The 288,358-nt window shown below is 35.8% G+C and overlaps 2 protein-coding genes across 2 annotated transcripts; one reads left to right on the top strand and one right to left on the bottom strand.

Moving 5' to 3' along the window:
- Positions 1 to 88,116: 88,116 nt before the first annotated feature.
- Positions 88,117 to 241,123, top strand: LOC145672926 (very long chain fatty acid elongase AAEL008004-like). Its single transcript, XM_081742142.1, has 9 exons — positions 88,117 to 88,367; positions 157,041 to 157,181; positions 162,857 to 163,047; positions 193,469 to 193,549; positions 217,201 to 217,257; positions 218,588 to 218,693; positions 225,889 to 226,025; positions 231,637 to 231,812; positions 238,096 to 241,123. The coding sequence occupies exons 2-8, from the start codon at positions 157,121 to 157,123 to the stop codon at positions 231,796 to 231,798; spliced, it is 795 nt and encodes a 264-aa protein (XP_081598268.1). The 5' UTR covers positions 88,117 to 88,367; positions 157,041 to 157,120; the 3' UTR covers positions 231,799 to 231,812; positions 238,096 to 241,123.
- Positions 241,124 to 248,786: 7,663 nt separating this feature from the next.
- ND-B18 (NADH dehydrogenase (ubiquinone) B18 subunit) lies at positions 248,787 to 275,367 on the bottom strand. Its single transcript, XM_081742141.1, has 3 exons — positions 275,095 to 275,367; positions 262,633 to 262,801; positions 248,787 to 249,091 (listed from the first exon to the last, which is right to left on the bottom strand). Exons 1-3 carry the CDS (start codon positions 275,204 to 275,206, stop codon positions 249,001 to 249,003), a joined length of 372 nt encoding a protein of 123 aa, XP_081598267.1. The 5' UTR covers positions 275,207 to 275,367; the 3' UTR covers positions 248,787 to 249,000.
- Positions 275,368 to 288,358: the final 12,991 nt, after the last annotated feature.

Raw genomic sequence — 288,358 nt, 5'->3', positions numbered from 1 at the left:
ATACCTGAACAACGATTAAATCAACCTGAGATTACACTTTGGGGGTGCCTTTGTCATAAAGGTATCATTGGGCCTACCTTTTAAAATAGAACTGTTAACCCACGACCTGTATCTTAACATGATACGGGACACTTTTGTTCTACAATTATGGGGATAACATGAGAATGACGACTTCTATTTAAGCAAGATGGAGCTCCTTCCCACTATGCTGTAACAGTGCGTGAGTTTTTTGACAATGAATTTTCTTATCGTTGGATTGATCGACGAGGGCCAGTTGAATAGCCACCACAATTACCAGACCTCATTGCAATGAACTTTTTTCTTTTGGGGTGTCGTCAAAGATAAAGTATTTTCCAGGAAATCACACATTTTTTACGACACGGCTAATTTCATAAGAGGAGCGTGCCAAGAAATTATTAACAATAAAAACCTCTGTGTCAAAGTGTGCCTGAGTGTAGAAACTAGACTGCAGAAACGTGTAAATGCTGAAGGCCGGCACTTTTAGAACCTCAGAGATTGTACTTAGTTGTAATTCCAATTTCATTCTGATTGTGACCGTTCATAATCAAGAACCCTGTAAAGAAAACAAGAACTCTTGTAACTGTATAAATACTTTGGCACCCTTTCCCCAATATACATAAAAAGACAGGAAATCTTGTTTCTATAATTTGTTTTACATTATCCATCTTATCGTTTACGTTTCCCTTGCATCAAACGCCCATAACTAGTTTATCGCCCCTTTTTGTTCCAACTCCCCTGGGAGGCGTTGTATTAGATGATGATGACAGAATGAAACGATATGCCACATGTGAGCGATTGTTCAATGTTTTCCAGATAGTCGCTTTGCGTGGAAAAGTAATTTTTTTCGGATGTGTGTGTGTTTGTGTGTGTGTGTGTGTGTGTGTGTGTGTGTGTGTACGTGTGTGGTCTACTGATGTAGAAAATCTCCCCGACGTTATAATTCAGGCTGGAATATTAACAACACCCCAGTTCGGGCTATATTTCTTTGACGGTGCTGTTATCCATGTAACCTAACTAAGCCTGTTGCAGGACTGGCTTGTCCCTCAAGTGCAAGTTCTAGGATTTTCCAATCAAATATTGTTTCAGCAAGATAAAGTACCGACACATTATTCGCTTACCTTGGCAGAATATCTCTAAATGAAGTGTTTTCCAACACATGGATGGACCGAGGTTCTTCACAGTTACCAGCACCTCTGAACTGGTCTCTACGAAGTCTCAATCTGTCGTTGTGTGATAATGCATTGTAGCGGTACCAAGCAAAAAGTTACCAGCACTCAGTAACACACAACTGACGAACTTGCAGAAGCCATTCGAAATACATTTGCACAATCACTCCAGAAATGCTGCTGAGAATTTCACATTATACCCGGAAACGATTAATTCTGTTTTGAAAATGGTGACGCTTTGGAATACAGTGCTGTTAATAGCTTCATCAGATAACATATATTTCCTAACTTGAAAACCGTCAAAATTCGAAACATGCATAGGGGTCAGAGATACAGTGAGTCAGTGGATCGTGGATTAAGCTAGACAAGATTTATGAGTGGGTCAGTGGGTCGAGGATCACAGGAAGTGACCCACTGCGACCCACCACCCACCGTGACGCACTCTGACCCACCGGTCCACCATGACGCACTTACCCATTCTGACCCAAGGACCTACTACGACCCACTCTGTTCAGTGTATTGTACACAGCATCTTCTGAACATTGGTGAATTTGTCTATATTTTACTTTCAAGGCGTTCATTTTTCTTCCTTTCCCATTTGTTTCTATTTACTTACCTGAGATGAATATATCTATGTGAAAAAAAAAAAAAAAACTTCAGGCACTTTTGGATATTGAAATCTGTAATTATAATAACAATAAGAATTACTACTTGGTTATTGAGAGACAGTCGAATTTCACACTGTTTTATCCCCTTTACATTGATCTACTTTACCTTGATTTGAGACTTAAATTTCATCCTATCTCCCACGGAAAAGTATCTGTAATTCAAAAAGGAAAAATTATATACGATAACTAAATTTAAATTCGTCGTAATATGACCCATAACAAACACTTTACCATTTTATATCGTAAATGTCAGATCCACCGGTATTGTAACAGAGCGGTTCTTGAGCGATTGACCGTAGAAATTCAAACTCCGATTAATGATGATTTCACAGCCTTGTTTTATTACAAATGTAAATTCTTAGTCAGTGGAGAGGAGGGCGTGAATCATGGGTCAGAGTTGGTGACGATGGGGTTTTGTGGGTAGTGAGACAGAATAGGTTATTGTGGGTAGTGGGTCGAAGTGGGTCACAGTGGGTTATGATGGATGGTGGGTCATGAGTCAGAGTGAGTCACGGTGGGTGGTGGGCCAAGTTTTCATTGACCCACGCCATCTTTGATAGGGGTTACCGGTACTTTCGGGTTTCAGCTCAACATGTAAACTGGAATGTTGATTTAATTATGGCTCTATTAAATTCTTGTAATATATAAAACGTAGTAATTATTCTTTTTTTCTAAAAAAAAACAATCTGGTAAAGAAGAGGAAAATATACGTATTAAGAGGCCTAATCACTGCGAAATTAAAATACCGCTAATTTTACAGTAATTATGTGATATCTTCAAATAGATAAAAGATAATCGAAATATGGAACAAAAGCACCCTAGACAATATTATTTTGCATGAGGTACCGTTATCACGAGTCACCTAGTAATTTTCCGTTTGCAGCCATTTAGAAACGCGAAAATAAATGCAGATTTTTTAAATGGCTTGAAATCGAAAGCAGATAAGTGAGTCATGATAACGATATCTCATGTAAAATAATGTTGTCTAGGGAGCTCTTGTTCCACTTTTCAATTATCTTTATCTGTTTGAAGATATCACATAATTAGGCCTACTGTAAAATGAACGGTATTTTAATTTCGCCGTGATGAGGCCTCTTAAGAACTAAATTCTGCCTGCTAATCAAAAGTAATTTGATCAAATTTATCTCAGTTTAATAGATGGCACTTAAATAATATACACAATATCAGAGAAGAAAGAAGAAAAATAATATGGAATTAATAGAATGGAGACAGTTCTATTCTTTCCTAGCATGTTCGCCATTTTCCCTTCTACCAAAGCACCTTCTCTTCTCCTTAATTCAGTTCAGCATGGAAAGAAAAGAAAGATGATGAAATTGGCTAACCCATACCAGATTTCTTAAACGGCGTGGCATGGCTTCTTTAAAATGGAAGATCCACTGCTAAATGCTGTTATATAACAAGCCTTCTACTTTACAGATGGCTCTTCGTCTTGCTATTATTCTTCTCGGAGTCACAACACGACTGGTACTAAAATATTCAGCGTAACAATGTAACAAGTTAAAGAATAAAATGCAATCAAAGCAGCAAAAGCGGACGTAGGCGTTAAAAGGAGAAAATCACTGTAACATAAAATTCATGTAAGGTCATTTAACGGATTCTTTTTTTAAAAATTGCAATATACGAGGGCCATCAGAAAAGTTTCCTAATGGAAGTACAAGGCAAAATTACTGTTACTGTTTGTGACAGTTAAGGAGAAAATAAGCTTGCAATCTTGCTCATTTACTGACTTCCCGGATTCATGGGATTTCAAGATTCAAAGTCAAACAATTTTGAGATAACAGAATACTATATGAATATAGCAAAGGTGATTTATTGTAGCAAAAATACTAGACTGTGTAAAACAAAACATTCCCCATCAGTGGCGTATTTAGAGGGGGCTTCCGGGCTTAAGCCCCCCGAAATCTTACTTACTATAGTAAAGTATATGAAATATCTTGCAGAATTTTCACATTTTCAGGCAAAGCGCCCCCCCCCCGAAAAGTTAGCAAAGCCCTCCCCGAAACAAAATCGTAAATACGCCACTGTTCCCCATGCATATTAAGGATTATAAAACCTAATAAAGTATATAACTGTAGCTACTTCTGGAGTACTTTCTCCAAATGTACCCACTTTGATTTAGCCTCAACTATACTTCACGTTTATTCTAACTCACATTCACATCGCTCAGCTATTACGCTTACCTGGCCTCATGCTTACATTCTTAGACTGCCATTATGCTCACTCAACCTCACACTCACAAAACGTTTTTGATATCACACCCATTCGACCTCACTACGCTCACATTATGACTTGGAACTTGTTCATTCACTTCATGCTCACTTCATGAGGTTGATGGTGAGAATAAGTTACCATCTCTTTAGCGCCGTATACCTATGACTTTTTCCGAGTCTTTTCATTTGCTGACCCCATACATCATCATCATCATCATAGGTATTCTGCCATTATTGGCAGGTCATTTGCCGTAACTGAGCTAGCAGCTTCCATGCTCGACGGTCTTTCGCTAACCTCTTCGTCTTCACGTACGATTTGTTTCTTTTGATATCGTCTATTAATTGTAGTCTTCTTCGCCCACTTCCTCTCTTTCCTGCCACTATACCCTCTAGCACGTCCCTCATGATACAGTTCCTTCTTAGCAAATCTCCTAGCCAGTTTGTCTTCCTCTTCTTAATAATATCTAAAATTGTTCTTTTCTCCCCCACCATTTCTAACACTCCCTTATTCGTTTTCCACTTGATTCAGCTAATTCTCTTCATTCTTCGCCATACCCACATTTCGAAAGCTTACAGTCGTTTTTCGTCATTTTTGCGTAATGTCCATGTTTCTGACACCTACAACACGAAGCGTTTTATGAATCTTTTTCTCAACTCTTTAATCAAGATTCCATAAAACAATATTTTCTTCCTCCTAAAGGCTTCTTTCGTCATTCTTATGCTTGCTTTTATTTCAGGTTCACACTTCATATGATCACTAGTGTCAAACACAGGTATCAAAGGCTAGTAACCTGTTCTATCCCCCCCCCCTACTACTTCCATGTTTGATATCAATCACTTCGTCCCAATCACTATGGCTTTTGTCTTTCTATCATTTATTTTCATCCTATATTCCCCACAGCCCTTCCTAAAGTTTTGTAGCATATTATTGGTTTTCTCTTCAGATTCCACTACAAGCGCCGTATCATCTGCGACCCCATACAAAGTGTCAATTATTTACATTGGTTCGTTTAAATTTACCAGCACAGCATTTACAGTCCGCCTTCTTGAATGATATGTGACGTCATCTCACTATCACTCTTGAAATTATGACGAACCTATCGACATTTCATTCACGAAACTCTTATCAAACAATTTAGATCAGGCTGAAGGTTGAAGCTTTGCTTTTGATAATAACATAATTATTCTCTAAAATTTTAGACTTTCTTTCTCATGAAATTTGACGAAAGATGTATAAGAGAAGTTTACTTTCTCTTTGAAGTTAATGTTTAGCATTAAGAAGTGATAGAGTGCAGGCGACTACCCGCATGCTCGCCAGTGTTTACTGAAGCAGTTTGAGTATCGCCATAGTTCGAAATTGGTAGCGTAGCTAGGATATTTTTAAAGGGGGAGATAGTTAAAGGCAGAGATGGCGTGGATCAATGAAAACTTGACCCATGAACCACTGATCTGCCACTCACTGTGCCTCACTCTGACCCACGATCCACTCTGGCCCACTACCTACTAAAAACCATCACAATCAATTCTACCCATGGTCCACGCCCTCCTCTCCACTGACTAAAAAGTTTACAATTGTAATAAAACAAGGCTGTGAAATTATTAGTAATCGGAGTTTGAATTTCTACCGTCAATCGCTCAAGCATCGTTCTGTTACAATACTGGTGGATCTGACATCAGGGACGGATCCAGAGGGGGGCGATCGGGGGCAGGAGAGGAAACTTTCTTATTTTATATATAAATAAAACCCATCCCAAAGTTTGGAGCCCTTAAAAGTAGCAGTATGACAACCCACCGCCCCCCCCCCAGAAATCAGTCCTGGATCCGCACCTGTCTGACATTTACAATATAAAACGGAAAACGGTAAAGCGTTTGTCATGAGCCGTATTACGATGAATTACAATTTCATTATCGTATATAATTAATTCCTTGTTGAATTACAGGGGCCATTCGTGTTTAACATGCTTTGAGAAAACTAAAAAATAACATCAAACTATGTCATAGTGTGACACACAGTGGCAGTTGGTTCGATTGGCACATCGTTCCAGCATTAGGGAGGTCCTGGGTTCTAATTGCGGCCATCATTCTGATTGACATTTTCTAAGGCGATTCAGGTAGAGTGATGAAATGTCATTGAAGCTATTATGGTTTTTCTTTCTTTCTTGAAACGTAAAATCTGACATGATCGCTGCTTAATTTTACTTAGAGTGAAAATACTTTTCAGCAGAAAAGAACAAAAACCAAATGTGAACTACATTAATTAGTTCGATTTCTCGAAGCGGCTGTTGATTTTCCTGAAATTCCAAGACGGTTCAAAAACCATGTGTACACCGGTAAGTCTTTCTTAAAACTCTGTAGAACTTGTGTATACAGCAATCACTTATAAAGTTCCCACCGTAATCCTTACTCATCCAATGATGAATTACGTCTGTATTATGTCCTTCCGAATGAAGAAATCGAATTGCATCACGTACTTCACACTTGGCGGGCGCTTCGATTGTACTCGATAAGATTTTATGCTCCTTGCTCTACAATGATTAAACGGTAGAACCTTTCTATTGGTGTGCAGGAGTCCACCGAGCAGCTTTGACTTATCCTCGTTTCGTCATCTGACATGACTCTTCTCTGTTGGCTTAACGTAACTCTTGGTTGAAAAAATATATTCCTCATATTATAACCCTCTTTATATCGACAACCCCATCAAAATTATTGTCAGAAAATATTATAGTTACCATATTTAAGAAGACCCCTATACAAATATGAGTTTAAGTAAGTGGGTGAATTGTGGGAATGAAGTGCATCACTAAGAGAAGGAAAAATACAATTCGAGACATTTTCAGCAACTATTTGACACAAAGCTTTAAATTAAAAGATTTTGTGGTTAAAAAAAATAAAACACTGCGGAGACCATACGTTTTTCAACTAGTGACAAGTGGTTCGACAGAGAAGGCACCCTCTATTGATGAAGTTAATACAGTAAATTCGAAACGATAAAAGATAAGGAAATTTTATTTTAATTCTGGAAAATACACAAAATATCAAGAAACATCATTTAAGTTGTGGTCTTCTTATTGATACGCGAAGCGGGTGCAAAATGCACGCTGCGGTACTAGTTTTGACCTACCATTTTTTAAAGCTTCTAAAGAAAAAAACATAATAGACTATACCTTGTTCTCCTGACCATATCATGATGTATATTGACCACTACGTCGCTGTTTGACAGTACGCTCCTCACTCGACCTAAAGGTATGCCCTTGCCAACTTGGAAGCAGTAGAATGACAGAACGACTTTTGAACAGCGAACATCCGAATGTCCGAGGGCATAACTGGAACAACAGAGCGTGTACAGGACTGGAATGTGTTATCTAACAGTAGTGTACGACAATACGTGACTCTTTTCAGTGTACACCATGACGTAATCAAAAGAACATCGAGCATTTTATGTTGTTGAGGTTTAAAAAATGGCGAGTTGCCGGTATCAACGCAGTGTGCAATTAACATCTGCTTCGCGCTTTATATCAATAATAGAGACAGCCCCCATTTGATTGATGCGTTGATTTAAAGCGTTATTATCCAGAAATAATAATAATAATAATAATAATAATAATAATAATAATAATAATAATAATAATAATAATAATAATAATAATAATAATAATAATAATATTTGGTCTAGGAATTAATTCGTGCGGGTGGACAAGAGATGGCGCAACGAACGGAGCGTCCCACAGTTCCGTGTATCCACACATGTGTTGCAAACCCCTGTCATCGCGTATCGTTCGTAGTATAGGGCAGTGGATTAAAGCGTCAACAACACCAGTTTGTAGTTAAGTGAACATGGCGCAATTTGTGCCTGATAAAGTGTTTTTGCGGGGTGTCCTGCTGCATTACTTTAACATGCAGAAAAGTGCGACTGAAAGTCATCGTATTTTGGTGGAAGTGTATGGTGACCATGCTCTAGCTGAGCGAACGTGTCAGAAGTGGTTTGCACGGTTTAGAAGTGGTGATTTCGGCTTGGCAGACCAAGAGCGAGCTGGACAGCCAAAAAAATTTCAAGACGAAGAATTGACAGCATTGCTCGAGCAGGATTCGTGTCAAACGCAGGAACAACTTGCAGCAGCATTAGGCGTTGATCAAACAACAGTCTCCAAACGCTTGAAAGCCATGGGAATGATTCAAAAGATGTCACATTGGGTTCCACATGAATTGAAAGACAGAGACGTTGAAAGACGAAAAACCATTTGCGAATTGCTGCTTCAACGACAGAGCAGAAAGGGGTTTCTGCATCGAATTATTACGGGTGATGAGAAGTGGATCCATTACGAGAACCCTAAACGAAAAAAGGCCTGGGTGAAACCAGGTGAACCAGGTCCATCACAACCAAAACGAGATATTTACTGTGCACTGTGCATATGGTGGGATATTAAAGGTGTGGTGTACTATGAGCTGCTGCAACCGGGTGAAACTATGAATGGAGAACGTTATCGACGACAATTAATGCGTTTGAAGCAAGCTCTGGCCAGAACACGACCAGAATGGGAGAACAGACATGATAAACTTATTGTTCAACATGATAACGCTCGCCCACATGTCGCAAAACCAGTCAAAACCTATTTAGAAAATGTCGGATGGGAAGTTTTACCCCACCCGCCGTATTCACCAGACGTTGCTCCTTCGGACTACTACTTGTTCGATTGCATGAACAACGATTTGATTGGACAGCGGTTTACTTCTTCAGAAGATATCGAAACATGGGTCTCTGACTGGATCGCTTCCAAGGATGAGGACTTCTTTCGCCACGGAATCCGTACATTGCCTGACAGATGGGCGAAAGTGGTGGCTAGCGATGGACAATATTTTTCTTAAGGTATTTATGTATTTTGTGTTTGTACTACAGCTTCAATGTGTGCGTACCAACCGCACGAATTAATTCCTAGACCAAATAATAATAATAATAAACCAGTGCAGTATACAGTATATGGTTTTGAATTTACCATTTACTATGAAATGTTTGGTGTGGAGTATTATATGGGGTAGAAACATGGATATTACGCAATAATGATGAAAAACAACTGGAAGCTTTGGAAATGTGGGTGTGGAGAAGAATCGAGAGAATTAGCTGAATCGAGCGGAAAATGGGTGAGAGGGAGTTAGAAATGGTGGGGGAGAAAAGGACACTTTTAGATATTATTAAGAAGAGGAAGAGAACACTGGTTAAGAAGGAACTGTATCATGACGGACATACTAGAGGATATGGTGGCAGGAAATAGATGGAGGGGACGAAGGAGATTACAATTAATGGACGATATCAAGATAGAAAAATCGACGAAGAGGTTAGCAGGAGACCGTGAAGCGTGGTAGATTCTCTCAGTTGTAGTAAGTGACCTGCCAATAATGGCAGAATACCTATGATAATGATAATGATCTCTTACAAGGTCATGAAGCCAGCGCCATCTCCTTGACTGATATATTTCAAGACAAAATGACTTATTCAACAGTCCATTCATTAAAAAGAATTGGTTTTACGCACACTAACTATACCATTGAGTTTTATGTGAATAGTGATTATAGCTTATAAGAATACAACAAAGCTGTAAAATCATATAATAAGTGGTAAGATGTATTTTTTATTAAGTCATTTCATAAACACAAGCATAATTGCTTTTCCTTCTTTTGAATGCAAATTCGTACACAATAACCCGACTTAAAGAACTAACTGCCTCGTAAACAAGTACTAATTCCATATAAAATATGTTATTCAGATGATTCAAAAGCAATTATTATTTTGTTCTTTCTAGTTATAAAATACTTATACATGCAATTCACCTATTGGTCCGCGGCATATCTCCTAATTTCGCGTGGCTAAGTGCGTGCCCATTTAGCCTAAGTGCTGACGAAGGGTGTTAAAATCAAAACAAAAGAAATATAAAAAGCTTGCATTTACCTTCTTCCAGAAAGCAATATCTAATTCTAAATTTATTCTACAGGGTGTTTCAAAAGAACACCGACAACGCTTGGGAGGTGATTCCGGACACCAAGATAAGACAAAAAGTATAGACGACCTGGGTGCACAAATGCTTCCTTTCGGAGTTATAGGCTGCCGAAAACATGAAAAAAAAATGAAGTTTAAAGGTCCATAGCTCAAAAAGTATGGGACCTACCGTAGTCGGGTCAAGACTTCAGTTAGGAACTAATATATGCGCTATCCAAAAATGCATGTTTTAGAATCCTAAGGTATTCACGCAACAATTTTTCTAGAGAAAATTTGGCTACGGGTGTATAATTTGAAGTACTTACCAATTTCCTCTATAAAAAATGTTGCGGAAGTAGCACATGATTCTAAAACATGGGTATTTGGATAGGGCACATACTAGTTTCTAAGTGAAGTGTTGACCCGACTACGACAGGTCCCATAGTATTGGAGCTATAGATCTTTAAACTTCATTTTTCAAGTTTTGGGCAGCCTATAACTCCGAAAGGAAGCATTTGTGCACCCAGGTTGGTCTATACTTTTCGTCTAATCTTGGTGTCAGGAATCACCTCCCAAACGTTGTTGGTGTTGCTTTAAAACACCCTGTATATTCATTCTTCCCCTGGATACATTCACACCGACGCTTCTACCATGTAATGTTCTATCTTTTAAGGTAGAGCTAAAAGATGGTACACGGGAGTTTGGACCTTTCCATCATCTATTGTTATAAAACTTTTTTTGAATAAAAAATATTACAAATGAGTAAAAGTTTTCGCTTTTTAAATATTTAAAGGTTTGTTGAAATTATAGGAGCCTAATGACCATGCGTTTCAGGGCGTGTTGGATTGGGGACTATCAATGACCATGCGTCTTACAAGGGACATGTTTCGGTTCGAACGCGAGGATCAACATAAAACTTGGTAGACATATACAGGACTAAGTCCTGTATGGTAAGTCATTCCCGTGTAAAACTCGTTTTCCGCCGATAGCGCCACCTATCCTTCGAAACGTTAGCAGTTAGATTCCGCGTTGTAGGCGTTGAGTGAAGATCAGTCAGGTGCGTCAGTGTGTGGTAGTAAGCTCGAATTAATGTTAGGTGTGATAGTCAGTGTAAAAAAAAAAAAAATGGGGCGCACTGTTAGCATTAACCCCCTTCATATAGTTGAGCTGTTAAAAGACAAAGTAAGGCGCATATTTAAGAATCAAACATTAGTTGGAGCAGAAGATGAATCATTTGCGACATTTTGGTGCAATTTAATTATCAATGAGTACGATAGTGAATTAGAAATGATACTCACATCGACACTCGCCAGAGATGATTAAAAAAAAAATGACACGGCACAGCAAGATATCTATGATAGCAGTTCAGAGCGGGAAGAAGACAGCAGTCCAGAGTGGGAACCGGTAATTGGGAAATGAAACTTCAAACAGTGAAATGTGAAATCATCAGATTATTTGATGAAGGTCGCACTCATTCGTGAAATAATACCTGCTTGTTTCTAAAGATTTTTATTTTGCCGCTTGGAAAGCCCAGCACTGTAAATACCAGTAATGCACTGATATTCCATGCTCTTGCGCCTCGTCAAATAATCTGATGACTTCACACTTCATTGTTTGGAGTTTCATTTTCGCATTCCCTTTAAATGAAGCGAAGTTGGTAGACAGCGCGTGCCCATAATCGAAAATAGGTTTGCAGTTACTTAAAGAAATAATTTACTTGTGTCGTGCCAGAAGCTTCCTATACGAGTTGTATTCTCCTTCATGATAATCTTTATATATACTCCGGACTTCCTCGTCCGTAAACTGCGATAAAATGTCTGTTCTTTTCAGTTTTCACGCTGAAGATACGTCATATTTGCTTTGACTAATGCCTTGTTCCCGCTCTGGACTGCTGTCTTCTTCCCGTTCTGAACTGCTATCATAGATATCTTGCTATGCCGTGCCATTTTCTTTATCATCTCTGTCGAGTGTCGATGTGTGTATCATTTCTAATTCGTTTTCGTACTCATTGATGCTTAAATTGCACCAAAATGTCGCAAATGATTCATCTTCTGCTCCAACTGATGTTTGATTCTTAAATATGCGAATTAGTTTGTCTTTTAACAGCTCAACTATATGAAGGGGGTTAATGCCAACAGCCCGCCCCATTTTTTCCACACTGACTACCACACCTAACACTAATTCGAGCTTACTACAACACACTGACGCACCTGACTGATCTTCACTCAGCGCCTAACGCGGAATCTAACTGCTAGTGTTTCGAAGGATAGGTGGCGCTGTCGGCGGAAAACGAGTTTTACACGGGAATGACTTACCATACAGTGATCAGTACTTAGTCCTGTATATATCTACCAAGTTTTATGTTGATCCTCGCGTGCTAACCGAAACATGTCCCTTGTTAGTGTACTGCTATACGAGAATGCGTTTCCGATGTGTTAACCCCGGCAGCGAACGCGATCCAAGTGGCTATCAGTAATTTTACTTTCGCCAGAGTTATAAATTTTACTGCGAGCCAGTCAGGGTTTCCAGGCCTTACTGCCACACCCTTGTTTCCTCTCATTCATGCGAATCACGAGAAATAATCCTATTGAGTTATATAGATTTTTCTGTGATTAGCTAATTTTTCGGAATTTCCTTGTAGTTTTGTGAATTTTATTTTGTTATACACGCACATTTTCATAAAGTGGATACTTTCAAATATCTAGGATCAATATTAACAGACGAAAATCATATTCACGAAGAAATTAAATGTCGACTAAAAGCAGGGAATTCGTGTTACTATTCGGTTCAAAATCTCTTGTCGTCGCGAATTCTGTCGAGAAATTTGAAACTTAAAATATACAAAACGATAATCATGCCCGTTGTTCTGTATGGTTGTGAAACATGGTCGCTTACTCTGAGGAAAGAACATAGACTGAAAGTATTTGAGAACAAGATCCTTAGATGAATATTCGGACCCAAGAGGAACGGGAATGGGGAATGTCAGAAACTTAGTAACGAGGAACTATATAATTTATACGGTTTACCCAACATTGTTAGGGTCGTCAAGTCTAGGAGGCTTAGGTGGGCAGGTCATGTAGCTAGAATGGGAGAAAGTAGAAACGCTTTCAAAGTCTTCACTGGAAGACCAATCGGAAAACGACCATTAGGAAGACCTAGGCGCAGATGGGAGGACAATATTAAGATGGATCTCGCAGAAATAGGAATACAAAGTAGAAACTGGATCCAATTGGCTAAGGATAGAAGTCAGTGGAGAGCTTTTTGTGAACGCGGCATTGAACCTCCGGGTTCCATAGGCCATAGAGTTAGTTAGTTAGTTAGTTATACACGCACATACTTTATAATAGCAGAGTTCCAATACTATGCACAAAGCATCTTTCAAACAGCTGTTTCGTGCTAAAATAAGGGATGGCCAGAACCGGTTCCTGCTGGAACCGGATTTCGGCTCTGAACGGATTCGGTTCTAGAATATCCGGTTCCAGAAACAGATTTTCGGACCCAGGACTGAAACGGTTTTTCGGATCCCGGTCTGGAACCGGTTCCCAAAATCCGTTCCGGAACCGGGTTTTCGGATCCAGGTCTGGGACCGGTTCTGGAAACCGGATCTCCAAGAACTGCTTCCTCGCGGGACCGGAACTTTGTAGCCATCCCTACGGTAAACCCTAGCTGCTAGCAGGCTGTGAAGAGTGTGTTAGATGAAATGGTGGAAGCGACAGTCATGCTCCCAGGCGGCGGCCGCTTCTCTCATTTGTCTAAACAAACTGAGTAATGGCAAACTCATTGACTAAACAGTCAAACTGACACTCATTTGGCTACACACCCACTGGTGGACCAAAAGTTTTTTTTCTGGGAGGCACAAGCGGGTCTGAGCGGGAAGGGGATAAGCGCGTGGTCCTCTTTACAGTGTTTTGAAGGTGAACTTTGTGCCTCCTTTACGGGTCTTTGCGTGCTTTCGGATCCAGATCTGGAACCGGTTCCTAAGATCTGGTTCTTAAACTAAGTTTTCGGATTCAGGTCTGGAACCAGTTCCGGAACCGGTTCTGGAAACCGGATCCCCAAGAACCGGTTCCTCGCGGATTTACTGATTCCGAAACATCAGGCGATCTATTGTTCCGAACCGCACCAAATACACTCGAGCCGACGTATTCTGCGCGTTTTTATTGCTTTCACGTTTGCAGCGCATGTGATTAGCCATCCATACATGATCAGCGGATTCCAAGCGTGCACATGAGCCACAAAAACGCGTTGCGAACGCATCGAATAGCCGTCCACTTAGAGCGTGTAGGAAAAGTATTTTTTTTAATGACCGTCCGTCTGAGAGAGGGTGTTATGGTTCTCTCAATGAGAGTTAATGATTTGATCAACCGGGCGAGATTAAGCTCTTTTGTTGTGTTTAGTTTCCTTTTATGTAGAAATATTGCTGACTGCTTGCATCTGCGTCGTTTGCTCACTTGCCGATCGTTGGCGATGGTGGACGACGTCTTCGTGGTTGTAGTCTGTGGAATGGTTACTTATTTATTTAACAATCACCAGATACAGCTCAGAGGCCATTTTATACTGGAAATCTAACAAGAATAGCGATGGAAAGGAGTTGGGAAGGTATCGGCCAGAGCCTGTTTAGCAGGTACCATCCCGACATTTGCCTAGTAGGACTGAGGAAAACACTGGAAAACCTCAGTCAGGATGGTCGGCATCGGGAATCGAACCCACGACCTCCCCAATGAGAAACCAACGCTCTATCACTTGAGCCATTACAAGCACATGATATAGAAATACGTGGTTACAATTTAACACGTGGTATAAAAACACGTGAAAACTACACTATTCTTATGAGGGGTAGGAAAGTGAGAGTGATCGCCACTTTGGCACTTCAGAACTTCTTACTTAAGAGGCATAATCACCGCGAAATTAAAATACCGCTAATTTTACAATAATTATGTGATATCTTCAAATAGATAAAAGATAATCGAAATGTGGAACAAGAGCGCCCTAGACAATTTTATTTTACATGGGATACTGTTATCACGAGCCACCTAGTAGCTTTCCGTTTGCAACCTTTTAGAAACACGGAAATAAATACAGATTTTCTGAATGGCTGGAAATCGAAAGCAGATAAGTGAGTCGTGAAACGGTATATCATGTAAAGTAATATTGTCTAGGGTGCATTGATTATTTATAATAGTTTCGAGACTTTACACAGAAGTAAACACATTTTCTCACCGTATGACAATATAACAAAAAGAATCTGAACTGCAGTTCCGGTTTTTGTTAAAGTGTTATCATTGACAATGTTTTGCAACTGTAATTTTCTTAATTTATTTTATTAATAGTCAACGTGAATTATATTTATTTGTTATAATAATATGAGGATAAGTCAAAACTAATCCGAAATTTTGACATAAGTCTTCTCACATTGTTCATATTGATTTCTGCCCTCGTTTATTTTATTGTTTTGCTGTTGTGGTCATGCTATGAAAGTTTGATCCTAATTTTCCCATTTGTGCTCCTTTTCTTGCAGATAGATCATGGCCACTCCATTAGAAGTTAACAACAAAGAGGAACAACGAACATTGACCGGGATTCCGTGGTTGGAAGGTGTATTAGGGACCGCAATCCATCAAAGACTTTCGGCACTATACTGACCTCTGTCCTTGTGTATTTTATTGTTTTGCTGTTGTGGTCATGCTATGAAAGTTTGATCCTAATCCCTCCATTTGTCTTCCTTTTATTGTTATGCTCTTGTGGTCATGCTATGAAAGTTTGATCCTAATTTTCCCATTTGTGTTCCTTTTCTTGCAGATAGATCATGGCCACTCCATTAGAAGTTAACACCAAAGAGGAACAACGAACATTGACCGGGATTCCGTGGTTGGAAGGTGTATTAGGGACCGCAATCCATCAAAGACTTTCGGCACTATACTGACCTCTGTCCTTGTGTATTTTATTGTTTTGCTGTTGTGGTCATGCTATGAAAGTTTGATCCTAATTTTCCCATTTGTGCTCCTTTTCTTTCAGATGGATCATGGCCACTCCATTAGAAATTTGCACCAAAGAGGAACAACGAGCAGTGATCCGGTTTTTTTGGTCGGAAGGTGTATCAAGAACCATGACTAATTTCTAGGCGATGTGCCAGTTCATCATAGTCACTTGTCTGTCTGACAGAGCGAGTGCTAGACTGGCCGCGTTGGCTACTTGGCGATCGCCAAGGGCCCGAGAGGCCCCTCAGGGATCACGAGGCGCAGGATCTGTAGGCCTTAGTCGAAATTTCGCGATCGGAAATGCTTTTTTTGAGACTTCCTACCAAAAAGGTTGCGGAAGCGTTAAGTTTGTCTTTCCGAAATAAATCTTCTCGGATCCCTGTGGACTTTGTGGTGGACAAACACCGTGCTCGTGGGTTTTCTCGGGGTTCTCCCGTTTCCTCTCACTTTCTTCATTCCACCATATCACTCATTTCTCTTCATCACCGTCTCCTTTAGCCTAACCGGCATAAGCGTGGGACGTAAAACTTAAAGATTTCATTTTTTTCTCTGATCCCCCTTGCTTATATCAGTATGGCTCCGTGAACCAGTAAAACTTCATACTTAGAAAAGGTCCCCTCTAATCCTCTAATCTTCTTCGCTTTCACCTGTTGTCTCATGCGTACACCGTTCATATATACACTATGTGATCAAAAGTATCGGGACACCTGGCTGAAAATTACTTACAAGTTCGTGGCGCCCTCCATCGGTACTGCTGGAATTCAATATGGTGTTGGCCCATCCTTAGCCTTGATGACAGCTTCCACTCTCGCATGCATACTTTCAATCAGGTGCTGGAATGTTTCTTGGGGATGGGCAGCCCATTCTTCACAGAGTCCTGAACTGAGGAGAGGTATCGATGTAGGGGCGGTGAGGCCTGGCATGAAGCCGGCGTTCCAAAATATCCCAAAGGTGTTCTATAGGATTCAAGTCAGGACTGTGTGCAGGCCAGTCCATTACATGCTATGGTCGTGTAACAACTCCTCCACAGGCCGTGCAGTATGAACAGGCGCTCGATCGTGTTGAAAGATTGTAACGTACATACATTAGCTTATTTAAATGTATTAAAATCGTGATATGCATATAATTAATTTTTCCTATAATTTACATATTCACATACACTTTCCGTATATTAATTTGCATTTAAGATAGAATAAGTAAAGGATTAGTTGTGGAAGTAATTGTGTATAGTTTATTTCATTTTTGTGTTTTTTATTATTATTATTATTATTATTATTATTATTATTATTATTATTATTATTATTATTATTATTATTATTATTATTATTATTATTATTATTATTATTATGTGTGTTATATAAATGTAAGGGTAAGGATTAAATCAAGATAGAAGTTGAATTAAACACCTCGATTGAGAATAATATGTGCAGAAAGCAATGCTTTGGAAATCTTAGGAAGCTAGACGGTACATCGCATGAACCCAGCACACAGAAAAAAAAAAGAAGCAAAGTTGGGAGATTCGTTGTCTCAAGGAAAAGAACACCCAAGACTTAAGTGCAGCTGGTCCAGGGTTGCTAACTAAAAATTTTAGAAAGAAGAGAATATGGATGAATCTTCAGTGTGCATAAACCTGTGATAGATACATATGGGAAAATTACTATGGTCAGAGACGATGTGTACCTGTAGACTCCAAGTCGGGAGCAGCCATTGTTTAAGTTTGCTGGCTGGAGTTCGTAAGTACATGCGAAACTTCGACTACAAAGAGGTGTGATAATTTTAGAAGTTAACCAGAAGTAACACCTTTTTAGCAGCTAGCGTCACTTCCAACGAAAATTCGGCCAGCTAGAATCCAACCTCGAATTTCGCAGCTCCCCTCACCTCACCAGAGAAAACCGAGGAACGGAGCATTCCATGTAGAATCCTTCACCCCTGTAGATAATTTTACTTCCACAAGTAATTCTTTCAATATTGTAAAGATTTTCTTGGTATTTCGTTAGTGTAGAATATAGCTTAGGTTAGTCACTGTATTGTGTTATTTTTGTGTCGTATCAAAAAAGGCTTATTTCAGTACAGGACGGCAAGTCCGGCAGTACTTCATGGAAGGAATGCATGATAGATGTAAGAGCATAAACATCCGGTATCTTAGCAGGCGACGTCCTGAGGGGAAAAACTGCACCAACATGGGAGAAAATGTAAAATTTCTATGTTTTAAAGATATGACAGCATGTCACACTTACAAATAAGCTGTCTTATTGTATATAGGTGTTAATTCTCGTGTGTGGTATGTTGACAAATATTTTAACTTAACAAAAACAATGAAAATATGACAACTTCACATAGCAACCCCTCACAGAGGTGAGTGGTCGCGGAGGAATCCCGCTAGGTGTCAGGACTGTCAGGTCTGCATGAGAGCAGCGTGTCCTCTCAGCCGAAAATTAAGCGATCTTTGTGAGAAAAACATAAAATACATGGTTAATAAGAACATGATTAGTGAAGTGCTATACATCATTTTAAAGCTAGACATCTCAGCTATACTGTGGACACATCAGTTTGCGAGTATCTATTAACAATTTCAAATGATGTACATTAGAAACAGTGAAAGTGTAAATTCAGGTCAGAGGGGACAATGACCTCTGTAGGCAACCCCTTTTCTTCCCCACTTCACCCCGTCATAAGACTCGCAAAAGCTATGAGGCGAGCCCAGTTTTTTTGGGTGGAAGGTGGTTTTGACAAAACCAAGGAGGCAGGGAGAAGAGGGGTAACTCGTGTCTGGATATCGGAAGAGAGGGACACTCTTCGTGTGCTCGCATAGAAAAACTCGGTTTTGACGGACAGAGAAATTGGTGTCTCTGTTATACTAAGAGACAGTGTTAGCTACAAACATTTAAGCTCATGATATGAGCTATGTACTCAAACATTTTGTAAATACTTATACTATTAATCATACATATAGTCAATATTTATCTTAGTTCAGATATTCATCGTCAAATGTGTATATAAAGTATTTCTTGTTCATAATCCTGCGTGACGAACTTCGCAACTGTGTACTTTTAGTACAGTACAGTGGTGTACGAACATATTTTTTTATGAGCAGGATATTATAATCTGCTAAGCGAACCCGATAGTGTCATCTTCCCTTTCTCTATAAGGGTGATGAAGTTAGCTAGTCGAGAAATAGCCACCTAACAGGCTGGATCGCGTTAGGTTAGGCGAAACAACCTGTGCCAAGATCCACTGCAGACACAAGATCCAGAGAATTGCTAATTGTTCTCTGAATATTCGACTGGAGGCGAACCAGGAGGGAAGCAGAGTATCGTCATGTTTTAATGTGGAAGAGAAACATGACCTCCGTGGGACCTACGTTCTGCTAAGCGGAAGATAGCAGAGCCAACGGCAAGGATCAAGAAGAAGACCGGGAGACATCCAGGAGAAGAGGAGAACCACCGAAGATGCATCGAATCGTGCACGAACATTTAATCTAAATAAATCAGGCCTTAAAGTGAAAATTAACATTTCGGCGAAACAATCCTGAAAATTTCAATTTTTTTTTTATTGTAAGTCACAGTGTATAGTGTTGTTGCGTGTGTTATTACACCTAATTAAAAGCTTATCCAATGAATTTCGTGTGCACATCATTCTCCACAGGAAGTCTTACAAGGTATGTGATCAGTGTGATATTATCGTGTCTTTCCTTTCAGCTGCCCTGGAGTTGTCAATGTCCGGTAAAAATGCGGTCTCCCAACAACCAAGTGTTGTTGTGGAAGTGAGAATTAGTACTGCCTCTAACCACCTGGAGAAACACGTAGACCTGGAACCTAGAGTCTCTCTTTTGAGTTGAAATGCTATCCTAAATTACTCTCATTTTGTTCATTAAATTACTTTATCTTTTTGCTCGACCGACATTTTAAACTTAAAAGCTCTACCGACTTAGCTAGTTATTTACATATTTTTCAGAACACTAGCATTTCAAGATTAGCATATTCAAATTTATTTAAATTTTGATTTAATTTGCATAATAATTAATTTATTTTTCACGCTACGGCCCTTCCCCTTAACAAGATGCAATTGCCATCCCCGAATTGCTCTTCAACAGTGGGATGCAAGAAGGTGCTTAAAACATCAATGTAGGCCTGCGCTGTGAAAGTGCCACACAAAACAACAAGGGGTGCAAGTCCCCTCCAAGAAAAACACGACCACACCATAACACCACCACCTCAAAACTTTACTGTTGGCACTACACACGCTGAGAGATGCCGTTCACAGGGCATTCGCCATTCCCACACCCTGCCATCGGATCACCACATTGTGTACCGTGATTCGTCACTCCACACAACGTTTTTCCACTGTTCAATCGTCCAATGTTTACGCTCCTTACACCAAGCGAGGCGTCGTTTAACATTTACCTGTGTGATGTGTGGCTTATGAGTAGCCACTCGACCATGAAATCCAAGTTTTCTCACCTCACGCCTAAGTGTCTTAGTACTTGGAGTGGATCCTTATGCAGTTTGGAATTCGTGTGTGATAGTCTGGATAGATGTCTGCCTATTACACTTTACGACCCTCTTCAACTGTCGGTGGTCTCTGTCAGTCAACAGATGAGATCGCCTTGTTCGCTTTTGTGCTGTACGTGTCCCTTCACGTTTCCACTTCACTATCACATCAGACACAGGGGACCTAGGGATGTTTAGGAGTGTGGAAATCTCGCGTACAGACTTCTGACACAAGTAACACCTAATCACCTGTCCACGTTCGAAGTCCGTGAGTTCCGCGGAACGCCCAATTCTGCTTTTTCACGATGTCTAATAACTACTAAGGTCGCTAATAATGAGCACCTGGCAGTAGGTGGCAGCACAATGCACCTGATATGAAAAACGTATGTTTTTTTGGGGGGGGTCCGGATATTTTTGATCAAATAGTGTACTACCCAACTACCCTCTCCAGGCTCTCCTTTGGATACGATTACGTCTGATTGTCTCAGTATTATTGTAACTTCTTTTGCTATCTGTTTCCTACTGTATATTTATTCAATACAGAAATTACGATACTGTCACTTACAGGGTTGACTGGTTTAAACAAGGTGATTTAAACCATGACTTACACCAAAAAAAAAAAAAAAGAAAAAAAGAAAAAGAAAAATATACATAATAGTGTAAGTGTTCGTAAAATCTTGATGAGCACACATTTGTGGGCTATCACGTTTCACTCACATATAGGCTAATATTCTTATTATACTCAGACTTAAATTCCCCATTCATTACTATCTACAAAAACAGCTCTTGCTTTTCTAGAAGTTTATGAATGTTTCTTTTGTCATTTTTTAATTGTTTGTTATTATTGTTATGCAATTGCAATAAAAATTCTAAATATTGTTTTGTTTTAATAATGTTTACTATTGATAAAATACATCAAAATGCCGTACTTTTGTGGGGGAAGGGGGCTCATACAAACTCCAAGAGAGGCATTTATTGAAATTAGAAGTATCTTTGGTATCTATTCTTGTATAAATGGGACAGAGCCAAAGTGGACTCAAATAATTCGTATCTATATTTACAAGGGAGGTCTTTAATGATCGCGCCATGGGCCCTCAACTTGGCTGGTCCGACACTGAACAGAGCCATGTCACGTGTGCGCTCAATCCCCATCGGGACCCTGCCGCCTATAGTGGGACAATTTGTCCATGCCGACCAAATGCCAAGGTCGGATTGCCGGTGCCGGCGCCGGACACCGACGTCTTTCCGCGCGATTTTCGACCGCGACTAATAGTTGCCTTGCCTAGCAGTCGGCAACCAGCCGTAAAGGCGCAGCAAATGCGCCGGCGCCGCCGTCGAAAAGAGGCCGGCAGAAGGAGTTGGCAGAGGATCGGAAAGAAGCCTTTCCGACTCTTTTGCCGACTCTGACGGTCGGTAACTGTCGGCAAAGGGCATTTTATTTTACGATTTTCGAACGCTTGCCGCCTCGGCAGAAGGTCGGCAACTTTGAACAAGAAAATCGTCGTGCCGCCGCGGACGGGTGCTATCCCCGATTACGGCAATCCCTCTTTCAGACCTCGACTTCCTGATGGAGATGCTGTCATTATTTGTGGCCGTGCATGGTTGTTCGGATCCTTCCTCGTAAGTAACACTTATGCAGCAATTTCTGAATTGTCCATTCGTAGACACTTCGTTGCAGCAAAATAATGTTCCCGTATTGTGCCAAAAGTCTTTGACGGATTATGGTCCCTGATACACCTTCCGACCACAAAAACCGCATCACTACTCGTTGTTCTTCTTTGATGCAAACTTCTAATGAAGCGGCCATGATCTATCTGCAACAAAAGGAAGACAAATGGAAGAATTAGGATCAAACTTTCATAGCATGACCACAAGAGCATAACAATAAAAGGAAGACAAATGGAGGAATTAGGATCAAACTTTCATAGCATGACCACAACAGCATCACAATAAAAGAAAGACAAATGGAGGAATTAGGATCAAACTTTCATAGCATGACCACAAGAGCATAACAATAAAAGGAAGACAAATGTAGGAATTAGGATCAAACTTTCATAGCATGACCACAACAGCATAACAATAAAAGAAAGACAAATGGAGGAATTAGGATCAAACATTCATAGCATGACCACAACAGCATAACAATAAAAGAAAGACAAATGGAGAAATTAAAATCAAACTTTCATAGCATGACCACAACAGCATAACAATAAAACAAACGAGGACAGAGGTCATTGTAAACAATGTAAGAGAAGTTACAACCACATTGTGGAGGAAGACAAATGGAGGAATTAGGATCAAACTTTCATAGCATGACCACAACAGCATAATAATAAATGGAAGACAAATGGAGGAATTAGGATCAAACTTTCATAGCATGACCACAACAGCATAACAATAAAAGGAAGACAAATGGAGCGATTATGATCAAACTTTCATAGCATAACCACAACAGCATAACAATAAAAGGAAGACAAATTGAGGAATTAGGATCAAACTTTCATACCATGACCACAACAGCATATCAATAAAAGAAAGACACATGGAGGAATTAGGATCAAACTTTCATAGCATGACCACAACAGCATAACAATAAAAGGAAGACAAATGGAGGAATTAGGATCAAACTTTCATAGCATGACCACAACAGCATCACAATAAAAGAAAGACAAATGGAGGAATTAGGATCAAACTTTCATAGCATGACCACAACAGCATAATAATAAATGGAAGACAAATGGAGGAATTAGGATCAAACTTTCATAGCATGACCACAACAGCATAACAATAAAAGGAAGACAAATGGAGGGATTAGGATCAAACTTTCATAGCATAACCACAACAGCATAACAATAAAAGGAAGACAAATGGAGGAATTAGGATCAAACTTTCATAGCATGACCACAACAGCATCACAATAAAAGAAAGACAAATGGAAGAATTAGGATCAAACTTTCATAGCATGACCACAACAGCATAACAATAAATGGAAGACAAATGGAGGAATTAGGATCAAACTTTCATAGCATGACCACAACAGCATAACAATAAAAGGAAGACAAATGGAGGAAATAGGATCAAACTTTGATAGCATGACCACAACAGCATAACAATAAAAGAAAGACAAATGGAGGAATTAGGATCAAACTTTCATAGCATGACCACAACAACATAACAATAAAATAGACGAGAACAGAGGTCAGTATAAACAATGTAAGAAAAGTTATAGCTACATTGTGGAGGAAGACAAATGGAGGAATTAGGATCAAACTTTCATAGCATGACCACAACAGCATAACAATAAAAGGAAGACAAATGGAGGAATTATAAATAGGATCAAACTTTCATAGCATGACCACAACAGCATAACAATGAAATAGACGAGAACAGAGGTCAGTATATACAATGTAAGAAAAGTTAAAGCTACATTGTGGAGGAAGACAAATGGAGGAATTAGGATCAAACTTTCATAGCATGACCACAACAGCATAACAATAAAAGGAAGACAAATGGAGGAATTATAAATAGGATCAAACTTTCATAGCATGACCACAACAGCATAACAATGAAATAGACGAGAACAGAGGTCAGTATAAACAATGTAAGAAAAGTTATAGCTACATTGTGGAGGAAGACAAATGGATGAATTAGGATCAAACTTTCATAGCATGACCACAACAGTATAACAATAAAATAAACGAGGACAGAGGTCATTGCAAACAATGTAAGAGAAGTTACAGCTACATTGTGGAGGAAGACAAATGGAGGAATTAGGATCAAACTTTCATAGCATGACCACAACAGCTAAAACTAACGAGGAAAGAGGTCATTGTAAACAATGTAAGAGAAGTTACAGCTACATTGTGAAGGAAGACAAATGGAGGAATTAGGATCAAACTTTCATAGCATGACCACAACAGCATAACAATAAAACAAACGAGTACAGAGGTCATTGTAAACAATGTAAGAGAAGTTACAGCTACATTGTGGAGGAAGACAAATGGAGGAATTAGGATCAAACTTTCATAGCATGACCACAACAGCATAACAATAAAAGGAAGACAAATGGAGGAATTAGGATCAAACTTTCATAGCAAGACCACAACAGCATATCAATAAAAGAAAGACAAATGGAGGATTTAGGACCAAACTTTCATAGCAAGACCACAACAGCATAACAATAAAAGCAAGACAAATGGAGGAATTAGGATCAAACTTTCATAGCATGACCACAACAGCATAACAATAAAAGAAAGACAAATGGAGGAATTAGGATCAAACATTCATAGCATGACCACAACAGCATAACAATAAAAGAATGACAAATGGAGGAATTAGGAACTTTCATAGCATGACCACAACAGCATAACAATAAAATAAACGAGGACAGAGGTCATTGTAAACAATGTAAGAGAAGTTACAACTACATTGTGGAGGAAGACAAATGGAGGAATTAGGATCAAACTTTCATAGCATGACCACAACAGCATAACAATAAATGGAAGACAAATGGAGGAATTAGGATCAAACTTTCATAGCATGACCACAACAGCATAACAATAAAAGGAAGACAAATGGAGGGATTAGGATCAAACTTTCATAGCATGACCACAACAGCATAACAATAAAAGAAAGACAAATGGAGGAATTAGAATCAAACTTTCATAGCATGACTACAATAGCATAACAATAAAAGAAAGACAAATGGAGGAATTAGGATCAAACTTTCATAGCATGACCACAACAGCATAACGATAAAAGAAAGACAAATGGAGGAATTAGGATCAAACTTTCATACCATGACCACAACAGCATAGCAATAAAATAGACGAGAACAGAGGTCAGTATAAACAATGTAAGAAAAGTTATAGCTACATTGTGGAGGAAGACAAATGGAGGAATTAGGATCAAACTTTCATAGCATGACCACAACAGCATAACAATAAAACAAACGATGACAGAGGTCATTGTAAACAGTGTAAGAGAAGTTACAGCTACATTGTGGAGGAAGACAAATGGAGGAATTAGGATCAAACTTTCATAGCATGACCACAACAGCATAACAATAAAATAAACGAGGACAGAGGTCATTGTAAACAATGTAGGAGAAATTACAGCTACATTGTGGAGGAAGACAAATGGAGGAATTAGGATCAAACTTTCATAGCATGACCACAACAGCATAACAATAAAAGGAAGACAAATGGAGGAATTAGGATCAAACTTTCATAGCATGACCACAACAGCATAACAATAAAAGGAAGACAAATGGAGGAATTAGGATCAAACTTTCATAGCATGACCAGAACAGCATAACAATAAAAGGAAGACAAATGGAGGAATTAGGATCAAACTTTCATAGCATGACCACAACAGTATAACAATAAAAGAAAGACAAATGGATTAATTAGGATCAAACTTTCATAGCATGACCACAACAGCATAAGAATAAAAGGAAGACAAATGGAGGAATTAGGATCAAACTTTCATAGCATGACCACAACAGCATAACAATAAAAGGAAGACAAATGGAGGAATTAGGATCAAACTTTCATAGCATGACCACAACAGCATATCAATAAAAGAAAGACACATGGAGGAATTAGGATCAAACTTTCATAGCATGACCACAACAGCATAACAAAAAAAGGAAGACAAATGGAGGAATTAAGATCAAACTTTCATAGCATGACCACAACAGCATAACAATAAAAGAAAGACAAATGGAGGAATTAGGATCAAACTTTCATAGCATGACCACAACAGCATAACAATAAAAGAAAAACAAATGGAAGAATTAGGATCAAACTTTCATAGCATGACCACAACAGCATAACAATAAAAGAAAGACAAATGGAAGAATTAGGATCAAAATTTCATAGCATGACCACAACAACATAACAATAAAATAGACGAGTACAGAGGTCATTGTAAACAATGTAAGAGAAGTTACAGCTACATTGTGGAGGAAGACAAATGGAAGAATTAGGATCAAACTTTCATAGCATGACCACAACAGCATAAGGATCAAACTTTCATAGCATGACCACAACAGCATAACAATAAAAGAAAGACAAATGGAGGAATTAGGATCAAACTTTCATAGCATGACCACAACAGCATAACAATAAAAGAAAAACAAATGGAAGAATTAGGATCAATCTTTCATAGCATGACCACAACAGCATAAGGATCAAACTTTCATAGCATGACCACAACAGCATAAGAATAAAAGAATGACAAATGGAGGAATTAGGAACTTTCATAGCATGACCACAACAGCATAGCAATAAAATAGACGAGAAGAGAGGTCAGTATAAACAATGTAAGAAAAGTTATAGCTACATTGTGGAGGAAGACAAATGGAGGAATTAGGATCAAACTTTCATAGCATGACCACAACAGCATAACAATAAAACAAACGAGGACAGAGGTCATTGTAAACAGTGTAAGAGAAGTTACAGCTACATTGTGGAGGAAGACAAATGGAGGAATTAGGATCAAACTTTCATAGCATGACCACAACAGCATAACAATAAAATAAACGAGGACAGAGGTCATTGTAAACAATGTAGGAGAAATTACAGCTACATTGTGGAGGAAGACAAATGGAGGAATTAGGATCAAACTTTCATAGCATGACCACAACAGCATAACAATAAAAGGAAGACAAATGGAGGAATTAGGATCAAACTTTCATAGCATGACCACAACAGCATAACAATAAAAGGAAGACAAATGGAGGAATTAGGATCAAACTTTCATAGCATGACCAGAACAGCATAACAATAAAAGGAAGACAAATGGAGGAATTAGGATCAAACTTTCATAGCATGACCACAACAGTATAACAATAAAAGAAAGACAAATGGATTAATTAGGATCAAACTTTCATAGCATGACCACAACAGCATAAGAATAAAAGGAAGACAAATGGAGGAATTAGGATCAAACTTTCATAGCATGACCACAACAGCATAACAATAAAAGGAAGACAAATGGAGGAATTAGGATCAAACTTTCATAGCATGACCACAACAGCATAACAATAAAAGGAAGACAAATGGAGGAATTAGGATCAAACTTTCATAGCATGACCACAACAGCATATCAATAAAAGAAAGACACATGGATGAATTAGGATCAAACTTTCATAGCATGACCACAACAGCATAACAATAAAAGGAAGACAAATGGAGGAATTAAGATCAAACTTTCATAGCATGACCACAACAGCATAACAATAAAAGAAAGACAAATGGAGGAATTAGGATCAAACTTTCATAGCATGACCACAACAGCATAACAATAAAAGAAAAACAAATGGAAGAATTAGGATCAAACTTTCATAGCATGACCACAACAGCATAAGGATCAAACTTTCATAGCATGACCACAACAGCATAACAATAAAAGAAAGACAAATGGAAGAATTAGGATCAAACTTTCATAGCATGACCACAACAACATAACAATAAAATAGACGAGTACAGAGGTCATTGTAAACAATGTAAGAGAAGTTACAGCTACATTGTGGAGGAAGACAAATGGAAGAATTAGGATCAAACTTTCATAGCATGACCACAACAGCATAACAATAAAAGGAAGACAAATGGAGGAATTAGGATCAAACTTTCATAGCATGACCACAACAGCATAACAATAAAAGGAAGACAAATGGAGGAATTAGGATCAAACTTTCATAGCATGACCACAACAGCATATCAATAAAAGAAAGACACATGGAGGAATTAGGATCATACTTTCATAGCATGACCACAACAGCATAACAATAAAAGGAAGACAAATGGAGGAATTAAGATCAAACTTTCATAGCATGACCACAACAGCATAACAATAAAAGAAAGACAAATGGAGGAATTAGGATCAAACTTTCATAGCATGACCACAACAGCATAACAATAAAAGAAAAACAAATGGAAGAATTAGGATCAAACTTTCATAGCATAACCGCAACAGCATAAGGATCAAACTTTCATAGCATGACCACAACAGCATAACAATAAAAGAAAGACAAATGGAAGAATTAGGATCAAACTTTCATAGCATGACCACAACAACATAACAATAAAATAGACGAGTACAGAGGTCATTGTAAACAATGTAAGAGAAGTTACAGCTACATTGTGGAGGAAGACAAATGGAGGAATTAGGATCAAACTTTCATAGCAAGACCACAACAGCATAACAATAAAAGCAAGACAAATGGAGGAATTAGGATCAAACTTTCATAGCATGACCACAACAGCATAACAATAAAAGAAAGACAAATGGAGGAATTAGGATCAAACATTCATAGCATGACCACAACAGCCTAACAATAAAAGAATGACAAATGGAGGAATTAGGAACTTTCATAGCATGACCACAACAGCATAACAATAAAATAAACGAGGACAGAGGTCATTTAAACAATGTAAGAGAAGTTACAACTACATTGTGGAGGAAGACAAATGGAGGAATTAGGATCAAACTTTCATAGCATGACCACAACAGCATAACAATAAATGGAAGACAAATGGAGGAATTAGGATCAAACTTTCATAGCATGACCACAACAGCATAACAATAAAAGGAAGACAAATGGAGGGATTAGGATCAAACTTTCATAGCATGACCACAACAGCATAACAATAAAAGAAAGACAAATGGAGGAATTAGAATCAAACTTTCATAGCATGACTACAATAGCATAACAATAAAAGAAAGACAAATGGAGGAATTAGGATCAAACTTTCATAGCATGACCACAACAGCATAACGATAAAAGAAAGACAAATGGAGGAATTAGGATCAAACTTTCATACCATGACCACAACAGCATAGCAATAAAATAGACGAGAACAGAGGTCAGTATAAACAATGTAAGAAAAGTTATAGCTACATTGTGGAGGAAGACAAATGGAGGAATTAGGATCAAACTTTCATAGCATGACCACAACAGCATAACAATAAAACAAACGAGGACAGAGGTAATTGTAAACAGTGTAAGAGAAGTTACAGCTACATTGTGGAGGAAGACAAATGGAGGAATTAGGATCAAACTTTCATAGCATGACCACAACAGCACAACAATAAAATAAACGAGGACAGAGGTCATTGTAAACAATGTAGGAGAAATTACAGCTACATTGTGGAGGAAGACAAATGGAGGAATTAGGATCAAACTTTCATAGCATGACCACAACAGCATAACAATAAAAGGAAGACAAATGGAGGAATTAGGATCAAACTTTCATAGCATGACCACAACAGCATAACAATAAAACAAACGAGGACAGAGGTCATTGTAAACAGTGTAAGAGAAGTTACAGCTACATTGTGGAGGAAGACAAATGGAAGAATTAGGATCAAACTTTCATAGCATGACCACAACAGCATAACAATAAAAGAAAGACAAATGGAAGAATTAGGATCAAACTTTCATAGCATGACCACAACAGCATAAGAATAAAATAAACGAAGACAGATATCAATATGAACAACGTAAGAGGAGTTATGTCAAAATTGTGCATAATTTTCGACTTATTCTGGTAGGTTGTAAGTGGCAGGCAAAAGTTGATGAAATGTAATTTTCCTTTTGGCATAGCAGATACGATACCTAGTATTTGTTTTTTTTTATTATAAATTTAATCGTAATTTTTTCACAAATTTTAGGTCATCTCTCCATGTTTTCAAGGCATTTTATATATAGGCTTGCCATAACTTTTTGTTGACTAACCGGGACACTAAAAGGGGAGGAATAAAATACACCACAATATTTGCTACTTTCTTTCTATTACAGTATTGGATACGTCTATACAATATGATCTCTAATTAAAGTTAATTTCCAAAAGCTTGCCAGCCATTTGGGCAAATTCAAGCAAGCTTGCAGTAGACTATCCTGTCTGTCGGCTTAATGCTATTGTTTTTTAAACCACTCATATATTTCACTTGACTGCACCTTTCACAATATCTTCTTTTTATTTTTATTTTGTTATAAAATTTAGTGATGTACCGATACCACTTTTTCACCGATACCCGATAACGATATTTATGGACACACTTCTTATATATTACCAGAAATTTTCAGAATAATGAAATGCTCCACAGTGTAATAGGGTATGTCAGATATAAGGCCAATGTATTTCCTCTAAATTTAACCCAGCTCACATAAGATGAACTAAATAGCAGCAAATACTTATATAGTGTAAAATTAATTCTAAGAGTCAGTGATTGATATTTAGAGTGATAATGTACTTTGATAGTTACATTGTATTTAGTAGTCTCTATTACATACATATAATACAAACAGATACTACTGTTACAAATTTTTATTCTTTACAAAATTATGCGTGCTGAACCAGGTGTTGCTGTGTATACCATTAAAAAAATAAGAGGGTTGTTTAAGAGAAGTCAAAATGATAAAACTATTTATTAACTTTAGAACTAGTTGTTTTTAACCAGTAAGTAATAGAAAATAATGACAAAGTGAGCGTCTTGTGGGTTTCTTCCTTAGCATTTTCTTCTGAATCGAAACCTCTGTCTCGTTTGGGATTCAAATTACGGGTCTGCTATCCTGTCCATGATCATCCGAAGGAGGAGGGCAGGGTGGAAGCCTCCCTGGCTCACGAAAATGTATACGTAATATAGCAAACCCCATATGAAGGGTAAGGGTAAAAAAACAAGGAATGTCCACGTGTGTGTTTTATCGGGTGCTCTGTCCTATTTGTTGGTGACCCTTGGTACTATTTGACTGTATATGCCGACAAAACAGTCATTTGATGCCTTTGATAAATCACAAAAAAGCCAAAGGGAAAGAAGGGTATGTACCATAAATGGCACGGCATGCGGGAAGGGGTTAAACACTAATTCTGTAGCCCTACATATATGCAATGTAATGTATGATACTGATGGTACTAAATAAAGATTTTCCAGAATTATTTGAGTTTAATATCCGATAATAAACAAGTTAAGTATTTTGACACTTAATGTAACCTCCAAATATATAGATAAATACACAAAATTTACGGTAACAAAGGAAACATTTCAGTTTGCTTTTCCTATCTTTTCGTAGTTTCATTCATTGAAAATCATTTTTACCTATACAAGTTTTCCTTTCAATCTAATGTTTGCAATCCAGAAGTTAATACGTCACTGTTTTTGTTTTGCACTTAGGTTCTTAGGCCATGTTGTTTAGAAAATAAAACTGCGATCACCATGGCAACGAGAAGGATGTGACGTCACACTATTTCAGTCTATTCGTGAGTTAAAAATGTGATACTTCTTTTAGATATTAAAACCTGTTACATTATCGCAAAGTTGCATGAGGAAATTAACTTTTGCTCTCATCAAACATTATCTCGATTGCATTTCCGATCCAGAAACTTTTAAGGAATTAAATTAACCCAGTATCAATAAAACACAATACTCTAATTCCTTAATACCCTTAGGTATGATATTCTACATGATATTGTAATTATTGTCTTCACATTTTCCTGCCAATATAAATCCAAATAGCCATTTTTGCAACATACATTAGCACCATTTTTGTCTGCCTAGGTCACACATTACTATGTTATCCTTGTTTACTTTCCATTTTAGATTTAAAAAAAAAATTTTTTAATAATAATAAGTTTGTTCTAGATATGTTGAAACATTGTTTTCTTTCCTTCACTAACGAAGAAAAATGACTCCATTCTCTTGATCAAAATCTCTTACAAACGCACACGCAGTAGACTGTTGTACCCTATTATTACTACGTATATTCTTACGAAATTATTGTTTCAATCAAGAGGAAAACAATATTCTTACGAAACTCTTCCGTCATCTTTTACTAACAAGACAACTCAGTATTTTTTTTTCTTTTTGCTTGTTTGCAGACTATATATATATATATATATATATATATATATATATATATATATATATATATATATATATATATATATATATATATATATATATATATATATATATATATATATATATATATATATATATATGCATAAAATCAGCAAAACGATTTTAAACTCAGAAGAGGAAGTTGGTAATTATAGTTAAGAAACATAAACCAACAAAGTTTTAATTCAATTAGGTCATTGTTATTGCTCCAGTACATGCTCACTTTCTGCATCACAATCTGTACACTTAATGATAACCTTTCTTCTTTCTTACATTTTTTCGCTCTTTAATAATCAATTTCATAATATTTTTGTGCCTTAAATCATATATATGTTAAATTAAGAATATATGATAGAAACGTGGTGAGCATTACAAGGCCACACCTGTTTTGAACGTGGAAGGAAACGTGCATCGCCACTTGTCCAATTGTCTGGTTTGCAGAAGCACGGAAAGGAGGAAAAAAGTGCTAATGACGTGACAATTTGGATCAATAAAAAAATGAGTTCGCGTAGTCATCAAGTGTCTTGCGCAAAAAAGGATTAAATGCAGCAGTTATTCCAAGTAGAATTGAAGACAATGTTGGGTGACACCATTATTTGCCACCGTTTGAAAGTGGACAACGCTGTTCGAGCTTGGATGCGACAATCTTGAAGATTGACTCCTGTAGTGGGCGTCCGTCAACCGCCATCACACCAGAAAGAATCGGAAAAATCTGTGACATGATGCTGGCTGACTGACGATTGAAAGTACGTGAGATAGCTGGTACAGTGGGCATCTTAAGGAACCGAGTACTCACTCGAGAGTTGAGCATGAGGAAGCTATCGGCGCGATGGGTGCATTGGTCACAGGTCAGAAACTGGGCAACTTTGCTTCCAAGTAATATCTTCCCTCCCGCGTATGTACTCGTTTCATCTTGCCCTCGGTGACTTCCACCTGTTCCAAAATCTTAAGAAATTCTTGCTGGCAAGAAATTTTAGTCCAATGAGGAAGTAATCTCCACAGGATATTTTCAGTCCTGGACGAATCGACATATTCTGCTGGTGTCAGACATTGGAAGGTTGCAGATAGAAGTGTATTAACTTTCGAACTTTCGGTTGAAAATTGAAATGTCGATCATTCTGATATCGAATAGCATCCTATCCGATTGTTAGAACTTTCCAAACAGTCCACATAGTCACCCAGTAAGTCACGATGAAGTAGTCCAAATCAGAAACAACTTTATTATTGACAATTGTTCCGCCGAAGCCTCCGGTTCGCTAGAGCATCGAAGAACGAGACATGAAAATAAGTGCGAGTCAAAATAACGCATTAAAAATATTACTTTTGTCCGGCATTTATGAACAAACTGACAGTGTACTTGTAATAACTAAACCATACATATATCATGTGATTAGGCTATTAGGTGGGTAACCATGAAATTACTCAGATGTTAATGTTTGAATCTAAATCTGGTTAGGTCTTTTATTCTATTTTGAAATACTTGAATTGAAGCAATACAGTTTCTAAGTTGCAATTAAGTCGTCGCGTCTTCGAATCCCGGCGAGAGCTCATGTGTGGTTCTGATTCCATGTTAATCAGTAGGTCCACGCCTCATATAGCCTCGCTGCTGAAAGGGATGTTAAACTTAAAACTTAACTCAACTTAAGTACGTACACGTGACACTGCTAGTTGTTTGTAATACAAAATAAAAATTGAATATAAACCATAACAACATGTTCGTCGTGAACCACAATATAATTTGGATGTAACTATCTTGAGTATTAACCTAATAGAAATCAACAAAGACCCTTAAAACAGTTTGTGTGTTTTGGCATTTTGGCGGCAACCTAAGTCGGCAGTCTTAAAAGAGTATTAGCCTTAAATTTGAGGTCTATTTTATCAGTACTACAAGAAATATCATAGTAGCTACATTTTAAGGCCATTTGAATTATCAAAAACCATCAATACTAATACTCAGTACGCAGTTCTTTCATTGTAAAAGAAACAAAGAACTCAAGCTACTTGTATTAGTACTGTATTTTGTTTGAGAAGACCAAGACCATTTCGCAAACAAGGTAACTTCATAAATATGTCAGAGATTCTTAAAACGTCAAATAGTCTCAGTTTAGTGATTCCTGACTACATAAGAAGGAAAATAAAACAATCTTTATTATTTTTTTTTTCATGCGTCGTTATATGAATACAATGATTCATGTACTCTTCGCCTTTTCCTGATTTCGCCTTGCGACCTTCAGCAATGAAATTTTAACGTTAAATCTGTTATTACTTTTCATTTTAATATAAGGTGAAACGGGAAATCTCGTTTTTCATTTTCCCGTTTCGCCTTACGTTCTTCCTGTCGGTAGATTTGCAAATACTTTCATAGACTCAGTGGGCAGTATTCAGAGATAATTCGTTAATCAAGCGTTAGTCATGTGATTAGTTAGTATCGTATTATCTCCGTACTAAGGAGGGTATACTTATTTGTATTCAGATTCTGCTTGGAGTTCAGCTAACAAGTTGACTTGGGTATGATTAACTAATATAACCCCAATAAATTGGGTGAGAAAAATTAATGTGGTAACTATTTACGGAAATCTAGACGAGCGCATGCGTAGTCTGTAAAAAATGAAAATGTATGAAATACGAAATTCGAGGTCTTTCATTTGTGGTCTGACATCACAACAACTTATAAATATTAACGATAACTTATTAATGATTTGTATACACTGGCGTCGCCAGCTTTTTAAATTTTGGGCAGGGTAGGATGAATCAAAATCAAAATCCTCTTTCCGACAAAGGTTATACTGTATATACAAAGTAGTATAGTTTCTTTAAATATATTTGATTAAAATCTGGGGGGACGTGTCCCCCCGACTCCCGCTAACAACGCCCGGGTTGTATGTATCCTTCAGAAAACTGGACATTTTCTACTCATCTCTCACTTTTTAACAAACAGTTCCGCTATTGTAGAGGACTGGACTTAATAGCTGCCTCATAGTTAACTCACCCGGTGAGGTGAAAGGAAAGAAAGAAAGAAAGAAAGACAGGTAATTAATTGCCTTTGTATTCTCATAATGTAAGTTTATTGTTGTTAAACCAGGGTATCCTCTGCTTCTAAATTAATTAGTCATATGTGACTAACTTAGTCAACTACTGAGTGCTAATCAGAGGTTCTGAATACACTTCTAATAACCATGCGTTAGTCAAACCCTTTGTGTGTCGCTAATTATACGTCAAAACGACTCTGGGTAAGGCCCAGAATTTCATTAATTACAGCGACATCTATTACAAATCGAAAAAAAAATGTGTCGAATAAAATTTACTTTTTTTCTCTCCGTAGAGTCCAAGTTTACAATAAGAAATGGGGACTTACATTTAAGTTTCAAAAGTTGCCCCCAACTCATTCACAGAGGAGATGACAGGGGGCTAATTTTATCACAGATGAATTTCTGCTTTCAAAATATTGATATTTTCTTTTTTTCCGTCTGATGGTTATTTCCATAAATATTTTGCAGTTTCAAGACCTTCCCACCAGTTTTTACCTTCCAGATCTGCCACTGATCTTAAACAAAGGAGCTCATCCAATGTAATGCAAATTCATCTTGAGAAAGCAAGAAAGATTTAGCTAGATTCAAAAAATAAATAAATAAATAAATAAAATAAAATAAAAATGAAATAAATCAGCAAAGTACGTAATTGAAATTTCAGTTTATTTCATAGAAAACAGGAAAATAATTCTCTATATAAATCAGTGGGTTTAAAAAAATCAGTCAAATTTATTAATAGCAAAATTCCCGTAGTAAATAGTAGTAAAACTGTTTAATACCACCACCACTTGGGGTAACAGCCCATTTGAGAGTCTGAGCCGCTCCAACGCCATCTGTCAGCGACTGGCTGAACTACGCCCAGCTAGTGAGGAGCACGTGTTCAGCACGCTGTGTCGCCCTGTCACTAACCGGCATATCGGGAGCTTTCTAGACCTAATGGCCGTCTGACTCCCCAGTTTGCCTCACGACGTTCGGTGGACGCCGAAAATTGGAAAGCACCGACCGGGAATCGAACCGTGAGTCCAATGCTCTAACCCAGCGTTTCCCAACCTTTTTCAACTTGCGACACACTACAGGTATAACTTTTAATTCTTGCGGCACACTCATATAGATATTATTATTATTTGTAAATATAAAATACAGTGGTATTTTTTATCTGTGATTACTTATCTCCTCACAGCAGGGGCGGATCCAGGACCGACTTCTGGGGGGGGGCGGTGGGTTGTCATACTGCTACTTTTAAGGGCTCCAAACTTTGGAATGGGTTTTATTTATATATATAAAATAAGAAAGTTTCCTCTTCTGGAGGGGGGCGATCGCCCCGATCGCCCCCCCCCTGGATCCGCCCCTGCCTCACAGAGAAGAAAGCTCGATCACTGGTTTCCCCCCGTGATAAATCATTATGCATATTTTCCATTCTAATTTAAAAGTAGAAAACAATTGCAATGAAATATAGGACTCAGGTTTCTAAAAATACAATTCCTTTTTCGAAAACTGTATCCAACCTTTCACAAAGAAGGGAGATCACTAAATAATGAACGAACAAACAAATTTCTTACTTTTAAAACACAAATGTAGGTAATTTGTATGCACGTTTGCTTTGTCGAAAGGATTGAATGATATTTTAAAATTTCAAGTTACGAAATTGTCTGCAACAATAAAGAAGCAATAATGGTCATAACAATGATAACAAATTTTTTTCAACATTAAAAATGTACAGAAAAGTAAGTCAGTATGAAACTTAAAATCGTAGATTCATAGTAGAGGTTCATAGTAATGTGAAATACAAATATACATTTTTCCCTATGTCTTGCAATTTGATTGTTATAGAATTAATAATTTTGTTTCAATTCCCTCGCGGCACACCGGTTGGGAAACGCTGCTCTAACCCCTAGACTATCTTGTCTCCATTGAAGCAATAGTATTGAAGTAAGTGTTGAAACTTCAATACTACTTAATAAAATAGTATTGAAGCAAGCGTAGCTCTCGTGTGTTAATAAATAAACTAAAATCAAAAAGTAATATAAATGCTTATACAATATTTTACATTCAACTGTTACATAAACAGACAAAATACAAAAAATAAATAAATAAATAATAATAATAATTATGAATCGGTGTGAATAACACTCTCTTTCTCACGCAAGCACAACAGCATCAATTAAACGACACCACATCTCTGATAGACCTGATTTCGTAATAATACATATGAAGTTCAAGGGTAAATACCTGAAAAAAAAAAAAGAAGAAACCCAGTAAAAATTAAAGTTCACGTTCAAAGATATAATCAAGTATGACATAAATTGCTTTTATTAAATGGATATATAATTATCAGAAAATTAAAAATGATTACAGCTTCTGTAAGACATGAATAATTGACTTCGTGATTAACTGTGTTACATTGAATCTTTTTTTTTTTTAACAGTACATATTGTGTTGTAATAGACAAGAAAAATGACTTAAATATTATGAGATTATAATGAATGATTACATTTCACGAACATTTTTTTTTTTTTTTTAACAGGGGCTTCCAAAACCTCTAGACAGAACGGATATCAGCAGTCATCATAATTTATTTAGAAAAAAAAAAAAAAAAACTATATGAAACACGCGTTTTTCTCACACAGAGAATAAGTTTATGGAAATATTTGAACCACCCTTAAGATAGGCATTTCGAGCAGAGGCGCATCTACGGGGGTGTCCAACGAGTCCGGGCCAGTTCGGACTGCCCAAAACTTCCTAACTCAACATATACTTTCTCAATAAAACTCTACTTGTTTAACAGGGAAATGATTGATGGAGCATGAAAATTTGATTTTACATTTCATCGGCACTCTTTCTCTTATAAAAACGATCTAATTCTATCGCTTTTTTCATGAAAATATAGGTGCAAGTTCTCTACATTACTTATCGTCTTTTCAATACCGTTAGACGTAGTGTCTTGTACTATTGGATCCCTCCCCCCCCCCAACAAAAATTACTGGGTGCGAGCCTGATTTCGAGGTAAGTATAATGATAAAAATAAAACCATCAGATACTCTATTTTCGATATAAATTTTGAACCCTCTATCCTCTTAGGATATACCCTTTAAGCAAAGTAACATGAGAAAGAAAAACAGGTTGAGGTAGGTACTAATTATGTTCCAAATTTACAGCCGTTTTACTATGATCCGATCGCAAACAACGGACAATGTCGCTTTGAATTGGGGTGAAGACAATATGTAGAAGATGGCCCTTTTAAATAAGAATGTTTAAAACCGCTGGGACGCATTTTTCCACTTATTTAATGAACAATTTATATACCCAGTTTCATGGTCTAAAACTGCGGTACAGTAGAGTCTTCATCCCGGCGAAATTAAATTACCACTAATTTTACAGTAATTATGTGATATCTTCAAATAGATAAAAGATAATCGAAATATAGAACAAGAGCGCCCTAGACAATATTATTTTACATAAGAAACCGTCATCACGACTCACTTATCTGCTTTCGATTTCGAGCCATTTTGAAAATCGGCATTTATTTTCGCGTTTCTAAACAGCTGAAAATGGAAAGCCACTAGGTGACTTGTGATAAAGGTACCTCATGCAAAATAATATTGTCTAGGGCGCTCTTGTTCCATATTTCAATTATCTTTTATCTATTTGAAGATATCACATAATTACTGTAAAATTAGCGGTATTTTAATTTCGCCGGGATGAAGACTCTTAAGCGGTTCAGACGTTTTGCTGTGATACGATCACAAACAAGCAGATAGGGTATGATTAAGGCAAGTGAATGATGATGGAAAAATGGTCGAATGATAATGTGGGAGGAAACGAAAGTACCCTGAGAAAACCCACAGAGACAATGTTGTCCACCACAAACTCACTTGGGGGCAGGGATCGAATCAGAGACTCCACATATCAGAGATAAGCAATCTACCACTGAGCCACAGTGCAAAATATAGAAATTGACTACGCTCCCCTTAAAAGCGGAATTTTTCGAAAACGCTGATATACGTGTTTGCTTACGTTTGATGAGGAGTTTATATACCAAGTATCATACTCATAATTTGAGGGGTTTGTCAGTACTCTAATTTTAGCAGAAGTGTTCAACCTCCTTTCCCCAATTAAGATACGCATTTTAATCGAAATGTTATCATAAATAGGTCTACTAAGGATGAGCAAAACCGGTTTTCATAAAAACCGGAAACCGGGTTCTAGATAAGCCAAAATACGAAAAGCCAACATTTCGGTTTTCTCCAAAAACCAGTTTCGGTTTTCTTCAAAACCGGTTTCGGTGAAAACTTTTGGAAAACACATAAAACTATTTCTGTGGAAACGGAATCGGTTTCCGGAGAACAACGAAACAAAATTCAGGTCAGAAATAGAACCAATTTTGTGAAAAAACGGAACCGGTTTTGAAGGAAACCGATAACCGGTTTCGGTGAAAACCGAGCCGGTTTTAGAGAAAACCGAAACCGGTTTCGGTGAAAAACAGTGTTTTTTAGTTTTCAAAAAGCGGTTTCGGTTTTCCGAAAACCGAAAAACCGGTTTTTGACCTCACCACTCATAAAAACTCAGTAAGAAGTAAGTACAAACAATCTTGAAAAATTAATTTCAAACAGTGGAACCGAACTTCCCCTCGTAACTATATGGCTAGCGTATGTGCCCTTGAGGTTGGGGACTCTGATTCTATTTTTAGTGGAAGCTCGTGTGGTTCGGATTCCACGTTGAACTGTACCACCAAGTCTCATATAACCTGGGATTTGAAAGGGATTCCGAACTTCAATCTAACTAATCAAACAGTTCAGCCATTTTCCCGTAATACAATCCCACTTACAATCATTTTCATTTTCATTAATAAAATTTTTATCTTTGTTGAACTCTACGGAATATTGTTTAATATTAACTAATAAGGTAGACACATGTTAACCCATACATCCCCGATCTAGATCCATTTAACCCCAACTACCAAATTATCCCGATCTAGATCTGAGATAGACGAGAAAGTTTAAGTTTACAGTTTATTCAATATTTCCAGAAGTTCTAGACTAATATCCAATACTTGAAAAATAGAGGACGAAGTTGATGGCATGTTAGAATCGACCACAAAGAAAAAAAAAAAAAAATCAGAGTATTACATATTCGTAGAAGATTTTGACTTTCACAGTTCTCCCATGCTGATCATTCGTTCAGGCTACTTCAGTCCTTTTTACTTCCTTCATAGAGCCAACTTAAGTTAGTATTAACATTCAATGAGTTTAATTGATAACTACCATTAATTATAATAAATCACACATATATGTCAAAATAATGGATGCACTTAATACTAAACCTACATTTCACTCACACACACATTCATACAGGACAATGTATACTTCGGGTTGTATTTAGTTAAATTAAACTAACCTAACTACATTACTATATACATTTATTACATTTCAATAGAAGAAGATTTAGTTTAACATAACAAAAAATTTAATACATGAAAAGAATGTTTCATAAACATGCACAAAAATTCGCTACTTGCAACAAGATCAAATAACACATTTCCCTTTTTATATATATATTAAAAGTTGAATTACATGAAAAAGAATTAAACCAAAGACGAAACAAGAAAAAAGAAGAAAAAAAAAAAACTTCAAGGGTCAAGATATATTTAAAATTCAGTGCAATGAATACATATCGTTGCAGGCAGAAGAGAAAAAATAATTGGTTAATCATTCAAAAAAAAAAAACTTTAGTAATATTTTATTGAGTCTTTGTCTCAATAGGAGACATATCGACAGTTTTATGAGTCTTTGTTTTTACGTCGATAATAGCTCTTTTTTTTTTTTTTTTTTTTTAACTCTCTTTACGCACTGTGGTTTGTCTTGTGTCCATGAGAGTATTCAATTGGTTTTGTTTTAACTATAGACAACTAATTGCTTCATATCACATATATGTTTATATTTTTCATTTTGTCACTCGACACACTTGATCTAAAATTTCAAAGTTTGTTAATATTAGAGAAAAAATTATCAAATCCAGTCACAGATATTGGGAACATATTTCCATATTCCGGTATTCATATTAACTTATTAAACAGATTTCAGTTCGTTGAATTTAAGATCACTAATTTTTTTCCTAATATAGATCTTATAGTCAAAAGATTCTAAATATTGAATAGTTTGGTTTCCGATCGTAGGGGAAGGATTTGTTTCATGGTTCACTAATGGAAAGATTCGTTGGAGGGGCGCACTGTTTCGTAGGTTGCTAATTTCACTCGCAAAGTAAATTTGGGTAAGGATTAGGGTTATTCTTATTTATCTTACGACCCGCTACTTGTTTTATTCACATGCAGTAGTTAACATTATATTCCACTTTAATAGTTACAGAAATTAATAACAACTCAACAAAAAGTAATTTATGACAATTTACGCGGTAATACTATATATCACAAATAGTTAGTTAATACCGGGTGTCTAAAATCTATGGCAACCTAACAAGACCAGGGTAAATATCGAGCCCATTACATACATACTCGTATATATATATATATATATATATATGTATTCATATTAATCAATACAATAAATTTCACTTTAATATCTATCTTAATATTTCATCGACGTTTAAATTCTACATCACCGTTCATATTCGACAAGTATTCATATTTTATAAATATTTATATTTATTTGGCTCAAAGACAAAACAAAAACCCTGACTATCAACATTCACCTTTTTCCTTCATAAGGTTGCAACATTGTATTTCATATGAATAAACCCGATAATCAATAATCATTTTCAGTTTACCAAAGATCCGCGTATATATACAAAAAACAAAATAGCTGGTGTTATTTAATGAGTTGACATAAGAGGTGGAAAATGCAACAAATAGAGCAGGCACGTAACTTTTAACACTATGTAAGTACATATATAGATGTATATACAGGAAAAAAAAATCAATGTTATTCGAAACTAGTGGGCCCAAACTATTAATACATACACACTATATGACCAATCAATAGAAATAAAAACCAGAAATCAGTAATCAATTGATATAAGTTGTATGATCAATGAATAACGAAGGTTTCTAGGAATCTGAAAGCATAGTGTACCTTCTCGTCAATTTCTCCCATGGTGGATTGAATATCGCGAAAATGGTCCTGAGTTGTGCTGCAATACCTCCACGAATTGCATCCCTCGATGTCTCAGTTAGTACATACGATCGAAATAAGTGAAATGAATATTGTATGTTTTATGAGTTTCAGAAACCGGGGGGGGGAAGGTTGAAAAAGTAAAAAAAAAAATCTCGAAGTAATGAAGACAGAGAGAGATAGAGAAGAAGGAAGACGAAGAAATAGTGGCGCCAAAGACTTAAGTGGGAAATAACTAACGCTACAAAGACAGAAATCGAATTTCGCTCTCAACAAAATCCATAGCCAAAATATTCTTAACATGCCAAAAGGGTGGTCTACTCAAATACGTAGACTCAAGGAACGCCCTGCTGCCAAGGATGCAAGTTCTGTGTCCATCAGATCCCAATCCCACAAGAATTTGGTTGTAAGATTGAAATCCGATCCCCGTATCCGGCCCAAACCAGCAGGTTCCCGGAAATCGTCCGGAAGGTTAGAGAAGGCGCTAATTTAGAATTTCAAGAAAAAAAAAAAATCATCCGACCTCTTGGAAACTAGAAGATTCCAGAATAGGGATGAAATTAGAGTAATAGCTAAGGTATCCCTAATTAGTAATTCGCCAAAATTAAAAAAAATTAAATAAATAAACTGAATTTTGGATCGGTGATTTCAATTACCGAAACATCACCGATGGCTACCCAGCGCAGACATGCCACCGTCTGGGACGTCGTTAATTTCCCTCATCTAATTAAACTAAGAAAAGACATGAAAAATACTTAAGGGGACTAGGGGTCGACGTCCGGGTACGCTATCCATGAATATTAATTTAGTAGCAGTTAATTTAATCGGATAGTCCGAACTGAGTTATATGAACACTGCACAATAAATAAATAAGGTAAGCAACAAAAAAAAAATCTCGGAGAGGCAATGAATGCTAAAGGTACAAATGACCGAAACCTGTACTTTTCGATGATCACAGGATATAGCAGTTGGTTTTCTTAATTATCATTTCTGTCAACCTTCAGAAGTAATTCCCACATGATGCTACTCTATCTATTGAAAGGCTTAAGATCTGGGGCTGTTGTTAGGAGGTACATAAATGCAAAGTAACACACAATTCCCAACTATAATTTACTATCCAAGTAGCAAACTCGGTTGGATGAATGCACTGGTGTGGAAGTCAAAACGCGAGAGATTTTTTTTTCTTCGTAAACATATTCATATTTTCACTATATAAAATTCACTAGGCCTATCCATTTAAATATAGGGGTCATCATCTCATTCGTATTATATATCATATTATTAACATATCATTACATTCATTCATTATCTACTAATTTTCGCACGAAGTAATATTTTATAAACACCCTATTTCGTACATTTTACACGCAGGCCATACACATATTTACGTTACGCAGTAATAAATATATATATATATAACTATCACAATCTATCACGCTCAAACCACCACACGATCACATTCATCGAACCACGTACTCTTTATTTCGAAGCACCCAAATTGTATTTACCTTGCAGGTTTAAAAAAAAAATCATACATGTATTTACGGAAAGTTAAATTGTCAATGATTAATCTATTTCTGATTTGTTGATAAAACTGAAGCAACAATGGAATTTTCTACAGCCACGGGAAAAGAGAATTTAATATTACATTTTCAAACAAACAGTAACAGCATATGGGCTTTACTTCTATTAAGAAAATAGGTGTTCTTTATTTCAGCGGATTATTCATTAACTACTGGACCTAGCAAGCTGAAATTTTCAGTACAGTAAGATCTCATGCTATTTTATATGAAGGTATACTCATCCGAACCGAAAACCATGTCCACGGGAAGTAATTTGAGAATAAATGTCCAAAATCAAACAATCTAAATCACTAAGTCATGCGATGTCGTAATGTCAACAAACAATTGACTACCGAAAACTGACGCTATGGCGCTGTAGTGGAGGCATAATTTACCGTGTACTGAAATATATACTTGTACTCATTAATCAGAAATTTAATATTTACTTTGGTTTATTTATGTTAGAAAAATGGTACTAAATTAAAGCATATTTATACACTGTCCAAATCGAAAATTCACACACTCACACAAACCTACTAACTACATACACCACTGTTAGTACTATACATAAAACAACTAACTAAACCAAACATGCACCATTTAGTTACATGCATGTTGACAAAATAAATACTCCCTTCTGATATATACCGTCGGCTCTATTTAATTTAGAGGGGCAAAATGAGAAAGGTAAACACTAGGTCCAATTGACCTGACCAATTGTTTACATAATGACTACCAAAAGTTGATGCCCTGGGGGCACCTTAACGAGGTTTATGGAGGGACCCTTCCCCTGAAAGGGGAAAAGGCCCTAAAACGAACAATAACTAACCCATTCCCCCGCTAGAACTGGTTCAATTTGGAAAAGGGGATAGGAGCCCTTTTGAACTAACTTAAGCTGCCATTATGATTATTTACAGTACTATCAAACCTACTACATACATGCAATTACGAAATAAATAATGATAAATCACATTTACTGTATACACGACCAACATGCACTAATCAGGTCGTAATGTCCCTAATCCCTAATTGAATTTGGAATAACAAAAAAAAATAAAGTCACTCTTTCACTTCTGCTATTATAGCTGGGCAGCAAACATGGCTTCCTAGAAAAACAGAACTGGATGCTTCACTAACTTATTGTTTCTTTACGGAAAATGTAGCTTTTTTCACTGTTTTGGGGGCTCCTACACAGCCTTCAGTGTTCAATTATGAAATTAAATCATATTTTTACCTGAATTCTATTAAAATCCTATTCCTTTTAACGCAGATAGGTAGGCGAAAATATAAGCTGCGTCTCGTAAGGTGTCTTCTATTATTCTGATAATATTGCGCCGAAAAAGCCAGAGGTAGGAGAATTCCTCCAATCAGAACGAAACTCTAGCCGCGGAAATTACAAAGCAAATAGAAATTTGGCAAATCCAGATATAACCGGATCTGAAAGCGACTATGGACTAGTGAGAGGGGGTGAGGGAAAAGGTTAGGTACCTGACTAAATTCTACATTGGTCTGAAATTAAGAAAATTTATATCCAATGACAGAACTATGTTTCGGTATGACGTCAGAATGGTAAACCTTGAAACTTTTCAACTTATATATCAGAAAATGGGATTTACACTTAATCAAAATATAAATAAATATATTATACAGTGGGAAATATGGTTATTAATGAAACCTTTCGATTCATTATATTTAATTCGAAGTAAAGGGAGTAAATAAATTGTGTAGCTAAACCGAAATTGAAGAAAAGAAAAAAAAAATTACTAGGTACAGGGTGCGTAAAAAAAAATTGCCATTACTTTCAACTGTAATGGTATATTACAGTTTTCCCCGGCCCATTAACAAAATTTTGTTAGAATAACAAAATTTTGCTAATTGGGAATACTAACTAATGATGCTTGTTAAATTAACACACTCATTCATCCCATTCAAACGTTACCAGTCACTCTAGGACAGTGTATTATATCTACTTGGGGTATTGCGCAAGTAATTCACTACGTTTATCTTCTGTACAATTGAAAATCTTTAAATTTCGAAAATTGTGAGTTCCGATACTTTCACCTTTGAGATTATACAAAACAGCGCAGTTTTTTAATAATTTTTTCACGATAAACGGGCCAGTGAAAATTTTCATCCATTTGGCGGATTCCTGCTTTATTATTGACGATAAGTTGTGTAATTTCAGCATTACTAGTTGACCTTCCTCCAGAGTAACAGAATGTGTTGACCGTTTACTAGAATTTCGTGAATTTATATCTATCTCCGTAAATTTAAACCTATTTTCAACGGAATCTAATTGTTTTGGCCATGGGAACACCTTCCGGTAATTGTCAACAGCAGAGTAACTCAGAAAGCGTTCCGCCGGCGTGCAACCAATACTTGAGCAATAAGAATTATTAAGAAGGTCCTGTATTTTTACAAGATATCTATACCAGGTGGTTTGATCTTCATTACACCATAACCGAACTAACCTATTGAGCTCTTTATGGCTGCGCTCTGTTATGCTGTTACCCTGAGGAGAATAGCTAGCTGTTTTCTTGTGTTTAATTTTATACTTAGCACAGAAATCCTGCCACAGTTTGGACTGGAACTGTGGGCCCCTGTCGCTTAAGAATTCTTGAGGATATGGTAAAAGGTGAAAATATCTTCTCTCTAGTACCGTTATTATTTCTTTGGTATGAGCTTTTCTGAGCGGAAGAAAAGTAACAAAACGAGAGTAAATATCTATTAATGATAAAATATAATAGTATCCCTGGCTAGGTGGTAATTTCCCAATAAGGTCCACCCCCAGAGTCTCATGGGGTACATTTGCTCTTATGTGATATTCTTGCTGAGCTATGGTTCGGTTTGCGAACTTTGTTTCCGCACATTGGATACAGTTTCGGATGAAATTTTTTATGGTAGCTTTTTGATTTTTCCAATAAAAGATTGCGCGACAAAAGCGATAACATTTTTGAACTCCAAAATGACCTGTGGAGTGAACAATACTGATAATTTGGTGAATACAAGCCTGAGGTATTACTAAAAGCCATTTTTGAACTCGCAACGGTTTTATGTACATTAACCCACAATGCATTGCGATTCTACTCTGATTACCACTATTTTCATATTGCCTTAAGAACGTTTGACATAATTCGTCAGTTTCTTGATTTTTCTTGATATGATGTAAATCAATGTCAGCATATTGTGTTTTCGTTAGGAAATGCACATAATGGGTTTCGGGTTCAAGCAATACCTCGGGCGGATACCTACTAAGTGTATCGGCGATAAAGTTCTCGCGGCCTGGACAGTGCTGAAATGTTAAGTCAAATTTTTGTAATTTAAGTAAGATCCTGGTGGTTCTTGGTTCAAGGTTCTTCTGAGTGAAAGCATGAGTAACTGCTGCATTGTCGGTATGAACATACGTGATACGACCCATAATATATTGTTCAAAGTGCTCACATAGGAACAGAACGGACAGTAGTTCTAACTGAGAGATCGACAGAGACAACTCGTAAGGCTTTACCCGTCGACTAGCATATCCGATGACATTAGGATCTTCTTGACCTGCTGGATATTGTGCAAGATAGCCAGCCAGATTTTCCATACACGCATCACTGTGTATGTGAAATGGCAGGGAGAAATCTGGCTGACTTAGAGCAGGCGGATTGCTAATAAGCTCTTTTAACTTATGGAAAGTTTCCAATGTTTCATCGTTCCATGTGAATTTTTGATCCTTTTTTAGTAGTTGATATAATTTAGCGGTAAGTCCAGAAAAGTTTGGTACGAACTTTCTCCTCCACCCTATGAGGCCTAGGAACTTTTGTAATGCCTTCTTTGATTTCGGAACCGGAAAACAACGAATGGGTTCGTTTAATTTAGGGTCGACCCTTATCGTTTTGCCACTAATGATATGACCTAAAAATTTTATCTCCCGTGCGAAGAACTTACATTTTTGAAAATTTAAGGAAAAATTTGCCCTCTTGAAAATTTCAAAGGTTCTTTCTAAATGAGATAAGTGTTCTTCTTCCGTGACCGATTTTACCATAACATCATCAAGGTATAAAACTACAAAAGAACGAGTTGAGTCGTTGAAAAAATTAGTCATAACGGATTGAAAAACAGCAGGACTGCTCTTCAATCCCTGTGGCAAAACGGTAAGACAATATTGCCTTCCTTTATACACAAAGCTAGTACATTGATATGATTCTTTGTGTAAACTGATCCCATAATAGGCACTAGACGCATCAAAAGATGAGAACCAAGTGGCTTGTGAAACACGATGTAATAAATCGTCTATTGGTTCAACCTGTGCTTGTGGAGAAATAATTTTTGAGTTGGTAGCCCTGAGGTCCAAAACGGGACGTACGCCCCCAGAGGCCTTTCTGACAACATGAATAGGATTTCTGTATGGGGACATCTGTTCTATAGCAATTCCTAACCGTAACCACTTATTTAATTCGGCCTCAAACTCGGGTTGCATTGCTTGTGGGACAGAATAGCAAGGTCCCACAATTGGTTCGTTATCTTTTAGTTGAATTTTGTATGGAGGCGCATTAACACGACGTGGGTACTCGGAGAAGAGAGATCTGTACTGTAATAATAGTTTACGGAGACCTGATCTAATTGGTGGTGGTAAGTCATCCCGAGTAGTAATGTAAGTATCGATGTCTTGTGGAGAGACATTGCATTCGGCGTTCAGGAATGGATCCAGCTGATCGTCCCTGTTAACCTCTCCCCCATTGAGAGGTGTCACTGCACAGGCAGCTTGACAGATAAACCTGGGGTCAAGCATGGGCTGATCCATCACTGGCCGCCCTGACTCACCGATTGCAATCTCTCTTTCCGGTATTCCCACTAACATTACATTTGGTTTATTAGTTGAAACAATAACTGCATTCCCGAGACTATCTTTCATACGAATTTCTTTCTTTTCACGGTCGATGATACAATGAAACTTATCTAAGAATGGGCAACCCAAGATTAAATCCGTTCGCAAGTATTTAATAACAAAAATAGCTATTTCAAAAATATGGTTTTGAATATTAAGATTGAAATTTTGAACCCCTTGAACTGAAAAACTTTCCTTCCCAGCAAATGCACCCAGTGTAAGACCCGTGTACGGCCTTAATTTTGCAGAAGGGAAGCGCTGTTTCAATCTTCTCCACACCTCCCAGTCCATTAGGCAGAGCTCCGAACCACTATCGATGGTAGCAACAAGTTCAACGCCACCGATACTTCCTTTTAGGCTGGGAGATGCCGAGAAATAACGTTCTTCCCCCACCGCAAATGGCTCTTCATCGATTACGAATTTTATTATAAATTCTAAGGAATTTGGTGAGGGGTATTCTTGTATCTGAAACTCGGATTTACTATTATTAGAATATTGCATTTTGTAGTTAATGGGGTGTATGTACCCGCAGTTATCCTCCCCCATTTCATCAGGTAACTGCGGCGTTAGTTTGTCGACTTTACCGCAGTTTCGCGACTATCACTCCCATTTAATATTGTTCTAGGCTCACCGTTACCACGCACTTGCGAATGGATTGAATTCTGGGGTCGATTTACATTATTGTTACTATTATTGTTATTATTATTGCCCTGACTATTACCGTTCTCCCTTCTTCCGTAAGTCCTGTTAAAATTCCTCCTGATGTTATCGCCCCTATCCGGGTTTGATTCCATGTTGGTACGGTCATAGGGACGATAACTCCGGCGATTGTTGAACATGGGCCGATTCCTAAATAGTCGCCGGCCATTATTGTTGTTTTCTGAGCCATACCCACTAGGATAACGAGATCCAGCTTGGGTATAACTCAGGAAATCTGTCTGGCAACTTGCCGTTACCTTCGTCTTCGTCGGTTTTAGAATTTTTGCCTGTCGGGCGAAGTATCGTTTTGGTGGACCACCAACTTCCTTGCCGCACAAGGCAGCTAAACGTGAGGTGACTTCTCGCACCGTTTGGCACAAGTGGGACGCTATGGCCCGGGACTCATCGGGTGGAAGAGCGTTAACTATAATATCTACAAGTTCAGCCTGAGAGGGATGTTCAGCTATCTGATAATATAGTTCGATAATTTTCCAAGCATAGTCCAAGAGGGACCCGTACTTGGAGCGATCATACCGGAGTGATTGTAAGTTTCTCTTTTGGAGCCGTTCGATGTGCTCATTACAATATTCTTCTTTAAAAAGAATCAAAAAATCACTAAACGTCCGGATTTGGTATTTAACCGAAGCAAACCATGCGCCCGAAGCGGCGATCAAACATTTTTCAACTATCTGTAGGCGTTCCCCATCTGTAAGTTTATACATGTCTAAATATTGCTGCAGTCTCCGCAGGAAAACTCGAGGTAACCCGTTAGTAATGTTCCCATCGAAAGTGGGAAAACGTTCAATATCCCGGAGGGAAACTTTAGAGCTCATACTATGCGGGGCAGGAAAAGAATCCAGTGGAATCAACGCGTTATCCTGAGCAGTTGGGGTTGTCACCGGATTTGCCACCGACGGAGTGGTCACTGAACTGAACGCTCCCATATGACCAAGAGAGGTTTTGTAATTTGTGTTGACCATGTAAGGTTCAAACTTAGGACCCACCACGGTAGTAACCGACGGTCCGGCACATCTCCTTTCCCCTCCTGGCAGCACGCTGTAAGATTGTACCATTCCAAAGGTAGAGTGAGCATTTACGCTAGTGACTGTTGTAGTCACAACACTCGACTGCATCGGTACATCGAAATTACTCAACCATGATTTCAAGGTTGGCTGATGCGGGGAGCAATACATTGCTGTGTCCCGTGCATCAGGCAACACTTGACTCTTACCCGGGAGGACATTACTTGTTTCTGGGAAAATTTTCCCTGGAGAATCGCCATCAGGAAAAGGATAGGAGATATCAGACTTGGCGATTTGCAATTTAGTAATATTCCCCTTAATACTGTCTACTTCGGTTTGAATTCGACTAATTCTTTGATCAACCGACTCTAGTTTAGTTTCTATTGATAGGTCGGATATTACAACATTCAATCTACTTATTTCAGCCTGCTGCTGTTCAACTTTTTGTTCGATGTCACCAAATCTTTTATTCGTACTCTCAAACCTTACATCTATTTCGTTTAATTTTTTATTTGTTTCGTCTCTGAGCTGCTCGGTAGACTGTTGGGCCCGGTATCTAACCTGCTCTAGTTCAGTAAACGTTTGCTCTTTAAATTTGCTCATCGAAGAAGCAAAGTCTAAACAAACCTGGTCAAATTTATTGTTTAATACCTCGAATCGCGCGTCGGTCTCTCGTTTCGAGGTATCAAACTTCTCATTTATTTCACGTCTCATTTCTGCATTCTCACGCCTCAGATCTGCACTATTCTGATCTATTTTAACTTCCATGTTAGTGAATTTTTCGTTCATCATCTCCATCATCTGGCGAATTAATGCAGACGTGTCAGACCCTCCAGATGACATTCCTTCCTTCGGGTTTGCCGTCTGATCCCGAGAATCACTTTGATTTCCACTCTTTTCCTCATCGTCGAGGTCAGATATCTCCGCTGGAGATATTTGGCCTCGGTCCCTTTCACACTCCTCACAATATTTTTCTATTTCGCCGGTTTGCACCTTTTCTGCATTTTCCGCAGTATCATCTAAATTGGAACAAGCAAAGTGGATCCATTTTAGTCCACAACCGGTACATCTTATAAGTCTCCGCGGGGCGCGAGATCTTTTCTCTTTTTCGTTTAATGTGCATTGAGTGCACGTGACATCACACTCGTCCTGTGACACAACAACCTTTTTTGTTGCCATAGTTTTGAGACACTTTACACTTTACAAAAGACAAGATATATATCAGAAATACACATATACTATAAGATACTTATTCGCTATCCAAACAAGTATTATTCATAAATTAAAGGACTCCCATTCTCTTTCCTTCCTTGAAACCCTTCTAGCGTTTAGTTCTATTTTAGAAAAATTTTGACACTCCTTCTCTTTTTCCCCCTTAGAAAAGGAAACAAAAATGACAAAGTAGCCAACTACTCTACTTGTTTCACTTGACTATAAAATTTCTCGTATTAATTTCAATGTTGTAATCAATTCAACATGCCTTCAACCTCACTCTTTAACATTCTTAAAAAAAATTCAAATCTATCGGTCGCCATTTAAACGGAGATCCGTTGCCATGGGAACAAACGTTGCCATGACAAACATTCTTGTCGCGGTTCACCAATCAAAAACTGATTGGCATGATAACTGGTATTATTCAATAAGCATTTTCAGATCCGTTACCACAGTAAACATGGTTACCATGGCAACAGTCTTGTCACGTGTCGCCACTCTAAAACTGGGAAAAAGGGGGGCCGTTGCCACAGCAACCACTGTCACTGCTTGTCAGTCTAAAACTGTTTGAAGAAAAGAATAAGTCGCAAGTGGGAATCCTTCACCCCTGGTGGGGATGTTCATGAAGCTATCAGCTTATGTCTAATTACGTTGGAATATATTAGCCGTTTCTTAATTTTGAACATACTAGATTCGATCGAAACGAAAAAACTTTTTATCGGACTTCTAAAGAGAATGAAATAAAATAACTAAATACATGACCGTGTTTATTATCTCTAGGATTCCCAGTCACGACCCCCCTTTTCAGTTTTATTAAAAAAAATAAAAATATAGAAGAAGAAGATGAAAAAAAAAAGGAAAAGGAAAATAGAAGAGGAAAGAGGTAAAGTAAGAAGGTAATAAAAAGGAAACTGTTACTGCATATTTTGAAAAATATGGTAAAGAAAGTGAATAATTATCGAATTCCAATAGCTATTGGGTTAATATTTGGTATTCAGGTGATTAAGGTAGACACATGTTAACCCATACATCCCCGATCTAGATCCATTTAACCCCAACTATCAAATTATCCCGATCTAGATCTGAGATAGACGAGAAAGTTTAAGTTTACAGTTTATTCAATATTTCCAGAAGTTCTAGACTAATATCCAATACTTGAAAAATAGAGGACGAAGTTGATGGCATGTTAGAATCGACCACAAAGAAAAAAAAAATCAGAGTATTACATATTCGTAGAAGATTTTGACTTTCACAGTTCTCCCATGCTGATCATTCGTTCAGGCTACTTCAGTCCTTTTTACTTCCTTCATAGAGCCAACTTAAGTTAGTATTAACATTCAATGAGTTTAATTGATAACTACCATTAATTATAATAAATCACACATATATGTCAAAATAATGGATGCACTTAATACTAAACCTACATTTCACTCACACACACATTCATACAGGACAATGTATACTTCGGGTTGTATTTAGTTAAATTAAACTAACCTAACTACATTACTATATACATTTATTACATTTCAATAGAAGAAGATTTAGTTTAACATAACAAAAAATTTAATACATGAAAAGAATGTTTCATAAACATGCACAAAAATTCGCTACTTGCAACAAGATCAAATAACACATTTCCCTTTTTATATATATATTAAAAGTTGAATTACATGAAAAAGAATTAAACCAAAGACGAAACAAGAAAAAAGAAGAAAAAAAAAACTTCAAGGGTCAAGATATATTTAAAATTCAGTGCAATGAATACATATCGTTGCAGGCAGAAGAGAAAAAATAATTGGTTAATCATTCAAAAAAAAAAACTTTAGTAATATTTTATTGAGTCTTTGTCTCAATAGGAGACATATCGACAGTTTTATGAGTCTTTGTTTTTACGTCGATAATAGCTCTTTTTTTTTTTTTTTTTTTTAACTCTCTTTACGCACTGTGGTTTGTGTCCATGAGAGTATTCAATTGGTTTTGTTTTAACTATAGACAACTAATTGCTTCATATCACATATATGTTTATATTTTTCATTTTGTCACTCGACACACTTGATCTAAAATTTCAAAGTTTGTTAATATTAGAGAAAAAATTATCAAATCCAGTCACAGATATTGGGAACATATTTCCATATTCCGGTATTCATATTAACTTATTAAACAGATTTCAGTTCGTTGAATTTAAGATCACTAATTTTTTTCCTAATATAGATCTTATAGTCAAAAGATTCTAAATATTGAATAGTTTGGTTTCCGATCGTAGGGGAAGGATTTGTTTCATGGTTCACTAATGGAAAGATTCGTTGGAGGGGCGCACTGTTTCGTAGGTTGCTAATTTCACTCGCAAAGTAAATTTGGGTAAGGATTAGGGTTATTCTTATTTATCTTACGACCCGCTACTTGTTTTATTCACATGCAGTAGTTAACATTATATTCCACTTTAATAGTTACAGAAATTAATAACAACTCAACAAAAAGTAATTTATGACAATTTACGCGGTAATACTATATATCACAAATAGTTAGTTAATACCGGGTGTCTAAAATCTATGGCAACCTAACAAGACCAGGGTAAATATCGAGCCCATTACATACATACTCGTATATATATATATATATATATGTATTCATATTAATCAATACAATAAATTTCACTTTAATATCTATCTTAATATTTCATCGACGTTTAAATTCTACATCACCGTTCATATTCGACAAGTATTCATATTTTATAAATATTTATATTTATTTGGCTCAAAGACAAAACAAAAACCCTGACTATCAACATTCACCTTTTTCCTTCATAAGGTTGCAACATTGTATTTCATATGAATAAACCCGATAATCAATAATCATTTTCAGTTTACCAAAGATCCGCGTATATATACAAAAAACAAAATAGCTGGTGTTATTTAATGAGTTGACATAAGAGGTGGAAAATGCAACAAATAGAGCAGGCACGTAACTTTTAACACTATGTAAGTACATATATAGATGTATATACAGGAAAAAAAAATCAATGTTATTCGAAACTAGTGGGCCCAAACTATTAATACATACACACTATATGACCAATCAATAGAAATAAAAACCAGAAATCAGTAATCAATTGATATAAGTTGTATGATCAATGAATAACGAAGGTTTCTAGGAATCTGAAAGCATAGTGTACCTTCTCGTCAATTTCTCCCATGGTGGATTGAATATCGCGAAAATGGTCCTGAGTTGTGCTGCAATACCTCCACGAATTGCATCCCTCGATGTCTCAGTTAGTACATACGATCGAAATAAGTGAAATGAATATTGTATGTTTTATGAGTTTCAGAAACCGGGGGGGGGGGAAGGTTGAAAAAGTAAAAAAAAAAATCTCGAAGTAATGAAGACAGAGAGAGATAGAGAAGAAGGAAGACGAAGAAATAGTGGCGCCAAAGACTTAAGTGGGAAATAACTAACGCTACAAAGACAGAAATCGAATTTCGCTCTCAACAAAATCCATAGCCAAAATATTCTTAACATGCCAAAAGGGTGGTCTACTCAAATACGTAGACTCAAGGAACGCCCTGCTGCCAAGGATGCAAGTTCTGTGTCCATCAGATCCCAATCCCACAAGAATTTGGTTGTAAGATTGAAATCCGATCCCCGTATCCGGCCCAAACCAGCAGGTTCCCGGAAATCGTCCGGAAGGTTAGAGAAGGCGCTAATTTAGAATTTCAAGAAAAAAAAAATCATCCGACCTCTTGGAAACTAGAAGATTCCAGAATAGGGATGAAATTAGAGTAATAGCTAAGGTATCCCTAATTAGTAATTCGCCAAAATTAAAAAAAATTAAATAAATAAACTGAATTTTGGATCGGTGATTTCAATTACCGAAACATCACCGATGGCTACCCAGCGCAGACATGCCACCGTCTGGGACGTCGTTAATTTCCCTCATCTAATTAAACTAAGAAAAGACATGAAAAATACTTAAGGGGACTAGGGGTCGACGTCCGGGTACGCTATCCATGAATATTAATTTAGTAGCAGTTAATTTAATCGGATAGTCCGAACTGAGTTATATGAACACTGCACAATAAATAAATAAGGTAAGCAACAAAAAAAAAATCTCGGAGAGGCAATGAATGCTAAAGGTACAAATGACCGAAACCTGTACTTTTCGATGATCACAGGATATAGCAGTTGGTTTTCTTAATTATCATTTCTGTCAACCTTCAGAAGTAATTCCCACATGATGCTACTCTATCTATTGAAAGGCTTAAGATCTGGGGCTGTTGTTAGGAGGTACATAAATGCAAAGTAACACACAATTCCCAACTATAATTTACTATCCAAGTAGCAAACTCGGTTGGATGAATGCACTGGTGTGGAAGTCAAAACGCGAGAGATTTTTTTTTCTTCGTAAACATATTCATATTTTCACTATATAAAATTCACTAGGCCTATCCATTTAAATATAGGGGTCATCATCTCATTCGTATTATATATCATATTATTAACATATCATTACATTCATTCATTATCTACTAATTTTCGCACGAAGTAATATTTTATAAACACCCTATTTCGTACATTTTACACGCAGGCCATACACATATTTACGTTACGCAGTAATAAATATATATATATATATAACTATCACAATCTATCACGCTCAAACCACCACACGATCACATTCATCGAACCACGTACTCTTTATTTCGAAGCACCCAAATTGTATTTACCTTGCAGGTTTAAAAAAAAAATCATACATGTATTTACGGAAAGTTAAATTGTCAATGATTAATCTATTTCTGATTTGTTGATAAAACTGAAGCAACAATGGAATTTTCTACAGCCACGGGAAAAGAGAATTTAATATTACATTTTCAAACAAACAGTAACAGCATATGGGCTTTACTTCTATTAAGAAAATAGGTGTTCTTTATTTCAGCGGATTATTCATTAACTACTGGACCTAGCAAGCTGAAATTTTCAGTACAGTAAGATCTCATGCTATTTTATATGAAGGTATACTCATCCGAACCGAAAACCATGTCCACGGGAAGTAATTTGAGAATAAATGTCCAAAATCAAACAATCTAAATCACTAAGTCATGCGATGTCGTAATGTCAACAAACAATTGACTACCGAAAACTGACGCTATGGCGCTGTAGTGGAGGCATAATTTACCGTGTACTGAAATATATACTTGTACTCATTAATCAGAAATTTAATATTTACTTTGGTTTATTTATGTTAGAAAAATGGTACTAAATTAAAGCATATTTATACACTGTCCAAATCGAAAATTCACACACTCACACAAACCTACTAACTACATACACCACTGTTAGTACTATACATAAAACAACTAACTAAACCAAACATGCACCATTTAGTTACATGCATGTTGACAAAATAAATACTCCCTTCTGATATATACCGTCGGCTCTATTTAATTTAGAGGGGCAAAATGAGAAAGGTAAACACTAGGTCCAATTGACCTGACCAATTGTTTACATAATGACTACCAAAAGTTGATGCCCTGGGGGCACCTTAACGAGGTTTATGGAGGGACCCTTCCCCTTAAAGGGGAAAAGGCCCTAAAACGAACAATAACTAACCCATTCCCCCGCTAGAACTGGTTCAATTTGGAAAAGGGGATAGGAGCCCTTTTGAACTAACTTAAGCTGCCATTATGATTATTTACAGTACTATCAAACCTACTACATACATGCAATTACGAAATAAATAATGATAAATCACATTTACTGTATACACGACCAACATGCACTAATCAGGTCGTAATGTCCCTAATCCCTAATTGAATTTGGAATAACAAAAAAAAAATAAAGTCACTCTTTCACTTCTGCTATTATAGCTGGGCAGCAAACATGGCTTCCTAGAAAAACAGAACTGGATGCTTCACTAACTTATTGTTTCTTTACGGAAAATGTAGCTTTTTTCACTGTTTTGGGGGCTCCTACACAGCCTTCAGTGTTCAATTATGAAATTAAATCATATTTTTACCTGAATTCTATTAAAATCCTATTCCTTTTAACGCAGATAGGTAGGCGAAAATATAAGCTGCGTCTCGTAAGGTGTCTTCTATTATTCTGATAATATTGCGCCGAAAAAGCCAGAGGTAGGAGAATTCCTCCAATCAGAACGAAACTCTAGCCGCGGAAATTACAAAGCAAATAGAAATTTGGCAAATCCAGATATAACCGGATCTGAAAGCGACTATGGACTAGTGAGAGGGGGTGAGGGAAAAGGTTAGGTACCTGACTAAATTCTACATTGGTCTGAAATTAAGAAAATTTATATCCAATGACAGAACTATGTTTCGGTATGACGTCAGAATGGTAAACCTTGAAACTTTTCAACTTATATATCAGAAAATGGGATTTACACTTAATCAAAATATAAATAAATATATTATACAGTGGGAAATATGGTTATTAATGAAACCTTTCGATTCATTATATTTAATTCGAAGTAAAGGGAGTAAATAAATTGTGTAGCTAAACCGAAATTGAAGAAAAGAAAAAAAAAATTACTAGGTACAGGGTGCGTAAAAAAAAAATTGCCATTACTTTCAACTGTAATGGTATATTACACTAAGCAAAGCTTTATCTTTGTTGAACTCAACGGAATATTGTTTAATATTAACTAAGCAAAGCTTTATCTTTGTTGAACTCGACGGAATATTGTTTAGTATTAACTAAGCAAAGTTTTATCTTTGTTGAACTCGACGGAATATTGTTTAACATTAACTAAGCAAAGTTTTATCTTTGTTAAACTCGACGGAATATTGTATAATACTAAGTAAGCAAAGTTTTATCTTTGTTGAACTCGACGGAATATTGTTTAATATTAACTAAGCAAAGTTTTATCTTTGTTGAATTCGACGGAATATTGTTAAATATTAACTAAGCAAAGCTTTATCTTTGTTGAATTCGACGTAACGTAGCTTAATGTTACCTAAACAAATAGATAGATATGTATTTACATCCTTTGTTAACAGGCAGACTATATAGAACAAAGCTTTAAAGTGCGATCTGAACCTCTGTAGTTTGTTCTATGCTCTGTAGTGGTTGGATGGGAATCGAACCAAGGACGTCATGCATCAGAGTTAAGCGCGCTATCCACTGGACCAGAATGGAGAGCCCAAGTAGATAGAGAAGACATGTTACATAAAATCATGCAATGAAAAAAAAAGGAATTCTTTGGGTATTTTCAAATTCCTTGTGTTCGTCTTTGTTTGGTCCGCCTTGATTAGTTGTGAACTCTGCTTTGTCTATAATTTGAAGCTCCAGATTGTACAGCAGAAGTTAGGGAAGCCGCCTTCTGCAAAATAAAAACTTGCTCACATTATTATAGGAAGGTATTTTACATTAATAATTTTATATCCATTTGTTAAATTGACAAATGAACGTACCAACATTTTAATTCAAGTTAACAATTAATTTTTTTGTTTAATAGTAGATTGAGATAGGTCCTGGCTATATCCGTACGCACATTAAGCGGTTGTTATATTTATAAGTCGTTAGTTATGAGTACATATTCATGATCAAAAAGCTTAAGGCGTGTGGTCTTGGGTTCAGTGCTTGATGTACTTGTTTCGGAAACTAATTCGATTAGTGGTTCTGATCCCACTTTAAAGAATAGTTTCTGCCTCTCGTAGCCTTTGTGCTGAAAAATCTCGCTTATTCTACAAATTACTAGTCTATGTGTACTACTTAATCGATTTATTCAAAATTATAATATTTTAATTAACCAAATATGATAAAAAAATCTGTTCTATTGCGTCAAGAAGTTAAAAGGAGAATTACTTTTCAAAGGTGAAATATTTAATCCTTTCTCTCTGAGCGTGATTTTAAAATTTCCGTCTTCAGCTCGTATTTTATATGACTGCTTTTGACATTTTGGCTCTCTTCAAGTTGCTACCTACATGTCACGAAGCAATCTTCTCCATTTGATTCAAAGAGCATTTATAAATACTTTTGTCCTTCTTTATGTCCACGATAACTCTCGAAAGTTTATTCGATTTCGATAGATCTGAATTGAGTTTAGCGACTCTTTCAGCAGCATGGCTATATAAGACGTAAACATACAGCTTTACATGTGATCCGAACCATATGAGCTCAAGCCGAAAATCGAACCCAAGTCTCAAACACAGAGGATCAAGTTTGATGGAATATATTGAGTTTCCTCGTGACTAATCGGTTAGCGTACACGCCTTTAGCGTGGGAGACCCGGGTTCGATTCCTGATGGGAGCTCATGTGGTTCGAATCCCACGTTAAGCTGTAGGTCCACGTCTCATATAGCCTCGCTGCTGAAAGGGACGCTAAAATCAAATCAAATCAATTGAGATATCATATATATGTGTTCTTGAGCCTTCCTACAATCCTCAGTGCTCGAGGTAAAAATGATTCAACAATGAAAGTGATTTTACCCCTCCCTCATCCAATTTTAAATAAATATTCCAGGAGTAATTTCTAAAAATTCTCGTATTTGTGAGAAGCATAGTGAAATTGGTAAAGGAGAAGGTGCTGAAAATTTCCAATTACATAATAATAATAATAATAATAATGATGATGATGATGATGATGAAATCCGAGCTTCTACACCTATAATGGACAGCGTCAATAATATAGCATGACTTGAAACCGGGACCATGTACTCTGAAGGCGAGTAAGATAACCAGTAGGCGAAGTGGGACCTCGTAAGCCTACAAATGCAAATTTAAACAATTTTCCATATTTCATCTCTAGTTTACACTGTATTTCTTTGTAATTCTAAACCATAGATGTCCGTCATCCTTCAGTATTACATAACATTGCATTCTGTCGAAGAAGAAATCAACTTTAAAAATGTTGATATTAACCACATTTACTGTATATCTTGACTGTTTATTTAATTCAGAAACAAAGAAAAAGATGGAATCCAATATTTGTGAAATCAGACATTAATAACGTCATTTGTGTTTGCTTATTATGCAACGTTATAATAATAATATGTCATTTCCTTTGAAAACACTTTCCGCTTCAAAGACAATGCATATAGCACAAAAGACTGAAAGCTACCCAAACACACAGATAAAGGCTAGTGGACATACATTTTCGTAAGAACAGTTTTTCATGTAAATGCACGTAAAAGACACTGTTCGTAGATGCAAGCTAACGGAACACTTGGATTACTTTCTCCCAATTTTGTATCCGCCTTGGATGCCTTGGTGTTTCCTGTTTGAACTCAACGCCACCTAGCCTTGTCTTTCCTGTTTCCTTCCAAGAATACTGGTTTTTCTCCCCTCCTCGCGTCTAATTTCCCTCTCTCCTTACCTTTAGAACTAACCTCCTTCCGCTTCCTATTCGATTGCAGCAAAATTCATGATATCTAGTCAAACGGCCATTTTGTGTCTTTTCTGCCCTTATCAACATATTTTATAAATGGTGTTTGAATACCTTCACCGTCTTTTGTTCTTTAGTCATTGATTCATATGGAAAAGTATTCTTCTTGTTTCTGTGATATGAACTGCTATTTTAATGGTTTTATTTTACTGATTTTTTCTTTTGTTTAAATGCTCTTTGTTTCGTGAAAATTGTCTTTTATGTCTGTATACAAAAGAAGAAATCCTGACTGACTCATTATCTTACTATAAAAGTTTGAAATTTGGACAGTTCTAGGATTTTTGACGCAAGAACCGGGAAAATTGTTCAGCCAAAGTAATTTTATATTTTGTTTTATTGAAATGCGTATATTTGTGCAAGGTTAAATTTTAAAGACTGTACTGTATATTCCTAATAAGTGACAGTGATGTAAATTCAACTTGGTTGAAGTAGTAAAATGCTATGCTTAACTTCTTGCAATAAACAATTACTAAATTGTATTAGCTATAATTACAACTGAATCTTTTATTGTATTCGCAGAACTCTCTCTTAAATCGAACGTAAATTATTCTGTCTTCTTATCATAGCTCCTAACTTCTTAACTTATTAACCATTACAGTTTCACAACATGTTAACAATGGCAGGCACGTAGCCAGGATTTCGTGAAGCGGGGGGGGGGGGGCGGTCCGTGACATGAAATACTGTGGTCATCACAACAGGGGCTCGATCATTCTAAACTATTTTACTGGAACATATATTGGTTCCTTCAACCAGGATTTCCTAACGGGAGGGGGGGGGGAGGAGTGACATGAAATTCAGAAGGCCTAGGAGCTCGATCAATCTAAACTACTTTACTATCAACATATGTTGGTTTGTTAGGGCAATAAAATGAGGATATGTTGGTAAGTATTTTAATAACAAACTATGAGAAATCTCGAGTAAAATAATAATAATAAAAAAACGTGCTGAAAAAGGTTTTACAATTTACATCCTTCCTCTGTTCATTCAAATATAACAATTTTCCTTTCAATATGATCCCAACTATTATAAAAAGTACATATTCACTATTATAAAAAGTACATACTCAATAATGTCTTGTAAAATATTTTACAATATCTGTGTTCCTTTCTCTGTTGAATCAAATGTTAACAGAACTTTCTTTCCATGTAAATTTCTGTTTTTATTACTCCGTCAACTACTGTCTGTTCCAATGACAGGTTAAAGGAGTAGTAGAAAATTGTTTTTGAAATAACATGTTTGATACTTCAAGGATGGGATGACGAAAATTTATGGTAAAAAATGTCCACGCTGTTACACAACGGTACTATACTTTCGGAAGCTTGAAATCTCCCTTGAAATCCCCCTGACTAGTAGCAGAAATTCTGAGAATTCCATAACTCTTCTAGAAATTCTGAGAATTGCGTAACTTTTCTAGAAATTTCAAATTCCCTGACTCTTCCAGGATATCTCGCTCACCTCTCCATGTATTTCAGGTAATACAAATCTCCTCATAAGAAAGAGTGACCAAAAGATATCTGATTTTTTTTTTTAATTTTTAACGCGATTATTCTTTTTCTCATTTCATTTTTCATCCTTTCTTATTTTTTTTAAATTCTGGTCTCGAAGGGGGGGAGTCCGGACCCCCCTTGGCTATGTGCCTGAAAATAGTCGCATAAGTGTTACGGGTGAGGAATGAGCTGTAGATGGTCGTAAACAGTGTACAACCATTTCTGAATTTTTCAATCCATTTGTAGACATTCCGTTGCGGCAAGACATCGTTCCCTTATTGTGCCTGAAGTCTTTGATGGATTGCGGCCCCTGATACACTTTAAGACACCACAAAAACCGGATCACTGTTCATTGTTCCTCTTTGGTGCAAACTTCTAATGGAGCGGCCATGATCTATCTGCAACAAAAGGAAGACAAATACAGGAATTAGGATAAAACTTTCATAGCATGACCACAAGAGCATAACAATAAAATACAGAAGGAAAGATCAGTACGAACAATATTAGGCAAGTTATAATTTTCGACTTATCCTTATACAAGTTGATTGAATTTTGCACGAACTATCTTCACTAGACCTTATATCAAATACGTAATAATTTCATGATATGTTCCATATTTTAAATTTTGTACGGGTGTGAGTTATTTTGCTTTGAATAGTTGTCAATTGTTTTACATGGATATGTTAAAAGCTTCACTTCATAAATAGTTAATAAAGTAATTATATGTCTGTGACAAATTTGCAAGTAATATGTGCGTTAAGAGTATACATGTTGCCGTTAAGAAAAGGCAATAGATAAGTGTATTTTGGTAAGTATACAGTACATAAATAAATAATGTACTGGCAACGAACCAGAGCTGGATTTAGGTTTGGTGGGGCCATAAGCTACTGAAGATAATGGGACCCTTTATATATACAGATGAACGTAGGACCCTATATACAGAAATGAAGAAACTAGTGATATTTTAGAAAGCAGATTAGCAGAAGGGGCCCCATTACTTACATCATAGGGCCTACATAAACTAAGCACTGTTGCTATATGTAGATTTTACTTTACTTATTGTTTTTCTCATACTTCGGAAATGTGCATTCACATTTTTCTTTAAATTTTGGGGCCCCAAAAGCGTGGGGTCCTAAGCTATAGCTTGTTTAGCTTATGCGTAAATCCGGCATTGCAACGTACAACCGTATTTAGCGCTATAAAAAGCGATTTTTAGACTTTGTCGAAAACTACATATGAAAATTTACCCTCAAGTATGTTATTTTGTGCACGTTGATATAAGCTATCAACTGATATATGTCTTATATGTGGACAATGCTTTAGCAAGTGGAAAATTAAATTAAACGCTAAAGAATATCCCAGAATTTCCTTTCTTTCTTTGGTGATTTCGAGCTCCCTTCTAGCTATGTGGATAACGTACTTACCTTCGGCGAGGAAGACCCTGATTCGATTCCCCTCGGAAGCTCATGTGAAGCTCATGTGGTTGGTGTCCTCGGTGTTGAAAGAGACGTACAACTTAAATCTTTGGTGATTTCAATGAGTGTATGGAAAAGTAAATCTGTTAACTCTATAGTACACTAAAATTAAAAAATAAAAACAAGCAAGCAAGCAAGCAAGAAAGAAAGAAAGAAAGAAAGCGAAAAAGCAAGGAAGCAAGAAAGAAAGAAAGCAAGGAAGCAAGCAAGCAAGAAAGAAAGCAAGAAAGAAAGAAAGAAAGAAAGCCAGCAAGCAAGGAAGTAAGAAAGTAAGCAAGCAAGGAAGAACGAAAGGATGCAAGAAAGAAAGAAAGCAAGGAAGAAAGAAAAAAGCAAGGAAGGAATAAAGTAAGTAAGAAAGCAAGCAAAAAATAAGAAAGGAAGCAAGAAAGTAATAAATTAGGCAAGAAAGTAAGCAAGAAAGCAAACAAGGAAGCAAGAAAGAAAGAAAGCAAGGAAGGAATCAAGCAAGAAAGGAAGTAAGAAAGCAAGCAAAAAATCAAGAAAGGAAGGAAGAAAGTAAGAAATTAGGCAATAAAGTAAGCAAGAAAGCAAGCAAGCAAGCAAGAAATAAATAAGTAAATAAATAAATAAATAAATAAATAAATAAATAAAGAAAGAAAGAAAGAAAGAAAGAAAGAAGGGAAGGAAGGAAGAAAGTAAGCAAGAAAGCAACAAAGAAACCAAGCATCCACGCAAGCAAGCAAGAAATATTTTCTTATCGTTTCCTTTGAAAACGTAACTCATTTTCCAACTTTGCTCACGCAGGAGATTTGTTGAAATGTTTTGAATTTTATTTGGTAATTTTTAAAATCAAATAGATATCTTACTTTCTCTTACAAGTGAAGATTCTACAAGTTACCTCTCAAATCTGACCGCTACATAGCACATCTGAGAGAGTATTATGAGAAATTAATATGAGCAAAATTTAAGGTACTATGGACCAGAAGGATAGACCTACGGGGCTTCAACATTTGAATATCCAAAAATTATATCATGGAATTATGTACGTTTAATGTAAATATCTTGAAAACCGCTGAAACAATCAAACCGAAAGGTGCACAATATAATGAGAACAAAATGCCGTAGCGAAAATCATAAACAGTGTTGCCATAGATGAAGCAATGTTGCCAAGTCAGCATAAAAGTATTTTGTTTGAAATAGTACCATATATAAATGTGCACAGACTTAAACTGCACTATTATCACTAAACATAACAGTGAAATGTAGTAGTAGTACAGTGTTGCACACTGTTAGAGCTACGTGTGCTGAAAATGTACAATGGAAATGTTTGATATTTGGCAACAGATGATAATAAAGGAATCTGGGTCTCATATTATGAATTTAATTCAAATGCAGAATAACACCGATAGTATAACATAGCAAAATGTCAACAGTGTCGCAAAAGATTTGAAAAACGAAATTGAATGATGCTATTTTTAAGTCCTGTGTCAGCACCAAAGCTATATAGGACGGGACCTACAGCGTAAAGTTGGATTCGAACCACTATGAAAGACGAAAGATGACAATGAAATGCAAGGTGAAAAGTACAAAAAAAAACATTCGAGGCGGGATTGGAACCCACGATCCGTAATAAGTCGGTGACCTATCCTTCTAGACCATACGACTATTTGGAGCGACTAAAAACGAAATGAGGTAGTAATAAAATAATTATATTTCCAATGTGAATCATATGTTGTGTAAGAGAGGAAATAAAAGAATATGTCATTTAACACGAAAGACATAAACCAAGAAAGTACTCTAACAAATCTGGATAATATAATCTGGAAAAGCAGTTTACGGAACTAGTAAACACGGGTTTCTTTGCTCGCGTATAGCAATTTTTTTCCGCAAGTTATCTGCTTATTCACCGGGGCTACGGAAGTGTAATTCAGAGTTCAGACCCCTCACTTTTTTCTAATGCATTCTTTTATTACCCGCTATTGCTACATATCAGACTTCTCCATTGTACATTTACAGCACACGTAACTCTAATAGTGTGCAACACTGTACTACTACACTTCACTGTTATGTTTAGTGATAATAGCGCATTTTAAATCTGTGCCCATTTGATATTTCAAACAAAAAACTTTTATGCTGAGTTGGCAACACTGCTTCGTCTATGACAACACTGTTTATGGTTTTCGATACGGCATTTTGTTCTTATATTGCGCACCTTTTGTTTTCATTACGCCAACGGTTTTCAAGATATTTACATTAAACGTACATAATTACATAATATAATTTTTTGGATATTCAAATATTGAAGCCCCGTAGGTCGTATCCTTCTGCTCCATAGCACCTTAAATTTTACTCATATTAATTTCTCATGATGCTCCATCAGATGTGTTATGTGACAATCATATTTAAACGAGAACTTGTGGAACCTTCCCTTGTTAGTAGCGCATGCACTCATGTCTTTAATGCTATTTATTACATGAAATTGACATTATTAGGTTGCCTACTCAATCCAATATAGAAGGTGGCCACGACTAAGGAGTTATCTTTGGTCACTCTGTAACTTTCTTCTTAATTGAGTTAGTAATTTGTTTTCTTTATTGTCTTTCGTTGCAGGCATGTAGAAGCTGACCGACGTCCCTGAGGAAATGAATGGCATTTAGAATGGCAGCAAATCGCCTAAGTATTAAGCACCGTTTTGTAGCAAAAATGAAATGAAATGCAATCCTTCAGTCTAACGTCTCACATTTATGCCCTTTAGGCCAAGGGACACGATGATAAAAGCAATTGAATGATAGTGGAAGAATTGGTGGAATGAGAAAGTGGAAGGAAATAAGAGTGTCCCAGAAAGTCAACGGACACGATGTTGGTCACCACAAACTTAATTAGCCGGGGATCGAACCAAGGGCGCCGATTTCTCTGTAAATTTTTTTTTGGGGGGGGGCATTCAGATGCAGAAGGTATATATATGAAGATTTTAAGACAAATTGCACTCAAATTATGCCAAATATTGTATATTCAAATATACAATAGAGGGGCCCACATGAGCTTTGGGGGGCCCGAGCCCCGTCGACCCCTCAGGATCGGCGCCCTCCGATCGAACCAGGGATCCCACGCACCAGAGGTAAGAGTTCTATCACGGAACCACCGTGCCTATTTGGTGCAGTGCGTACGATATCATTTTCTATAGTCTGTATCGTATGATATCATTCCTTTTGACCAAACATCTGTGTTCGTAGTTTCAGGGAAATTTCCCTAATCTAGGGAAATTTCATAATTAACTTTAGCAAAAAGGGAAAAGGGGATTTTTTGATAAAACGTGGAAAATCCAGGGAAATTCTCTAGCTGACTGATTGACCAATATCAATACTTAAATTCTTTGTTCTATGGAAATAAACCAAATAGAATAACAGTAATTTGTGTGTGGTGAAAGTAACATAATTTTCACCCAGTGTTGGCTGGATGGGAGGCACGGTGGCTCAGTGGTAGAGCGCTTACCTCTGTTGTGTGGGGTCCCTGGTTCGATTCCCAGCCAAGTATGCTTGTGGTAAAGAACATCGTGTCCGTAGATTTTCTAGAAGTACTCCCGTTTCCTCCCACATTCCCATTCTTCCATCATCATTGCACTTGCTTTAATCATCGTCTCATTTAGCCTAAAGGCATAATTGTGAGACAGCAAAAAGCAAATGAACAAAACAAATGTAGGTGACACTTTCTTTCATATAGCTAAATTAATCTTATCACATAACTTCTGTCATAAGAAATGGACACTCAGCAAACTAGGGAAAATTTGATAACAAAAGGGAAAATTTTGTGTCAGTCGAGGGAAATTTGATAAGAAAAGTGAAAATTTTGTGTCAGTCGAGGGAAATTTGATAAGAAAAGGGAAAATTTTGTGTCAGTCAAGGGAAATTTAATAAGAAAAGGGAAAATTTTGTGTCAGTAGAGGGAAATTTTCTCAGAGAAATCTACAAACACTACCAAACATGTAAAATCTTGTTCTTTCTGGATAGTTCTATATGTAGTAGGAGAGGAAGCCATAGTGGATGGATGTAAGTTCATTTATAAAGAAGATTAATTATAAAAATAATAAATTAAATGCAGAAAAACCACGAAAAATACAGTTCAAATAAATTTGATTTCTTGTGTTATCATTAGAGCAGTTGTTATATTAATTATTTTTGAAATATTTCCATAATTTTAATATAACGAACTCAGGGCTATTGACATTTATTCCTCATGGATGCGTAGCTGAATGGTAAGAGTTTATACTTTACGTCTGAGAGATTTTGGATTCAAGTCTTTGGGTTGCTGTTTTCCTTCAGTCCTACAAGGTTAATGATGACTAATTAGTATTCATTTATTACGAAAGTTTCAGATAATTGTAACTGTGAAGCTAGAGTACGTTGGAAACAACAATACATTACGATGAGATTGTTTCGGAAAGAAGAATAGGGCTTACATTTAAAATACCATTCCAGTATTTATCTGGTGGGAGCAGTGGCATAGGGAAGGGGGGACCCAGAGGGGCCGGGCCCCCGCAAAGAGGTCCTACAATGTACTTTGGTACTTTGATGTTTGTAATTTTTTAATATTTTTTATGTTTATATATTTTGTTGTTTGTAATGTCTCTATATGTACCTACAACAGTACTTGCCCCCCCCCCCAAACACACATCCTGGCTACGCTACTGGGTGGGAGTGAGGAGAAACAATATAAACTCCAAAGGATCACGTATTGATTACTTACGTTCATTCAAACAATTGCTGTACAGTCTTGTTCAGAAACTGGTCATTATCTCTCTTTGGAAGACCGTATCCCTACCTTTAAATGAAGGTCTCCCAAGAGCACAAAAAAAAAAAAAAAAAGAAAAAAAAAAGAAAGAAAAAGAAAAATCAAAAGTGTTAAATATAAGCATGCTTAATTTCTTCTCTGCAGTTACTTTGTGCGATTTCTCTTCCAGCCACACTGTAGATAGGTATCCTTCCCTGGAGCTAGGATAAATCAAATTACAATTATATGCCTTTTGTATAGGGCACATCCTTTACCAAATATTGTCTCAATGCAAACCCTTAACATTTTGATTTTGCCCCGCCCCCCCGCTTCTTCTCTCCGAACAAATTTTCTGGAAGAAAGTCTGATTCAGCGTAATAATAGTGTGCTTTACTACATTATGTACACATGAAGCAGATAGGTACTTTTCAGCATTATTCATTATTTCTGCAATTAAAACTGCAACCATACACAACAAAAACATAATAATATATATTTTATTGCGGATTTTATGTTGCTCCCTACCATGGACTCACCCATGCAGGAGTCCACCAAGTCTGTACTCCCACCCCCGCAAAAAAAAAAAAAAAGTTCGTAGCTTTACTTACATTTGTACAGGATTAGCGATTAGATTTCTGGGCTTTCGGCATCTATAGCCATATTAGCCCGTCGCTAGGATTAGTATTAGGAATTAGATTTCTGGGCTTTCGCCATCTAAGGCCATATTAGCCCGTCACTAGGATTAGTATTAGGAATTAGATTTCTGGGCTTTCGGCATCTATGACCATGTTAGCCCGTCACTAGGATTAGGATTAGGAATTAGATTTCTGGGCTTTCGCCATCTATGGCCATATTAGCCCGTCACTAGGATTAGGATTAGGAATTAGATTTCTGGGCTTTCGGCATCTGTAGCCATGTTAGTCTGTTACGTTTGAGGGATGACGTCCCTAAGCGATTACACTATTCGACGAAAGGATTGGAAAAGATAGGAAGCAACATGGGACCTGTACGTTAGGTACTAATCCGGCATTTGCCTGGTGTGAATTAGGAAAATCTCGCTCGGAATAGCTGGCCTGAAAAAGCTCTTGCACTTTTTCGACCGTGTGCCCCCACCGGGAGTCGAACCCAGTACTACTTGCATCAAAATCGAGAGTGTTAGCAACTACACTAAGCTAGGCCACCATGCTTTCTTAATAAAACTATATTTATTTACGTAAGAAATCATTGATATAGTCTAAAGATTGGTATCTTACACTTCATCTGTACTTCTCTTATAAAAGCAATATAATTTCATATTTTTTCTGAGAATATAGATGGCAGTACTTAACCATTACATATCGCTGTTTCCGAAGAAGAATAACACCGGTTCAATATTATATTGACGTAGCGTCTTGCACTATTGGATCCCCCCAAAGTTTGGACTCCTCCGAACAAAAATTTGTGAATGCTCGCCTGCTCCCTTTAGAATATATTGGAAATATAAGGGACACGTGGTGACATCTATTGGTGACAGTGGAGCCGTTACAATTTCCTTATACAGTCAAAGCTGATTATCTTTTGTTTGACTTAATTTCGCTTGTAGATAAAGTGCACAGGTCTTTTGAAAGAGGGGAAACTCTGTCAGGTTTTCTTTTAACCTAGTGCATATTCGAGCAAAACCTGCATACTATCAGACTAATAAAGAGCAATAAAACAGTTCTGTTATGAAATCTTACACTAAAAAATCACTTTGCAGTTGCAACATGGAGCAGAGGAAGAAAATCGACAAGCATGTTGCAGAAGAGCAACTGACAGTGGTCATGAAAACGCAATCAAGATAGTTTGTATTGGTCATGGTTACTTTTATAAACTAGTTCTAAACTACTCGATCATTCCGGAAAATGCCTTAGTAGCTAAAGTTTTGATTAAAAAAAAAAAAAACAAATTACCAAAAAAAAATATACCTAAATGGATAAAACTAGTTTTGATATTGACTTGTTTCTCAATGCATCTCTTGAGCTTGTATATAAACTGTTTCATGTCTGCAAAGCTGCTTGTAATTGTGTCAGTGGAACGAATTCGCAAGAAGAGATAATTGCGAGATGCAAAAATTTCCACGTGTAAACACAGGTGGAAATTAACTTATACCACAAGCAGTGCAATCATAAATCCAGCGTGTGAATTCTTAACACGTGGGATGTAATGTAATGTAATATATGTAATGTAATTCTTTGTAATATTCCTAAACTGGATACGTTCTCTACTTCACTTAAAGAGAAGCTTTTCGACAGAACCGGCCCGTACAATGGCATCGTTTGCCGACCCTTTTCTCCAGAAAGAACAAATCTTAAAAGCCATGATGTTAAGTGTGCTACCTCATCATGAACAACGCTGGAGAAGGAAAGTGTATTCGCACTCAGAAAGGCCTAAACACTACAAATACAATCTCGTTGTGTCTGTTTTTCTTTTTTAAATAATAATCTGTTATGTTAGTGAAAGATAAAGCAAACACACCTGTAGAGGAAATATGATAATTCTTTTTATATAATTCAATATTGAGCTTCAATCTCAATATATGTTTGCAATTCCAGTGCAACTAGCTCTTTCATCTTGATTTTCCTTCTATATCTGTTATTTTTTTTAAAAAAAAGAAAACTTGTTTCCACCTTCAATGATAAGGAAGTTGTTTGTTTAAAAAAAACAAGGCTAGTTTTCATATCAAAAAATGTGGTAACTAACCAAATGGAACAGGTGTTCGCTATTGTTCGAGAAATGAGTTCTTGTATTTGACAACAATCAAGCAATTCCTGTTCAGATTTGCTTGATCATTTGCTTTGGCAATGTCTATGTGACCTAACATTAATGCGACCTAAACCAGATTAATAAATTCAGTATTCAAATAGAAGATCAGCTTAGTACATTTAACTACCATCATCATGAAGTATGTTTCCAAAAAGAAATATTTATTTTAAATAATATAGTTATGACAGATTTGGCCGCCCGGTGGTGTGTTGTACGTATGGTAAAGTCGGCCCTGCTTTTAGAATTCTAATTATCAGAAGTTGTAGGTCTACGACATAACATATTCTATTGCATACGTACATACCCACACCAAAAACATCAGTGGCTCAGTGCCAGAGCGTTCACTTCTGATGCAAACGGTCTCTAGTTCAACCCCAGGCCATGTGAGTTTGTGCATGGATACCATCATGGTCATGGGTTTTCGCGAGGTTCCTCCGTTTCCTCCTATATTTTCATTCGATCTATTTGTTTCATAACCATTCACTTTTGTTAATCATCTATCTATAAGGCGTGATCATAGGACGCAACACTGAAATATATTATTTCATTTAAATACCTATATTGCTGGTCTAGTGGCGCGCTTGTCTTTGGTGCATGAGGTATCGGGTTCAATACCCATCGAATGCACCACAGTTCTTCAGATTCCACTGTAAATTAAATAACTCGTCTTATATAGCGTTGTTGATGAAAGAAGCTAAACCAAATCAATCAACAAATCAAAATTGAATACACGGACTTTAATATAAATTCATTCTTAGATTTTATTTATAAAGGTGGCCAAGAAAGCTCTGTCACTTTTTCACCCACCATCTTCGAACATCGATATGTCACCTAAGACATACCTGGAAGATTAAAAAATAGTCACCATCAGCATCGACGACTTTCTGTCAACGTTGTGGAAGGGCATGGATTCGATTGCGGTAGAGCTTGGTGGGCCGTGAAGCGAAGAAAGTATCAAGTGCATTTTGCGCTTCTACTAGGGATTTGAACTGACGTCCTCTAAGATGATTGTCCAAGGAATGGAACAGATGATAATCGGACGAAGCAACGTCCGGGAAGTATGGCGGATGCAATAATGTTTCCCATCCAAGGCGTAGAATGATGTACCGGATCATCCTAGTCACTTGGGGTTTAGCGTTGTCCTGTAACAGGAGGACCTCTTTGCGATTCAGAAGTACTGGCTCCGAAGTTTTGAGCTTTTCTTGAGCACGGTTTAACTGCTTACAGTACACAGTTGCGTTGATGCTCTGACCTGCTGGTAGCAGTTCCCGATGCCGCGAGTAGTCCACCAAACACACAGGAGGACCTTCTTCTGGTGCAGTGCTAGTTTCTGCTGCTTTGAAACCGGTTCATGGGATGCTAACCAATGAACAGCAAAGAAACACAAGTATCGGCTCGCTTGCCTTCTGGCCCGGAGTCAAATCATGTGGGACTCATCGACCCAACTTGTAGTGCTTCCCATGTTGATAGAGGTGCTGCCGAATGTTTTCTCACTCACATTGAACTGTAGACCCTGTTCTTCACATGTCTAACCTCTGTTCGCCTCAATTCCTACCTGAAGATATTCATTTTGTACATGAGTTGGTCTTCCGGCATGTGATGCGTCTTCGAGTATTTCGTCACCGTCCTTAAACTAGTTAAACCACCGCTGTATTGTTCGCGTAGTCACGACACCCTCATCAAAGGCTTGGCATATCTCTCGCCCTGCTGCAGCGGCGTTTGACTCCAGTTTGAATTCGTACAGCATACACATCCTTATGACGCTATGTGGAGGTCCCATGTCCGCTCTGTCCTTACGCAAGTTTACGGTGTAGTTGAATTGCCACAACAGGTAATATATTGGATATATCCACACAAACAATGGCGGGGTTATGTAAAGTATGTTAAGTCAAAAATCAGAGTTCTACAGAGATTGCATTTGAAAACTGAGACATAAATCCCAAAAACAGTCTTATTAACATGAAGAGTTACAGCAGCTAATAATTTTCTAATAATTTATAAGATCTGAGTGATCAGTGAAACTGGATTTTGGACTTAGGTCTGAACCCTCAATGCGACTTCTTCCAAAACTAATTTTTGACTTAACGCACTTTACACTCCCACCCGCCAATTGACCTATGCCTCATCTCCATTCGCATTAAGTTCACGGTGAGAGGGCCGATTGAACATGGAGCTCCACAAAAAGCGACAGAACTTTCTTGGTTACCTTTACATTAAGAGTTATATGTACGGAATGATATATTCAAACAAGATTCTAAACAGGAAAACTATTACGTCATCAATGAATTCAGTCATTGAAAATTCTATAGAATGAAGGATTCTATTAATAGAAAAAAAAACTTCTTAATGAATATGTGATGAAAATAAAGGTTAAAAACAAAGGAAAAAGTAATGATTGGAATAATGCAAATTGTTGGTAATGAAAGGAAGAAAATAGAACACGTGCCTAGTTTTATTTACCTAAGAAACTTCATTAGTGAGTTTCTGAAATGCGGGCGGGAAATAAAACAAGGATAAGAACAGTGAAAGAAATCTTTAGGAAGAAGAAAAGAATTATTAGTGAAGATGTGAACAGGGAAATAAAAGCAAGGATAGGAGTGGCAAAAGAAGCCTTTAGGAAGAAGAAAATAATTATTAGTGAAGGTCTGTAGTGTGAATAGGTAAATAAAGGCAAGGATAGGAATGGCAAAATAAGCCTTTAGAAAGAAGAAAATAACTATCAGTGTAGATCTGAGATGTGAATAAGAAATAAAAGCAAGGATAGGAATGGCAAAATAAGCCTCTAGGAAGAAGAAAATAACTATCAGTGAAGATCTGAAATGTGAATAAGAAATTAAAGGCAAGGATAGGAATGGCAAAATAAGCCTTTAGGAAAAAGAAAATAACTATCTGAAATGTGAATAAGAAATAAAGGCAAGGATACGAATGGCTAAAGAAATCTTTAGAAAGAAGAAAAGTATTATTAGTGAAGATGTGAAAAGTGAAGGGAGGATAGGAAAAGCAAGGATAGGAATGGCGAAAGAAGCCTTTAGAAAGGAGAAGAGTGTTGACCTGAAAATTGAATGAGAGGTAAAATTAGGAATAAGAAAATGAAATGAAATCTTTAAGTTTTACGTCCCACGGTTAAATTAGGAATAAGAGTGGGTAAATAACCCCGTAGTATAGGTACCACGAAGATGGAGTAGAATTCATAACATGAATTATTTTAGTTTGTGAATTAAAATATTGTGGTTATCAGTGTCAAGCGCTCCGCTATAAATAAATATAAATAGCATTCACTTGCTTCCTTTCTACATCAAATTTATTCACTATAAAATATATTACTATCGAAAATTGAATGGTAGTTGAGCGACAACGTATAAATCTTTACGTTCTACTTTTATACCCTGTAGATTAAAACACTCAGGTAATTAAACTAAGTTGATGGTTAGGAATTGATTGGTAGAATGAAATTTTGGGAGAAGACGTGAGAATCCTGAAATTCCGAAAAAGTCCACAAACACGCTGTTGCCCACAGTGTTGTCAAGGGCTCGAGTGGCTCACGCCTCAGTCACCACCAAGCCGAACTGCAAAGTAAGCCTTGCCGATGGCTCATCCAAACGAGTCGGCTTGAGCCAATGGCTCGCCGAGCCGAACCGTGCCAGTGGCTCATCGCAACCGAGCCGAACCGAGCCAATGGCTCGTTCCAATTGAGCCAGCTCAAGCAGTTGGCTCAGTTGAACCAAGCCGAGCCGAGCCGAGCCGGTTGACATCACTAGTTGTCCACCATAAACTTACATAGCTTGAGATCGATCTGGAAACCCCTCGAAAAAGATTTGAGCGCTCTACCACTGAACCACTTTATCCCTCATTTGCTAAAAGTATTTTAAGTATAATATTTGTCATAAATTTCAGCAAGAACTTGAGAGAACAGCAATGGGCATCATGTTTGCTAAAAGTTTCAGAGCTTTTGTAACAACTTCCTTACATAAACGTGAACTTTGATGCTTATTTCGCTAAAGTTCTTTGGACATCTTCAAACATTGTTTGTCCTACCTGGCCAGAGGCCAATTTTTTTCTTTTTATTAAAGAAAAAAAGAAGAAAAGGAACTGAAGAAGCCACATACATTTGCTAAGCCTTGATAAGAAAAGTGCTGTGCGAATGGGATATGTTAAAGAGGGGTCATCGAGTGAATACCAAGAAAGGTCAAAAGGTGATCAACACTCAGCGAAGAGTTACAAGGAAAATACGTAAGACTACTCGCAGAAACAGCTTTTTGGCTCTTTGTGTTGTGGACATTGTTACGTACGCATTTACGTCGTCGTCTTCTCTTTCTAATGGTTAATGGCTGTTATATTAATATAATGTTCAAAGTATGCCGAAAGTAATGGCATTTGTTTGTCATATATAATTTATGTATGCCTTTGTCTTTGTAGTAATTAATAATCTCTCATTGTAATGTTCGTCTGTTCCGCAAATTACATGAATGAATGGCCAATTGCAGCATAAAACAATATTTTACATATTGTTTCATAATATTAACAATTATGTATACCTCTTTAAGGTTGCTAAATGTGAACCTAAGTGCTTTATTTAGTCAAGTGACTATTAAAATGACCACTTGACCAGCCAGTTTCCATAGTCAAGTGATCAGAGGCGTTTGGCTGCAGATCGCCAGAAGGAAACTATTGTCGATTCAAACTACCTTCATAATAATACTTTATGTTTTCACTGAGTAATTATGGTTTCACTATAAACCTAGCCACTTCCAAACATTAATTGAATCAGTAGTTCTGAAAAGGCCATGAGTTAGAAAAGTTAAAGTTACGAGAACTTCGAAAAAATGGTTTAATTTTTGGAACTTCTGATAGATATGAAATGATCGACCTCTGTTTGATAAAGTAGGGTTTTCTTGTCATTGTACAAAATGAATAACTTGTTGTGAGGAATTGGTGTTACAGAACAAATAAATAAAAAGTTGGACTAAAGCAAAATTGTCATGTTCTGACTCATGATTTTCTAAAAACTACTGATTCAATTACTGTTTCTTCAATAAAACCAACCCTTCGTATGTTGTTGATAAATATTTCTTGTGAGTATGTATTTAGAAATAATTTTATATGATGCAGAACAGCAAATCCTCTTCTTTCTTAGCTCATAGGTTGGTGGGCATCATGGAAATTTTAAAACTTTTCTCTCCGATGGGAAAGCTCTTTTATACTTTAATAAGGACTCTTCTCCATAACTGCATCTAGATATTCTATCCTTGGTCTTCCTCTTCATGGTTTTCCTTCTGCCTTTCCCTCTATCAACACGGTGATCCAATCGGAGTGCCGGGTAAGATGGCAAAGCATGATGTTTCTTCTTTTTTCTATTATTGTCATGATCTGTCGTTCTTCATTAGCTTCTTTTAGTACGTCTTCCTTCCTTTTCTTTTCGGCCCATGATATGCGCAGCACTTTGCGCCAACACAACATTTCAAATGCTTCCAACTTGGATATTTCAGCTTTTCTCAATGTCCACATCTTTGCTCCGTAAGGCGCCACGCTCCACGTCCAACGACATCTTTCTTGATGCTAGTAGTCCTCTTTTCCTATTGAATACTTGTTTGGAATGCGCTATTCTGGAACTTATGTCTTTTTCATTTCTTCCATCCGAGGATATTAGACTTTCTAATGTCTTCGATTTTCTCTCCCTCTCGACATACGTTTGCCCCTTCCTGTCCTGCTCTTGTGCACTTTATCACTTTGGTTTTCTTCTTATTTATTTTCATTTTGCATGTTTTTTCCAGTTGGTCGTTCAAGTTTGAAAGTGCTTCCTGCAAGTCCTTTTCGTTCTCCGCTATCAGTGCTATGTCATCTGCAAACCTTATTGCGCTGAGGACTTTTTATTCAAGTCGAAACTGTAACGAAAATAAAAAAAATTTCTGATACCTCAATGATGTCCAAGTTCATACCCTAAAATAAAGTCCATCTGGTATCTCCTTAAAAATTGTATTTAAGGATGGAAAGAAATTTCAATTTTGAATTTGAAGCAGAAAAACAATAAAACAAATAAATTTTTCAAACATATTTTAGATGATAATATAATTAATATATTACTTTCGCTATTTTCATCAAATTTTGGAAGAAATTTTATTAAAGTAGTATAAAAATTTATCCATAGAAGAATGACATAATTAATCCATTTTTCACATTGTTTTATTTAAATTTTCGCGGAAGTTTTGTTAAAATACCAAAAATGTAATTATCGGACGATGACAATTAATCCATTCTCTTACATTGTTTTCCTGAAATATTAAGAATAAATTCTATTAAAATGTATTAGAGTCTTGCTTTAGCCGAATTCGATGGAACTGGTGTGGTCCTTCTGTTACAGCTGAATATTTTTTTAAAAAATATACAATACAATATTGTATACAGATCTCAACTGGCAAGTGTTTTTTGACTTTTACAGTACAGCACAGTATGTGTCCTAAAAATAACGGGGATAGAGGAGTTGGCGAGTATAACCAACGCATCGTAACAACGAACTTATACATTGATAAATAACTGTTCGATCAAAACAAATACTGTACTCAATCTTGATACATTTAAATAAACGTCATGGGCGAGTACAGGCATTTTTCTTTAGCGATTTGATTAATCCGGAAATTCGGTTCATCGGGATTCGGTGAAATTGGGATGTAGTGTACGATAAGCATCTGTCCATAGGAAGAAAACATAATAAATCCAATACATTGTTTATTTTTCTTACTTCTGGAAGAGCTTGTATTAAAATATCATAGAATTTTATTCACAGGATAATTACATAATTCGTCCCTCTCGAGACAAAGGAGTGATTATCTCACTTTTTCAACTTTTCCAGGAAACAAGTTTAAAGATCTTATAATAATTTATTATATCATGTTCTGTTAAGATTTAATTTTGATTTTGTAATTTATATATCTGAAGAGAAGGAAATCAAACTGAATTTTGAAAGAAGGCGATAGAATAAATAATGAGAAATGGCTGAACCTTGTCTCCTGGAAAAGTTAAGAAAATGAGATACGCCCTTTTCTCTCGAGAGGGGCGAATTAATCCAATATTTAACATTGTTCTCTTTAAATATTAGAATAAATTTTACTAAAAACTATACGATTTTATCCATAAAGTGAACCATGAAATTAACACTTTGATTTACAATGTTTTCTCCAAATAGAAGAAATTTAATTAAAATCCCATAAGAATTTATCCATCAGATGATGATATAATTACTACATTATTTTACGTTGCTTTACTCAAATTTTAGAATATCATTTATCAAAATATTTTTTAAAAATTCCATAGAAAAATTTAATAAAAAATACATACGTAATTAATCTACTTTTTACATTCTTTTGTTCAAATATGTGAAACTATTTTATTAAATATTGTAACAATTTGTGCCTCTTATGGTGACAGAGTTTATCCATGATTTATAACATCTATATATTAGTCCTAAGTTCGTTATATTATAATTTCAGGAACTAATTTAAACGTAATTTACTCACTAAATGTTCAATAACAACACTCAAGATAAAATATATTTAAACTTATGTATTTTCCGAAGACTTTCTGCGTTTATCTTTTTTTTTATTTTTCACAAAATTCCTTCTTTATAGTTGAGAATGCATCTACTATTAATGGCTTCTTTTCGTATTATATCAGAACTGTCAAGAAAAACATGTCTATACATGTCTGGCCTCAAAACTTAACAACTTAAATGTTCAGGTCTGGTCATAGAAGAAATTGTTATCATACGATACAGACTGTTGTCCATATCAACATGTACATATTTATAAATGTTATCGTTATAGGTTTTACATTGTTTTACTGAAAATTTTGAAAAAGTTTTACTAAAATGTTATCACAAATTATCAATCGGATGATCCATTATTTTACATTGTTTTTCAAGAGTATTAAAATACATTTTATTATAGTATCACAAGAATTTATCCGCAGAATGTTGACATAATTAATCAACTATTTTTACATCGTTTTCTTCAAATACGAATAAATTTTATTAGAATACCACATGAAGAATTTTTCCATAGAATGATATCAAGAATACAATATTTATACATTATTTTCTTCAAACATTGAAAGGAAATTTATCTACAGAACGATGATATAATTTATCCATTATTTTACCTTGTTTTCTTCAAATATTGGAAGAAAATTTTATTAAAACTCAATTAGAATTTATTCATGGGATGATGACATAAGTAATCCAGTAATCCATTTTTTTACACTGATTTCTTCAAATTTTGGAAGAAATTTTATTAAAGCACCATACGAACTTATGCATAGGATGATGGCATAATTTAGCCATTATTTTACAAAATTTCTGCAAGAAGTTTTGTTAAAACACAATAAGAATTTATCCATTAGGTGACGACACAATCAGTCCATTATTTCATATTGCTTTGTTCGAAAATATAGGAAGAAATTTTATTAAAGGACAATAATAATTTGCCAAAAGATATGAAATAATTGATCCACTATTTTACATTGTTTTCTTTTAATATTGTATAAAATGTTATTGAAATGTCATATGAATTTGTCCATAGTATAATGACAATGTTTACATATTGTTATCTTCAAATATTAGAATAAATGCGCTGCAATTCGTGTATACCAAGATACCTAAGAACCTGTTTTCCTAATTTCTGAAAGGCCCGTATGTTAATTTTTCCATTTGTTAGAGCCTTCTTGAACTGTACCCATCTGGGTCCAGGTGGTAACATTGCAGAAGGAGAGCCTAGACTAAATGAAGAGATCTGTGGTAGGACGCTAAAAAGGTAGGAATTATATTAAAATACTGTAAGAATTCATCCAAATACAATATTTATATATATATTTTAAAATATTGGAAGAAATTTTGTAAAAATTCTGCACAAATTTATTTATCGAATGATTTCATGATTAATTGATTATCTTACATTGTTTTCGTGAAGTTTTGGAAGAGATTTTATTACAATGTTATAAGAATTACTCATAAATTATACATTATACGACATTGTATTACTAAAGTATTGGAAGTAATGTTGTGTAAATATTAAGAACTTATCCATCAAATGATGACATATTTTATGCATTATTTTGTATTGTTTTCTTCAAATTTTGGTAGAAATTTCATTAAAATCCCATAAGGCTTTATCCATCGAATAACGAGATTGTTAATTTATTATTTTGCATTGTTTCTTTTAATTTTAGAAAGTTTTATTAAAATCTCACAAAGGTGATTTATATAATTAATACATTATTTTTCATTGTTTTATTCAAATTTTGAAATAAATTTTAATAAAATTACAGAAAACTTTATCCATTGGATAATAACATAATTAACCCATTATTTTATATATATTTTTTTTCAAATTCTTGGAAGAAATTCTATTAAAATATCACAAGAATTTATCCACCGGATGATGACATAATTAATCCATTGTTTTAGATTGTTTTACTCGTTATTTTTTAAGAAATTATACGTCTGTGTAAGTAAAAAAAAATCCGCGACTGTAGGTTATTGAGGTTGTCTGATACACATTTTATTTCTGTGTTGTATGTTCTAGAATAGTTTTTTTTTTAAATCTTTGTTTTATTGAATGAAACGTAGTTCATATCTTTGGTAGAAAAATTCCGTTCGTTACTGCAATTCACTCAGAATATTGCACAGTCTTAAGATGAGAATTATGCAAAAGGATTTCTTTTCCTCTGCATCTGGTGTCTTGACCTGAATAATCACGTAGCATAGCGGGAAAAGCTGTGGTCAGCAATTTGACTCTTATAGGCCTTTGGAATCTGGGTGGACCACGCTGCACCACACTGGTACAAAGAAATATTCTGAGAGCACGTAAATTATATCATAATAGGATCAAATCTTTCGTTTCAGCTATATACATATAAACAAACTAATAGTACCATCATCCAACAATCATTTCAATGCATTTTATGTGCAATTTTTATATAATAACGAATATTCTTTTCTCTCATATAAATTGCATCAGTATTCATATTAATCCAAAATTGCAGTTGTCAATTTTCATCGCCATACTGGTGGTGTTCTATTGCTATGAATCAAATTATTACATAAAATAAAAATTTCCCAAGAAATCAGAATAATGAACAATGTTGTGTGTAATATCAACCGTAACGAGGAATATTCAGAGAGAAGTTTCACTTTCCGCGGCAAGACTGAACCATACAACTCTTGCCACTCAACCTCTATTCCTGAAGGATATGCCCGGTCAGAATCATTTAGCTTGAAAACAATCTATACCATAATCATTAACACTTTGAAAACTTTACTTTATGCGGCTCATATAGTCTTGGGTCAATATAGTGAGGTGGCAATAATTACCGGTATGTTTTTAATATAGTACCGCGATGCATATGGGATAGCTTTTGACCACAAGGACATTGATCGATCATAACCATGTTGCTTTAAAAACTATCTATCGTTTAGAGGCTACCACTGGAAGTTAATCAAACATTAGTCTCTCTATAAGGCAGGATGAGCCTGAAAGTAAGATAGAATCTTAAAATAGAAGTAAACACCAAAATTAATTTTGGCTAAAGTTAATTACCAGATAAACCATAAAAGTATTGTTCAGGTAAATATTGAATGAGGCTAATATATCTCAGAAAAGGCTATGTATACCTCATAAAAGGCTATATGATATGGGGTTATACATATCATTAAATAATTGACAAGGTAACCTTTTGATGAGGAAAAGGAAAGATCTAGACCCTAATATAACTGCCCATGTAATTTTTTAGTAAAGTAAAAAAATTAAAAATCAATCCTAAATTATCGTAATTTCCAAGATAAATTCTGATGAGGCTAGAAAAGAGATAGAAATCCAAAAATAACTGCCCATTTAAATTTTGAATTAAGCTTTCAAGAGAAAAGATATATAAGATCCTTAAAAAAATTGTCTAGAGAAAAAACTTCATGAGGCTACTGAATGACATTGGCCCTAAAATAATTGTCAAGGTGAGTTTTGGGTGAAGCTCAAGGAAGACATAAACGAAGTAATTATCAGCGTGAATTTCGCCTGAGGCTAAGGAAATAATATGAACCCTAAAAATGTAGGTAGATGATTATGCAGTAATTGATGGGATGCGAAAATTAAAGAAAATGGGGAAAAAAATAAAATGAAACGAAATCTTTAAGTTTTACGTCCCACGATTATGCCCTTTAAGCTAAGGGAAACGGTGATTAAGGCACGTGAATGACGGTGGAAGAATTGGTGGAATGAGAATATGGGAGGAAACTGGAATATCCCGAGAAAACCGACGGATACGATGTTTTCCACTACAAACTTACTTAGTCAGGGATCGAACCAAGAACCTTATGTACTAGAGATAGCCATTCTTCCATTGAATTACTGTGACTCCAAAAGGAAATGGGAGAGTCATCATGACACACCCCACGGATACGATGATGTCCAAAAGAAACCAACATAGTCTGAAATCGAACCAAGAGTCTTTCCCACAAAAGATAGGAAACCTACCATTGAGTAGTCATTTCTCTCTTAAGATAATTCAATTAATTAAGCATAATTATTATCATAATTGAAAAGCTGAAATATCCAAGCTGGAAGCATTTGAAATGTGATGTTGGCGCAGAATGATGCGCATATCATGGACCGAAAGGAAAGCTAATGAAGGACGACAGATCATGAAGATAATAGGAAAAAGAAGAAACAGCCATTTTATTCAGCACTCCGACTGGATCATCATGTTCATAGAAGGAAAGGCAGAAGGAAAACCAGGAAGAGGAAGACCAAGGATAGAATATCTAGATGCAGTTACGAAGAAGAGGCGTTATCAAAATATAAAACAGCTCTCCCAAACGAGAGAAAAGTTTTATAATTTCCATGTTGCCCACCAACCTATGGTTGAGGTGAACAAGAAGATGATGACCATAATTAATCTAATCAGTGTAAAATACAATAATATTAAAATTAGTTATAATTTTGTGTATGCTATCATGTGAAAAGATCAACTAGTTCTAAATAAGATTGAAATAAATTCTGGATGACAAATATTGTATTTTAATTTTCGTGCACGATTATGTTAGCATAGCCTAATACCCAGACCCATAATTACATAAAATATCAATAATATTGTACTCTTTATGTTGAAACCCTTTTATTACCTTCGTATTTAGGCATTTCTGTCATTCCAGTCTCCACACTAAGTAAAAATAAGCTTTTAGATATATCCTAACGATTTAAAGTACACTGTTAGATTGTTCCATGCAACACTTCACAAATAACGTATATCAGAGTCTTCTGACAATGTGAACAAAAGTCTTTTTTCTTTTATAGTTGTTCAAGGGTAACTGGTTCAATTCTTAGTGGAGGTGGCAGTATCATTGACCCTACCTCCCGCTGAAATCTGCACGTGCGGCTTCTTCTTCTTCTTCTTCTTTTACTTCTTAAATATTTGACCTACCCCAAAGGAGAACTCGAGAAAGCAATGGCGTTGAGAGCAACTTCGAGAAAGGTGTTAACCCTGAAAAACAGTCAACAAAGAACTTTTTTAGGCAGAAGAACAACGGTCCTTGTCAGTTTTACCTGAAGGGGAAACAAAGGAAAAGTATTTTAAAAATATTATAAAACTAAAATTTTGATGATTTGTAAAAATAAATTATCTATTTTAATTTTTTTTAAAAAATACTAGCCAAAATGTCCGTTCTTTGCACGGAAAAATATAGGTCTATTCAATATGTTTAAAAGGTACATTTCAATACTCTTCCCCGCTAATTTTTTTAAGATATGCATTTTAATTAGTGTGTTAAAAATTATCCGAATATACGTTATTTAAATATTAGATTTTGTTTTTTCTGTTATTAGAATATCTAAATACAGTAAAACCTGTCTTCAACGGACCTTTTATCAAACGGAAACTTGTGTTAAACGGAAATATTTCACGTTCCCATGAATTTACTAATGAAAATCGTGTTAAATCCACTTCATTAAATGGAAACTGTATTACGCGGACAACGGAAATGGAAATAAGTCTCTTCACGGAAAATTTCAAGTTTCGGAGTGCGGCATTTAGAAACTTTTTAGACATCTTATTTTATCTCAACATGTCCATTATATGCATGCATTTTTTTCTGTAGAGATCTACCTTCGTTAACTGGAAACTTATCTTTGACGGAAACTGTTACAAGTCCTGTTCAATTCCTCTAAAGACAGGTTTTACTGTATTTGTTGTCAATATACGAAGAATTATTCAAACAATTCTACGTTATCCGAATATTTTTTTTCAAAGAAACTATTCTGAACTATTCTAATATGAATTGAAATGAAATAATTAAAAAAAAATCCAGATAGACCCAAATGCCAACCATTTTCCAAAATTAATTTTAAACTGTTCAAACGTTTCCTCACCTTTGCCATTTTATGAATACAAAATGGGGAAATTAAAATTGGCCCCTTCTCTCCTTAGAGGTGAAAAATTTTGCAGACGAAATAGCGTTACCAGGTCTATTTATACGGAGCTTAATCCACTGTAAACAAACGTAAAGATCTCTACTTGTCATAAGAGAAATGAGAAGTTTAATGAACATACTGTGTGTTTTAATAGTATCTGTCATAATTTATTAGTGACAGGAAAAATCTAAGACAGGCGTAATGTTCAGACTTCCAGTAAGTACGTATAATACAATATACATACAAGATAAGGGGCTAATTCTGAAATTACTTAAGTTTTAATTTATAACGAGCAGAATACCCGTTCTTCGCACGGGGAGAATAAGTTTCATTTTGGACATAAAGGACTGAATTTGGATTTAAACGGCATCGGAAGTGTCAATATAGCGACCCCGAAAACTATGGATTCGGCACTAATATTGGTCAGTTTTGAACATTTTGAAATATCTCCCCGTCTTCTCTCCTAAGTTGCACCGTCTAAGTGAAATAATAAAAACTATCTTAGACCCGAACGTCATCTATGTTGAAAATTTGATTGAGATTGGTCGGGTGGTTCAAAAGGTATGAGGTCACAAAGTCACCTTCATTTATATATATATTGTCCGAATATTGTTGGCTACATGGGTAGGGTATGTGCCTTCTGTTAGAAGACCCAGAATCGAATCCCAGTGGGAGCTCATATGCTTTGGATAACCCGTTAAGCTGTCTATGCCTCATATAGTATCAGTATTGAAAAGGAAGTTAATCTTCAAGGCAATCAATCTTAAGTTCTGATTTGAGTGCTTTATTCTAATTAAGTTTGCATGTAACGTCTTGTCCTCAATAAACATGTCTAACAAGTTATGATGATTTATCCTAGTTATGTTTTGGAACAAGGTGGAAATGTTAGTTGCTAAGTCCAAGTGATTTCTAAGTCATAACAAATATGTATCAATGTATTACGCAATGTGAAGAACCTGACCTCTACGAAATAAGTCCTAAAATAACTGTCCAGATAAATTGTGAAAGAGGTTGAAGAGAGATATAAACACTAAAATAATCGGTTAGGTAAAGTTTGCCTGACACTAAGGAAAAATATAAACCCAAAATGCAAGTAAATGATAATCGTGGAATAAGAATGCGAGCGCGAAACGGGAAATCCGTGAAGTACGGATACGACATTGTTTACCATATTACCGTGGGCTGATATCGAATCAGTGTCCTCCTACAGCAGATATGGGATACCTATCATTAAGAGGCTCCGCCACGGTGAAATTAAAATGCCGCTAATTTTACAGTAATTGTGTGATATCTTCAAATAGATAAAATATAATCGAAAAGTGGAACAAGAGCTCACTAGATAATATTATTTTATATGTGATACCGTTATCACGACTCATTTATCTGCTTTCGATTTTCAACCATTTAGAAAATCATCATCCGTCTAAATGGCTGCAAACGGAAAGCTACTAGATGACTCGTGATAACGGTACCTCATGCAAAATAATATTGTCTAGGGCGCTCTTGTTCCATATTTCGGTTATCTTTTATCTATTGAACATATCATATAATTACTGTTAAATTAGCGGTATTTTAATTTCGCAGTGATTAGGCCTCTTAAGTAGCCGTTTTATTCTTAAAGTTTATCAATTAGTGAAACTTAATTATTATCATAATTTATCTACAATTCAATCAGAATGCTTCTTACGGAGGAATACTAATTGACGAGTTTAATGAAGTCATAATTTCTTAGTTCCTGAACACATGGTATCCCTAATCCTAACACCAAACTTCGCCTTCCACACCAATTTCTTAATTTCGAGTTTTAAATACATAATTTATGAACAATGGTAAGAAAGATACTGGTCACCCTACTCTTGCCCTATTGGCTTAGTGGTACTATCTAACTTCGTTATGGTAAGTGCTTTAGAACCTGCCTCTCTAGAAAGTCTCTTGACTAAGCACCTACGTCAACATGAATACCAGACTCCTCTATTTGGTATACGTGGTATCCCTAATCTTAATATCAAATCTCTCGTTCCCCTCCAGTTTCTTAATTTCGAATTTCAAAAATAATTCATGAAGAACGGTAAGGAAGATATTAAGCATCCTATACCTGCCCTATTGGCTTAGTGGCGCCGTTTAATTTCTTTAGGGTAAGTAGTCTAGAATCTGCCTTTGTGAATACCAGGCTACTCTACTTCATGGACGAAACCCTGAATGTGAAAGGAATATTCTTAGACATGAAATCATTACCCTTAGTAAGACCAGACATAGAAACCACACACGTTTCATAAAGCGCAAAACAAGTACTTGTCAAGTCCAAATATATACGAAGTATCCTTTTGTAGTGATAGAAATGAAGTCGAAAATCTACGAACCATCTCGTGGATGTAACATTCACAAACGATCAAAAGGAATTCCTTTAAAAAGTCTGAAGATCTCACAGATGCATCATAAACATGGATGAACTGTTGGGTGTTGTTGGGTTTACGGATAACTTCAACGACAGGTATTTGCTATGGCAGAAGATTGTAGGTGTCATATATTCGTATGCAATTGAAACCTCAATATCTGTATGCTAAAAGCCTCTTTTTGAGTTGTCCGACCACATTGCAAAAACACTGGGAGGCAGCGAAAACCGTTGGTGGCTGTCGACTGCGTAATCAAATCGCGTTTGGACAACGTCGGCCACTCAGAAGAAAGTGCAAGTTTTTTTCTGTTATGTAACTGCTTCTGCACAAGAGTCTAGTGACCCCTCCTTTTTCTTAGATCATTTCCCCTACTCCTCTCAAAGGGGATTTTCTCCGTTCCACACACCGAGAATCATATGCGATTCAAGGTTATACTCTCACCAGCCGCTCTTTCAAGCAGCAACCTCACCTCTTGTCTTAGAAAGATAGTGTCCTACTTTCTCGAATGGACCGTGTGTTTATACTACAAGTGCTTTGTTGGTTATGGTACAGTGATTGGTTGGGACTCATTCGTATGCACAATCATCTTGAAGCAAGGTTGGCCTAGTGTTGTTTTTGTTGATTTGCAAGAGGTCTTTTGCCTGTTGTGGTGGAACCATAATATCGTGTGCTACTACTCCAATTACGTGAAGATAAATCCCAGAAGAGAAAACGGTATTGTTATATATCTCTTCTTTTACTTTTAAAGACATTATTAATTAAATTTATTAATCTAACCTTAACCTAACCCACGATTTTAAAAATATATTTTTTGTAAAATATTTATGTTTAAGTAAAACTATGATTTTCTTATCAAAATTAATACTATTCATCACTTATTCTCAGAGTAGAAAGTTATGGACTCTCTTCTTTATCTTACTCTATTTGCAATATTATACCAGAAATTTATTCGTAAAATGAGAAGTAGATATTCCCATTTTAGTTTGTGCTACTCGTATTCTACAAGAGATTTGTTTGAAAGCCGGAAATTCAGGAAATATACCTTCTATCTTGATTTGAGTATATTATACCAGAAATTTACTTGTAGAGATGGAAATCTAGAAGAATTTTCCTTCTTTCTTACACTATTCATGATGTTATACTACGAATTTATTTGTAAGGATGAAAAACCAGGTCATTTCCTTTCTATCTATATTATACCAGAAATTTACTTCTAGAGAAATTTATTTTCATATATATGTTCTACTTCGCTCTTTTCATTATACTGGGCCAAATTAATCGTATCGCCCTTCACTAAAATGCTTTAGTCATATTACAATATATTTCGAAGACGAAAATCTAGATAAAATTTATCAATTCTGACTAGCGCTATTCAGACTGTTACACTAGGGATTTATTTCTAGAGTTGATAGCTTCGAGATTTTTTCTTCTATCTTAATCCTATATCGTATACTATACGTTAAATAGAAAGTTAGTGAGATAAAATACAAATCCAAAGAATACCAATACCATTTCGCAGAAACGTATTTTAGAGAAGGTTATCGCCTAAAGTCAACAATAAATTTATGTTTCCTCAATGTGCTTTAAATAAAATCACATAAAAAGCTTACATTCGAATATCCTTGTACCATTGTTTTTTCTCATGTATGTGGTCGTAACATGCTATATGTATAGGGTGGTCTGAAATTCTTGTCATCACGTGTAGAACATATTGTAACAAAGTAAAACAACGGAAACAAAGAAAAATTAAAATAATAATAAAAAAACTGTAGGTATATTACGGTATTTTCAGTAGATAGGACCCACAAGCACCCTTCTTTCATAACGACAGTGGGCGTGTTCCAAATCTACAGGTGTTCGTGTAGCTGAAAGCAGAGATTAAACAAATTAATTCCATTGCCGTTACCATTGGTAGGGCAACACTTTCAAACATTCATTATCATGCATATCAAATCCATAAATTTCAAATTTTACTATATTCGTAAGAGTGCTTGTGAATGTAGATAAAAATAAATGAAAGTGATATTTCTAGTTTCTTCATGATTTGTATATTCACAAAACATTCTTGCTATGAACAACACAACACGGGTTGCCAAGTTTGTCTCATTATGTTATGTTCTTTTGTCTTTTCATAAGTTAATACTAATCTCCAAATCTTCATGTTACGAAAAATCACAAATAAAATATATAATTGCATACCTTCTCCGATCTAGGGTGATTTGGGGGTAGAAAACTTTTTAGTTTCTGATTACAACTTTTGCAATAATTTTCGGGCATTGTAATTTGCATTGTCTGCAAGGAAGTAGATGTTGCGTTATAGTCGATTGGTCTCGGAAGTCCAGATTCGATTACCAGGTTCGATTTTACATTTTGCTATAAAATATTCCATATACAGTCATCATAGCGCGGCAATTAAGGAGTCACTTGAACTAAACCAACTCAAGGAACCAACAAGCTGGCGTCACCTAAAATTATGTTTAAAAAGGTTTCCTCCTCGTATGGAAACAATATAACTAAGTCAAAATCGGACATTGCATTATGTACAAGATACACATATTTAAGTAAGCAGAAAACGGTATCTCACTGATCCGAATTAATAACTAAATATCAACAAAATAGACGAACAGTATACTTTCGAAATGCATAATGTAAGCTTAACTTATAATTTAATTTGATAATTTCGGTATTTAGAAATGTAGTAAATATGTTACTTTACGTAGAGCTTGTTGTAGAAACACAATATAATAAGAGAGAATACGATACATAAACACTTTTAAGAATATAGTACAATAAGACAGAGCACGATACATAGAGCCTTCTTTAGACATACAGCACGACAAACACGAACAATATATAAAATTTTGTTTTTTAGAGATACAATAAACACAATACGATATAGTTCATAGGATTTCTGTTAGAGATACAGCATAACGAACGTAAACAATACATAGAGTTTTGTTTTTAGAGACACAATAAATAGAGCTTTCTGTTAGAGATACAGTATAATAAACATAACAAGATATACACCCATATCTTTCTTTTAGAGATACTACAGTAAAACACAATACAATACGCAGAGTTTTCTTTTATAGGTAGAATACAATAAAACACAATATGATATATTTAGCTCTTTTAGAGATACAGCACAAAGGCAAAGGAGTCATAGAGTTTTGTTTAGAGATACAATAAACAGAATACGATACACAGGGCCTTTTTTTTAAGACATACAGTATAATAACATAATCAGATATACTGTACAGCAAAATATAATACGACATATAGAGTTTTCTTTTATAGATAAAATACAATACATGGTAATGCGATGCATTTGGTTATTTTAGAGATACAGCTCAAAAACAAACGATACATAGAGTTTTCTTTTAGAGACACAATAAGACAATACAATACGAAGAACTTTCTTTTAGAGATATAAACATATTAAGATATAATATATGTTACTAGTGTAATATACATAATAAATTAATTTTCTTTTATAGGTAGAGCACAGTAAAACATAATACGATATATAGAACTTTCTTTGAGAGATACAGTACAATAAGATATAATATGATACATAGAGACTTTTAAAGATGCAAAACAATAAGCACAACACGATGTAGAGCTTTATGTTTTTTTTGTTATTCAACAAAACAACAAGAACAACGGGAAAAGAAGTTGGTCAATACATGTAAAGATACTACCTCAATATTCGCGGTGTAGGTCTGAAGAAAAATCATGGAAAATTCAGGATGGCAGGCTTAAGATTTGAACTCAGGACCTCTCGAATATAAGGCAGCAACATTTACCATTAGTTTACGCTTCCCTTTACAATGAATTGGAATGGGGGTGTTATCATTTTCTACCATGGTAATTGGCATGTTTCAACTCTATTTTTGTTCAGACGTCCTTCTTGCTGTCGTTTGCCTTGAGATACAACAGATCATACTTTTGTAGACAAAAGCTTATTTCTTTTCCAAATGTTCTTTGTTTCAACCTCTTCGCACATCTAAACGAATTAGTTTGGTTTGACAATGTGAAATTACGATAGATTTCCGAAGTACATCAATTCAATATTGGAAACGGAAATATTATATCTACCACTCCCTATGCCAATAGAGGGATAAACGCGTGGAATCTCTTCTTGGGACGCTGAATCCATTTTTAAAAAAACTAATTCTCTCTTTCAGTTTTTGCTTATGTACTGATCAATTACTGAAAGCAGTAGTATATAGTTTCAACAGGGTGATTCGGGGATGTAAAACTTTAGCTTCAGATTACAACTTCTGAAATAATTTTCGGGCATTATAATTTGCATTGTCTGCAACGAAATAGATGTTTCGTTGTAGCCAATTGGTCTCGGAAGTCCAAGTTCGATTACCAGGTTTGATTTTATATGTTGATTTTAAGTATTTCATATTGAGTCATAGTTGTATATTGAACATAATAGCATATCCGAGATAATTTATCGCTACCTACCTTTGAAAGTTTCTGTTCTAATGTTTCTCGGCAGCAGATGGACGGTCAGATTAGTTCTATAAAGACTTCCAATACTTATTCATAGCACCCTTTGGAAGTCTAAAAAAATAACGTTAACCCTGTCATTGTAATGCTTATAATCGGAAATGTAATATGAGCACTGTTTCCACTATATTTTTTTTAACGGCTTCACACATATGTTCGTCATATGTGCAATGGTTTACACGATTCTATTCTTGTTTCAAAGAATATCTTTTCATGATGGTCCCATGTAAATTTTCTTAGGATCTCATGATAGATTCTGGAGATAGATCATAAAATAGATTCTGGAGATAGATCATAAAACTTCCCAACGGCTGACAGTGTTAATACCTTAACTACATGTAAGATATTCACGTATAACTCCGTAATGCACAAAGCAATTTGAAACATATATTCACATGCTGATCTATTTCATTAGTGCCTTTGGCTTAGATACATACCTAAGTTATTGCGGTTAGTGTCCTGCCTTTAATTTAGATACGTACCTAAGCTATTGGGGTTAGTGTCCTGCCTTTGGTTTAGATATGTACTTAAGCTGTTTGGGTTAGTGTCCTGCCTGTAGTTTAGATACGTACCTAAGCTATTACGGTTAATGTCCTGCCTTTAGTTTCGATACGTACCTAAGCTATTGGGATTAGTGTCCTGCCTTTAATTTAGATACGTACCTAAGCTATTGGGGTTAGTGTCCTACCTTTAGATTAGATATGTACCTAAGCTATTGAGGTTAGTGTCCTGCCTTTAATTTAGATACGTACCTAAGCTATTGGGGTTAGTGTCCTGCGTTTAGTTTAGATACATACCTAAATTATTGCGGTTAGTGTCCTGCCTTTAATCTAGATACGTCCCTAAGCTATTGGGTTAGTGCCTTGCCTTTAGTTTAGATACGCATCTAAGCTACTGGGATAACAAAAAAAATTGTTAAAAAACAAGCAGATTTAAAAATGTACTAATCAACTTAATAAAATTATTATTAAGAATTGCAATTTTTAGTATAATAGACAATAATTTGTTAGACTTGGTACAAACTTCAAACTTTTTTGTTGATAATAGTAACTTTACAGCGTTTTAAAAAATTATATTGAGCTTCTTGGCATCCCTTTTATTACTTCTGCTTTTAGAGCTTTTCAGTTATTTGTTTTGTTTTTTCTAGAACTTTTAATTTTTTGCTCTTTTTATTCTTTTCCACCTTTTAGCAAGTTTTTAAAAGTCGGTTAACTTTTTGTTTGTTTTATTTTCCCACTGTTTAGTATTCTTAGCTGTGTTATACATATGACAAAAAGATCACCTTCACAACGAACAAGAAGATGTGACATCAGACTGTTCCAGTCTGTTAGAAAGAAAAAAAAAATAATGGAAACGTAGAATCGAATTTTATTAATAAAAATAGCCATATTGTCGTTCCAGTAGTTCTCTCTAATAACGGTACAGAGAATCTCAAGGGTGAATTTGAGCTCTCTCGTGGCTAAGCGGTTAGCGTAGACGCCTTTGGCATGGGAGATCCGGGTTCGACTCCTGGCTGGAGCTCATATGGTTTGGTTTCCACACGAATCAGTAGGTCCACGTCTCATATAGCCTCGCTGCTAAAAAGGTTGCTAAAGTCAAATCAGACCAAATCAAATCAAGGGTAAATTTATTAGATTAGAGGGATGAGACATTCCCAAGGAGCAAATTTGGTAGAATCGCTGATCATGTAAATAACTCGCTTATTAAAGTAATGTAAATACCAAAAGATGGATGCAAAAATACAAAAGTTTATCATAAAATACGATTCATGTTTCTTTTATCTTTCCTTTATGCTCATAGTCTTGTTGAATACTTAACCTTCAACTCGAAGGTTACTTACCCACGCTGTAGTGCAAAAATTTCACATATGGCACATTACATCAAGGCTCATCTCCAGAAAATGATTAATACTATATCTGGTCAAGGTTAACAGAAAAAGTCACGTAAATTGAGTCTATGTATTCGAAAACACGTCTTACTTTGTGTCCAATGATATAATCAAAACTAATAGGTTTAAGATGAATACATTAAATTCTACCGTTATTACAATCAATTTACAAGATGCTACCATAAATTTATAAGAAAAACGAATTTTGTGAAGAATTGACGGGAGTCCACTGAATATTCCCCGACGAAGAAAATTAGTTCTCAAATAAAAACTACAAAGCTGTGCCTTTGTTAAATATACTAAGGACGAGTCTAGGAAAATTCGGTGTAAGAAAAATTGGTGTAGGAAAATTAGGTGCACAGAAAATTCACTGTACGGAAAACTCGGTGTGGGGTAAGTTAGGAGTAAGGTGGATTCCGTGTAATACATATTACATATTACCGCTTACAATAACTTATAAAACTTCATGTTGTGAAAACGAAAATATCATAGGCCTAAAATGCATTGAATAAAATGTTATTACGTATTTCAATAAAAGAAAATTTATTTCTTGCGTTGAGTCCAATATCTCTTATATGTCTTTTGTGGGGAATTACTACAATTAGTTTTCATCTCACAATCCATCTGACATAAAAATAAAACAATCACAACTGAAAGTTCAAAATATTTAACTAACCTAACCCTAATGGTTCCTTATTGACTTTTCCTCCAATCAAACATAGACACTTCAGTTGAGGCATTTATTTTTACACATTTAAGTAACATTTGATAAATAAAGAAACTATGTCGTTTTTGAAATTTTAGATTTAAATATTTATTTATAAAATAGAAATAAAATCATTAGAACTGTTTTCGAAAATTCTGCAATTTTCAACTTTACACCTCCAGTAACCTACATTTAATTTTGGAAGTAGAAAAATCTAGAAGACACCTTCTAAAACAGCATAAAAACTTCAGTTTCATATTAAATACAGTAAACCCTCGTTAACACGAATTCCAAGGGACTGAAAAATCAGGAGTTCGTGTTAAAAGAATTCGTGTTAACCGGGGACCCAAATTTTATTATTCGAATACATTTTCTCCATACATACGCACTACAGTATACAGACTATACATACCACTACAGTATAGTATTATGTATGTCATAGAAAACACTAGAGATGGTATCGAGACGAGACTGAGTAGTCTCGTCTCGGTTCCAAATTCGAGACGAGACCAAGACTATTCTCTGTCTTGATAACATTCACAGAATTATATCGAGACGAGACTGAGAGTCTCGTCTCGGTTTCGGAAAGCACTCCTCGGTCTCAAATTCGAGTTAAGATCGAGATCGAGACTAGTTTCGGTCTCGATACCATCCTCTGAAAAGTAAAAACACTACAGTAAGTTTATTATCCTATCTTCGAATATTTAAAAAAAAAAAAGTTTCCACGCAGAAAATCCAGGTCATGTTATAAAATTGATAACTCCGCTAGCAGGGTGAGTACCGCTAGTAACGGAAAGGTATTTATGATTGCTGTCACCAGTTTGGAGTTACAGAGGAGAGATGTTTTGTCTCGAGCTGACGCCAGCTCGCCTGCCAAGCACCTGCATGTTCAGCGCTTGACGGAGGACAGAATCAACACCTCATAAGAGAGGAAAGATACCTGTTTCTGTTTTTTCTCTTATTTACAAGGCAATTTTCGTCTGTATAAATACTGTATGACAAAAACTGATCTGGAGTGAAATCTGAAATTAGAAAAATGATCTGAAAAAAACAACAAAGGATTGAAAGTTCGTGTTATATGAAAACCTTTACTGACTCAAGGGACTAAAAATTAGTTCGTAATTCGTGCTAACCGAAATTCGTGTTAACCGATAAAACTTCCTATAAGATAACGTACAGCGATGCCGGGACCGAAATTTTGTTCGTCCTAACCGAGTGTTCGGCTTAAGCGAGTTCGTGTTAACGAGGTTATACTGTATTGATATTTTGAACGGGATATTCTCTATGCTTCGCTAAATTACACGGACGGACATCGAAAAACTAATTTCTCGTCATGTAAGGGTCATGAAATGTTAAAATCCGTCGAAATCTCGAATTCAAATGATCTCACGACCATATTTTTTTAATAAAAAATAAATTCCTTGTAGTAGACAATAAAAGTACGTCCTACACAAAGTTTCAACTTAAAACTAATGCGCTACTTTATCCTTAAGAGTCTTCATCCCGGCGAAATTAAAATACCGCTAATTTTACAGTAATTATGTGATATCTTCAAATAGATAAAAGATAATTGAAATATGGAACAAGAGCGCCCTAGACAATATCATTTTGCGTGAGGTACCGTTATCACAAGTCACCTAGTGGCTTTATGTTTTCAGCTGTTTAGAAACGTGAAAATAAATGCCGATTTTCAAAATGGCTCGAAATCGAAAGCAGATAAGTGAGTCGTGATAACGGTTTCTCATGTAAAATGATATTGTCTAGGGCGCTCTTGTTCCACATTTCGATTATCTTTTATCTATTTGAAAATATCACAGAATTAATGTAAAATTAGCGGTATTTTAATTTCGCCGGGATGAAGACTCTTAAAGTTAACTTCCTAGTGGATCCTGCGGTCTTCTTGAATGAATCTTTCTTTACACCTAGCATTCCCCACACTGTTTTTTTCGTAAACCAAATTTTCCGTGCACCAAATTTTCTTACACCAAATTTTCCTACACCGAATCTTCCTGCTCCTACTAAGAACTACTGCAAATCAACAAAAGAAATTTTTTCAAGAAGAAGAATAAGAAGAAGAAAAAAAGTAGGTTTAAGTGCGAAATGCATGTTAATATCCTGAACAAAACTTCTAAACTCGCGGAAAAAACTTAGAGTAAACGTAGTTACTAATTAGTAAATTATTTTAAACTATTTATATTAACCTTCCTAAAGGCAAGGTCTAGTCAGTTTTAAAGCAATTATATTTCTCGTACTAAATGAGGTTGTATCTTAAAACTACAAATTCATGTACGAATATTGTTATTATTACAGAAGTTACGTGAAGAATAAATAAACAGAACTTCAATCTTTGTGTAAGGGGCCGTCCACATATTACGTAACGCTATTTTTGACAAATTTTTATCCCCTCTCTCCTCCTGATCACACTTCGTAATTCAAGGCCGGACCCCTTCCCTTTGTTACGTAACACTTTTTGATTTTTGTTTTCACCAATCTTTGCTTATTGTGGGAGTCATTACAAAAAAAAAAAAAAAAACTATTTCTAATGATAGAACTTTTTGTTATAAAATGCTTCTATTCTGAATATAGACCTATTTATAGTTTTTTCCGCCAATATCAAAGTATTAGAAAATGGTAAAACCGTAATAATATTTTAACCCAATAAGATTGTTCAATTAACTGGTCTTAATTCTTCAGAATTGCATACTGTCGTTTTTCCAAGGACATCGCATTCATCCTGTTAGGTCACAAATGACGGTAAGGAGGAAGTACTGCCGGAAGATGAAGATGAAATAGGAGCTAAAGAACTGACAATCTGACATCGACCTATTTTCCAGGAATCCAGGATGCTTCGTGCATTTGAAGTTTTCCAATGTCGACAATGCAAAGTTCCCTTCCTCGTCGACTACAGATTCGAAGTGACTGCACACGTGAAGAAGCGGAGACATCTCGTTTGTAAACAAATTTTCAAGCATCTTCTTTGAACTTTGGACTTCCGTTTACCTCTTTTTAAACTCTTCTTGTCCTAAATCTGTGCGAAAATGCTAATAAACTCGATTTCTTCAGAAATATTTAAATTTAAAAAAAAGTATTTACTAGGACTTAGGATTTTAATATATTATTTTTGGTCTGCAAATCGTGCATTGTTCCATCGTGGAAAATACTATTTCACGAAAAAGAGTTTCTTCTGCTTCACATCCAAAACCCCTTAGAAGAAAAGAGTGGATAATTGTTCAAATCAAAAATTGTTCAAATCAATCTCAGAAATAGCGATACGAGTGGGAAAGCGAGAGCATTTTCAAGCGGTGGTTACGATCACTAACAGCTAACTCGAGAAAAGTGTGTGCCATAAATGCAATGCTGCGATAGCCACAAAACGGAGTTCTATTATAATGTAACACACGAAGGATTCGTCACCAGTCATGAAAGTTACTATGTTTGTAACTTAATAACCCTTGAACCACTCGATCAATCTCGATCAAATTTTCAACTTAGATGAGGTTCCGGCCTGAGGTGGTTTTTATCATTTCGCTTTGAAGGTGCAACTTGGGGGATTGGGATATATATATATATATATATATATATATATATATATATATATATATATATATATATATATATATATATATAAATGATCGGAAATGGCCGATATTAGTGTCGAATTCAGAGTTTTTGAGGTATCTAAGTTGATTGGTGACAGTTTTGGTGTCCTTTATCTCCAAAATGAAGCGTATTCTCCCTGTGCAAAGAACGGGTATTCTGCTAGTTTATTTATAAAATAGACTGTAAATATAAAATAGACTTTTTGTTTTGTACTGATCAGCTTTAGAAACGCAATTGTTTATGTCTATCACCTCGGTCGATGGATCACCTTTATCAATGGACTCAAATCTTAACTGTCGACCCTGGACATCTTGGTCAAAATTTATGATGATTCATCAAGTATTTTTTGAGAATTTTCGTCTTACAGGGACACGTACATACACATACACACACATAAGAAGAGACTGTGATTTTCACCCTATTTTAGCATCGCGACGATCAATTTATTCAAATTTCAAGTTTGTGCGCTTCTCTACATAAACACTAACCTGTGACGTAGTGGGAATGTCGTCGTAAGCTCAAGTAAAACTCAAAGTTTTACAGCTGCGCCGCATAGTGTCGCTGTTCGATAGTAAAACGTAGATGGCCCAGAGTTATAGTTTCCATTTTATTCCAATAGACATTCTGGTTTATCTCCTTATATCAAAGGATAGCTATGTTCGTAATAAATAACTTAAACACACGTCATTCAAAAATTTTTGTCACAATTAAGTTATAACTGATTGCATGATTTATACCATAGAATTATTTGAAGGGTTAGATTCTTCAGAAAATCAGGGGCTTTACTAATATACTAGGCCTATTTATTTTTTATAAACAGCAGGAACGTCTCGTTATGTTACTCTAATTCTTAATAGTAAGTAGTTACGATATGTCCGTTATTTCCGTTATCGCCAGCTTGGATGTTAGTAGATGTCAGCACCTAGCTCTCGCTTTAATCCTTGGATGCATACTATTGGGTCTCTTGGCCCCCGAGCCGTTTCTCTTGCTTCACATTTCCCTTGTTATATGGCACAGGAAATTTAAATTTGATGACTTTTATTACTACAATAATTTCTTCTTTCGTGTAAAGGCATTTTTCAAATTTCTTTCAAATTTCTGAAAAATAATCGTTTTTAATCGATACCCTCATTTTCCATGTATCTAAGGGTTAAACCAGCACAATGTTGTGTATAACCAACTTGAATAATTGCCTAAATACTGTATGAAATTTGGGTGGTTAGTGGATTAAAAAAAAAAGATTAAATGTAGATAATTAGAACTTTTAATTAAAGCACGGTCTTAACCACGAACACTCAGGCAGTACAATTAACAATTTAAATAAGGTAAAAAGTTTAGTCATACTTAGTGGAAAGGATCGCAAAGATCTTTAAGTCTTTGCAATTTATAATTATAATTATAAAATACAATAAACATCCCTTAGACGTGCTCTCAATCCCTCATTACATCAGTACATTAACTACTCTTCCCTAAGAGAGGGCGTAACCCTTTAACAGGGTAAGCCCTTCACGACTAGCCACAAAAAGTTTTGCTATATAACGATTGGGTTATTTAATGTTTAATTTGCATTACATATGTTTTGCTTTTAAGTGTCTGTATTTTTTAAACAGAAAACACAAAAAAGGGAAATCATTTTATATGCGATCTTCAGAAAATAGGTTGGGAACAGGAATCGGAAAATTTTTATATCAGAAGAGTCAGAGAGAAAAGTTTCAAAAATTGAAGTTGTATTTTTACTGATATTAGCTGTGACTTTCTTTCAAACGGAAATAAACAAATGCAGTATTGTTTCCTGATTTTTTTTTTTTCGCTTTAAGTCATATAATTAAAAAGTGTCTTCGTGATTTATGGTTGTCACAATATTCGATACGTTCTTGAGTCGTGGTTTGATCTCAGACGATTCTCATCTGAGAAGCAAAAGTACCGAAGTTAAGATTCTCTGGTTATCAGAGGAAGTTTCTTCATATGCAGAGGAGGAAAAAGAGACGGAGAAAAAGACAGGTAAAAAAAAGGAAGTGAAGTCAAACAAGATTCCATCCAGTTTCCAGTCGTCTTAACTAAAGCTCTTTTGCGTGCTGGCATCACAGTCACTTTCTCGGCAACTGACCCAGAGGGGAATTTTCTTGGATGGAAAAGAAAAAAAAAGGAAGAAAAATTCGTGAATGAGACGAAAAAGGAAGGGCAAATATGTCTGGTCTGGTTGCCTCTCCGGAAGAGGATAAACGACGAGTTCCGTTGGGTGGATCAAATCGGCCAATCAGAAAAATTTCTTACGTCAGCCATTTTATGTGTATGTGTCTACCAGTGTATAAATACACTTTATCTTTCGTATGTACAGAAGTGAAATATGTTAAATATAAACCAAGTGAATGCAATATATTGGATTCACTTCCGGATTTTGGATTATTTTATTCTTACCACTTTATCATAAATCTTCCTTTAAACTACTGCACATAGAGGACATTCCGTGTGCGTGCGTAGAATGTAAACTTTCAATTCGGAATTTGCCAGCAGACAAAAAGCGAACAATGACATTCTTATGGTGTGAAGTTGTTAATAATAACTACCTGGTTCGATTTCCGGTATTAGCTGAACAATTGTAAGAAAATTGAGAAATTATTTGTAATAAGAATTAACACACTCTGATCTAAAATTGTAGAAATAATGATATCATGAACGACAGGGACGTACGCACGAATTTATTTCGGGAGGGGTCTAAAGCGTTTCGGTGGGGGTCCAAATACAATTTGAGGCTAAATTATATGAAAATTTCTAAAATTGACCCCCCATTTACAAAAAAGTCGGGATTTCGGGGGGTTTCGGACCCCCAGGACCCACCCCCTGCGTACGCCCATGATGAATGATGTACTAACCTAGGGGTTCTCAACCTTCTTTGACTGACGGCACAATTTACTGAACATTCAGGACGTCGCGACACATTTGTTTGATATTTTTATTATAAATAATAATATGTATTATAATAGTGAAACCAATTAGTTTTTATAATGACTCTATATAGCACTGAGCATTATTGCTGCCGCTGGAAGTGTTGATTGGTACAGTCTGTCTCGATTTTAACTAATTATTATTAAATTCTTCATAATTTTTAAGTTCGAAAATTTCGCAACACAATTTAGGGGACTGCGTGACACATCAGTGTGTCGCGACATATCAGTTGAGAACCACTGAACTAACCAATCACTTTAAGGCGTGTCATCTCGATTCCCACAATTCCTTGTGAACTGTAGCGAAATTAATAAGTTTCATTATAAATTTTATTCCATCGAAGCACCACGTACTGTTTTGTGCATGGCTCCAGGTTCGATTCCGATGACAACGCATGCGATTCGTTCCCCTCTTAAATCGTACCCAGGTTAGTAATCTAACTTCAGAACTCGAGCTCGAAGCGATAGCTTTATCTATGCTTTTACGTAATTGTCACTGTTGCTAATGTGTGCTGTAACTGTGTTTTACTCGTGTCTAGCATTTTATTTTTACTAGTCATCTTGTTTAATTTAAGGAACTTTCACAACTTCGAGGTATAGACAATGAACGGATAAAACTTCGAGTTATAGAGGATGAATGAATAAAACTTCGAGTTATACAGGTTGAATGAATAAAACTTCGAATTATAGAGGTTGAATGAATAAAACTTCGAGTTATAGAGGTTGAATGAATAAAATTTTGAGTTATAGAGGTTGAATGAATAAAACTTCGAGTTATAGAGGTTGAACGAATAAAACTTTGAGTTATAGAGGACGAATGAATAAAACTTCCAGTTATAGAGGTTGAACGAATAAAACTTCGAGTTATAGAGGATGAATGAATAAAACTTCGAGTTATAGAAGATGAATGAATAAAACTTCCAGTTATAGAGGTTGAATGAATAAAATTTCAAGTTATAGAGGTTATATAATCACTTTTAATGAGGAACGCGGAACCTCGGTATCTCGAAATTTTGTATAAAATAACAGACAAATTCTGACCAAAGCATATATTAACTAATAACTAATAGCGTTACAGTTTCGGCAAATTAACTTTGCCTTCATCAGACACATTATCTGATGAAGGCAAAGTGTCTGATGAAGGCAAAGTTAATTTGCCGAAACTGTAACGGTATTATTTATTAGTTAATATATGCTTTGGTCAGAATTTGTCTGTTATTTTATATACGAAATTTTGTTGTCGCCACCTTTATAACTCGATCGTTGATTACTCGAAAAACTCGATAACTCGAATTTTTGTCTATTCCTTTCAACTTCGACTTATCGGTGTACTACTGTATATAATTACTAGAGACTGTATATTATTATTACTAGAGACAGGATGTTTAGGCATTAAAAACCTTGGAAATAGGCAGGCAAGTAGGCACTTAAAATTTTAAAAAAATAGGCACTAAAATGAAACTGGAAATAATGAAGATGAATACTCAACATAATTAAACAAAATAAATTCAAGTCATAATGTTCGAAGAATATAGAAACACATCTGTTTGTCAATATCTTCTTCTACTGTAGGGCCTATATATAAAAACGATGCTTGACATGTATTCTATGTACATTTGATAAATACATTCCCTACAGCACTTTATTATTAGGGCTACATATAACACTCCAAATTTTGTACACATACCAGTGCACATAGCAAGCCATTGTTTTATGGCATCTTATCACTACAAGCAGCACTTATATTTCTCGGAAGAGGCAGAATCCTTTCTTGAAGTACTAAATTATATGTTTTCCTCAATAAAGTCTTATTTAGAAGAAAATACATAGAATAGGCAACGTTAGGCACTAAAGCAATTATTTAGGCAGGAATGTGCAAAATAGGCAAAATAAAATTGGCTTAAATTGGAACTATAACCCCAGATATAAACTTCAAAACGTTATTTTTATCATATCTTGAGAGTATTTTATTTGGTCCGCCAGCTACAAAAAATCTTGAAATTCGGTTAGGGAATTTTTGTAAATTTCCCCCAATAATTCTCCCGTTGGCAACACTGCAATGTAACTTACACCAAAAAAATAGCCACACCTCTCTTCTAAAGAAAAAAAAAAGACCTTAACCTTATCAATCGGGTAAATAGTTTTTGAGCAATAAATCACTAACTTAAAATGTAGGAAAATGCCAAAAATGACCTGGGTCCGAAAGGGTTAAGAGAAAAAAGTAATTAGCAAAATTGAAAAATAGATCATCGTAGTTCATTCTTTTAGTTCCGAGTAACTTTCTACCCGTTCAGCGACAATAAATTTAATTTTAAATTACAAGAACGTTGTACTGAGTTAGCCCGATTACGAAATAGCAAGTTGAAATGATTTGTTAAAAAGAAGACGTTGGTTGATCAAAGATTGCGCTAACCGATATCTCGTTACGAAATCAATGACACCTAAATGATAAACCTTTTTTCTACAGGCTTTTTAATATGAGAAAGTTAATAAAATGTAATGTTCGTTTGTTTATGCCTTTAAGCCAAGCTAATCTAATATGTACATTGAAAGCGTAAGTAATATCTTGCATGTATGTTAAAATACATTTCTGTGACTCGTTATGTCCTAAGGTTAGTTTAATGAAAACAACGTCTTCCGGGCTAGATATTTGTGAATTCTTATCCATTGCGTTCCATATTAATTACACCAGAACACTTGCAGTTACGTTACTTTCATCTTGATTTGTGTGTATGTGTTTTCTTTTTTTTTTTTATCTCGGCTTTTCCTGATTCGTTTTACTCAAAGGTACGCTACTGGCATTTCGCCCAAATGCATCCATATAGCACAACATAAAGCTCCTCTACCCCTTCACGAGCCCCATTACTGTCCCGGGACATTCAACCTTGCCGTACAAACTTTAAGAAACCTACAGTGTTATTAGCTTCTAACGAAAAAAAGTTTCCAGACCGTGGTCGTTCCAGATTTTTTTTCTCAAGATATTACGTTGGGTGTGGACAAACCAGGTGTTAGTCCGCCGAAACTGTAGTCTCTAGTAAGAATTCCTATATCCTCTGTTTGTACTCCACCAATATGTTTTACTATAAACCAATGGGGGTGGGGGGTGCATTTTGTTTGCGTTAAATCTAGTACAGTAGATTCTCAGTAAACCGGTCTAATGTTGCGGAAGGGCGGGGCGGATAATTAAAAAAAGGCGAATAGGCCGGACATAATTATTCAGTTCTTGCCCCGCCCATACCACTAAAACACACTTTTTTATACAAAAACTTGCTCTCACTGATATTTTCTGACGTCTTAGCATGTCAGTACTTTATAGATGTTACTATGTAGGCCAATTGCACTACGTTATTTTAAAAAAATACTACAGAAAAAAGAAAAGCAAGAATTAAAAATATTGTACATGCTTTAAGACAAATTCAATGTCTAATTTAATTGGAGGAAACATACTGCATATTACATGTAATTTTAAAATACACATTAAAAATCATTAACGTAAAAGGCACGTCTAATTCTTAATATATATATATATATACAGGAGCGGATCCAGGATATGATCAAGGGAGGGGCTAAACCATATTTTGTCGTTTTATCCAGTGTAAAGCAGGATTGAAGCCCATTTTATCCAGTGTATACGTGAGCGTCAAGGGGAGGGGCTATAGCCCCTATAGCCCCCCTTAGATCCGCCACTGTATATATATATGTGTTTGTGACTTCATAACTTTTGAACCACTTGATTGATCTCGATCAAATTTGCCACATAGATGAGGTTCGAGCCTGAGATGGTTCCTATCATTTCACTTTGGGTACAACTAGGGGAGGGGGAGATATATAAAAATAAATAAAACATAATAACTCTTGAGCCACGCTACCGCCCTCGATTAAAGTTTCAACATAGATGAGATTCGGGCTTGGTACGTTTTTTATCATTTTATTTTGACAGTGAAGTTAAGCGGGAATATATATATATATATATATATATATATATATATATATATATATATATATATATATATATATATATATATATATATAATCGAAAATGAGCGATATTAGTATCGAATCCATAGTTTTCGGGATCGCTGAGATGAACAGTGATATTTCCGATACCGTTTAAAATCCACATTCAGCCCCGTAACCTGGGGGAAGGGAAATATATATAAATGATCGAAAATGACTGATATTAGAGAGCGCCTCGGTAATAGTAAAACGTGACTGACAACTGGAACATATTACTCATTTCTTTGATCAAAAGATCCAATATATAATGTTTCAATCAAAACTTTTCTTGTAGGTCTTACATCTGGAGAACTACATATAGTGTGGCCAAACTCAAACTCTCACTTAAGAGTCCTCATCCCGGCGAAATTAAAATACCGTCAATTTTACAGTAATTATGTGATATCTTCAAATAGATAAAAGATAATCGAAATGTGGAACAAGAGCACCGTAGACAATATTATTTTACATAAGAAACCGTTATCACGACTCACTTATCTGCTTTCGATTTCGACCCATTTTGAAAACCGGCATTTATTTTCCCGTTTCTAAACAGCTGAAAACGGAAAGCCACTAGGTGACTTGTGATAACGGTACCTCACGCAAAATAACATTGTCTAGGGAGCTCTTGTTCCACATTTCAATTATCTTTGATCTATTTGAAGATATCACATAATTACTGTAAAATTAGCGGTATTTTAATTTCGCTGGGATGAAGACTCTTAACTCAGTATGATATGCTTATTCCGTAGAAAATACGAAAACTCGATTTAGGGGCCGTTCAAAAATATTGTAGCCCCTGATTTAAAAACTAATTATTGGCCAAGATTGCAATCTTTTCATTTATTTTTAGTTTTCGTAAATTCTTGTTTTTCTTATTTTAACCCAACGAAGCGGGTAATTGACATTAGTTAATAAATAAACTTGATTTATTATTCATTAATAAACAATTACTAAAATGTAATGTAGTGTATATTTTAATGTTTCTGCATTTTGCTTGCTTCTTGTTGCGTTTATAGCAGAAGTGCCCCTGAGCAAATACTTCACCGATTATTATGAGCTGAAATATATTATTAAAACATACCTGATCTGAAGTTGTCTTAAAATAATGAATAAGAGCGAATGTGAGTTTCTGTCTGATCGCTTTACGTAATAACTATTAAACCAATTAAAATTAAACTTGACATGGTTTATCAACATTTGCCCCCTCAAGGATATTATGATATTGAACTTATTAAAATATATATCCTTAGGGGAGGAGGAGGTTCATAGTTTATGCGAAAAATTGAGTACATTACAGGTTTGTCATGTTAGGAAGGTAGAAGTCGGTACATAAAATGCTCATGAGAAATAAGGGAACATGTTTATTATATAAAAGCGAATGTGAATTTCTTCCTGATCGCATCACATAATAACTACTAAAGCAAATGAAATGATTCTTGGCAAGATTAGAACCTTAAGCATCCCAAGGATCATATTATAGTAAATTGATTAAAATTCATATCCTGAGGAGGGAGGAAGCCTCACAATCTATGTGAAAAAATGTAGTGATATCATGCAAAAATAATCGAAAACGACTTCTATTAGTGTCCAATAGTGTTCACAGTCATTGAGATGAATAGTGACACTTCCAACAGCATTTTAACCTAAATTTATCCGCATTGGCATTCAAAAGTTAGGGGTTGGGGTGGCAATGGGATGACATATAAAAATAATCAAAAATGACTTATATTAATGTCCAATCCATAATTTTTGAGGTCGCTAAGATCAGAGATGGAGTTAGTCAGTGGGTTGTGGGTCACGATTTGTGAGTGAGTCAGTGAATCGTGGGTCAACAGGACGTGACCCACTGCTACCCACCACCAACCACGGTCTACTCTGATGCACCGATCTACCATGACTCACTACGTCCTACTGATCCACCCTGTTCAGTATATTGCAGGACTGAACACTGGTGAATTAGTATATGTTTATTTTCAAGGCCTCAATTTTTCTTCCTTTTTCATTTGTTTCTATTTACTTACCTGAGATTAGTATGTCTAAGTGAAAAAAGAACTTCAGACACTTTTGGATATTGATATTTGTAATTGTAATAATAGCAATAGGACTTACTACTTGGCTTTCGAGACACAGTCGAATTTTACACTGTTTTCTTTTCCTTTACGTTGGCCTATTTCCTTTACCATTATTTGAGACTTTCAAATTTCATCCTATTTTCTACTCAACAACGAAATAGATATACTATATAGAGTATTTGTATTTGAATAAGTATATGTAATTAAATTGAAATTAATCGTAATATGGCACATGACAAACACTTTACCATTTTATATCGTAAAGGTTAGATCCACCGATATTGTAACAGAGCGGTGCTTCAGCGACTGACCGTAGAAATTCAAACTCCGATTAGTGATAATTTCACTGCCTTGTTATATAACTAGTGTAAACTTTTGGTTCAGTTGAGAGGAGAGCGTGTATCATGGGTCAGAGTTGATGGCAATGAGTTTTAGTGGATTAGAGTGTGTCACAGTGAGTGGCGGGTCATGTTTTCGTTGACCCACGCCATCTCTGGTAGAAGTTGTCTCAAAATTGATTTTAACTTAATATTAAAGGCTTTATAAGAAAAAAGTCGTACAAATCTTGACTTCTACAGAGCATTCAACTTATTTTTAAATTCTACAATATCCCGACACACTGCATTGGGCTGTGTGGAATACCGGTTAAGGAAGCTTGTAGTATGGTGTGAATTGAAAGTCGTATACCACCTTTTTGGTTGTGGGAAAAGAATGGCAATCAACAGAGACAATTTGATTATAAAAGTGGAAAGGAAACTTAAATTTCTTTCTTGCAGGACAATTACACACTTCATTTAATAAAACAATTTTATATGAGCATATGCTGTGCACTCCTTGCATTGTAGAGACCTGCACGGGCCGAATTTTCTGCCCGAGCCCAATCCAGCCCGAATGTAGGGTCTACCTAGGCCCGGCCCAGCCCGGGCCAGAAATGTTTTGGAGATTTTCTTCCCAAACCCGGCCCGGCCCGGCCCGATAAGTTTTTTTAAAAATTATTGGCCCAAGCCCGATAAATTTTAAAAGTTTCATTTTGTAACATTTTTCACGGGCACACTTATTCAAAATTTGCCTTTATATATTCTAATTGTCGTTTAACGAAAATCAATAATTATTAAAGAATTGCAATTAATCGGCCCCAGCCCGGCCCGACCTGAAGAGAACTCAATGTCAGCCCGCCCAAGCCCGGCCCGGCCCAAAGAAATAACAGAGTCGGTCCGCCCAAGCCCGGCCCTTGCAGGTCTCTATTGCATTGAGCTCATGGACTTTATTTTGAGATCCACTATATTACTTCATAGATTAGAGGTTATATAGGGACTATCAAACTTAGAAAATTCGGGAACACTTATTTATGATAATTCACTTGACTTTTGTAAAAATCAACAACAGTTTTTGCTTATTTTCTCTAATGTAAATGTGATTGAAATTTAAAATTCTAGTACATATACTTCTTCTGCTCTCTGCAGATTATCGTCCAGTGGGAGAAAACACTCCCTACCCTCTTTCCGGCGTTCGCAACCACTATTCTCCAGTGATACGTGACCTAAAAATTATGCACCAAACATTCCAATGTAATACACTCAAGAGATGTATCAAAATACGTTTTATGCCATATTTTCCTTACTTCGACATCCTGTTCTATGCAATGAAATTGTTTCCATTTCTGTTTTATGCATTTAGCTATTTCACTTAAATACATTAGTGTGATTTTATTTTTTCATGATTCTATGCAATCAGTTGTGTCATTGGAATAAAATGTTTTTTTTTTTTTTTTTTAAAGATAGTTCGTTTTCCTTAGAGAATAGGGAAACTTGATGCACATCGGTGCTCTCAAGTCTCAGTTCCATAAAACAAACAAACAAACAAACAAAAAGTCCTTTAGCGTATATACATAGTGACTTTCTTACGTAAGGGACATGAAATGAAATGAAATTTTTGATTAACGATCCACAGCCATTTATTTTAGAGTAAAAGCATTTTTCTGTGTCTGAGTTTTCTCTCCGAGTGCAGGTTTTAGCCACTTACCCTAACGTTGCCAATTGGACAGGGGAAGAATTCCCAGTTTCTTCCCCGGTGGTTCAAAGAGGGCTATGACAAACTAGAACTTAAGAGCTGGAGTAGAATAACAGGTTGAATACAGGGATAACACGTACACAAGAACTGTGTAATTATGGATTCATTAAACAGGTATTCGTTTGCAAGTCAATCAATATTCCTTTGATACAGAGCTCTCCTATTGTGTGCAATAAACTAAAGCATCCACAGAGGGAATAACCCACATAGGATAGATATATGCTTTAAACATCCAAAGGAGTTCTAGGATGTCGGCAGGACATCCCCTGGAAGTCGAGATGTCCATTTATGTCTGCAGGATTCGTGTGGAACATTTCTAGAATTTGAGAGACGACATTTCTGGGAAGAATGACTTTCGGATGTCCAAATAGATTTTCCCGATGGTCTAGATAGTAGTACACGCGCCTCTGATGCGTGGGATCCCGAGTTCGATTCCCGGTAAGAGAACCTTGATATTTTAACGAATTATAGTGTTTCGGATTCCACACTAAACTGTAGTTCTACGTCTTACATAGTCTCAGTAATGAAAAGGGAGGCAAAATTTCAATAAACTAAACCAAATTTGATTTCTGAATATTATCCCGTGACAGACACATCCCACTAAAATCCAAGGAATGTCTCGTAGATATTCCTATTATCCTTAAAGTTTCTACTGAGACAGGCACATTCTATTAAAATCCAAGGGAAATCCCGTGAATATTTCCATTATCCGTAAAGTTTTGACTATGATAGGCACATCCCATTTAAATTCAAGAGAAATCCAGAGGATATTTCCATTATCCTTAAAGTTTTGACTATGACAGGCACATCCCATTGAAATTCAAGAGAAATCCAGAGGATATTTCCATTGTCCTTAAAGTTTTGACTATGACAGGCACATCCCATTGAAATTCAAGAGAAATCCAGAGGATATTTCCATTATCCTTAAAGTTTTGACTATGACAGGCACATCCCATTGAAATTCAAGAGAAATCCAGAGGATATTTCCATTGTCCTTAAAGTTTTGATTATGATAGGCACATCCCATTGAAATTAAAGGGAATCCCGTGAATATATCCATTATTTTTAGGGCTTCTACTTTGAGTCTTAATACCGTAGGATATGTATGGGACATGTAAGGCGTTTAAAAGACGTTCCGTTGACATTTTGTGCTGTATGGGAAAGGTATAAAGTAAATGAAACTGAGTGATGTGAAACAATTAATGGATAAGACCGTACATACGAGGAAGTTGGAGAACTCTAAGCAAATCAAAGAAAACAATTCTATTCAGCTACAAAATCATAACTTGGGATCGAACCAGATCCCCAGACAACAGATGAGAGCTGCACTACTAAGCTTCCGTACTATATTGCGACTAGGAGATAAACGCTCTTCCATTCGTCCACACAGTTATCGTATTATACGAGTAGATGAATTAATTATAAATATTTGGGCGTTCGCTAAATTTATCATTATGTAATTAGAGGTTATTCACCATGTTATGTCGTTAACGAAAAGGGAAAAAAACTATTATATACACACGCCGTCAAGGACGTTTCTGCCTCATTGCAGGAAGCATATATGTTCACTAACACACGCGTATGATACTGCAACTCACAAAACATAACGTTACATAAATAAAAGAAGAAAAACTTGTCAGTATATCTCTTTCATAGTCAAGCAGAGTTAGAAACGTTAGATTGTCATGAATATATATTCTGGTTATATGGTCTTGTGGTTACCATTCGTTTATATCTACGACGTATTTCATTATTACTACTATTAGTAGTAGTAGTAGTAATAATAATAATAGTAGTAAAGAATGTGGTTAAATCTTATTACACAAAACTGCCGTGAGTGGTAAAAACACTTTATGAATATGAAATTAGCAGTGCTTGCGTTATTTTTTAGGCACAGCCAAATACTATATGGGTGCAGGTCATTCAGAAAATGTCAGACTATAAAACACTCTCTAGGTAGAAGAAAAAGGACAAAAAAACATTCTCTCACGTTCTCTGAGACCATCGCCTGACACGTAACAACGTATCGGACCGTTTCTTAAATTGTGATCCGCGAACCACAAGTGGCCTTCGAAAATGAAAATGAAATCCTTTTATTTAACGTCTCATGATTACGCACTTTAGACTAAAGGAGACGATGATGATTAAGGCAAGTGGATGTTAATGGAAGGATTGGTGAAATGAGAAAGTGGAAGGAAACGGGAGTACCCCGAGAAAATCCATGGACACGATGTTGTCCAACACAAACTAACTTAGTCGGGGATTGAACCAGAGACCCCAAACAACAGAGGTAAGCCCTCTATCTCTGAGACCGTGCCCCTATAAGTGGCGTTCGAGTAATAAAGATAACCAAGAAAGTTCTGTCCCTTTTTTACCCATCTCCTTCGCACATCGATATGTCACGTAAGGCCTACCTGGTAGGTCAAAAATAGTCCCCATCAGCATGGACGACCTTCTAACAACGTTCTGGAAGGTCATGAATTTCATCGCGGTAGAACTTGGTGGGCCGTGAAACGAAGAATGTATCAAGTGCATTTTGCATCTCTACTAGGGATTTGAACTGGCGTCCTCTAAGGTGGTTGTCCAAGGAATGGAACAGGTGATAATCGGACGGTGCTATGTCCGGGAAGTATGGCAGATGCAATAGTGTTTCCCATCCAAGGCGTACCGGGTCATACTAGACACGTGGAACTTAGCGTTGTCCTATAACAGGATGACCCCTTTCCGATTCAAAAGTGTTGGCTCCAGAGTTTTGAGTTTTTCTTGAACACGGTTCAACTGCTGACAGTACACAGTTGCATTGATGCTCTGATCAGCTGGTAGCAGTTCCCGATGCACGATGCCACGAGCAGTCCACCAAACACCTTTTCCTGGTGCAGTGCTGGTTTCGATTGTTTTGGAACCGGTTCATGGCAGGGGCGGATCCAGGACCGACTTCTGGGGGGCGGTGGGTTGTCATACTGCTACTAAGAGCTACTTTTAACAGCATCAAACTCCGGGATGGATATTATTTATATATATATAAAATAAGAAAGTTTCCCCTTCTAGGCCCCGATCGCCCCCTGGATGCGCCACTGGTTCATGGGATCCTAACGAATGATAACGGCGCCGTGAAGCTTCGTACAGGACCCATTTCTCATCATATGTCAACGCCCTGTCCTGAAATGGCTCTTTCCTCCGGCGAAACAGCAAAGAAACACAGGTGTCTGCTCGCGTTGCCTTCTTGCCCCGTCAAATCATGTGGACTCATCCACCCAATTTGTAGTGCTTTCCAAGTTGATAGAGGTATTGCCGAGTGGTTTTGCTGTCTGAAGATCTTAATTTTGTACCGGTAAATGTGTTGGTCTTCCGGCACGTGGTGTGTCTTCGAGTGTTTCGTCACAGTCCTTAAACTTGTTAAACCACCGCTGCACTGTCAGTGTAGTCACGACACCCTCGCCAAAGGCCTGGCATATCTTCCGCCCCGCTGCAGTGGCATTTGACCCCAGTTTGAACTCGTAGGGGGTATACCCGCCCTTATGACGCTCTGTGGAGGTCCAATGTCCTTACGCAAGTTCACGGTGTAACTGAACTGCCACAACCAGGTAGTACGTTGGATATACCCCCACCAATAACTGACCTTCGCCTTATCTCCATTCGCATTCAACTCACGGTGTGAGGGTCATTTGAACACAGACATCCAGAAAAAGCGAAAGAACTTTCTTGGTTACCTTTATAGATTGAACATTAGTCTTAAAAATATAGAAAAAAATAAATTTCAAGTGAATTGAGTATTACGCACTATAGTTAAGAATCTGATACAACTGTGAATGAAAAATATGAACGTGAACATAGACTACGAATTTATCTTCAATTAATCCTTCGGCTCTGATTTCAGTCATATACTTATATGCTAGGGGTATGTTAAAGGAGCAGTTCGAGTTAAAAACAAGTTTGGTGCAATAGAAAGAGAAACAAAAAATAAGAGACCCGTATTTTTTTATATCTTGATAGGCCGTCTCGTTCAGCTTCTACAGGCATTTGTTTTTGATGAATCGTAAATGATGACGTCATTGGTGGGACGCGAGAAACTCAATTTGAGTCAGCAACCACTCACTCCCTTGTACGCAGGTGATAAACCTTTAATAGTGCATTGGATTTAATAGATTGTGTTTTGGATTTGTTAGTAGTCTTGCTCTGTGTTGAATTTTTGAGGGAAGTTTTTGTTAGTTGTTTTTCCTATAGCATTAGTATAAAAAAAGAGTAGAGAGAGAGAGAGCAGAAATTACGTTTGTTGTGCGAAACAGTGTTTCTTCCAGACATGTTTTTAGGGTGGCACTGTCTTCCGGAGCTCTGAGAGATTCCCCCGGAGGAGACCAAAATAATACGTCTATAATATAATAAATATAATAGTACTGTGTAAAAATAATGATTTTTTTTTCTGAAAGAAACACTAGTGTGAAGTAGAAAACACATGTTAGTACAGCGCGTGCTGTGTCTGTGAAGTGAAGTAGAAATGCCTAACACCTGCTGTGTTTTCGATTGTAATTCTTGTGCAATTGAAGCTGAGGACGTAAAGTATCTTTTCTTACGTTTCTAAGTCGTGAGAAATCACCAGATCGATATAAATTATGGCCCAAGAAAATCAATGGGGAAAAAATGTACCAAATAAAATCACTCGTGTTCCAAACATCTTGAAGAGCCTGCCTTCGAGAAGTCAAGTTTACTGAAAGAAAAGTTAATGCCAGTGGCGGGTCTAGGCTGAGGCCGGGGACCTAGGCCCCCCCAGTTTTTGAGTGACAAATTTGATTTAAGCTATTATTTAGATATTTTTGAAAGTTTTTAGTAAAAATGATATACATATCATAGTCTGGGTTCTGACCCCCCCCCCCCTGAGTTTTTACCGTCTAGATCCACTTCTGGCAAATGCCAGAATTATTTACACGCAAACTGAGAAAGAATGCTGTTCCAAGTATATTATTGAAAGGTTTAAAATCCGAGCCATTAAACAAGCACCGATCTATGTCCAGTTACCAACGTACAAATATCGTGCAAGACGCAATTGATGGTTGTAGTCAAGACGAGGCATTAGAGGGTAATAAAGACGATGTCACTCATGATTCTGAAGATGCTGCTTTAGAAATAAGCTATACAATGTGAATTAGGGAGTGAAATATACCGGCTTGTAGAAGGAATCAGTGACGATGACTGTTCCTCAAGACATTGGTCCATCGTTTAATTTCTCTGTATCATGTGACAATGATGATGAAACGGGTGATGAGAGTTGTTCCGCGGACAGCTATGAGAATAAAAGAAATTTAACCGGTGAAGTGTTTTTCGTATTCTGGCAAACTTTACAGATGTTATTTCATTTTTGCCTCATATGTTACGCTCCTGTACATACCTTGAAGCACAAAATTATAGGGTCAGCGTTAAAAATTGCAACAAAACGTGAAAATGAACATACTTATGTTTGGGAATCGGAAGAATGATTAAAGAAAAGGTACTTAGGTGTTGCAGCAATCTCGTCCGCCATCTATTTACATATTGGTTTCAGGTTTTTTTTTTTTTTTTTTTTTGTTTTGTTTTGGAAACGCTAAACTCATGCTTTATAGGATACGTTTTATAATATTATAAAAACGGTTGTACAGACCACCATTAGATATCATTTTCTACTTGCAGATGATATTTGTAAGTCTTTGCAATCAGTTCTGGAAAAGGAAACCGCACTTAAAACGTGCCACCGCACCTCTCACAAACGAAATGCATGGCACTGTGTAGTATGTAAGCCTGCTCTCGCTCCTTGCCCACCTATGACGTCATAACAAAATCTTTCTTCCTCTTTTACTCGCTAACGACTGAACGTATCGCGATAAAACAAACACCATTTCTTTTAGAATTTTCAACTCTACAAGTGGAAATAAATTGTAAAAAATGCATTTCTAAGTCGAACTGCTCCTTTAACTAAATCTTCTCACAACTTCCGAGTTCAGGGATTTTTTTTATTTTAAATTACGAAATATCATTTATTCTCTGTATATTTTCTTTAAAAAAAAAAATAGATATCTGGCGAAGGGAGAAAAAATTTGATAATACGAAAATGATGCTCTAAATAAAAAAAAAATAGCCAAAGTTTTCGCTTAAAACTGTGAAGGTTCGAGCTCGGAGCCAATCACTTCCTAATTAAATTCACTAATAGAACAAGAAATGCTCTAAGTTTAAGGGGTCCTGTGACATAAGTTTCTGTGCCCATAAGATTGGAACAGCTCCACTTCGCCTTCACTTTAAAATCACTTCTTTCACTTAAAAGAAAATGTTTGGCCTATCTATACAGGACTCCAGAAAACAAGAAAACTGTGATAAGGATGCCTATCTAATAACATTACCAGGAGAGATGAAAAATTACAGTCTCTCTTTCTAAACCTATAAACTGGCCCATAAGATAGGCCTTTTCCTAAAAAACATTCTCTCTCTACGAGACAATAAACTGACCTCAATTGCCCTAATAAACGGTCTCGCTCTAAAAAGAGACCAGAAACTTATCTCTTTTCCAAGAGATAATCACTAACATTGGTTTGGATAAGGGAAAATAAAAGGAAAAAGCAAATAACTTAGAACCGAAAAACCAAGCTCTCGGACATGAGGGGACTCGAACCAAGGTTAAAATATATTACTACGGTAAAATTCAATCCTACTAAATTCATGTCCCTATGTTTTCAGTAGGAGAAAAATCAAAAACCTAACAAACAAACAAACAAAATCTCCCTTAAAAAATTATTGCGTTAACATATCTACAAATTGTCCTATTTCCTATCCGTGGTTTTCACGACTGACATCCTAACCTACCAGCCTTAACAGCATAGCCAAAAAGATAAATCTGGTTGATTCAACCACACTTAGGACCGTTGGTCATACATAACCATGTGGTCCAGAGTGTCAGAAGAACAAACTTCTGACGCTGTTAGATTGTTAAAGAAAAACTCATTTTATCACGGATTTTTCTTTATTATTCTTTTCTTTCTTAGAATTAGGCCGTATAGTCAAAGTCTACTGTATATGTTATGCAAATTCATTTTGAAAATGCAAGGAAATCTTCACCTACACTTGAAGAAAAAATAGTTAAAATTATATCATTAAAAATTCAATTAATTTCAAAGAAAATAGGCAAGATAATTGTGCAAATAAATCAATGGATTGCAAAACAACAACAACAACAACAACAAAAATCGTAGAAACCCAAACACACTGTTAATCGAGAGAATTCGCATGTTGCGACCAACCATTCACAATGACAGATTTTTAGGATATTTCTTCAGTTCTACTAGAAGAATATTAAAATGGTGCTTTTCACTGACTTCCTTCTAAAATTCCATAATCATCTTGAATAATTTGACTGATTTCATTGTAAAACGTGTATATTACAAAGCTCGAACTGTGATATACAAACAAAACATAACATTGCAGAACAAAACAGAACCTAATAAACAGGGCTGGCCCTAGGGAATTTGCTGCCCCATTCAATAGCATTATTTGCCGCCCCCCTTTCTCCAGTAACCACGATTTTGATTATGGTACCCCATCATGAACAACGAAGTGGAGGGAAAATGCACTCACACTCAGAAAGGCCTATACACTACGAATACAATCTTTTTGTGTCTGCTTTTTTCTTTAAATAATAATGCATTATGTTAGTAAAAGATAAAGCAGACACACCTGCAGAGGAAAGATGGTAATCATTTTTATAAAATTCTATATCAAGCTCCAATCACAATCACAATTCTATTCCAACTAGCTCTTTTGTCTTTATTTTTTGATTTTCCTTCTACCTCTGTTTAAAAAATTTAAAAGAAAGTTATTTCCACCTTCAATGATAAGGAACTTGTTTGTGACAAAGACAAGATTAAGTTTTCATATCAAAACAGTGATAACTAACTAAATGGAACAGGTGTTCGCTACTGTTTGAGAACTGAGTTCTTGTATTTGACAACAATCAAGCAATTCATGCTGGGATTTGTTTCACTATTTAATTTACCACTGTCTATATGACCTTAAACTCATGTGACCTAAACATGATTTACTATGAATGTAGATTCAAATAGAAGGCCAGCTTAGTAAATTTAACCCTTTACCGCATGCCGTGCCATATATGGCACATACCCTTTTTTTCACTTTAGCTTTTTTTGTGATTTATCAGACACCAAATGACTGTTCTGTCTGCTGTGTGAGATATTGACGTGTATGAATAAGAGATTTCGGTGTCATCTGGCATGTTTTTTGTGAATTGTAAGTGTGTCATATATGGCACTTACTTATTTCTCGTCGGAATTAAGTGGAAAATCTAAAATTCAAGTTTTAATTCATTTTTCAAGTTCCCATATGAGGATTTCGAATACTGATTATTATTTTTTCGCTAAAAGAAAAAAAAAATCATGCAGAAAGGGGTTAACTACCATCATCATGAAGTTTGTTTCCAATACGATATCATTATTTTAAATAATATGGTTATGATAGATTTTGCTGCTGCTCAAAACTTATTGCTCCGTGCAAATGCATGTGTTGCACATACGGTAGAGCCGGCCCTGCTAATAAAAAAGAAATATATTTTTGTTTTAAACTTGAGATTAGCTTTCCAAGACGAGTAGCTGATTTACCAGTGTTATTTCACGTGGGAAATACATAAAGCAATCCTGGATTTATTTCGTAATTAATGGGAAAAAATGAAAGGTACAGCTAATCACACGGAAAGAAACTGAAAAGAAACAAAGAAAATAAGTGGAAAAGGAGAGAAATAAAACGTTAGTATATACGTTTATACAATGTGCAAAAAGCAGCAGATACGTAAGATATTATAGCGTGTAGTGTTTCATACATTGCATTCTTACGTCGCTTGTCTTGTCGTGCTTGTCATTTTTTTTTCAATCAAAAATCTTGTTTCCACTACTTCATATATTTTAAGTACACGAGTTTCAATATAGTCACGCAACTTGTATTCGGAAGCATGTGAGTCAGAAAATTATATGACGAAAAAAAGAAAGTGATTGTATAGCGAATTAAACCTGGTTTATTGAGAAAATTTTGCAACATCAAAGAAACTCAAAGCATCGCCCATAATTTAATGATACGAGTTTCTTCTTCTTTTAATCCTGCTACGTACGGTTGCATTTTTTTTTATTTATTTAAGTGTATTTTCTTTTATACAGAACTCTTTTAAGATGGTGACAGAAACATTGCTCTATAACGCGTGTTGCCAAGTATTAGTGACAGATGTACTCCAGTTCTGGATACACCTAATTCTACAAATATATAAATACATCTAATTATTCCACATTCTCATTCCACCAATATTTCAGCATCATTCACTTATGCCTTAATCATCCGTCTCCCTTAGCCTAGCGGGCATAATCGTGGGACGTTAAACTGAAAGATTTCATTTCATAGTTTAGGGCTGACGTTTTCTTAGGGTCAAAACAAAATACTTTGATGAGAATGTACAGGGTGATCACGAAGTCCCGTTACCACATAAACATAAATGGTCGCATTGTATTTATGTGTTATCATGGAAGAGGACAACATTGAGGTAGTATGGCTATTCTGCACCTTTTATTCCAGAGTGTCTGTATGTACACCATCGTTTTCAAAACAGAGTATGATTCTCCTCTATGTACGATGTGAAATTCTCGTCAACATTGCTGGTCTGTTGGCAGTAAATGCACATCGAACAGCATCCTTAAGTTCGTCAACTGTCTCGTAACGTAACTTTTGTTTAATGAACCCCATAATGTATTGTCGCAAGATGACAGATCAGGACTTCGGGATGGCCACTCCAAAGCTACAGGCAAATGGACGGAACCACGTCCAATCCATTTATCAGGAAATAACTCATTGAGATATTCTCTAGCACAATGGGCTGGTGCTCCATTCTGCTGGAACCATACACAACCGAGTAGCCTATGATCTTGCAAGATATGGAATAAGCCAATTACGTAACATGGTGAGATACGCAATGTGATTCACAGCACCGTCAAAAAAATATGGAACTACCAAGTGGGTTGCAGACATTGTGGATCAGATCATGACATGTGGTGGGTTGTGTTCAAGTTCTTCATTTAAAAAATAAATGTGGGTTTTCTTTACTCCAGAAACAAACGTTTCTGGCGTTTGCACTGCAATATACTGCACACTCGTCCGAGAAAAACATTTTCTCCTTGAAGGAAAAGTTGTAAAGACATCGAGCGTTCGGCAGACGCTGCATCCTCCACACACGTGTCCAGTCGTGATGGTACTCGTCCTGACCGAGGCTAATCTTTTATGCAACCAATTACAAAGAGCTTTTTCTCCCAACGTAAAATTGTTAGTTTTGGAAAGGGAAGGTTTCTGAAATCTTACAGTGAAATGATGCCGAATATCTCTCATTGACTTTCCTGTATGTGATCGTTGGGGCCTCCATGGTGTAAGTGGACTCATCAGCCATGATTTAGATATATATTAACACCTGCAACAATAAGATAAACAATTCATTAACATATATGTAATATATAGGGGATAACAGGACTTTGTGATCACTCTGTACTTTAATATGTTTCAGCTCAAGAGAGGGCATGGTTATTATTCAGAATCAATTGTTAGTTTAGAAAACAATGTTTTTTTTTGTTTTGTTTTGAAAACTACACAATGAGACATAGTAGCTCAGTGGTAAAACTCTTACCTCTGGTCAAGGGCGCCGATTTCTCTGTAAATTTGGGAGGCATTCAGATGCAGAAAGCATATATGAGGATTTTAAAACAAATTGCATTCAAATTATGCCAAATATTGTAAATTTACAAATACAGTAAGTGGGCTCACATGAGATTTGGGGGGGCGGGCTCTTCGTCAGACAAGGTACGAGCGGTTCCGCGTTCGATTCCCGGTGGGGGCACTCGGTCGAAAAAGTGTAAAACGCTTTTTCAGGCCAGCTACCCTGAATGAGGTTTTCCTCATTCATACCAGGTGAATACCGGGGTGGTACTTAACTTATAGGTCCCAGGCCGCTTCCCTCCTTCCCCAATCCTTTCTTCCTTCACTTTCATCGGATAGTGTGCTCGCCGGGGGACATCATCCCTCAAACGTGACGGGCTAAATGGCCATAGATGCCTTAAGCCCAGAAATCTAATATCCTAAATCATAATTTCCTTCGAGCATTTTCGTCTCAACTCTCAAGCTACAAGTATTGTAGAACTTTTCGTGGATCCAACTTTCGTAACATATTAAAAGCCCCATTTTCGAGAAAAGTAAACTATTGAGGTAGTCAAAGCTGAATGAGAAAGAGTTTATTTGTTAATTCCCTTTCGGTAGTTCATTAATTTAAGTATGTGCTTCTTGGCAACCTGTTATCGGATTGCCAACTCAACGGAGATACAATCAAAGAAATTTACATGCGTTCTTTCTCTTGTGACCCACATTATGAAACCGAAACCACATCATTCATCATTACGTACGAGAGTTCGGTGGCCGAGTTAATGCATGATGTTTGGTAATTTTTGGCCGAATTTCTTCTCACGTATGTACGTATGTATGACCCACAAAAATTAAAAACGATATAGGAGTATAGGTGCTTACGATGGGCTTTTAGTTACCTCTATTAGTCTTGTATTAATGAAGTCAATTACAATAAAGCCCTGATTATCCGCGAGCGGATGATCTGCGGTGTGGATTATCCGCGAGTGCTGCGAAAATATTTTTTTTTTCCTACTACAGTCGCATTCAATTATTTTTCGTAAGTAGTCACTGCGGACTGACATTCTACATGCAAATAAGTACTGTATGTTCTGAATCGTAAAAATAAATTGCATTATAAAACTCAATATTTCCAACAATAGTGCACACTTCGAGGTTCAACTCTACTTCGATGAGAGGGCCACGGTGCCTCAGTGGTAGAGCGTTCACCTCTGTTGCATGGGGTCCTTGGGGCATCCCAGCTCGCGTTAAGTAAGCGAGCTTTGTAGTGGACAAACACCGTGTGCGTGGATTTTCTTGGGGTTCTCCCGTTTCCTTCCACTTTCTTCATTCCACCATCTCATTCATTTCTCATCATCACCGTCTACTTTAGCCTAACTGGCATAACCGTGGGACGTAAAACAAAGATTTCATTTAATTTCATCCTAAGATATAGTCCCCATGTATTCCCAAAGGAGGCTATTTCAGAAACTCTCGATAATATGCAATGAACTACATTTAGAAGTTAAATTGGTTACATAACATTCAGTTATTTTCAAAATTGCTAACAAAACTTCTTCATGTCGTGGATAAACACCGTGTGCGTGGGTTTTCTCGGGGTTCTCCCGTTTCCTCCCACTTCATCAATTCCACCAATTCGTTAATTTCTCATGATCACCGTCTCCTTCAGGCTAGCTGGCATAATCGTGACACTTGAAACTGAAATATTTCATTTCATTTAAATTTTTCTAACCAAACTTCTTCACGTGGTGTACAAATTACATTTTTATTTTATTTTTTGTCGATATATTTCAATATTGAATCCGTATTGTTGAAAGTCTACCTAATCCTCAATGTACAACGAATCCCCTCTAATTTTGTTTTCATTGAGGTAGTGAGTGGTGAGGTACCGGTATTTATTATAGATGTGGAACTTGGAAAGTATAAACATATACTTTTTAACGACCCTATAAATTACTAAACTGAACGTAATTATAAATAAAGCAGAAAACATAAATCACCGAATTCAATCGATAATTGAAATAAATGTTGGATATGTATGATAAGATCATGTAAGTCATAAGAACAAAATAATGTTGCCGGTAAATTTATAAAACGAAAGAACACAAAAGCAACAAAAACTGCAATGTTATATAAGTATGAAAGAAAAATGCGGAAGACTATTAAAAACCAGTTGAAGTAGTTGTTTTTTAATTAATTTCGTCCTTTTTTCTTATTTCTTCATATACGTTGCTGTATGTAATACGTGCACGAGTACGGTACGTTTACGTTTAATACTGCAAACTAGTTGGTCGATTTGATTAAATAACCAAACGCGTGAAATATTCTCGTTTGCAGTTTGATGGGTCATACACGGTCAAGTCCAACTTACAAGTTCAAAAAGAAGGAAATCACAGAATCAACGTCTTTTTTTGTTCTTTTCTTAAAGTATTGAAAAGAAAAGAAAAATATAGGTTGTATCGATTATATAATATATAATCTTTGATCTTTTCTTCGCATGTGCTTGGGATTTATTCTGTGCGGTAGCTTTTGACACCCGCCATATATTTTATACGCATTTTGCAGATCGTAATCAAACAGATTATTACATAAAAGATGTAAATTCTGAGCCTTATGAATGACGTACAAGGAAGCAATCAGAAAGTTTGTTCTCAAAATTTATGCACCCAAGTTTTCTAATAATTATAAGTGTTCTATCTATTTAGCATTTTACATAATTTCTAATGCGTATAATGCGATTCGCGGTCCGAAGCGTGAGACGAAGTAATGTACGTAGTAGAGAACGCGGCATAATACAGGGCTGACATAAATGATTCATACATTTTTAAAAGGCTATACTTTCAAAAGTATTCAAAAGTATATATTATGAAAGATATATGAAAAGAACCAAAAACTCACCAAGTTTATACACCCTCTACAAATGTTGACCAATATTTGCACCTTTGGTGACACGACACATGTCTAGATATACCACATTGACTTGATACCTAATCTTGCGTCACAAGCGCTGCTATCGGCTGAAGGAATTCCACTCTCTTTCGCTAAGGCTCTCTAGCTTAGCAACAGCCGAACCCTTATTCGCTCAACGCGTGGGTGTGAGGTTTAGTTCGCATTTTTGCCACGGATCAAGACATTTTGGCAGCACTATAGACGACGTCTTTTTTCTTGCTTTCACTCCATTTTCGACAGGTGTTAACCTCCTACTGCCACACCCGATCGGAAAGATATTGGACTCGTGCTGCTACACAGTACAAATTTGGTGTATGTGTAATACTTTTGAAAATATAGCCTTTTCGAAACGAATGAAACGTTTATGCTAACCCTATACATTGTGAGGTTTAATCTTGTATGATGATCTCTGAACCCGCTAACCTCAGATTCAAGGCCCGTCGTGGTTTGAAACCCACATTAATAGTCGTACGTTCTTTATACTCTTGATGTGGCGCAAAGACTCAAGATAGAATCTCAGACTCTAATATTATACAGTACTTTTAAGTAACTAAGTACCTAACGCCTACCGTTTATGTAAGTGGTATTAGATTCGATCTCTTGAAGAAATATTTTCACTAGGAATGGGCCGATTCCGATTCTTCGATACCTTCGATACTGGCGGTATCGAGGAATCGTCTATTCTCGATTCTTTGCACTACCGGGTTCGATACCGATTCCGACGAAAAAATAGTGAAAACTCTCAAAACCATGTATTTTGATGATGGTTGGTTACGAAATGTACAGTGCATAACATTCTTCAAGCGCATATGGATTTCCTTAGGTGGACAGCCTTCTTTCGCCAAAAAATTCGATGACGACTCTTTCTTTTCGCTTCAGATCCATGGTTCTAATAACTCAATCTAAAAAAGAAAAGACTACATTAGTGGAGGAATGCTACCTCTATAACGTCATGCATAGATAAATCAGTAGCTGTAATAGAAAAAAATATATAATGAGGGAGGCATTACTTTTTGATCCTTCCTCGTATTTCTAGTTATTCCGAATTTTCAGACACCAAGCCATTGTATATGGACTAGAGCAGTGGTTCTCAATCGATGTGCCGTGACATACTGGTGTGTCACACAGTCCCCTAAAGTGTCTTGCGATATTTTAGAATTTAAAAATCATGAAGAATTTAATAATATAATTAGTTAAAATCGAGACTGACTACCAATCAACACCTCCAGCGGTAGCAATAATGTGCTACATAAATTCATTATAAAAATTAATAGGTTTTACTATTATGATAGATATTATTATTATTATTATTATTATTATTATTATTATTATTATTATTATTATTATTATTATTATTTATAATAAAAATATCAAAAACATGTGTCGCGATGTCCTTGACGTTCAGTAAAATGTACCATCAGTTAAAAAAGGTTGAGAACCATTGGGCTAAAGTATAATGTAGATTAAAAATCTATGTATCTAGTTTGTACGAATCTAAGAATTTTATAGCCCCTCTACCAAAGAAAGGGCGAAACTCTTTACTCAATGTGATAGAATAATAATAATAATATCCAATGCCTTTGAAACACAGACAAATAAACCAATATACTTAATAGCACTAACCTTTTCTTTTCTAAAAACCAGTAGGTATTATATTTTTGTTGTACTAATGTGGACTTGGAGAAAGCACTTGATAGTGTATAATAGAACAAAATGTTAAAGATTTTGAAAGAATCAGAATTATAATCTATGAAGAGCGGAGAATAATATATAACCTACACAAAGAACAAAAGACTTGGTTTATTTGGGGTTTATCAGTGACGTGCTGTGCGGGGGGAGGGCGAGCGGGGCAACGGCCCTGCGACCTAAGTAAGTTCGGGAGGGAAGAGAAGGAACGAAAAAAGAGAAAGGAAAAATTACTTAGAATATTACTAGTATGTGCTTAAATCCTCTTCCTGCTTTAGGAAGTAGTCCTTCAATGTTCCTCATGTTAGGAAAATTAAAAAAGTGCTCAAAATCAAGGAAAAGCAGAATTTACTTTCGAACATTTTCCTACGCTTTGCTCAAACCATGGGGGCGCTTTGCGGCTGGTCTGTCGACCTCACTCATTATTTACGGGGGCGCCGTCGTATACTCTCGCCCTGGGCGCTGATTTTTTACGGTACACCACTGGATTTTACGTCTCTACTAGCAGCGACAAGGCTATGTGAGACTTGGACCTACTGCTTAAAGTGAGATCCGAACCACATAAGCTACCACCGAGAATCAGAATCCAGTCTTCTGCGTCCAAGACGCGTACTCTAACCATACATCCAAGAAGAATCTTAAATATATTAGTTTAATCTCTATGGACAGAAAGTACACACGCTTAGATTTGCGGACAATTTTCTGATCTTGACAGCAGTGAGAAAAAGAAAAGTGCAGAAAGGATAAGGTATCAAAACGAAAGAGAATTGAAAATGGTAGAGGAAACGATCCTGAAGAAAAGGTAGTGAAGAATAAATCGAACAGAAGAGGCAGGATCAAGGGCGCCCATGTTGTGACTACCAGGGGAGCAAGTGTAAGTGACATTTCAAATATAGTTTCAAATTTTGCGGCAACTATCCTAAAAATTCTATTGGAATTTCGATTTTCCTAGATACAATTCCTCTAGGGGGCGAGCACTCCCTTGCCACCCCCCCTGATAGGCATTCTTGGGCGGGATGATTGCCCTCATTATGAGACATGAAAGAATCATGCTATTAACTATGGAGTGACTACCAAACAGTGACGTAACTAGGAGGGGCAAACGGGTCTTGTGCCCCGGGCGCCGGATTGGGAGGGCACAAAATTGGACAAATATTTGGGGGAGCGTTTTGGTTTGGTTGGTCAAGGGGGCGATAAGGCGAGTTTTTGCCCCTGGAGACAACTAGCCTATTTGAGTCGCTACTACCAGAAGGAAAAATACGTAGAGGAAAAGAGCAATTGTAGTATATATACTACATCACGTATTATATATACGTATACGAATCAAATTATACCAAACTTAGGGAAGAAAAAGTACAGTGTTGACCTGAGAAGGAAGTCAACCAAAACTAATTTTATGTGTCAATCAATAACCAAAATAAAAAAGTAAAAGATAACTATATTAAAATTAACCTTTTCAATTTCTATTAGAAGAATGATTGACTGTTATTCTTACATGTGGTTAATGTGGAACAAATTAGATGACAAAAATGAAGGCGTCAAAAAAAAAAAAAAAAAAAAAAAAAAAAAAAAACGAAAGAGCCCGAGGCAATTTACAAAAATCGAAAGTAAATTGCTTGACATAGACAGCTTAGCCTCATTTTCACATTGTTTTTTTCCCCCTTTTAACAGCAGAAAAACGAAGCTATTTCATTACTAGTACCTTTGTTATTCCGAAGAAAGTCAAGGCCGTTTGGTCAACTGACATCAATAAAAGAAATGTATAATGTGCGGAAGAAATTGACTTCCACATTCACAAAAAGATAAATGGGTAAAATGGGGACATTGTCAATTTCGTCCTTAGGCAAGAACTATTGAGAGTATTACAAACTGTAAGTTGGCATAATCAACTGTGGTAATAACATACCAGATGAAGAAGCTTTTTTCCCCTTCAACCTTTTCTCTAAATCAAAAAAAGCAATTGTTCCAATTTACACTTTTACGCCCCTTTGACAGGCTGATATTGTGACAACAATTTGCCCATGGATATGTTTCTACTATTTTAAGCAATATAATACTGTATAACAATATTAGATAGTGCTGTGCCGCGATTAGTATTCCGATTGGATATCTTTTGGTGACGTAATGTGGGGAATTGTGACAAAAGAAATTGGAGTACTGAAGTAAGAAGCCTTTAGGAGGAAGAAAATACTATTTTGTCGTACCTTGAATAAAGAGTTGAGAAAAAGACATAAAATACCTCGTGTGGAGTGTTCTACTGTGTGGGGCGGAAATATGGGCATTACGTAAAAGTGATGAAAAAAGACTGGAAGCTTTCGAAATGTGGGTGTGGAAAAGAATGGAGCGAATTACTGAGTAGAGCGAAAAACGAATGAAAGAGTGTTAGAAATTGTGGGGGAGAAGAGAACAATTTTAGATAAGAAAAGGAAGAGAAACTGCTTGGGACACTGGATAAGAAGAAACTGTATCATGAGGAACCTGTTAGAAGGTATAATGGCAAGAAAGAGAGGGAGGGGGCGAATGAGACTATAATTAATGGACGGTATCAGAACAGGAAAATCATACGTGAAGACGAAGAGGTTAGCGGAAGACCGTCGAGCATGAAAGGCTTCCCAGTTACAGCAAGTGACCTGCCAATAATGGCAGAAAACCTATGATAATGATGATGAAGACAAAACTACTTAGCAAAATAATGTAGTCTGATGTTTCAGCTTTGTCCCACCTAGGTTTCATTTTAGTTACCCTGATTCAAAACTGTAATTTGCTGTATTTTTATTTACAAAGTGTATTATTTATTGATGTATGAGCTTCACGTCTCATGTCAATGCCTTTTATGCCAAAGGACATGGCGGGAAAAGAGTTATGATAATGAAATGAATGGTTAATGTACAATATATATAACATCCACAATATGAGCGGAATTCAAACCTGTGACAGTAAGGTCTTGTGATCAACAAGATTTCAATTATGTTTTAACCATCATAAACTTGTTCTTGCATAAAAAATGTAAAGCGTAACTTATGTAAAATTAATTGCTAGCGATACAATTTGGGCTATTGACAAACAACGTAAACCATAATCTATGTAAATTTAATTATTAGCGCTTCAATTCACGTAAGCTATAGACAAAGGACGTAAAGCATAATCTATGTAAAGTTGACTGCTAGCGTTACAGTTCACTGGAGTGGGCTATAGACAAAGGACGTGAAACATAATTGATATATATTTATACTTAACTGTTAGAGGCACAATTCACATGAGCTACATAAAAGAACATATAGCATAATCTATGTAAACTTAACTGCTAGAGCTACACTTCAAATAGGCTGTAGATAAAGAACGTAAAGCATAATTTATGTAAACTTAAATGCTAACGTTATAATTTATGTGAGCTATAGATAAAGAATGTAAAGCATATTCTAATATGTAAACTTAACTCCTAGCGCTACAGTTCATGTAAAGTGGGCTATATAGACGAAGAATGCAAAGCATAATCTGTATAAACTTAACTGCTAATGCTATAATTCGTGTGAGCTAACGTAAAGCATAATCTATGTAAACTTAACTGCTAACGCTACAGTCACCGTGGAGTAAGCTATAGACAAAGAACGTAAAGTGTACCGGTAACCTATGTAAACTTACCTACTAACGCCATAATTCACGTGTGATATAGACAAAGAATGTAAAACATAATCTAATATGTAAACTTAACTGCTAGAGCTACAGTCCAAATGGATTATAGATTAAGAACAAAGCAGTATCTTTGTAAACTTAACTTCTACCGCTGCAGTAAAAGTGGGCTATAGACAAAGAACGTAAAGCCTAATCTATGTGAGTCTAATTGTTATCTCTACAGTCTGCGTATGTTAAAAAGCTTTCCTGGTTTTTACATTCCTTCTTTCAACAATATATTTTGGAAAAATAAACATTTGACTGTATGTATATGACAATCACGAATGTCATGAAACGAATTTGGATGTTTAACCCCGCACCCCTTTAAGGGAATTCTGCGTTCCCCACTCATGAGAAGACTTTTATCCAGCAGTGGATTGATAATGGTTAATTTTTATATATATTACTGAATCTGTATAATTGAATTTAACAAGAAAATAGTGTGTAGTCAGTTAATTCTAGAAAAACGTTTGTGTGTGGGTGCTCAAAATGATCATCTTTAATAATTCTCGAGTGACATAACTATAGCTTCAAGAAATTAGTAATAAATAAATAAATAAACAAATAAACAAATGACCTTTATAAGCGATTCTTGATTCACGTGTTTTGCCTGCATTTCTTTAGCTTTCTCTTCGGATGAAATAAGAAAAAGAACGCAGGACTAAGCAGGTCTTCTCTTGTGCTTCAAGCCATTACGTGTTTGTCCAAGAGATTTTTCAAGAGGTTGAACAAACATATGAATAGCGTAGGTTATGGCGTTACATAACGAATCATTTCAAAACTGGATGCAATGGAAATATCCTTTGACTCATCAGCTATGTAACTTTTTATATCAGTTTCAAAGCTAATAGGACAGTAAAATATTTGTTTATTTTATTATGCTATTCTTTTTTAAGAAGAAAATAAAAGAGAAAAGAAAAAAAATAACCTGAAACTGACGAAACAACGCTAGAGGGACTTTAACGTGTTAAAGCTTTATCACAGTGTAGCCAGATTTTTTCTTTATATAATTCGAAGTAGGTGAACTGGTAAAATTTACTGAAGTTGGTGCCTGGGGCCAGTGGTGTCTTGAACTTATTTCCTAACTTTGATTAAACAAAAGGATGTCTAAAAGTGAAGATAATTAAATTTGATAAATCAGCCTTTATTAATTTCATTAGAAATAAAATCTTTTCGAAGAAGTAACATGTAGGACTAAACAGATGACTAACAACGGGGCTTATAAGTCAAGAAAATGGTTAATGTTACGTTTGTAATGTTTCTTTACTAATGAACAAAGCGAAAATTAAAAAGCTTGTATCTTATTTTTCTTTTTTTTAAAAAAAAAAAAGAAAAAGAAAATTACGCTTATTTCCAAGTCGAAATTAGAATTCCATGTTTTTTGAACTTTTTACTAAAATCGCCATTTTATTATTTACACTGTATTTCTTCGTATTTATTCACCAATTTGTGAAAGAAAAACTACTGTGTTTGGTCACAATTGTAAATTTAAAAATGGCAACAAAGAAGGTAAGAATAGGACACTTCATGATGATTATTATATTACAGGTTTACTTTTGGCTCACTACTAGAAAGAAGTGTTGAAAAATTATAATTCTTTCGCTAATTTCCTTTTTATTGTTCCCTAAAATGTTTCTGCTGGGCGACATGACAATATCTCACTTGGCACAGATAAAATTCAAGAGGGGCCAGCAGAATTAATTGTTGAAAATGTACAATTCTTTTATGATTTGAGTATAAATACGGCTTCCGGATGTGTAGCTTAAAAACGACAGTTCAAGAAACACACATTAACCTGTGCTAAGTGACCAGCAAAAAGCACGAATGCTATCTAACAGAATCAGAACAGAGTGAAACTCGTGGGCCCGTGCGGTAGCGCGTTCCGAAGGGAGCAGAAGCGTCAAGAATGGTAAGTATGCATGTAAGCGAGGGTAGTGAAAACAGCTGGGTTTTGGCAATGATATGAGTTTAAATAGCACTTGTGATGGTTTCATACCAGTAACGCTCCACTTGTAAACATAAAATACAGGTTCTGTACACTGTGGAGAAATATACCGCAGGTGGAAAATAGTATCTAATAGAGTCATCTTTCAAGTGCACTCACTTATTTTATCCGTCGTAAAGCACTTATAATGATTTTACACTAGTAACCTTACACTTGGAAACCTAAAATACAGCTGTCATACTTTGTATTTAATTCTTTCGTTAAGAAATTTGTTCCTTATAAACATGTCTTTTCATGCAACAATCAGAAGCGTCATTTAGGGAGGCAGGGAGTGGCATTTCCCTCCTGAGTTTGAGATTTGTATAGATTTTATCAATAGGATAGTTGTAAGTCAGTGAAAACCGCGAAATTTTACTTATATCAAGGGGTCTTGCTCCCCCCAAGCTAAATCTGAAATCACGCTACTGCATGCAATGTATTGAATTTTACCTGTAAATCTTCCAAAATGTGCTGCGCCAATACTACATCAGCACCGATTATTATATATGGTATATACAGTGGGGGGTTCCTGGTTCGATCTCAGGCGATGTGAATTCGTGGTGGACAGAATTGTGTTTGTGAGTTATCCCATTACTTTCCACATCCTCCAATTGTTTAATAATCGTTCAGTTTTATTAAACTTCTGCGTTTCTTAGACTTAAAGGGTATAAGCGTGAAATATTAAATCAAAATTTTATTATATGAAAGTCGTTAAGAATAAAGGGCATTATATGGCAAAATTTGATTGTGTGTCACTTAACTCAAATGTGAGACCTTAACCGTAAAGGTCAGAAGCAAAGTAATTCCTTACAATGAACAAAGATTAAGTTACGGAAATGTGCTTGCTTACAATATATATACCTTTTACGTTACTAATGTGTGGCATATTTTTAATTCATGAAATAATGTATTTATACGGTATAATAGAAAGATACTGTACTTATTAATAAACGTGTTGTGGAGAATAATGGAAAAGAACGAACTCAGTTCATTGGCATTACTCACGCGAAAGGTAATAAAACGCTTAAAGGATCATTGTCCAGTTGTTTCCGAACGGAATCGCTATAACCTTCCGGTTGAAAAGAAGACGTCCTTGCATACTGACGTAGTGACGTATATTACTGTAGTTTAGCATATAAGAAGGTGTAGTGGATTCTTTACGGAGCAACATAGTTGTTCTCAAGGCCAAGTTCGCAGACAGACGGAAAACAAAGAGAGGAAAGATAAAAGCGAAGATACACGTATAGTTTAAAACCTCAGATGACAATTTTGTGATTGGGGAATTATTTTAGAAAATTTTGTTGGAAGATCATCATCATATATATTTGGCTATTATTGGCAATTCACTTACCGCAACCGAGAAGCTTCCATGCTCCACGGCCTTCCACGAACCTCTTCGTGTTCACGTACGACTTTTCTGTTTTGTTATCGTCCATTAATTGTAGTCTCCTTCGCCCCCTCCCTCTCTTTCCTGCCACCATACCATCTAACACGTCCTTCATGATACAGTTGCTTCTTAGCTAATGTCCCAATTAGTTTATCTTCCTCTTCTGAATAACATTTAAAATTGTTCTTTGTTCATCACCATTTCTAACACCTTGTCATTCATTTTCCACTCGACCCAGCTAATTTTCTCCATTGTTCTCCACACCCACATTTCGAAAGTTTCCAGTCGTTTTTCATCATTTTTGCGTAATGTCCATGCTTCTGACCTATACAATGCAACACTCCACACAAAGCATTTTATGAATCTTTTTCTCAACTCATTATTAAAGACTCACAAAATAGTATTTTCTTCCTCCTGAAGACTTCTTTCGCTATTCCCATCCTTGCTTTTATTTCACGTTCACATTTCATATCATCACTAATAATGCTATTCAGGTACCAAACACTAGTCACCTGTTCTATTCTATTCCCTCTTTCCTCTTATATTTGACACTGACGCCTTCGTTTCAATCACCATGGCTTTTGTCTTTCTAACATTTATTTTTATCCCGTATTCTTCACAGCCGTTCCTTAAGTTTTCTAAGATCGTTTTGATTTTCTCCTCAGTTTTCGCAACAAGTACCACATCATCTCCAAACCGTGTACACCTAATCATTCTACCTCCTTCTGAAATGGTGTCTTTATGGTTGGTTAGGTTGCATTGGATTGGTTCTTAGTGTTCTTTTTAGTACCGAGGCTATATGAGATGTGGACCTGCAGTTCTAATTGGGGATCAGAATCGCATTTGCTCTAACCGGGAATCAAATCTGGGTCTCCCGTTCTCACTAACTCAGGCTCGCACAATCATTCTCAGTATTCTTAATGAGGATTGCGCTCACTAATCCCATATGCTCACGCTCGAGCGATTTAGATACGTAGTTCATAATAATTCAGGGAAAACACATTTTGGAAATACGGAAAGATCCCATTAACACAGTGAAGCTCGGTCTTCATTAGGATGTATATGATATGCCTTCGAAAAGCAAGATTTGAATGTCAGATCTTTCAATAATTTTGGGGGACTGGTTTGGAATTTCTTGCTTCTACAGTGATAGAAATTCCTTTTCACTGACCGAAATTTTTCCTAGCTTGAAATATCCACCGTTCTTCGAGTATTTTCACAAATTCCAAGGAATGTTTCTAAATCCTCGCTTAGCTCGACTTTGTCTCAAAATACCATTGCCCAAACATTACGATTATCAAAGTATGAGCAGTTGTGTAACAACAAAAATACAATATACAGTTGTACAGTGATAGAACGTTCATTTCTGGAACAAAGGATCCCTGGTTTGATCCAATTCCATGTGAGTTTGCGGTGGACAGTATCGTGATGGTGAATTTTCTGTTTTGCCGGTTTCCTCCCATTTTTCATTCATTCCATTAATTTTTCATAATAATTTACTTTTGTTAATCATCCCTCTCCTTTAGCCTACAGCACGTATGCGTGGGACGTTAAATCTGAATTTTAATTTCATTTCAACAATACAGTATCAGACAAGGGCGTCGATCCTGGGGGGATCGCCCCCCAAAGTTCATGTCGGTTCCCTATTGTACTTATGAATATACAATATTTGGCATAATTTGAATGCAATTTGTCTTAAAATCCTCATATATATATACCTTCTGCATCTGAATGTGCCCCAGAGAAATCGGCGCCCTTGGTATCAGAAGATTAATTCTGGTTCAAATAAAATAAACTAAAATATTGTTTATTATTATTATTATTATTATTATTATTATTATTATTATTATTATTATTATTATTACAGTAATAATAATAATAGTGTAATAATAATTATTACAGTGATCAGTCTTTGGCGGAATCGAATGGGTCCTGCAAGTATTTCCATTAAAGATAAGTTTCCAGTTAACAAAAGTATATATATATATGCTTAAAAAACATCTATAAACTTATGCATATAATGGACATACTTTGATAAAATAAGACACTGTACGTGCCTTATTCAATTTGCAATATAATATTACTACTACGAATTAATACACACAAAACTTATAATGAACAGAGAAAAGTAGTGTATACACAGTGGCGTATTTAGGGGGGCTTCCGGGCTTAAGCCCCCCCCCCGAAGTCTTACTTACTATAGTAAAGTATATGAAATATCTTGCTGAATTTTCACATTTTCAGGCAAAGCCTCCCCGAAAGTTAGCAAAGTCCCCTCCGAAACAAAATCGTAAATACGCCACTGTGTATACACATTAACTTTATAATAGTCTAGGAGGGATTTCAGAACCAATTACTGCTTGACTGCTCGACTTTTCACAAACATTTTAGCCTAAGAAGCCACACGAAGCACAACGTTAATATTCTTCATTTCAACGTAAGACAAATTGTTGCAGTTCCTTCAAACATTAGTAACTTGATAACTTTTTTTATTTAACCTACACTCTTCTTCCAACTCAATGCCATATTCCTCTTCTTTCTCCATCTCATTTTCTCCTTTCAGACTTTCTGTACAACTCTCGATTAAAGCATGTATATCTGTTGTATTTGCACATCACTGTTTGCTAACAACGTATCCCTGTTCGGTAATACAATGTTCTGAAGGTCTCTAAATGCTCCTTTCCGGAACTTGAATTTTTCCGTTAAGAAGTTAAGTTTGATTTCCGTTGTCCACGAAACAATAGTTTCCGTTTAACAAAGGAAATTTACCACATGTTTTATCCCTAATTTCATGAGACCGAGAAATGTTTCCGTTAAAGACAAATTTCCGTTTAATAAGTTCTTTAAAGGCAGCTCTCACTGTATTATCATAAAAGCTATTCCAAATGATTACAAATAGATAACCGGTACAAATTTAGATTTTCATATAATACTGAACTTAACTTGCTCTCATCTTTACTTTTACCTAAATAATAATAATAATAATAATAATAATAATAATAATAATAATAATAATAATAATAATAATAATAATAATAATAATAATAATAATAATAATAATAATAATAATAATAATAGGATTGCTACATAACTAATCAAATGATTAATGACTTTCATGAAATCCTGTTCACGAAAAAAACCCTGCGTCACCACCAACTCTACAATGGGAACGGAAACAGCGCCATAGCGTAGCAGTGAAACTGAAGGAGCGGTTTCAGTGCCCTCAGGGGTCTGATTCTTCAGAGAGTTCAGTTAGTCTTTGGCACAATTTTTTATGATGTAATATTTACGTCCTCCTTTCACGTACAAAAGACTTATTTTTAGTATATTCTGCAGCAGCTGCAATCTCTTTCTTCTTCATCTTCTATACTTTTGCTTGTGTTTCTTTTAATTTTCGTAGAAATAAAGCAATCAAAGCGCCCAATGACATTTTAATAAGTAAACATTAATGTATGTAATATTTAATTACTGTAATTTTCGTGATAGTACTGCGCGTGTGTAAATACGTACTGTACTAAGCTGCACAACGAGTGAAAACAAATTGGTAAGTTGTCTTCAGTTACTTAAAGACAAAAAATAAATTGTTATTCTTAATCCAATAACACTTACACAAAATCAAATATTTACTTTGTTTTAGTGTTGAGAGGACATATACCTCTTTTTAAAAGTATATTTCAAGTGTTTATGTATGGTTAGAACATTCATTCTTCAAAACCTTGAACGCAAGACGCAAGAGCTCTTACACTAAATAAACATGCCGACTGTGGGCAAGTGTTAATACAATTACTGCTGAAATGCAAGTGCTCGTATACTGTACCTAAACAGGTCAAGAGTACAGTATTGAGTTTGCATTGTTTGTGTGGTTATATAAGGAGAATATTTCACATTAATTAATGCTAAAAAAATTTTACTCATCAATCTTATGGATACAGCAAAACCTGTTAACTTGGTCATTTTTCTCCCTAACTTGGCCTCTTTTTGTAAAACCTATTGAACTAAATGATATACGATTTAACAGAGCGTTGTTTATTCTATAATAAAATAACAATGAAATAGACAACAACTGAACATTGCCAATAAAATTAAGCACATGTCTTTAGGCAGCCACACTTCCATTTTGTGTTTCTTTATTAGTAGCTTTCTTACTTAAAATTACTACCTCTTTTATCCAGTTTGTTGTAATGCTCACTGCAGGAGCTGCAATCGCCAGAACCTCTTAACAAAATGCACACTTCTTTTTAATTTACCCACAACAAAACTAATAACCAGGGCAATCTAAAAGCATAAAAAGCATAACAGCAGTTTACACATATAGTTGGTACCTTCAACATGGTTGTGTTTGTCTAAGGGTCTAGAAGAAATTAATTTTAAAAGCATAATTTAAAATATATAGCGCAATTCTTGGTAAATTCTATTATAACAATTCTTGGAAAATTCTATTAGAACAACTGCAAGTTTAACATGCTGTATTAATATTTTTTAAAAACCAATATTTACAGTGCAAAACCTTAGAGAACATAATGCAACAATGAAAAGCTAATTTTTATTTCTGTAAAATTATTGGTGTAATTCTTTCAAGTGGAGAAAAGGAAAAAGGAAAAGAAGAAGAAAACTTTCCGCCAACAATAAGTATATAATAGTTTTATTCTAAGTGTAACCAGTGTTCGTAGTTTGAGGGAAATTTCCCTCATCTAGGGGAATTTCGTAGGTAAATTTAGCAAAAGGGGAAAAGAGAATTTTTTCAATAAAGCTTGAAAATCCAGGTAAATTCTTGCTCTGATTAATTGGCTAATATAAATGCTTAAATATTCCTTTGTTCTTTAGAAATAAACCAATACAATAGCAATTGTGTGACTACTTGTGTGTGTGTGTGTGTGTGCGTCTGTTCAAAGCTGCATAATTTCCACCCATTTTTGGCTGGGTGTATTTGTGTGTATTTTTGTAAAAAAAAAAAAAAAAAAAAAAAAAAAAGAAAGAAAGAAAGAAAAAAAGAAAAGAAAAAATTAAATGAAATCTTTAAGTTTTACCCCATCAGGAATCTGCCGCCTATAGCCGGACAATTTGTCCATGCCTACCAGATGCCGCGATCGGGTTGCCGGCTCTGGCGTCTTTTTGCGTGATTTTCGACCGCGACGAATAGTTGCCTTGCCAAGCAGTCGGTAAGTAACCAAAAATGAGCATTAAATGCACCGGCGCCGCCGTCGTAACGTTGCCTTGCCAAGCAGTCGGCAAACAGTCGTAAAGGCGCAGTAAATATGCCGCCGTCGAAAAGAGGCCGGCATAAGGAGTCGGCAGAGGGTCGGAAAGAGGCCTTTCCGACTGTTTTGCCGATTCTGACGGTCGGCAAAGAGTTGGCAAAGGGCATTTTATTTTATGATTTTCGACCGCTTGCAGCCTCAGCAAAAGGTCGGCAGCTTTGAACAAGTAGATTGTCGTGCCGCAGCGGACGGGTGCCGGCTGCCTCCGGCGGCCCGCCACCGTCGACGGCGTCAATCCCTCTTTCCGACTGCGACTTCCTGATGGGGTACGTCCCACGTTTATGCGGGCTAGGTTAAGAAGACGGTGATGAGGGGAAATGGTGGGATGAAGAAAGTGGAAGAAAACGGAAGAACCCCGAGGAAACCCACGCACATGGTGTTTGTCCAGCACAAAGTTCACTTGCCGCAAACTGAGACCAAACGAATGACCCCCATGCACCAGAGGTAAACGCTCTACCACTGACTGAGCCACCGCGGCCCCTAAGAAAAAGTGAAGGAAAAAATAAAAGCAAAAAATAAATATGGTAGACACTTCCTTTGATATAGCTAAAATAATCGTACCGGTATCACATAATTTTTGTCATAGGAATTGGACACTTAACGAACTGGGGAAAATTTAATAATAAAAGAGAAAAAAATTGGGTCAGTCGAGGAAAATTTTCTTAACGAAACCTACACACACTGAATGTAACTGCACAGTTATGTATAATGATTCGAACTGTACAAAAAGTTTACAAGAACTCCACATGTGTACCTCTTGAACTTGAGCACTTTAGGTGACATCTTTTACTTTCCCTTTCTGTATATATGCACCTCTAAAGCGCACACAAGTGATAGAAAAAACTGACTCGACTAAAGCATATCTTTTGACAAGTGCATTAAGTATAGGGTGACCAACCATCCCGTAAAAACGCGATTGTCCCGTTTTTCACTACCATTCTCGGTGTCCCAAAAAAATTTTCCGGGATCCCAAAATGTCCCGTATTTACATACATTGGGTACAAAAAAAATTCCAATCTAAATATTCCTAATTTATATTATTATTTTCTAAGCTATGTGATTATATTGGAAAATGTCTAATTACTGAGCAACGTCATTACGACGTTTGCGATAATGGATGGGTTGGCTGCACTGTTTTCCCTCCTAAGCCTCCCCTCCAAGACTCCCACTCCACAGATGACAGTGCAAGGGGCTGAAAGTCTTATGAAAAACAGTTTTTACTCTGTTTCGGGCGGTGGAAGACTGAGACGCTGTCAGCAGTACAGTACAGTGTTTTCTTATTTTACTAAGATGTAACACACTGTCATTTACAAAAGGGAACAAAAGTATAGAACTATAAAATGAAAGTAAAAAAGAAAACTAGCTGTAAGTGAAATAATGTTTAAAAGTAAGAAAAAGCAAATACAGGGAGTTGGAATCCGACGCTGAGAGTAGTTCGTTATAAATTCTGCCGGTGACAGATTTTGTTGATTACAGATATTGATGAATGTTTCATATATTTTTTAGTCATGTTTTCAAAATTTCATTTTTTCTTAGTTGCTGATAGTTACTTGCTATTTAATCAATTCCATAACCTTTTTAATGGGTTTTATAACGAAAAAGTGTAAATTTGCAATTTTTATGAGAGATACGGAGAGATAGAGAACGGAAAGGCAAAAATTTATATTTAGGGGAGCAACTTATCCAAAAGTAAAAAGTTGTCCCGTTTTTTCTAGTTGACGATTTGGTCACTCTAATTAAGTAGGAAGTTCATTAAATATGAACGAAACTGGTTGCATAAAATATTAATAAATAGATCAATATATTTAGAATATTTAATGTATAATAAATATTACACGTTATATAGGATTAATGTAAAACAATGATTGAAATTTACAATAAAGCATAATTTGGAAAAAATAAAACATAATTAAACAAAAATAAAGCATAATGTGGGTTGCTCTACTAATAAGGCATTAGCCACCTGCCGCTCTTGGAGTTTAGTCGCTATGGAGCAATGCTATTCCTATATTTCTATTGTTAATTGACGTAGATAAAAAAAATGTTTTTTTTTACACCTATAATGATAAATGCGTAACCATTTCATCAAATACTGATTTCTTACCCTCCCTAAAATGGGTACTCCCAAAATCACCCTGGGGAGAGATGGAATTTACCTCAATTGCTTTCTCGTACCTGAAAACAATAGACAAATAACGCCATTTCTTCAAATTACTTAAACATACAGGGCAGTATTCAGAGAGAATTCGTTAATCACACGATTAGTTAATGTTGTATTTAGCGCTGTATTCTCCAAAGGAACGTAGAGATTACTTGCCAGGTTATAGGAGATCCCTACGTTCCTTTGCGGAATCCCTCACATCACTGCAGGAGTTACGTATAAGCTAAACAAACTACAGCTTAGGGCCCCACTCTCTTGGGGGCCCCAAAACTTAAAGAAAACGTTTTGATTTGTATTTCCAAAATATAAGAAAAATAATAAATAAAATAAAATCTACATATAGCAACAGTACTTCGTTTTGTGTAGCTTCCTATGATGTAAGTAATGGGGTCCCTTCTGCTAGCTTGCTTCCTAAAATATAACTAGTTTTTTCATTTCTGTATATAGGGTGCCTACGTTCATCTTGATACTTAAAGGGCCCAATTATCTTCAATAGCTTAGGGCCTCACCAAACCTAAATCCGACTTTGCCTCACACACATTTTGCGGAGGTTTGAAGCATACATTTTGCAATCGAGCAGGTATGACTTCGAGTGTTATATTCTAAACCGCACTCTCTACGTTGCGTTGTTTTTAAATTACAGCCCTCTTAAGTTCATTTTCCCATGCTTTCGGCACCTTATATCACCGAAACTATCCCTCAGTAACCAAAGTTCCACAGGACTTTTTTGCTTGTTTCGGTGTCAGCAATCAGCTCCCGGAGTTTGTGCAAATACTCGTAGTTTCTTATCACCCTGTATTCATTGTTCCCAATTACTAAGGGAATGAGACGGAAATCCCCATTTGTAAAGAAGCAAAAGTATCCCTGGTAGGTGTGTTTATATGGGCGTCTGCTGCAAAATTCAATGGTGTGGTAATTTTCTTATTAAGCGCAAGCCATACTTCTATAAATGTTCCTAAAATTCCTCTACTGACTGTATATTAAAAGTAAAAGTAACCCACTAAGAACATACAACATTATTATTAGTAAGTACTGAAAATGCAGACAACTAATTCTCGTGGAAAGTCTGCAATAGTTAATCTGGTATATAAGCCTGAGGATACTAGTTTTAGACTGCAATTTGGTTGTAATTACTGGTTCAGTTGAAGAAATCAACTGAATACCTATTTCCAGATTGCAGAAACAATTTCCTGTGTTAAAAACGTATGAGCTGAGAAAATTCCTGTCCGTTACGAAGAGTGTAGTGTTTAATATTTTGTAAAGATCAGTTGAATTATTTTGTATGCATAAAAAAAGGAAAAAAAATGAATTAGTGGTATTATATTGTAGTTGGATACACTAAGTGTGAAAAGTTAGTCCAATAAGTTAGTTCAAGAGGTACGATCCTAGTGTTAAGACGTCCGTGCGACATTGTAACAATTGTAATATCTAACGCCAAAATATAATTATATAATATATTAATGAACACTAATTTAACATACAAACGAATTAACCCGTCCATGCGAGCTTTTATTATAGTGTGCTATCGAAAGAGATTTATATAAAAGAAGTTTAGTGCAGTCAGATTACAGAAGACATTATCCTTTCGATAAAGAAGAAAAAAGAGGTTAGTAAAAATACGTTGGGAGTAAAAGAAGACTGCCCATGTTCGTAGAAGAGATGATTCTTTCCCTTAATAATACACATAGTTTTGCCAGTACAAAGAAGTTTGTCCTATTATGAATCCCCTATGTCAACTATTGAGAGGTGCCCGTTAAAGGAGATTTCGCTATATAATTTTTTCATTTCTTGTGTATAATAATGGATTTTTGTATCGTCATTATGTACACATAATGGTGCAAAAAGTTCTAAGTTGATTGGAGAATACGATGTGGATAAACATTGATTAAAAGATATGATCAAGATGGGCATAGCAAACTAAAGTGTGTTTAAAAATGTGTTGGTAGATTAATAAGTTATAAGCATAAAAATAAAGTATCCCAATAATTGCAGGTAACTTCAAATGCAGCGGAGAATCTCTCTTCCAAACGATTTGCCTCAAATCAATCTGAGCGACATACTTAAATTATACTAGGCTAATCGCACTTGCCAAAACATTTAGAGCGATATTCAGAGATAATTCGTTAATCAAGCTTTAGTCACGTAATTAATTAGAGTCGTATTAGCTCTGTACTAAGGATGGTGTACCTTTTGGTAATCAAAGTCTGCATAGAGTTCAGCTAATAAGTTGATTTGGATATAATTAACTAATATAACTCCAATACCTCGAGTGAGAAAGATAAATATGGCAACAACGAAAATCTGTGCATCGTAGTCTGTAAAAATGAAAATATATGAAATACGAAATTTGAAATGTTTTCTTTGTGGTTTGACATCAGAACAACTTATAAACAGTTACGAAATCGAACTGTAATTAATATATTCATTACTGAAGGGGGGATAAGTAGAAGTCAATTAATATTAGCGAGAATAGAATGATTATGTTGCAACTAAAAGGGAAAATAATTTATCGATCACTTGTGTACCCCTAAGAAAACTGAAAATTTTCTACTCATCTCTCACTGCTTAACAAACAGTTCTGCTATTGTAGAGAACTCGGCTTAATAGCTGCTTCATAGATATTTCACCCGATGAAGTGAAAGGAAATTAGAAAGAAACACAAGTGATTAAGCCTTTGTATTCTCATAATATAAGTTTATTGTGGCTAAACCATGGCACCACTTGCTCTAAGTTAATTAGTCACATGCGATAAACTTAGTCAACTACTACGCACTAATCAGAAATTCTGAATACTTCTGATAACCATGTGTTACTCAAACCGATAGTATGGCGCTAATCATACGTCGAAATGACTCTGCATAAGGCCCATATAGGCTAAAATAAATTTGTTTAAAAGTATAAAATAGTATCAAAGATGAGTATGAAACTTTGTTACTTGTCTGTCCGCTATCTTACCAGGATGCCCCCTCACCGGTTAGTTCTGACTTCTCTCTTTTTTTTTTTTTTTTTTTTTTTTTTTGTTCTGTCAAAACTCCATTTTTTCGTAGCCTCGATTGAGAATTTATATCTTCAGATTCAGACCTAAGTCCCAGCCACCTATATTACGGAATTATTTTCTAACATATTAAATTCAATTTAAAAATTTATTAAAATTATTGATAAAGATTAAAAATGAAGTACCTACTCCTGAATACATTTATAAGTGCACTTTTATACTATAAATAATTTGAGGATGCTGTATCCAATATAGTTAATCTTGCTAATGGCACTTTCTAATGGTTATTAATGGCATAAGCAATATTCAAAGGTCCCAAGTTTGAGCTCATTTTTCTCGTGACCTCATGGATGGATAAGTTTAAAACCAGTTCCATTAGAATCAGCATTTTCAAACTAGTAGAGCATTTAGAAATTTATTCACATGTGGGCACTTCTCATTAGTAACATGATTATTAAAATTATTGATAATGTTGAAAGATGGCGGGTGAATCTTAACTTTTTCATAATCTAAATCAAGATTTGATATCTTCAGATTCTGACTTAGGTCCCAGTTGCCTATAGTAGTGAGTTTTGTTATAAATGTTTTGTAATGCAACAATTTAAAAAAAAATGTAAAAATAGATGAAAATAATGAATGATTATGAAAGATGGCGGATGAATCAGATCCCTCCTTTTCCTTCTCTAACATAACTGTAAACGCCAAGCGAAGCAATCCGTAAACAACAAACTACAAACTAACGTCAAAAATAAACATGCCCGATAGTTACATATGCTTTAAGTACCCCCAAAAATGTATTTAAAAATGATAGCATAATAGGTAGTTCCAATAATAGTAATATTATGACTATAACCAAATAGACGACAAGGTTTATCCATAAACTATTCAGAACAACTTCAATTGCAGAATTATAGTCGTGTTATGGTTAACGAAAATAGAAAAAAAAAGTTGATACAATTCATGAAGACAGACTTCAGAATATTCACTTACTCTCCCCTTGTAATTTTCAACGAACTTAAACAGTTAGTTACTGAATTATCTACGTCTCTGTATGTGTATGTGTGTCAGTTATTTGCGAAATTTTCAATTTTGAGCCCTCCGTTCGACAGAGCATCAATGAATTTTTCGCGTCACTCTTACCGTTCCCGAGATATTGACCAAAAAAAGTTCTGATTTCGGGAGATTTAGGGGGCCATATCTCGAGAGCCGTAAGTCATAGAGAGATCATATTGGTGTTAATCAGTACTTAAGAGGATGGTAAACATTTTGCTAACAAAGAATAACAGGTGGCCACTGGCCAATTGGCCACCGTTACCCAGATATTAGCCCCCCAAAAAAGTTCGGATTTCGAGAGTTATGGAGCCATATCTCGGGAATCGTAAGTCACAGAGAGAAGTCTGTAAAACAATAAATCGTAGCACGTTTTAAGAGAACTTTTAAACAAAATACGTGGAAAAAATTTGATACTTAAGAAAATTATAAATGGATACCTATATTACAAGAATTGTTTAATGGGTATAATAATAAAGTGCATAGAACTATTGGTATAAAGCCTATAGAAGTTAATAAGAAAATTGATTATTTCTGGCAATGCTCTTGGAGTATTCATAACTGGTTTAATAATTTATTAAAAAGACAATATAGAGACAATGTATTCAAAGGTTTCCTGTCTAAAGTTGTATCAACAATTTATTTAGCTTTCTTGATTTTAAATCTTAATTCTTACTTTATCGCCCTTCCCCATATATATTCTTTACTGAAAGCACAAAATAAATTAATTGACTTTCCTACTACCTCTTCTGACCACCTACCTATGCTATGATAAATAGGCCGGAATCTGCTTTCAGGCAGAAAACCCAGACAAGACAAAAATTCCGAACACCTACTCTCTCACTACGTTTTATTAATTTCTTATTTTAAACCCATACAACATGAATTCGGAGTAAAAGAAACAAAATCGTGCTTTATAACTGATTTCAAAACGTGTGTTGCAAAATTTACCGCACGTATCAATTGGTCAACTTTTGTAGTAATAGCTTCATAGAATTAGTGAAAGCTACAGAAGTAAAGAAATAACCAGAGAATGTGTGTGTACAAAATATGACACAGATGCCCATTATCTCACGCTTCGGAATGAAAATGTGTGTCAGACATATTAGTGAAGAAGGGTATGTGAACCATTGAGAATATCTTAAGCCCTGGAGGCAGAATTTCGTGTCCTTGGCAAGTGTTTGCGTTCCTCTTCCTTAGCGAACTTTTTTTTTTGCATTGTTTTTTTTGTTTTGTTTTGTTTTTAGACATAGAAGACCTTTGTATTGTTGCCTTTTCATCTCGTCGTATTAAAATTGTTAGCTTGCTCGTCACCGAAAATTTTAATCATAGAAAATTACAGTGATAGACACTGAAGGACATCTGAAGTAAATAATCTTTGACTTAACGACAAACGTCATTCAATCACATCATATTCTACATCAGTGGTTCCCAACTTGTTTATCTGACGCCCTCCTTTATAAACCTTGCATACTTTGCGTCCTCTTCCCCTCTCTTTTAGCTCGTTGGTCATACGTCGTTTTTAACTGACCCATTATGCGACTTCAGATACAGCTTTGAATTCTCAAATATTCAATAATAATAATAATAATAATAATAATAATAATAATAATAATAATAATAATAATAATAATAATAATAATAATAATAATAATACATTTTCACAAGTTTATATTTGATTCCAGCAAGACTTCTACAACCATTGTAGTGTATTATTATTATTATTATTGGGGATCGCGGTGGATCAGTGGTAGAACGTTCACTTCTGGTGTGTGAGGTCCCTGGTTTGATCCTAGCTCGCGCCAAGTGGACTTTATGGTGCACAAACACCGTATGCGTGTGTTTTCTCGAGGTTCTCCCACTTTCTTCGTTCCACTATTTCATTCATGTTTCATTTTCCCGTTTCCTTTAGCCCACACGGCATACACATGGGACGCAAAACTCCATGATGATGATTATTATTATTTCCAAATATGGTCTTCATAAAACCACAGCTCTTACTCAATAGTTATTTTACGCTTGTTCAATATTTAACTTAACACCGCTTTGTTATTACATTTAAAATTTTTGTAAGTTAAATAATCACAAAAAAATCTGTTTTCTTGGCTTCTTGTAAATCAGTTATGAATTGTTTAATTGTCGCTATTAAATTTTTAAGTAAACAGCACTACATTATGTGATTTTAAAGTTCTTAAGTGCAAGCGACTTTATTATTCATGCAATTTTACTACGACGGAATATCTCTTGAGATTTTTCTCCTTGTTTTTACATCATAGATTTATTGCATGCAATCGCTAAAGCTTACTTTATATTATGCGATTTCAAAATTTTTAATCGCAAGGGATTTTATTGTATTATCCAGCCAGTTTTACTATGGAAAATCTCATGCGATTTTTTCTCCTTGCTTAACACTATGATATAAATTAGTAAAATCTATGTATATTAAAATAAAATAAAGTAAAGGAGACAGCAACTGATAACCAATGACTTTCATAAAGCACTTGGCTTCAATTTTTTCTCGAAGAGGGAATGTGATATAAATTACTAAAATTTATGTATATTATTTTTATTTATTTATTGTAAATATGATGCAAAGGTATTAGTTTCCAGGAAAATAATTAAGTCCACTTTCGCCTTCTGTTTATCGTTTATTTGAAAGTGAACTTGATCATTTTATTCTGAAAACTAATTAATACCTTTGTATTATACTTACAATAAATCTAAAAATTTTAATATACATAGATTTTAGTAATTTATATCACAACACTATAGGTTTGTTTCATCACAAGTTCTTAATCGTAAACGATTTTATTATCCATGCAGTTTACTACGGGGACTATCATACGATTTTTTAATTCTTGCTTTAAATTGTAGACCCGTTGTATGCAATCGCTAAAGCTCATTTTATATTATGCGATTTCAAAGTTCTTCTTAATCGCAAGCGATTTTATTATCCATGTAATTTTACTACGGAAGACGCTATGCGTTTTTTCTCCCTGTTTTACGTTGATGATTCGTTGTATGCAATCGCTAAAACACTTTATGGTTTATGTGATTTCAAGATTCGTAATCAAAAACGATAAGCATGATTTTACTACGGATAATTGTAAGCAATATTTTTCTCAGTTTATGTTATATATTCATTTACATTCCCTTTAAAACTAAAAAAAAAAAAAAGAGTAATCAAAATCGGTACATCTACTTTGAAGTTATGCGTGAACATGCACAAAATGAAATTGGTTAATTATGATATTAACACTCTCACCAGTTGACGATTTTTCATAGTTTAACTCCAAAGACTATCATCAGATCTTAATGAAATTTTTATTAAACCACTGCGGAAACATGGCTACCTTTTTAAAGAAAGAAAAAAAAAACGAATCAACAAAATTGGTGTATGTATGTCGAACTAATGCATGACCACACACACAATTATGGTATCAGTCATTGAGGAGTTTTGTGGTCTAGTTCTGAAGACTGTTGTTAAATCATCATGAAATTTATGCGGGGTCACTGGAAAGTATACTATTTCAAGTAAAAATAATGAAAATAGATGCATCTATGTTGGAGTTATGTATAAACATACACACATATTGAAATCGGTTAATTACTGCTTTTAACACTGCATTCTTTGAGGTGTTTCATAGTCTAAGTTCGAAGATTCTCTTGATGAAATTTATATGAGGCTACTACGAAAGTACACTCTTTCAAACAAACAAAGAATAATCCAAATTGTCGCACCTATTCGAAAGATATGCGTGAACATAGACAGAACATTATATTTGATTTAAATTAGAATCACTAGATACATTATAAACGGGTTGAATTGAGAAACACTTCCTTTTTTAAAAAATCAGTTAAAAATAGTTGAATTCTGTAGAAAGTGTTCCCTGTTTCTATTATTAATAAAGGAAAAAAATTGAATCGTGTAAGAATTGTTCTTTGTTTTACTGTCATCAATGGAAAATAATTGAATCGGGTAGAAATTGTTTTGTTTATTATCAATAAAAAATCGTTAAATTCTCTAGAAGCTGTTCTTTGTTTTATTGTTATCAATGCAAAATTGTTGAATTCTATAGAAATTGTTCTTTGTTTTATTGTTATTAAAGCAAAATTGTTCAATTATACAGAAATTACTGTCATTTTTTTGTCGTTCATGGAAAAGAGTAAGCGGGAACGGAAGATGGCATATTTGTATGTAGGAGTGTTTATTAGTGTGTTTGATTTTGGAATCTCTTACAAGTGTTTTATGGATCTTTATTTCTCACATTTTGCTCAAATGCGTATAGAATTTAGTTTATTTGTGAAAGACATTCAATTTTGATGTGAACAGTTAAAAATATGCGCATAGTTCACTAAAATACGATGTCTAAATAAATTGCTAATCACTCATTATCATGCTCAAAACTATGTTACAATTTACAATTCAACTTATTACTATTTAAGGACTCGTTAATACTTCAGGCAATACGACTATTTTTCCTGCCAAAACTAAATATAATGTACAAAAGAAATGTGGTGAAATTACAACTTTGAATTAATTTCAACAGATGAACTTGTTTATGCAAATGGCAGCGATCAATACATCAAACTTCATAGAAAGACAATATAATAACATAGACTATGAAATAATTATAGTTTATAGCAATATTGAGAGCAAAAACAATTAACACCACGCTTATTTCTGCTTCTACAAGACTAACATTTGCATGTAATTTACATTTGTAGCACACCGGAACAATATGTCTGGTGCACCTATATATAACACCAATAAAGGTCACAGTGAATGTGAGAAATAGAATTCTGCAGAAGGTTTTCTTTGTTTTATTGTTATCAGTAAAAAAAGTTGAATACTGTATGAACTGTTGTTTATTTTATTATTATCACTAGAAAATAGTAACCCTATGTTAAAAATTAAGCTACTTTCTATTGCTTTTTCTTTTGCAAAGGAGTTATTGGCAGTTTAGAGATGAATACATTTCTAAATACTGTACTTTGTACTTGATTTAATTACAAGGCTATTAAGCAAAGCCTAATTAATTATTCTAGTAATAATAACTTACAATACTTTTAATTATAATAATTTTCGTAGAACATTTAACCTATACAGTTATTACTTCTTGAATAACTCGCATTTAACACAGATATTAGATTGAGCCAGCGTATTGTATAATAGCATTTTGTAAATATTATAAGGTCAATCCAAGGCAACTTTCACCTCCGGATTTCCATGTGGACGTTATGATGCCATCGCTAATCCTTTTTCTTTTCCCGTTTCCATGCTTACTTCCATACCAGTTTCATTCAAAGAACCAGTTTTTACTTCCTATGGCATGTCTATCTTTCTCTCTCTTAACTACCATGTGTAAACCCATAATACAAGAAAATATAGTATAGTCTGTGTATTATTGCTAATCATGAGTGAATTTATTGTAATTATAGGTGTAATATTTTACGTTTGCAATTTTTAGAAGCTCCGATTAGGAAAATTGAGAAATAGTTTTCATGTTGCAAAATGCACGTTTATGGTTGTGGTGAACGCAAAATTCACAAACATCATGTCATAACTTGTTTCCTGTTGTTCCTAATTTTAGTTTGAAATATCTTGATATTGCGCCAACTTTCTATAGTTGATGGTTAGTTGATTAGAATTGAGGTTATCTACCCTTTTCAGCATCTACGCTGTGAATCGGGGACCTACAGTTTAAGGTTAAAATTCGAAACACCGTATTAAGAAGAGCCTGTCACTAAAAATGATTCAAAATTTACCACTTTTCTTTTGCTTGTTTATTCATAAGTGAAAGGAGACAATGAAATGCAACTTACCACAATCATAGATAATGTTATTCTACAAAGAAAATATGAACCTGAAGAATTTTCAATGTTGCTATCCATAAAAATACAGTGTTGCCAGAATAACAATTCCCCCAAAATCTAAGTTAAGGCAGCGACTAGAGGAACGAACTCAACTGCATTTGATTTGCGTATCATGTTATCTTGGAATCCTGTGAACTATTTTTTTTAAATAACATTATTACTTAATTTTAATAACTGTATGTTAAAACTATTTTGTTTATTACAAACTAAATACAACTATTATTTAATAGGTAGTTCACAGGATACCAAAACATGATACGTAACCAAATGCAGTTGAGTTCGTTTCTCTAGTCGCTGCTTTAACTTAGATTTTGTGGGAAATGTTATTCTGACAACACTGTGGTTTCTATGGATGGCAACACTGAAAGTTCTTCAGGTTCATATTTTTTTTTGTTGTAGAATAACATTATCTATGATTGTGGTAAGTTGCATTTCATTATCTCCTTTCACTTATGAATAAACAAGCAAGAGAAAAATGGTAAATATTGTATAATTTTTAGTATGTCAGGCTCTTAAGTTCAAATTTTAAGGCTGCTACACTGGGAATGATGTTTCCCACGAAGCGAGAAATAAGGATTCCTTATAATTTTTTTGTAGAAAAAGCTCGTCTCGTTTCTATTCCCGAAGAATTCTTCCTCAGCTCGTCTCAATTCTCGAAGAAAATCTTTTCTTGTCTCGTCTCGAAATTGTTCTTGACTCGTTCTGTAAATTATGTCCTCGGTTTTCCATATTTTCATCTAGAAGCTATCAAAATTCATGAGTAGCCCAATGGCATGACATAACATTTAAACCATATTTATTAATCGAGTATATTATATAATAACGTGCTTATCTTTTAATGTTGATATAACTAAATGCTCTTTATTGTGGTCGTACTATCACTTCATCTATTTATAGCTTTTACTTTTAATTATGTAATATAAGAACAGTGTTAGATATTTAAGGCTTGGGAGAAATAGTATTGCCCACTGTTGCCGCCCTCTCTCTGCATTCAGATCTCTATAAAAGGTACAACCGGAATAGAACAAGACAGTTCCAGTATTAAAAAATGAAAATGAAATATTTAAGTTTTACGTCCCCACGGTTATGCCGGCTAGGCTAAAGGAAACGATGTTGATAAATGAAAGAAATGGTGGGATGAGAAAAATGGCAGGAAACGGGAGAATATCGAGGAAACCCATGCACATGGTGTTTGCCCACCACAAAGTTCGCTTGACGCGAGCTGGAACCGAATCAGGAACCCCATGCACCAGAGGTGAACACTTTACAACTTAAAAAAAAAAAAAAAACTTCCTGAGATTATCTATTTCAACCACTTTTCAGGACTACTAGACTCGACAGGGGAACACAGAAACATCGAGGACAGTTAAAATTACACCCTTGCTCTTCAGAGGGACTCGAATCCCCAATGGGCTTCACCTCATGATCGTCAGCCTAACGCCTCAGACCGCTCGGTTACACCCACCGGCTATACCACTGAGCCACCGCGGTCTTTTCTGCCATGAATGTTCGCTCAAACCATTACGATCTTATTGGGCGGAGCACGAAGAGTAAAGATGAAGAAACTGTGACGTATGGCTTTACGATTTTGTTGTATAGGCAGATCCTCTATTTTATAATATCCTTGGTAAGAACAGAAAATTACATGTAAAGTATGTAGCTACTTCAAGAGTTGTCAATACGACACAACTGTGAATGGCTTTAATTTATCTATAATACTGACAAATGCAGCTGTGACGGATTGGTCTGAAAAACACAAGACTTGTGAAATTTCTCATCTCCTCTCAAAAACGAGACGAGAATTGTCATGTTTTGTTTGTCTCGTCTCACATTTAAAAAGGTGCTTCTCACCTCGACCTCGTCTTGTAGCCAAAATTATTTGCCATGTAAATGTGTGGTGGATATTATCCATAGATTTTCTCGAGGGGCCGCGGTGGCTTAATGGTAGAGCGTTCATCTCTGGTGCTTGAGGGCCCGGGTTCGACCCCAACCCCCACCAAGTGAACTTTCTGGTGGACAAATACTGTGTGCTTAGCTTTCCTCAGGATTCTCCCGTTTCTTCCCACTTTCTGAGCTCTTTAGTGGCTAAGTGGTTAGCATACGCGCCTTCGGCGCGGGAGACCCGGGTTCTATTCCCGGCGGGAGTTAATGTGGTTCGGATTCAACGTTAATCAGTAGGTCCATGTCTCATATAGCCTCGCTGCTGAAAAGGAACGTTAAACTCAAAATCAACTCAACTCCTCCCCTTTCTTCATTCCACCATTTTCATTCATTATTCATCATCACCGTCTCCTTTAGCTTGACCGGCATAAGCGTGGGACGTAAAACTCAAAGATTTCATTTCATTTTTTCCATAGATTTTCTCGGGATTCAACCGTTACCTTCCACATTCTGATTTCACTAATTCTTTCATTATCGTTCATTTTTACTTTTATTCGTCTCCTTGAGCCTAAGAGGCATAATCATGGGACATTAAAAATTTAATATCTTTCCATTTTCAAAAAAATCATGAGACATGATTCTACAACTTAACGTGGGATCTGAATAACACGTGCTCTTAATGTGTATCGAACCCGGGTCTCCTGCACCATAAAACAAAATGATGTTCACAACAAAGAAGCGTTTATTTATTATTCGAAAGTACTGAATGACAGGTTTTCTATAAACAGAATCATAGTCATTTATGCGGAAATATGGCGAAAAGAAGGAACCAGCAAGGCAGGTGATTGTAAATTTGGTGAAGTCTCTAAAGACGACAGGTTAATTTCGAAAACATGAAGCCTTGCGTTAACGTCTTTCAGGACGGTGTCGGCCAAAAGTGGACTTTTCTTGTGACCTTAACTCATCCCCACCCTCAGAAGTAGCGAGTTTGGCTCTTTAGAGAAAATTGAAAATTTGAATTTTTGAGTTGAGTTGATTTTGAGTTTAACGTCCCGTTCAGCAGCGAGGCTATATGAGACGTGGACCTACTGATTAACGTGGAATCCGAAGCACATGAGCTCCCGCCGGGAATCGAACCCGGGCCTCCCACGCCAAAGGCGCGTACGAATTTGAATTTTTGTACCTCTCCTCATTCTTTATTCCTCACTCGAAAACTTCAGTAAGACAAGTGAATGTCTGAAAATAGAAAATATTTTAAGTGTTCCGATTTGTCGAGTGGAAAGTCAATTATCTTTTCATTTTAACGTTCTATTTAACGGACAAACTTGGATATTTTCATCCTGAGCATTGTACTAACCCGCTAATCTCAACAACACTACGGGTAATCTACCAAGCAAGGATAATACCTTAAATTACTCTCATAGTACAGTAATACATGGGGTATCGATTTTTTGATTGTCCATGTCATTTCTTTGGACCAAGGAATCTATTTCCTAAATTTTGACTCCACATTCAGAGGCGGATCTAGTAGGTAAAAACTGGGTGGATCAGCCAGAACCCAGAGTATGAAAGGTATCTCATGAGTTTACTATAAACATTCAAAAATATATAAATATTAGCTTAAATTATTTTTGTCACTTGGAAAACTGAGGGCCCTAGGCATCTCCGGCCCCGGGCTAGATCCGCCACTGTCCACATTCGTGATATTTTTGCGTCTCCCGCACAAATACGTGGTCAAACAAAGTGAATATACTCGTAGAAAGAAGTTTTTGTATTAGTAAGCCAAATTCTTCAATTATAAGTTTTATATCCGAAACAACAAAAACAAAATACAACTACGAACTCAGTCCCGCCACTATAAGAGAGAAAGTGTGCGTAATTATAATGAAATTCTTTATATTGTAATCCTTCTGAATCATACATTGAAATTCCCTTGAACAGTAAATGATAGCTTACATACAATAAGATAATTACTTGTAAAGAAGCCGATGAAGAAAGAAAGAACTTTCACAATGTAGTTAGTAACTTTCAATTACATTCTTGATTTGTTCCGACATAATTCTGAGTGTGACTCACCCAACAAGAAGAAACGTAAGAAAGGTGTAAATTTCAGAATTAAACATTTCCTATTCCTTCTTTGGTGGTTTTTTCTTCTTCTTCTTTTTGTCTGACGTAGAAAACTTGTTCCTTTATCAACTCCAGGGTAAGGGAAAGATTAGATAATACGTCAGTTCACAAAAAAAGTCTAATATTTTGTAAACACTAGTACTAACTAGTGCAACTAACTAGTACTAGATTCCTTAACGGTGTTGAATACTCGGACCCAGGCTAGCTCTAGGCAACTTGCTAGCTCATATAATGGCAAATTTTACCGCGCCTTTTTTCTCTAGAAAGAACAAATCTCAAACAAACAAACAAACAAAAAGATTTTAAGTATGCGACCCATCATGAACAACGAAGGAAAGCGAAAATCCTTCGCATGGTGTACCTTAGGAGTAGGCCTACTTACTTTTATTGAACCTGTTTTCTGTACTCATTACTGGATCAAAAGGTCCAATATATTTCAACCAAAAATTTTGTTGTACATCGTTTATCTGGAGAACCACATACAGTATAGTGTAGCCAAACCCAAACTATCAGTTAACTCAGTATGATGTCCTTATTCCGTAGAAAATACGAAAGCTCGATTTAGGGGCATTCAAAAATTTTGTGGCCCCTGATCCAAAAACTAATTATTGGCCAAGATCACAATCTTTTTAAGCATTTTTTGAGCATTCCTAAAATTATTGTTTTTATTGTCCTTGAGGCAAAGCTAGATAAGAATTATGTTTTTTTTTTTTAGTATATGTATTGTATATACGTTTTTTAATGAAATATTTAATCCAATTTAGCTACTATATTTCTTTGATAAAACTTGATTAATTAGTTCGTCATAATCTCAAAAGTAACACTGGATATGTGCTGTTACATAAAATTCAATATGGTTCACGCCATACTGTTAAAATACAAGTCAATTATCAGTGAAACATTTTGTGTGGGTATTATGAGTAAACGGCCTTAGCAACAGGATTTAAAAAAAAAAAAAATTGAATATAATGCTAAGCGATACCTCTGGTCAAATTGAGTTATGAGGTGGAATGGGCTATGATCGAACCATAGAATATTATGCAGATGGTTTAATTTCGGAAATGTAACTATAGATGGCAGGGTAAGCTTGTTTGGTATGTGTCATTGCATTGAATTTTAAGGGAATGGTCAACCTTGTGTGTTGGGAAACAGATTCTTTTTCAGCTAAGTTTTACTAATAGGAAGTGATCTTACATGAGTGTGTGGAATCCTCTCACCCACATGGCTGAATAACTTCTCCACTTGTTATGGCTGCCTCCGTCCCCATAGCCAGCCTGGATTCTCCTTATATTCCCCACTTTATCACGCTTTAAACAATTAAGAGGCCTTGTTCATTTGTTTATCTTGTCCCTTAGGCCAAGTTATTTGAACAAAACATTTTAATAGTTCGTCTTCTTAAAATTCTCTTAACCACAGATTATCTTATCCATTTTTTTTTTTTTAAATCTGTTTCCCAACACACTTGTTTTCCAGTTTATTCGAAAGTTAGAAGATGTGACATACCATTATGTTCACCCGAACCGCGTGCGGTGATGTTATCATCTATAATAAGAACATTTACAGTAAATGAGTACGTATTTGAAAGGGAGAATCAAAAACTAAGGTTACAAGGTTAATATTTCTGGAATTTCGTCTATTATAGAGGAATGGGGAGTGTGTGCTAATTTTAATACATGTTGTTGGCAACTGTGCAGTTTCAGCCACCTTTCACCTACGGCACTAGTTGTATGGAAACACAAATTGCGACTAGGTCTGTGAAGCTGGTCTACCCAAATTAGTTTACCCACTTTGATCTGCATGAGCCGTTAGTTCCTCGTTAGTTCTTATTAAAGTTACGTTAGCTCCGCGATTTAAAAGAAATTATACATAATAAACAATGGGTATTCAAACTTTACATGTGAAGTTGGAATACCCAAGAAGCTTTCCCAAATTTTTCGGCATAAATTGTTAGTTCCTCGTTAGTTCTTACGAAAGTTCCGTTAGTTCTGCAATTTTATACAAATTAGAGGATAAACAAAAATGTGTGGGTAGGTGAACTTCACATGTGAAGTTGGAGCACACTACAAGCTTTCCCACATTTTTCGACATTAATCGTTAGTTCACAGTTAATTCCCGTTAGTTCTTACAAAAGTTCCGTTAGTTCCCATTGGTTTTTGTGTATAATTTCTTTAAAATCGCGGAACTAACGTAACTTTAGTAAGAACTAACGGGAACTAACGAGGAACTAACGGCTCATGTAGATAAAAGTGGGTAGGCCAACTTCACAGACCTCAAGCGACTCGTTTCGCGAAGAAGTCCGCTCAGTTATTCGATTTCTGTGGGCGAAACATGTAACCGCGGCTGAAATTCACCAGTAGCTGGTAGAGGTTTACAGAGAGACTGTAATGTCTTGTCAGCATGTCCCAGAATGGTGTCGAAAGCTTGCGGCTGGTAGAGAAAACGTCACCGACGGAGAACACAGTGGTCTACCCAGCACGCCATCAACATATTTGAACACAGCTGGGATATCATCGACCACCTTCCCTAAAGCCAAGACCTCGCTCCAAGCCGACTTTTACCTGTTTCCAACATACTTGAACACAGCTGGGACATCATCGACCACCTCCCCTAAAGCCAAGGCCTCGCTCCAAGCCGACTTTTACCTGTTCCCAACATATTTGAACACAGCTGGGACATCATCGACCACCGTCCCTAAAGCCAAGACCTCGCTCCAAGCCGACTTTTACCTGTTCCCGCACTTGAAGGAGCATCTAGGAGTCGATACTTCACTTCAGACGAGGAGGTGGAACACCTGATAAAGTGACTGAACACGCAAGGACAGGATTTTAACAAGAGCGAATATTCAAACTATCCCACGATGCGACAGGTGCCTCAACCAATACGGAAACTATGTCCGAAAATGACCCAATATATGTACTATCCGTTGGTTGTATTGGTTGTATGAAATAATATACGAGGGGGAGTCAAATGAAAACCATAATTATTTTTTTAAATATTATTTATTGGTCACACAGGGTACAGAAGTAAATCACTTTTCAACATAGTCCCCTCCTCGTTCAATGCAAGTCCGCCAGCGCTTCGGAAGAGCCTGAATACCTGCAGAAAAAAAGTCTTTTGGACGACGGCGCAACCACTCGTGCACCGCGTTATGATGTGCCGATCCATGACTCATATATACACATGCTGCAATTTCGTCTATTGTCACAGGGCAGTTTTCCAAAACGATGGCTTCAACGGCTGCAATGGTCTCTGGAGTCACTACGCGCCGAGACTGGCCGGGGCGTGGAGCATCGGCCACAGACGTAACACCATTTGCAAATTTCCGGCACCATTCATAGATTTGTGGTTGTGACAAACACGCATCTCCATACTGAACCTTCATTCGCCTAAAAATGTCGGTTTCACACCTTCACTTCGCAAAAACCGAATCACAGAACGCTGCTCCTCGCTGGTGCATGTGGCTAGTGGGGCTGCCATTTTGAAACTGTTGTTGCGCCGGTGTTTGTGCATCTGCCGGCTGCTGCCACCTAGGAGACATCCGGGATACTATCGTAAACAGGCATGCCAACTTACAGCTCACTGGCGCCATATGCGGATTTTTATTTCTACTTTTATGGTTTTCAGTTGACTTACCCTCGTATATGCACGTTTCACTGTAGGCTTTGTAACCTACTTTCTGGTTACTCCTCGTATTTTCAATTTAGTTTCGTTGCTATTTTCAACAGGGTGTGCTTTATTTTTCAATACTATTTTCCAATAAGTAATTATTATGTGCATATAGACATATTGTCTCGTGCAATTTTAGACTTAATTGACAATTTATTTTATTTTATTTATTTATTTTTCTTTCTTTTTTTTTCATTTCAGACATTTCAAATGTCGTAGCCTGAGCAGCTGGAGGAATTAATTTATTTGTGAAGTGGAATAGTAGTGGAGGAAACACCAAAATGACCACGCTGGTACGATACGCGATAGATAAATATGTTTATTACTTCGACTCCATCAGTGGTAAGTATATACAATGAAACCTCTGATTAACGGACATCGATGGGACACAAATAATTGCCTGTAAATAAGACGTGTAAATTACGGAGAAGTTGCATTAGTTTAGATCACTCACAGCTCAGGTAGTAATTATATACAGGGTGTTTCAAGACAACACCGACAACGTTTGGGAGGTGATTCCTGACACCAAGATAAAATAAAAAGTATAGACTATCTTGGATTCACAAATGCTTCCTTTCGGAGTTATAGGCTGCCGAAAACATGAAAAAATGAACTTTAAAGCTCCATAGCTCCAAAATTATAGGACCTACTGTAGTCGGGTCAAGACTTCATTTAGGAAATAATATTTGCACTATCCAGAAATACATGTTTCAGAATTCTAAGGTACTCACGAAGCAAGTTTTAAAGAAGGAGTTTGGCTATGGGCATGTAATTTGAAGTACTCTAAAACTACCTCTATAAAAATTGTTGTAGAAGTACCTCACGATTCTGAAACTTGGATATTTGGAGAGAGTACATCTAGATCCTAAGTGAAGTCTTGATCCGACTATGGTAGGTCTCATAGTTTTGAAGCTATGAACCTTTGAAGTTCATTTTTTCATGTTTTCGTCAGTCTATACCTAACTCCGAAAGGAAGCATTTGTGCACCCAGGTTGGTCTATACTTTTTGTCTTATTTTGGTGTCAGAAATCACCTCGCAATCGTTGTCGGTGTTGTTTTGAAACATCCTGTATAATGCACACAGTTATAAATGTAAATATCCAAATACTGAAGCTTCTCAGTATCTGAATTACTAGGGTATAAGGGAGACGTTTCCTTGTGTATAGAGACAAAAGTATCCCTTAGGGATGTAATTATACATATTATATATCTGATCATTTTCTTCTCAATGACTTGCCATTCCCACGTAAAAGTCTTGCAGTTCGCATAGTGGCTATACTAAAATGTCAAAGTAACGCAAACAGAAAATGAAATACATTTATCTATATATTAAAATACTAGGTTTATATGTTTGTGGTTAAGAAAATTTATATGTTTGTGATAAATCCTTTCGACAATGAGATCTTGAAAAACCACAAGTGTAGAAATATGCAGTTTTAGCTGGTCGATTCCAAATTTTGTGTAGATTCGCTAGTTCTCATGTAAATGTTCAAAAACTTGTCTTTATCTTTCTATTTCACATTTTAGGCATCGTTTTGACCCTATTCCTTTAATATTGCCACTTGAACGTTAAGGTTGACACCCCTTGAGAAAGGCAACTATGTATAGCGGGTTGATGGACATTTCAGGCACTTTGCTTTAATCTGAATGAAAAAAAAAAATGCAAGCTGGTAACTTCGAAGGCTTGTGGACTCACAACGAGGAGTACTCGGATATGGAATTATAATTTTAAAAAATTGCATTTGGTATCATCTATCACTTACCCAAGTTTGCCACAAACTCACCCCACCATCTATATATTAAAATACTACATTTATATGTTTGTCTATAGCAATTCACTTCCTTTGAGAGTCTTCCTGTCTTTTAATTGTGTCCGTAAGGGGACTTGCACAGATATAGTGAGAAGTGGGAAGGAGATTCACGCTCATATTAGAAGTATGCACTGTGTAAATAGCGCAGGTTCAGTCAGTTAATTTATTTATGCTTACATTTATGCTTCATCTTACAACGATACTTGTATTTCAATCCTTACTTGTATCTGTGGGCAGAATTTACTTTTAAATTATGCACAAGCTGTTTAAGAAAGGAAGAAGAATATTATGAAACAAAAAAGGAAATAGATAAATTTCTCTTTCAGTTGTTATACGTTGCTATTTTGTTAATATAGTAATTCGACGATGTGAAATTGGTTGTCATAGCAACACAAAGTAAATAATGCATAATTGCGGATCCATCTTGTGAACACTGTATGTATCATTTTTAAGGTGTGTAAAACGTTTAATGTGTCAATGCCTACAATAAAAGGTAATATCATAATGCCGTGTCTAAATGGTTTTTGATGAAAATCAGTAGCCTTTTAGTTATATAAATATATGAACTTCTGTCGTTATAATCTTAAGAAAATAGATTTGTTCAGGTGATGAGGCAGCAGCAAAACTTTAAATTAAGTTCTTTCGAAAATGATATGCTGGGACATTAAATGCCAGGATTTACAAATTAAATCAAGGGGACAATATTTAATACAACTTAAAGCTATAAGAAATATATATTATTTCTAGGTTCACTAATACTAGATATTTTACTTAAATGTGCACAGATCATGTTTTCATTTCATTTAAGAGATATTTTTTGATGTGGTGAACTTATTCCATGGTTCATTTATACATTGATGTTCATAAAGTATCATACGGAATAGGAAATTTTTATCTTGAAGTAAGCCCCCCCCCCGCTCGAACTTTGGTGACCTCAAATGAGAGGGCAGTTTTCCACTGCTCCCCACAAGTTACGACTCTGATTGGCATCTTTCAGCAATGTTCAATATGACATCTTATAGGATATGACATTACAGTTTCACCAATCTAATCTACGTATTAAAACGACGACGGATAAGTTATAATCTCTCTAACTCAGCAACCATACACAGAAAGAAAACAATTTATAACGTAGTCGAAGTTCTCCCACACTTTGGTGGTCATTGTTGGAATAGTGATGACACAGTGACGTCACAATTTTGAAAACTGTTTATTTAAAAGCCATGAACAAAATATTTAATCAAATTGGACCAAACCTGATTACGGTTTTCACATTGCATTTATTGAGATATTTCATTAGATAGCTCCGAAAAATCTCATTAGATCCGACCGAAAATTATCAGAAGGTTCCTCGAAAATACACTCTTTAAACAAGGAGAAAATAATTACAATAGGTGCACCTATGCAGAAACTATGCGTTAAGATAGACATATATAAATGGATTCATTACGGTTGTCACGTTGAGTCTTCAGAATCTAGCTTTAAAGATAATGATTTTATCCTTATGATGGAATCATGAAGAAAATATTACCTTTAAAACGAAGAAAGAATGGCCCAATAGTTGAATCTATATCCAAGTTGCGCTTTAACATACGCATATAAAAGTCAGTTAATTACGACGTTGAAGTCTTTTATGATCTAGTTCCAAAAACTCTCATTACATCGTAACGCAATTTCTATCAAACTCTCAAAAAAGTATGCTTTCTTAAAACAAAGAACGAATCATAAAAATTAGTGCACTTATGTTAAAGTAGACTACCAGGAAATTGCACTATTTTAAAAAAAGAAAGAATCATAAAAATTGATGCACCTGTGCTGAAGTGGACCACACGGAAAGTATTCTCTCTTAAACAAATAAATAATCATAAAAATTGATACATCTATGTTGAAGTGGACCACCAAGAAAATATAATCTTTTAAACAAAGAAACAATCATAAAAATTGATGCACCTATGTTGAGGTGTACCAGCAGACAAGTATAGTCTTTTAAACGAAGAATAAATCATAAAAATCGATGCACCTATTTTGAAGTGTACCACCAGGAAAGTATACTCTTTTAAACAAGGAAACAATCATAAAAATTGGTGCACCTATATAGAAGTATACCACCAGGAAAGTATACTCTTTTAAACAAAGAAAGAATCATAAAACTGATTCACGTATGTTGAAATGGACCACCAGGAAAGTATACCCTTTTAAACAAAGAAAGAATCATAAAACTGATTCACCTATGTTGAAGTGTACCACCAGGAAAGTATACTCTTTTAAACAAAGAAAGAATCATAAAAATTGATGCACCTATGTTGAAATGTACCACCAGGAAAGTATACTCTTTTTAACAAAGAAAGAATCATAAAAATTGATGCACCTATGTTGAAGTGTACCACCAGGAAAGTATACTCTTTTTAACAAAGACAGAATCATAAAAATTGATGCACGTATGTTGAAGTGTACCACCAGGAAATTATACTCTTTTCAACAAAGACAGAATCATAAAAATTGATGCACGTATGTTGAAGTGTACCACCAGGAAATTATACTCTTTTAAACAAAGAAAAAATAATCACAGTAGGTGCAGCTACGTTGGAGTTATGTATGAAAATACATACGTTGAAGTCAATTAACTACGATTTTCACAGTGTGCCCTTTAAGGTGATTTATGGTCCAGCTCCGAAGACTCTCATTACATCCTTATGCTGTTGACATGAGATCACCAGGAAAGTATAAACATTTATCAGAATTTTGACGTCACTGGATCTTCATCATAGCAATAGTGACCACCAAGATGTTTCAAATTGTGGAAAGATGCAGCATGCAGCATGTCAAAAATTGTCTACCTTCTGTGTTTGGTTGCTGAGTTATAGATTTTTAACTTATCCTTCATCATTTAATACGTAGATTAGATGGGTGAAACAGTGAAGTCATGCATGACGTCATACTGAATATTGCCCACAGATACCAAGGTGACATCATTTGGAATCTGAAAGATGGTATTTCATTTTATAATAAAAAAAAACAAAAACAAAAACAAAAACAAAAACAAAAACTGTACATTACATATTACGGTTTAGTGGATTTCACCTTTGGTTTCTTTTAGAGTACAACGCCGCATAATGGGATTATTACAAAGCATAAGGGAAATTGCATTATCCTACGTTGTATCATTGTGAGACTGTGAGTATTAGAGTGAAATTGTAATCTGTATTTATCGAGATTTTGTGGTATTATGAAACACAATTTGGAAAGCAAGCTTGTGTGCATCAAATTTTGTTTCAACTTGAGCAAGACATTTACAGAAATTTTGACAAAGTTGTAGGAAGTATACGAGGAAGAATGCATGAGCCGAATTCAGAGTTATGAGTGGTTTCAGCTTTTCAAAACAGGAAGAACATCCATAGAAGACAAGGCAAAACGCCCATCAACATCATGTAATGACGTTCACGTTCAGAAAGTATGCGATGTTGTACGAAAAAAACTCGTCGTTTGACCGTCTGCGAAATAGCTGAGGTAGCAGAAATCGACAAATCATTCTGTCGTGTGATTTCAGTTGAAAATTGAACATGCATCGGGTTGCTACAAAATCCGTTCCACAGTCACAAATAAATAAACAAAAAAAGTATGGAAATCTGTGAAGATCTTTTGAATCATGCAAACTTCTTCAAAAGACATGATAACAATGACAAGACTTGGTTCTATGCTATGGAGTTGAAAGAAAGCTACAGTCATGCCATGCGTAGACATTTTTGACGAAATCCAAAAGAGCACGTGGAAGTCGCTCAAACTTTAAAGTGACGCTTTATTGTTTTCTTTGATTTTTGAGATTTTGTTCTAGTATGAATGCGTTCCACCTAGTCAAATCATCAATAAAGAGTACTATTGAGAAATGAAGCGATGCTTGAGGGAAAATGCAATATGGATGTTGCAACATGACAATGCTCCTAGCGATTTGACGCTCTTCATTGGAGGTTTGGCCAATGTCTTCATTGGTTAGTCAGGGCTTATTTTATACCGTATACAGACAGGACACCTAAGAAACGTAGAAAAATACATCATGATTCTTTCAATAACCCAATGTTAATTTTCTAAGGGCATAAGCGCGAAGTTTTCACAATAGAGAAAACTGAGATTTACTCTGAATAAAATTCAATTCTAAACAACTACATAGTAAAAAAGAATTAAAATGATTAATTTCTTTCTATATTTCAGATCCACGAGTGAATGGATGGACCTTGATGGAAAGTCCTGTCCCAACCGTCGTAATGGTGGGAGTCTATTTATATGTAGCTGTATTCCTTGGACCCAAAATAATGGAAAACCGAAAGCCATTTAAACTTAACAATGCGTTAGTTGTCTATAACGCAGCTCAGGTCATATATAGTTTACTAATGTTTTGGGAGGTAAGTGAAAATTTTACTTTCTTATTGATTCTATTGTTAACGCAATATAGAGAACGAAGTTATAATTAGAACATAGGCGGCACGTGAGGAAAGATACATTGAATAAAAATTAAAGAAAACTAAGGGAAGAAAAGTTACTTAATGTACTAATCGTTATATACAAGAATACAAGAATAAGTTTTTTTTTTTTTGCTTAGTTCGAAGTGATAACACTTCTTTATCAATTGACTACCCTTACGAAACGCCTCTGGACTTGGAATGAGTTTTCTATTTCCTTTCTCCATCTATCAAATTATTTCCCAATTTTGGAATTGTTTCTTGAACTCAAACCATAATGAACATAATGTGTGAAAAATTTTGAATAACAACTTTCAAACTAAAAATTTTAATCAAAAATTTTGAAAAACTTTTGAATGAGTGCATAAAATATTTAAACTAAAAATGTGATTAAAATATTCAGAAACTTTTTAACGAGTGCAAAAATTTTCCAACTTTGAAAAATTTTAAACAAATATATTCAATTTTCTTAAATAATCGAAAAATATTTAAACAAAAAATTTCAAAAACTGTTGAAATCGATCAGTGAATCGAATTGCACCAAAGATAACTTCCCAATAATGATCTTAGACTATGATTTGTCCTAAAGTTCAAAAGTGTTAAATTATTGTTGCATTTCAATAGGTCAGGGGCTTTCAAACTGTGCTGCGCGCCTCCCTTGGGAAGCGCCGAAGGTATCAAGGGAGGTGCGAGGACCTTAAAAATTTTTTTACAAAGGATCATATTTCAATTTTAACATAAATATCTGACTCAGCACAGGCACGCAGCCAGGATTTCGAAATAGGGAGGGGGTCCGTGATGAAATACTGTGGTTATCACACCAGGGGCTCGATCATTCTAAATGATTTTAGTGGCAACATATATTCGTTCGTTTAGCCAGGATTTCGTAATCGGGGGGGGGGGGGGGGTTGACATGAAATACTATGGTTACACACCAGAGGATCGAGCAATCTAAACTATTTTACTGACAACATACCCATATTGGTCTTTTAGGACAATAAAATGAGGACATGTTAGTAAGTATTTTAAGAAGAACAACTATGAAGAAATCTTGAGTAAAAGAAAATTAAAAAAGTATTGCAAAAGATATAGTCTTCCGAGGTCATTCGAACTCGGTTCTACTTGTCTTCTTTCTTCTTCTTTTTCTTATCTTCGTTTAATGCCGTCAAGGATAGCAACGAGATACTCTTTCGGGAGTAAAGAAAGACATCCTATAAAATGGATTAGAGGTGCCGTGAAATTCAAAATGGCTCATATTACTGGTGATTGTGGGCATTTCTTAAGTTCTACCTGAGAGTGTATGTTATCTATGCAGATAGATGGAATTCGGAATGCTTTGTTACAATAATACCAATTTTCGAACTGACCCTCCCCCTTCGGTTTCCTCCACACAAAGCTGCTCATAAGAAAGAGTAACCAAACACCTGCTGTAGCTTTATATTTTTGACGCTGATTCATCTTTTTCTCGTTTATTTTTGTTTCATCCTTCCATAATATTTTTCATTTCTGGATCCGAAGGAGGGGGGCCGGACCCCCGGACCCACCCCTTGGCTACGTGCCTGCTCAGCACAATTTACAATTATTAACACTGGCTAATAACATTAAAAGGTGTAGTCAGTGCGTACAATGTAGATCACTTCTGTTGATTTGAAATTGCCATTAGTGATTAATAAATAATAAAACATAGTTTTTCTTTTAGGGACACATGTATATATGTTGTTTTGACAAGGGAGGCGCGTTCAGATTTTGACTTCACAGTGGGGAATAAAAAAAGTCACACGGAGCAAGATCCGGCGAATATGACGGGTGATCTAACACTGGAATGCCATGTTTAGCCAAAAATCTCTTAACTGATAGGGCCGAATGGACAGGAGTATTATCTTGCAGGGGTATCCTGCTATAGAATCATGCCTTGCTTTACCTTCATGTACACGTTGTTTGCCAGTAGCTAAATCAATCCTATTTTTTTCCTAGCCATACCTCGTATAACAATAGGTTACAATAGTTATCTATCAGGTTTCAAGTCAAAAATTGGAGTTTGAGGCAGGATTCAACCAATCAGATTTCAGTAGAGTGCCCTAGCAGCAGAGACAATTTGCAAACCGCTTGCTGTAAGCTTGAATTGCAAGTCAGCCAAGCTTGTATCTAGCTTGATTGGAAAACATGCATGCATGCTGCAAAATGGATTCCAGTAATGAAGTTACATTGGGGCTACCTTGTATTCAGTATTCCATTCAAACTTGACGCAAGCGTTTTACAAGTCAAGTCGAGTCAATAGCCAATGAATGGCTAATGATGCTATGACGCTCTGTGAAGGGTCTAAAGCATCGCTTGCAAGTATAACAAAAGGCAGATTGTATGAAAGCATGCGTTTCAAGTGCAAGCGTAGAAAGCCAAAAGCCAAACACACGCCAAAGCTTTCTTGCTACTAGGGTTAATTTTCTACCAATGACCTTAAGGTTTGAAGTGTGAAAAATGTTATTTATATCAATCGGTTTTAATAATTGTCTATCAGGTTTCATACCCTGAATTTCGTTTCCAAGTACAAAATTCGAAGTTTGATCAGCCAATCAAATTTAAGCAAAAATAAGTTTTCACAAATGACCTTGGACTACAATTCTTAATTTCAAAGTGTGACATTGTAAATCAGAAGCATGGACAAACCAATCAGATTGCACCTTAGACTATGAATTGCCCCTAAGTTTCACAGTGTTAAGATGATATATTAGATCAAAATCCTGAAATTTGAACTTTTCGCAACCTTTTACCCATGAAAGGACAGAAATGCAACCTCCAAAACTTTCAAATATATATATATATATATATATATATATATACCCGAGTCCTATAAGGTGGCCACAAAGTTCCGTTCCCGTTACCCCTGAAAATAAGTAACATAAACCACTTAGAAAAACACTAAACGTACATAAATAACTACACGAAAAGAACTGAATAACATGAACAACAATGCTTTCGAGAAGTTTCATTAAGATAAAAAAAAAGTGTCCGAAGGATCAGTCTGTCGACCGTAATTCTCATGGCAAAGGACAATACGCCGCAAGAACATTTTGCGGAGCATTGCAGGTGTAACGTGAGTGAAAGCTTGTTTCACAACTTCTGTCAGTTCAGCAGTGGTATTGTAACGGTTTTGTGCAACGATGCCCTTTATGAACCACCATAGCTTACTATCATATGTGGTGAGGTTTGGGCCTCATGGTCGCCCAACTTGTTACCAACAACTTGCAGTACTGTGACTGAAGGTATCAGCCATCGTTCACACAATCTGAAACAATGGAAAACCTTACATTAGCATTTATAAGGGAATAACGGGAAAACTTACATTAGCATTTATCAATGAATAACTGGAAAACTTACATTAGCATTTATCAATGACTAACTGGAAAACTTACATTAGCATTTATCAATGGGTAACGAGAAAACTTACATTAACATTTATCAATGAATAACTGGAAAACTTACATTAGCATTTATCAATGAGTAACTGGAAAACTTACATTAGCATTTATCAATGGGTAACTAGAAAACTTACATTAGCATTTATCAATGGGTAACTAGAAAACTTACATTAGCATTTATCAATGAGTAACTGGAAAACTTACATTAGCATTTATCAATGAATAACTGGAAAACTTACATTAGCATTTATCAATGACTAACTGGAAAACTTACATTAGCATTTATCAATGGGTAACGAGAAAACTTACATTAGCATTTATCAATGAATAACTGGAAAACTTACATTAGCATTTATCAATGAGTAACTGGAAAACTTACATTAGCATTTATCAATGGGTAACTAGAAAACTTACATTAGCATTTATCAATGGGTAACTAGAAAACTTACATTAGCATTTATCAATGGGTAACTAGAAAACTTACATTAGCATTTATCAATGAGTAACTGGAAAACTTACATTAGCATTTATCAATGAGTAACTGGAAAACTTACATTAGCATTTATCAATGAGTAACTGGAAAACTTACATTAGCATTTATCAATGAGTAACTGGAAAACTTACATTATCATTTATCAAGGTGCAACGAGACTTTGGGCCAGTTTGTATTTATGAATTTTTATTTTTTGACAATTCCAGTATTTAAAGGTGGAGTAAATGTACTTCTCCCGAAATTTGAGAAGAGTGTTTCAAGGTACTCATGTCATATGCAAGACAATGGAACCCTGTATTAATTTGTATGATCACATGTTAAATCTATCAAAGTGAACATTAAGCATAATGTTCAAAATTCCTGCCTCATAAAAGAGAACCACATAAGTATATATTCAAGTCCTAAAGAACATTTACCAGTAAATATATTTTTTGACAATTCCCATATTTAAAAGGTGGGACAATGTATCCCTCCTAATAAATTTTAAAGAAAGCCATTAATGTACTCGTGTCCAATGGAAGAAAATCGACCCTCGTATTAATTCATTTAACATGATAAAGTCTAATCAAAGAAGACCGACCACCTTGTAAACATATGGTTATTTGATTAATTTGGCATTTTTATTTTACCCTCAGATAAGCAGGACCATCTAAATTGACACGCAGTCTTCTTTGCAAAATATATTGAAACAAATTTGTAAATACATACTCTAATCTTTCTACAATAAGTGTGTAAAATAAAAAGAGGATCATTTTTTTCAGTTCGGGAACACGATAGAAAAAACTCAAATTGCTACTTTGGTCGCCATTCCCATCACATGTTGGTAATGGCGATCACAGTACCAGCTTAATAAACACCTATAGTTCCATAGACAGTTCATGTCTTTTTTGGCTAAACTATGCCTTTGAAAGACCAAGAAACAACTGAATGTTTTATTGACGTTTTTTCAAACAATGTCACAGATATATCTACGTGGTGAGTCCACAGCAGTACAGTCAGAATGCACCCACGATCCACAAAGGTTACAACAATACCAAAGCTCGTCGTCACGCCCAAATTCATCACATATAATACACAGTTCATTTTGCTGATCAATTGGTAGATAACACTAGTTAACAAATTTAAACTTTTTGTTTGTTACACGAGAAAAATCACCTGATCTTAAAGGAACTTTTTGCGCTGAATTCGAATATGCACTCGGTTTCTCTCCATCACGTACAGTTTTCCCGTAACAGAGGGATTTTCGGGAAATTCCCTCAAAAATTTCCCTTTTTCAGATATTTTATTCCCCTAGCTCCTGTCCCCTTACATATAGTAACATAAAAATTATACCTAAGTATACCTTGATTTATATTTAATAAACCCTATAAGTTTCGTAAAAATCGCTTTGTTCTTTCTAGAGAAATAAATATATTTGTATGTATACTGTGTGCACTGTTTATTGCACCTGATAGTAATGCTTTCAGATCTCCTGAGTTGGGGTAAAAACGATTTGCTTTATTACTACAAACACAGACATAAAAATGAATATTTACAATAGTCAACAACACACTTGTATTGCTCTCTGTAAATTAGAAACGTGTATAAAAATAGAATGTACTTCCAACGTATATTTTTTTAAAACGTACAGTATACGTATATCTTAATACATATATATACAATTCTCCAAGTTTTTTCGTTTTGTTCATGAAATGGTTATCAATATTTGTTATCAAATGTAACAGAATGCAAAAGAAAGAAAGAATGGAATACAGACTCATTGTTGACAACAATGAACTAATGCAGTCTGAATTTTCCACTACGGTATCGTTTCCCCCTCCCCCCGCGCATTTCTTTCTTTCTTGTGTTCTTGACACCTGGTGAGGGAGTTTTGTACATTTTTATATTGACGTGTGGTTCAACACTACTTCACTTTCAAAGTTGTCTTTGCTGCTAAGAGTGCTTTCATGTTTGATCTTAACGGCATTATACCCAACTAAGACCAGAAGTTTAGTTGGTGATCAGTACAATAGCGTCAAGAGGACGGCGTTCGTGTGTTAACTCACCAAATAGTTTTTGTTATGTGTGTGGCCAGTTTGTAGTTAAAGGACAGTGTAGATCCATTACGCCATCGGTGAAACTAGCATATTAAATATATTTCGGATGTCGTGTGGAAGATCAGGACAAAACTTGGGCACCCAACATAATTTGTGCGTCGTGCTACGTCACTTTACTTGCATGGGCCAAAGGGAAACGGAGGTTCATGAAATTTGCTGTACCAATGGTGTGGAGAGAACCCACCAACCATCTGGATGATTGTTATTTTTGTCTCACAGTAGTTAAGGGACATTCTAAAAAAAAGCAAATACACAATAAGTTATCCCCACGTTAAATCCGCAATTAGACCTATTCCGCACGGGGATGAACTTCCACTTCCCGAGCCCCCTACCAACTGGGAAGAGATATGGCCAAAAGACTCTGATGGTGATCATGACCTTGATGAACCATCTACATCAACATGTACATCCAAGGATCCAACGTTCATCCCTGACTGTGTTCGCGAGCCACATTTCATCCGGCAATGTGAACTTAATGACCTAGTCCATGATTTGCACCTGACAAAACAAGAGGCGGAACTTCTGGGATCAAGGCTCCAGCAGTGGAACTTATTGGATGCAGAAACGAACATATCAGTGTACAGGAAAAGGCATGTTCAATTTTCAAGCTATTTCTCAATGCAAGATAATGTGTGCGTATGTACGGATATAAATGGGTTGATGGCGGAGCTAGGAATTCCTTACGTTCCAGAAGAATGGAGTTTATTTATCGACGCGTCAAAGGTCAGCCTTAAAGCTGTCCTTTTACATAATGGAAATAAAAAACCTTCTATACCACTTGCGCACTCAGTGAAGATTAAGGAATCATATGACACCATGTCAACTTTGCTAAATCTTATAAATTACAAGGACCATTGTTGGCAAATATGTTGTGATCTCAAGGTAGTTGGTATTTTATTAGGACTGCAGTGCGGTTACACGAAGTACTAATGTTTTTTATGTTTATGGGATAGCCGAGCTGATGACAAACATTATGAAGTGAAGGAATGGGAACCTAGAGTGAATTACGTACCTGGAGAATGCAACGTCAAATACGCTCCTTTGGTAGATCCTAATAAGATATTACTACCGCCACTTCATATCAAGTTAGGACTTATGAAAAACTTTGTCAAAGTCATGGACACATCTGGTGAAGGTTTCAAGTATTTGCGAGATAAGTTCCCTAACCTGAGTGATGCTAAGATTTCAGCGGGAGTGTTTATTGGTCCCCAAATTAGGAAATTAATGCTTGATGATAGCTTTGACAGCAAGTTAAACAGTGCTGAGCTAGCTGCCTGGACAGCATTTAAGTGTGTTGTGCGCAACTTTCTGGGCAATAACAAAGCTGAGAGTTACACAGAAATCGTACAGGACATGATACAGAAATACAAAGAGCTGGGTTGTAGGATGTCTTTAAAAATCCACTTTTTGCACTCCCACCTCAGCTTCTTTCCTGCAAACCTAGGTGCTCTCAGCGACGAACAGGGGGAAAGATTCCACCAAGATATAATGGCAATGGAGAAAAGGTACCAGGGACAATGGGATCCTTCAATGATGGGGGACTATTGTTGGGGTCTTGTTAGAGAATGCAACATTTCTTACAAAAGAAGGAAGTAGTGTACGTTTTTGTAACCCAATGGAAGTTTCATATATTGTGATAGTTTTGATTGTCGTTTCATGACCTTTTGGTACATTTGTATTATTGTTTATTGTAAATTGTCACACTTGTAAATTATATTGTATTATATTTTATATATGTGTTTGTGGTAATAAAGCAAAACGTTTTACCTCAACTTAAGAGATCTGAAAGCATTACTATAAGGTGCAATAAACAGTACACAAAGTATACATACAAACATATTTATTTCTCTAGAAAGAATAAAGCGATTATTACGAAACTTGGAGGGTTTGTTAAATATGAATCAAAGTATACTTAGGTATAATTTCTATGTTAGTATATGCAAGGGGACAAGATCTTGGGGTGTAAAATAAACGAAAAGGGAAATTTTTGAGGGATTTTCCCGAAAATCCCTCTGTTACGGGAAAATCGTACGTGATGGAGAAAAACTGAGTGCATATTCGAATTCAGCACAAAAAGTTCCTTTAAGAACAGGTATTTCCTTTTATGTAACAAAACCTTTGTTAACTAGTGTAATCATCTAGCCTTCTTTATAAGTTTTGGCTGGAGAAGTATTCCAAAAGTTTGTTGGGAATGGCGATCACCATGATGGTAAACCGATTACGTTGATCGGCATTCCCAACATTGCACCATTTTGAAAATTGAGCTGGTAATACTGTAAAACGTAGTTTATTTGAAATATAATTATATGTCATGCATTGAACATAAATATAGCTTTTTATGAAACTTAGTAACTTTAAGATCTTACTAATTAAAATTGTACCTACTGTGAGTTGAAATATGTAGATCATTATAAGAAAATCGACAAAAACAAGTTTTAGCACGCTGTAGACTTCAGTCTCCTCTGACAACTTCCTCGACAATACACAAGAAACCTTCCTACAAGAGGCAGATAGCAGCACTAGTTTGGCTTCCGCTCGGGTCACGCAAGAGGTCAAAGTGGGCTCATCGCCATTCCCAACTGATCGTCATTCCCTTCCTCTCCTCTATTTTTGACAATTCCTAAATTTAAGAGGTAGGCCAACACACTGCTCCAAAATGTTGAGAAGACAGCATCAATGTAAATAGTAATTGCGACAGTTAGTCTCACTTTTGTATCCCTGAGTCCCTGGTACGAGGGTAATGGTCCCTGCCCAGGGCTCATGGCCAGGAGTGCATAGGATTACCTTTTCTAAATTTTGGCAGTTGGTACCTTGGCCCACCCCCTAAATTTTGAGAGGGTATCTTCAGGCCCTTGTAAATTCTAGAAATTGCTAAATTTAAAAATTCGGTGTGGCAGTATAGAACCAGGATATGTACCTCTGTAAGTTTGGTTGGTCCAGCTCGTTCTTGGGTAAAAAAAATGCCAAATATTCAAATTTCGGAGGTTTTTGACCTAATTTATCTCCTTTGCTAACGTTTTATTACCTTATATGGTTACATGAATGTGTAGATGAGTCCATTTCCTTTCATAAAACATGGGAACATTAATGCACCTCTCTTAAAATTTGGAAATGAAAATGAAATGAAATCTTTAAGTTTTACGTCCCTCAGTTACTCCAGCTAGTCTAAAGGAGATGGTGATGATGAGAAATGAATGAAATGAAGAAAGTGGGAGGAAACGAGAGAACCCCGAGCAGTGGCGGCGATACCGGCTTCGGGGTCCCCCCGCAAAAACTGAACCGAATGGCTATGTGTTACTCGAACTTCATTTACAATTTCTATATGCGTACTAATGTACCATTTTACAATGTTAACAGTATGGCCACTATGATTACAGCTACTATGAACAACAACAACAACAACAACAATAATAATAATAATAATAATAATAATAATAATAATAATAATAATAATATTACAGTATAACCACGGTTAACCGATCTAAAGTAGGAGGCTTATTTCGGATATTTTTTTTGTTTATTTGTTAAGTCATGGACATCTGTTACCGGGCCTGTATTACAGTATTTTTTATTTATCTGAAATGTTTTGAAGATCATATAACTTCGAAACTTTCTTTGTATGCTACACTTATATTCTTTATTAAAGTTAGGGAGTTCCATAATCTAGTGGTTACAGCGTTGGATTCATATCCACGTGATCCTGGGTTCAATTCTCCGCTGGAATACTCCAAATTTTTGACGTCTGCCCAGCGTCGTGAGGAAAACTGAGGAGTGTAGGCCTGTTGGTGGAGGGTGACGCAATGGACTGACCACCTGTTCGTCACCCAAGTAGTTGTAGGCAGGGTGGATTGATTTAAATCAGTCTGATTTAAATCACGATTTTAATCAAGATTTAAATCATTTGATTTTTTAAAAATAAAAATCGTTGATTTAAATCAAAATCCGAAATAAATTAATTTAAAGTGAAAATAAGTAAAATCCCGTTTCTGTTCTGTTATTTCGATTATGAAAGTGAATAATCATAATACAATGAGACTCAAATGTATGTAAGCACACTATGAAAACGAGTATCATGCAAACGATGATTAGAGAAATCCCGTTTTGAACGGACAACGGGTGAATCCTGCTTTCTTCTCTTCGTAGCATACGTTTTTAAATCGTTAACTATTCCAACGGAGAAATCACCATGGACATTTAAAGCGAAAATTCTCTTCTATTCACGTCTATTTGTTGGTTTCCAGATAATAGGAGCGCATTTAGAGTTGGTCCGATCCCCTCTCCTAAAAAAATAAAACTAAGCGAAATTTATGGACTAAATACATAGGTTCCTCGGGATCACAATACGGCAAATTTTGAATGCGTTAAAATATCGAATAATACTTTTGATAAAGTGGATACTTTCAAATATCTAGGATCAATATTAACAGACCTAAACCATATTCACGAAGAACTTAAATGTCGACTAAAAGCAGGGAATTGTTATTAATCAGTTCAAAATCTGTTGTCCTCGCGAATTTTGTCGAGAAATTTGAAGCTTAAAATATATAAAATGATAATCATGCCTGTTGCTCTGTATGATTGCGAAACATGGTCACTTTATGAGAGAAGAGCATAGACTGAAAGTATTTGAGAACAAGATCCTGAGACGAATATTCGGGCCCAAGAGGAACGGGAATGGGGAATAGCGGAAACTTCATAACGAGGAACTACATAATTTATACGGTTTACCCAACACTGTTAAGGTCATCAAGTCTAGGAGATTCAGGTGGACAGGTCATGTGGCCAGAATGGAAGAAGGTAGGAACGCTTTCAAAGTCTTAACTGGAAAACCAATCGGAGAAAGATCATTAGGAAGACCTAGGCGCAGATGGGAGGACAATATTAAGATGCATCTCGCAGAAATAAGAATACAAAGTAGAAACTGGATCCAATTGGCTAAGGATAGAAATCAATGGAGAGCTTTTGTAAACGTGGCATTGAAGCTCCGAGTTCCATAGACCATAGAGTTAGTTACTTAATTTTAGGTGAAATATATATACTTTATATGTATTTCATGCCGCTAGCTAGTTCCGATTTTTTAAAATATGCCCCTGCGAAATATCAGTAACTTTCGTGAAAAGAAAAGTGTCATGTTGATAAATGTTGCTGTACTTTTTCCTTCATGCTGAAGAAATATTGTTTGGGATTGAAATAGGTTAACGATTGGGGATTAATTCAAAATTTAACCTCAATACTTTCGCTTAAATGGCATAAGTAACATTTAATACTAATTCCTAATGTTTTTTCTTCAGTTCGTGACTTCTATTATACGAGGAGAAAGATTTGATTTAAATTTAAAAAATCGATTCAAATAAAAAAATCAACAAAAATGATTTTTTTAAAAAAATAATGATTTTTTTCCACCCTGGTTGTAGGTCCACCAGTCGTTAACATATGGCATTGAGGCCGGCTCAGGACTTCAGGTTTGTTACGCCAGTGGTTTCAGTTTTTAGTTTTTGGAAGTTAAATGAACATTTTTAGGACTACAGTACATCTATATGTAGTTAGTACTGTAATAGCACAGCCTAGCGCGTCCCCGTCTTCTAGATTATTCCCGTACAGTACAGTACAGTACATGTTTATTGGATTTGCGATTTCGGATAATTCGGGCTTCGGTTATCCGGGATTATACTGTAACTACAGTCCACACAAAGGAACATTAACGTAGAATATTTTTGTGTACTCGCGTAAAATACAGTACTCTTATTGCCGAGAATAAAACGAAAGGGAAACTCTTCTTGTATCGTCACACTTGAACACTCAACACACAAACACATATGATAAAACTAAGGAGAGGTATTGTAAGCGTCACTATCACTATATTTCACTTGAAATGGAATGGAACACAAAATTTGTAAGAACTCTTTACCTAACCTTCAGGAGCAAGAATTTGTCTATAATTTTATCGTTTTTTTTTTTATGTTCGATTCTCAAAATGGTAATGAAACTGTTAGAATTAGTTATAGGCTGTGTAGAAACGCTTTCAAACTGCATTAAAATTATAAATGACGTAAAATAAGTCTTGCTGAGCGTACCTTGTAGGGGCCCCCCGCAGCGCGGGGTCTGCAGGGCCCTTATCGCCGCCACTGACCCCGAGGAAACCGAAGCACACGGTGTTTGTCCACCACAAAGTTCACTTGGCGTGAGCTGGGATCGAACCAGGGACCCCAAACACCAGAGGTGAACGCTCTACCGCGGTCCCTCTTAAAATTGGTCGCACCCCTTAAATTTGGGAATGATCAAAAAGCAATAATTGGTAGATGTTCTGTAGGTCCTGAATACCTAGCACTGCCAGTTTAGGTACTCCATCTCCTTCTCTTCCATGAGTATAAAATTGTCAAATATTAGTACGGTCACGTGTTAGCCATGTGGTTGGTAATTGACCTATATTTCATTTTTTTTTTTGATAAGGCCTTATTATCTTGTATAGTTAAATGGATGAGAATAGGGAATCATTCTCTTACATAACACATAGGTATGATCTGTCAGGAAAGTAAATGTACACCTATTTTTCGAGTCTGGCATTCCTGCGCCCCATCCGTGGAGAGTATGAGAATTAAATCAATCAAATGTTTACTGAGGGGCAAAAAGAAAAGCTTAATCTGAATAAGACATTGCAGAGGGGCACAAGCTGTGAATACGAATAGTGCATTGTGTAAATAAAGGACGACACCGAAAGAGAAAGCCAGAAACAGCTGTTAAACTTACAAGAAAAGAGTAAAAATTGTCGAAGTGGGAACATAAAACACAAATACAACAAATACGCCGACAACTAAACGATCACCATGCCAAGATCTTGGTGTAGTGGTTAAGGTGCTGGCTTACAAATGCAAAGGTCGCCAGTTCGAATCTTAAGCGAGGACATTTTAAAAATTTTTGATAATAATACATACAACTCATGAGAGATGGTAAAAGAGGTCGTATTTAGTTTTTCGTAGCAATTATTATTGGTAATGTTTAGTACTGATAATACTTTTTGTCTTTGCGTATTGCTTTTATTCTTTTCTTTATTTCCAAAGAGAAGAATATCCGAACAAATGCCACCAAAATTCCTCATATTTAGAATGTAAACGCCATTTGCAATTAGTGAAGAATAAAAATTGAACGTTCCGATGTAGCTGCAAAAAGTAAAAAGAAAAACATGGAAGTGGACCATACTCATGGTTATTAAAAATACAATTTCTACATGCCTTACACCTCCCGACCACGTTTCTACGTTAGCAAGTAAGAGGTTTGTGTTTAGGTTAGGTTGCTCAATACGTTTTGCAAAGGGGCCCGGTTTAGCTCTGACGCACCACATGTGCAAGAAGGGAGAAAAACACTTTCTCTCTCTCCCTCTGTGTGTCTACTTATCTATCTATTTGTATATATATAACGCTATTTGTGAATGCCATAACCACCCTAATTTTCAGCGGATTGAGACGAAACTTGGCACAAACATTAATTGTTGAAATATCTTGATGAGTTCGTTAACCAGAATAATCAGATGAAAATGTTCAAAATGGTGGCCCTTCAAACTCTTAAAAAGTTCCAAGGAAACCAAATTTCGCCCATAAATAGGTATTCAGAAAGTTTGAATAAATTTTCCTCTTTTACTGAAATATTTGTGTACAGAAACTTATTGAAATAATGGACCCGATTAATCGCCTAAAGAAGGTTCACGCCCTTTCGCTACGGTCAGTTTTTTTTTTGCAGGAGGGGGTTATTTTCCTATCGGAAAAAGATGATTGTTAGTGATGATGTGAAATTACACATTGAAAGTGAAGTAACTTGTGAAACGTGTTATATGAAAGAATAATATAATAAATGTGCATTCCTCTAACACAGAGAACTGTAAATCATATATTTCGAGTTCGGGAGCCTGAATGGCGAGGAGTGTTATTTGATTTGCTTTTTAGTAACTCATTGCATTGCAAATAAAGGTAGGCAACATTAGTGGTAAGTAAAATAATAATAATAATAATAATAATAATAATAATAATAATAATAATAATAATAATAATAATAATAATAATAATAATAATAATAATAATAATAATAGGTGTTGTTTGTGGCAAGGTAATACCTTAATCAATTCTTCTTCAAACGTAATGATTGTAACGCCATATCTCCCTTACAAACAAAATATTAGTAATTTATATCGAGAGAACGAGAAACTGTAGAGCGATGGGAGCAACGTTGGACAGTATGCAGTCATAGTACTGAGAAAAGTAAGCGATTTCAATGCAAAATGAACGAAGAGTCATTGTCATGGGTACTCATGGGGCCACGGCAGAGCCCTCTTTAGGCAAAATGTCGATAGCTTATATCGAGAAAACAGGAGGTGATACTGGGATGGGACCAACGTTGGACACCGTGGACCCATAAGGCGCATCGAAAAAATTAGGGAGGCGGGCGCCAGCCAGCCTTACTTATTTCCACATAATAATATAAAATTATATTGTCGAAATACACACACGAGTTAGCTACTAATATTTCATATTATTATTATTATTATTATCGACAGCGTCTTTTCATTACCTGTGCGTGTTTGACATGAATCCAAAGAGAAGATCCATCATTCGTAGAAAGAATAACAGTCAGTTACTTTAACTGTGGACGACCGCGAAAATACGAAAAGAGTGGACTACCTGTAGCGTAAAGAAGCAATATTTTCTCTCAAATGGATAAAAAAATCAAGCCGAGATTGATTCGAACTCGCATGGACGGCGCAAAAAGCCAGTGCTTTGTCCACTACTTTTTTTTTTTAACTGACTCACTGAACGTGTTTCAGTAACTTACTTATTGCTAATTTTACTTGCTTCACTCGTTTAACTTGCTTTTTCTAATAACTTATAACGACAGGGACACGAACACAGAAACATCGAGAACAGTTAAAAATCATAGATGCTCTCCCGCCGGGAATCGAACCCGGAACTCCATACACCAAAGGCGCACGTGCTAGCGACTAGACCAGCGGGATGGGCATCACTCTCTCCCTGTGTCGTTAGGGATTACGACCACTGTCTTGCCAGCTATCACTTCTGTGGGTTGTATACTATGATCACATGTTTCTTCTCTGCTGGAAGAGTAAAACCTACATTATATGTAATACATGAGGTATTTAGACCTACATGCTCTTCATATAATGTAATAAAGGGTCATGCTGGGAATAAGAAAAAGAACATTCCTTGGACAAAACGGAAACTATTGGCATCAGAAATATTTATCTACGAGGCATGCGCAGTAGTATATTTCAGAATAGTTACTGTTTTGTTCAGTAAACGAAGAAAGGGGTATAAAAAAGCAAATATGTCGCGTCAACGAGATCGACCAGATTTGACAGGGGCGGAAGCAGATGTATAGTAATACAACAACTTCGCTCAGTTGATACAAGCCGAGCCGGTTGATATCACTACCCGAGTTGGTCTTCTGCTTGGGCTCAAGAATTCGACCTTGCAGGTCTCAGCCTTAATTTTAAGAACTACAGTATATACTTATTTTGGTGATTACGACATTTGAGGCTGTCTCGTAATAATAATAATAATAAACTCTTGTCTTCTCGTTATCTAGACTAGACGAGATACACTAAAATTGCCCCACGAGATGCACCAAAACTACGAGAGGAGACGCACCCTTTCCCGTGAGCAACACTAAAAGTATCCCACATTACTGCCTACATTTCTCATGGCTTTCGGTTTCCAGTCTAATCAGGCCATTATTTCAAAACGAGTTAAAACGAGCTGAACGAGCGAGAGAGCCATTACAAAACTCGACTCAACTCGAAACTCGACCTCGGAAACAGCGCCTTGGCTTGGAACTCAACTCAAGAAAAATACCTTTGAGTCGACTCGGATTGAACTCGAGTCGAGTCGAATTTTGGCTCGACTCCTGCTCATCCCTATTCGTATTTGTATTTTGTTTCCACTTCAACAATTTCTACTCTTTTTTTTTCTTCGTTTACCTATTGTTTCTGGATTTCTCTGCCGGTGTCGTCCTTTATTAACACCATGCACTATTCTTATTCCCAGCTTGTGACCCGCTTCAATGTCTTATTCAGTTTAGCCTTTTCTCCTTACATTGACTTCACATTTGATTGATTTAATTCTCACTTTCCGCGCACGACCGATGAAAATGTTTTATTATTATTATTATTATTATTATTATTATTATTATTATTATTATTATTATTATTATTATTATTATTATTATTATTATTATTATTATTATACTATTGAACTTGCACGGCGAAATTACTGTATAATACGATATCATTTCTGTAATTTTACTCCATTGTATGTTATTTAGTTTATTAATGGGCACTAAATTGTCTCCAAATTAACGAATAAATTAACTACGGCATGCACTTTGGTGGAAATATCATTGCAATAAGATTATTGGTTCGTTCCAAACATGTTCATGTAATGATATTTCCACCAAAGTGAATGCCGTAGTTAATTTATTCGTTGATCTGGAGACAATTTAGTGATCCTTAATAAACTAAATAACATACAATGGAGTAAAATTACAGAAATGATATCGTATTATACAGTAATTTCGCCGTGCAAGTTCAATAGTATAATAATAATAATAATAATAATAATAATAATAATAATAATAATAATAATAATAATAATAATAATAATAATAATAATAATAATAATAATAATAATAATAATAAAACATTTTCATCGGTCGTGCGCGGAAAGTGAGAATTAAATCAATCACATGTGAAGTAAATGTAAGAAGAAAAGCCTAAACTGAATAAGACATTGAAGCGGGTCACAAGCTCGGAATAAGAATAGTGCACGGTGTAAATAAAGGACGACACCGAAAGAGAAATCCAGAAACAGCAGGTAAAAGGAGAAAAAAGAGTAGACATTGTTGAAGTGGAAACATAAAATACAAACACGAATAGGGATGAGCACAAGTCGAGCCAAAATTCAATTCAACTCGAGTACAATTTGAGTCGAGTCAAAGGTAATTTTCTTGAATTGAGTTCCGAGCCAAGTCGCTGTTTTCGAGGTCGAGTTTCGAGTTGAGTTGAGTTTGATAATGGCTCTCTCGCTCGTTCAGCTCGTTTTAACTCGTTTTGAAATATTAGCCTGAACAGACTGGAAAGCAAAAGCCATGAGAAATGTAAGCAGTAATGTGGAATACTTTTAGTGTTGCTCACGACAGAGGTGCGTCTCATCTCGTAATTTTAGTGCATCTCGTGGGGCAATTTTAGTGTATCTCGTCTCGTCTAGATAACGAGAAGACAAGAGTTTATTATTATTATTATTATTACGAGACAGCCTCAAATGTCGTAATCACCAATATAAGTATATACTGTAGTTCTTAAAATCAAGGCTGAGATCTGCACGGTCGAATTCTTGAGCCCAAGCAGAAGAACAACTCGGATAGTGATATCAACCGGCTCGGCTCGTATCAACTGAGCGAACAGCTCGAGTCGGCTCGGTTGGGATGAGCCGATGACCCGAGCCGGCTTAGTTGGAACAAGCCATCGACTCAGCTCAATTGAGCCGATGGCTCGAGCTTTCTCGGTTGGGATGGGTCACCTACTCGGCTCATGTGATCCGGTTCGAGCCAGCTAAGTTGAAACTAGTTCATCAGCACGTTTCGACTCAGGTCAACTAAGCCGATGGCTCAAATCGGCTTGGTGTGGTGAGCTGTTGGCTCGGCTCACTTCTCGATTCGGTTCCATATTGAATGAGCTGTAAGCCGAGCCGCTCGAGCCGTTGAGAAGCCCAAACCCGGTCCCAGCTGTTTTGAATATGTTTGGATGAAGCCTATAACTTTTAACAATTTTTTGCTCGAGCCCGAATACTTGCCTCTTCGGAACTCAAACCCAGAACGTGACCGATGTCCTTGCCTCCTGAAGACTTCCAGACGACCGAGATCGACAGTCAATTAGCTTTTACTATTCAGATACAAACCGTATATCTTTTAAAGATTATACATGGAGTTGATATAATAATAATAATAATAATAATAATAATATTAATAATAATAATAATAATAATAATAATAATAATAATAATAATAATAATAATAATAATAATAATAATAATAATAATAATAATAATAATAGTTTTAAACTTGCCCTGAAATTTGGCAAAATTTACTTAAAAGTAGAGATTTCGGGGAAAGGGTTCCGTACCTTCAAGACGCACCTCTGCAACTACCAACATTTTAAACTAGAACCTTTTATTGAAGTTTCATGTAGAAAGTATGTTTTGAGGAAAATAACTGTAATAAATATAACTGAATATCACGCGACAGTAAGGCATATAATAAACTAATTTTTAGAATATGCAGAGGTAAATATAAAGGCTTTGCTACAAAAATACCTACACAGAGCATAATTCAATGAGCTCTGAAATAGAATGTAACGAAATAGCCTATGAGATTCAGTCTACAGAGCAATTGTTACTTAAAGAATGGACATACACTATTTCGAGAATCGAGACAAGACGGGAAATGTTTACGATACTTTTCGTCTCGTCTCGATTCTCATCTCCAAAGAGAGACGAAAATTTTAATTTAGCCCTGACCCGTCTCGAATGTAAAATGTTAATTCTCATGTTATTTTATTTGTTTTAGAAACGAGATGAGAAACTCCTCTTCTCGTGAGCAACATTAAACCAAACCGAAATATTCTTTCCAAATGTCACGTTTCTCCTTGTAATGGTATGACCTGAGCGATAATTTAGCTTCTAGCTTTTAATCTTCTACGAGATAATAATAATTATTATTATTACTATTATTATTCCTGAAGATTTGATAGTTCAAGTTTTGAAACATCCGAGTATTCAAATATCTGAATATAATAAAACGTATGTTATCGCTGATCAATCGCCATCAAAAATTCTAAAGTAAGAAAAAAAAATTGCAACGTGCATTTGCAGAAGCACCTTGACCACTGAACCGCGATCGCTACGCGGTAAACGATCCGTCTTTAGTCTAGTTACGTTAGGTTTCGTTGTCTCCGCTTGCAAACTTGTATGTTATATTTTTCGATTCAAAATGTCTTTCGTATTTCTTTTATGAAGTCGGCAAAGTTTATATTAATAACTTGAGTTTTTCTTAAACCACGGGTTCACAAGTTCGTTCTTTCTCCACTCAAAACTACAAATATGACAGATTGAATTCTCATACTCCCCATTTCTTTCAAACCAGTCGCCATTACCTGGTCAAAGACTTATTTCCGCCACGATTCATATTAACCAAAATAAATTCATTTTTCGGAAGCGGAACTTTCACTTTCCGGATTTCGCAAAATTATGGAATTCAGTTATACTCCGGAATTCAGAACAATTTCGGAACTCGGAAAGAATCCGGAATTGAGAAAATTCCGGAATTGAGAAAACCTCCAACTTTCGAAACAATCCGGATTTTCCGAATTCCGGAATGTTAACGAAATCAGAAATTTCTAAATTCCGGATTTTTCCGAATTCCGAAATTATTACAAAATTGGAATTTTCCGAATTCCGGAATTTGTCCGGCTTTACTTTCGGGAGTCCGAAAACTAATAATTCCGGAACGGGCTATCCCTGGTTTATACACAACCTTTCAGAACACTAAGCTAGTAGCTGTCTACAAACAAACAAGTAATGCAAAGCATGTTGTATACTGCAATACGTCATGTATTAAAATCCGACACCATGACCCTTTTATTACATTATATGAAGAGCATGTAGGTCTAAATACCTCATGTATTACATATAATGTAGGTTTTACTCTTCCAGCAAAGAAGAAACATGTGATCATAGTATACAACCCACAGAAGTGATAGTTGGCAATACAGTGGTCGTAATCCCTAACGACACAGGAAGTGAGCGTTGCCATCGCCGCTGGTCTAGAGGCTAGCACGTGAGCCTTGGGTGTATGGAGTCTCGGGTTCGATTCTCGGCGGGAGAGCATCTATCATTTTTAACTGTTCTCGATGTTTCTGTGTTCGTGTCCCTGTCGTTATAAGTTATTAGAAAAAGCAAGTTAAACGAGTGAAGCAAGTAAAATTAGCAACAAGTAAGTTACTGAAACGCGTTCGGTGAGTCAGTTAAGAAATAGTGGACAAAGCACTGGCTTTTCGCGCCGTCCATGCGAGTTCGAATCAATCTCGGCTTGATATTTTATTCATTTGAGAGAAAGTATTGTTTCTTTCCGCTACAGGATGGATTTTCTCTTTGGTTTCATGTCAAACATGCTCACGTAATGAAAAGACGCTGTAGATGATAATAATAATAATAATAATAATAATAATAATAATAATAATAATAATAATAATAATAATAATAATAATAATAATAATAAAAAAATAATAATAAAATAATAATAATAATAATAATAATAATAATAATAATAATAATAATAATAATAATAATAATAATAATAATAATAATAATAATATGAAATATTAGTAGCTAACTCGTGTGTGTATTTCGACAATATAATTTTATATTATTATGTGGAAATAAGTAAGGCTGGCTGGCGCCCGCCTCCCTAATTTTTTCGATGCGCCTTATGGGTCCACGGTGTCCAACGTTGGTCCCATCCCAGTATCACCTCCTGTTTTCTCGATATAAGCTATCGACATTTTGCCTAAAGAGGGCTCTGCCGTGGCCCCATGAGTACCCATGACAATGACTCTTCGTTCATTTTGCATTGAAATCGCTTACTTTTCTGAGTACTATGCGTGCATACTGTCCAACGTTGGTCCCATCGCTCTACAGTTTCCCGTTCTCTCGATATAAATTACTAATATTTTGTTTGTAAGGGAGATATGGCGTTACAATCATTAAGTTTGAAGGGGAACTGAGGAAGATATTGCCTTGCCACAAACAACACCTATTATTATTATTATTATTATTATTATTATTATTATTATTATTATTATTATTATTATTATTATTATTATTATTATTATTATTATTATTATTATTATTATTATTTTACTTACCACTAATGTTGTCTACCTTTATTTGCAATGTAATGTGTTACTAAAAAGCAAATCAAATAACACTCCTCGCCATTAAGGCTTCCGAACTCGAAATACATGATTTACATACAGTTCTCTGTGTTAGAGGAATATTCTTTCAAATATCATTCTTTCAAATAACACGTTACACAAATTACTTCACTTTCAATGTGTAATTTCATATCATCACTAACAATCATCTTGTTCCAATAGGAAAATAACCCCCTCCTAAAAAAAAAAAAAAACTGACCGTAGCAAAAGGGCGTGAACCTTCTTTAGGCGATTAATTGGGTCCAATATTTCAATAAGTTTCTGCACACAAATATTTCAGTAAAAGAGGAAAATTTATTCAAACTTTCTGAATACCTATTTATGGGCGAAATTTGGTTTCCTTGGAACTTTTTAAGAGTTTGAAGGGCCACCATTTTGAACATTTTCATCTGATTATTCTGGTTAACGAACTCATCAAGATATTTCAACAATTAATGTTTGTGCCAAGTTTCGTCTCAATCCGCTGAAAATTAGGGTTATGGCATTCACAAATAGCGTTATATATATACAAATAGATAGATAAATAGACACACAGAGGGAGAGAGAAAAAGTGTTTTTCTCCCTTCTCGCACCTATGGTGCGTCAGAGCTAAACCGGGCCCCTTTGCAAAACGTATTGACGAACCTAACCTAAACACAAGCCTCTTACTTGCTAACGTAGAAACGTGGTCGGGAGGTGTAAAGCATGTAGAAATTGTATTTTTAGTAACCATGAGTATGGTCGACTTCCATGTTTTTCCTTTTACTTTTTGCAGCTACTTCGGAACGTTCAATTTTTATTCTTTACTAATTGCAAATGGCGTTTACATTCAAAATATGAGGAATTTTGGTGGCATTTGTTCGGATATTCTTCTATTTGGAAATGAAGACAAGAACAAAAGCAATACGCAAAGACAAAAAGTATTATCAGTACTAAAAATTACCAATAATAATTGCTACGAAAAACTAAATACGACCTCTTTTACCATCTCTCATGAGTTGTATGTATTATTAACAAAAATTTTTAAAAATGTCCTTGCCCAGGATTCGAACTTGCGACCTTTGCATTTGTAAGCCAGCACCTTAACCACTAGACCAAGATCATGACATGGTGACCGTTTAGTTGTCGGCATATTTGTTGTATTTGTGTTTTATGTTCCCACTTCGACAATTTTTACTCTTTTCTTGTAAGTTTAACAGCTGTTTCTGGCTTTCTCTTTCGGTGCCGTCCTTTATTTACACAATGCACTATTCGTATTCACAGCTTGTGCCCCTCTGCAATGTATTATTCAGATTAAGCTTTTCTTTTTGCCCCTCAGTAAACATTTGATTGATTTAATTCTCATACTCTCCACGGATGGAGCGCAGGAATGCCAGACTCGAAAAATAGGTGTACATTTACTTTCCTGACAGATCATACATTGATGCTTTCCTATTGAATTTTGGAGGGGTACATAAGACCACCTCTTAAAATAGGGAATATGAAGTTTGGTAAATGTTTGGTCAAAATATGAAATTTCTTAAATGTTCTTTAAGACCAAAATATATATTGCTGTAAATTTCTTTGGTTCTGATTATTATACCCTCCTATGGGTAAAAAAAGTTAACAAAATACCCTGTATAAACGTAAGCAATACGTCGTACCACGTGGTATGTTATTGACCGAATTTATATTCTTTGATAAAGTTTTACGACTGTTTGGTTGGATGCAAGGGTACATTCTATTTTATAGGACATTGATGCTCCTTTCTTAGAATTTGGAAGGGTTCATAGGACCACCTCTTAAATTTAGGAACTGTCCAACAAAATTTGATAAGTGTCCTCTAGGACAGTTTGGTTGGATAGTTTGTATACTTGGTTGATTCCTCACGTTTTCTTCCATGGTATAAATTGCTAAAAATTCAAAATTTGGCGGTTTTTGACATCCTCTTGATAACGCCTTATTATCTTATGTGACTATGGGTGTGAGGATTGGAATGCAAGACGGGTACGTTGATGTCCTGTCCCATTCACGGATGTTCGATGATTGGTAACATGTTCCTTGTTCTCGCCACATCAATTGATGGCCAGAATCACTGTACACACAGAACCATGACTCGTCTCAGAACAAAACAATTGTCCAGTTTCCCTCGTCCCAATCACGATGTGGCATATACCACTATAACCTAGTACAGTTGTGTGGGGGATATTGCAACATACTTAACAGGTTTCCACGCATACAATTCGACCCTATTGAGTCATCGTGAAATTGTTCGGGGTTACACGCGAACACCTGACGCTTCGGCAAACTGACTAACAATTTCCGCAGGAGTGACACGTCAATTTCTGGCCAATGTAGCGATCCTGTCGAGCTGTTGTGCTCCGATTTGCATCATGCACGCGTAGAGCTGTTAGCCTGGTTACAGCAGCTTTCTTCACTCGGGAAATAACACTTTATATTACTCCCATCACACATGGAACCTTTATATCACTTTGAGCTGCTTCAAGACGACCAACAGCTCTTCCACGATCCTAATCACTGAGATGAACCCTTTGCACCAGTTTCCAACAGACCAATTAGGTTGCACTACAGTATTGGACTCACATCATCAGCTGTCGTGTTTGGTCGTGTCTTTTGAGCGCAACCTTCTGATTCAGTCTGGCGTTTGTTCGTAAGCAGAAACCTTGCATCATAGCTCGGTTGCCTCTCCTCTGGGATGTTGTGGCTCATTAGTGCCTTCTATATATTTATGCCACTACATAGTTATGAAGCCGTGTTCTCAAAACTTATGACTGAAAATATGTTTCATCCCTAGCAATTGTCAACCAGTTTAGCTATAATAACCGTGCCATCTACATACCTGACCCTGTTAATGATGTGCCCTGAAGTCTTGAGATCTCCAATTCCCATTAATGCTTCCTTCATTAAACATTCACTGTAAAAGTTGAATAATTAGGATGACATACTACATTCTTGTCTGACTCCTCTTCCAATCTTCATTCTATTGATTTCTCCTTGATTTAAGCGCAACTTCACTCGTTGTCCTATGTACAGGTTGCGAACAAGTCGTTGATCTCACCACTTGATCCTGATTTCTTTAAGTATTTTCAGAAGTTTGGTGCAATTGGCCTAGTCGATGAAGCACAAACGTAACTCTTTCTTTACGTCAAGAAGTCGGGCTGGGATAATTCTCATCAACCCAGTGCATCTCTGCTGCCTTGTCTTTCCCAAAATCCAAATTGATCTCTCTCCAACATCTCATCTATCTTACTTTGCAGCCGCCCGTTCAATATAGTGCAATAATCTTTCCAGTGTGGAAATAAGGTTAATGGTTCTGTGATCATTGCATTTCTTTGCTTGCTATTCTTAGGTAAACATCAAGAAAATCCTTTGGCCATCCTCCAGTAAGATAGATCTTGTTAATAAGTGAAGTCAGTACTTCCATTGCATAAATTCAATTGGAAAATATTGTAACTATAGCACCATAGACAGTAGGCCCAACCGAAGGAAACGGCAGGCTAGCCATTTGCCAACGTTGGCTCTGATGTTTTAATTGGCTGCTTAGCCGAACATTAGTCAACCAACTCAATTGCCAACGTTGGTCCTATCTTGTAATTGGCCGCTTTGTCAAGCATTACCCAACCAATTCAACTGTCAACGTTGGCCCGATGTTGTAATTGGCCGCTATACTGAGCATTTGCCAACCAACTCAATTCCCAACGTTGACCCTATGTTGTAATTGGCCGCTTTGCAACTAATACAATTGCCAACGTTGGTCCTACGTTGTGATTGGCCGCTTTACCGAGGATTTGCCAACCAGCTCAATAGCCAACATTGCTCCTACGTTGTAATTGCCCGCATCACCGAGGATTTGCCAACCAACTCAATTGCCAACGTTGACCCTAAGTTATAATTAACCGCTTTGCAACCAACACAATTGCCAACGTTGGCCCTACGTTGTAATTGGCCGCTTTACCGAGGGTTTGTGACCAACTCAATTGCCAACATTGACTCTACGTTGTACTTACACGCTTTACTAACCAACTCAATTGCCAACATTGACCCTACGTTGTAATTTGCCTATTTGGGGAAATTTGCCAATCAACTCAATTGCCAACGTTGGCCCTAAGTTATAATTAACTGCTTTGCAACCAAGACAATTGCCAACGTTGGCCCTACGTTGTAATTGGCCACTTTACCGAGGATTTGCTAACCAGCTTCATTACCAATATTTCTCCTAAGTTGTAATTAATAGCTTTGCAACCAGCTCAATTACCAACGTTGCCCCTAAGTTGTAATTGGCCGCTTTACCAAGGGCTCGCTAACCAACTCAATTGCCAACATTGGCTCTACGTTGTAATTAACCGCTTAGCCAACCAACTCAATTGCCAACATTGACCCTACGTTGTAATTTGCCTCTTTGCCGAGTATTTGCCAACCAATTCAATTGCCAACGTTTTTCCTACGTTGTAATTGGCTACTTTGCCAACGAACTCGATTGCTAATATTGATCCTGGATTGTAATTGGCCGCTTTTCCAAGCAACTCAATTGCCAACGTTGGCCCTACATTCTAATTGGCATCTTTGCCGAGTATTTGTTAACCAACTCAATTGCCAACATTGGCCCTATGTTGTAATTGGCCGCTTTGCCAACCAACTCAATTACCAACATTGACCCTACGTTGTAATTTGCCTCTTTGCCGAGTATTTGCCGACCAATTCAGTTGCCAACGTTTGTTCTATGTTATAGTTGGCCACTTTGCCAACAAACTTCGATTGCTAATGTTAGCCCTACGTTGTAATTGGTCACTTTGCCACCCAACTTAATTGCCAACGTTGACCCTACATTGTAATTTGCCTCTTTGCCGAGTATTTGCCAATCAACTCAATTGCCAACATTGGCCTTATATTGTAATGGACCGCTTTGCCAACCACTCAATTGCCAACATTGGCCCTACGTTGTAATTGATCGCTTTGGCAAATCAAGTTATTTGCCACTGTTGGCCCTACATTGTAATTTGCCTCTTTGCCGAGTATTTGCCAACCAACCCAATTGCCAACATTGGCTTTATATTGTAATTGACCGCTTTGACAAGCAACTCAATTACCAACATTGACCCTACGTTGTACTTGGCCGCTTAGCCGAGCACTCAATTGCCAACGTTGGTCCAACGTTGTAATTGCCAGCTTTACCAAGCACTAGTCAACCAAGTCATTTGACGACGAAACAATAATAATAATAATAATAATAATAATAATAATAATAATAATAATAATAATAATAATAATAATAATAATAATAATAATAATAATAATAAACATGTACGCTTAGAAGTGCGACGTTGAAACTATTGAATAAATGTCTATAAACTGTTGTTAACATACTCTTCAAACTACGTTAAGCCAACTTAATCTTCAACTTTATTTTTACACTGACTAATTCCCCAAATATACCGACAATTAAGCTACGAATTTCTGACAATTAGCCCTCAAAGTGCCGACCATTAGCCAAGTGCACGGCTGGGAAATATGTAGGGAAATTTTCGTGCTTCTTTCTCAAACCTCTTTCTCTAGTAACGGACCCATATTTCCTGTTATTTCACTAAGTGACCTTGACCTACTGGATCCTAAAAGGAAATGCAGTCAAAGCGGAAGATCCTGTAAGCAATTCCGAGTTTTCACTTTTCTTCAGTACGCAGAGAGAAAGAAAGAGATAAATAACTGTAAGGTAAAAGAAAGAAAAAAAAAGCGTTCATTAAATAATATCGCAGCTGATGCGTGTTTTGATTTTTCTTGTTTATTTGCTTTCTTTTTCTCCTTTTTTTGTGAAGCCACAGCATATCATTAGACAAGGTCGCTTCTTTTAAACTTGTACTTTGGAACCGTCCAATTACTTCCTACTTTCTTAGCAGAGATTCCTTCCACGCGAAGAAAAGAAAGTGTTACTCTAAAATGAGACGATGCCATTACTTATAAAGCGTAAGATTATGAGTTATATAACACGTCTTTGGCCTTCTTGACTTTAACTATTGTTTTTTGTTGCTCCTTTTTTTCTTTCTTTTTTGTCTTTGATGATTCAGTAAAAACTATCTCGCTATGTGACACATTTTTAATAATACTAATGTAATGTGTCTGTTTTTTTGTCTTAAGTTTCTCGCCTTAAAAAGGTCTCTCTTACAGCAGTGGTGGATCTAGAAGGTAAAAAAAAAAAAAAAAAAAAAAAAAAAAAAAAAAAAATAGGGAAGGGGGCAGCCAGAACCCAGACTATAACAGATATATCATGCGAGTTTACTATAAACTTCTAAAAATATATAAATAACACGTTATGATTATTACTCAAAAAACTGGAGACCTAGGCAAGGGCGCCGATTTCTCTGTATTTTTTGGGAGGCGGGGGGATAGCATTCAGATGCAGAAAGCATAATATGAGGATTTTAAGACAAATTTGATTCAAATTATGCCAAATATTGTATATTCATAAATACAATGAGGGGCCCACTTGAGCTTTGGGGGTACCGGGTCCCCCTGGCCCACAAGACCTGCGCCCTTGGAGATAATTTTACCAACGGCCCCGGGCTGAATTACAGCTACAAATGTTTGCACACAAATCTCCACAGATAGAGGTCTAAACACATTGAAGTCCTTTTTTCGATTGTCGGGCCAGGGGGGTCGTCTGATTTGAGAAGAAGTGAAAATATATGAGAAAATGTATATTTCTCGCAGTTCGGCAGACTCTATGCAATCATCATTACTTCGTGGTTATGCGGAGTTACATAGCAGCAGGGGATAAATAACTGCGAAATGGAATAAAGACATTCTTTTCCCTCTGTTTTTATTCAGATTCTGAATTAAGGTCTGATAATGACCAGTGCTTATAGATGGTAATAAACAAAATTATGTGTTTGTCTATGTGTCTGTCAGCTATTCCCATATAAAAGAGTCACCCAGAAACAGTACACAGAGAGATCATCACTGGATCTAATTGTGTACGAAGCCTTTTTTTGGTCGATTTTCGGCTCCAGGAGGAATTGTTGGGAAAGAACATTTCTGGTTTTGTCAGAACGCCTGCATGTATGCAACAAACAATACATATCTGTTACGCGATATTACATAACAAGAAGGGCCAAAGATGTTCTATTCTTTATTTTATACTGACAGGGGCAACGACGAAGGAATTGCTGTTTGATATTTCACTATTTTCTTTCCTTTTAGATATTTTACGTGGATAACGGTGGCTCAGTGGTAGAGCGCTTACCTTTGGTGCGTGGTCTGGTACCGCTGCTTCGATCCCGGCCAAACAAATTAGTGATGGACAAACATCATGTCCACGAGTTTTCTCGTGCTACTCTCGTTTCCTCCCACTCTCTCATTTCACCAGTTCTTCCATCATCATTCACTTGCCTTAGTCCTCGTCTTCATTAACCAAAAAGGCAGAATCCTGAGATGTTAGATGGAAAGATTTCATTTAATTTAATTATTTTCGTAAACTTTAAGCAAAGAATGGGCATATTAGCTAGTAAAAGAAATAAAACGGTTATAATTGTCTGGGGGAAAGAGCTCGAGTATTGTAGAAGGGGTAATATAAGAGATGATTTTACTAATTTTGCACATAAAAGTAGAAATTCTATACAGGGTGTTTCAAAACAACTCTGACAACGCTTGGGAGGTGATTCTTGACAGCAGTATAAGACAAAGAGTACAGAACAACCTGGGTGCACAAATGCTTCCTTTCGGGGTTATAGGCTGTCGAAAACATGAAAAAAAAAACTTTAAAGGTCCATAGCTCCAAAACTATGGGTCCTACCGTAGTCGGGTCAAGACTTCTCTCAGGAACTATGTGCCCTATCCAAAAATCCACGTTTCAAAATCCTAAGGTACTCACGCAACAAATTTCAAAGATGGAGTTTGGCTACGGGCATATAATTTGAAGTACTCACCAACTACCTTGCCAAAGTACCACAGGATTGTGAAACATGGATATTTCGTACGTAAATCACTTTTTGAGTATTATTTTCATATTATTTTAATTTAAAAAGTGTTATAATAATGTTAAAAAAAAGTATTTAAGAAACTTTCCTTGGGCCGGGTTTGAACCCACGCCAAAAGCGACATTCGTTACTAGGACATAGCGCTAGCACGCTCTGCTACGAGGACCCAAAGGAGGAAACTTTTGATTTCTCCTATTTGAATACAACGTAGCAGGAAATGGATACCGCCAACCAATAAGAACTGTGTATTTCGTTCCTACTTCCGGGAGTATTACTCTCCCGAACTAGTCCTGAAAACTTCTCCATCCACAACGATTTCGACTTGCCAGGTTATAGGGAATCCCTCGCACACATCTTGCGGAGGTTTGAAACATACATTTTTCAATCAAGCAGGTACGACTTCGAGTGTCATGTTTTAAATCGCACTCTCCATGTTGCGTTGTTTTTGAATTACAGCCCTCTTAAGGTCATTTTCTCACGCTTTCGGCAACTTATAGCGCCGAAACTATACTGACCAAAGTTCCAGAGGATTTTTTTTTTTTTTTTTTTGCTGGTTTCGGTGTCGGAAATCAGCTCCCGAAGTTTGTTTAAATAATTTCTTACCATCTTGTATATGACATCCTTCTATCTTAAAGAATGTAGTTTTACGACCCACGATTGTATTAGATTAAAAGAAATGGGTAATAAATACTTATAAATGATGAAGAATTGGTGAAATGGTCAGTGTAACGGGGGAAACCAAGAAACTCACAGACATTCTTTTAACACTACAAACTCATATGGTCTAAGATCAAATAAGAGACCCTTTACATACCAGTACTCTCATTCCATACCAGTTTCCCTTATGAGCACAAATATCTTGTGATAGTCAGCATTGCAGTTACAATTACACCGTGGCGGATCAAGAAGGTAAAAACTGGGGGGAGGGGGCAGCCAGAATCCAAACTAAGATAGGTACACCATGAGTTTACTATAAACTTTCAAAAATATATATAAATAATAGCTTGAATTATTTTTATCACTCAAAAAACTGGTAACCTAGGCCCTCTGGTCCCAGGCTAGGTGTGTCACTGCAATCAAACGTTGGATTATTTGCGTTGCGTTGCAATCCATAAATTTTTGAAGACCGATTCGGAATGAGGCCTCAAATGTAAATAAAGGGTTTCTCTTTTCCTGTTCATCTTACTGAAATCGAAGGAAAATTGCATGCATATTTTGCAATGTATTATCAATCCTGAACACTTCTGGAAGTTGAAAACATTTCGAAGGAGGGTGAATATCCAACTTTGAGAGAAAAACGTCTATACCTACAAAATTGAGGAACTGAACAATATGTTAATTATTTCCTTTGTTTTTTTTTTCAGCATTTAATGAGTGGATGGTTATTTCACTACAGCTACAAATGCCAGCCTGTGGATTACTCACTCAACCCAGTTGCTCTCAGGGTAAGTAACATTGAAACTAGTTCTGAAGTACAGTGGTTTCTAACCTCTTTTGACTAATGGCGCACTCTATAGAACGTCCATGACATTGAGCATCTTTTTAGTAGACGTAATAACAAATCCATTGAACACTCTCTTACTTTCCTTACGTGTCTTGCATCCATATGAGATTACGGTTTGGCTTCCTTTAAATCTAATATTTAAAAAAAGAGAAAATCAGCCGTTTTTGTGGGTCTGAGCCGCTCCAATGCCACCTGTTAGCGGGCAGCTGAACTACATCTAGATTAGTGACTACCCCGTTGTTAGGAATTTCTTCCTTCAGTTGTAACTAGTTTCACACTTTGCCAATGTTTGTTTATTGTGCTCGAAATCAAAGGTCGCTTCCACGATTAGAATTATGTACTTAGCAAAACTTGTCAACAAAGCCATCCCGATTCTTGATATGAAAATCGATTAAATTCATTTATGGACCGGCATCACCAGCAAATCGATGGAACAATTTGTAGTAAATAGAGTTTCGCACATCCAAGAAATTACCAAAATCAATGTTTGAAAACATGTTTCATCAAAACAAAATCCTGCAGATCTCCTCAGCAGAGGAGTAAGTTCAACACTCTTACAGCATTCCAAATTATAGTGGCATGGACCTGAATGGTTAAGGGATCCAGTGTCATGGCCTAATGAAAGGTTGTCGATGAAAATAGATTGCAGAGAAGCGGACAACATCCAAGAATGTAATGAATTTTATGGAAAAGTTTTCTACTTTAAGGAATCTACTTAGAGTTGTTGCTTATTGTCAAAGATTCATTTACAATGTAACACAGATCTACAAGAAGGAATCGTGCATTATCAGCTGATGAGCCAAAGACAGCCTTACAAACGTGTGTTCGTATTGTTCAGTGTACTTCTTACAGTGAAGAAATTCAAGATATGTGATCAGGATGTCCCGTGTCCAAGAACAGTTCATTGAGAGATTTACATCCATTTATCGATAATCAAGGTCTTCTGCGAGTAGGAGGAAGGCTTGAACATTATGACCTATCCTATAACAATAAACACCAATTGATCCTCCCTCCTAACTATAATTTAACTAGACTTATTATTACAGCAGAACATTTGAGTTTATTGCATGCTGGACCACAATTACTCTTACCATCTCTTCGAGAAGAATATTGGATTCCACGTGCTAGACAAGTTATCAAAGCAGTACTACACAGATGTTTGCCATGTTTCAAACTCAAGGCTGTAACGTCAGAACAATTAATGGGTCAACTTAGTGGTCGAAGTGGAAAAAAAGCAGAGGAGGTATAACATACAACGATTTTGACTCGACATACCAGCTATCTAAATGTTGAAATACATTGAGGGTATGTTGCCTAAAAGATTGCATTTTTATTTATATAATGATTGAAAACCATTGGAAAGCTTCACTTTAGTTACAGAAGAGGGGGGGGGGACATGGAGAGAGTTTGATCTCCTACCAACAACTTTCTGAAAAAATAAAAAATATACCCTTATGTTTTATCATAGAAACTTATACACGAAAATGCTCAAAAACCGAATTTTTATGTTAACAATTTAGTGCGGGAGAACTCCCGGACCCCACACTGAACAGAGGGGTATTCCAAACTTCCGGAAGATCCGCTCCACAACTGACAACCTCTAAATCCGCCTATGCTCGAAACACAACATATATACGCATTAAGACAAGAAGACACACACATACATAAAGATATAATTAAATATGGCACATCAAAATATACACTAGGGGTAAATCCATGTGAAGTGGTCCAGAAAAGGAATAAATCGTTGCTCAATTTTTTTTTTAAAAATCTGATTTTTTTATGTACAGATAACTTATCATGTCGTTAGTTCAAAATTAGCATTATTTTAATTTTATTGGCTTTTGGTTTCGAGTGGCAGCCATATTTGTTTTCGAAGATGTGCCATTTTGTGGTGTTGTAAGGGGTTACAGAATCTGAAATATCTAAGCTGCTAATTACCCTATCGATGTGAAATCAAAACCAAAATGTTCAGTAAGTTCTACACTTTAAGAGTATATACTAGTTATTGTCCTTTATAAATTATGAATGGGTAAAATTAAAATTTGAAAAAGTAGGTGATTGACGTTAAAAATCCCAACTTTGGCACCTATTTTTTTAAGAAGGGAAGTGGTCAGGAAGTTGAGCTTTACTGAAAAAAGAGGTCTGATATGGTTCTTATTACACACCAAGTTTCAATCCTTAGACGTGTCCCCCTTTTTTTCTAGAAATTATCAAAAATTCAGAAAAGTGGAAAAAGTGCATATTTCACAGGTATATATCTCTGGTGGGGGACCTGATAAAAATATACAATTCCTCCCCATAACAGGTCTACATGATATTATTCTATACCGAAAATTAGGAGTTTCAGATTAGACTATAAGTATCTTTATTATGAACACAAAGTTATACCTATAAATAAGCATAGGCAGAAGTGCGGATAAACGAGAGTTTACTGTATATCCATCATAAATTGATTGGCAATGGATGAATAATGCATAGAGTGGTTAAGCACAACATACAAGAACAATACTGGCTCTTACGTACCACTTAAACAGTTTGTTCCACAAAAAGTTCGGATATTTGATCACACAACTGCAGAGTAATAATATGACACCGATCCGTTGCTGTTGTAAGCTCATTGGCAGTAAGCTTTCCTAAATTTGTTCTTGAAAGGTACCCATGTCTTGTCGTCTCTTGAAATTTTGAATGAAGTTCGTGGTCCTGGGTTCGTAAAAATGCACTTTCACGTCATCATGTTCGATACTCACATCTTCAACAATTCCAATGTTCCACTTTTCTTCATAAATACGTGCAACTATGTCACCTGTTTGGAGGCAGTGCAAAGACGCTTTTCTCACATTTACGTTCTAAAAGTCAGTAGAAACTGAAGTGCGAAAGTGTCTAACTTTGGCGTCACTGAGAGGTACAAATTTATGGTATGAACGTGTTTTAGGAACAGGCAAATAAGTAGCAAATCTCCATCGCAGTTCACGGTTGACTACTTCCTCACTCCTGACATAAATGTACTTTATACCAGAAATGTTTTTTACACAATAATCATACATGTCCTGTGGAGATAAAATTTGATCATTACGTGTCATCTGTAAACTCGTTTTGGTTACTATTCGTTTTGTTGTCACTCCTATCCCATCACAAGCATTTTTTCCATGACAGGGAGCAAAGAAGTGCACTCCGCTTCAAGACCAAAATCATCTTTGTGATTACACAAATTGATAAAATTTTTCCTGTTCTTATAGTGACTTGCAGCCCCATCCGTGAAGTATATGATATGTGTCACGGACGGAACATGTGACTTGACATCTGCAATCAGATGACTTTGGAAGGTGTGGACTGCTGTGGTGGTATGTTCTAAATAATCACTGATAATACAAAGATTTATAGATTTTAAATCACCTCCATCACTTGGTTTATAATAGTAAACAAATGGGTGAAGCGTTGCCTGTTTGTTCACCCAATGAAAACTTTGAATCTCGTCTTGAATAACGAATGAGAAGTTCTCTGAAAAATCAGCTAAAACAATACATTCAAAGTGTGAAAGACATCTTTTTTTTGTCTTCAAGAAAACTAGATTGTACTTTGGACACATAGTGGTGTGACTTGAGATTTCTGAATTTTTCTGCAAGATCCTCAAGAGATGATCACCATAATTAAACCTCTTGGTTTAATTATGGTGATCATCTCAGCACGATCTGTTGTTATCCACTGCTTGTAAATAATATTATCAGGAAGGTCGTATGTTAACTCGTCTTGAAATAGTTGTTGAAGTAGATTTTCAGGATCTGGGCACTGGATGCAGTTATCCATTATACATTGTTCATTGTTGAAATCGCAGGTCAACATTTCAAGCAAATCTTTATAGTCTACATTTAATTTAAAACAGTCGATCATTAACTTCACATTCTGATGATTTACGCATACACATACAGAATGTGTTCCTTATGTACCAGCAAATACACACCACTTGGGTCTCAGTTCACAGAATTTTTATCGTTTAATTTTACAATCTGGGTTTGTCTCCTTAAAGTGTAAGTAAAACTCGTTCAAGGCACCAAGTAGTAACTGCTTCTGCTTGTAAACTTTAACGCCATTAATTCGGACAGATACAGTCTTTTTGCCAGGAAGGATCCTACTGTTTTCTTCACTTGTATAAAAATCAACAACTTTCTTCACAGTACTTTCATCAATAGTTTTACTACTACTTCTTTTACATACATCAGGCAATATTCCTCGAGTTTTCGTAAGTTCCTTAGCCAGTTTAACTAAACGTTCTGAAACATTAAATTCAGCACACGCCATTTTTCTTGACCAAGATTCGGGTAGTAAGCTTATTATTTTCACTTGTTCTTCTTTCTCAGCAACAGTGCATTTCTGTTTCAATTTTTCGATGAGCACTTCATATTCTTCGGCCAGCGACACTGAATGCATATTTTCTGTCGGTGATTCATCAGCAACTGAACTGTCAAAAGAAACTTCAAGACTTCTTTTCAATCCTGTACTCAATTGTTCTAACTTTTTGCTCATTGCTTTTGGTCTCTGTTCAACACTTCTCATATTTTCGAAGCAGGTGACACGCCTAATTTTGAACACGTTGCATTCAAAACTTCAATATTGTCTGATGGAAGGACAAAATCAGGTTCATTTCCTGATTCAACATTATTGTTTTCGATTTTGCTTTTTTCTTGTACAACAAAGATTTTTGTGTAGCATGTAGCACATAATGATTTTCCAGAAATCAGATCTACTGCATAATTCTTGTCCTTTAGTAAATGTGCACTTGAAATTTCTGCAAGTCCTTTGGTTATAGTTTATATATATATATATATATATATATATATATATATATATATATATATATATATATATATATATATATATATATATATATATATATATATATATATGGATTTTTAGAGGGTCGCAATACGAATTACCAAAAAGATTATGGTACTTTCGAGAAAACTTCACTTCATGGTAGTTGCATATGTTTGCAATGCCACTCCTTATTCGCATTAGCAGAAGATTCCTCTTCTCTTCACTGAAGTCACTAAGGGACGTAATGCATCTTGCTACCGGCCCATACACACATTTATGGTATTCTTTACCTATACATTTGCCTATATCATATTCCATCTTCTTCACTAATTTGATGCAGTATTGATACACAGATCTGCAGAAACACAACCGTCTTCTTGCGCTGTAATCATCTGAGTGAAGCACCAGTAGTGAATTCCTATCTGATGCATGTCTGAACACGATTGTGCATGTTGGAACAAGCACTCTGCTGAATTGTGTTTTCAGTACATTTGTTCTGTTTGCTTATTAATAGGATAACACTTGTTCTTGTATCTTGTGCTTAACCACTCTATGCATTATTCATCCATTGCCAACCAATTTATGATGGATATGCAGTAAACTCTCGTTTATCCGTACTTCTGCCTATGCTTATTTATAAGTATAACTTTGTGTTCATAATAAAGATACTTATAGTCTAATCTGAAACTCCTAATTTTCGGTATAGAATAATATCATGTAGACCTGTTATGGGGAGGAATTGTATATTTTTATCAGGTCCCCCACCAGAGATATATACCTGTGAAATATGCACTTTTTCCACTTTTCTGAATTTTTGATAATTTCTAGACAAAAAAAGGGGGACACGTCTAAGAGTTGAAACTTGGTGTGTGATAAGAACCATATCAGACCTCTTTTTTCAGTAAAGCTCAACTTAATGACCCCTTCCCTTCTTAAAAAAAAAAAAAATAGGTGCCAAAGTTGGGATTTTAAACGTCAATCACTTACTTTTTCAAATTTTAATTTTACCCATTCATAATTTATAAAGGACAATAACTAGTATATACTCTTAAAGTGTAGAACTTACTGAACATTTTGGTTTTGATTTCACATCGATAGGGTAATTAGGGACTGATATATTTCAGATTCTGTAACCCCTTACAACGCCTCAAAATGGCACATCTTCGAAAACAAATATGGCTGCCACTCGAAACCAAAAGCTAATAAAATTAAAATCATGCTAATTTTAAACTAACGAGGTGTTAAGGTAACAGCACACAAAAAATCAGAATTTTTAAAAATTGTCGAGCAACATGTATTGGACCACTTGATATGGATTTACCCCTAGATAAACTTCTTTGAAGACACCTCATTTTAAAAACAAAAGGTAGGATAAGATAGCAAAAATGTCAGTGTTGTCAACTTAGAAATTATTTCTACATTAAAAAAATGAATCTTTTTAAGTGCAAAGCTATTCGTCAATTACTGTGTATAAAAATTGATTTATTAAAGGTATTTAGCATCTACTCTCCAGTGACGCCATCACTGAAAAACCAGAGGCGGTATGCCTTCATGACTGAAAAACCAGAGGCGGTATGCCTTCATGACTGAAAAACCAGAGGCGGTATGCCTTCATGACTGAAAAACCAGAGGCGGTATGCCTTCATGACTGAAAAACCAGAGGCGGTATGCATTAATCACTGAAGAACCAGAGGCGGTATGGTATACCACCGCATACCGTCTCACCTCGACCACTGGGTCAACTTTCACCACCTATAGTGACTCCTTCACGTCCATTTTGTAATACCGGAGTTGACTATTCTGGTCCTGTGATCTTGAAGAATGCACCTAGAAGAACGCAAGGCATAGTTGCTTTGCACACATAGTAGGCAAAGCATAATTTATTTGCTTAGCAGCTAAAGCTGTTCACTTGGAATTAGTAACACCGCATCCGCATTCATAGCAGCACTTAGAAGATTTATATCTCGAAGAAGAAGGTGTTCCCATATTTTCAGTGATAATGGATCCAATTTTGTCGGGGCAAATCATGAGTTAAATTCATTGTGCAAGTTATTCACTTCAGAAAGGTTTCAGGACTCTATTAGTGATTTTGCTGCATCAGAAGCCATCACTTAGCATTTTATTCCTCCGAGATCTCCACATTTTGATGGTCTCTGGGAATGTGCCGTCAAATCAATGAAATATCACCTAAGGCGAGCAATTGAAAATACTGCACTCACATATGAAGAATTGAGTACTTTATCGACCCAGATAGAAGCATGTCTCAACTCGCGACCTATCACTATTTTGTCGAGTGACTCTACAGATCCTAGCTATCTTAGTCCTGGTCATTTTCTTATTGGTTCATCGTTGATGAGTTTGCCTGAACCAGATTTAACAGATGTTAAGGAAGCTTATCTCTCTAAGTGGCAACGCAACGCATTCAACAGATGCAACAATACATATGGAAACGTTGGTCAACAGACTATCTCCATGGATTGCTACAACGCAACAAATGGAAGAAGATATCAGAAAACTTGCAACCGAATTCTAGTGTTAGTGAAAGAAGACAATCTTTCCCCTTTATCATGGCAGCTGGGAATAGTTGACGAGGTGTACAAGGGGCAAGAAGGATTTGTGAGAGTAGTGAAAATCAGAACAAAATCTGAGACTTATAAACGTTCAATAACCAAGATGGTTCCTTTTTGTTAATATAATGTAAAAGTTTATTGTGTTATTTCCTTGTTTGTTGATTATATCCAATCAAGAGAGGGGAGTATGTTAGAAATTTCTTTATTTAGTTGTACCTAGTTTGGCATTCGAAGGTTGGCAACACTGATAAAAGAAGAAGTGTGTGAAGTGAAGGATGAAAGTGGTTGGGTGCACACACATGGACACTTAACATTTATTCATAATTCTTTTTTTATGTACTGATTTAGATTTATAATATTCTGCAAGGCATCTAGTTTTGTTTCAGTGTCAATAGTTTGTGGATTTATACAGTTCATGACAGACACAGTAGTATTTTTCACCAACCATTGAAGTTGTTGGTATAAAACTCAATCATAATGTTTTATTGTAGTATCACCCGTAAAATTTGCTGCTAGTTAGTGGTGTTGAATACCGGCGTCATTTTAAATTTTAGATTTTCGGGAGTTAGTTGGTAGTGATCGTAACCACCATTTAAAAACATTCTCACCTTCCAATTCGTGTCACTGTTTCTGAGAATATGATTCAAAAGTTTTATTTGAATCATTTTCCACTCTATTTGTCAAAGAAATTTTGCATATGAAATAGAAGAAACTCTTTCTCGGGATATAATATTTTCCGCGACGGAACGATCCTCCATTTGCAGGGCAAAATAAGATATTAAAAACTGTATTCATTGATATTGATGTGGTACTATTTTTTTTTTTTTTTTTTTTTATCTTTGGACTTGAATTTTCGTGGAGAAATCGAGTTTATTCGCATTCTGACACTGATTTAGGAAAAGAATAATTTGAAAAGGGGTGAACTGAAATCCAAAGTCCAATGAAGACGCTCGAAAGCTTGTTCACAAATGAGATGTCCCTACTCCTCTACGTGTGCAGGCAATTCGAATTTGTAATCAAACATAGAAATTCAAACATAGAAAGCATCCTGGTTCTAGAAAAAAGAGGTTGATGTTAGTTCATTTGGCAGTATTTCCTCTTGTCAATCATCGGTGATCTAAAAGAAAGGGTACGATCTCTTTAGGAGAATGACAATATGTAATATCGAGGAATTAAGACTGATTAATTAAATGATCTTATGGGGTTAAAATATTATTACGGTACTACCATTTTCTAACATTTTAATTTGTTAGTGAAAAATACCCTACAAATTTATTCAGAAGCATTTTGAATAAAAAGTTCTGCTATTAAAATTAGTTTTTTTTTTATTATTGTAATAACCCACCAAAGTAAGCAAAATTGCTGAAAAAACAAAACTGAAAAAAGGTTATAAGACAAGGGTTCGACCTTGTGTTACGAAGTGTGACAAGGGGGAGGGAGGGGGTCAAAATTGATCAAAAATAGCGTTAAGTAATATGTGAATGGCTCCTATGCAACGCACAACTTAAGTGGCGCGATATTTTAGTGGTCGAAAACTTTTGGAAATGCCCTTGTATTTGAAGAAAATCAATCAGCCATAGATATTTTCTGTGACAGACTTCAAAACACTTTGAAACCCAGTTAACATAATATCCTACAGTAAAAGCAATATTAGAGAAAGTAAATCATCACCACCAACGAACTGAACATTAAAAAATTAATATATATATATATATATATATATATATAGAACAATTGTTCCAAAAGGAAACCATATGGCATTACATCCTTTTATTTTTAAGATAATAATTATATAATTTAATACAATTATATAACAACAACGTGCTTTATGTTCTCAATAAAATTGGCAACTCATAATTACGGTATTTGAAGTGTCATTCTTCTCTATATGACTTAGCAGAATCGGAAATATATATTACATATTATTTTTTTAAAAAATGGGACCTAATTAGTTGCACTCTTTTTGAAGACAATGACTTGCTGCACGTGGGAAGTCCCTTATGAATTTAACAATACAGTAAAAAGTCAGTATTACGTAACTTTGATGGCTTCCGAAATTAATTAATTTCTTATAGTCAAATGCTGTTTCACTTTCATATACCTTTATCTCTCATCTTTCTTTCTTTCTCCATTTCCACAAATATGTAGCGTTTTTTTTTTTAAAGAAAATCCCTTTTTACCCATACTGCCGCTATAAAGTTAACAGGCACACTAATACGTATACACAGTGTGTGAATTGAATAGTTTTCCTACGGAGATGGATTTCTCCCATATACGCACCTAGCCATCACACACACAAACGGACTATACAATTATCTTCATATTACAAATAAATAGATGTTTCTAGCTGAAACTAGATCATTACCCATTTAAGTGACACGATAACAATAATGCTTTTCCAGAGATTGAAGAGCTAACATTTGGTTGCTTTTTCACTTCCTTCGACTCTGGTGCATGAGGTCCTTTGTTCAATCCCAGCTCGCGTGGTGGACAAACACCGTGTGCGTGGGTTTTCTCGGGGTTCTCCCGTTTCCTCTCACTTTCTTCCGTACACCATTTTCTTCATTTCTCATCATCACCGTCTTCTTTACCCAAACCGCCATAACTGTGGGGCATAAAACTTAAAGACTTCAATCTATTTCATTTTTCACTCCCTTCGAGCCACTTTCGCTTGCTCCTGCCAGATTGTCTTTTCCGCACGAATACATAAATGTTCTAAGACTACATAAAGATTGAAAAGCGAGACATTTTATAATTATGTTCACTCAAATAGAAGTGTATTTTTGTTTAGTTTGGTTTCACAAAATAAAAGTTGTACCCTGTTTCTATCTTAATTACCATTCGAAAAAAATCTAGAAGAGGGAAAGGTTATCCCTGTCAGCGATGAAAATTTTGTTCACTAAGGGGAGAGGATAAAATTTCGTCAGGAGGGGAAATCCTTGGGATCCCCTTCGTCAATTCATACTTGCTTAATTGATTTTGAGTTTAGCGTCCCTTTCAGCAGCGAGGCTATGTGAAACGTGGACCTACTGCTTAACGTGAAATTCGAACCACATGAGCTTCTGCCGGGAATAAAACCCAGGTCTTTCACGCCAATGGCGCGTACGCTAACCGCTTAGCCACGACTGAGCTTCAATTCACATTTGCGTATGTATACACATAGCTTTACCAACAAAATACAAAAGAATGAATACGTGATGGGAGATGCGACGTGAATTTAAAAAATGATAGGGCACAGATATGAAATAATAACGTTCATTGGTTGATTTCAAAGTTTGTGCTCCTCCTTAGCCAATAATATTATTTCTTGCATTGGAAGATGCGCAAAACTTATTTATGAAATAACGATCATTGGTTACTTTAATATCTATATTATAAAATAACATGAACCTATAGTATTTTGAATTTGATTATATTTTCAAAAAATAAAGTTAAATAAAGGCAAGAAAATAATGTTACGACATTTCTAAAATGCCAAAACGCGAACACAGTTTCACCTGGCTAACTCAGTTCAGAATATACAGGATGTCCAATATACAATGCAACCCGGAGTTTGGGATAGTAGAACTTTTGAATCTGAAGCGATATATAAATAATGGTTATACCAAAATAAAGCCTTGTTCGTACATATATTTTTAAACTAGGAAGCAACAATTGAAATACACTAGGAACCATACAGTGTTGCCAGATGTAACCATAGGGTTTTTTTTTTTTTTTGCAAAACATGTAAATTGACTGATAACTCATGCGTATGGATGTTCTGTCGTTAATTTTTCAGTTTGTTTAGTTGGAGTAGCTTGGAAAATATGGAGAAAAAAATAATTTTTCATTTCCACCGATAACTAATCGGATGAGGCCTTTGTAAGATGTGTTAAGGATCTGTCAAAAGATGTGTTAAGGATCTGTCTACATTATGCAATTCCTGGAAACAATGAAAAAGAAACATTGAAATTATTATTTAAAAAAAAACAAAAAACTTTTACTTACATGCACCAGGCAACGCTGCTATTCATTTCTATGGGGCTACTTAAAGCAAGAGGTATAGAACAATTCTCGAACTATACAAGACCTGGAAACGAACATTCACAGTACCATTGAGAACATTAACACTTCTAATCTTCGTAAAGTTGCTGCCAACATGGTGAAACGTGTGAACCTACTGTATGTTTGAATCGAAACAGGGGATACTTCCAGCATCTGTTGTAGAGCTGATAACTCATTGTGTGGTAGTAGCAGTGTTGCCGGGTGCATGTAAGTAACAGTTTTATCATGATAATTTCGAAGTTTCTTTTTCCTTCTTTTCAGGAATTGCACAATGTAGACAGACCTTTAACACATCTTTTGATGCACTGAAACATCAGCAGTTTTTCCAATTCAGAGTGTTAATTCATGAAAACTACGATTTTCCTAGTTTCCCCTTTCAGAGGCCTCATCCAATTAGTTATTGGTGGAAATGAAAAAATTTTTTTTCTCCATAGTTTCCAAGCTACTCCAACTAAACAAACTGAAAATTAACGACAGAACATTCATACATAAGAGTTAGGAGTCAATTTACATGTTTTGCAAAAAATAAATAAATAAATAAATAAATAAATAAATAAATAAATAAAATAAAAAAATAATAATAAAAATAAAAAATACACCTTTGGTTACATCTGGCAACACTGTATGGTTCCTAATGTACTTCAATAGTTGCTTCCTAGTTTAAATATATATGCATGAACAAGGATTCATTTTGGTATAACCATTATTTATGTATCACTTCAGGTTCAAAAGTTCTACTATTCCAAACTCCGGGTTGCATTGTATATTGGACACCCTGTATTGTTCTTCTTACCTGTCTGATACTGAAGGCATACGTAGTTCTTTTTTTAGGTTTAACGTCCCACGATTATGAGCCGAGGCTAAGGGAGATGGTGATAATGGAATAGATTATAGTGGTGCAAAGAAAAAAATGGAAGAAATCGGAAAAACTCCCGAGAAAACCCACGCATACCAGAAAGATACAATACGTATAACAAATACAATGATAAATAGAATCACGGAGTGCCTAGATTTAACTATTTAAATATGACAATATGATATATTCAGAAAACAATGTAACATTATGTTTGGAAAATATAATGCGAGCGGAAGTTTTTACCCTCAAAATGAAAAGTCCGCATGTATGTTGACGTACAGTAACATGACAAAAAGATGAAATTTTGATTCGTTATAATTAGAAAACCGGATGTTTAGGCATTAAAAACCTGGAAAATAGGCAGGCAAATAGGCACTAAACATTTAAAAAAATAGACAGTAAAATAGGCAGTAAAATGTAACTAGAAACAATGAAGATAAATATTTAATACAGTTAAAAAAAATAAAATCATAGATAAGGTTCAAAGAATAGAAACATACCTGTAGAAACATACGTACTTGTTAATATTTTCTTTTACTGTACTCGTATATAGAAAATCGAAGTTTGACATGCATTCCATGTATATATGATTTATACAGTATATTGTATAAGAGTAGAATCCATTTCTTGTACTATATAGCGGATACAGTAACTTCCCTAAAAGCGAATGGATTAAAACCAAATTTGGTCAGTTCATTCATATTGCAAATATCGAATCCTACCCTTCGTACTGTTTCAAAATGGAGTCCGTTTGAATATTTTAAAACCTCATAACTCTTTTAATTTTTGGGTTATAATGATACAAAAATAAATGGATTACCAATTTTTTAAAAAGAAACTTCGACAATTGTTAAAAAAGTTATTGAGTATTTTAATTTTTGAGAGGCCACCACTTTGAGTTACCTCATATTGTTGTGAATTTGGTACATTGCTGTGTATGTGTTCAGTATCACCAAAAACTGTTAAAAAGCAACTTGTTTACTTTTAAAATTTATGAAATAAATAAAATCCCCACACCAAAACTCTACCTTCATTGTGGCCTGCTTGCTGTTAAAAAGACTATTCGTTGACACACATACGTGTACAATTCTGCAAAGAACAACAAAGGATTCTAAACAAGAGCGATCCCTTTGATTGCCAACAGAATAATTTGTCCATTGTTGATTTATCACACCATGCTTCGGTATCTCGTTAGTTTTCAATTTTTATATGTCAATATGAAGGTTTTGTTGCATTTGTAATTTTCTGGCATTTCAATATAAAGTTCTCATTAGTTTCATATCGTACCTCTCTCATTTAAATTGATTTTTAACATCTCTGCACCTGTTGAAAATGTTTAGTAGACCTATTTTTTGTTGTTCTTAACAGTATATATAAAAATAAAAATATGCCTATCACAAAAAAAATTAAAATAATATTTAAAACTACTTTCCGGTATTAGATTCTGATTATATTTATCTCTTCCGCCTATCTCCGCGACCCCTAGGGGGTCGCGACTCCCAGGTTGAGAAACCCTGCAATAAAATATTGCTGTAACGAACGCTAGTATAATGAAACTTGCAGCATTGCGAAATAATATTTAGGAAATCCCTTTTCTTTACTTAATTAGTACGGTATTATAACCAGGAATGGGCAAAACCAGTTTTTATAAAAACCGAAAACTCATTTGTTAAAAAAAAAAAAACGAAATTTCGGTTGTTTTCAAAAACCAATTCAATCTTTCACTGAAACCAGTTTTGATAGAAAACCGAAACAGATTTGATAGACTTTCAAAAACTGCAAAACCGAAAAACCAGTTTTCGTGCCCACCACTACTTGGAACCAGGGGCATCATTTGAGGATAGCAGTTGCCCCACTAAATTTGAGAAATTATGTGTTTCTTTTAATAAGTGGTATACTAATATACTACTAAAGAAAACGTGAAAGTCTTACGTCGGTCGACATCCTTACCTCCCCTCCCCCTCTACCCTGTAGTAAAACCTGAAATGACACTACTGATTAGAACATTTCGTTTTAGTGATTTCAAACTTTCATTATAACTAGGGATGCGCACGAGACAAGATTTGTGGCTGTCTCGTCTCGAAAATGTGCTGTAAAAGTGGTCTCGACTCGAAGAATGTATATTTCTCTATTGGAAGAGCCGTGTCTCGACTCGAATTTTGTCAGGAAAATCCTGTCTCGACTCGTCTCGTGCGCATCCCTAATTATAACTAGAGACCGGATGTTAGGCAAAATGCCTATTCTTTAATATTACAGATATGATAAGAAAAAAGAAATAACTTTTTAAAGTTTATATGGGAGGATATAGTTTTCATTTAAGCCAATTTTATTTTGCCTATATTGCCTATTTCGCCACTTACTGCCTAAATAATTGCTTTAGTGCCTAATGTTGCTGATTCTATGTATTTTTTTAAAAAAAATAAGACTTCAGTGGCAAATATAATTTATATAATATAAATATTGTATATAATAGAAATAGATGGGTATCGTGAGATCTCCGCAATAGGTATAATAAACATCCCACACAAGCTTATTACAAACCACTAATTATAAGGAGATCGCTGGCAAGAGAATGTGATAAAATGGGGGTCCTGATAGAAATTAGGTTCAGAACCGCTGTTTTATTTACAACTAGCAAATTATATTGATCTCGAGCATGGATTATATAGTAAAGCATATCATAATTACTGTACATTAAAACTGAAATAGAAAGTAACGAATTATTTCCAATTCATAAAAAATATATTTTCAGATTATTATTATTATTATTATTATTATTATTATTAAGACAAAGGAAACCATAAATTGAGGATGGATCTCCAATAAATTACGAAATAGCAATAAATCCCGCTCCTTTCTATAATGTAAAAAAAATAATTAAAAAAGATGTACGAGATAACCGTTCCAGTTATGTTTTTAATGTTGACAATTTATAACATAAATGCTTATTTTATTTTACGTTCTTTTCTCGCTTTGCATCTGTCCTTTCACTCTGGTGAAAAAAGAATTCAGAGTGTGCTTGTGGTTTCCCTCGCATCATAGTAGCCAGGAACGTGACTTTTTTTTTCTTTCTTTCTTGTTTTATTTTTATTATTATTCTCTCCTGTTTCTCAGTACTTAACACAATTTTAGTATGACAAGTGTTTACACAGTTCTTTTGCAGAATTTGCAGACAAGAGTACCACACAATGTGTTTGTATTGCATAATTCTCTTTTTGAAAAGAATTATTGCTTGAATATAAATACAATATTGCATCACAAGGCAAATTTTGTTTCAATGGATAGAAACATTTTCAAAAGGTGCTTATGCTGGCATACAGTGTGTCAATAAAAGTACTTATTACATATATAGTTTAATTTTTGTAATAAAGCTAACAGTAACATATAATTTGCATTTTTCTAAAAACTTCTCATCTCGACTGCATAACCAAGAAACCAATCTTGCTATCAACATAGTAACTATTAAGACCCCTACTGCCATCTGAAGAGTAATGGTTGAAATAGGATTTTCAAAACTCATGTTCGTTTTGCTTCATATCAGTTTAAACAGAAATCTATTAGATTTATCCACACAGCCGTAAAAGCTATCATACCATATAACTTTTTGGAAATATTCTAATTCTCCAAATTAGATAACAGAAATATTAATTATGTGGTACGGCGGGGAGAATCGCATATGCGAGGGGAAGTTAATAAATATTTGCAATTAATTTTTTGTTTATTACCAGAAGAAATGAAATGAAATCTTTAAGTTTTACGGCCCACGGTTACAGGGGCGGATCCAGGACGGACTTCTGGAGAGGGACGGTGGGTTGTAATACTGCTACTTGGAGCTACTTTTAAGAGCTCCAAACTCTGGGATGGGTTTTATTTGTATATAAAATAATAAAAAAAAGTTTCCTCTTCTAGGGGGAGGGCGATTGCTCCATCGCCCTCCCCTGGATCCGCCACTGTACGGTTATGCCGGTTGGGCTAAAGGAGACGGTGTTATGAGAAATGAATGAAATGGTGGAATTAAGAAAATGGGGGAAACGGGAGAACCCCGAGAAAACCCACGCACACCGTGTTTGTCCATCACCAAGTTCACTTGGCGCGAGCTGGGATCGAATCAACGACCCCATGCACCAGAGGTGAACGCTCTACCACTGAGCCACCGCGGCCCCTTATTACCAAAAGATTACAATGTTTTTATTCATATCATTTTTCAACATATTCACCCTGCTTTTCAATTCACGTGGTCCACCGTTGCACAAAGTTTCCGATACCCTCTTTAAAAATAAATAAATAAATAAATAAATAAATGCGCAGCAATGTACGAATGCACCGCTTCCTTCACCTGTTAATTAGAGTTCAATCGAGGGCCTCTGACAGTAGCTTTAAGTTAACCAAACAGATAGTAATCCGATGGGGGCGAGATCGGGACTGTACGCAGGATGCCTCAACACCTCGAAACGGAGTGTCTGAAAAGTTTGAGTGAAATGGGCATCGGCATGTGGACCAGCAATGTCATGCAACACAAGAACGCTTTCCGACAATCGACCTCTGCGTTTATTGCGAATTACAGGCTTCAACTTGTTTACCAGTATATCACTGTACCTTTTATTGTTTATTGTTGACCCCTTTTCAAGATAATGTCAAATTTCTCCTTTTCGAGATAATGTCCTTTGTTTTGATCTCATTCTAAAACGAAGAGAAGCAGCATTATATATATATATATATATATATATATCAATAGCAGATAGCAAAGCTATTCAGAACTCAATAATACTGTAGTTTGAACTTCTTTACTCTTCGAATTTTGAACAAAATTTGAATCAATATGTCTACACTTTACTCGTTTTAAAAATCTTCAGTAGAAAAATAATAATTAATGCGCTGTGGTTCGGTTAATAATTTTAAAAAAGTCTTATGAGACATACACAAACATGAATATTAGATTAATGCAATGCCAATTATGATCTACATGATCTATCCTGATTGTTTTTTTTTCATTATCACAACTGTACTGTATACTGTAGGGAAATAGTACAAAACAAATTAATGATTTTAGAACTTACAAATAATTGTAAAGAAATTGCACTGGGCATTTCTCATAAATAAACTTGTACTTACCACTCCACGTGTATGTACAAAATTGATCCTTATATTTTGGGTTCTTACACATTCTACTTCCAAAGAACACAAGGTACGGTAAACTCTGAAATTATTTCTCTTTAATGAGAATTTAATAATGTTTACGGCTAGCTCGAGACGAACAGAAGTATAAGATAATCGTTTCAATCTCTTCTCCATATTTGTTTATAAATATAGTAATATAATTAACAGGAAATCCTCAACAGGCTCTGGATAACCCTTTCAACACTGGGGAAACGCAATTGTGCGGGTTAGTTAAAATCGATAAAGAAGTGCTCCCTATTACTTTTGCCTTCGAAATGGCGTGCAGTAATTGTGCTAAGTTTCGTTCAACGATTTGCAGTTGTTTTGGTTTGTGATAGGTCATTTTTGGCGCGTACAAGAAGAAATAAAAGTAGTATTCTCAACGAAGCCACGACTATCGCCGTGTTGCAAGGGATAAAAACGAACCTTTAATTCTTTTCGTAGGTCTTTCAATCTGCATTGAACCTGAGGAAGAAGATTAAATATTTAATAGGACAGGCCAGGAAAATGGTTGTGATATGTTGAAAGCTTTGTTAGAAAGCATAAAAACTTCGGACTAAGTAATAATAATGTTCAATGTTTAAATGTTTATTAGGCAGCAAACAGCATACATAGCCACTAGTGCACCCAGAGAGCAGGCACATGATACTTGCAACCCTGCATATACAACAGTGTTAGATTACACTAGAATCAATTACCAGCTTCACTGGATTAAATTAATAAAAGAAATAGTAATATGTTTCGTTAATCAGTCACTTTTTACTATTACTAAAGCGCTCTTTGATATCGGTCATTTTCGATGATTTTTATATAACCCCTATACCTTCCCCATGTTGCGAGGCACGACATCAGAAGTGTCATTATTCATATCAGAGAACCCAAAAACTATGAATTCGAAACTAATATCGGTCATTTTCAATCATTTTTAAATATCTCTTCCCTCCCCTACCTTTAAGTTACAACGTCAAAGTAATATGACAAAAAAAAAAAAAAAAAAAAAAACTATCTCAGGTTTAAATTTCATCTAGGTTGTAAATTTGATCGAAATCGGTCCGGTTATTCAAGAGTTATTAAGTTATAGATCTCTTCCCTTTCCTCCCCCTCCTCTAAGTTCTACCGTTAAAGTGATATGATAATAACCACCCCAGGTCTGAACCTCATATGTGTTGAAAATTTGGTTAAAATCGGTCGAGTGGTTTAAATGTGATGAAGTCACAAAGACAATCACTTTTTTTTTTTTTACATATCTGTTTCCCCTCCCCTTCGTCGCACCGTAAAAGTGAAATGAAGAAGAGATCGAGTTATTAAGTTTTATTCAGTTTCATATATTTCCCCTCCTCTCCACCCCTAAAATCTACCGTCAAAGTGAAATGATAAAAAAAACTTCCCAGGTTCGAATCTCATCTGTGTTGAAAATTTGATTGAAATTGATCGGGTGGTTCAAGAGCTATTAACACACCATCATAGTCACTTTTATTTTTATATATATTGATTTTAGTATATCTCCCCTTCCTTTCCCTCCCTTACATTGTTCCTTCAAAGTGAAATGATAAAAGACCACCCCAGGCACGAACCTCATCTATGTTGAAAATTTGATCGAGATTGGTCGTTTGGTTCAAGAGTTATTAAGTTCTATTATTATTATTATTACTATTATTATTTTTTTATAATTTCCCCTCCTCTACCTCTCCTAAGATAAACCGTCAAAGTAAATAGCTAAAAACACTCCCAGGCGAAAGCGCTTCAATGTCAAAAATTTGATCGAGATCGGTCGTGCGGTTCAAAAGCTTAAGAGTCACAAACATAGTCACTTTCAATTTTATAATATAGATTTAACAGGAGGCAAAATACACCAGCAATACAAGGTATACATGCAATCGATATCCTAAAATAATAGCAATAACAATAATAAAATGAACATACAAAAGGCTTAAAAAGATTACATATGACATGTAAGTAAAGACTCAGAGAACTAAGATAAAAAAAGAAAAACTTGCAGTATCCAAAAAGAAAAAAGCTTAAACCTAGAAGAAAAGAAAAGGCGATAGAAAAATAAAAGATAGATGTCTAAATTATGAACTAACAACACTTAAGGAAAACCTTTCAAATGGCACCTCGCTAAATTAAATAAGTAAACATTATAGGTCCTTTAGAAATTTAATAAGTTCTGAATGGACTTTAACAAAGTTAGTGTGGAAAATATCTAGAACAGAATAATACTTGTTTGTAGTATCTACTAGAAAATTTCAAAGTAGAAACATTCGAAACAAAAGGAACAAAATTTTTAATGTTACGGTAAGAAGTTCTTATGCAAAATAAGTCACCAATAAAGAAACCTCTATGAAGAAGATTTCTAAAATAAAATAAAATAAAATAAAAAAAAGACCGAAAATATAAAACCTATCGGTTAAAGATAACAGGTTGAGTTCTTTAGGTATACAAGACAAGGTAATAATAATAATAATAATAATAATAATAATAATAATAATAATAATAATAATAATAATAATAATAATAATAATAATAATAATAATAATACTTAATAAGACATTTTGGACAGGGATTCCAAAATGTCATCACCAAACTACTAAAGGAATGAAAAATGTTTTATTAATGCAGCATGTAAATCCCGAAGGAATGTAAAAGAAGTGCGTAACCAACCATAAAAGGCATTTTATCGACGCTACACAGAATAGTGCGATTTATAAGGTAACCTGTAATTGTCATCAAGTTTAAGGTAGTAACGAAAATAAATGTACGTATTAAATTAAAGGAGCGCATTAACGACTTAAAAGATGTCAATCCTTCTCTGGTTTCTCACTAAAGAAAATCAGCTTGATACGTACAAAAGATGTTGAACTGTTAAGTAAAACCAACAATAATTTATAATAATAGATAATTAAGGCCTGTAATAACAGAGTGAAAAAAAAAATAACAAGTAACTTTAGATAGGAGAATTTTAAATCAAAGGAAAGGGTAATTTAATAAATAAATACTTTACAAAAACATAAAACCTTAAAATTTAATAAATACAAAGCTAAGAAAATTTTGCATTGGTTATGTCTTTATTCCTTTTATTGCACTTATTGTCCCATAAAAACGGCTCGCATTAGGACCTGAAATATAAAGAACTTTCTTTCTTTTTTTTTCAAAGATAAATACAGTATTGAGTGTTTTAAATCTATATTATAAAATTGAAAATAACTATGTTTGTGACTCCTAATCTTTTAAACCACCCAACCGATCTCGCTAGATGAGGTTCAAGCCTAGGATTTTTTTTTTTTTTTTTTTTTATCATATCACTTTGACAGTACAACGTAGGAAAGGGGGAGGCGGGGCAGATACATAGAAATCAATCTATGTAAAAATGAAAGTGACTTAAGAACTCTTGAACCACCCACCCGATCTCGATCAAATTTTCAACATGGATGAGGTTCGGGACTGGGAAGTTTATTATAAATTCACTTTGACTCTAAAACTTAGGGGAGGGGGAGGTGTATATATAAAAATAAACAAAACTTAGTAACTCTTGAACCACCCAACCGATTCCGATCAAATTTTCAACATAGATTAGATTCCGGCCTGGGATTTTTTTTTTATCATATCATTTTGACAGTGCAACTTGGGGAAGGGGGAAAGATATATATATATATATATATATATATATATATACAAAAATGATCGAAAATTACCAATATTAGTGTCGAATCCATAGTTTTCCAGATCGGTGAGATAAAGAGTGACATTTTCGATAAGGTTTAAATCAAAATTCAGTCCAAAATAGAAATATTTAATTTTTATTGAGATTTTTACCAAACACATAACATAAAGAGTTGTGCATTTAAAGTTTTTATTTCATCCCAGCGAAGAGGGTAATCAACGCTAGTATAATATAAATTAGGGATGTCCACAAGAGGGTTGTAACGAAACATGCGTCATTGAAATTGTAGCTGGGGTTTAAACAAAAATTAGCTGAAAATAATGAGGAACTTAAAAGAAAATGTTATAACCCGTACTAGAGGAATTCGTTTTAATCGAGTTCGTACACAGAATTTTGGGATTGGAGATCAAAGCTATTAAATTAGTTAATGATAAGTTCAAAGTATAGGTAATATTTTTCGGGTATCGTAGCAGGAAATGTATCAAGTAAATTTATAGAGATTTGTCATTGCTCAATGGTAGGGTTTACACCCCCTGAATAAATTATGTTTTACTATCATTCTGTTTATAGATTTCTTAATTCTTGAATTTAATTTAAAATTCCATGCTTTCGACTCTCCTCTGGAGTCTTGGTCACTGAGCATAAAAACAAGAAGGAAAGAATAAAAAAACATCAAAGAATAAAATAGAATGTACTTATCAAGACAAGAGCTGTGCTACGGAAACATATTGTCACGTATGTCGGTAGCCTTAGAATGGAAAAAAAATGAAATGAAATCTTTCAGTTTTACGTCCCACGGTTATGCCGGTTAGGCTAAAGGAGACGGTGATGATGATTAATGAATGAAATGGTAGAATGAAGAAAGTGGGAGGAAACGGGAGAACCCCGAGAAAACCCACGCACATGGTGTTTGTCCACCACAAAGTTCACTTGGCGGGGGCTGGGATCGAACCCGGTACCCCAAGCACCAGAGGTGAGCGCTCTACCACTGAGCCACCGCGGCCCCAGCCTTAGAATGGAGTTGATGCAAACTACCTAGGAGCTGACGCAACTCCATTAGAAGGCTACCGACGTACTTGACAACGTGTTTCCGTACAATACAGTTCTTCACTTGGTAAGTCTGTTCCTTTTTATTCCTTGATGTTTTTTATTCTTTTTCTTCCTGTTTTTATGCTCCGTGACCAAGACTTCAGGCAAGAGTTGAAAGCTTGGAAGTTTAAATGAAACTCAGAAAGTAGAATGATAGAATTCATGAGCGTGCTTTTACATTATGTTTTACTAGATGACTTACACTGACTTCTTTTGACTCAATTAACAATTTATTTTTAAGCTTATATTCTTCTTAACTATAAGCACTAGTTAAAATAATGTCTTCTAGTAGCGTACGCAGAAATTCGTCAAGGGGGTGGGTAGAACTTCCCAAGTTCGTATATTTCCAGGTGTTTGTATTACATATCTTACTATGATAAATGTTTATTTTTCTATTACATCTTGCTCAAGGGGGGTCATTAAAGTCCGAAACCACCCCTTGCGTACACTACTGATATCAACTGATGTCTAGTATAGTCAAAACTTAATTGTGTACATAGCATGTCTCACACACTCGCGTTCTTCTTTTTCTATATTTGTTACATACAAGAAATAGTTTTTGGAGGAAAAAAGGTGTATTGAGTTCCTATTCTCATTTGTTGTTACTCACATAGTAGCGAGCATTTCACATATTTTGTCCCTAAAGACAATTTATTGTTATACAAACACTATATCAAACTCACCTAGAGTGTCACGTTGCAGTTTATAGTGTCTTAGCCAACTTCCGACGTAGACATCTTTTCTTTGTTTACTCTAGATAAATGCTGCAATAAATTACAACAGAAATGCTCCCATGATAAACAGAACTTGGAATGGAATAGGTACAGTACGTCGGAACAAGATTTATCCGCCATTTTTCTTAGCACCATTCATCGTTTCAATCAATTTTTACATTAAAATTACGATATTATAAAATGGTTATTTGTAACAAAACTCAGTGATGTGGATTACTGAAAAGTAGGTCTGCATCTGAAAATATGAAACCTTAATTGAGGTTAAGACCAAGGATGTTATAAAATGGAGGATCTGCCTATATAACAAAATCGTGAAGTCATACGTCACACTTTTTCCACCACCCACTCTGCCCGCTCAGTCCAACAAGATCGACAATTCAGCCAACATTTATGGCGGAAATGAAAGTAGTCAATTAGACGTGCCAATGCTCGTTGTTTTTTTTTTTTTTTTGGGGGGGGGGGAGCTTCATTCAGTTAAAAGGATGAAGATACATATGGGCAGATCCTTTATTTTATAACATACTTGGTTAAGACAGACTTTAAATATGGAAGATTTCCAAGTTAAAATTACAAAATATGTAGCTTAATATGGTAGTTATATTGCCTCCCAAATGTACTTGATATAAATTCACATTTGAAATTATATTTTTTTAAAATCTTTTACAGATGGTCAATCTATGTTGGTGGTATTATATTTCAAAATTAACAGAATTCATTGACACAGTAAGTATGGTTTCTTTTATTGATTTATTGGCAATCTTTCAACTGAAATTATTTAAAAAGAAAAAGCATTATGAACAGAATTAAATCCCCTCTCTGTTAAATTATGTTACTGTTTTATTCTAAGAACTCCAAAATGTTTACCTTACTTGTTAATTACTAATTTTAGAACTTCTTTATTGTACTGATTATTTTTTTCTGTCTATCTGTAACATTAAATAGTACGAGTTTCTGAAGTTTGTTTCAAGTAAAAATTATGGATACTGTCTAACTTGTGTTACTGATGACATTAGACTAGCAATGACAAGTAACTATTCTTACTCTATTAGATTTCTCTAAAGCTTTTCAACCAATTGTACTTAAGATCCTTTTCCATAAATTGACGACGAAATTTAACTTCTCTAACGGTGCGGTGAAATGGGTTCAAACTTATATACAGGGACGGCAGCAATTTGTAACAGTATCCAATACTACTTCTTCACTGCGGAATCTCACTCACAGTGTCCCTCAAGGAAGCGTCCTTGCCCCTCTCTTATTCTGTCTATGCATTAATGACATTCATCCCGTCTTACAATATTGTAAGTATCACGTACACGCGGACGATTTTCCAATCTATACCTCAGGTCAAACCAAAAAGTTGAACAATTCAATTCAACAAATGAATGAGTATTTGCACCGCATTTACATGTGGTTAAATGAAAATGAGTTAAGCATAAATCCACTTAAAACTGAATGCATTTGTGTCTCCTCTAAACGACTCATACAAATGCACCGTTTGAATATACCAGCAGCAGAGATAAATGGAACAAGTATTCCATTTTCTGAAACGATCACAAATCTCGGGATAATAATAGATCAATTTCTTGAGTAGAAACCTCACATCAACGCTGTATGTAAGAAAGCGTTCTGGTCTTTGTATTCACTCACTAGAATAAAGTTCTCCCCACTGAAACAAAATTGCTACTTGTGAAATCTCTAATATTTTCTCACCTTGAATATTGTGATGTAGCTCTATCAGACTTAAATGAAGACTTAGTTTACCGGTTACAACGTATCCAAAATCCCTGTATAAGGTTTGCTTGTAATCTCAAACGATCAAATCATTTAACTGTTCTATTTGTCTTAAAATCGAATGTTTCAAGATGTATTACTTATCATACATATCGCATGCTTGTCTTTTTTTCTTTCTTTCTTTCAGTATTTGATATACGCCTTTTAAAATGCACAAAAAGTGCCACGAAGCTGGAAATATTGGATAGCGATATGATCACATGAGCGAAAGTGTTAAATTATATTTGTTATGATTACTATTACTTTTCTTTTCAAATTTCAGTTATTTTTCATTTTGAGGAAAAAGGATAATCAAATCACGCTACTTCATTTATATCACCACTCATTAACTCCAATTGAAGCATGGTTTTGCTGCAAATTCATCGCAGGTAATGTAATAATGTTTTTTATACTTCAGTTACCTCTTTGTGGTAATGGCACTTTTTCTATATCATAATATGGTTTAGTAGTGTTAAAATAGTTACTTCCACCAACTACTAGAGTTTTGTAATGCTCTTTTAATAAAAGGCACTGCGTTGAAGATACCAAACAACTAAATAAATAAATAAACTTTTGGGGTGAAAACAAAATGCTTACTGAATCACTGTTTCAGTTGTTTGCGTTGAATGTACGCCATTGTAACAAATAACAGTTCATATAATGACATATTTGTATATAAGTATCAAATGGCCTACTATCAACAACAAAATAGTATTTTTTGGTTGTGTTTTGTGTTTGAGTTATTTATATAAAAATAAGATAGAGTAATGGGAAACTTAGTAAAGTTCTTTAACATTTGTATACGGTACTAAAGAGGATGTGATAGTTTTGGAACTGAAAATAAAAAATCAGGTAAAATCACCATGTTTACAGGAGAAATGAGTTGATGTTACGTAAAGGTAATTACTAAGTACTAACCTAACCTAACCTGCACTAAACTAAACTTTCCTAACATAGCCTAAACCATCAAAAACACAGAAAATATAGGAAGAAAGTACAAATTTTGAACAAAGAATCCCCCCCCCCCAAAAAAAGCATCTTAAACTGACCTAACCTAATCTAAACCATCAAAAATATAAAAAATATAGCAAGAAAGTATGAAATTTAAGCAAAATAATCTGCCCCCCAAATCCAAAAATATGCTAAGAGAATCAAAGTATTTTTTTAGAGTAGTAAAAAGAATTAGTGTTTTCTTACCATGTATTCTATTTATATATATATATATAATATGTAAAGAATCAATTAATAATTTCTAGTATGACTGTCTGGGATCAACCATATTTCAATTGCAATGGATAAAAGATGCCAAGTCGTTCCAAGTATTCTTCTTTGCACTTATTGTTTATATTTTAATATTACTTATATAGACAACAAATGGTGGTTGAGTACAGAAGTTTGGGAACCCATTGCGTAAGAATAACACATGTTTTTTAGGAAATCTAATCTTGTTTTAGCAATACTAGCTGATAAATCGACACGCGCAACCTTTCAAATAATTCATCATGATGGGTAAGATGTTTTTTGTGTCCTTTTTATTGAAGAAGAGATTTTTATGTTGATGATAGACACTTTTAAATTCAGATATTAAATTCTCAAGTGTTCTAGTTAGTTGATAAATCTTTGGGTGGATCAAAAAGAAGGATGAATTCTTTTGAAGTGGATATAAAAAATCTGATTGAATTCGCATGACACAAGGTCTGAGGGCAAATCCTTTTATTTCTGTGATAATGACTTCTTTATTTCTAAGCTGTAGAGTAGTTGGTTCGTGTAAAACCATATATTCACAGGTACACTAGTTTGCATTAAATTCTGCAATCCCCATTTAACCAATTACCTAAGCTTTATAAACACCAAGATTTAAATGATTCCTTAACGGTATAGGGACAAGATGCTACTAAATTATTATGATATTTCACATGTCATAAAAAAAATAGGAACAAATTATGTAAGTTAAATTAAGTGAAAGGAAGGGAACAAACTGAACGAAAAACACAAACAAAAATAATTATTAGGATAATGGATTGTTCCAATATTTATCTGAATAAATTGTTCGGAAAACGGATTCTTCCAACATTCGTTACTTTAATAACTGTTCGGATAATGGATTCTTCTAATATTCGTTATTCAAATAATCATTCGGTGATTCGGATAATGGATTTTCCAATATATGTTACTGGAATAAGTATTTGGATAATGAATTCTTCCAATGAGTTATCATAATAACTATTCGAATAATAGATTCTTCCAATATTCGTAATTTGAATAACTGTTCGGTTAATGGAATCTTCCAATACGAATTGTTCTAATAATTATTTGGATAATGGATTGTTTCAATATTTGTTATTCGAATCATTATTCAGGTACTGAATAATATTTCGAACAACTGTTAAGATAACGAATAATTATTCAAATATTGAAAACGAATATACAAATAACAGCAGAAAAATATTCGATAACTTTAACAGCTCCACAATCAAACTCGGCCCGTAATTGAGCATCTTAATTATTTCGATACATTCGAAATCCTACTATTGCCTTACTTCGTTAAATTTTACCTTCCATTAATATGCCTTTCATACTATTGAAGACGATGAGAAGCTAGTTATGAACAAACTAACTGAAAATTGGTGTTACGATGTAGATGAGACTCGGACAAGTGATCGATACATTTTTCTTCGTTAGTACAGTAAAACCTGTCAACTTGGCCACCTCTCTAGGTTGCCCACCTGCTCATCTTGGCCTGGTTTGTCTTGAACTTGCATTTTCCCATAAGACATTCGTTACTTATTACTCTGTAAGTTGGCCACCTGTCTGTCTTGGGAAGTTGGCAGCATTGGAGCAATGTTTACGTTAGATAATAATGATAAATTTACCTGAGTATTTTGGCCATGCAAAATACCATTTTGGTATTTTTCTTAGCTCTTTCGTATTCCCATATGAGGGGCAGATGTTCTGCACTTGTGACTGGAAACAAAGAAGCATGCATTCCCACATTTGTTCTTGGAGGTCAATAGCCATAACACTATCCTGATAAAAGAGTGGTGAAGGAAGATGTGAATAAGAAAAAGCGCGTACAGGAATTCAGGAAATGGTTGTACGTATTTGTTTACCCTGTTTTGGTAAAACCATTAGCTATATCGGCTCCCTTCATCAGTAGGGAGCTTTAGTAATTCCGGGAAATTCTCAAGGTTAAAGCTAACCATCTCAGTCGTCAGCTATGAGCACCTGACGGCTTGTCTAAAGGTTTTGAGATATGAATTCCCTTAAGTTTTTCTCAAAACGTCTTTTGCTCCGAAGGAAACGCTTGTAGCTTATTAGTAAGAGGTAGTTAACTACAAAATTAGAATGTGCATATGTGCCAAAAAAGAATAAAAGAAATACGTCTAGAACGAACCACCATGAATAAATTTGTTATTATTGCACTATAGTAATTTTTCTAGTACTGTATATTGTTATGATTACTCTATATACATTATTTAAAAGTACTTGTCGTACCATTGCTTATTAAAATTTTACAATCAAGTAGTACTAAAAATCCTATTCTGAAAATACACCAATCACACTTATTTTCTGTAAGTTGGCCACGTGTCCAAGTTGGTCATTTTTCAGTGGAACCGATGGTGGCCAACGTACACAGGTTTCACTGTATAAAACTCCACAATATTCCTCTGTCCGAACTGACGTGTGATAAAATAACGTCACCAATAAAGAATAATCAGCAAAAAAATAAATGTTTTATACATTTAGCTGTATAAAACCCCTTTGACGATCCTCACTAACTAATTAACTAAATCAAATAACCTAAAATTCAAAAATTAATAACTGGCATGTAAACGCGACTTTACCATAGATTTTATCAATAAACGGGATAACCGAAAATAAGGATATTTGCTATTTAATTAACAGAGGCCCGTCCATGTGTTTTCTGAAAAAAAAATCTGAAAAACCTGATATATTTCGTCATTCATGGCAAATGAGAATCATATTTCTTTCTGTTTGTTAAATGAAATGCAAATAAACACCCCCACCCTCCCCCCACACAGAAAGAGAGAAAATATCAACAAAACTTTGAATATAATATCTAGTAATCAAACACTTTAACAGAGATACAATCTGTCACGTTTCGTTAAACTTAACTAACAGTCACCTGATAATGTGCTCTATAAAATGTTTTTTAAAAAGTTAATTGGAGGGGCTATTAACAAGTTTTGCACAGATGGTTATAATGTTGCTATTAGTTGCCATCTGGTAATGAAATTTTAAGTGAACATACTCTGATACTTTGACTACAAGACCATGTCACTTAGTGTAGCCTCTATCTTCTGTGACGCATCTTGTCCAATGTTCTTCTCATGCTTGAATGACTTTGGTAAAATTCAGGTGGCTGACTTTTACATCTTTGTTTCACACAACAAATGAGGGTCTTGTCACTGTAGTTTTTCCTCGTATGTGGGTCTTCAAATGACCAAACAGGAAAAAAAATCCAAAGGAGCCAAATTCGGACTATAGGGAAGCTGAAGGACGACTTCCCATCCATTTTCATGATTTTCTGCTTTGTCGTCACGGCTGTGTGAATATTGGCATTGTCATAATGGAGTTTGATGACTTTACCTTGCAGCTTCGGCCTCTCGGTCTGCAGAGCACGTAGTACCTTATCCAGTTACAAACAATGCTTGTTAATTGTGGAGCTATATTTTCAAGAAGTCTAGGAAAATGACACCGCACTGATTCCAGAAAAAGGAACTTTCATCATCATTATATTGCAACTAATAAAAATATTATACCCTCTGTGCAAAATTTACTGAACATTCTTTGTAGTAACATTTTAGATTGTTTTTATATTGGTACTGCTAAAATGAGTTAGTGTTGGTAGTGATCACCAATATTTGGAAAGTGTATTGCTCATTTTAGTGTTTTTAGGAAAAAGGACTAAGTTGAACAAAATTAGAAAAGTTGTGTGAAGCCAAAGCTCTTTATTAGTGTCTGGTTGTAGAAGGCAACAACATTTGTAGCCGAAATCATACCTGATATTATAACGATATTGTGTATTTTACAGGTAATCTTAAATATCATTTCTCGTATTTACGGGCAATACTCTGATCCTTTGAAATATGCAAAAGCTAGTTAGAAGAAGAAGAAGAAAAATATGAAAAGAAATAAAATTAATTTCTTTCTGATATTATTATCAAGGATCTTATACAATAGAGGATCTGCCCTTACAACAAAATCTTGAAGCCATACGTCACAGTTTCGCCACCCCTACTCTGTCCACTCCGCCCAATAGCATCGCAATGTTTTGAGCCAACAATCATGGCGGAAACGAAAGTAGCCAATCAGACGATGACAGAAACGAGAGTAGCCAATCAGACGTACCGATGCTCGGTTGTTTTTTGGCTTCATCGATTTAATAGCATGAAGATACATATGGGCAGATCCTCTATTTATAACATCCTTGATTATTATTGATATTTTGTTAACATGGTAATCTTTTCACTAATGGAGATCAATCAGTTGAAAAGGGAATGTATTTAAGCCAATCAAGCTATCTCAAAATAAAAATAAGAGCTTAGTACTTATCTGCTGATTTAATTGTCCTGCTGATTTCAATACTGGAAGAGCACAACATAATACTGACACTTAAAATAAAATAACATGCCAATAACTTCTCGTAGCTGACAGGCGTTTTCACGTCCTAACACACCGGAGTCTCACTCACTAATAATCGTTCACCAGCGCTCGTGTGTAGAATAAAAAATCAGCGGTGGTTTACAACACAAAACTGCTACGAAACAAACACATATCTTCCCCAAATTACAAATGAGGTTAAAAGAACTGTCACAATCTGACGATATGTGTTATTGGTCGTCATAGAAACGAGAAACATAAGATATAACACAAGATCCATCTTGTATATTCAACATGTATAACATTTAAAAGGTGTAAATATTTAATTCATTACGCATTATAATAAAAGGTAATATCAAGATGGTGTGTTCGTGAATTTCAGAAAAAGGTAGTAGACTAGATTATATAAATTCGAACTGTGGGCTAGTGTAACCCTGAATATACTAAATAAATATATTGGTCATTACAATCGTAATAATCCAATTACGATTTCCAGGATACGTAATAGAGTAACGTTAGTTAATCTAGTAAACTAACATTAAGTAGTCCGAAATTCTTAAATTTATAGGGAATAAATTTACAGGAAACTTATTTTACGAAAGTTTTAAGTTTCCCAACTTCCTCTAATTACTTTGTAGGTATACTTTTACCAGCATTAAAATGTCGTGTGGAAGTATGTTAAACAACGTAAAATAATTTAAAAGAGCAGAAAGAGCTTATTCTGTAATACAGCGTGTGCATAAAAGTACTATCATAGTTTAAATTGGTATTATGTCACTTTGGATAATCGTGTTTACATGAAATTGGTCACATTTGAAAGAAAAAATCAAATATTTTTGTGCATGTCAATAATGGACAACAATGTCGATAATGGATGGAATCAAACACAGAAAAAGTAAATTCTCTCATGTTTATTTTGTGATTAGTCGATATAGGTTTATTGTGGGATATTTAGCAGGCAGTTGCTGTTTCTGCTGGAGGTCACTTGGGAAGCTTTTATTGCAAGAAAAAGAAGGCAATGATTTTATTTTCCAACAAGATGGAGCATCTCTTCACTGGCATTTACATGTTCGGGGACATCTGAATGAGCGGCTTCCAGGAAGATGGATTGGACGTGTCGGAAATGATGATAATGTCTTCTATAAGTGGCCGCCGAGGTCGCCTGACTTAACGGTCTGTGACTTCTTTTTATGGGGTTACGTAAAGGATTGTGTCTATGTAACCCCATTGGCTCAAAACCTGCAGGAAGTGTAAATTCGTATCACTGTTGCCATTCAGTCCATTTCATCAGATATGTTTGAGCGTATGTGGCGTCAATGGAAATATCGTCTTGATGCCTGTATCGCCACTCGTGGGGCTCGCATTCAATGTCTATGAGGTATAGTAAAAAATATTTGAGTTTTTCTTTCAAATGCGACCAGTTTCACTTAAATACCATTATCCAAAGCGATGTAATATTACTTTAAAGAATGATACTATATTTATGGACACGCCATATATTTTTTTGAACTCATATTAAATAAGGAAATTTTTGTACTTTTAAACCTTTTGCTGATACAAAATTATATTTAAATAAAAATGCTTTCGACTAAAAGCTTAAAGGGACATTATTAAGTTTAACAAGACGCCTCTATAGTTAGACGCCTGAAGTTCCCCTAAGCAACTCCTGGTTACATCTATTGTTTTTCAATTGGTTTTACTTATTACGAAAAAGAAATTCTCCTTGTTTGTGTCCCGGACTTAAAGACACATAAGGCAAAGTAGAAGCATGCTTTTCTAATAATAAATATGCATCGAAGATTTTCAATGAGGATGCTTTTAGTTATGTTTGTGGTTTTCGTTCAGTTTATCAATAAAGACGACTTTTTTCAAGTCACGGATGAAAACATACATATCTTGAACTACTAAATGTATTTACTTTTATATAATGAAACTAATAGTTATTTCAATACTTTTCAGGAGGCCACGGTACATTTTCCAATATTGTAAATAACCTGGTCCACGTCATAATGTATTTCTATTATATGATGTCAGCAATGGGTCCAGATTACCAAAAGTATTTATGGTGGAAGAAATACCTCACTACTATTCAACTGGTAAGATATTTTTGGTTGAACAAGTCAGTAGGGGAGTTTATTTACATTGCAAAATAAAACGTTGCTGTCTATTCAATCATAGTTATTCTGAGAGATTATTTACATAACAAAATAAAACGTTGCTGTCTATTCAATCATAGTTATTCCGACAGATTATTTACATAACAAAATAAAACGTTGTTGTCTATTCAATCATAATTATTCTGAGAGATTATTTACGTAAAATAAAACGTTGGTGTCTATTCAATCGTAGTTATTCTGAGAGATTATTTACATAACAAAATAAAACGTTGCTGTTTATTCAATCATAGTTATTCTGAGAGATTATTTACATAACAAAATAAAACGTTGTTGTCTATTCAATCATAATTATTCTGAGAGATTATTTACATAACAAAATAAAACGTTGTTGTCTATTCAATCATAATTATTCTGAGAGATAATTTACATAAAATAAAACGTTGCTGTCTATTCAATCATAATTATTCTGAGAGATTATTTACATAACAAAATAAAACGTTGTTGTCTATTCAATCATAATTATTCTGAGAGATTATTTACATAACAAAATAAAACGTTGATGTTTATTAAATCATAGTTTTCTGAGATATTATTTACATAACAAAATAAAACGTTGGTGTCTATTCAATCATAGTTATTCTGAGAGATTATTTACATTGCAAAAGAAAACGTTGCTGTCTATCCAATCGTAGTTATTCTGAGAGATTATTTACATTGCAAAAGAAAACGTTGCTGTCTATCCAATCGCAGTTATTCTGATTATCCGATTAAAAATCATGTTATTGAATCTTATCATAGAGAAACTAACAGGCACAATGTCTATTAAAATAATAAAGAAGCCCTCTCGGTTGATGTAATTTTAGAATGTGTGCCTTTGGAGCACGTGGTCTTGTATTCGATTCTTCCTGGGAGCATGAAAATCTAATTTTACAATCATTTACTTTTATTAATCATCTGTCTCCTTAAGTCGTTAGACGTTAAAAATAACTTATGTACTTTTATCTACAATCAAAGGATATAAAGGAGTCGTAACTTTAAGCCTGGAATGCTCTTAAATTTTCATTAAATGCCAAAATTTTCAATGGAAACCTCTACCTTCATCAGTCACATAAACAAGATCCTGAAGTTTTAATCACATTTCATGGCATCAATTATGTAATGAAAAATTTTACCGGCTTTATTAAACTTACCTATAACATTATAAAAAAGAAATACAGAATCATCTTCATGGATAGTTTGTAAATGAATATAATAGGTACTAATACACAATGTTCTTGTTCCTGTCACTTATTATGGCGTTATATTGTAAAATCTTTATACGATATAATACGAGGGACAGTCGAAAATTCCCGGAATTTTGTTGTAACTATTTATTATCACAATATAGTTACGCATTCACTTAATAGCCTTCAAGATAGGCTCCTTGCGAGCACACACATCTCTTCCACCGGTCCTGCCTTATTGGAAACCACGCAAAAAGTCCTGTTTTGGTATATTGCGAAGTTCAGCTGTCGCATTGGTTTGGATGTCCTCTACGGTGACAAAACGGCTCGCAGAGACGAACATTCCTCTCCTCTACCAGCCTCCCTACTCAGCAGATTTAGCACCAATAGATTTCTGGCTCTTGCCCAAGATCAAAAAGGTTCTCAAAATTAGCCGATTTGTCATCATAGAAAACATCCAAACTAACGCGACGGCTGAATTTCGGAACATACTAAAACATGACTTTGAGCGTTCTTTCCAGCAATGGTAGCAACGGTGGAACAAGTGTGTGTTCTCAAGGAGCCTATTTTGAACGCGCTTAAGTGAATGTGTACCTATATTGTGGTATAAATAGTTATACAATGGAATTTCGGGAACATTTTACTGCCCCTCCAAGGGCGCCCATGTTGTGGTTTCCAAGGGGGGGGGGCAAGTATAAGCGACATTTCAAAAATAGTTTCAGATTTTGCTGTAACTAATGTAAAAATTCTATTGGATTTTCGATGTTCTTAAGTACAATTTCCTCTAGCGGGGGGGCGCCCTACCTTTCCCCCCTGATGGGCGCCCTTGTGCCCCTCGTATATATAAATACGATATAAAAAATGAAATGAAATCTTTGAGTTTTACGTCCTACGGTTATGAAATACGATATATTTGACAAAAACAGAGAATAGGTTTTGTTAAATATAGGACTTCAAATACACAAATGATGACTTGGACACTTTCACTTGGGTATGAAATAACAGTTGATGTATCCTATCTGAAACTTTCAGATCTGGGAAGATACCTTGATTCATTGTTTTCTTGATGAAGTGATCCACACTACATGATGAATCTATATATTTATACCTTTATTGGAATGCTATAGGCCATGAGATGTAATCAAAACAGCAGTTTTTGTTTTGTTTTGTCTTTTTTTAAAGAAAAAGTTGCTGATGAAGATAGCTGTTTCGTTGAAAATTTCAGTTCTTGTAGCCAGTGAAAATGCTGTAACACTAACGCCATTTGTTGATGTCTTCATTAAATAATTCGAAGAGAGAAACTCCAATATTCAAACAGAATTTTATCTCTGGTTCCTCTGTGTTTCTATTAAGTCATAATGAATTCACATACAGTGTTCCAATATCTATATTAGACAAATGAGATTGCAACGCTAAAATGATTTTTGTTAATAACTTATATGATTTATCTACCGTTTATTACTTTGCAAAATGTAGAAAGTAAAGTATTACGTTCATAACACTTAAAAATAAATATCTACGAAATATTTTCTTAAATTTTACTAACACACTCAATACAAAACGCAAAAAAGAATGAAACTTCCGCACAGTGCTTCAGTATAAAGTAACTAACACCCCAGACGTTCTATTAGGTCAGTAAGATCACTGACTTCACGCAAGGTGGGGCCTCGTCAATACTTAGACAGGTGACCACACTGGGGGGGGGGGGGATAAAATGGTATTGGCTATGCGATGTTTACTTATCATCCTGAGGACATTTGGGCAACCTTAAAAAAAAGTAGTGGACTCCGGTTTGGAAAACCAGCAACGATGACTGTGAAACTAGCAATGTGTTGACCACACACACACACTGTAATTTAGATCATCGACTAGTCGGCTTTGGCCCTTCTGGACTTAGTGCTGGAAAGTTTAGTATCCTAATACTTCCTAAATGAGGTCAGAGCACGCCAAATAAAAACTTCATTCTTGTTAATATCTTAAGTACTATTTATCTTAAGCACTATTTACGTACAAAATTTCAAATTCATTTTGCTTTGAAGACAATCTTTGAAAAATGGATAGTTTAGTCTTTGGGATTCATATTTTCGATATGAAGCTCAAATATAATGAGGCGATGGAAGCTCGGGATCAGGCGCACAGCCATAAATTTTTGTTGGGAGGTGTTCAACTTTAAGAAAGGGGGGGGGGGGGAATTCCAATACTACAAGCCACTACATCTATGCAGTATTGAACGGGTATTATTCTGCGCCCGAAAAGACGATAAGTAATTATAAAACACTTCCCATATTTTACAAAATAAAGTGATAGAACTAAATTTTTTTAATAGGAGAAAGGAGTACAGATGATGTGTACGATCACATGTTCATGATACATCAATCATTTCCCTGTCAAACAAGTATAGTTTTATTGGGAAAATGTACAGATGTATGTTAAGTTAGGAAGTTTTAGGTGAGGGTCCAGACCCGATGGACCTCTTTCCTTGTGAGTGTGCTCCTGCTTGGGATAACTTATTAATGTAAACGAACGGAGTCCAAGTCTTATTCGGTAATATTATGGCAATGGTACCGAATACAGATAAATGTTGAAAATGTTTACGTGTCTACCTTTTATCTACTACCTGATACATATCTTTCAAAAATGCACTAAACTAACAAAAAAGATAGAGTTTGCTATATAAACCAGGATCGAAAATGTTAATTTCTTTTGGTCAGTTTTCTCAAACTCGACTCAGCCGATTTTTTTTTTTTTTTTTTTTTTTTTTGTTTAAATATCATAAATACTTATGTCATTAACAGATCTAAAAATAAATGGTGGAAGTTGTTTTTCTTAAGAAATCGACAACAGGTAGTTTACTCCTGTGGATGAGTTCTTTACAAATTTCTCAAAAACTTCCGGAAATTTTGTTTCTATTACATAAATGCCGTGTATATATTACAACTGTACAGTATGGCTTAAGTCAATTCTCATTAAAAAAAAATGTAGTTTGTTCTTGAGGATGAGTTTTCTTCGGATGAACCGTCTACTATAATTTCGTTTATATTTCATAAATAAATATTTCAGTAATAGCTTCAGCGTGTAATTGCTTATTGAGCTATGGAATACGTTTCCAAATGAGGGGTAAATTTGAATAAGGGCGTAACTAGCAATTCTTCAATTTTTCAGGAGAGCAGAAAAAAAAAAACGCCCTTATCCAATTAACCAACGTATTCACATACTATTTTTGGAGACAGGCGTTCGCTACGGAGCAGAGATATTACTTAACACCGCCTAGACACCATATATACATATATATATATATATATATCATTTTACCGGAAATAGGTCGATACGCCCTTATCCAAATTACCCCTTCAATTATAATATAATATAATTGCCAACAAAATAACTATTACAACTCGTAATTTGTGATTTTTTTTTGTCCAGCCATACAAATTGTAATAAAAGTATTTTTGATGTCCTACAATTTGTATTTGATAATGTAATTAGAAATAATAGCATCCCAAAATTTTTTGAATATTTTCCTTATCCATGTTTAATAATGGGTTCTTTGTCCTAATATAGTACAAACTAAGAAAAAAATAATAAAAAGACATAACCTTGGAGTCAGTTTTAAGTCTACTAATATGGAAAGGTCATTCAGTCATTACAAAAGCTATTTTGAGGACACACATACGTTAAGTGGCATTTACCAGGATGTTTGTTCGTATAGTGATACCTACATAAAAATGACCAAAAGAAATGCTGGTGTCAGATTGAAAGAACACATTAGAGAATCTCATGAGGAAATGATTTCCAAATCACTAAACATTCAATTTGAAATGTGGAAGTTTTACACTGAACCTTCTCTAATACGATAAGGGAAACACTGAAAAAGATTGGGGGTGCTCTTATTATTTTACATTAACAAAAATAAATTTTAGGATGTCAAAAATACATAATGATATGATGTATTATTACAGTTCGTTGCAGCACAAAAAATAGAAATTCACAGATTATGGGTTGTAATAGTTACTTTATTGGCAATAGTGTTCGATCTGGCAACACTGTACATTTAGAAATTTGGAGCGCTCATCGGTTGATGGGCATAATGAAGATTAATACAAAAAAATTCCATCGAACACTTCTTAAAAAAAAAAAAAAAAAAAAAAATCAGTTGCATCAACTATATGAAGATCTGTATAGGAAAATAATATAAGCCTTATGGCCTGACGAAAATTGATCGCTATAGCAATTGATATATTGGATAAAGAATCACGCATTCAAGGATATTACAATGTATTATAATTACGAAACGGGAGCGAGAAATTTTAGTGCAATGGTCGTATCTTTCATTGTTTTATTTATATTTTTATTTCTTTCTTTTCCAGCTTCAGTTTACACTAGTATTCGTGCATTCAGCTCAAGTGTTCATTTATGACTGCGGATATCCTAAACTTATAGGTGGATTCCTTCTAGTCCATTCAGCCATTTTCTTCGCATTGTTTTTGAATTTCTACAGAAGCGCCTACACAAGGAAGAAAGTGGAATAATAGTTAAAAGAAAGGTACGTACCATCTTAAACATAGTTGTCAACTGGGAACTGAATTTTGTTGCGTTAAAACTTACAAGTAAATGAATTATATATTTACACTGAACATGTTATAGACTTCATGTTTTACATACTTATTTATGACGTTTCTATTAAACTAGGATCACTCATGCATTTATAATTAAACAAATCTTATATGCGTTATTTGTTTTTTCTTTTCTCTCAATATTTCGCTGTCGTTTACTAGCGAAGATTCTAGGCTATATGGCTATTAGTTGTAGCTTTCTTTACTATTACTTTTACAGCCCCTTCAACTTCCGTTAAGCTGCTTCATTTACGACGGCTATTTATTTCCAACCTTCGTTAAGCTGCTTCATTTACGACGGCTATTTATTTTCAACCTTCGTTAAGCTGCTTCATTTACGACGGCTATTTATTTCCAACCTTCGTTAAGCTGCTTCATTTACGACGGCTATTTATTTTCAACCTTCGTTAAGCTGCTTCATTTACGACGGCTATTTATTTCCAACCTTCGTTAAGCTGCTTCATTTACGACGGCTATTTATTTTCAACCTTCGTTAAGCTGCTTCATTTACGACGGCTATTTGTTTTCAACCTTCACTAAGCTCCTTTCTAACGAAGGCTATTTGTTTTCAACATCCGTTAAGCTGCCTCATTTATTTTTGTTTCCAACCTTCGTTAAGCTGCCTCATTTACGACGGCTATTTATTTTCAACCTCCGTTAAGGTGCTTCATTTACGACGGCTATTTGTTTTCAACCTTCGTTAAGCAGCCTCATTTACGAAGACTATTTGTCTTCAATCTCCGTTACCTTATTTACGACGGTTATTTGTTTTCAATTTCCGTTAAGGAGAATTAAGTCAGATGATGAAACGGGGATAAGCCAAAGCTGTTATTTGTCGTCGCCCATTTCCTACACCAATAGACAGACTCTACCACTTAATCACTGTGAAATAGCAAGCGTGAAAACATATCGAATACAGTCGAAGTGCCCGCCAAGTATGAATTACAAAGTGTGAGTGATGTACGAGGGTTGTTCAATAAGCCCTTAGAAAATCCGAAAGAACACAGTCGTCGTATTGAAAAAAGTTTGCTTAAACGCCATTCCTCACTAAACTGCTATTAAAATTTCAGCCTTATCAGTCACGTGGTTTCATTGTCAAAGTCGATTGAAGAAACAAACTTGTGTTTATTTAGAACAATGCAAAGAAGTGAGTTTCGTGCGGTTATTAAACACTTCTATTTAAAAGGTTTAACACCGAAAGAGATCAAAGCCGAATTGGATCAAGTTCATGGCACATCTGGTCCTATGTTTACGACAATTTACAATTGGGTAAGTGAGTTTACACGTGACCGTATATCCACAAATGAAGAACATCGTTCGGGACATCCAGTGGAAGTGACTTCGTCCGAAATGGAGAAATGACAAAGATAAATGGAGAGTATTATGCGTGGTTATCGCACCGGTTGAGAGAAGAAATCAAGAAAAAATGTTCTCATTTGGCAAAGAAATTTTTCCATCAAAAAATGTACAGGTGCACACTTGCGCAGTTTCGATGGCGAAAATTATGGAATTACAATTCTAATTATTATAACATCCACCATATTCACCAAAGTTGGTCCCCAGTGGCCTTTTTTTTTCTTTCTTTAATTTCCAAACTTGAAATAATCGCTCAGCGGAAAACGATTCACGTCAAACGAAGAGGCAAGCCCAAGCAGATGCCTATTTGGTAGGCCTTCCGAAATCCTACTTTTTGGACAGGTTGGAGAAATGCTGGGGAAAATGTGATTATGTTGAGCTAAAAGGAGATTATGTTGAAAAAATTTTAAAAATGTACCTAAAACGATTTTTTAAAACTCATTTTCTAAAGACTTATTAAACGACCCTCGTAATTCCATTTCTCCAGGCGACTGCTGAGTTCCCTGAAATTCCATCATCAAACAGTTCAGAAATCATGATCAACACTTTGGACGAACCATATGATTCACGTGTTTATCATGTACGTCAGTAAGTTTTCCTTTACATTTCCCGCAGCATTCGTGCACCCAGGTATCAGTTACAAAGTCCCTGCAGTAATCTTTACTCATTCGACAATGAATTACAGCTGTTTTACACCCTTCCGCCTGAAGAAATCGAATTACATTCATATAGTTCACACTTGACGCGCGCTTCGATTGAACTCGAATTACATCACGTAGTTCACACTTGGCACGCGCTTCGGTTGAACTCGATTTGTTTTCGTGCTCGCTACTTCATAATGCTTGAATGACACCTATCTATCAGTATGGTGACATTTAATGAACTGCTTTGGCTTACCCCTGTTTTGTTATTTCACGTGAATCTCCTTTGATGGCGCAACGGAGATGGAAGAAAACAGATCTACTACTTTAATATTTACAAGTCTGGGACCACAAGTTGAATTCTTACTTACCAGGATGAAGAAGAATACAATTGCTATGAAGATATTCACGATTTTTTCCTTAGGAAATTTGATCTGGAAAAAGCATTCGGCAGTAAACGAATGCAAAATATTGAAAAAAAAAAAAAAAAAAATGAAAACAAATCACGCACATAAGGTTAGTCTTTATTTATTTACGATTAATTATATTTAATGTTAATATTTATTTATTTCAACAATAATACCCAATGAAAAAGGCTTATATTAATAAACAGCAATGCTTTGGAAAATAGCAGCAGAAAAGGAGACATTTTTGACATGAAATAGAGCTACGAGCGATAACAATTCCACGTAGAATAGTTTACACAACGTACTTCGTTAGAGACATACATATTCCTTACATTCATCACGTGAGGATAATCACTTCATTAGTTTATATTGAGGGGCATGGTAGCTCGATGGTAGAACGCTTAACTCTGGTGCGTGAGGTCCCTGGTTCTATCCCGGCCAAGTAAATTTATTGTAGACAACACCGGGCCCGCTGGGTTTCCTTGGGATACTCTCCCGTTTCCTCCCACCTTCTTATCCCATAAATTCTTCCATCATCATTCACTTGTCTTAATTATCATCTTAGCCTAAAGCACATAATCGTGGAATATTAAACTGAAATATTTTATTTTGTTTCCTTTGTTGTTGTTCAGTTTTCTCATAAGGGCGAGATTTTAAAAGTATTTTACTTTAATATGACAAGGAGTAGCTAGAAACAAAAACATATATTTCTTGAAGTAAACTCAGTGAATCTTATTGGTAACCGTTTCAGCTTAACATATACCTTCGTTTGTTGGACGTAGAACGTTCATCCTGTATCCAATCTCTTTCTAAACTTTTACTTCTACAGCATTTGTGGGATTACAGAAGCTATATCATTCTAAATGATGTCCTTTAGCTGCAGTACAATATTATATTTTGGGTAGAATATACCATGTCAGCGATATATTCCCAAAGAAAGAAGTCCATAGAAGAAATGAAATCTTTAAGTTTTACGTCACACGGTTATGCCGCTTAGGCTAAAGGAGACGGTGATGATGAGAGATAAGTGAAATGGTGGAATGAAGAAAGTGGGAGGAAACAAGAGAACCCCGAGAAAACATACGAGCACGGTGTTTGTTCACCACAAAGTCCACACGGCGCGAGCTGGGATCGAACCAGGGACCCCAAGCACCGGAGGTGAACGCTCTACCACTGAGCCACCGTGCCAGCCAAGAAATCCATAGAGGTCACACATAAAGAGTGGGATGATCAAAAACCCGCCACGTTTGATCCAATATCCAGAAAATTTCTTATCAAGATTTACTCACTTGTCAACTCCAATGTAGGGGGATTCCATCCATTTGTAACATCATTCTCGGTTTTGCATACGCACAACATATTTTTAAGTTTCTGTATATTACTACATGCATTGTGCTTTCTTTTCTACCGACGGTGCGAGCGGTTCTAGGTTCTATTCCCAGTGGGGACACTCGGTTGAAAAATGTAAAAGCTTTATCAGGCCAGTCATCTTGAGTGAGGTTTTCCTCATTCACACCAGTCAAATGCCGGGATGGTACCTTACATAATAGTTCCCAGACCGCTTCTTTCCTTCCCTTTCTTCGGATAGTATGACGTCATCACTCATACGTGACGGGCTAACATGGCCATAGATGCCGAAAGCCCAGAATCTAAATCCTAATCCTAGTGACGGGCAAACATGGCCATAGATCCCGAAAGCCCAGAAATCTAATTCTTAATCCTAGTGACGGGCTAACATGGACATAGATGCCAAAAGCCCAGAAGTATAATTCCTAATTCTAGTGACGGGCTAACATGGCCATAGATGCCAAAAGCCCAGAAATATAATTCCTAATTCTAGTGACGGGCTAACATGGACATAGATGCCAAAAGCCCAGAAATATAATTTCTAATCCTAGTGACGGGCTAACATGGCCATAGATCCCGAAAGCCCAGAAATCTAATTCCTAATCCTAATCCTAGTGACGGTCTAACATGGCCATAGATGCCAAAAGCCCAGAAATATAATTCCTAATCCTAATCCTAGTGACGGGCAAACATGGCCATAGATCCCGAAAGCCCAGAAATCTAATTCCTAATCTTAGTGACGGGCTAACATGGCCATAGATGCCAAAAGCCCAGAAATATAATTCCTAATCCTAATCCTAGTGACGGGCAAACGTGGCCATAGATCCCGAAAGCCCAGAAATCTAATTCCTAATCTTAGTGACGGGCTAACACGGCCATAGATGCCAAAAGCCCAGAAATCTGATTCCTAATTTTTTTTTAAACCGACGCTACTTTTGTTCAAATGACACTAGTTCTACGCGAATGAAAATTTGTGGAACAAAACCCGCAAGTGTACTATTGTTTTTTTTTCCTCAATGCTTTGTTAACAAGAAGCTCGTTTTGTTGAAATGTAATAATTATTTAAAAACAATCAGTTACAATGCAGATAAATCTGTATATTATACTCTACTTAAGAAAGTAAGTTAGCTGCAAATAAATACATATCATTAGAGGAATATTTTGTGGAGCGCAATTTTTATTACTGATAATATCTCGCTATTTGTATATACTGTATGCATTTTTATTACTAGAATAAATCTTTTTGATTTTATATTTTCATACCACAACGATGGACGCCATCTATATGATATGATGAGTTTGCTGTAGGTATTTTTTTTAAAAAAAATGCCGCTGAAGAAGATAGCAGTTTTCACTGAAAATTTCCAGAATTACTAAGTAACAGATGTATGTCAAGATTAGTCGAAGCGGTGAATATAGGCGATTTCATAGTTCCGCACCAATGTAATTTTTTTCATAAAATCTACTCCTACAATTTACGACTGCTTTTTACAAGTTGTCTAACATTATGAAACACTTTAATACTACAATGTTCAATAGGAATCAATATAGCAAGAATTATTTTTATTTGCAGTGTGCATTTCCAACTTTATGGTACATTCATTTAAAAAAAAAAATATTTGTGTGTCTACAGTGGTATTACTAGATTTATACTTTTATAAAATGGTCCCAGTGACTAAAAGCATAGTACCAGTGTGGCGGTGCAAGTCATAAGTTAACCCTCGCACTACCTAGGTATTTTTTGTAACGCGAGCTACCAAAGGGGGAGGGGGGTATTTCGTGTCCACCTGTTAAGATTAAATATATCTCGCTACACAAAAAAATACAAAATGAGACTAATAGGTATTTATTATGATGCCATCTAAGAGTGATACTTCTAAATTGTCAGTCACATCTACAACGGAGGACGGGGGGGGGGGGATTACTTTGTGGCCACCAACTTAAAATAGCAGACTTTTGAGACACACTAACGTGAAACTCTCAAAATGAACAGTACATGGGATAAGACTAACCGCTAAATGCAGAAAAGGCGGGATACCACTATTTAGTATGCTGCCTTCTAGAAGTGACACTACTAAATGCCAGTCGCATGTCCTACCAACAGAAGGGGAGGAGGTACTGTGTGTCCACTAACTTAAAATAGCAAATTTTATGAGACACACTAACGTTCAATTTGAGCGACCGTAAGGTACACGCTTTAGCTAAACATGTTGAGCAATAACATATTTTCTTACAATTTTAAAGAAACGATTAGGACAGTAATTACAGAAAATATACTGAGCTGGGCACAAAGTACTCCCCTGTTGATAGTTCAAGGGTTAATATACATTTTTTTTACAGAATTTATAAAATGAGATTTTTTTTGTCTATTACAACTGAAATAATATATGACTCCAGTATATGATCGTTTGAAATATATTTACTAATTTATATATTATTCATTTTTTTTTTTTTAATTTCAGGAAATAATGAAAAAAAATCTACACAACAAAGGGAATTGGAAGTCCCGTATCTTCCTAAGGCATACAATAAAGTTACCATGAATTGTGAGTCAAATCACGCTTATACCGTATGCCGCTACAGTTTTCGTGTAAATATCATCTGAGACATTCTGCTGTGCCACATAGACACTGGTATTTCGTTAGAGAGACGTAATGCTGTTGGACTTGTTTTTGTATTCATCATCACACAAATTGACTTCCATTGAACATAAAAACCATCATCTAGCGTTCTCATGAGATACCACTGAATTTAAATGTACATATAAACGAAGTGTAAAAAAAAATATATATTACGGTACTAATTTATATACAGACCTCTGTAGATAATAGAATTGTGCGTGAAACGTACTGAACAACTTATATCTATCAACTGTGTTGATATTAACATGTATATTATATATATATTTTACTCCCAATTGTAAATACAGAAGAACAAACGTACGCATTTGTCGTTGTTAATTTTTCGTACTTTTGAAACAAATCTTCTGCTTCGGAAATGAAATGTACGGAGAGCAAAATATTTAATTTGAAAAACAAGTACAATAAATCCTCGATTTAATGGACTAATTGGGATGAAAGAGTGACCTTAAAAAAAAAAAAAAAAAAAAAAATCAAAAGTGCACTAAATCAAGAATTATGTTATGAACAATATATAGAAAAGGATATTATACGGGCGATGTCCAGGAAGAAAGGAACATTTTGGTATAAAACAAAAGCAATAAAGAATATTTGCAATAAATTTATGGTACGAACAGTATACTTTACTCTGCTTTTAAACTTATTCGCCATAGACATTCAAACACTTATCATAACGCGATACCCGATTTTCTACACCATCATTGTACTCTATTGCCGTCAATTATTCTAAAGGATCTTTTGAGTTCACCAGTAAGGAAAATACTTTACTGACAGGGTCCTTCAACTGCCGGAATAAGTACGAGCTGAAGTCAATACCCTTATCACATTCTGCAACTCACAGTTGGTAGGATTCTCAATTTTGTCGCACATGTTCAGAGCTAAACCCAAGGGCGCCAGGTTTTGAAAATCGGTGTAGTTGGTTTCAGAGTTCACGACCGGGGGATTTCGGGGTATTGAATACCATTCAGATTTAGCGGGATCCTTCCCGGAAAACTTTTGAATGAAAAGAGGATTTTTTTCGTGTTTTTTTTTTCTTCTTTTCGGAGTGGAAATATATTATTTAATGAAAATATAGCGGCGTAAGTGGGAAGGTTCTAGGGTTCTAATCTCTGATCCAAGTTCTCGTCACGCCATTCTACACGCCGACTATTTGTGATATAAGAAGTGTGAAAAATTTTAGGTGAAAACAGCATGGAGAAACGCATGGGAGGGTCTTTAAAAAAACCCTCAGCGTCACAATTCTGTGTGTTTTCATTAGTAGTAAAGTCTGCCTATACTTTATAACACCCCCTCCTCCTCTTCGTTTAATGAAAATATTGGGCTCTACTTTCATTTAAGAAATGTAATGAAATATTCGATTTTTTCTTTTTCTTCCCTGTTTTTTATGGGGGTGCAGCACCCACACAAAAATTTTGCAGGATGCTCGAATGCCGGAGCACACCGGAATCAGCACTTCACAGGCTCAAACTCAATAGCGTTCAAATTCATGTTTGCCTCGTCTCGCTGCTTGACTCAAACTGAGGGCTCGAAGGTGGAGTATGCTGCGTGTTAAAGTCAAATATTCTTTCTGTTCAGAAAGCACCCTCTCACTGCTGTAAACTCAAAGACGCTTCGAACACTTTGGGGCAGCAGGAGCAATAACGTTACAGAAAAACTGCCAGTATGATTATAAAAATGGTAAACTCAAGGGACGCTTTGAGTAGATTGAAATTGAAATCGAAAAAGGTTTTATTCAAGCGGGCGAGGTTCAGCATATTGCTCCTCTACCGCCTAACCCTTGTCAAAGAAATACAATCAGTTATACAAATACATTCAGTGGTACTTTTAACAAGGCATACACACACAAATACTACAAGTGAAAAAAAAAAAAAAAAAAAACATGGAAACGAACACAAACCGATCTATTGACAATGCGTGGATGGGAAGGGGGGGGGGATGAAATATTTCTACAATACATGATTGTTTAATGAAAACAGTGTAGCAAGTCCCGTCTGATTTCATTTACATAGTTGAAGTGATAGAATACAAGTCATGGGTATCTGAACTTAAATTTTGTTGGCTGAGTAAATACATTTTTAACATTTTCTTGAAGGAATTAAATGTTTCAGCTTCTTTTACTACATTTGGTAGAGCATTCCATGACTTTGGAGCTAATATGGAAAATGCCGCAGTGGCTTGCTTCAGCTTGAGACTATGGTGTGCAATATCTAACATATTTCCTTTGCATGTTAAGTGAGATAGGCGGCAACAGTGTACGATAACGGTATAGAAAACTTGGATATGTTAAAGCGCAGAGGAGGGAATATAGTATCTGCATCATAAATCTTTTACTCACACCATCTTGTCATTTGTGTTTTACACTAAAACGTCTCTTTCTTTCTGAGCGCATCTGGTACTTGAAACTGTGCTGTATAATGTAAATGTAAAATATTTAATACACACACATTAGTAATAGAAAACTTTTACAACTGTGCATTAGAAAAGTTAAAAAAAAAAAAAAGCCTCAAGTTTCAGTTGTTTCCCCGTTGGATGTTGTTTCTTATTAATCAATAATCTAAACTGCTGTCGAGTCTTTTAAAAACTTGGTCGAAGTTTTTACTTCCAGTTTCTTTCCTCAAATACGTTAGTCAAATTCTGTCCGTTAAAATCCCAAGTCTGTTGATTCGAGGTCCATTAAATGAATGGTTTAATGTAATTTGTACTTTCTTTTGGCATTGTTGGTGATGTATCCCGAATAGTATTCTATTTGGTTAAAGAATAACATTGCCTCAAGCTATATGACATCAAGGAATGTATTTTTTTCTTCTATTGTGTAAATATGTATAACGAATAAAAAAATATTGTTTAAAAATTAGTTTAGTTGTTTCTTTTAGGTCGGCTGTATATTGATAGAGCAAATTTGCATAGTATATATTGTTTTTGAGTCAATATGTTTTTCCCATAAATCTACGTGGAACTGTCAAAAAGTTAGTTGCACTCCTTCGTAAATATTTTCGGTTAAAGGCTATTTCGATGAAACTATGTGGCAACACTGCAGACATGTAGCTGTATCGTGTGACGTAGCGGTTTTCACGAGGCAAGTGCAGGTGTTCTGACACTCAGTCGTAAACATGTCTCGATAGCTGCAAGTGGCGTCCAAATTGGAAATGTGTGCAATGATTAGTTTTTTGTGGGCGAAAAGGTATAACTGCATTGAAATTTATCGGCAGTTGCATGAAGCATATGGTGAAAATGCAATGTCACGTCAAGCTCTCGCGAAGTGGTGCAACATGTCCGAGAACGGACGTACAGATATTGACGATGCTGAGCGCGAGGAAAGACAATCAACTGTGGGATCACCCTTCTTATAGCCCAGACCTTTCACCGTGTCACTTCCATGTGTTTGATCTCATGAAAGACGAACTTTCAAAGCAACGATACCACTCGGATGACGAGGTGAAAGCTGCAGCCCAAGAATGGTTATCGGGGATTGGACGAGATTTCTTTACTGAACGCATAGAGAAACTTGTACCACGCCTCGACAAATGTGTAAATAACGGAGGTAATTAGGCTGGAAAGTAGATTGTGAATGGAACTTTACGATACAAATAAAGTTATTGTAAAATTTTTATCCTGTTTTATTTTCTTAAGTAGTGCAACTAACTTTCTGATTGACCCACGTATATCGCCTACCGGTACTTCACTTTCACATTTTACTATGAGATACAACCTAAAATTAAGGTACGCCTTTTTTGTTCTGGGCACAAAGCCACTGAACATTCGAAATGCAAGAATTAAGGTTAGTGTAAAGGGACAAGTTTTGCCGATAGATGTCACTACAGTCTTCGTATCTCTCTCGTATTTTTTCTCTTTCACGAAAATTCACGATTTCTCTTACAAATTTCAACCTAGAGATTTCAGATTTTTAGAGAAGGAACTTCATAACCTATCGAAAGCAACAATCCGTGCCGATTTTTTTTATTTAGAACTTTCTTCATGGTTGAAATGGCTTGTTTGTTGAAAGGGGTATCCAAACTTTAAACAATATAACTGTTTCAACAATGAAGAAAATTCTAAATAAAAAAAATCGGCACAGATTGTTGCCTTCGATAGGTTATGAAGTTCCTTCTCTAAAAATTTGAAGTCTGTACGTTAAAATTTGTAAGAGAAATTGTCATTTTTCGTGAAAGGTAAAAAATACATGAGAGAGATACGAAGACTGTAGTGACATCTATTGGCAAAACTTGTCCCTTTACACCAACCTTAATGTTATATACAGTGTGTCAGCTTAAGGTACGCTGTCTCACAAACTTAAGACTGTTTACGAGATCTAATTGTTCCCCGGACCTTCTGTTCTCTCTGGTTTAGTAGAGATTTAACTCTAGGGAAATACAGTTGCAGTAAGTTGTATAATTTCCAAACTGTTGATAACAGAAATCCTGCTTACAGGGATATTGCATGTTTCAGTGACGAAAGCTTTTACAATGGCTGAGTACACTTAACAGCTAAAGTTCAGAAAATCGACCTTGATGTTCAATGTGCTGACTACGCATTATGAGATGTCGCAGACCTTAAATGCAAGGTATAATATCCATGCAGTTTTACTACGAAAAATTGCATTTGATTTATTTTTTTCAACTCCGCATTTCATACTGTTCATCCATTGCAGGCAATCTGGAATTAATTCCGCCTTCTACACGAAAACAAGGTTCACAAATGCTCTCTTTCTTTTTAAATACAGGTTAATCTTACTTTTTTGCTGTAAATACTTACGAGTCATACTTTTTCTACTTGAAATACAATAAAATACTAGTACCAAACAATATTTATACATTAACGTCATATCTTTGCAATCTGAATACATTCAAACCTAAACAGGTACACATACATATGGCCTAGCTCTTTGCTTATCTACAACCAACGAACATACTTACATTCTTCTTTTGTAACATCTACATTTTATTTAATGTACTGCTTTTTCCTTGTTTGAAGTTTTAACACCTTTTGCTGGTCATCAAACTTGTTGATTTCTACAGAAAATTATTATCTTTTTACAGCCTTTTTATCTCCTGTACGCAGCGTAATGCTTGTTAACATTGCTTGAGTAACAGAAGCTCTTAATATTTTCATGAAATCATATTGCATTGTCCCTGACTCTTTTGTAAAGTGCAGCAACTTCCCTGATTCATTTTATTTTCCTGACTTTCAAGATCACTGCAAATTCTAAATTTAAGAAGTTTCAGCAAATCATGTTTAAAAAAAAAAAAATGAAAGAAAACTTCATTATTTACTTGAGACCTCTAACTTAAACCTCAATATTCCATCCATAAAAGATTTAAAAAGAAGTACGTGACTTGGGGAAACAACTTCTAAAGGTGACTGTACATTTCCAAATATGTCTTGTAGACTAAAATGACAATAGTAAAGGGAAAGGGAGATACTACGAACATGATGCTGTCTATTACAAGGTCTGGAATTGAACCTACGACTCTTGATTAAAAAAAAAAAAAATACCATAGGCCATTGTACTTCCAATAAATGCTTTCTGAGACTATGATAAGGCCACTATGCTTTGAGTGCATATGCTACAGAAAATTTGTTTATTTTTTTGTTTTCAATTTGACGTCGCTTTCAAAAACGAAGGCTATATAATATTCAGATCTACAATTGATTGTTATTCCTGCAGATCTACCGACACTATTTAATATGGGAACCAAAATAAGACCTACTCTTTTCGGGAATCGATTCCGAACCTACCGTACTAAAGGCTTGTCTGTTTTGAATGTAACTTACCTTTGCAGCACCAATTATGTATAAAAGACGCATATCTGAGATTACAACATGAGACGGGCAACGAAGATTTCACAATCCTTTCTAGCACATAAGTTACATAAGACTTTATTCAAAAGCTTAACATAGAAGCTTAGCAATATGCACTTCCAAAGGAAATCTTCATAATAAAAGCGCAGAGACCAAGTAACACGGAAAGAGCATGGGTGGATAAGTATAGTGAAATGGTCCCAGATGAATCTTGGGACGATAAATGGGTGGTAGGTAGGTATCCTCAAGATACATTAATCTCTCACATTTCAAACCTCAACTCTGATTGGTTCATGAGGAATGGCGCAAAATCGGAAAAATGGAATTCATTTATTTCTCAAGAATGGCTCGATCGATTTTGTTCAAACTTGGATGTATGTATCGGTATATACAAGGGCTTCGTCTGAAAAAATTAACAGTACCCCCCATTCTCCCTTCAAAAAATTTGATTCAATATTTTGAGCCCCTTTTGACCTATGATGGTCTGCGAACACAATTATGAAAACATCAAGTTTAGATGTCGCTTTAATCCTAGAATCATATTATATATATATATATCAATAGCTGTTCCTTTTGCAATGCCCCCTTATAGGTGGTGTATGGTTGGTTTTGGCCAATTTTGACAATGGCGTTCCAATGACACGATTTTGGAAACTTGGCGTTCCAATGACATGATTTTGGAAACTATATATATATATATATATATATATATATATATATATATATATATATATATATATATATAGTTTCCAAAATCGTGTCATTGGAACGCCATTGTCAAAATTGGCCAAAACCAACCATACACCACCTATAAGGGGGCAATTGCAAAAGGAACAGCTATTGATGTAGCTTTTCCATATTTGCTATGTGAATGAATGAGGAATCACATCTGAAAAGTGCCAAACTCACTGAGGCCCCATTTGATGACCTGTGGAGCCTCTATCCCTAGTTTGGGATACAGTGAAACTATTGATATTTAACAGTTTATTTGGGAATGAACACCCTTGTCGACTTAAAACAAACACGAAACAATGAATCATTGTGATTGTGTGAATTTATCGCGTAAAAAGAAACACTGACAGCCAGGAGCGTCTGTTGAGATTTTTCTTGGAGGACAAGACCCCCATTTACATAAGAATTGTACATCTTGTATTAGAAAATTAGCAGTCAATGCAATAAAATATGGACCTTGTAAAACTTACATTGAGGACAAAGGTATGAAGTTCTTTAGCCTGCATTTAAAGGAAAATCAAAATCACAATTGTCTACTGCAGAAGCAATGATACTAGGTTTGTTACAGGAACTCGTTAGGCAGTTGAAGCTACACATGAAATGCTGAAAGAAAAGTATAATCTGTTGGATGAAATATTTGACAATCGAATGATAAGTAGTATCGGCCCGTATTCTAGAATTGCTAGTTTTTCTACACAACCAATTCTCCAAATGTGTGACACCAAATGAAAACCACTCAGCAATCACCGCAATCATGAAATTCGCGAAAACTGTAGGAAACGAAAATATCTTTGCAGTTTTTGTTGAACAAAAGAAATTGCGAAGAAAACTTCCTTTTACACAAGGTTCTTATAAAATAGAGGATCTGCCCTTACAACAAAATCTTGAAGTCATACGTCACAGTTTCGCCACCCCTACTCTGCCCACTCCGCCCAATAGGATCGCAATGTTTTGAGCCAACAATCATGGCGGAAACGAGAGTAGCCAATCAGATGTGCCGATGCTCGGTTGTTTTTTTGGCTTTATCGATTTAATAGGATGACGATACATATGGGCAGATCCTCTATTTATAACATCCTTGCGTTTACATCTATTTCTTCACAGGATCTTGAGGGTTTTCCTCGAACGACCGAAAAAGATTTGAAACGACTGTTTTGTGGATCCTTCCAATATAAACAGACGATATGTTGTTTTGGCTGAAATGTTGGATAAAAGAGGGAAATAAAATGAAAAATATGCAGAAAGACAACGACACGATAGTGTATTCAAGACATACGCAAAGCAAAACATACAAATGCTTCATTGAATACCAGACACAGAAGGTTATAAATGTGTCATTAGGTATTGTTGGTAAGTAACCAATTTTTTGTTACTTTATGGCAAATCTTCTTTCTTAAAGTTTACGGATTGGTATCTCAGATAGGATTGGTACTTTTTTTTTTTTTTAAACTAGGAAAACTAAATGGATATTCGATTAAATTCTTTGAACATTAAGGAAAAGAACGTTAGACATCCAATAATAAAGTTTTTAGTAAATTTGATAAGAAGCAAATTTCTATCCCAGTTTGGCCAAAATTATTAGCTAGTTTGAATGAAGCTGCCAAGAAAGGGCGGGGAATGGCTGAAATTCAGCTCTAATGTAGAAGAGACCATGTACATTCTATATTCCGAAAGCAAATGGATGGAACATAGTAAAAAATTACGAAACATGAGCATTGAAGTCAGTGGAAAATCAATGAAACTGAAGTCGCCCACATATCTCAAAAACTATAACAAGATGACTAATTGAAAGCTTATTGTAAAGACATAATGAAGAGCTTAAAAACAATGTGTAGCATATAAGGTAAATATGGTTAAACATTGACAAAGGTCGAGTTTTTGAGTAAAATCAATAATAATGATAAAGTATATGCATCTTCTTCGAATTACCCAGGGCACCCCATGCGAAAGTTACGTGCTTGAAACATCTCACATCCGGATTTGAAATCTCCAGACTCGATTTAGCACGCAACGTGACGTTTGACCTGATCAAGTGACACAGTTTGGTCCTTATGGCAAATCGGATAGGCCCTTGGATTTATAGGGAAGTTATAAATCTCTGATTAATCACAAAATCATTATACGGACTATATCACGAGGATGGCTCACACATTGCTGTGAACACGAGAAATAGGGACATCAAAATCAAGAAGCATATTCGAGGCTCTGAAATATCAGGATTCTGTGGTTCCAGGTCTATCAAAATATACAGAGATGTCGACCCATAGTATTAAGGAGGTTCAAATCATCAGGAAAATCACATCGCGTATTGGAAAGAATGTAACGGGTAACAATGAAGAAACCTAAGTTAAAGTTGGATTAATGCAATCTAAACAAGAATTGGGGCTGTACTATCAACAGTTTCATCCAGATCTTTAATTTTCATCAAATATCAACTTCAATTCTTATTATGCTCTTGTACAAGGGTATAATAGTGAAGTAGCGGTAATATGACTTTTTTTTTTTTTTTTTTTTTTTGTAAGTTTAACGTTCCACGATTATGCTCCGAGGCTGGGAAAGTGACTAATAATAATGAACGAAATGGTAGAATGAAGAGTGTGAGGTACCTGGTTAGCACATGGTGCTTACCCACTACAAAGGCCACTTGGCGCGAACTGGGATCGAACTAGATACCCCACGCACGAGAGGTAAGCGCGTGATAAATTAATTCTTATTCTAGTTACTATTATGCATATATATATATATATATATATATATATATATATATATAGATAGATAGATAGATAGATAGATATATCTTTTCGGTACATATGAGTTGAGATTGTGTGTTAGTTGGCTATTTTTCATAAGAAATGTGTTTTGTGTACAGTTAGTTATGGACCAATAAGAATGCAAGTTATGTGATTTCGTTGTTCGTATATTGAGCAACCGGGGGTGAGGATAGGAGAGGATCTCAAAAATCATATCACGGGCTAAAAACATTGGCATTGTAAAGTTAGTTATACACAGTGTATCTACTAAATTTCAAGACTGGCAACATTGTAAGATAACCATTGGAGCCACCAAGCTGTTATTGTGTGTAAATTTTAGTACCAAGTGTGTTGTGCATTATCTGAAGAATTCACGAATTTATGTTCCGAATTTTGTGAGTTTTATAGTGATTTCAGTAAATTGTGTTTTCTTTGTTCGTCATGGGTACTAAAGTGGAGCAGAGAGTAGCCATCAAGTTGTGTGTAAAAGTTGGCAAAAACAGCCAGGAAGACCGTGGACATGATTCAAACAGCTTACAATAATGACGTTCTTTCTCGAGGTTATTTTCATGAGGGTCGGGGGGCGTCCAGTAACCGTTCGAACTGATGAAAATGTTGAGAAAGGGCGGGGAAAGCTGCTGAGAATCGCTGTCAACCCCTCAAGATGACTGCGGAGGATCTGAACATTGATAAGGATACTGACCAGAAGATCCTGGAACAAGATTTACAGAAGAGGAAGATTTGTTCCAGAATTATACCCCCCAGCAGAGCAAAAAGAAGACTGTGTGTCGTCGTGTCAGGAGTGGGTCCAACTGGCCGAAAAAAAACCCAGAATGATCTAAGAGTCAAAACTGGTGACGAATCACTCTTCCACGTTGAAAGGCAAACATTTTGACTCAATTTCGGACATCCAAAGGACTGTGACGAAGGAATTCAACACTGTCGGACAAGAGGACTTCCAAAAAGGAATCCAGAAGCTATACAGCTGTGCAATTGCCTGTACACAAGGAGGGTCATGTATTGAAGACTAGCAGCCAATCACGATAATTCTCTTCCGCATTATTTTCTGACAATGCCAGTCTTAAAATTTAGTAGACATACTGTGTATAATTTAGTTAACAACAAGTAACAACAAATGAGATACCAGAGTTTTGTGTTGAAGTTTTTTCGAACAAGTCATACAAAAATAAGATTTGAAATGCTTCGTAAAACAACTTGAAAGAAAGAAAATGCTCAAAATGTACAATATTTATTCACAATTTTTCATAGCTACACTGTAACAGAACTATTTTATGTTTAAATACCTACTTAACAATTAGATGTCGCCACACACTGTGGTAATGTGTAGCTACTCACTCAACTGCATATGTACACACTTTTGTCACAACGATCTGGAGCCTTATAAAAGTTCTACACGGATGGATTTCATTCTCCATATATCGTTATCTTATCCCTCTCTGCACTGTCTTGCTTCTATTCGCTTCTTTCGTTGTAGAAGCCTGCGCTCCCGTTCGAACTCTTTCATTCGAAGAACATAGCTACAAAATAAAGAAACAACAATTGATAAACACCTATAACCACTATTACTACTAACTAAATGTATACTTTACAATCCGTGGCATAAAACCTGCAACATGAGGATGTAAGTTTATTGTGAAATACGCCTAACAGCATAGGGAATGAACATTACGTCTAAGTGGAACTAATCACGCCAGGATAAACCTCGGCCTCCTCCCGCGCACACTTATTTTGGGGCAAAACATTTCGTCATTTCACAATAAACTTACATGTTCATGTTGCAGGTTTTTTGCCGCGGATTGTACCAAACTAGATCGAAATAAATTAGTGATTATAGACGATTACTATATAGGGCAGTGGCATGCCAGACATTTATTAAGTGGGGGGAATCATACAGATAAGCATACAGGTTTTATATATATATATATATATATATATATATATATATATATATATATATATATATATATTAATTCTTCCACAAAAAAAAGAAAAATAAACACACTGCCGAACAAGACTGCACTTATTTAATATAAAAACACATTTACACGTGACGTTTCGATCTTCTAGCCAAGATCCTCATCAGACGTACACTCTGATGAGGATCTTGGCTAGAAGATCGAAACGTCACGTGTAAATGTGTTTTTATATTAAATAAGTGCAGTCTTGTTCAGCAGTGTGTTTATTTTTCTGATTTTATTCGCAAGACGTTGACTATGATTGTGTGTTAATTCTTCCACGAATCTAATTTGTGCAAATGCCTATCAACAAACTAAAATGTTCCAAAGGCGACCTGGTGACCAAATATTTTAAGTTGGTGATAAGCATTTGCATAAATTAAGTCTGTGCAGGTAAATGTAAGGATCACACCTGAAATTTCGTGCAGTGCATATACATAAACTAAGCAGGAGCTCAGTAATATGTTCATAATATTGGTGGGAAAAAGATTAAATGTGTAGCTATCAATGTATAACGATTAATGAATATTGCATTATAAGCAACATATCCCATACTTAAAGATCTGAGTCCGATGAAATTAGTCGAGCTATCCAGTGAATACTGATGCAATGCTATGATGAGTAACTTTACCAGCAGTTTTCGTAAACTCATAATCATTTTCAAAATAAACCTCTTTGTGTATTAACATATATTACAACGGAAACACAGATGCTAAAAGTACGAGTAACCGTATTCGAAAATCCTTTCATGACAATGATTAGCTATCTTACTTAATGAAGAACAGGGAATTCCGATAAAAATCTAAACTAGTGAGAACAAAAACGAAAAAAGGGTGGGATTGTGCGTGCATTAAAAATAAATTTACCATGGGATCGTTGATCCAACTGCATTTTGTGGATGATTCAGCAATATGTATTCCACTGCACAAGCGAAAGCAAAAAATAATGGGTGCAGCTTTAGAATATAAGTTTATTACCTAGGTACACATCGTTAGTAGAAAACACACATGTTTGAAAACTGATAATTAAAAAAAAATAAAACAGGCACTCAACCATACCTGAAATGACGTCACAATGTTCTTTTAAATGTTTATAAAATCTCATTCTTCGAACTTCCCTGACTTTTTCAGGTTTGCCCCCACCCTGGCTCTACCACTATGTTGTAGTGCCTCTTATCCCTGAAACCCTACCTTGTTTCTTATCCAATGTGTTCAACACAATCACACGCAGCGAAGGCGTAAGCTATAGCAGTAATCTGATTGGCTGGTTTGAATGTAGCGACTATTTTCAGCACTAAGGCTATGTAAGACGTGGACCTACAGTTTAAAATACAATCCGAACCTTGTAATGCGTTCAAATTTCAAGGCTCTCCGACCAGAAATCGAACCCGAGACTCCTTTCACCAAAGACGCGGCTATTTGACCAGCAGGGAAGGCTGCTACAGCAATGAGAAAGGATTTTTCTCTCTTAAGGTACAAAAAACAAATCTTACATCTAAAATTAGATATGCACAAGGAACATTTTTTGAAATAAACTAATAACATTAATCATATTGTGTTCCCAATAATTCTTACGCACACACAGTAGTAGGCAATGATTGCCGCTCTACCTGCCTTCGCCTTGTCTGTCAGCACAAATATGTAGTGCTCGGTTCAACTGCGATATCTCGACTTTATTTTTGCCTTAATCAGAATGAGCTCCGCAACGTCGAAGTTGCTGAAATCAATCTGAACGCCAAGATAGAAACAACGAGCTTGATCAACGGGTTTAATACGATACGGAGTTACGTCTGTGACCACTATAACGTGTTAGCTTCACACTTTATACAAATACCCTCGGAGCATGAAGAGGCGATCTCGCAGCTGCGCCTCAATAATGGCGTCATCTCGTGTCATCTCACACCTTTGGAAAGCGATATCGCAGGAACGGTGAATCTGATCACTCTGGTTCATTCACAGGCGTGTTTTACGCATCGGAAGCTATTGCTTGCACTCAAGTTCGGTCAAATTCATGGGGAGATGAAATTGGGACTCCAGATTAATGCCTTGTTGGCCGCATACTTTACAATAACTCAGTCAAGTTCAAGAGGCAAACATTGAAAATTTGCTCAATAATCAAATTGACATAATAATCAAGAGATGGCTTGTGATATTTTCTTTAAATTATTTTCTTTCACTCATCTTTGAGAGATGTCTCAATAAAATGCTTTCCATCATTTATACACGTATTCTCTCAGTAATGAACGAAACGAAATGTCAAAAAAGATAATTCTCTGATTATTACTGATTCAATTTGTCTTTTAGCACGGGGGGGCGCGATGGCTCAGTGGTAGAGCGTTCACCTCTGGTGCTTGGGGTCCCGGGTTCAAACCCTGCTCCCGCCAAGTGAACTTTGTGGTGGACAAACACCGTGCTCGTGGGTTTTCTCGGGGTACTCCCGTTTCCTCCCATTTTCTTCATTCCACCATTTCACTCATCTCTCATCATCACCGTCTCCTTTAGCCTAACCGGCATAATCGTGGGACGTAAAACTTAAAAGATTTCATTTCTTTTAGCACGATTTCAACATTCATCTCTTGGATCAGACAGAATTAGTGTAAACGAAAAGTGCTGCCCGATTCAATCATTCACCCATTCCAATACAGAAAATTGTTCTAAATTCTAATCTTCATTGTCTTTATTTCCAAGTCCTGCCGGATGGTGAATGATAATGAAAGAATCAGTGAAGTAAGAATGTGGGAGGAAACTGGAGAATCCCGAGAAAACAGTCAAACAGTCCTCACCTGGTCTAGGATTGAACTTGGAACCCCTTGCACCAGATGCCCGTTCTATTTTTACTACATCGACACAAGCTCGTATCCACGGAGGGAAGGCATGGGGGGGCCAGCCCCCTAAAATTTTCACGGTAGGCTTACAAATGAACTATAATATGAGTGGATCGGAACCCCCTCCTAAATTCTACCGGGCCTCCCCTACATTTTTGGGCTGGCTACGGGCGTGCATCGACAACAAATTTTGAACGCAAATAAAGTGGAGAAACAACACAGGTTTAAGCAGTAATCACCATTAGTTCGATGGTACTATAGCCGCTACCAGGTTATATAAGGATTTTTTGTGGACACACTGTATATTTCGTAAAGACAGTGACTATTTTTCGATTTATACTTTATTCTGCGACGCATATAACTTCTTTCTTCGGTGGGAATTGCTTCCTTCCCACACAATTGGATAAAGAAGTCTCTCATTGTTTTTTCATATATATATTTAAAACATTGCTTTTGGTGAGAACATTTCAGTTAGTGACAAACCATTTCAGTGTTTCTCCCTGACTTATTATATGCACAATTTATATTTTATAGTTATTGGGAACTGAATTAAGTGTTTTCTTTAATCTCTTATGAAACATTGCAATAGATTAGAGAAATACGGGCTGACCAGATGTTCCAGTGACCAAAGTGGCACCAATTGCGTTGTATTGTAGCTCGTTATCTGTACTTTCTCACGCCAGAGTTATCGCCGTGTCTAGTGCATTATAGGCAGTTGACTAAAATTAACGCAAATTATTTTCCGTATTCTGCTTGCATGTACATATAGGTGCTTTAACTGAGTGATTTTTGAAATGAACTGCCAACCCTCTTTAATCGACCACTGCAGCCCGTACCTTGAGCTTTGGTGCTCAGGGAATTTGACTCCGATATTGTACGCAACCACCACGCACGTTGCGTTGGGAATCAAGTATTAATTTGTGTTAAGGGGCACAAGCTATTAGCCGGCGAAGGACGTTTTCTTACGGCTAGCCCCAACTAGTGAAGTCCCAGGTTCACGAACCTCGTGCGTTTAAAAAGTTATACACGCGCCCTCCAACATTAGCATTCTACTTCTTTTTTTTATTTTGCTGAAGAATCACCTTTACGCTTCAGGATTGTTCGGCGCCGCAACTGGATTCATCGTGGGACTATCCAGACAACTTCTCCCCAGTGCTAATCCCCCAAGTGCGTCAATGGTGTGAGAGGCATTTGTAGTGAAATCTGAATTATAATCTCATACATATATAAAGGGCTACATTGCCTTAAAAAGGCAATTGGGATTTCAGTGATGAAAATTATTACACATATTCTGTGTCGTGTTGTGTTAATTTCTCTTCGTAATTTATTTTTATATAATAGTGTTCTATGTTCTAATAAATAAGTATAGTGTTATTTAATCCAGTGTGTTTTCGTTGTTTGTATGAGTGATATTTGTGTGCGCTATGGTCTGGATGACCGTCTGATCGTCCGTGAGGTTTTCGAGACGAGACATCCGAACCTCTTGGCGCCTAATGCTCATCTCATTATTGAGACCGACGAGCGATTTGGAAACAGTTTGTAATCTCTTCTTGGAGAGGTCCTTCATCGTCCAGTCCAGGTAAGTTCCAGTCTCAGGAGAATACTTATTGGTAGGACCATGAACCACGAACAGCGACCAGATTACACGGAGTGGTTACAAATAAATGTTCACCCAAACAGAGACCTCGAAGTGAATTGATTACAGTATATCCATACCGGTTCTTCATATCAAGTGAAGTGCTATTAACAAGGTAGCATTGTATAGATAATTTACAGATATAGGTAATTCCATTAACATTATTTCTATAATAAAGGGAACTGATCAGAATATACAGTGTGTTTTAAAACAACACCGACAAGGTTTGGGAGGTGGTTCCTGACACTAAGATAAGACACAAAGTTTAGACCAACCTGGGTGCACAAATGCTTCCTTTCGGAGTTATAAGCTGCCGAAAACACGAAAAAATGAATTTTAAACGTCCATAGCTCCAAAACTATGGAATTTACCGTAGTCGGATCAAGACTTCACTTAGGAACTAATATGTGAGCTATCCAAAAATACATGTTTCAGAATTCTAAGGTACTCACGCAACGACTTTTCTAGAGGGAATTTGGCTATGGGTGTATAATTTGAAGTACTTACCAATTTCCTCTATAAAAATTGCTGCGTAAGGACCGCAGGATTCCGATACATGGTATTTGGATAGAACACATACTAGTTTCTAAGTGAAGTTTTGAATCGACTATGGTAGGTCCCATAGTTTTGGAGCTATAGACCTTTAAATTCATTTTTTCATGTTTTCGGCAGCCCATAACTCCGAAACGAAGCATTTGTGTACCCAGGTTGGTCTATACTTTTTGTCTTATCTTAGTGTCAGGAATCACCTCCCAAGTGTTGTCGGTGTTGTGTTAAAACATCCTATAAAATTCTACATGCAGCGTGATTTTCTGAGGAACGTACTGATGAAGACAACAACTGGTCATTGAAACGTAAGCGTCAAATTGTTATCTGGATGCTTCAGTGATTACTTTTTTATGATTAATTAATATGTATCTTATCACATAAAAAATCTTTAAGAAGCTGTTAAAATAGGAATAGTAAGAGCATACAGAAAAGGAGATAAGTGAATATTTGACTTAACGAAGTGAAGGAGGAGAAAAGAAAGTGAGATACCACTAAGGAAGGGGTAGTGTACAGAATTAGGTGTAAATATTGTGATATGAATGAAAGAAGAGCCAGAGAAAAAGTTGAAAGAAAACAAAATTAAACATAATGACGATGTTTGATTAAAGGCTGAGAACAACGCGGTTTACAATTATGTCAGAGAAACAGAACGCGAAATAGACTGGTAATGTGTATAAGGACTAGATAGGGAAAAAATAGATCGAGTCTTGAGAGCACAAATGCCATATGTCATTTTTCTCAATATTGACTTTGTGAGCTATTTCGATAGCATGATACCTGCTATGATAACTTGATATGTTAGTATGCATCAAAAAGCCAATAACATGTTTAACTTAACCCCACTGTTCAACTATTTCAGTCACGATCCTGATTTTTGCCAATATTTTGAAACTTCGAAACAGCCTCCTGAAAAATTTAGACAACTGAACATATAACATTCGTGCACTCAAGGCTCGAAATGTTATAAGAAAGTGGAGAAGCACAGTGGTAAGAAGAGAACAGAAAGAAAGTGATTAATGAATTAGAAATGAAATGAAATGAAACCTTTGAGTTTTACGTCTCACGATTATGCCGGCTAGGCTAAAGGATACGGTAATGATTAGAAATGAAGCAAAATGGTGGACTGAAGAAAGTGGGAGGAAACGGGAGAACCCCGAGGAAACCCACGCACACGGTGTTTGTCCACCACGAAGTTCACTTGGCGGGAGCAGGGTTTGAACCCGGGACTCCCTGCACCAGAGGAAACGCTCTACCATTGAGCCACCGTGGCGCCATTAATGAATTGAAGTAGGGACGAAGTGAGTACATAATATTTGTGGAACAAGATATTATGGTATCAGGATTAAATATTGACATCTGTACCTAATGTTAAAAATATGCAACTGTAAAATGAAAGGAAGAATTTAATTAATTGTTAGAAGTGACCTCCTTTCATTTTCTAAAATTTGTAAGTCGTAGTCATATTGTACTTTCATAATGTATCTGATGAAAGTAATGACATACTGCCGTAGCTGTAGGAACAATCCTTGAAAACGGTAAGAGATCAGAGGCTGTACAATGCCTTAAAACCGACACTGTCAAGTAACTCATGCTCACTTGCCCCTTTCACGGTGCTTCAGAATCGCATATTGATGTCTATCTGTTTCTTTTGAGACACTTTATTAAGAAATTCATCAAAACCCACAGCACAGTAATCACACTCCTTCAACAACTGAACTAATTTACTTCCCAAGTGCGGCGATAGCCCATAAACTAAAATGTATGCTATTTTGCCACATTCAAGCTGCATTTTCTCGATAATCTCACTGTCTGGGAATATAAGTGTGAATATTTTGTATGCACCGTAGTAACTTTGCTTTGCTAATGCTATCTGTTATTGAGAAACCCCGACAAATTAGTTTGATACTTGCATCGTAGAATTCTACATTTGAGTACACACCATAAGCAGAAACCTTAGTTCTATACGAAAGACGAACACGCAGGATTACATTGCAATTCACAAGGTACCGATGTTTTTTTTTTTGTTTGTTTGTTTGTTTAACAAAGGCATTAACTGTTTCTGATGTTGAGATGGACGCAGCTACCTGCATTTGATTTTCCACGTTACTCAGCGAAAAGACGCTCCGTTAAATGTTGCAAGGAACAGAAAATTTGACACCTCGTACTTCTGGACCCATGATAAGGAATTATCTAGCAACTAGGAAGAACCGAACGTGGTTTTCGAGTACCTGAAAACTGCCATGCTTGTTATCTGCACACGAACATACAAACCACACCCACAACAATTCTTTACTTTTGATTCTGGCTCTGCACCTCCAGCAATCATACCAAACCAGCAGTGATGTTAAAAAATGCTTAAGAAATTTATGAGAAAGCTATTACTATGCACCCCTCTGCCCCACTTCTCTACTGACGTAAGTAATCTTGACCCACCGCAATCAAATCAATTTGCATTTGCTATTTGTTTTTCGATACACAGCCAGTTCGTGTGTTTAGTCTAGGCGTTTAAGTAGTCTTACGTTCTTAAGATAGAGCTCCCTTGTAGCTAAGCAGCTGGCACAAGGTGTGGGAGATCGAGGGTCAATTCCCAGTGGGAGCTCATGTGGTTCGGATCCCACGTTAAGCTGTAGATCCACGTCTCATATAGACTCACTGCTGACAGAAACTCTAAACTGAAAATTAAATCAAATCAAGTAGAAGTTTCTAAGAAGTGAAAATGCTGAACTAAAACAAACAATGAAAATCAACGTGCACTTACAAACACGATAATAAAGTGAACGAACTCATTCTCAGGCTGCTGTTTACTAATTTGAAATTTCTCATAATATTGTTTTTATTTTTATTATTTTGTGTTAACTATTAGCTTCGTACATTCAAGTAATTACAAGATTCTACAGGGTGGCCAAAAAGTAGGTATACAGAGCAGCATCTATCAAGTATGACAATTTATTAACATAATGGATTTATTTGCTTTGGTTTGTTCCGAGCTTAAGGTATAAGTGAAAATAAATTAAGAACAGATAACGAAGAAACTAAATCAATACATGTATGGATAACAATATAAGTAAATGATATAAAATGTCATGACTGATCAGTACCGGACTGTATGTCTACTTTTGCGCTACTCCGTACTTTCCAGCAACGAATATCATCGCGAAAATGAGCTAAATTGCTACGCTAGAAAATGGGCAAAGAATAGCTTCTTTCTGAGAGAAAATAAAATCGTGTCCATACCGGTGAATGAAAGTCAACCAATGCAAATGCGTGCTTTCACAATTCCTTACGGTTATTGATAAATGAAAGCTCGTTGCTTGACATTTATACTTCACATTAAATCATTAGCTTAACGTCTCACAAGCGAGATGGTAACTACCGAGTTAATGATGTAAGAACGAAAGGAATGCGAACGGGGGAGGAAACGGAAGAACCCTGAGAAATACCGCCCACTCTGTATTTATTTGACTAAAACCTACTATTGGTTTGAATGCAGAAACTTTGAAGATAGAAGAGAACGTTCTACCGACTATGCCACTGAACTTCTGTAAGTAACTAGCATCAATATTCAAAAATATTTCAAACAAGCAAAACATCTGAAACACAATCGACTCCTTGGATCAGTTTTCTTCGTTGAATGAAATACGCAATAATGAACCATCAGTACGAAAAAACCTATTTGCTCTCCTAGTTCCAAAATCGAAGTATTCTGAAGAAAACCAATATGTAGAACAACAACATGCAAACATGACGGAGAATCCATTTACGATTTTGTTTTCTAAAGTAAAATAAAAATATGAAGATGTCAATATTAAACCAGTTAAGAGTTCTCAAAGAGCATTGCCAGAACGAACTTAAAAAGAATGGAGACGGAGCGGGAAGGATAACTGTCATTGTTCCTACATGTAAAAGTAAATCTTTTTATCCGCACCTTCTTCTCTTTCTCGCAAAATATCATCTCTCTATGACTTACGGTTCCCAAGATATGGCTCCTTAAATCTCCCGAAATTCGAACTTTTTTGGCCAATATCTGGGGAACAGTGGCCAGTTGGCCAGTGGCCACCGGTTGCTATTTGATACCAAAATATTCACCATCCTCTTAGGTATTGATCACGACCAATCTAATCTCTCTAAGACTTACGGTTCCTGAGATATGGCTTCTTAAATCACCAGAAATCGGAATTATTTTTTGGTAAATATTTCAAGAATGGTACGTCATAAAGTGACGATATTGGTGTTAATCAATATCTAAGAGGATGGTAAACATTTTGGTACCGATATTAACTGGTAGCCATTGGCCAAACCAGTGGCCAGTTGGGCAGTGGCCACCGGTTATTATCTGGTACCAAATACTTACCATCCTCTTAGATACTGATCAACACCAATATCATCTCTCTATAACTTATGGTTTCCAAGATATGGCTCCTTAAATCTCCGGAAATTGGCCATTTTTTGGACAATATCTCGGGAACGGTACGAGTGACGCGAAAAATTTCATCACTTTTTCAGATGGTTTATGATGCTCTATCAAATGGAGGGCTCAAAATTGAAAAAAAAAAAAAAAAAATCTCAAATAACAGACACACAGAATTTAGTAACGAACTTTAAAGTTCGTCGAACATGAACTATGTATCACAAAACTTCGTTACTTTCACAGTGCACTGAAAACAAATGAATATTATTTTACGATAATTTGAATCAAAAATCCTAACAGTCTTTTTTTTCTTCTCTTTCATTTCACTACGAATCACCAAATAAGGAAATAGAAGTCTTTGTTGCCTACTTTGGGAGAAAAGTGCCAGCAGGGGTGTTCCCATGCATTGCATGCTCTCCAACTCCAGAACAGTTTTCGTACCCCCCTCCCCTTTCTCGAAAACTGTATTCCGGTTACAAAATGTTTCTTATGCGTTTTGACTGAAAGAATGTAGTTTTATAAAATTTTGAACACAACGCACTGGGATTGAAAAAATAAAATGAAATCTTTAAGTTTTACGTCCCACGGTTATGCCAGCTAGGCTAAAGGAGACGGTGATGATGCGAAATGAAAGAAAAAAAAATGAAATGAAATTTTGAGCTTTACGTCCCACGGTTATGCCGGTTAGGCTAAAGGAGACGGTGATAATGAGTAATGAATGAAATGGTGGAATGAAGAAAGTGGGAGGAAACGGGAGAACCCCGAGAAAACCCACGCACACGGTGTTTGTCCACCACAAAGTTCACTTGGCGGGAGCAGGGTCGAAATGAAAGAAATGGTGGAACGAATAAAGTGGGAGAACCCCCTCTACCACTGAATGACTGTGGCCCCGTAGCATTGGATTGAAAAAGCTAAACTTTGGTACAAAGAATGATGTGTGCGTGTGTGTGAGAGAGAAAATGTATTTGAACTCATACTATAAATATTCTTCGCAAACTGCTACATTACTTTTAATGTCAAAGTAGTTTTTAGAAAAGCAAAAACGATATTTTTTAATATGTTAAAATTTTCATTCTGTACAATACGTTGTAAGATTAAAGTAAAATGAAAAAACACACCTGGCGTATAATATCCTGTTTCGTAGGAAGATTATAGATGTTGAAATAATCGTCTTATAAAACATAATGATTTATTTTTTAAACTTACGAGACCCAACATTATTAATAAACCATTACAAATGTACAACTACTCATGGAGAATTATCAAATACGTACCTACAAATATATACCAATTAATAAATATTGCATTATACGTGCAAAGGAGAAAGTATTTGATATCTGTAGACGTATTTCATATTTGAATCGGTCATTGTTTAAAGGGGATATATTTCATTATATTCAAAGGATACACACACACATCCCCATTTGACAACGACAGTTTTATTAAAGGATCAACAGTCTATCGAAACTACTCTTGTTATCCAGTGAATATTGACCCAATGCATACACTGATGTGCAATTTCTTAAACTCATTAGCTGTGTTCAGTGGCGTATTTACGATTTTGTTTCGGGGAGGGCTTTGCTAACTTTATTCATGGAAATGTGAAAATTCTGCAAGAGATTTCATTTACTTTAATCTATTAAATAAAATTTCAGAGGGGTCTTAAGCCCGGAAGCCTCCCTTAAATACGCCACTGGCTGCGTTCATAGACTCAAAAGCATTTCCGAAATAAATCTCTTTGCGAATTAAAATAAATTACCATGGAAACACAAAGCTCAAATATGAGAAACCGTACTACAAAATCCTTTCATTTGTGTGATAAGTTATCTTCACTTGATGCAGGGCACGAAATTCGGAACGCACCTTTGGCGTGGGAGACCGGCTTCGATTGCCGGCGGAAGATCATGTGGTTCGGGTTTCTCGTTAAACAGTAGGTCCCGTCTCATATAGCCTTGCTCCTGCAAGAGACAATAAACTCACAATCAACGAAACTCCGACAAAATCTAAACTAAACGAACTAAAAAGAAAGAAAGAAAGAAAAAAAGATTGAAATTATGTGTACAACGAAAATGAACCTACCATCATTGATTCAACTGCATTTTAAGGACAATTCACCAATATGATATTCTACTGTACAAAAAGAAAGCAAAAGACAATATGTACAGCTACAGAACATAAGTTTGTTACACATCGTTAATGGGAAACATGGACAAATTTCTAACAAAATACATTCGTGAAGTGTTCCCTCGGGATTCATGTAAAATTGATTCACATGCGAAGTTCTCCGCGGCCCAATGTATACTGTACTAATTTTAGCGGTCCATACCGGTAATTAGCATATTTATGGGCCTTTATATATCCAGAATTCAATAATACACTACTATAACGTTCGGAACAGAAAATTGCTTTTATTTTGTTTAGATGTAACTGGACATGAACGTGGGCATATGCAAAACAAATTGGATCAAGTACTCCACGAATGTACTTTGTAAGTCTGAAGCTGTCAAATAAAAAACAAGTACTTAACTACACCTGAAACAGTCTTAAAATTCTCATTTTTAAATCTTAAAAATCTTATTCTTAGCAAATCGAAATTCCCTTACTCTTAGCAAACTTTACTAATTTAATAATATTTTCCGGTTTGTCACCAACCTGTATGCACATGAAAAACTGGACAACAAAACGCGATATATCTATGATCATGATTTACTACCGAACTATAAAAAAACGGAGTAATATCAGGGATCACAAATGGAATATACTGCAAGCAAAGAGAATTCACTTCCGATGTCAATGTGCAAGTAGGAGAGGGGAAGTTTGAGCAGAGTCAGCCTCATCTGCCTACGTCACTTATCTGTGAAGAATTTTACGAAAGTGTACTTTTTTAGTGTTCTGACTATGTTTTCACTTTTTCCTGGTAAAAAAAAAAAAAAAGAAAAAAGAAAAATCATCCTCCTTTTCTCACAAGTCCTCAATCAAAGTATTGTATACTAGCTGAACCTGCGCTCTCTACACAGCGGATCATTCACATATGAGCATGAATCTCCTTGTCATTCCTCACAACATACGTACATGTCCCTTTACAGATACAAGTGAAGGAAGTTTTGATAAAAATCAGCAAGGGATATCATGAAGGGATGATTTTTTAAAAATGATTTTTTCCTTATCTAGCACCGTTTCCAAAATTTGAGCCTACTTGCGGTTGGAGTTTCTAATTCATGTATATTCAGTGTTTTCTTTCTTCTTGCATGCAGTATGTAATAAGCAAATACATTACACCCACACAATTAATTATAATGCCAGTGGTATATATGGTATCCATTGGGCAAAGCACTCGAAACAACAAATTCATCTTAGACTGGATAAATGGCTATCGTTCATTATCATTTGGCCATGAAACAAACGCTGGGGAGATATACTAACCCCGTATACAAATGTGTAGCGCTGGAATATATAACTCGTAGGATATAATGCTTTACTTTTTAAAATTTCAATACTTCCAGTGTGTCCCTAAAAGATGTAATAAAAAATAACGATCATCTTTTAAAATATGAACAATTTGTACAAAATTTTCAATCGATCAGTGAAAACGACATCTTTCTAGAGGTTGTGGTTTCCGAGACATCACTGTCATAAGAGGTGGCCACAAACATATAAACGTAGAATTTTAATATACAGATACTTACTCTTCGTATAAACAGTGAAGATATTCGTGTTTTTCATGGTGGCATTTATAAGCCCAAGGCCATACATCTGCTCGACATGCATTGTATTTTAAATAATGATGAGCACAGTAGTCCCTGCTCTCCAGTGGGATCTTTGCAGACTCCATTTCCTCTTGGGATACAAGCATGACTGAAGAAAAAAAAGATTTAAATAACCATACATGGTAATATGCCTTAATTAAAACTAAAGTCTGACCAAAGTAAATAACTTAAGAAAACATAGTGATCTGTAGAGACCGGAAGTTTAGGCATTAAAAACCTGGAAAAATAGGCAGGCAAATAGACACTTAAATTTAAAAATTAGGCAGTAAAATAGGCACTAAAATGTACCTCGAAGTAATGAAGATATACAATTAAAAAACAAATTTAAATCATAGATAATGTTCAAAGAATATAGAAACACACCTGTTTGTTAATGTCTTATTTTACTGTATATATAAAAACGAAGCTTGACATGTATTCCATGTATATTTGGTAAATACAGTCTATACAGCACTTTACCATTACACATAACAGTCCAAATTTTATAACTTTATCAGTACCCACAACAGTTCAAAATTTTACAGCACTTTATCAGTGCACATAGCAATCCAAAGTTTTACGGCATTTATCACTACAAACAGCACTTATAGGAGTCTTATTCGGAAGAGGGAGAATTCTTTCTTAAAATACTAAATTATATATTTCTCCCAATAAAGTCTTATTTTGAAGAAAATGCATAGAATAGGCAAAATAGGAAAATTAAAATAGACTTAAATTGAAACTATAATCCCCCTTATAAACTTTAAAACGTTATTTTTCGCCATATCTTTAATATTAAAGAATAGGCATTTTGCCTAACACCCGGTCTCTAGTGATCTGCTTTGGTCTTTTAGTTTCAATTGAGGCAAAGTAGTTCCAAAGCTAGAATGAAAATCATAAAGGATACTCATAACCAATACCCTGTCCTTTCCATCTTTCTCAAACAGAAACTTACGAACTTAAATCGCCAACATTGTCGTAAAATGCTACTTCAAAATGAGATTGTATACGCTGGCTTCCCAGTACGACATTGAAAAAATATAGGACAGTTTGTGTTTATACAATAGAATATTCTGCTATGAAGCACAGAAAAAAAAAAATACAATTGTAAGAAAAAGGCCACCCTTCACCCCAATGGGCAAAAGGAAACAAAATTTTGATTAATACAGAATAAGAGTATAACCTTTTATTTTCTAAACTTCTAGCTCTGGAAATTATATATACACTTTTAGCAACTGTAATACAACACCCCAGGACATTTCCAGTTCATAAATAATTTCCAGGACATTTCCTGGATTTTCACTATTTTTCTGCTTTCCATGACTTTTCCAGAGTGTTTCCACGACATATTGTTATTTCCAGATTTTCCAGGACGCGTGGGAACCTGCATATTATGTTATATTATGTACAGCAATATTGGAAGGCGTTCGGATATGTTGGTCAATGCCAACACACTTCCATGCCTAGCCAATACTGCAGCACACACTGCTGAAAGAATATGTTAACACAGCTTGCGTTATAAGAAACTGGAGCATGGCAAGGTTCCTCCTCAGCTAAGCTTCATTGGCGAAGAATAAGCACAAAGGAAACAAAGAAAGAAAAAAAGAACGGACATGGGAGGATAGGAAAAAGCAAATTAAAAAAAAAAAAGTGAGGATTAGAGACTATCTCTCAGGAAAAAAAAGAAAAATGCTAAGACACATTTAATATATTGCTAATATGTAGCAATTTAAATCAACACTGGAACTGTCCTTGGCTTGTACTTGTAATAATTCAATCACTGACAAATAGAGGAAATAAAGGACAAGATTAAAATATAGGACAAATATACACATTTCCCAAATAGGATAACTGGAAGCCCTGTATACAAGTTATCCTTATACAGAAATATTTTGCGTACTGATTTAGAGTATTAAGATCAAGGCTGAAAAAATAGCGGGCAACAGGTTGCCATGATGACTGGACATCCGATGTCTGGCGCCTAACTTCTTTCGATGTTCGTTGAGACGGACTGATTTTCCACTTCAGTTAATTATATATTATTGTCCTCTGTACGGAAGAATGCATAACTATATTCAGGAACTTTTACACTGAAATTTCCGAAGATGGTAAATTCCATTGCAAAGATTGTCATTTGCGTTAGCTAGAGTTTGCGAAAGCGCACTCGGTACTATTAGAAAATTTAATTTTTCGCTTATGAGGCAAATATTTGTTCAATATTGGGTAAATAAGTCATTTAAACGAAGTTTAAACGTTTGCGTTTTCTAAGTGTATTAATGTATTAAAAGCCAATAATAGTAATAATAGCTTGCTGTACTTCACCAGACCCCACGCTCGGAATGCTGAAAAAAAGAAACTTTTTAAGAAGGAGAATGTGAAAGTGTCATGATAAATTTGATTTATAATGTGAGAAGTTTATCAGTGTTATAGCAAACTAAAGTGTAGCAGAAGCCAGTGGAAAACGGAATACAAGTCACAAAGTGTTTACTCAATGCCAAAAGAACATTGTTATTCCACTTAAACACAATTCATAGAACTTAAGAATAGTGCGTTACATAGTATTCCCATTTTTATCTGCCAGTGGTCCTGATTTCTGTGTATTTGGATGTACTAAAACAAATTATAATAAATTTTCTAATTTACCTCGAACTTTATCATGAATGGTCCATCATTAGAAGATAGATTTAACTACAAAAGTTCACAATTGGTATTTCAGTGCTGAAAGCTACAAGACATGGACAAAATATGCATATTGCTGCTTAATGAAACTCCACTTATGTTGTCTTCCATTGCTGTTTCATTGAGATCCCCGATCCCAACCGATTCCTCTCTGCGCAGCGTGCCCTAATCAGGCTCACATTTATGTACCTCACGTCCCTGAGGCCACGAAAAATTTACGACCTCCCTCCTGAGTCCAAGAAATTTTGAGCCCCTTTCCCCTTCAGCCAATAGAGGCGAAAAACACCGCCGCGTCCACTTTCATTGAGCCACCAACAACAGTGTGGGGCATATAGGATCAAATGATGCAAGAATTACGTTGGCGACCAATTAGAAGTAGCCTCAGCTCTTAGCACCAGTAGCGTTATAACGAGGAAACCAGGCTGCGCTATGGTACCAGCAATGTTTTCAGTATATTTCTCTCTCGTGGACAGCCTGCATACTTGCATACTATATTTCTCCCGCATACAATACTTCAATCTCGATTTTTTAAATATCGCCACACTCGGAGCCAAACTTAGGATACCAGTATACTCAATTTCCATGGCCGAAGACGGTAAAATCAGCCAGGTTGTTTTCGTCTGATATACTAAAACCTATGTTGCCGAATAGTGGTTCCATTGAAAAGTGGCCAACTTATATACCGGTAAGTATTTTGAAGTAATAACTATTATAGATCATAACATACGCATTTATAATACAATAACTACTTAATACTTGAGTATTTATAAGATACAAATTATTACTTGCGTATTAATTTGTATCTTATAAATACTACAAGAGTATGCAGATCGAAAAGCAATGCTTCCCTCGCTATAATTTTGTTTCTACTCAGTTACTGAACTATCTATGGATGAAATTATAAAGGTAATTTTTACTCTACTGATGCAGTCTTTTCTTTTTAAGATTGACTGATTAGAACCATGGATTTGAAGCTAAAAGAGTCGTCGTGGAATTTCTGGCAAAGAAGAGGTTGTTTACTCCTAAGAAAATTGATAATCCCTTGAAAACTGTTTATGGGGACACTGTAATGTACATCAGCAATGTGCGGCGTTGGGTAAAGAAGTTTGGAAACAGAGAAGCAGAAATGGCAGATAAACTGAGAAGCGGCCAGCCAACATCGTCAGTCACAGACGCAAATCGAGAATGCCACGAGACAGGCGCATTACAATTCAGAATGTTGCAGACGCATTGAATGTCCAAGGAATAATTGCTGACTTGGGATGTCACAAAATCACAGAAGCAGTGAGCTGGATGAAGTTACGACAGTTTAAAACCATAGATCAAGAAGAGAACCCTTGAATTTTTCGGAAATGATTTTGATGTCTGAGTTTGCCGATGGATAGATGTGTTCAAAATCATGGAGATTACGTTGAACAGTAGTTTTCTGTAAAGGAGAGTTTAGGCTATGATCTGTAATACCTTTTACTGCTATTTGTTCATTAACACATTTATTTTTATATTACGGATGCATTATTTTTTATCCACTCTCCTACATATCAGTGCTCCCGTCTGGCTATATGGTTAGTGTATGCAAGTTCAACGCGAGAAACCCGGATTCAATTCTACTTCAAGCTGTAGATGCGCATCTCATATTCATTCATTCATTCATTCATTTATTTGCCTGTTTCATTAGCTTACAAAGCATGAGAAATTCTCATGTAAGCATTACAGTTGTCAGAAAAAAAAAAAAAAAAAAAACAATATTGTCAAGTACCAGAGGTATACATCATGCATCTTTCTAAAATATAAAACCACATAAATAGGATACACTAAGTATGAAAACATGACAATTTACATCTAATTAGGTAACTGTTTGTACCACACCAGGCATGTACTCACGGGTAAGTATCTGTTACCAACTCTTCAGTTAATGAGTCATTTAAATATTCTTTAATTGTATAATAGCACTTTTCAGTGAGTAGATTATATAAAGTCTTACCAAGAATGGAAACATTGGTCATATTTTTCAAGTACAGAGGAAGTTTATTATACAATCTGACACAATTCATGTACACGGTTTTGCTTATATTAGCATATTTTTGATGCATCACAAATATGTCACTACCTTGTCTTGTATTATGGCTATGAACATTTTTGTTAAAGATAAAAAGATGCTTGTTTTTCACAGTAAAAAGAATAGATTTATAGATGTATAAGCTGGGGAGTGTTAAAATTTTTGCTTCTCTGAAAACCTTTTTACATGTCGATTTTGTGGGTAACCCAAAAATTATTCTAATCGCTTTCTTTTGCAATCGGAAAGTGCTTAAACTATTTTCAGCAGATCCCCAGTGTATTGTGCCGAAGTTAATGAATTAAACTTGGCGTAGTAAAAGCTAAGAAGTGCTTCTCTCGATACAGTACCTTGAAGTTTGTATAAGGCAAAACACACGCTACTTAGTTTCTTGTTTAAAGTGGAGATATGAGCAGACCATGAAAGATCATCACTTATGATTACACCTAAAAGCTTTGTTATGCAAGAATATTGGAGTAAGTTAGAAGATATTTTTATTCTAGGTGATATACGCGGTTTTCCTGGGAAATGAAAATGTAAGAGAATCGACTTATCATGATTTATAATTAACCTATTCGCTGTTAACCATTTTACTAATTTGTCCGTAAAAATGTCAGATTTCCTCTCAACTTCTTCTATTGATTTTCCTGATATTATCATACTGATGTCATCAGCATATAGAATACATTTTGCTGGATGCATAAATTCTAATAAGTCATTTATATATATCAGGAAGAGAATAGGACCCAAAATGGAACCTTGAGGAACACCTCTAATTACAGCTGATAAAGATGAACAAGTTGTTTGAAACCCATCTGCAGCTAATTTTGATATTTGTACCGCTTGTTGCCTACTGGATAAATAAGAGAGAAACCAGTTGTGAGCTACTCCTCTAATACCATAAGCATACAACTTGCTTAAAAGAATAGCATGATCAATTGTATCTAAAGCTTTGGATAAATCGATGAATAGACCAACAACATATTTACTGTTTTTTAATTCAAGAGCTATATTGGACATGTAATCAAATCAAACAAGGCTGTTTCAATACTTTTCTTATTTTGGAAGCCATGTTGTGATGGTGATAGTAAGTTATATGACTTCAAAAAATTGCAGAGTCGTGACTTCATCACATATTCAAAAATTTTTGAAAACGTGGAAAGAATGGAGACTGGGCGATAGTTTCTTACATCATGCATACTCCCCTTTTTATGGAGAGGAATTACTTTTGCCACTTTTAACACTGATGGAAAATATCCTTTCTCAAGAGATAGGTTTACTAAATAACAGAGATGATTTACAATGAAAGGAAAACAAAATTTAATAACAGTCACTGGAACCTCATCAAAACCTGAAGATCCCGAATTAGACATCCTACTCAATATTTTCCATAACTCCTCTACTGTTGCTGGAGTTAAAAAAATCGTATGTGAATGCATTGGAAATTTCATCGAGTCGTCATAACTCGCTTGTATGGGGTCAGGTAATGGTACACTATCTAGAAAATAATCATTGAAGACATCTGCAATCCGCTTAGGTTCTTTAATAATTTCGTCCCCAATTTTAACATACTCAAAGTCGCTCTTTTTGTTGTTTGTTCCACCATTTAAGGTTTTCCACATAGTTTTAGCTTTATTAGTAGAATTAAGTATTGTGGAGCTATTTGATAGTAATTTAGCTGTTTTAATTACTCTTCTGTATATTTTCCTGTACTTAAAAATATAATTTCGAAACCTGTGAGGAAGTGATGTATTTATTTTGAGTAATCTGTTATATCTAAATAGGTTACTTTTAGAAATTTTAATGCCTGTAGTTAACCACGATTTAGTGGACGACGTCCGGATTTTACGAGTAACTTTTGGAAACGCCATATTGAAGTAATCTAAGAAAGTTTCAAAGAATTATTTAAACTTACATTGAGTGTCAGACGTATTATACATGCCATTCCAAGACTCGTGAGAAAGCAAGAAATTTAGATATTCCATATTATGACTGGAGAAAATTCTCTTTGTAACTGTGTATACTTTAGACTTAAGAACAGTGGTATTGTTTAAAGTGATTTTTAAAATAATCGCATCATGATCAGAGAAACCGGGATCAAATACTTCAAGGTTATAGGCAAATTGGTTTTTACTAATGATGAACTGATCTAGCGCACTTTTATTATGACGTGTCGGTACATCCACTAGCGCTTGGAGATTGTACACATTCAGCAGATCTCGTAGATCGGATTTCTTTTTTGCTTGGACTATCCAATTTACATTAATATCACCACAGATGATCATTTTTTCAAAGTCTTTTCGTATGAAGTGCAAAAGACTTTCGAGTTTCTTTAAGAAAACAGTAAATATGCCGGATGGCGACCTATAAATGCATATAATACAAATGTTAACACTTGGTAATTTAACAGCTACAGCTTCAAAGTCAAATTCACAGGTAAATTTTGTAATATCTATTTCAGAAGCTTTTAAACTGTTGTGAACAAAGATGCATACACCTCCACGTTCGTGTGAAACACGAGAGAATTTAGTGATAAGATTAAAGTTTTCAAAATTGACCTCCTTAATAAGTGTATCATTTAGCCAATGTTCACCAAGACAAATAACCTTACATTCTTTCAAATCATCAGCTAAAAGTACATCAAAGTATTCGAGTTTATTCTGGATCCCTTGTACATTCTGATGAAAAATACTTATTGTATTACCTATCTTGGGTTCGGATTTTTCATCTGGTGTGCTAAAAAAATTATATTTTTTACGTTATTTTGTCCGGCTGCTAACGATACTGTATTATCATTGCTAAGACCTGTACGGGGGAAAGTAAGAGGAATGGGATCCCTGTTCCTGTTCTGAGCCTTAATCATATTACTTAAATTTTCACATACATGACGCTTTCCTAGATTATTCAAATGTAAACCATGATGGGTATGAAATTCTCGTGGAAGACTACTTACATCTAATACCTGTACATTTTTAAATCGACTACAAACTTTACTAATGATGCTATTTGTTTTATGTACTTCTGAGTTAACACAAGAACTCTTCGATAGATCATGCCGGTGTGGCAGATTAACTACTATTACATTTGTATGAGTAAGAGTGCTGAGTGTAGTCTTCAAAACACGGACAGCATCTTCAGACTCATTTTTTGACACATCATTAGTGCCTCCTATAAGTACAACAGTATCAGTATCTGAGAATGATTTCTGGTCCACACATGAATTTACAACGTTATTTAGTTTTGCACCAGGCTTAACAATACCTACTACGTTCATATCATCACACTCCTGCATTAATCTGGAAGCAAGACCACGACCGTGACTATCTAACACAATGAACACCTTCCCTTGCACTTTTTTTACCCGATTTACTGAAATTGAGTTTCCATTTTCAACACCAAAACATGACTTACTTCTTGAATCCTGTGACTGAAATCTTGGTCGATCCTGCTGGTTTAAACGATCTACACGTCGCACTTGAATAGTCCTATTTCCTAGGCTAACTTGCTTTACACTATCACACTGGTCACTTAACTCACTGAATCTGTTTTTTGTTTCAATATTATAATCGCATTGTAGACCTGACACTTTATTACCTAGTAGTTTACCCTTAGTATTTGAGTTGCACACAGTGTCGTGTCTTTGTGCAGCTTTGACACTCCATTGGCAATTTGCTCTTGCACTTGCATTGTGGATAGGGCTACAAATGATTTTCGGAGGGCTAGTATTTCTACTATATTGTGCTTTCCAACTGGAAAAAGATGGTATCCTCGCGCTGTTATTAGATTCACTAGTAGCATTTGGGACTTCGGCCGTACTCCTTACGATGTCGCTCCAGGTCTTTCTATTTTGCCTTGTACTAAACGATTCCTGACCCAATTGTTGAAATTGATCTTGGCGTTGCAGTTGCTGGATATCTTGCGCTAAGAGTTCGACAACTTTACGTAATGAATGTAGTTCCTCAAGAAGATTTGAAACAAACTCAGCTGAAATTGCTACCTCACTAACTTGATTGTCATTTGTTTTTTCGCAGCTACTACACGACATGCAAGACCAGCTTAAAATATTGGAATTTTTGTCAACTGCACTGCACTTGCCAAAATGAAAGAACTCCTTGCATCTTTCACACTTTATGCCGTTTTTCAATACTCTTTTACATTTACTACATTTAGTATTAACTGTAAAATTACCTGAAATATGGGACCCATTAATACTGTCCAACACACTATCCGCCATATTGTAATTATCATACTAACTACGTACTAACGTAGTTAGTACATCGTACTAACATACTTATCCTACTAACATACATCATAATATTTACTATAACCTAGGTATGAAAGGTATATTGTGCTGCAAACTAACTAACCAAATGATACACAGTAAATATTATTTCTACATTATAAAAATATTAAATGTAATAAATACCGTTTGCCATTCTTATTCTACGAGTTAAATAAATATTACAATTTCAACATGCTAATTACAGGTATCCTTCGTTATTTTTTTCCCTTCTTACGTTAACTTTATAGTAGAAGTTTGATTATTTATTGTTGATTTGGATGTTTTTATGGTACTTGAGCGGGGGGTTTGTGGGGCGGTAGCCCCCCATATAGCTCTCAAAATTGATAGTCAACGTTTCACCTGAATTGATTTCTCGGAAGATTTTAGCGTCAGTTCTCAAGAATACTGCCCTTGTACGTAGCAATTGAAGAGTAAATTCTTGGTGAGTGTGGTACATCATTTGGTTAGCAATCGTAATCTATTATCATTGTCATGATATGTCTTAATTTGCTGGTGTGAAGTTAGGTTACGATTGCTTCGATTCACGGGATTTTTTTTGGGGGGGGATTGACTCTGAACTGTTCCGAGGAATCGGTTCCAATGACTGTTCGGCATAAAGTGCACTCTTACCGATCCATAAACTAGGATAGCAACGAAGACACTATCGACGTCCTAGAACCCCTGCACCAAAGTGTAGAATGTGTTTATAAAGTGATTCGTTCTACAATGAGTGTGACTTAACCTGGTGAACAAAGCTGCACAAGTGACTGAAACCGTACACGAAATATTTTACAGACACAATCAACGAAATATGTGTTTCACGTTATTCCAATAACTGAATGGATTACTTAAAAGTAAAATTAGCACAGTGGGTTTCGCGGAGTTTGTACTGCATCCGTAACATTTCCATCTAGTTGCTTGTATATTCTCGAACTGCACTCTTGTATTGAACTATGCTATATTTTACGTAAAATGGAAAAAGGGGTTAAGTTTACAATACCCGCTCCAGCTGGTATGTACTCACTCAGAAACGAGAAATCACACTCTCTTAATTTTAAAACTTAGTAGTAATGGACTTTTCCCTATCTTACTCTACTGTACCCCTTTAAGACGGTCCTGTTTATCGATGAGCAGCTGGAGCGTGTATTGTAAAGTTTACGCATTGGGTACAATTCCGGTTTAAGTATCCATATTTGAATTAATGAACTACGTCTTTTCTTCAGGGAATGGACTACAATTGTCTTATAAATTGTCTATTATGACGAGGCAGTTGCATTCATAATAGCTTCACTTTAGGATAACTTAACCGTTATATGACACATTTCGTGCGGACATATAATGTAAAAACGAGCCAAGAAAGAAGCCTATGCTTGTTGTCCACTGAAAAGCACAAACGGTATCTAACCGAATTAGGGCTGGAAGTAGCTGCCAGGTCCGCGCAGTAGCATGGAGGTACTTCCGAAGAGTGCTGCTACGTGCGCAAGGATAGTGGAAACACTGTGTTCCTTATATTATTAGATTCGGGTTAAGTTCCAAAGTTGGGCGTCCGTTTCCAGCAAATTTCTTAAAATTTACAGGGAAGATATGGATAATTTGATCGTTTGTGAGCTTGATAATATATGAGAATCTCGAAAAATATCTTTATTTGTTATATATAATCAGTTACAAACATGGGACTATTCGGCGAGCGGAGGGAACTACTTGGCGCAAGGTAACAGAATAGTTGCATTGTGGGAAACTAACGAGCATTTATATTATCAACATGGCGGCAAATATACCGAAACGATGCACAGGATGTGAACTAACTCTTGTTAAATTTCCTGAAGCAATAAGGAGCAAGATTCCTAAGAGTATGTGAAGAGCATGACTTAATGAACCTAAGAACAAATTGCGGGTGTGGAAAGGAGGTGACAGCGAAGAAACGTGGAGAAAGTTATTGTTTTCAGTACGAACCGAAGTACTAAGGTAAGTGAAAAAAAAAACACATTAAAGGACTGAAAACAACGTGCCCTGCGGGATTCTAACCCACCTTCACTCGCTAACGCTCGCTTGGCAATACTGTGTGAATTAAATAGTAAACTTTGTTCGGACGTCCAAGGGTACCTCTGTTGTATATGCAAACGAAACCTAACCTAACATCTCCCCTACCTCATGATGTAACGAAAGGAACCCTAAAGTCAGTTAAGAAGGTAGGAATTGAAAAATTATGAATTTTAATAGCTTTTATGAAAAGTATCGGACGGCCAACTTCGGAATAAATGCCTTAGATTCTTTACATTATGGACCACGACTTAACACACTGCACTGACATACAAATTTAGTTCATGAAATGAAATCTCTGTTTTACGTCCCACGATAATGCTGGCTAGGCTAAAGGAGACGGTGATGATGAGAAATGAAGGAATTAATAAAGTGGGAGGAAACGGGAGAACACCAAGAAAACCCACGGACACGGTGTTCGTCTAACACAAAGTCCGGGTTATGTTTAGCAGAAGGGGTTCACAAGTGCACATAATGTAACAAACTAACCTAACATAACGTGAACAGAAATTACCGATTGTAACATTTTTTAGAAGCAATTGCTAGATCCGTTCTGCTAAAGATTAGCCCAAAGCAAGCCACGATGGAACCAGGAACCCCACGTACCAGAGATCAATGCTCTACCACTGATCCATCGCGCCCACTGCAGATTAAAGACTGTGTTGATGCGAAATGATTGAAATATTGGAATGAAGAAAGTAGGAGAATACGGGAGGATCCCGAAAAAAAAAAAAAAACACGGACATGGTTTGACTACCATCAAGTCTACTTGGCGCGACCTAGGATGAAACCAGGGACCTCATGTACCAGAGGTGAACGCTCTAGAACTGAACCATCTCTCTAGGCCCCTAAATTTAGTTCATCATGGCTTCCTTAAGACCTTTACGTGCTTAAAAGCATACAATTTGATTACGTTTTTTCAACATTATTACGAAAACCAGAGGCAAGATTGTCATATATTTTGATTATTCACCTATTCCTGTTTTGAAAAAAAGTAACTGGAATAGAACCCAGGTTTGCAATATTAGTCACACACATAAATTAGCATTAACAAATATATATAGCCCTATATTATTAGGTGCAGTTTTACTATACGGATCCACAGATTGTAAAATGTGCGGAAAAATTTGGGGAAGTCCTTAATCTGCCCATTTAATGTCGAGATCAAACCCAACAAATCCCTGCGGGGCTTTCTAACCCGTTCCTACTACTACTATTATTTATAACATGGATCCGTATAGTAAAATTGCACATATTATTCCAACTCACTTCATTTAACAAAGACTTATTTGCAAACAATTCATATACAATTCCAAAGTATAAAAGTATAATGATGTGCATAATTTACCTCTCGGCTTTCTGCCATTTGGGAAGCCATACATAGGATCAAACGTAGGTCCTTTGTATAAATCTGGCATGCCCTGGGGATCCGAAACATATCGAGACCACCAGTTCCCCATTATTATTGTGTTTTTATAAGTGATATAACACTAAAATATGTTAACTCCACCGATTTAGTTTTCTTTCAATGATACGGTAATCCCATTGGATAAAAACACAGCTGATACAGGTCTTCTCGCTACTTCCCTTTCTTTTTCTTCCTCCTCTTTATGCATATTACTTCTTTTTCTTCGTAATCAAGATGTTAAATACAAAGTTACTGACCGAAGCCCAGGTTCTCAATGCAGCTCATTCCAGAACGGTTAGTGTCAACGATACGGCCAAATCCCCGTTTTTACTTCGCAATATGTGTAGCAGTCATAATTGATTTATTCCTTGTTTTGCGTTCAATTACACTCTACTATTTTTGCAAAGACTGATATGAAATGAGGCACTACTCTACTGACGTTTATGAGTGTGTACCAGGGCCGTCGCGTGAGCGGGTCGACCGGGGCGATTGCCACGGGCGCCGGAACGACAAATTAACAAAATTCAAGGAATTCAGATTATGTAGGTAAATGACTTTTTTTAATTAAAAATATTAAATCAGATATTTTTATAATGATCAGTCACGGCTAAATAAAATTTATTTATTTATTTATTTCATAAGGACAACACAACAGGCTTAATGCCCAATTATAGTGTCGTGTAGATAATTGACTATCATACCTATTATACAAACACAAATATACGTCGTTTAATTATGCAGAAGTCATTGTCAGACAATTGTTTTAATCTTGTTTTCGGACATACTAAACGCATCTGCTACATGAAATGTAATTATTTCGTTACGTGAAGCACACATTATCCACAGAGGGGACTTATATAATAGAACTATATTAATTCTTGCTTTTCTACAATAGAATGTCCCAGTGTTTGCTATTATAGTCTTACCTGTTGGGACACGTAATAATTCTTCTGAAACTAATTCTGGGCAGTCAATTTTACCGTTTAATAATTTATGTAAGAACAACAGATCAAACATCCATATCCTTTTTCTGATGTTTAAAAACTAAAATTCGTTACTAAGTCTTCATAGGGGACATACTTGAGTAGAAACCGGTTTTCTTGTATGCAAGCATTTTTAAAAATATAACTGTATATTTTCTATTGCATCAGAGTATTTAGTGACATTTGGTGTCCAACCAGTACAATAGTATTCTAATTTTGACCTCACATACGAAAAATACAACCTTATAAATGTTGATTCTTTGTTGAAATCCAGCCCTATCCTATAAATTACACCTAGGTTTCTATATGGATTACTCGTTATTTTGTCAACATGTTGAAAAAAAGTTAATTTGCTATCAAATATAACTCCTAGATCTTTGATAGTATTTGGGGTAAACAAGGAAGTGCCACTTATTGTATAGGCAAAGTTAATTGGACTTCCTTTCCTCGTGAAAGATACAGATTTACATTTGGACACATTAAGGACTAATAATTTCTTATTACACCATATTTGAACTCTTTGTGATCCTATTGAACTTTCCCACTGTCATCAATTGAACTTACTTTGGAGTATAATTTGAGATTATTGGCAAAAATAACTTAATATACAGAGTTAATACTTAATACAAGAACTTGAGACTAGAAGTTTTAATACACAGAAGAATATCAGTAATAATAAGAAGAAGCAAAAAGGGACCTAGATTAGATCCTTGAGGGACTCCTGATGGAGTATTGTACTTGAAAATTACAGGTAATGTAAAACATTGTCTAGGATTATTCAAGTGAAACTCTCTCCAGCCCTCTGTGAGTTTTTTAAATCTTGGAATTTAATATTTGTATATTCTATGCTATTACTATGTTGATGCCAGTTCAAAATAAGAAAGAATAGCACTCGATTTCAATAATTCGAAACTATGTTTTCATTAACCTTTATGTTTTAACTACAAAAGCCATTCACTTTTTAAAAATGTGACATACTACTAACTTGTTTTATCTTACATTATGATCTTACATTCCATATTTAAATCTAGGAATACAGAATAAACTGTGGTTGTTTTTCATAACACGCTGGGTGGGAGGCACCATGAAATTCTCGCTCCGAGCGCTTACGACCCACGCGACGGCCCTGATGTGTACCCTTTATAAATGACAATAATGAAAATAAGTACTTATATTAAAATAAATGGAAACGGTAACAATTGGGAAAGTAAAATAAATGGAATAGGTCAAAATCACGAATAAGAGTCAAAATCGGAAGAGTTCACGAAGTCAAAAAAAGAGTTCGCAAACCAAATAGCCAGGAAAAATAATTAATACAGAGAGAATTAAAAAAGATAAAACTGGGAAAATGTATGTACTACCAGTATGTATAGAGTCTGTAGAAGAAAATGTGTGTACGTAAAATATATTCTACTACTGTAAATTTTGTTAGAAAATGAATACGGTCACAAATCTATTTATATGTAACATTATAAACAATATGATAAGTTGTTCGTTTCTTGGTGTCACTGTCAGATATACTGTGTAACACAATGCAAAACCTGTGCTTTTGTTTGTGATAACCGCCATTAAGATTTTTAAATGCTTGTTGCATTTCTTTTGTTGCTTTTCGATCAGCAAAATTTGAGAAAACTATTATGGAATGAAACCCAGGTTGAAGCTCTGATACTCAAATTTTGAACTTCGAATCTACTTATTTATTTATTCCGCCTTAGGTATTTTGTTTAGTTTGTGGCTTCGTCAGAAGATACAAAAAATACCTTACAGATACTACACATTCAGAAAAAATCAAAGATACAACATAACAATAGTACTAATATAGTAAAGTAATCATTAAACATTAATTGCACTTACAATTACATTTTCTCAACACAAATTTTAGTCTTGTTCTTATACAGAATGGTTTGATTGAATATATTCCTCCTTATTATAATATAATACTGGTTATATAACAATAATTAAAGAGTGTCTCAAACTACAACTTTGGCATTTATTTGACAAATCTTATTCCTTACCGGTACAACGAGTTTTGATTTTTTGCTAATCAGAAATTTTTGTATACGAATATGATTAGAGCTCATTCGTGGCTAAGCGGTTAGCGTATGACGTCCTTGGTGTGAGAGACCCGGGTTAGATTCCCGGTGGGAGCTGATGTGGTTGTGATTCCACGTTAATCAGTACGTCCACGTCTCATATAGCCTCGCTACTGAAAGGGACGTTAAACTCAAAATCCACTCAACTCAACTTAACGAATATGATTGATGGTCTAGTGTTCTGTTATGTGAAATCTAAATTTAGCAGAAAATTTTACTAGCAGAAAAATTTTATTCATGTGCATGAATCAAGTTGTTTCGAGAATAGTATTCGTCGTCTGAGATTCAATACCGTGTAAGTAACATTTCACCAATTTTACAGAAGAGACAAAAAAAAAAAAAAAAACTGTTTAGAAACTAGCTTCAACCTCAATATACTTGGTATTGCTTTGAGGGAATAACAGAACCATTTGTCGTGATATAGGTGTACTACTTAACCAAATTGTGCGCCATCCTATACTGATTCTAAAGATATCAAAAACTCAAATTCGCCGAAATTGGAGATACGTGGTGTTGAATCTCAGACGATGATCTCTCGATATTGTCTACGAGGTGTATGAAAGGGAACTGATAGTATTTTTCTAAGCATCATCTTCTGCATTGTAAATACTTTTATAGCATGGTAGAGTTGTTGAGTTGATTTTGAGTTCAACGTCCCGTTCAGCAGCAAGGCTATATGAGACGTGGACTTACTGATCAACGTGGAATCCGAACCACATGAGCTCCCACCGGGAATCGAACCAGGATCTCCCACACCAAAGGCGCGTATGCTAACCGCTTAGCCATGAAGGAGCTCTATCGTATTGTAGATATTGACCCGGAAAATGATTCCGTACGATAATGATCAAATCGGAAGAGTTCGCAAACCACATAGTCAATAAAAATAATTCATTCGGAGGGAATGCAAAAAATAAAATGGGTAAAATGTATGTGTTACCAGAATGTATAGAATCTGCAGAAGAAAATATGTATACGTAAAATATATTCTGCTACTGTAAACTTTGTCAGAAAATGGAAAGAGCACAAAATTATTTACATGGAAGATTACAAACAATATAAGCTGTTCATTTAACTTTTGAAGCAGAAAGGCTCTTCATAGATGGCAGCACCTTGGGTACTTCTATTGTCGGAGAAAGATAAAAACAAACAAAAGTATTACACATCATACAGGTCTACTTACACTTAATTAAAAATTGGGATGTTGAATGTCTTCCATGTCGTTCTCATCCTCTCGCAATCCGTGTCTCTTCCGGGTCCTTCTTATACATGCTTCCATTGGATAATTGGAGCATCTCTTTTGTAATAGGGTAGTAAACCTCCAGGCCCGTATCCAGGGGGGACTAGGGGGACTGGGCTCCACCTAAATTTTAGCGGGTTCCCGTAAAATGTTGACGGTAGACTTACAAATGAACTATAATATGGTGATGAACTATATTTTGGGGTCGGGCCCCCTAACTTCAGCCCCCTAACTACATTTTGGGGCTGGCTACCGGCCTGTCAACCTCATCTGAACCATACTTTCCCAGAGCTTGCTCTGAAGCTTTACCTTATACATGGTGACGAGTTTTGAGTTATCCTTCCTTTTCCACATCCTAAGCCTCTTCCTCTGTTTTTTTTTCTAGAGATCCGTCCGTCAGACTTATTAAGCCAAGGGCGTCCGGATCTACGGATCGAGCCAGAGGGTTCACTCCTCCTGGACAACTATCCAAACGGGTTGTCCTACCTTCATCATATTCATCACACATCAACACCTCATGTTAGAGTCTCACGGCTCCCCAGAAATCTATTGACCTCTGCTACGGCAGATCAAGCTGCTTCTGGACCAAAGGTGGATGGACGGCACGGTGGTCTTTCTCCGGCTTTTGTCACTCCGTCTGCTTCGAGCACGAAAGTGATCAAGCGGAAAGATGCTGACAACCGGCAGCAAACCATATCCGGCAGCTCTACCGCTACAACAGCTTCAAATGTCTCCACCCGGTCTAGGTCTCCTCGAAACATACAACTGTATGCTGATACTATTAAGCAGCCTCGACATCAGTCGAAGAAGCAACACAGAGATGACATTTCAGAAAATTCTGATATGGATGCAGCCGATGACAATAGCAATACAACCATTTAAAATTCTCAACCATCTCTCACCAATAATCAGCCTCCTATCGCCTGATTCTACATTCATTCCTTCTTCAAAATTATGACACGAAGTACAGCAATGAAAAGTTCATCACATCACAACTTAGGAAATATCTTCCAAGCATTCCACTAGCAGAAATAATTAAAAACACATAACGGTTGCATCTTAAAGTCCATAAATCCGCATTTCGCTATCACTGTCAGAAACAAGGCCTCGTTTGAGATCTTCGGGAAAAACGCTACTCTTATATCTCTCTCCTCTACACGTCAAAAACAAGCACCGCCGCCTAAACAACCACCATATCTATCTGTTGTCATCCGGGGAGTTGACCCAACATATTCCGACGCCGAAATTCATGAAGAGTTTCAACATGAGGGACATAACATTCATAAGGTCATCCGCGTACGGAACAATCGAGGTGCAACTTATATGGTACGCGATCTCACGCCTTCACAAGATACGATAGATGCACTACTCACTGTTGGCGCATACATCTATAAACGTCGGCACAAGGTTGAACCTTCACGCTCTCCAGCTCCTCTTCCTGTGAGATGCGAAAACTGTCAAATCTACAATGATCAAAACACGGTAAATTACAAATATCAGCCAGTCTGTGGACATTGCACAGGACCCCATCCTACGCGCCTCTGCACCAACCTTCAACAGCCACCTGAATGCTCCACATGCCACGAACATCCGGCCTATAGTTATAAGTGCAAGAATAAACCTCAACCTGATCAACAACATCCTGATTTAGTCGTACCGCTCCGGATGCCAGACTCTCCAGCTAACACCGATCTCCAAACCACTGATCCAGTTACCATCCAGCAGCTTCTTCAATTTCTCACGCTCACCCTACAAAACATTCATCCATTTCAAAGCAACGGACATTCTACATGCGTTCTACAACAACTTACCAAAGCTGCTAAATCAGTCTTCAATGCCAATTTCTACGCCACCTATACAAACAATTACGTTCATTTTCATACATCACATCAAGAAACAACTGCTTCACCTACCCGTTATTATGGATTTAGTCTTTCTTTTCATGAATATTCGTTCCTTACCTACCAATAAAACCCTTTTCGAAGCACTGTTACTCGAAGAACACGTATCTGTATTCTTGCTGAATGAGACCTTTCTCGCCAAGTCTACCATATGTAATATTCCTCGCTACACAGTCATTCGTCATGACAATATATCTCCTGCATTACGGGCCAATGGGGGAGTAGCAATTGGCTTTCGCAATCACATACCATCTCGTCATCACATTTGTCTTGTTCCACACCTCTCTGAGCATATCATCATTACATTGTACTTCAAGTCAATCATCACTTTTGCTACTATCTATGTTCGACCCGGTCACCCCATCCCACTTGAATTTTTTAGTCATATTTCTAACACCTATAAACATTTCATCATTCTTGCCGATATCAACTTTCATAGTCGCACTCCCAATGAACGCACACGCTTTACAGACCATATCACCACTCACACTACCGGCATAATACATACTCTCCTATCTGCTACTAGACCCTTGTCCAATACCACTCCCGACATCGCCATCACCTCAAATAGACTCGCCGCTAACAGTACAATCAATGTCCTTGATCTTTTTGGTAGTGACCACGTCCCGGTAAAACTTTCATATCATTTTGGCACCGCTCGTTCACATACTGCACCTTCACCACTTCGAACGCCTTGCTTTGATAAGGCCAAGCGGAATCGATATCGCACATATCTTACCCATGTTGTCGCAGATCTCCACCCTCCTACATCATCTGACAAGCTATATGACCACGCTATCACTTCTGAGATCACCCGTGCATCTCAATTGTTCATCCCAACTTCTAGTGCTACTCCATACCAACCTAAATTACCTCCACACTACCTAGCTCAGATCAAACGCTCTTGTTTAACATATCGTGACTACGTCCGGATACGAAATCCCGAAGCTCTACGTCTTCACAATCAGCTCCAACGTTCTGTAAAAAACTATATTGAAGCGTACAAAAAGCGCCAGTGAATTAAAACTCTTGCCAACACGGCACATCCTTCACGTTTCTGGAAACGTTTCAATGCGCTTTGTGGTAAATTCAGTAAAACCTCTTACCCACTCATCATCAACAACAGTCAAGCTGCTACTCATCAGGACAAGGCAAACGCCTTTGCCGACTACCTCCAACACATCTTTATTCCTCAACCATCCGATTATATTTTCTCTCGCTCAGTAGATAAAGCCAACGCAGCAGCTCCTCTCTTCCAACCTAGTGCCAATCATACATTGGCGCCAAATGAACTCACTTCTCCTATCACTCTTGTCGACATCACTTCTGTTGTTCAGACTAAACGAAACTCTGCTCCAGGTTTTGATTCAATTACATATTGCCATATCTAGGAAACTCCGCCATCGCCCCTCCTTCTATTAGCCTCGATATTCACTTTCATCCTTTGTACAGATTTTTTCCCGCTGAATGGGAAGATGTCTAAAACGCTCATGTTCCCGAAGCGGAATAAACCACCCAGCGCCGTATCTTCCTATCGCCCTATCCAACTGACTTCAACTTTTAGCAAAATACTTGAACGCATTCTCGTCACTAGGCTTCATCCTTATCTCAGTGCACGCAATATCATCCCATCTTACCAAGCCGGTTTCCGCCCGTCATACTCTATAAATGATCAGCTCCAACGGCCAAGCACACTTATTACAAATAATTATAACTCTGTACGCCCATCCTGTCATGTGCTTTTTGACCTAGAAAAAGCATTTGACAAAGTGTGGCATCTCGCTCTCATCTTCAAACTCATCACACTTAAATTACCAACACCATACATCCGTTTTATCTATCACTTTTTGGCCTGCCGCATTACCTATGTTTATATTAATAATCATTTGTCTCATCCAATATTTCTACATTCTGGCGTCCCTCAAGGATCAGCTTTATCCCCCCTTACTCTACTTGTTGTTTGTTTCAGACTTCCCGATTCTGCCCGCAGACGCCCATACAGTCCAGTATGCCGATGGTGCCGCTTTCCTCGCTCTCGGCCGTAGCATCAGACACATCAACCTAATATTACAAGAATCAATTGATCGTTTCTCTCAGTGGTGTCGAAAATGGAAGCTCACTATCAATGCTTCAAAAACACAGGCCATCGTATTTCTACCACCACGCAAACGCTCCAGAATTCACAGAAATCCATAACTTCTCTCTCTCTCTCCATTCAGAATTCGTGTCAGCAAAACAGTAACTTATCTCGGCATTATATTTGATCAACACCTTACTTGGACTCCTCATCTGAACTACGTTAAAACTAAAGTTTATAACGTCTCAATCTTCTAAAACGTCTGACTGGCACGACATGGGGACTTACATCACACATCATTCTAAACACATATAAGGTTTTTCTTCGTCCCGTACTTACCTATGGGCTCACTGCCTGGAACTCAACTCCACTTTCCTATTACTACAAACTGGCAACCTTCGAACGACATGCATTTTATATCGCTCATCGTATTTCTCTTTCTAGTTCGACTCGCTACTTGTATTCTCTCATAACATTTGCTACATTGCTTTATCATATTGAATCTCTCCGCTGAAACTTCATCACTATTCGCTTCCAGCAAGAGCAACCATTGCTTTTCGAAACCATGCATTACCTCGCCCTTTCATCTGTTCGGCCACGATATTACCACCTCCCTCTTAATTTACTCTTCATACGCTATTGCTATACGGTACCTTACCACCTTATCACCCAGACTTCGCACTTGTGTAAGATCACCGCCTTCATGTCCATCTACCGCATATCTACCCGTCATATCGCGCACAGTAACTCTTGTGTCATTACTAAGCGGTTAGCGTACACGCCTTTGGCGTGGGAGACCCGGGTTGGATTCCCGGCGGGAGCTCATGTGGTTTGGATTCTACGTTAATCAGTAGGTTCACGCCTCATATAGTCTTGCTGCTGAACGGGACGTTAAACTCAAAGTCAACTCAACTCAACTCAACTCCTGTGTCATTAACAGGGCCTCCTCTGTCTACATTAGCCTAGCGTCGCACCTAGGCAGAAGATAAGTTAGTAACTCTTTGTGTTTGTAATGAAGATATGTTTCCAACTGTAGCATTCAAATTTCTCTGTTATGTACCTGAAGTGAAAAAATCCCTCTCAAATTGGGAAAAAGAGATTTTTGTCAGGAAAAAATAACCTTTTTGAGAATTTCTTCCCCTAGATACATGCTAGCGCCACGGCAGATAGTACAGTTCGAAACGTTACTTCATTACAAACAAAATGAGGTACGAACCATGGTCCTACAATGAATAACCTTGACGCTAGAGCTTATTGAATAATAATACATTAGTAACTATTACCCAAAAATGGGGAGGGAAATTTAGTAAATCAGCTCTAGCACCAAGACTATTTATTGTAGGATTATGGTTTGTACCTTTTTGTTTGTAATGAACCAGCGTTTTAAATCGTATCACTTGCATGTCCCTATCATGTACCTGAGGGGAGAAATTCCCGCCCAAAATGTATAAAGAAAAGCGGGAAATTTAAACTTTCAAAAATTAACTTTCTCGCAATCTTATCTCCTAAGGTACATAACAGCGCAATGTTAGTGGTACCGTTGGAAATATTGCATCATTACGATCAAGATGAGGTGCAGACCATGATCCTAAGACAAATAGGGATGGCCTGTAGCTACTTTACTAAACCCGTTGACTAAAAATGTGTAATAGGGGAAAAATTCAGATTTTTTTTTGTTTTGAAAAATCACTATTTATCCTACGATCATGGTGTGTACCTTGTTTTGTTTGAATGGTAGTAGGTTTTAAACGGCACCACTCACATGTCCCTGAGGGGAGGAATTCCCAAAAAAAGGAAAAAGATCTAAAAAAATCCCCTTTTTCCACTTTGGGCGGGATATTCCCGCTTCTGATACACAGTAGAGAAATTTGAGTGGTGCAGTTGGAAACATTTCTTTATTACGAACACAACTAGGTATGGACCATGATCCTAGGATTAATAGCGATGTGTTAGGATTTTTTTTTAAAAAAAGAGCTCTAAAATTTATCCTTTTCTTTCTTCCTTCGTCCATTTTTGTGACGTCACTGCCCCCAGGCATCGCAATCGTGACTGCAAAATGCCCATGAAACACATTCCTTGATGCTTCCCCGCTTGAATGAATGCAGAAAACCGCGGTGTGAAAAGCTTTACTAGAGATTTATAAAGCAAATTCCGAAGGTCGACGACATGGTTTAGATCTGTACCAAAAGTCCTTAAAGGGTTAATATATTTGCCCTTCTTTTTCTTATGAGTGATCGATTATTCTTGATTGTTGAACTTCTCATATTTATTTTTCTTCAGAATGCAGCAATTAAGTCTCTTTTTCTTCTTATAATGGGGAACAAAGGTGGAAAGTACTTTCTTCATTAAAGTTGAAATATTTTTAAAAAAGTTCAAAATTTGACAGGAATAAAAGAGGTGGAAAAAGCTTTTTTAAAAGCCATTTTTTGAGCCCTTGCGTACGTAACATCTAACTTTTATATTTAACAAGAACGAAATAATATAGTTTCAATTTGATTAAATGTTCAATGTAAAAAATAACGAGCCACTGTGGTTCCATAGCTCATTTTGACACAAAAACTGCACACTTCAAAGAGCAGAATTCACACTTTTCCGAAGACAGTTGCACGGTAGGAGCTATTTGTGAATTCTCTACAAAATTCCTTCACGTCCAGTGAGTCAAGCCTGTCTGGGAATGCATTAAGAACTACAAAATGGTTCAGTCTTCCCTGGGTCATTGTGGACCTCAGATAAGTTTGAGACGCCGCAACATTGACAAACTTCTCTCGACAGTTGCAGTTGTCGCTGGGATGACAAACAGGGGACGAAGGATTTTCAACACTTCAGGAAACAACTCTCTTCTTTCTTTACAGAGTTTCTTGAAGTTCTCAAGCAGGTCTCTCAGATTTTTTGAAGTGGGAATAGTGGTGAGTAACTGTTGCATCTGTAGTTGTAGTCGGTCCGGTCTGACATGGTATTCTTTTAAAATGTCACTAATGTCGTGAGCGAAGTTATCTTCCAGAATTCCATCCTCTATTGCACGATACTTCTTCAGTTCAGGCTGATGGAATCGACTAAAGTTTGCAAATGATATTGTCCAAACATTCATAATAGGTTGCGCGTAATTTCTCTTCTGCGGTGTTGAATTGGTAATTTTTCGCGGATGTTTGCGAGTGTTCTAGTCTTTTCGGGGTCTGTTTCCTGCGCGGTAGCTGAGGAGTTGCTTGTTTGTTCTATCGAAGGCCCTTCTATACAATCAGTGGCGACAAAAGGAATAATTGATACATCTACAGCACCCTTGGTGCAATATCACATCCTTGTTTGTTCTATCGAAGGCGCCCCTATACAATCAGGGGCGACGAAAGGAATAATTAATATATTTACAATGCTCCATGATTGTAACATTATTTCCTTTTTTGTTCTATCGAAGCATTATGTCGCCCGTACATAATGAGGGGCGATAAAGGATTAATAAAATGTTTATATCGCTGCTTGACTGTATATAGATTTCTTTATTTTTATTTCTTTATTTTATTGTATCAAAGGTGCCCTAGACAATCAATACAAAAGGAACAGCAAAAGTGTCAATTAGTTATAATAATACAAAGCACTGCACTCTATATTTTGTCGAAGATTTGGCAGTCCACACAAAACACTGCTTTTGTACATAAAGTTTTCAATCTTCAATCGGCTTTTAAAAAAAGGCAAAGTAATCATTAGGCGCCTTCGGCCGGCGCCCCAAATAACTTCTACCAGAACTTTGGGGGGCAATGCCCCCTTGCCCCCCTGTCTTATTACGCAAACTGTATGTGTGTGTGTGTGTGTGTGTGTGTGTGTGTGTCTTGGGTTTAAAAGAGCAAATGTCACTAGGAAATAATTTGGGATATTTATCATTCACATTGACATTTGCTTTCCTTGCACAAGAAAAGATTCATTTAAAGATGTTAAAATTTTCCAACATATCATAGTGACATTGACGCTGTTAGACACACACACACACATACCCCCCCCCCTATATATATATATATATATATATATATATATACAAGACTTATTTTCGAATATTTCTTTGTGCATCCCTTGTTTGGATCCTTTTGTTAAAATGAATGAAATTTATTCTCTCGTGTCATGATAATGGTATCAGCTGCAGTCGGCATTGTAAAGTAGACTTTGTAGAATAATAAGGTAATAATAATAATAATTGATTTGATTTGATCTTCAGTTTGCGTCCCGTTCAGCACCCTATCTATATGAAACCAATAATGATAATAAAAAGTACAAAAAGTTTTATTCTTCATCCTCCAGCCAGCAGTTAATCCAGCCTGCTGCTATTAACATTTGTAGTACAAACTGTATTCATAGATGGCAGCATGGTAGTACCTGATATTGTTTGAGAAAAATTGGAAGAAATGAAAGTGTTTAAACAAACTGTTACAAAACTGACACTTTAAAAATTAAATTTCTATGTAAATTTGTAATTATTGTTGATAAATTTTATTATACTTGTAAATGTGAAACATGGAACTTAAAACACCCATCCTGAAATTCGAAGATATTGAAAACTAATGAAGGATTAGGGGCATCAATAAGTATTATAAGTATTTTAATGAGCATGTCTTAGGCTGTGATTTCTCGAAATGTAATTGTGTTATGATAATTCCTTTTATGTATTGCCCTTAAATAGACCTACAGCAGTGTTGTTAGATGGCGGGAAATTCTGTCAAGTTTACATCCTCTACATAAAGACCCGCTCGGGAGAGTAATACTCCCGGAAGTTCGTTTTTCCGCGCGCTACTCTAGACAGCTGTTTTAAGTTGGTCATAAAATTTATATCATGTAGTACAAGGGGAACAAAACGACCCTATATCATGGAGTACAAGGGCATAAGTACTACAACTACTTATCTGCATAAAAATAAATAAATCACTTTTTTA

This window comes from Thermobia domestica, chromosome 16, assembly GCF_964235325.1.
Source record: "Thermobia domestica chromosome 16, izTheDome1.hap1.1, whole genome shotgun sequence".
Taxonomy (NCBI): domain Eukaryota; kingdom Metazoa; phylum Arthropoda; class Insecta; order Zygentoma; family Lepismatidae; genus Thermobia; species Thermobia domestica.
The sequence above is the reverse complement of the archived record's forward strand: the minus strand, read 5'-3'. Positions and strand labels throughout refer to the sequence as shown.

Bases quoted from the DNA above. Each gene is read 5' to 3' on its own strand.
- ND-B18 (XM_081742141.1), bottom strand. From the start codon at position 275,206: ATGGGGAACTGGTGGTCTCGATATGTTTCGGATCCCCAGGGCATGCCA. The intron at 262,802-275,094 runs GTAAATTATGCA...TTTTTTCTTCAG, and splicing joins AAATGGCAGAAAGCCGAGAG to TCATGCTTGTATCCCAAGAG. The intron at 249,092-262,632 runs GTAAGTATCTGT...TTTATTTTGTAG, and splicing joins CTTCACTGTTTATACGAAGA to CTATGTTCTTCGAATGAAAG.
- LOC145672926 (XM_081742142.1), top strand. From the start codon at position 157,121: ATGACCACGCTGGTACGATACGCGATAGATAAATATGTTTATTACTTC. The intron at 157,182-162,856 runs GTAAGTATATAC...TCTATATTTCAG, and splicing joins TTACTTCGACTCCATCAGTG to ATCCACGAGTGAATGGATGG. The intron at 217,258-218,587 runs GTAAGTATGGTT...TTCAAATTTCAG, and splicing joins TAACAGAATTCATTGACACA to TTATTTTTCATTTTGAGGAA.